The 266,655-nt window shown below is 37.7% G+C and overlaps 16 protein-coding genes and 1 long non-coding RNA gene across 32 annotated transcripts; 3 read left to right on the top strand and 14 right to left on the bottom strand.

Moving 5' to 3' along the window:
- Nucleotides 1–2,566: 2,566 nt before the first annotated feature.
- Nucleotides 2,567–9,501, bottom strand: slc31a2 (solute carrier family 31 member 2). The gene is made up of 4 exons (XM_044095716.1): nt 9,104–9,501; nt 5,754–5,820; nt 4,183–4,405; nt 2,567–3,024 (listed from the first exon to the last, which is right to left on the bottom strand). The coding sequence occupies exons 1-4, from the start codon at nt 9,107–9,109 to the stop codon at nt 2,835–2,837; spliced, it is 486 nt and encodes a 161-aa protein (XP_043951651.1). The 5' UTR covers nt 9,110–9,501; the 3' UTR covers nt 2,567–2,834.
- Nucleotides 9,502–10,214: 713 nt separating this feature from the next.
- On the bottom strand, nt 10,215–40,387 carry arrdc1b (arrestin domain containing 1b). 2 transcript variants are annotated; one of them, XM_044095712.1, is made up of 9 exons: nt 40,134–40,222; nt 26,165–26,403; nt 23,516–23,626; nt 20,642–20,692; nt 18,346–18,500; nt 17,486–17,668; nt 16,222–16,398; nt 14,607–15,063; nt 10,215–13,963 (listed from the first exon to the last, which is right to left on the bottom strand). In XM_044095712.1, the coding sequence occupies exons 3-9, from the start codon at nt 23,580–23,582 to the stop codon at nt 13,899–13,901; spliced, it is 1,155 nt and encodes a 384-aa protein (XP_043951647.1). In that variant the 5' UTR covers nt 23,583–23,626; nt 26,165–26,403; nt 40,134–40,222; the 3' UTR covers nt 10,215–13,898. The 2 variants fall into 2 exon arrangements, with proteins under 2 accessions (XP_043951647.1, XP_043951646.1); XM_044095711.1 differs by lacking the exon at nt 26,165–26,403 and having other exon boundaries at nt 40,134–40,387.
- Nucleotides 40,388–41,844: 1,457 nt separating this feature from the next.
- On the bottom strand, nt 41,845–52,782 carry LOC122819194 (glutamine synthetase-like). 2 transcript variants are annotated; one of them, XM_044095714.1, is made up of 8 exons: nt 52,664–52,782; nt 52,270–52,508; nt 50,864–51,038; nt 49,012–49,173; nt 48,795–48,941; nt 47,826–47,953; nt 47,211–47,410; nt 41,845–44,271 (listed from the first exon to the last, which is right to left on the bottom strand). In XM_044095714.1, exons 3-8 carry the CDS (start codon nt 51,030–51,032, stop codon nt 43,950–43,952), a joined length of 1,128 nt encoding a protein of 375 aa, XP_043951649.1. In that variant the 5' UTR covers nt 51,033–51,038; nt 52,270–52,508; nt 52,664–52,782; the 3' UTR covers nt 41,845–43,949. The 2 variants fall into 2 exon arrangements, with proteins under 2 accessions (XP_043951649.1, XP_043951648.1); XM_044095713.1 differs by having other exon boundaries at nt 52,611–52,776.
- A 3,627-nt stretch (nt 52,783–56,409) lies between these two features.
- On the top strand, nt 56,410–58,408 carry LOC122819191 (tripartite motif-containing protein 16-like). The gene has a single exon (XM_044095709.1). The coding sequence runs from the start codon at nt 56,410–56,412 to the stop codon at nt 58,072–58,074; it is 1,665 nt and encodes a 554-aa protein (XP_043951644.1). The 3' UTR covers nt 58,075–58,408.
- A 1,586-nt stretch (nt 58,409–59,994) lies between these two features.
- LOC122819189 (tripartite motif-containing protein 16-like) lies at nt 59,995–62,320 on the top strand. Its single transcript, XM_044095708.1, has one exon. It carries the CDS (start codon nt 60,001–60,003, stop codon nt 61,672–61,674), a length of 1,674 nt encoding a protein of 557 aa, XP_043951643.1. The 5' UTR covers nt 59,995–60,000; the 3' UTR covers nt 61,675–62,320.
- A 50-nt stretch (nt 62,321–62,370) lies between these two features.
- On the bottom strand, nt 62,371–65,294 carry LOC122819190. The gene is made up of 3 exons (XR_006368569.1): nt 65,207–65,294; nt 62,924–63,023; nt 62,371–62,386 (listed from the first exon to the last, which is right to left on the bottom strand). It is a non-coding gene; the product is annotated as an uncharacterized LOC122819190 (long non-coding RNA).
- A 483-nt stretch (nt 65,295–65,777) lies between these two features.
- On the bottom strand, nt 65,778–78,701 carry mamdc4 (MAM domain containing 4). Its single transcript, XM_044096297.1, has 23 exons — nt 78,619–78,701; nt 77,121–77,213; nt 76,841–77,002; nt 75,590–75,715; nt 74,690–74,923; nt 74,482–74,613; nt 74,246–74,401; nt 73,991–74,094; nt 73,503–73,658; nt 73,002–73,092; nt 72,165–72,281; nt 71,739–71,831; nt 71,516–71,653; nt 71,297–71,442; nt 70,292–70,400; nt 70,116–70,220; nt 69,061–69,195; nt 68,850–68,977; nt 67,778–67,994; nt 67,567–67,704; nt 66,873–67,000; nt 66,713–66,803; nt 65,778–65,959 (listed from the first exon to the last, which is right to left on the bottom strand). The coding sequence occupies exons 1-23, from the start codon at nt 78,668–78,670 to the stop codon at nt 65,778–65,780; spliced, it is 3,033 nt and encodes a 1,010-aa protein (XP_043952232.1). The 5' UTR covers nt 78,671–78,701.
- Nucleotides 78,702–79,407: 706 nt separating this feature from the next.
- On the bottom strand, nt 79,408–82,061 carry phpt1 (phosphohistidine phosphatase 1). Of its 2 annotated transcripts, none has more exons than XM_044095707.1 (3): nt 81,676–82,037; nt 80,511–80,622; nt 79,408–80,402 (listed from the first exon to the last, which is right to left on the bottom strand). In XM_044095707.1, exons 1-3 carry the CDS (start codon nt 81,839–81,841, stop codon nt 80,360–80,362), a joined length of 321 nt encoding a protein of 106 aa, XP_043951642.1. In that variant the 5' UTR covers nt 81,842–82,037; the 3' UTR covers nt 79,408–80,359. The 2 variants fall into 2 exon arrangements, with proteins under 2 accessions (XP_043951642.1, XP_043951641.1); XM_044095706.1 differs by having other exon boundaries at nt 79,410–80,402; nt 80,495–80,622; nt 81,676–82,061.
- A 555-nt stretch (nt 82,062–82,616) lies between these two features.
- entpd2b (ectonucleoside triphosphate diphosphohydrolase 2b) lies at nt 82,617–96,845 on the bottom strand. Its single transcript, XM_044095705.1, has 9 exons — nt 96,004–96,845; nt 91,322–91,439; nt 90,486–90,636; nt 89,625–89,784; nt 88,201–88,428; nt 87,228–87,497; nt 85,526–85,645; nt 84,117–84,254; nt 82,617–84,032 (listed from the first exon to the last, which is right to left on the bottom strand). The coding sequence occupies exons 1-9, from the start codon at nt 96,118–96,120 to the stop codon at nt 83,820–83,822; spliced, it is 1,515 nt and encodes a 504-aa protein (XP_043951640.1). The 5' UTR covers nt 96,121–96,845; the 3' UTR covers nt 82,617–83,819.
- A 2,124-nt stretch (nt 96,846–98,969) lies between these two features.
- On the bottom strand, nt 98,970–149,715 carry grin1a (glutamate receptor, ionotropic, N-methyl D-aspartate 1a). 11 transcript variants are annotated; one of them, XM_044095694.1, is made up of 23 exons: nt 148,928–149,715; nt 144,217–144,351; nt 143,396–143,572; nt 138,590–138,652; nt 137,667–137,764; nt 136,067–136,188; nt 134,680–134,854; nt 132,473–132,617; nt 132,020–132,106; nt 131,100–131,235; nt 130,382–130,509; nt 127,842–128,006; nt 126,515–126,633; nt 126,074–126,186; nt 123,667–123,815; nt 122,775–122,932; nt 122,160–122,321; nt 121,196–121,305; nt 120,727–120,872; nt 119,890–119,940; nt 113,142–113,168; nt 110,594–110,704; nt 98,970–100,484 (listed from the first exon to the last, which is right to left on the bottom strand). In XM_044095694.1, the coding sequence occupies exons 1-23, from the start codon at nt 149,174–149,176 to the stop codon at nt 100,419–100,421; spliced, it is 2,892 nt and encodes a 963-aa protein (XP_043951629.1). In that variant the 5' UTR covers nt 149,177–149,715; the 3' UTR covers nt 98,970–100,418. The 11 variants fall into 11 exon arrangements, with proteins under 11 accessions (XP_043951629.1, XP_043951628.1, XP_043951630.1 ...); XM_044095693.1 differs by having other exon boundaries at nt 98,970–100,487; nt 148,928–149,714; XM_044095695.1 differs by lacking the exon at nt 119,890–119,940 and having other exon boundaries at nt 98,970–100,487; nt 148,928–149,712.
- Nucleotides 149,716–151,192: 1,477 nt separating this feature from the next.
- zgc:92275 (cholesterol 7-desaturase nvd) lies at nt 151,193–173,591 on the bottom strand. 2 transcript variants are annotated; one of them, XM_044095690.1, is made up of 8 exons: nt 173,037–173,591; nt 163,597–163,785; nt 163,139–163,317; nt 162,364–162,489; nt 161,931–162,050; nt 161,333–161,509; nt 157,050–159,602; nt 151,193–153,706 (listed from the first exon to the last, which is right to left on the bottom strand). In XM_044095690.1, exons 1-7 carry the CDS (start codon nt 173,404–173,406, stop codon nt 159,441–159,443), a joined length of 1,323 nt encoding a protein of 440 aa, XP_043951625.1. In that variant the 5' UTR covers nt 173,407–173,591; the 3' UTR covers nt 151,193–153,706; nt 157,050–159,440. The 2 variants fall into 2 exon arrangements, with proteins under 2 accessions (XP_043951625.1, XP_043951626.1); XM_044095691.1 differs by having other exon boundaries at nt 151,208–153,706; nt 158,331–159,602.
- Nucleotides 173,592–177,061: 3,470 nt separating this feature from the next.
- On the bottom strand, nt 177,062–195,248 carry LOC122847103 (bile salt-activated lipase-like). Of its 2 annotated transcripts, none has more exons than XM_044144470.1 (11): nt 195,175–195,248; nt 194,859–195,006; nt 191,810–191,929; nt 191,539–191,736; nt 191,334–191,464; nt 191,143–191,250; nt 190,931–191,045; nt 190,598–190,784; nt 190,214–190,417; nt 187,538–187,747; nt 177,062–177,320 (listed from the first exon to the last, which is right to left on the bottom strand). In XM_044144470.1, the coding sequence occupies exons 1-11, from the start codon at nt 195,229–195,231 to the stop codon at nt 177,131–177,133; spliced, it is 1,668 nt and encodes a 555-aa protein (XP_044000405.1). In that variant the 5' UTR covers nt 195,232–195,248; the 3' UTR covers nt 177,062–177,130. The 2 variants fall into 2 exon arrangements, with proteins under 2 accessions (XP_044000405.1, XP_044000404.1); XM_044144469.1 differs by lacking the exon at nt 177,062–177,320 and adding an exon at nt 186,514–186,778.
- On the bottom strand, nt 180,615–184,727 carry LOC122847105 (bile salt-activated lipase-like). The gene is made up of 9 exons (XM_044144472.1): nt 184,630–184,727; nt 184,314–184,461; nt 182,230–182,349; nt 181,959–182,156; nt 181,754–181,884; nt 181,563–181,670; nt 181,351–181,465; nt 181,018–181,204; nt 180,615–180,837 (listed from the first exon to the last, which is right to left on the bottom strand). The coding sequence occupies exons 1-9, from the start codon at nt 184,684–184,686 to the stop codon at nt 180,630–180,632; spliced, it is 1,272 nt and encodes a 423-aa protein (XP_044000407.1). The 5' UTR covers nt 184,687–184,727; the 3' UTR covers nt 180,615–180,629.
- Nucleotides 195,249–197,918: 2,670 nt separating the features above from the next.
- Nucleotides 197,919–203,885, bottom strand: LOC122847104 (bile salt-activated lipase-like). The gene is made up of 12 exons (XM_044144471.1): nt 203,863–203,885; nt 202,837–202,912; nt 202,541–202,688; nt 201,964–202,083; nt 201,697–201,894; nt 201,490–201,620; nt 200,777–200,884; nt 200,570–200,684; nt 199,778–199,964; nt 198,540–198,743; nt 198,258–198,458; nt 197,919–198,176 (listed from the first exon to the last, which is right to left on the bottom strand). Exons 2-12 carry the CDS (start codon nt 202,897–202,899, stop codon nt 197,993–197,995), a joined length of 1,659 nt encoding a protein of 552 aa, XP_044000406.1. The 5' UTR covers nt 202,900–202,912; nt 203,863–203,885; the 3' UTR covers nt 197,919–197,992.
- A 384-nt stretch (nt 203,886–204,269) lies between these two features.
- Nucleotides 204,270–211,243, bottom strand: gtf3c5 (general transcription factor IIIC, polypeptide 5). Its single transcript, XM_044144195.1, has 11 exons — nt 210,928–211,243; nt 209,489–209,687; nt 209,204–209,414; nt 208,693–208,873; nt 208,470–208,574; nt 207,683–207,797; nt 206,642–206,722; nt 206,315–206,403; nt 206,156–206,238; nt 205,947–206,089; nt 204,270–204,573 (listed from the first exon to the last, which is right to left on the bottom strand). Exons 1-11 carry the CDS (start codon nt 211,141–211,143, stop codon nt 204,356–204,358), a joined length of 1,641 nt encoding a protein of 546 aa, XP_044000130.1. The 5' UTR covers nt 211,144–211,243; the 3' UTR covers nt 204,270–204,355.
- Nucleotides 211,244–223,616: 12,373 nt separating this feature from the next.
- On the bottom strand, nt 223,617–231,045 carry gfi1b (growth factor independent 1B transcription repressor). The gene is made up of 7 exons (XM_044144194.1): nt 230,894–231,045; nt 230,516–230,619; nt 230,191–230,367; nt 227,772–228,001; nt 226,981–227,118; nt 226,275–226,440; nt 223,617–225,180 (listed from the first exon to the last, which is right to left on the bottom strand). Exons 2-7 carry the CDS (start codon nt 230,610–230,612, stop codon nt 225,002–225,004), a joined length of 987 nt encoding a protein of 328 aa, XP_044000129.1. The 5' UTR covers nt 230,613–230,619; nt 230,894–231,045; the 3' UTR covers nt 223,617–225,001.
- Nucleotides 231,046–233,411: 2,366 nt separating this feature from the next.
- Nucleotides 233,412–255,079, top strand: tsc1b (TSC complex subunit 1b). Its single transcript, XM_044144193.1, has 22 exons — nt 233,412–233,725; nt 237,352–237,564; nt 237,640–237,743; nt 237,895–238,047; nt 238,674–238,818; nt 238,892–239,046; nt 239,898–239,971; nt 240,059–240,237; nt 240,710–240,834; nt 241,803–241,968; nt 242,053–242,174; nt 242,410–242,503; nt 243,195–243,299; nt 244,156–244,759; nt 245,734–245,777; nt 248,553–248,719; nt 249,891–250,073; nt 250,151–250,261; nt 250,798–250,920; nt 251,963–252,150; nt 252,234–252,407; nt 253,042–255,079. The coding sequence occupies exons 2-22, from the start codon at nt 237,456–237,458 to the stop codon at nt 253,634–253,636; spliced, it is 3,720 nt and encodes a 1,239-aa protein (XP_044000128.1). The 5' UTR covers nt 233,412–233,725; nt 237,352–237,455; the 3' UTR covers nt 253,637–255,079.
- The last annotated feature ends 11,576 nt before the right edge of the window (nt 255,080–266,655 follow it).

Raw genomic sequence — 266,655 nt, 5'->3', positions numbered from 1 at the left:
CCTAAATTGCAAGAAAGTATTTCTTTAGTGCACGTTTTGTACCAAAGAATGCATCTGCAGCTAAAAATACTTTTAACATGTAAAAAGCTCAGCTCTTTCTGCTGGAAACAAAGCGGAGTAGAAACAGGTTTAATCTGATTATTGTTTGGGTTAACTGATAAAGAATTTTTAAAGAATTTTAACCAGGTGAAGATAAAATTATGCAACTTAAGCTCTGGGTAAAACATAGTTTGTATGGGTTTTTTTATTTCAAATGCAAAATGTATGTATTTTCTGCACAGTTTTGGGTTAATTACTGCTTTGTTTACATTTTTTTGTATCTCTATACTTAACAATCAATCGATTACTCATGGCGATTAATCTTTTCAGCCCTAAACCTTGAAATCAGGGATGGCTGTGTCAAATCACAGTGAGAGTAAAACGCTTAAAGTCATATTCACTTACAGCTTGAACATAATAACCGCAGACAGAGAACCTTACAGATTACAAAACAAGCCAGCACTGCTGTCTTACCTCCGGTTGTCAGCTTCCTGTGTCCTCACACTGGATGAAGCCATCTCCACAACATCCCCCAATACCAAGATCTCAAGCTCCCATGGGTCCAAGTAATCTTTACTCAAAAAGGCTTTTAAAGAGGAGAATTTTCAGGGGAAACCTCCCTGCGCGGACAGCTGATGCCGGGTAGAACAGATTCATAACTTGTGAAGGCAGCCATCTTGTTCAAGACGTCGCATCATTTGAAGAAGGCACACACAATAATCCAGAAGTGTTGGCATCTACGGGGTACATATTCTAGAGTTTTAAAGTAAAAACATTTCTCCAAAAAAGTGCTATTAAACAGGAAAAAACAAGAAAGCAGGAGTAGGAATATTACGCACAACACAGTCTCCAGAGCGGGTCTTGCTAGCTGAATCAGAGGCTAACAAAGCCGGAAATGAGTCCCACTTTATAAAAGCAGCTCCTAAGACCCTCTTTTACGACTCCTGAGATATTTTAAATTCAATTGGAGTTTCGGGAGTCCGGTTTCCGCCTTTAGGTGAAACCATGCTGACAAAATATCCGCTATTTTCCCGTTTCATTTGTCGATGAAAGCTAAGCTAGCAAAGAAGCCGTTTGCTACGTGACGAAAGACGCGCTCGCGCTGATTGAGTTGAACCTTGACTTTTGACACGTGTATGGCGCTAAAACAGTCTCATAATTCACAGACGCTCAGAACAAGATTCACGCTTGTATTTTTTATGCAGATATTTCTTAATTTACAAGATGCTCCTGCCTTGTCGGTTGAGCTGCATTTGTGTGAATTTTGAGGCCTTGGTTTTATGCATTTTGTGTGTAGATATCAGAGGAGTCTCAAAATTCACCATTACATACACACACACACACACATTACTTGCTCAATAGTAAACAAAACAAGCGATAAATTAATAATAAAATAGAGTGAGAGTTCTGTAATAAATTTTTTAAAACTCTTTAAATCACAATCTGAAACAAAAGTATTTTTCAACAAAAGAATGCAGTTTACAAATTTGATTTTTATTTATTTAAATCTAGTGTTATGAAGTATAATAGTCATTCTTTCCAAAATACAGTGGACAACTGGTATTTGCAGGAGTTAGGAGCCACAAGTTCATTTTGTTTTAATTATTTTAGGTATTATTCAGAAGAAATGATGCATTCAATGACAGAATGTGGTAAAAGAATTAATATTACTGTCAAACAAAAGGTGTTGAAAAACACCCAACTTTTCCGAGTTGGAGGTCACTATTTTCAAAGAAAGATGCAAATATTCAGCAGCTTTAATCTTTATTTTTGATTCAAACAAAACCTCAAATACAGAATCACAAACACTGATCACAAGCTTTTAAGATATGGGTCGTAAAAAGTTTTCCATTTCAAGCAAAACCAAACAGCTACAAGGCAACAGCAGTTTCTGATGGACAAAAAAAGGAAAAACTGAACGGAGCATGTGACTGCTGATGGCCAAAATGACTCAGAGGAGTTTCCAGACTAAAAATCAAATGATTTGTTTCCTCAATTAGCAGGACATTTCATTTGATTTCCTGAAAATATGCAACACACAAAAAACACAAAAAGTACCTGCTTTGTAAACAATCTGTTGAAAGAGGCAGATTTCTGACCAAAGTGTTGTAGTGTTACTATAGTGTATGGGTGTCCAAAGTGTGGCCCAGGGGCCATTTGTGACCCTTGAAGTGATTTTATTCGGCCCCTGGCCATAAGGGAAGAATGGCAACTATTTGGCCAATGGAACAGAAAACAATTAATGACCAAAAAAATTTGGAAATTGTTTGTTTTTCTTTTAATAAGGCAACAGTCCAAATGTCATTTGTGTTTTGGATGTAAATTTAGTTTATTGTCAAGCAGGTAGAACAATAACATGATTACTTCTAGCATTTTTAATTTAGTGAAAAAGTGGCCTGCATGTTTAAGTTTGGACAACCATAGCGCCAACTATAAAGGTTTCAGACATCAGCTTTTATTGCCAAAACAGAAATACAGAGAGCAGAAGCTGTTTTTTTCCACACACACACACACACACACACACAAACACACACACACACACACACACACACACACACACACACACAAACACACACACACACACACACCTCCTGACATGATATGTTTCAACATAACAGCCCATCAGCCCTGCAGGCAGACAAACCACATGATTTGTGCTCAGTCCACTCTGGCCTGATAAGCACTTCCTGGTTTCCAGGTACAGGTGAGTTTTGTATAAGTCATGGTGACGCAGCTCTCTGTCCAGATGCAGTGGAGTCCAAAGAAAGTGACTTCTCATTGTCATGTTGGCCTGTTCAGTGCCGGACCCGGCCGTACAGAGACATCTGGCCCAGCAGAGGGAAGGCGACGTAATAGCCGAGGGCGGAGCCGAGGACGACGCCCAGGAAGATCCAGACGTTGTAGGACATGACGCAGAGCATCAGCAGGTAGCCCAGCGCCACCTGCAGGACGTGGAGGAACGTCTGGATGACGTGCAGCAGCCAGCTGCAGACCAACACAGTCGTTTCATCATATTGCTAAACTGGGTCGAATCGTTACACAAACATCTACGTTTCAGCATCTCTTTGGTTCCCTTCAGTCAAGAGAAATTAATTTAAAAAAATAGTCAAAATTGTTGTTTAAGATCGTTTTGTTGTTTTACTAAGAGTGCAGATATTTGAGAGTAAACAAATGTTTAAATTAGGGCTGAAACGATTAATCAGATTAACTACAATTAATTGTGAATATTCAAATAACCATCAATTAACTGGAAAACGATTAACTGTAAACTGGAAAATAAGGATGTAAAAGTAAAATAACATTTAGAGGAATAATTAGGCCAATATATGCATACGCTTGAAATTAAGATAAAAATGTTTCACCCAAAATTTTTTCACCTGCTTCACTAAAAGGTTGCTGCATTTTAGGAAATAAAATGTTTATTTTCTTACTTAAAAATTAATTCCATTCTTCTTGTTGCATTCCTAATATTAATATAAAAAGGTTTAAGTGATTAAATAAGTAAAATAATTAGCTCTCGGTTTGGTCGAAGTGAACTCTGGTGCTTTTTGAATGTGTATGTGAACGCCAAGCGGACCAACAGCAGGACGTGGACTACAGCACAGGGAATTCTGGGTAAATACAACCCAACAAACATGCCATCTAGCGTTAGCTGGAGAAACGTCTGGGGGTTTTTTATACCAAAGACAAAAAAGAAAATCTTACAAACGCTAAAATCGGATGCTACTGCATTTTTGCTGACAGTTTGTTAAGAAGGAAGTGGACCTCAGTGGCTTCAGAGGGTTTTGTTTGATTTTCTTCTGTGATTTTTGGTGTAGCGCCCCCACAGGTGAGGAGGGGAACATGTTTTTTAAATAGTTTGGTTCATTTAACAAAGCAGTGTGTAAGAGAACAGCAGCAGCTGAAATGTAGCAAATGTTGCAACTTTGCAGAAAAGGCCTTTAAATTCCCTTAAGTTTGAATATGTATCAAATTGCTTGTTTGTGGAGAAAATCTTCATCCATAAATTTGATCCAAAGTTGTTTGTACTTGGTTTTGTCGTTGCTTTTTAAAATTGCACTACAGAACATTTGTAAATATGTTCGTTATCAATGTTTGTAATCGCTTCACTCCTACTAATGAACCTCAGAGACTCGTTCCCACCTGTTCCTGGCGCTCGGCGGCTGAAGGTCTGAGGGGGAGAGCGAGGACTCGGAGGGGCTGGCGTCCAGCGCGGAGCAGCTCTCCGTGCGGCCGGACGATGCGGCGGCGTACGCCGACGGACGGTGGGCCAGCCGGGAGCTGCTGCTCAGCCAAACCCGCCACACTTTGAGGATTTCAAAGACGACGGTCAGCAGCAGGACGACAAACACCGACAGCACCATGCCTGCAGGCGGAGAGAAAAACAGAAACCAACTCACAGGACAGCCAACAGGTCATCACCGCCAACTAAAACTGACCAAATGACAAAAACTGAAACTGAGAACGGAGATTTCAGTTAACAGAACTATACTGCGCACTTATAAAACTAACTAAAACAAAACTGTAATTATAGATATAATATCCTTAATTTTCATATTTATGAATCTACTAGGCTTTCAAGATTATGTGAAATTAAATTTTTCAAAATACAAGCAGTTTATGTCAGTTGTTGGGAGATTACAGTGCTACGCTATGCTATGCTACGCTACGCTAGTCCACAAAATGGCGACAGCAAAAGTCGAGACACAGCTCCAAACTCTGTTGCTTGTTCAACAATAAAAGATTTTATCTTTAAAAAATTATATTTCTGTTGAGAATTCAATAAACAATCACAATACAGTACTTTGAGTATTAAAGATCTAAACTATATTTAACTAATAAAACTAGCAAATACGCTCTGAAAAACTAATTAAAACAAACAAAAATTAAACTATAATGAAAAACTCTAAACTATTATAATTCTGACATATTTCAGACATTTTATTATGTTTATCTTAATCCAAAAGCAACAAAATCAAAAGGTGTTTTATTCTGACTGCTTTTGTTGTTAAACATTAAACTGAACGTTTGCAGCATCTGGTTTTTTTCTCATGTTTCTGAAACCTGCAGAGTGGGAGGAGTTTATTACTGCAACAGGCAGAAACATTTCTAAACCAGGAACTCCTCCACAGATTAAATAAAAAAACAGAAAAATGAACTTTTTAAATCGCTTCCTATGGGTTAAACAACAACACATCTAAAATATTTCTAAAATAACTCTGACAGACCAAGTTCAGCAGAATAATTTCATTAACTGGATGAATGTGTTGATTTTTATTGTTAATATGTTATAATCTGTTAAACAAATATATTTAAAAAGTATTTATGTTATCTTTTGCACTCAACCAACCAGTTTTTTTTGCTCTGAAACAAAATAAGTGTTACAAAATAACATTATGAAATAAATAAATTACTCTGCATTAAAGTAATTGATTTATTTTTGCTTCACATGGATATTTATTTATTTGGATTTGACTTGAGACCCAAATAGTTTGAGTTAAATCTAAATAAACTAAATTCAGAAAACATTTCAACAATATATCTGGTTTCCTACCAGAACCAGTCTGGACGTTTGGGGATCATTTTTAGTTTGGTAGTTTGTTTCTGTGATCTTTCATCATGTGTTCTGATCTGTGACAGTTGAACAAGAGGTTCTGGTTCTGATGGGTCGACCTGAGGTGAAAGGTCGTCAGACAGCAAGGAGCCTGACTCACCTGCAGGGCTGTGAACGTTCCAGACGTCGAACAGCAGGGTCACACTGCTCGAGGCCTCAAAGGTCATCTGATAGAAAAAAGAAAAGAACGAAAAGCTTAAATCAGTTGTTTACCTGAAATATTATTATTATTATTATTATTATTATTATTATTCCTGGTCTGTGTGGAAAGCACAGGAGCTTCATTTACTTCATATTCAAGCTGCTAAATAAGTTCCTAACAACTGGGATGCAGCCTCTGTGTGACCTGATTTCACCTGCAGACGTGACTCTGATCAGAACAAGTCAGAACGATTCAGTCCAGCTGTCATTTTGTCTGAGATCCAGACAGACGGGACCGTTTTGGGATTCTCTTTTCTGTTTCTGCAATCTACAAACACAAACAGCAGTTCCTGAAACAGTGAAGTAACTGGCAGCCTGCTCTGTGGCCGATCTCTCCCCGACTCGTCTCTTCGTCAGAGAGGCGCTTTGTCCTCTCCAGCTGCTGTGGATGTCGGACTGAGACTTTCTTTGTGTTCTGCCAGCGGCCCGGCTCGTCTCCGGTCCGTCATCAGTCCGGGTGTGAAGATCTCTGAGCAGCTGCACTCACAGCCTGACGACAACCTCTAAACTCCCAGTACTTACAGCACCAGAACCTGCAACTCCGAGGCACTTTACTGCAACTTCAAAGTTTTACTACAATTCCAGCGTTTTACTGCAGCTCCAAAGTTTTACTACAATTCCAGCGTTTTACTGCAGCTCCAAAGTTTTACTACAATTCCAGCGTTTTACTAGCCTGGTGTTGCTCTTCCTGCCATCTTTTCTGATTTCCTTTAACTTTCCCATCGTGTCAATCCAGTAAACTGAGTGTTCCCGGTGTGGCCTTAAAAATCCATCAACTTGTGTGTCAGTTAACCAATCAGAAGTTTCCGAACCCATGACATCACACTTCTGGCTTTGAAGACTTTAATAATCTAGGGCAGATTCTTTCTCTCATTATTGTGTCTTTTAGCAAATGGAATAAAACAAGAAAAGTTTGGTCTGATTTAACTCCAGAAGATGTGAAAAAATAAAATGTGTCTTTTTATTTGGTGTATGTAAACTTCTGGTTTCATCTACAATCATAATGATGAGATACGTGACTTTCAATGAACAGAGTTATGCAAGAAAGAGGAAGAACTGCATCCAAATTCATTTTAGCTTCCTCTACAACCTAAACACGTTTTCTGTTTGTTTACTAAATGTTCAAAACCTTTGAATAAATACTTAAAGCTAATAAACTTTACATAATAATAAAAATAATGAAGTGTTTCTGGGAACGCAGCAGACGTGTTTCATCAGATTATGAGTCAAGCCAAACACAAACATGAGTCGACTGGCAGGCTGATAATTAGGAGATTATCCAGATAGATGATTGAGAAAACCTGGATTTTCCATTTTTCCAGGTGAACAAAGAAAACTGAAACACAGACATGAAGTCAACCTGATAATCTGAAAGCCAATATTTTCCACAACGAAGCACATTTTAGATGTGATTGTTTTGGTTTTACATTTCAAAGCCACCTTTAAGTCACATTTCTCCAGGATTTCTGACGATTCGTCATCATTTCTCTCTGGATTTCTGCTGCTTTTCCACTCGGTTTCCCTCAGATACTCGACCGTTTCCAGAGGAATGGCCTCCATGTGTTTATTAAACCACTCAACTCCAACCTGTTGACGACTCCGGCAGGTCGGGGAACGTAAACTCACATGAACTAATGCTCACCTGAGGCTTTAATCTGCAGGTTTGTGAAGCAAATCTTACAACTTCCTTTCAAAATTTTCACATCTGGAAATGATTAACCTACAGGAAATGCAGATTTTTACTTCTAAAACCTTATTCTGTTAATAAAAAATAGATGCAGTTAAAGAACCACAGGTTCAGATTACAGCTTTCATTTCAGACGAAATGGATTCTCAACACACTGAAATGGCTTTTTACAACATTTTTTATGAGTTCAATCGTCTGTGAAGGTTTTTTTACCATCTCAAAACTAACAAATAACTAATCGACTCAAAAAAGAAAAGAAAAATCCAGATAACGATTATTATAATTTGGATTTTTATTACAAATGTATAATTTTAAAAACACAGAGGAGGAAAAGTTGGAAAATCTGATTTAGTTTTGTTCACAATCCATTTTCTTTATAATTAATCTTTAGGTGCCATGATTTATAATGTTTGACAAACGGCTAAATGTTTAAACTTTTCTATATTTCATTAATCATTCTCTAGACTTTGGCAGCTTTTTCCACTCATTCTTAATCTTGCTTTCAATCATTGTCAGAAGATTTTAACTTAAATATCTGCAACTGGGATACAAGACAAGTTTTCTACCAATTTGTTCAGTGAAAACTATTTTTTGAAATACAAAACAGCTCGACAGAAAACTGCGTTAGCATTAGCAAAAACTGAGCTAACAGTAGGAGCTTTTGTCCTTTTATGCACATTCCTCTCCTTTTAAACACACCAAGTTTTCGAATTATAGTTAATTTGGTAAATATCTTCTTCATAAAAAATGCTATTAAAAAGCAAGGATTGAAAATAAAATAAATAAAAAAAACAAAGAAATAAAGCAGCCAAAGTCCAAATAAAAAGCTACAGATTTTAAAATCTGATAGTTTTCCAAACTAAAGTATGGAGATTTCCTAAACCATTTAAAAATATATAATAATTGAGCAACTGGGTTGATTTTCAGGGATGGTAAAACAGATCTAAAGAAGATTTGATGAAGTTTTAATAAAAACTTCATCAAATCAAGAAAACTCAATTATAATTTAAAACCATAATATAGAAGTTGTTAAAGACCACAAAAGAGCAACAAATTTCGTCAAACAAAAAAACGCCCTCAAGTTTAGCGCTGTAAATCAATGATATAATGTGTAATTTTAATATAAATCAATGTAGACTTGTACTTTTCCCCTCTTTTATTAAATTAGATATTCAATAAATTTAATTATATTCTACTAAGTCCACTTTCTGAATTAAATTCCACAGTTTCTACGCTTTTGTAGGAAATATGTTTCAACAAATATTCAACAAATATCGCCAAACTGTTGAATTAGACTGATATTTAGAAAAATATGCGGCTGACTATGCATCTAAATATGTCAAGTAAAGTAGGAAAGTTGATAAGGAGAGATGTTTTATGATCTGTTTTACTTCCAGTTTTAAACAGTGAATGATTGTTAAATTTTAGATACTTTCAGCAGTTTTTTAAAACGCAAGAAAAGATTTTACACACCCTAATAAACTTATAATGGAGCATAACTTAGACAGCAACATAACTTCCTAATATGTTGGCTTTGTTTTAACTCCAGACAGAAAACCTACCTGCATGTTGACGGTGAAGCTAACAGTCCGGTTTCAGCTGGTGTTGAGTTCGGGTCCCATCAGAACTTTAGCTGTAACTCCGAGTACCGACAGGAACGGGCCACCAGCTGAACGCAGCCCAGCAATAGTCAGCACTTCTCCAATGAACAGAATCACAGCGGCGCAATGAGGGAAGGTTAAACCCGTGACATAAATAACCCCCCAAAGGCTCACGGGTAATGGAGTCTTTTACAGCCCATTAAAATGAATGTTCCTATCGGTTCAGATTTAAAACAGCTCAAAAGACGAGCTCGTATTCTGTTTTAATCGCTAAATAACGCAGTTTCTTTGCGTTAGCTCTCGGAGCTAGCGCAGGCGTTAACTTAAGCCGTTTTTTTGTTTACGACGCCATAACGTTTGCTACTGGTACCATGTGACTAACGGAAATGGCCGAGCGAAGCCGATTAGCTTCGGTGTCTTAACAGCTGATCAACTGAACTCTCGCAATCAGCCGGTAGGAAGTGGTGAGAGCGGCGGGAAAAAAGTTCCCCTCGTTGAAATTATGCGCGTCCGCCATGTTGTGAGTGGCAGATTTTCCCACTACAACTAAAAATTTGGTATCCCGATTAAAAGAAACACTAAAATCAATTAATTTTGATAAATAATTTCCTGACATGTTATTACAATAGTGTTTGTCGTGTTTAGCACTACAATAAGAACTGAACAATATGTAAATCAAAATAATAGGACTCAACTACAAAACACCAAGTTAAAGTTCACATCTTATAACATCAAATCACCTCATTTATTTTTAATTATGATAAAACTATAACTATTATTTTTGTCTTGCAAACGTATGGATATCTAATACGTTTGTATTTAAAAGTTACTTATTTTGTTGTCGTTTGTATTATGTACATGTACACTTATAAATACATCTGAATATCCCGGAAACTAGAAAATCAAAACAATTTTGCTAATCCTAACTACCCATTAAAGTTTCTTGTGTAAATAACTGATCAAAAGAGAAATACTGAATAATATTAACATTTTATGTACAACAAAAAAGTAAAAAATTGTAAAGAAATAAATACTTTTCAACACAACGCTGACTGTTTAAACTACAAAAACACATCGTGTGATTTTTATTTTTATTATTTTGTACAGTACAACCCTGATTCTGAACTGGAAACGTTACATGAACTGGTCAAGGTGCTTTTCTCAGTATATTCAAAATGCACCTGTAAACAATTTACAAGTAGAAAAATACAAAACTAGACGCCACTCATTTACATGTAAAAAAGAAAAACAAACAGCAGGTTTTCATAAAGCTATAGTACCTTTTGTTGAAATAAACAGAAGCAGGTCTGAAAGGCAGCGCATGTGTAAATAAGAGGATGTCACATTTGTTTTCTAAAATCAGAATAAACAAATTAAAGGTCCAGTGTCTCGTTGCGTTATGAGCTACATGGAGTGCAGGCCAGTAGAGATTTCCTTGTTAGAAAACAAACAGAACTGGCTCATGTTGAGTAAAATCCAGACGTTTTAAGGCATGCAGTCACATTATTACCGATACTTTAACATAATTACATTATTACAGATCTAAACCCGCTGATTTCGTCTGAAGTTGATTGCTTTAAAAAGTGAGAAAACACTCAGAAAATAAATCAGAGCAGTAGTTGTGCTTTAGATTTTCACATTTAGGGGAAGAGCGAACGATTTTAACAGGGTTCCTTCACATTTTCAATGCTTTTAAATGTGGATGTTTTATGTGACTTTAGTGCTTCAGATCAGAGTTTCTAAACCAATAAAAGCCCCAAAACTGGGAAATCTTATTTCTTATGTCTTAATATACTGATAAATAAAAGGTTTGTTGTTTCACTGTTTCAAGGTTCAAGGACGATAATCTAATTTATTACGACTGTTTCCTTATTTAGAGATAATCCTATGACAGTAATCTCGTTTTTATCGAGCGGTTATTTTTAAGATGCGACATTACAACAATTTGATGAGGTCATTATGTTAATGACCCTATTCTTTGTTGCAATATGTCATTATCTTATGTGTCCAGCTCCTTTATCTGCGTCTCACTGAAAAAACCTCAGGATTTTCATCTGAAGACAAGGAAACTTAAACCAATTTTTGTTGCAATGTTGAACTAAAGAATTAAATAAAATACATCAAATTTAGCGACATGATAATTTCCAACATCATTATCTTGAAAAAATAAGATGTCAAGTTTGTTTTAAAGTGATAACAGTTTAATTCAGTCATTATTCATTTTTCCTGAGGCAACAGTTTTATTTTATCATCTCCCAATAATAGAATCTTGAGTTTTTTGTTGAAAAAAAAACATTTTAAATTTTCATAAGATGTTTAGATATTTAAGCACAAATTCTGGAATAAACAGGATAATACAAACAAAAAAGCTGCTAGTTGTATCTGAAAATATTAATCAAGAATGTTTATTTTTGCCATTTTGACAAAAATAAACTAGTTGCTCCATTTCTATTCTTGAGTCAAAAAAACGTGACAATAAACTTGGAAATTTAGGAAAGTTCTCCTCAACATGATCAGGTCCTTTAGGTTTCCATACATCTATTGAGCACAAAAGGTCTGAAAATATAAACAGAATACTGCAAATATTATGGAAATCCAAACTTAATTCACTTTAAAACAAATTTTTGTAGTTTTCCATAATGTTTCAGGAGTGTGAAGGGGCCCAGATTGACAGCAAAGTGGTAAAAAACATCAACATTCAACATAAATAAAGAGATTTTCTCTAAAAATCACAAATAAACAATCAGTTCACTTCCTTTTCCCTCTTCTGAGCCACACGAGATAAAATATTTTTAATGTGCAAAAGAAAAACAGACATTAATTGACGCGATAAAAGATTTATAAAATCAAGTGTTGAGGGAAAAACTGCTTAACACAGAAATTAAGTAAAAAAGAATCAGTGTGGCATCTAGTTTTTATATCTTAAATCCAAACACTTCTCTCTCACACACACACACACACACCCACACACACACACACACACACTCACTCACTCACTCAAAATTTCAGAAAGTGCTGCTTTGTGCACATTTACGTTGTCGTCTACAGACTACATGAACATTAAGGCAACAGAAAAGATCCTCAGAATCGTTTTAAGATGCATTTTAGCAACAGAAGAGACTGGAAATTTAAAACTGGAGATTTAAACCGCGAGTTGAGGCGAAGCCTGTACCAGAACTGACCACCAGGGGGCGCAGTGGGATTTTCAACTAAATTATTACAGATTAAAATGGAGTTTTAGGGCTGGACTAAGATTATTATTATTTTTTTAAATTATAATAAAAAAGTTAGCATATTAGCAAAGACACAATTTTACCAGAAGAAAGTCTTAAAATTAAGAGAAAAAGTTTTTTTAATGAGGAAAAAAGATTGTCTAGTTTGTGTCGTTTCAAAGTCTTGCTGCTGGTAATAATTTGATGTTGATGGGTTATAAGATAAAATATGTCCAATTTGTAAAACCAGTATAAGTATCTAACATTTTAATATTAGATATTTAATCTGTCATCATAAAATTACTACTTCCTTCTACTAATATTAGCTAATATTTTATCTAGTAATATGAGTTTGTTTTTGTACTATTGCAACTTCTCATAATGACGACTATTCTTGTAATATTATGACTGTTCTCAAACCATGAGTTTATTTCCATCTTGCAACATTTTTATTCTGGAAATATGAGTTTATTATTAAGACTTTTTATTCTTTTATATTACAACTTTGTCTCATAACACTGAGTTTTTTCACATTACAACTTTTTATTGTATTATTTATTCTTATAATATCATGACTCAATTCTCAGATTACTTTTCTCTGGCAATATTGTTGTTTTTTCCTTTTGAATAAAAAATAAACCAACACAAGGTGGCAGTATGGAGCAAAATACTCAATTAAACTAATAAACCAACCAACCTGTTATCTTTCTAATTGGTCTCGATCAATAGCTGTATTGATTGTTTTTCCGTCACACAGAGCAGTTTGTAAACTTTTCCAGTAGAATATTTGCTAAGCCGATTGATTTGGACCAATCAATCAATCAATCGGGCGTTTTCTTTAAGCAACCGACTCGCAATATGCTGAGCAAGAAGGCAGAAATAGTTTGAAAAAGCAGCCAAATACCAAAGGATTCACAAAGTCAGACAAACTTATCCAGACCTAAAAAAAACGACAAGAAATTCTGACAGCTTGGAAAAGTTTCTTTTAAAATGAAATCACTAAAACATCCTTCAGAAAGAGTTTGGGTTGGGTTCTGAGGTTCCAGATGCAGCAGAGGGACTAGCAGATTACAAACACACCGCTGCTGCTTTGTTGATGAGCAAAACATCTGGGGGCCGAATACACGACCCTGATGTACACCCAACGCTCAGATTTGTTGCGACAGTAGAAAAGGGCCAGAGGGAAAGGTCCGAAAGCAAAAGGTCCGGGTGCTACAGTCACTCTGAAGGCATCACAGATGCAACAACTTGCAGAAATTAAAAAACTGATTTCACACTCCTCCCAGAAGAAACAGGTCCCGTCACAGAAAATCCTAAATATTGATCAGAAAATACGTTTTAGGCACAAAGTTCACCTGTTGGGTTTGATGTAACCGGCTGGGAGACGAGGCGGAAACCGAAACTCTTAGAGAAATAAGAAACGATCCTTTTTCAGCCCAAACGGACCGTCTGCAGGGCGGAGTCGTCCTCCAGAGATTTTGTGTCCGGATGGTGGGGAAAGCAGCCAGGCGGCGGCCATGACACTTCACTGTCTGCTTCTTCTTCTACTCTCCGCTGTTAAAACTAGAGTTCACGCTGCTGCAGCTCTCCTCGTACGTCGGCGGTGGTTCTGGAACACAAAGGGTCCGGAATGAGCAAACATCTCTAAAGATGGAGACATTAAAGTCAGATTACAAGAATGTAAATGTTTCAGAAATACATTTTTTTACTAGATTTAAATTTCCAGATTTCTGAAGATATCAAAAAAATGAAACCAAACAACGAATGAACTGATGAACGAAACAAAAGACAGTTAATGAATGAATGATTGAATGAATGAATGAATGGATGGATGTTTTAATAGATGGATGGATGGATGGATGATGGATGGATGTTTTAATAGATGGATGGATGGATGGATGGATGTTGGGTGGATGGATGGATGGATGGATGTTTTAATAGATGGATGGATGGATGTTGGGTGGATGGATGGATGGATGGATGTTTTAATAGATGGATGGATGGATGTTGGGTGGATGGATGGAGGAATGAATGGATGGATGGATGGATGTTTTAATAGATGGATGGATGGATGGATGGATGTTTTAATAGATGGATGGATGGATGGATGGATGGATGGATGGATGGATGGATGGATGATGGATGGATGTCCTGGTAAACCAGTTTCTTAGACTCTGAAACTATATAATCCTGTTTTAATCCCGTCAGTCGGGCTGCTGTTTGGCGCCCCCTGCTGGGCGCCGTCTCCTCACCTTGAGGAAAATCACAGCTGCTGTATTCCGGTGGCAGGATGAGTGAGCAGGATGTGGGGATTGGGTTCACGTCGCCCTCTGTGAAGAACGGTATGGTGGCTCCGGTGGACAGGCAGAAGAGCGGCGCCGTGGTGTTGGGGCGCCAGCCAGGCGGCAGCGCGGCGCCGGGGACGTGGCTAAAGGCGCTGGGCGACATGGTGACCGGCGGCCCCGACGGGTCCTGCTGCGAGTGGCTCTTAGTGGGAATCTCCTCGCTGGCGAAGCCTCCGGCGCCCAGCTCGCCATCCGGATCGTCCTCCACTGGCGGGGCGCTGGGCGTCACTCCGCTGGCACTGGGAGCCAGTGAGGAGTTGGGACTGGGACTGGTGGGGATGGAGCCGGCGGGGGACAGATTCACTGGGATGTTCCCGATGAAGATGGGCAGGACGACGACCGCTTCTGGAGACTTTAGAGACACCTGGGCCAAAAACAGCCAAACAGTTATAATGGTAACCATGGTAACACAAAAACCTTAACACATACAGATCTGTTACCACAACCAATTTTTCTAAACAAAGAAACTGTCTAGCAAATGACAATAATATTGTAATTTTGAGACCATTTTTAAAGTAATATAAAGGTAATGACAAGAGAATAAACTTTAAATTCTAAGGAACTCAAGCTAGGAGTCAAGCTAATAGCTATTGAAGCCAGGAGTCAAGCTAACAGCTACTGAAGCTAGGAGTCAAGCTAACAGCTACTGAAGCTAGGAGTCAAGCTAACAGCTACTGAAGCTAGGAGTCAAGCTAACAGCTACTGAAGCTAGGAGTCAAGCTAACAGCTACTGAAGCTAGGAGTCAAGCTAACAGCTACTGAAGCTAGGTGTCAAGCTAACAGCTACTGAAGCTAGGAGTCAAGCTAACAGCTACTGAAGCTAGGAGTCAAGCTAACAGTTACTGAAGCTAGGAGTCAAGCTAACAGTTACTGAAGCTAGGAGTCAAGCTAATAGCTATTGAAGCCAGGAGTCAAGCTAATAGCTATTGAAGCCAGGAGTCAAGCTAATAGCTACTGAAGCTAGCAGTAAAGCTAATAGCTACTGAAGCTAGCAGTAAAGCTAATAGCTACTGAAGCTAGCAGTAAAGCTAACAGCTACTGAAGCTAGCAGTAAAGCAGATGGGTCCATTGAAACATTTGCACTTTTCCTCCTCTGAGAATCTGAGCAGTTGAGATCAAATGTTACCAATTGGTTTAATAAACTGTAGTTAGATGTTTTTTTAAAACTTAAACAATAAAGTGAGCAGCAAATTTTAAAATTTAAACTATGAGCTACATTATTAGTCTCATAAAATCCCAAGAAAATAAATGAAAGTTTGCTGTTTAAATGTGATAAAATGAGAAAACGTTAATAGAGTACTAACATTACTAATCACACTTATTCAACAGAAACAGACACCAGTCTGGAGGAGGGTTATAAATGTAGGATATTAATAATTCAGTAGTTTATATCCAGAGTGGATCAATACTGTATGAAAGGATATTAGCAATCATGTAGACAGTCGTGGTTCTCTGTAAAAATGTGAAAAACAGATTTTTTACCACAAACCATAAGAAGATCCACAGACAGACCCATAATTACCTGAACGAAATAATCGATGTCAATAAGGCGGCAGCAGGAAAGCGCTGACTGAGGAAGAGGAGGGACGATGATCTGCTCCCTCCACTCGGCGTGTTTTCCGGCCTTCACTCCGGCTCCCTCCACCTCCGCGATGGTCCGCAGGTCGAAGACCGGCCGCTTGGTCCGATACGTCACTTTCTGCAGGGAGGAACACGGGAAGCTGCATGTGGATCCAAACGAAAAACTAACCAGCGTTCCTTACGCAACGATTAATCATGATTAATCGTGATTAATCAATAACTGTCTGTTAATTTAGCAATCGTTCACGGGACTATTCAGTGTCATAAAAGGTTCTCTGCTGAAAGAGCAACATATTCAGAGAAATAATTCAGCCAAAACTACAAAAAATATAAACATTTTGCATTTAATTTGAAATTTTTTTTTTATCTTCCCTACAAATGAACAAGCATTCACCACAGGACAGCTGTTATTTCATTTAAGGTAATAAAATCCTTGTTTTCTTATTTAATTAACAGGGATTTAATTACTGCCATATTTACATTTTTACATATTTTAAATTTTGTATAAATTCAGCTAAAATAGTTGAATGACAAATCTACAGAATGATCAATTAATCGCCAGAATATTCAATATTAAAAATTCAATTATTTCAATTAGTCATTGAAATAATTGTCAACTAATTATTGATCAATTAATCATTAACTGGAAAATACGGTCTCAATAAAGTCCTAAACCAAAAACTGTACATTATATATACATTTAACATAAAAACGATATGTATATATTTATTTTCTTCAAATTATCAAGTGTTTATTAAAGAAATGCTGTTGAATAAAATCTTTGTTTTTAGTTTAATTATTTGCATATTTGCATTTTCATTTATTCTAAATATAGTATAAATTAATATTAGGTGGTCAAATAAAAAATCTGAACACTATACCAATTTTTTATTCCGATTAATTGATTAATTGTCAGAATAATTGATTATTTCTTTCAAATCAGAATATTTGACCGAATAAAGGTGTGAAATTTAACTGAATGTTCAGATTTGTCCTGGATAAAACCTGCAGATCAAACTCTCTGATTTTGACACAAGTATGAACAGCTTTTATTATTAAAGCCGTTTCCATGGAAATATTAAGAGTTTTGTGATTTTATCAGTTCAAATCAAGTGGAAAAAAATAAATTAAAAAAATCCAGATTTTAAAAACAGTAAATCTCCCACAACGTCCAGCAGGTCCTGGAGGCTCCCAGGCTCCCGTACCTGCACCAGGCTGGCCAGGACGTATCCGGTGTCCTTGCCGGACTTGTTGTGGATCTCCGTGGAGAGTTTGATGACCTGGCCGGGGACGTAGCCCCGCAGGTCGCTGCGGGTCTTCAGCATCAGCGTCCCCGTCCTCACCAGCAGGTAGCTGAACTTCTTCGTCGTCACGGCGCAGCTCTGCTGCTGCAGAGGGAAATGTGGATTTTTAAAGTGGATGAGAGCTGAACCTCTTTCCTGGTGAGAGTCACTGACGAAGCTACGATGGATAGAAAGTACACCTGGGTTTGTGTTTAAATATTGGCAAAACAACTGCAGGGGTTTCCAAACTGTGGCTTGAGGGCCGTTTACGGCCCACAGACTGATATTCTATGGCCCCCCAAAGCCTTTTACAGATCATTTTAGTTTTAATTGAGGATAAACATAAAGTTAGCGACAACACAAGATATTCCTGTTTTAACATCCAGCCTTTTTGCTGTTTTAAAGTAACTTTTCTCTAAACTTTAGTCTGCATTTATTTTATTCATTAAGCATATATACAGAAAATGTTTTCTGAGGAAAAGTGAATCAAATCCTGTTTTAAACTGGATACTTTGAGGCAAACATACAAAATTACATTTCAGGATTTCATCCACACATTGTTTAGAAACTGGATCACTTCCAGTCTAGATGTTTTGTTTAGTTGTGTGTTCTACTCACTGCTTCTGCGTTTATGTCTCTTTTTCCCCCAATAGGACTTTTGACAGAGCGTTAAACTTCTTTCCTATATTCTGGGTATTTTGTTATTAATTTTACTTCTTTTTTTTTACGTGCCCTGAAAGGACATCTGTAGAGAATCTACGTTGTGAAAGTTAAACCCTCACATCGATGTCGGGGACCTCGTTGAGGTTGAACATGTTGAGGACGTAGAAGAGCCGCTGGGCTTTGTAGTCCTTGGAGAAGCGCGGCGTGTCGATGGTGGTTCTCACGCGATAAGCGACTTTCCCAAACGGTCCTTCGAACGACGTGGGTATGGCGACTAAAAGATCAAACAAAACAAGAAATAAAATGATCAGGCGTGACTTTCCCAACATAAACAGACACGGCTGAAAAACTTATCACAATATAAAAGTTTCATATCAATAATTATTATTTAAATATTCAATATATTTAATGTGTTAACAGGTTTTAAATATTCAAACATTTAATATGCTGGTTATTTTTGAGGCACAGTGGTGAGACATGAAACTGCTGCTGCGCAAGTCACTCAGCAGGTTGTTGCTAGGCAACCAAAGCGTGAGTGAGTTGCTAGGCAACCAAAGAGTGCGAGTCAGTTGATTCCACCAACCAAGCTTAGCTAGGCTAGCCATGAGAGGTTGAAAATAAAATTACAAGAATAAAACTACAAATTGAAGAGAATAAATTCATAATATTACAGAAAATGTTGTAGAATAATGAAAATATAATCATACAAGAATAAAGCAGAAATAACAATAAAAATAGGAAAATAAAGTCAAAATGATACAAAATGAAGTAATAAAAATATGTGAATAAAGTCAGAAAATCATGTGAATAAAGTCGAAATAATACCAAAATAAAGTAATAAAATCATGTGAATAAAGTGATAGCATCACAAGAACAAAGTAAATATTATGAGAATATAGTGATACAAGAATAAAGTCACAAATATGAGAGTAAAGTCAAAATATTTCAAGAATAATGTTGTAATATCATAACTTTATTCTTGTCAATTTATCATTTTTATTTTCTTCTATCGTCTTTTAACACCACAAAATATTTAAATTAAAGTCCATATCGCCTGTCTTCTTGTATTTAGTCCTGATCTCAGCTAAAAGATAAAACCCAACAGTTGCAGGCATGTTGCTTTGCCAGCAGGGGGCAGTACGAGCCAATTTAACCTCTCCATGAAGACCTTCGTGTGATTTCCTTCTGACTGGGGGTTTCTGAGGAGGGGAGGATGGAGACCAATTACCCAGAGTGAAGGATGAAGGACTAAAAATAAAATGGCCGCCCCCCTGTTGAGTTTGAGCCGAATCCTGCATGAGAGAGGAAACACCAGACAGACTCAAGATGGCGCCATCAGCGCCGCTGGGCTTCCTGCTTCACTGCCAGCAGCTTTAAACCGAATTCATGAGAAACTTTCAGGTTAAGATGTGAAGTTTTAAAAACTCACAGATCTAAATCATGGACGCTCTTAAAGGGCCGGTCCTACCAGAACGTATTAACGTTGAATAAATGCTAATAAATTCTTAAAATTAAATTATATTGACCATCTGTTCACCATCTTTGTTTTTGTGATTATTTGGATTAGAAATTAAAGTGTTTTTGGTTCTCATTTAGAAATATTTGCATTATTTCTGCTTATGTTTGACGGTAAATGTGACTTTTTACTCCTCGACGTTCAGGTCATGGACAATAATTTGACACCAATTAAAGCTGATGCAGCTGTTTATGATGTTTTTCATCATTTTGGCCAAAACAGTCCAGAAATTTGTTGATTTTGTGTGAATTTCCACAAATATTTACAAAAAACGGCAAAAAACTAAGTAATGAAATCTGGCAGTAAATAGATGAAAATGCATTTAATTTGATTGATAAAATAATATTTAAGCACACCGTTATCTGGACGGTTTTATTTATACAACCCTCTAGAGGGGTGGTGTCCAATGTGTGGCCTGCGGGCCATTTGTGGTCCATGAAATGATTTTGTTCGGCCCCTGACTGCAAGTCAGGAATGATAAAAATTTGGCCGACAAAATAGAAAATAACTTATGATATGGAAATAATATCATAAATAATATGGAAATAGTTTTTTTTAAGAAACCTATTTAATGTCTAAAAACAGATCTAATAAAAATTGTGTTTATTATTCAGAACGTAAAACTAAAAAGAAAAAGAAACTTATTTTTGAACCGTTTTTACTAGATTTTGTTGCCTGTTTAAGTTTATTTTAAGTTTGCCAGTTTAGAGGGGCCACATGTAAACACTTCAGCGGGCCGGATTCGGCCCCCGCGCCTCGAGTTTGGCAACTTGAAGCGTGCGCTAAAGATTAGCTAAACGTTGTCGTGAGGTTATCAGCTGCTGCTGTGTGTTTGTTTCTGTGACGTCGCTGTTGGTCTGATAACGCCGTGGGAACTGAAAGGTGCGGCTGAGACTCACCTGGAAGGACGAACTGAAAGGAGAAGCTGTGTTCGCCTGGAGCCAGGGTTCCTGAGAGGGAGCAAAGGTCAAAGGTCACAACCCGGAGAGTTATAAACGACTAGAGAGTTTAGAGAGAGAGACTGAGGAAGAAAAAGTACAAACTGAAGGAAGGAAAGAAGCAAGGAAGGAAGGAAGGAAGGAAGCAAGAAAGGAAAAAAGGAAGGAAGAACATTTAAGCAGTGAGATAAAGAAAAAAAGTTAGAGAATATAAAATGTTTTTACTCCCAGATTCAAACTACTGAATATGTACTACAGATCTTCCCCTACAGCAGTAAACCTCTCCTCCCCTCCCCCACTTATTGCTATGAGCAAAAACGAAACGCGTCCTGCTGCTGCCTTCTTTCTATTCAAGCAGATAATTATAAACTACCTTCACATTTTACACACTTTAATAATTATGTTGTTTATTACCAGTTAATTTATAACATAAGGATCAATAAATAGGTGTGTGTGGGTGTGTGTGTGTGTGTGTGTGTCAGACACACACACCTTCACTGATTAATTCTCCAGAGGAGCTGACGGCCTAATTAAATCCTTGCAGACAGAAACAAGTCTCGCCTGGTTAGAGACGGGAGTTTTTCCATTAATCTGATCTGCATCATGTTTACTGTTAGGAAGCAGCGAAACTTTAAACTAAACGTTTCAGCGAACAAGTAAAACCACGGAAAAGAAGAAGAAAGAGAAAAAGAAACAAACGCAGGGAAACAAAAACAAAAACATAAAGAAAGAAAAGAATAAATAGAGAAAGAAACGAAGAAAAAGAGCCAGAAAAGTAAATATTGGATAAATATGTAGCAGGAATATAAATGAACTCAGTCAGACTTTAGAAAGGCTTGTTGTGAATATTTCTTCTTGAATTGTTTTCTAAAAACAAATAAATTACAAATGACAGAAAATATTTTCAAACCGTGGCTTTTAATTCAATAAAGCTTTTTGTGAGTGCGTTATATGAATATTAGCACCAGGCTACGAGAATTACTGCTTAATTACGAGAATTTAGCAGTTTTACCATAAAATACCAGGAAACATTTTTAATGGTAAAAATTTTTAAAATGGAAATCTCAAGATCCAATATGCTCTAATTTTGCGCAAATGCATAAAAAAATGTATAAATGAACGTGGCCTTACTTGAGAAAGCATTTACTGGGGCACTAGCCCAGGGCTACAAGTATTTGGGGTTGCCCAGAAAATGTTTTTTAAAATGTTTTATGTATACTGTGAATGTTCATATTAGAATTATGAACTCATTTAAAATGTGGCCTTTTATTAAAATATTGCTTGATTTTTTATTAATTGTAACTAAACTCAAATATTTGGAAATGATCTTTTTTGGACCAAAACAGAGTCGTCTGTCGTACATTTTAAAGACACCAACCATCAATTTGTATCTGTAAATGTGTAGCTGAGCCTATTAGTATTCTGTAATTTGCATGAGTAAATTATTTATTTATTTATTTTCATTTTATTAAAATGTTTTGGGACAAGGCACCAAACTGGCTCCAGCCCACAAGCCCTTCTTTTTCTAAATCCGGCCCTGGATATGGATGCAGCAGGTCTAAAGATAAAGTTTGTTCCTATTGACTGGTGGAGAAACTAAATAATCTTTTTCTGGTTTCCATTAACAGAGAAGAGTGACAGGATGAGGAGCGGACGCCGACGTCTTCCCTCGTCTAACCGTCGAGCGACTGTGGCATTCCACATTTTCAGTCGCCCAGAGCGCGCTCCTCTTGCCTTTTTTCTGAGACTGTGTGTGTCCTGATCCTCCTTCACACTTCCTGTGTCGCCCTCCGACGCTGAACTGCCCATTTTTGGGAAAGAATAGAAAACAGAGCAACCGGAAAGATAAAGGGAAGCTCAGAAAGTGGGAGCGAGAGCTTTGAATTATGTATATCTTCCTCTCTCTGAAGCGTGTTCTCTAGTCTTGACAGGTTGATTAAGATCTATTGCTGTGAATCACAGCTATCACATTTGTCTCGTCTTTCATAGAAGTCTTTTCTTCACACGAAGCTAAAGTGCCAAAAATAGCCTTCCTACCAGAGGGTGGCCAGCTGAAACATTAACAGAAGTGTTCGCTAAAGATCAAACCGTAACAGAAAAAAGCTGCGGTTTGCTGAAGTTTAACTAGCAACAGCAGCTAGCTGCTAGTTAAACGAAAACTCCAGGTAATAACCAAATGCTAGCTATTAATAACAACTCAAGCTAAGATTTAACAAAGAGAAAAGGTACGAGTCAACCCAAAAGCTAATAAAGCTAACAGGTATTGATGCTAGGAGTCCAGCCAAATGCTACTAAAGCTAGGAGCCAATCTAACAGCTACTGAAACTGGGAATCAAGATACCTAGTTAAGCTAGGAGTCAAACTAAAAGAAGCTCAAGCTAGGAGTCAAAATAAGAGCTAGTCATGCTACGTGTTAAACAAACAGCTAGTCAAGCTAAGTGTCAAACAGTTAGTTAAGCTAGGAGTTAAGCTAACAGCTACTCAAGCTAGGCGTTAAACTAAAAGCTATTCATGCTAGGAATAAAGCTAACGGTAGTATTTTTAGCAGCTCCAATCTTTTTGCCTGAAGGTTTATCTTTAGGATTTGTTTTTACCAAATGTCAGGCATCAGGGCAATAAAATTTTTTTATTTTTCTCCTATAAACTTTCCCAAAAATTCTCTATCCTGCAGCTACGTGGCGTTTAGCGGTGCAGAGCTCCCATCCAATAATACAGCTTTCAGTGTTTTCTAATAGAGGTAATAAGATTGTTAACCTTTTATACATTATATAATTAGTAATTTGAAAAAAAGGGACTAAATTCAACTTGAACCTGGTCTGTATTTTCAGTAATTACCTTTATCGGCCACAGACAGCATGCTGTTCAGGTAGTGCTCCTCCAGACTCCAGGAGGAGTCGTTCATTTTGTTGGAGATGCCGCATGAGCCCAGACAGTTCACCTTGATGGCTGCGGAAAGGGAAGGACAGCAAGCGTCACTCTGATGTCGCTACATGTCTGCTCACATTTACACTGCAAAAAACTACTCATTATTCATTTCAATAAATGTGTCTGGATATGAAAAGGGTTGAAACTGCTACAGCTTTAATTAATTAATCAATCACATGGTTAATTAAAACAAACTCAATAATTAGTATTTTCTTGATTTATTGTTTTTCTCTTTTCTCCATTTCTACCAAAAACTGGATGACAAAAGTTATCAAGCTTTTTTTTTTGTTTACAGAGACTTCATCATTTATTTGTTGTTTATTTATTTTGGATATTTAATATGTCTTCCAGTTCCAGTGTTAAATATTCATCAAAATTAAAGTTTATTGATCTTTGAGAATGTGTTCTTGCATTATTATATCAACATAAAAAATTATCTCAAAACAACAATATAATTTATCGCAATAACAATTTATCGTCCAGCAAGATTTGTTATTGTGAGAGGCCTATTCAAATCAAATAAATGTTAAAGTCAGACCAACGCAGTATTAAATAAAAAGCTTTCATTTAGGGAAAAAACATCTCTCCAAACACACACAAAAAAATATGCACAGAAATATAAAGTTAGCACCTATAACTTCAATAATAATTTGATGTTATCTATGTTTTAGACCTCAGGGGTCAAACTCAAGGCGCGGGGGCCAAATCTGGCCCGCCATAGCTTTTTATGAGGCCCTCTAAACTCCAAATTACATCAATAAGGTCTTTTAGTTTTTCACAAATCTGCAAAATTCACACAAAATCTACAAATTTCCCCCCAAAAATTCTGATTTTAATGCAGATTTTCTCAAAATTGATCAAAAACATCAAATCCGTAACTAATACGGTGAGTGATGAAGAGTCGCATTTTGCATCATACATTAGTGTAAAAAATCCTTACAAACATTTCTAAATATCATTTGGATTGCATAAAGAAATCCTAAATAATCACAAAATCCCATAGGAACAGCTATTTATTGATATTTGAACAGTTTAATTGGTTTTATCTCTACTTTCTGGCACAATTAAAGAACAAAATGAAACCCCTGCTTTAGACCATAATTCATTAATAATTAACTGTTATAAATAATTTTTTTAAAAGCCTGTGATAGCAGGAATCACCAGCTTTCTTTGAGTTTTGATAGAAAAAGAGAAAAGTGAAAAACAACAAATCAGACAATTGGAAATTATTGATTTCTTTTTAATTAATTATGCGATTAATAGATTTATTGCTCATTGTGAAAGGCCAAGCGAAATCAGAGCAACAATAAACCCAAATGTGAATCTTAAAGACTCATTTTATCCTTTAGTGTTTGCATCCTGTCCGGCAGCAGGAGCCAGAAAACGGAGCGTCAGAAATGCGCCTGCAGAGGGAACCACTTCCTGTTTGTCCGCCCTCGTCTCTGAGGAAACGACAACTGATAACAGACAAACCCAACCGCCGGGAGATGAGGGGGGAAGATGGCGCAGACGCAGCGTTATCTCCTCACAGAGACACAGACAACAACGCAGCAGCTATTCACCACATTGTTTCACATTCAGGTCCTTTATTCTGTTTGGCTCTGGACACATTTTCCTCTCCGGTGACGTATTTAACAGTATTTGTTTGTAAATTTGCTCTAAATTCTGTTATAAATTGATTTGTATCATGATTATACGCTATAAAATAGATTATTTTGATACAAAACACTTAATTTTACTGATTAATCAAGTCTTTTTAGTCTTTGTTCCAGGCCAATAGTTTCTGTATTTAATAATCGTTTTGGATACTTTTTCCACTCTAAAGAATTAAAGTCATTTTTCTGTAAACGACTAAAAACTTGCTTTAAATTCTATTATAAATTGATTTTTATTATGATTATAATCAGAGTTGGGTGGTAACTACTTACATTTACTCACTTACTTTTACTTGAGTAACTTATTTAAAGAAATACTTGTAAGAGTATTTTTTACTTTTACTTGAATATCTTTATTATGAAGTATTTCTGCTCTTAGTTGAGTAAAATTTCTGGATTTTCTTCCACTGAATGAAAAACAAAACAGACACACACCTGCAGTTTTTGTTAAAGTTTTATAAACTTTTTATAGAAATAAACTGATTTGGAAACATTTTTTTCCCCCCACTTTGTTATTTTTTGTTACTTATATAAATTGTTGTCATTTTTGTTCTTAAAATAACAAAATTTTACACAGAATTTTACATTTTGTTCCATCTGTTGATGTAATTTTTTAATGTAAAATGATTGATAATTTGATCAGTTACTCAGTACTTGAATAAACGTTTTACCAAATACTTTTTTACTCTTACTTCAGTAACACTTTAGTTAAAATTCGTGTTTTGTTCTGAAATATCCTAGCTATGTATGTTTGTTAGTTTATCTTCTAATCAGACGTTGAAACAATGAATGTTTTGACTGGAGGAATGTCCGTACAGCTCGCTGCAGGCTGTGATCTAAAAACGTCGGTATCCGTCACACCCTGCAGGTTTCTGTTCTGCCTTCACACAGTTCCCTCACTCACACCCAAACGGCAGATGGCCGAGCCGTTGGCACCGGCCCGGCTGCTGGCAGCGTCTACGGCCACAAGAAGGACGAGAACGAAGCCGCTAGCTGAGGTCCGCTCCTGAAGCTCGACGCGCGCCGACGGCAGTCAGTTGCTGTTTACAGCCGTCGGCAGTGGGGAGAGAAGAGCTCAGGCCGCGAAAAGGTCAGGACGGGGTCATCTGGTAAAACCCCAGCTGCAGCAGCTGGATGTGGAAACTGGACACAAACACTCGGAGATGAGTTTTGGCTAAATAATAACAACTGATGACAACTTTAAATGTTCTCAACACGTGTTGTAACAGTCAGAACTGGGTGTCCAAAAGGAGGCTGGGGGGCCATTTGTGGCCATTGGAGTGGTTTTGTGCGACCAATACATGCAGACGGACACTTTTAATTTGTAATAATGGTAAAATAATTATGGATATAATTTTCTTACAATGGAAAATGTAAACTTTTAGTTTGGAAAAGGGTTAAGTAAAGTATTCTTTCCTATGGTGACGTTATTTCTTCTTCTAAGCCAGTTGAGAGCATAAAATGTTTCATTTATGGGTTAATATCAGATTAACTGATCATGCATCATTGTGTCCAGACATTAAAACATCTCAGAGGTCTAAGTTAATGTAAAGTAATAAAACACAGGATATATGGCAGAGAAACTGAAACTTAATTATTGCAGCATCTCTCTTTCCCAGCAGCAACAATCAATCACATGAAGAGTGAAGCTGTCGGTTAAAGAAACTGCCGCTGAGGTAAACTGTTAATTTCACATTCTGAACTCCACTTCCTCCACTCTGTAAACATCACTTCCTGTTTTAACCGAATGCCTAAATGTTGAGGTCACAGAAGTTCACCACTAAAATACCCGGTAATATCATCCAGATATTAACGCAGTTCAGGCAAGAAAACGAGGAATGAAAAATTGTTTTTAAACTTTAAACAAAACTGGTTTACTGCCAAACAGTTACAGGAACAGATATTTTAGGATCTTAAAGTGAGAATATTTTACAAATAAAATGGCAAAATTAAACCTGAGTTGTGCCATACTGGTTGTTGAGGTTGACTGGTTTTACTTCCAATGTTCATCATTCACTTCTTAAACAACACCTACATTACTAAGCTACTTCCTGTACCAAAAAGCCCAATTCACACATCTGACTCTGAACCGCAGAAGTTTGTTAAAACTAAAAAAGATAAAAGTTGTTCTCGTTGGAAGGAAGTCAGCTCAAACATCCTGTGTGGAGATCTGGAGCGAAATGTCAAAGAAACAAACAGAAACTCCAACGTGCTTTGACACCTAATGTTTACTGAAAACAAAATGAAAAACAGCAGCAGCCTCTGAAACCAGACCGAATTATGACAGACTGGTCCAAATGCAGAATCAAAAATCATGAGGAAGGAGAAATTAACCAAAGTTTAGGAGGTTCCCTTGAAGACATGAGGTGGGTTTTATACCTACATTACAGTTTTAACTCAACAGTGATGATTCATTGTTTTTAAAGGTTGGAAAGAATCTTAATAATAACAAAGATTTATTAAATATATGTGAAAGAACCAGAGACAATGTTCTAAAGTCAAAGTCTTTAAAATGGATGGATGGTTGATTGGTTGGATGGATGGATGGATGGATGGATGGTTGGATGGATGGATGGATGGTTGGATGGATGGATGGATGGTTGGATGGATGGTTGGATAGCTGGATGGATGGATGGATGGATGGTTGGATGGCTGGATGGATGGATGGATGGATGGATGGATGGTTGGATGGATGGATGGATGGATGGTTGGATAGATGGATGGATGGATGGATAGATGGATGGATGGATGGATGGATGGTTGGATGGCTGGATGGATGGATGGATGGTTGGATGGATGGATGGATGGATGGATGGATGGTTGATTGATTGATTGATTGGATGGTTGGATGGATGGATGATGGATGGATGGATAGATGGATGGATGGATGGATGGATGGTTGGATGGATGGATGGATGGTTGGATGGATGGTTGGATAGCTGGATGGATGGATGGATGGATGGTTGGATGGCTGGATGGATGGATGGTTGGATGGCTGGATGGATGGTTGGATGGATGGATGGTTGGATGGATGGATGGATGGTTGGATGGCTGGATGGTTGATTGATTGATTGATTGATTGGATGGTTGGATAGATGGATGGATGGATGGATGGATGGATGGTTGGATGGATGGTTGGATAGCTGGATGGATGGATGGATGGATGGTTGGATGGATGGATGGATGGATGGTTGGATGGATGGATGGTTGGATGGATGGATGGTTGGATGGATGGATGGATGGTTGGATGGCTGGATGGTTGATTGATTGATTGATTGATTGGATGGTTGGATAGATGGATGGATGGATGGATGGATGGATGGTTGGATGGATGGATAGATGGATGGATGGATGGTTGGATAGATGGATGGATGGTGGATGGATGGATGGTTGGATGGATGGATTGTTGGATGGATGGATGGACGGTTGGTTTAAAACTGACCAGCAGCCATTTTGCAGCATTTAGATCAGTAACAGGAAATAAAGCCAGTAAATCAGATCATATTTCCATCTAAATTTAGTAAAATAAGAATCTCTCTCTCTCTCTCTCTCTTTCATCCCATCCAGATCTAAAACTTTCCTCTTATTAGTGAAACCAAATTCTGATCAGGCTGTAAACACGGCAGCAGCCTCTCAGAATCCCAAACCTTTCTGGAAAACCCAAAAACAAAGAGCTTGATCTGAACTTCCTGGTTCTCCTCCCTGCAGCTGATCTGCAGTCCATCCTGTAGCTCTGCCCACATTAGACAGGCTAGCAGGACGCTAGCAGGACGCTAGCAGGACGCTAGCAGGACGCTAGCAGGACGCTAGCAGGACGCTAGCAGGACGCTAGCAGGACGCTAGCAGGACGCTAGCAGGACGCTAGCAGGACGCTAGCAGGACGCTAGCAGGACGCTAGCAGGACGCTAGCAGGACGCTAGCAGGACGTGCTCTGACTCAGCAGCCGCCCCGGTTTATCTCAACCCTGGAATCCGTCCAGCTCTCAGTCCAAACACGGCATCAAATGAAGACTCTGGTTTTTATCAAATCAATAAGCGCCGATCTGATAGCAGCTAGCTACTTCATAAACCTATTAATCCTCATAACACCCTCTGAGGAGTCTTCTGTTTATAGAGTCAGTTCCTCCTGATGACTGGACCAGAAGTCACAGATTGGTCCAATCATCTGTGGACCAATCTGAAAAATATTTTTGAGATATTTTTCTTTCACAAAAATAACAGAATTACAGCAAAACGTCATGAAACACAGAGCTAACTGAATGCTAACTTAGCATTAAAACCTTATAGGTTACAGCTGCTGGCTTAAAAAGACAAAATTATTCTCCTTTTCTATTTCTTAGACGGATGGACGGATGGATGGATGGAGCAGGGACAAAATAAAATATAACAAAATTTTACATTTTTAAATGTTTTTCTGGTTAGAGAATAAAACACTAATTTACCAAAGAATTCCCTCAATTTCAAAAACTTTTATCTCTATTTAACCGATCAATAAGTCATTGAGCCATTGGGAATAATAAATATATCAAAGTAAAATATATTTTTTTATTTTTTTAGGGGAATTTATTAAATAATAATAATTCAGTTAATTCTAAATAACTAAAACAAGAAAAGTTTAGTCTGATTCAGCTTCAGGAATGAGAAACATTTTGCTTTTTTGTTGGGTGTATGTAAATATCTGGTTCCAGCTGTAAATAGTTTCCTAAATTAGTCTTTTAATTAAACGTTTGGCTTCATTACAAAACTGCAGTCTGAATATCAAGAAGCTTCCAAACCTTGAAAACACCTGATCAAAATTCAAGCATTTTCAAGAATTTTAAGGATCTGTACAAACCGTGAAAACAACAGAAATATTTCTTTAGCAACAAATTACACAAGATTCCCAGGCCGCAAGTTAAAAAATGCCGAGTCGACAGAGTCATGTTTCAGGTTTGTACTTGGGAAAAATGTGGCATGTTTCTGGGGAACGTAAACAGAACCGGTTCTGCTACTTCCTTATTTACGCTCATTAAACCCACAAAAGGAAACTGCAGCGAGTTTGTTTGATCGGAAACAAAAGATCTCAGACAAAACAGGAATAAAACCTGGTGACACTTTCATCACAACGCGAGTCAAAAAACAATTAAACATCAACATTCTCCCATTTCATGTTTAAAGAAAAACGATAATATTCAGCTTATAAAGAGTGACAGCATCACAATGTAAACATTAAAGGTCTGCCTTTGTTGGAAGATCTGTCATGGCTGCTGACATCAGTAAATAACCTGCAGTTTAGGCGGGTCCGAAGCCCGGTTCCACATCAGAATCAGAACCTGTCAGTGGAGGGAATGATAAAACACAGAGCTCACCGCTCACTGAAGCACGGAGGTGGAAGCGTCATGGAACGGAAATGCTTTGCAGCAGAGAAACCTGACCAGCAAAATGAAGAAAGGGAAAACGCTGGGCCTAGTCAAAGCCCAGATCTTGATCTCATTAAGTTCCAAAACACTGGTGGACGGCAACAATCAATGCTGGACAGCATTCTGTCACAAAACAGTGACAGAATAACAAATCTGTAAAGATGTATTTTAAAATAAAAGTTACATGTTGTAGCTTTATTAAGACTGTTTTCTAACTGGATATTTTGCTAAATTATCTTTTATTACAGGGAAATATTATCTGTTTTGTGAATGTGGTAACTTTTTCCCTCACTGTGGAAACACCTTTTGTTGCTTCCTTCACTTTAATCAGTAAAACAATGATAACAGAAATGAGGAATGTTGTTTTGGTTGAGTCACAGCTCGTCCTGTTTCCACCCCAGTCAAACGGCGACACGCCGGACGGACATCGTCTTCTGAAACCGAACACGTCGTCAGCAGAGGAATCAAAGTTTGTGATTTGATACAAGATTGGAAACAAATTCCCCATTTGAGAAAAGGAGGGACAAACATTGGTGCCAATATACATGTTGTGTGAATAAATCAGATATTTTACATTTAGCATCCAGTCTGTCTGCACTGTAAAGTGGCTAATTTGGGATTAGCAATCTGGCTTTTGGAATAATATGCAAGAGTAATCATCTTGGGACTGAAAGCATCAGATTCTTTATGATTTTTAGTTTGGCAGATTGGTGATCAGGTGATCAGTTACGTATGAAGTCGATCTCATCTCCCTCAGTGAAGGTCTAGAAATCGACCCCTGAGGTTCGACTCTCAGATCGTCCCTTCATGTCATTTCACAGCCAACAATAATCACCCCACTGCTGCAACTCAGCAACTTTCCTGCTATGTTTAGCAAAATTTTAGACAAAAATAATTTGGTATCTGCAGGTCAGCTTTTTTAAAGATTGGTAATCGGCAGTTGGCCAGAAAACTGCAATCGGTGCTCCTCTATTTTTAATACACCAAAAGTTTAGCTTCTTACCAAAAATTAATAATCAACAAATCAATGATTAATTACAACAAGCTGAATAATTTCCATTTGCAGGATTTCTATTTCTACCAAAAACTGGCCTCCAGTTTGGTGCTTTGGTCTCAACCAGCTCTTTTTTAAAAAGGACAGTTATGATTCATTCATTCATTTTTTCTGTTGTTCCTATTATTTATTTTGTTTGTTTAAAATGTCTTCAGTTCTGAAGTTAAATGTTCATCATTTATTAATCGTTGAGGACGATTAATAAATGATTTATATATAAATGATTTATTAAAATATAATAATGTTTTTACATCATTATGTCTGTTATATCACTTAAACGGCCTCAAAACAACAATATTATCGTTTATCACAATAATGTCTGAGACAATTTATCATCCTTCTAAAATGGTTATAGTGACAGGCCTGCATTTATTCTCTTTTCTTGTTTAATTTTAGAGCATATCTGCATTATTTTTAATTTCTATTCCAGGGTTTCCATCAGTGTATAATAAGCCTGGCGGGCCACCAGGCTTACATTGCTAATTTATCATAGTTTTCTCCTTTAATTATTGCCTTTTTTAAGACTTTATTGTTGTTTTTTAAGTATTAATCTTAGTCTTCCAAAATGCATAACTATCCAGTAATCTTTTCACATTTTCTGCCAACTTTAAACATCTTTTCACTCAAAAACACGGCAGCCAGCTGGATGACAGTAGCAGGTTTCCCAGATAAAACCGAATAGCTGTACTAAAACTTGCCATAACGAGTCATAAAGCCGACATATTTTTGCTTCCCTGTAACCTGAAGCCACTTTTACTACCTTCATTAAATCTTAAAGCCCTTCAACCGATTAGTCCTCCTCACTTTCCCAGCATCCATTGCCTCTCAGAGCCACCTGATCTCATGATCCATAACCTCCAACTGTAAGGGAATCCCTTACCGGCGAACAGAGGCCCGTTTGTTCGCCCAGACCTGCCCTCGGTTGCCTCAGACTGCCAGAGATGCTGCACTGGAAGCTGCTACTCACGCAGCTGACTGATGGGTGATGAATGTTTGTCTCTGGCTGAGGCTGCTGCATGTAGGACGCATCAATCTTTCAGTGTGTTTGCATGTAAGAGGCTTATCCCTGCAGAATTTACATCATGAAACCAGAAGACATTTAATCCGCTGCCATGTTACCAAGTATCAGAGTAAGTTTAATTTATGCTGGTTTGGAGGGAAAGGATGGTTGTAGCATCAAATCTCAGGTGAAAAACAATTCTTGTAACAGGTTTAACGTCACATAACATTCCTGTTTTTAAAAAACAGAAACAAGCTCAAAATTAAAGACGTGTCTCATATTCAGCACCTTTTGATATCCAGTTATTGGTCTAAAATAAAATCATCAGATTAGCCGTACACTGTATAGATGTTAAGTGAAGCAGAAACCTTTCTTAGCTGCAGTTGAGGAAGAGGAATTAAATGTGATTGTCTTCCATTTACAGTGTAAAATGTTCATGACAATTTAAAACTCAATCAGAATGCGTCTATTAAACTGCAGGATAATGGGCAAAACAACATTATCATTTATCGCGATCATTTCTGAGATACTTTAATACAGAATCAGTATAATATTGTTAATGATGTGAAACTTTGAGCCAACCAAAGATTAATCCAAAGCCGCTGCAGCAAAAACGTTATGAATTAAGAAACGCTGCAGCCAGGTTTAATCCCGATTATATCTGTGTCAGCAGGGACCTACATTCAGCAGCGGCTTCTCCCTCATTGTTATTACTGGAGGCCAAAACGCAGCGGCGGCAGCAGCAGCAGCAGAGGCGGCTGCAGCAGCAGCAGCAGCAGCAGCAGCAGCAGCAGCAGCAGCAGCAGCAGTAGCTGGTGGTGATAACGGGATACCAGCACATCGTCTCGTCTCTCAACAGGTTTTCTATTTTTAATTCTTCCACCTGCAGGGTCTGCAGTTTGTTGCTGCTGCAGGACAGGAAGTGGAAAAGTTAGCAAGGATGCTGGGCAGGAACTAGTTACATTTACTCAATTACATCTACTCTCTCTACAAAACAAAATTACTTTTAGGAGTATTTTTACTACGCTGTACTTTGAGTAATTTAATTATAAAGTATTTCTAATCTTAGTTGAGTGAAATTTCTGGATTTTCTCCCCACTGAATGAAAAACAAAAATGTTTTAACCAAAAACTCAGACACACACCTGCAGTTTCTGCTAAAGTTTTATAAGTTTTCTATTCAAAAGAAACAGATTTAGAAAGAATTTTATTTTGCCTGATTTTGTTATAAGAATTTTGGTTCTTAAAACACATACATTTCCACTCAACTTTGTATTTTGGTCCATCTCATGGTGTAATTTTTAAATATTGATGATAATTTGATCAGTTACTCTCCACTTGAGTAACTTTTTACCAAATACTTTTCACTTCTACCATAATGGTTTGGGTTCTCTGCCCACCTCTGGAGCTGAAGAACCAGCTGTGGTGTCAGACAGCCCCTCTCCTGTGGAGGTCAGAGGTCAGCTTAATTAAAACGGCTCTACCTGGGGAGCAGCTGGTGCCGGAGCCTCCAGATGACCAACATGTGGACTGACGCTCCCCGCCCACCGTGAGCGGAGTCGCTCTGTGTAATCAGATCCCACATTCCTGAGTCGGGACAGAGCGGCCCGACTCAGCGATCCAAAAGTCAGAGGCAGTGTCTCGTTTAAAGGGGAAGCATTAAAAAATATCAACATTTCTCAGCTCGTTATAAAGTTTTTCCACCATCATGAAGGTTGCTATGAGTCTTTCATTAATGTTTGAGAAATCCTTTAATCTCCATGGGAACCATTCAGCTGTGCAAAACGCCTGGATGGGCCTAGCCCCGCCTCCTAGGACGAAGCTCCTCCCCTCTCAGCTCCTTCAGACTAGCCAGCAGTAGTTAGCGCGTCAGCTGACGTCATTGTAGGAGCTTCTTCTCAGTTTAACACTGTTAAAAACGTTTTAAAGGATTAATAGAGGAGCCATGTTGAAATGATTTCCTGTAGGCGGAGCTTCAGAAAGAGCAGGAGCTTTTAAAGTACCGTCTTAACAAAATATATATATATTACCAACAATCAAAGAAGCAGTTTGTACGCCATTTGAGTTTATCCTTTCACTCAACTTTCCATTAAAATAGTTGGAGACAACACTTTTTAAACATGGCCTCTTTAGTAATAACTGATATTTAAATTAAACATTTAATTTGATCCTTAAACTGAATATTTTTTATATTTAATAAGTAATTAAATACTTAAAGTAAATATTTTAAGTTTTAATTCATATTTAATTTAAGAGTTAAATTCAATACTAAAATAATCTGAGATTATTTCACTAGCTGTAAACCAGGCTCATCAAAATGAACAGAAGTAAACACATCAATAAAATATATTGTCTCTGATCAGTAGATCCATATGTGCTATGAATTAATTCTGACATTTCATTTCCTTCAGAGCAATGACAGCATTTATAACTCATGATTGTGACTCACATTTTCCAGAAAGAGCTGTGCAGGATCAGAAGCAACGGCTCCTTCATTTACAGCCTGATAACGATTCCTGGTCACAGTTTATAACGATTCCTGTTCACCGTTTAAAACGATTCCTGTTCACCGTTTATAACGATTCCTGTTCACCGTTTATAACGATTCCTGTTCACCGTTTATAACGATTCCTGTTCACTTTTTTTCCCAGAAAGTTTCAGAGATTAATTTTAAAATTTCCGGGGGGTTTTCTAGCAAATTTTCAACTTTTGAAATTCAGAGAAATTCCAAAAGTTACAAATTAAAAATATATATATATTCTAGAAAACTTTAGATTAATCTCAACATTTCTGAATTTAGTTTTCAAGCAAATTTTCAAATTTTCAAACTCAAAAGTTTTCCAGATTTGTTCCAGGAATGTACTTTCTATTTTATCTGCGATGGTCCATCATAAAAATCCTTTTCAAACTTTGGAATTACAATAAATATTCATTTTGAAATCAAAAGCAAAACAAACTTTATTTGCTTGATTTTAGTGATTTTCTTTCAAATCAACGATTTTGGCCCATGTGACAAAAAGTTTTCACACCTCCAATCAGGCTGCATGTCACTGACAAGAATCACTAAAAGCTGCAGCAGGAAAACGTTTTAGTTTCTCTCCAGAGTTTTCACCAAAGCAGACATGCCTGAGCAAACGTTGCTCCGTTTTCAGATCCTGTGCTTTTCGGTCGAGCCGTCATGTGACTCAGCGACCCGCAGACGCTGGTTTCAGTGAGGTTGAATCACGCTAGAAAAAAAAATTAAAAAAGAGAAGCGTGGCGCTGTGGGGGCGAACACCAACCAGTTAAAGTCACAGCATTTTAGGAATTTAAACCCAAAACATCAAAGCAAAGTCAGTGGAAAATATGAGTGTTTAAAAGGCCTGGCGTGTTACTAACCTTCAGCTCATTTTGCTGCTTGATGGAGGACAATAAGATCAACTGGACTGAATCTTTACTTTCACAAAGCATAGGGCGACAGTGGAGAAAACTGTCAAAAAGGAGCCATGCCTCCTGGTTTTAAAAACTAGAGCTGCACCGATGGCTCTTATCTGGCTGATCACCGATATTTAAAAAGATCAATCTGCCTATTGTAGACTGGAATAAATACTTTTAATCATTACTTTTTGTTGTGTTGTGATAAACCTTTAAGTTCATATTTTACACCTCTATAAGCAATAAAAGCTTCAATATAGGAATAATACAAATGTTTCCTTTAGGAAAAACACGTCACAAAGATATAAAGTTCCTTCCTAATGCGTTTCCCTCTTTTCAGTACATTATTTTTAAAATATCAGTCTCTAATATTCTGTGTGGGCTTTGGATAACCAAAGGCTGAACCCTTTTGACCAACATTTACCGACGGCTCGATTTTACAGCGCGTTAGGGGTCATAAACTCTCCGAACAACAACTGTGTCTTTCCATGACACAGAGAACCAGCTGCAGCTCCAGGCCTGACTCACTTCCTCTGTTTCTCAGTGAAACGCTGCGTTTTTATCAGCTCCAATCACAAAGGTATGGCGCTGATCCTGGACGTTTTCTACTACTTTCCAACTGTTTCCTGTTCGATTAAAACAGAGAAAGTTAATTAAAACGTGTTTTTAAACACGTCCTGGACTATTCGCCGTCTTTTGTTCAAAGACTCAGGGCTCTGCTGTGATGTTTTTATGAAGGAGCTAATCAATAGAAATGCTTTCTAATGGTTTCCATCATCAATAATGGAGACAGGCTGAGAGAGGCGCATCGGAAACATTCAGCACTTTAAGAAGCTGCACTTTCTTATTAATATCCACCTGTATTTATCTCATCATGCAACATGGTAAGACTCACTGTAGTGTAAATAAATATGATACCAAGATGATCTCCAGTCTATGTAAGGAATCATTCAGAGTTAATTCTGACTGCAGAGGAACAGAAACACCAAAAAACGGATCAATTATTTTTTTAAAAACAGACATAATTCATGGAGGAACATGGTTTTTACCAACATGGGCTGAAATGCAGCCCAGGGAGGAAGAAGCACCATGAACTTGGAGAAAAAGACGTCATTTCTGAAGCTACAGTTATAAGTTTCAGCCCTGTTGACCGTCGTTAAATCTGGTTTATAAAGGGGGGAAGCTATACAGCTTGAGAACATCATCCAAATACTGAAGTACGGTAGTGGCAGCATCATGTGGGGGTGTTGTGATGCAAGAGGAACTGGTGAAGAATCAACTTGAAACTTCAAGATGAACCAAAACCCTTGAAACGGCTGTTCCCCTCCTCGCCTGTGGGGGCGCTGCACAAAAGCCTCTGAAGAAGACAATGAACGGAACTTCCCTTTTCACAAAATGTAAACAAAAATGGAGTGCCATCAGAATTTAGCAGTTGCAGGATTTCTCTTTTCTTTGGTAAAAAAAAAGAAAAAAAGACCCATTTTTATGCTAGCGCTAGTTAGCATGTCTGTTTTGGTTGCATTTACCCATAATGCCCTGCGTTGTAGTTTGCTTCCTGACTTTGGAGCCGTTTCTGGTCTGCTTGGCATTCACTACGCATTCAAACCGCAATAGAGTTCACTCCAACAGACCAGAGTTCGCTTTTTTGGTCCAATTTTGCGTTCACACCAGCCCAGGACTTTCTAGATAAACAAACTGGGGTTCGGTTAAAGTGGATTGAACAGAGCTGGTGTGAATTCACCCTTAGTTAAAAAGTAGCTTAAGGATTCTGTGGGTTCACATGTAAAGGTGTGTGCTAGCAAGGTGGCTAACTGGCCTGGCCCAGTTACACCAGTCCTACCAATGGGAATGGCCCAAAACTACAGAAAACTATAACAAGAAGCTTATGGAAAGACAAAAAAAATGCCCGACCAAAGTCAAATACAGATGTAAACTTGTAATTTAAAAAAAAAATCTCTAAAAAATGAAAACCAGAAATGCTAACTGACCTAAAACAAGACAAACTCAGCCTGACTTACTGTAAGACAAGGTGTGTGTGTAATTATGCGTTATCAGCTGGATCTTTATGGAAGGCAGACTTGCACACTTTGCTGCTGATGGATAACGACGACGTCAGATCGGACATAATGCAGCCGTGGCGTTTCCAGAACATTATCGGACCGACCTGAGAGCCCAGCCGACTCTTTAGAAGAACTACTTTGGCTCAGGAGTGAAAGAAAGAAATCTGATCCACACGAACATGAAAAAAAGCAAGTTGGAGTAAATCAAAAGATTTAAATAAAATAACTTCATTTTAAATCCCAGTGGTATAATCTCACTATTATTTTACATCAAACCTTTTGTTTGAAACAACCTGGTATATCAAAGAAGAGAAAACAAGCCCACAGCATTACAGATCCTACACTGTACTCAGTCAGCCTGAGTTGTTATCCACATATTCACCTTTGGTTTTTATTTATTTTTTGCCAAACCCATCTGGAGTGTTTGCTACGTTCCCAGTTAAAGTCTCAGTAATGGTTACCCAACTCCAAACATTCACGTTAGAGATAAGAGCTCCACCATCCATCAATCTGAGAAATAATCCAGTTACAAGGGAAAACTTTACTGCAGCATTCAAGTGCAACACATGCAAATAATGCTTAATAATTTTCAAACTAACTTATTGTGACATTAATTAACTGGTGCATTTATGCTAGACATTGAGAAGCACATTCACCAAGGCACATTCAAGGTTTCATGGAAATATCTGCATTTTCTTTTCTAACTGTATGATTTTTTTGCAACAAATATTAAGTTACATTGCAAATCGAGACATAAATAACCCAATAATTTAATCCTTTATCTAAGTTTTACACATATATATTAGATAATAGTATAATATTCTTATTTTTAATATAACAATAATGATAATAATAAGTATATTACAAGTTTATACATGACTATTAATACAGACAATTTTAAAGAAAATGGAGGTATCCATTTTATTTGTTGTTTTGTTTATTTATTCTGGATATTTAGAAATCCAGTTCGAGCGAGTCTACTTGAATTATTATCTTATTAGTTGAAAATATTCTCAAAAATCAATATTATCGTTTGCTGTGTTTAAAGAAAAGAATCAAGTTTTCCGTTTCTCAGTTGAGCAAAGTTATTTTCAGTAATAAGAACAGGATTTGGGTCACTTTCTTTTAAAACATTAGCTATATTAGTCAAGTTTAATAAAGTAAATCAAAGTTGATTTGGTTGCCTTTCCAGCAAAAGTCTCTGGATAAACACTTTGTGCTACTTTACACTTTACACTGCAAATTAAAAGTCTGGATCTGGATCTACAGGTCAAATTTTTATTATTTTTAAACTGCTGCTGGAGACCACAAAAAATCAGCTAAGTTACACAAATAGCCCACGGACCGCACTTTGAACACCCCTGAGATAAAGACAGCAACCGTTGTTATTGTTAGAGGAGAATCTCACACGGATCACTTGCATACAATGGACTCGTTGTTCTCCACTACACTTACTTACTTACTTTTCCCCCGCATAAATAAGATGCAACAACGTTTACACGCAGGAATCCTGACCGTTTACTGTCAAACGAGTTTAAAAATCAGATTTTTAAACGCGTGGACACCTGTTGTTAGTCCTGTTTTTTGCTTCTTCTTCTTCTTCTCCTTAGAGTTTACTAGCAGCAGACGTGACGAAGCAGCATGTCAGAACAAGCAGGATGTGGTTCAGGATGGCAGAAGTAACCAAAAACAATCACGCAGCCTGCGGCGGGTTGTCGTGTCTCATTGAGGGGGAAAACGGCAGCACCGCAACAATGCGTGATGTCCACCCGCCGACAACTAAAACGTTAAATAAACGCCTCTTGAATTTTTAATCACAGTGGGAAAAGTTTAAGCTACATCCAAACCCCGAACCAGGCGGAGGAAAGACAGAGGACACGCTGACACAGACATGTTAAAAACCTTCTTCCTGTCTCTCCGGTTTGTTGCTACAAAACGAACCCGTTACCTTTGTACTGCAGAGGGCTGCCGGTTCGGATTTTCACAGTTCCGCTAATGGACTCCCCCGGACCGTAAACCAACTTGTTGTTGGCAAAAGTGATGTCAAATTCCTGTAGCTTTCCCATAGCTCCGCTCCGGTACTTCTCTGTTCCGCGTCTGCCGCCGCCGCTGCTCCACTCTCACCTGCTGCAGCCGCGAGTCCACCCTCCCGCCATGGCAACCCGTGACGTCACCGCGCCCGCTAACAAACGGCTGACAACGCATGCTAATTTTTAACAATACTTTTCCTAAAACATCAAACTTACGAAGCACAGTCCCGTTCATGTGCCCTAAACTGTTTTTAAAAGTTATAATAATAAAATAGATACTGGAAAAATCACATATTTACACATATAAGACAGCATTTTGGCAGCAAAAAGGCGATTCCTAGCGGGCTAACAGCTAAAACATGGTAAAGTTAGCACCTATTAACATCAAAGTCTATAAAATAAAGATACATTGCACAAAAGGGGCACAAAAAGTAAAAAGTAGCCAACCGAGAAATGACCCAAGGAAAAAAAAAGTATTTGGTAAACTGAATTACTGGTTAATCAATCAAAATATACATTATTTAATATTTAATGTGTGGACATTTTGGTATTTTAAGGACAAGATAACAATAATCCATATAAATAGCAAAAAAATAACAAAATCAAGTGAAAGAAAATGTTTCCAAATCAGCTCTTTCAAGAGTCTTAGTGCTGCCAATCAACTCTGTGAACACCCTGCTAAAGTTGATAATGATTTCATTTTCAAACACTATAGTAACTATTTCATTTAGTTTGTTTAATTAAATTGGAAATACTCTTTAACATAATCAAAAATTCAAAAGTACCTAAAAAGTCTATTTTTCTTTATTTGAGGCTTCCTGTCTCAAGTGAAAACTCCAGCAAGCTAAATCCATGAAAATGTATCGTCTGTAATCCACTAATCCAATCTCAGGAAGCATTTTCATTGCCCTGGGATTCTTTTTTTAATGTTTACTTACGGAAAACATTTCCCTGAAACAGATTGAATAGAAAATTGTGTTGATGCCGTGAGGCTACCGATGAGGTAAAATGTTAGCATTGCCATTCATCACGCTGACGTGGATCAATGATCAAGATTAGATTACCTCATTCATTCATTACGTCTCTGAAGACTCGATACTAAGAGTCTTCTTTTCTATGTTTTGATGCTTTTCACTGTGAAACATTCCTGTTTATGGGCTGCTGAGCTGGTTTGAGTCTTTCCAGGTAATTCTTGACTGATTTATTGATCAATTTACTGGTAATTAGTAGACTGTAGTTATGAGAGAAAATCCAACACCGCCATCTAGTGTACACCTGAAGGAATTGAATACTGGCTAAGGAAGTAATTTTCTCACTGGAAATTTTTTACAAACACAAACTTTAATGTGTCTGGACTTTAAAATTTAAGACTTTTTGCAGTGTTTTTTTTTCAGTATTGTCCATTATTTAGCTCCATAGATCTTCCAATCATGTCTCACCAGTTTGTTTACTGGCTGAAATGGTTTGGTCTTTGCTCAGGAAGGATGTTTCCTGAAGAGTGGGGTTTGAATTACAAGGTTTAGCACTGGAATTTGATTTATTTATCAAAGTAAAGTATCTTTTATAACAAAATTAAAATAAAAAATGTTTCTTAACATCCAAATTGATCAAACTGAGGTCTGAACTTTGACTTGCAATATCTTGATTTTTTTATTTACTGTTTTCTTTATATTGTGCGAGATGAAGCAGTTAGGGTGCAGTTAGTTTTTTCCCCATACTCCAGAACATTTGGAGTAACCAACACCTAAAAAACAACTTTAACCAGACTTTTTATGGATCCCTATTTGTTTTGTACAGAGACAAAGAAACAAAATAATAACCAACTCACTTTTAACCCACTTCAGACAGGAAAACATAAAGTTTAACACATGAACACTTATTTTGTGACAGTAATACAAACACAAACATCTCATTCAAGCTCTTCTTCTACGATTACCGTTTACATTTAAAACAAAAATGGCTGCTTACAGGCAAAGACACTAAAACAACAATAAATCCAATTCTGTTTACATTCCTACTCTTTCTCATCTGTTTCTCATTGTGTCCATTCAAATCCACTTTGCATGACCTTTCGGTTTGCATCTTTATCAGATCCTCTTTATGAATCATTTGCATTACGTTTAGTTATTTTGCATGTTCCATGTTTTCCTACTGCGTTTGTTTTCTTTTTCTGATTATTATTCTGTAGGTTCTGTTGGATTTTTGTACATTTTTGCCACCATCAAGCTTTTTCCTTTTGTTTAGATGAAATTTGTTACTATTTTATTTTTATTTCGCGCCTCTTTTTCACTGTTTTTGTCTATTTGGGGTCAGTTTAAACATGTTTAGTGTTTGCATCGTTTTGCCTGACATAATTTTCTAAATGCATTCGCAGCTTTTAGTTTTTTCAGATTTTATCATTATGATAAAATTCAATTCATTTTAATGAGATTTTATGTGACAGATAAACATTAAAAGCCCGATCTTAAAAAAAACGTTTTGTTTTTTAAGATAAAACCCAACAACCTAAAATTAAGCAAAAAAAATTTTGAATCTGCTTCCCCCACGACCCGAAGAGAATGGATGGATGGAAAATAATATTTATTATAGACCCAAAACTAGAAAGAGATTTTTACGATGGCGTAAAAATCTCTTTGTTTATTTTAGAAAACAAACAAGAAAGGGAGAAAATTTTCAGAAACATTCTGGAAAAACCGGAGGAAAAGTTGCAAATTTGTTAGACAAAATTTTTCATAGATTTTGAGATAAATATGAGAAATTTCCTAGAAATCTCAAACTTTTGGATATTTTCTTAATTTCAAAAGTTTCAAATTTGCTAAAAATTACAAAAAAATAAAAATTGGCTCAAGAAAAAAATGTCAAAAGCTTTCAACTTTTTTGAATCTGAGTTTGAGAACTTCAAGATTTCCAAGCTTTTTGTAGAAAATTTCTCAGATTACTCTCAAAATCTCAAAGTTTTTGTTTTGGAAACGTTCTCTTCCTTTATTCCTAATGCGCCATCGTGGATTTTCATGTTTGCTGTATTTAAAGAAAATCATCTAATTTCCCGTTTTGTTTCGGCTTGATTGAATGAATGTATTTCCAGTAATAAGAACAAGATTTGGGTGATTTATTTTCAAAACGTTTGCTATTTTTCGTCAAGTTTAATGAATTAAATTAGGAATGCACCGATACAAAAGTTTAGGCCGATATAGATATCGGATATCAATATTTCTTTTAATATTGATAACAATATAATATACATTTCACTTCTGTTCCGACACCTTTGGAAAAAACTCCCAACCAGAAACAGATAAAAGTAAATATTGGTTGTTTATTGATCAGACCGATATCAATATGACTGAGATCGGCTGATACTGATATTGATGTCGATGTATCGTGCATTCCTTAATTAAATTTAAGGTAATTTGGTTGTCTTTTCAGTAGAAGTCTGTAGGCAAACATGGTTTGTTAAAAACAGAAACACTTTGTGTTTCTATCCTTATATAGGATTTAATCATATATAAAATCCTTAATCAATTTTATAATTATATCCTTAATCATTTTACTCTTATAACAAATTAAAAGTCTCCGTCTGCATCTATCAGCCAAATTTGTATAATTTTTTTTATGCAAATTGGCGCTGCACAAAACCAGCTCGTGGGCCATAAATGGCCCACGCGCCGCACTTTGAACACCCGTAAGTCAGAAAACAGTCATATTTGTGTCACTTCACTCTGCAGTGTGAACGCAGCCTAAGCCAACTCCTCCTTCTTGCTCTCTTCTTCCGTCGGATCGAGGAAGCAGGTTTGAGCGATCGCCATGGTAACTGCGTAGGGGTCGCAGTTCGCTGCAGGGCGGCGGTCCTCGAAGTAGCCCCGCTTGTCCTTGCCCACCTGCCGCGGGATGCGGATGCTGGCGCCGCGGTTGGCCACGCCGGCGGAGAAGTCGTGGATGCTGGAGGTTTCGTGCAGACCCGTGAGGCGCCGCATGTTGTCCTTTCCGCCGTGCGGGTCGTACACCTCGATGTGCCGCTTGTGCTTTTTGCTCAGCTTGCTAATGGCCTGCTCAATGTACCTGTCAGGAAGAGGAGAGAAGAAAGAGATGGACTCATTATTTTTACGTCAGAATTGAAGATGTTTGTGTTTTTAAAAGGGGTACATGCTAATGACATTAAAATTCAGCATAGATCTAAAGAATAAATCTACTTTTAGCAGATTAAAGTTTTAAAAATTTAACAATCTGGTTTTTAAATGTTTTAAATAACTTAAAATTAATTTCAAGTGTATAAAAGAGGAGTGTCATTTTTGGGCCAAATCACAGGATTTAGCTTGTGATTCTCACTTCAACACTGCAAAAAAACAAAAATCTTACCAAGTATTTTTGCCTAGTTTCTGGTGCGAATATCTTAATGCACCTGAAATAAGACAAAACTAAATAAAACGTAACTTTTCAGTTTGTTTTAAGTCAATAATTCCTTAAAATTGATTTTAAAAAAACTTCTTATTCCATTGGCAGATTATTTCATTTATAACATAGGACAAATGTCTTGTGAAATAATCTGCCAAAGGAACTAGAACTGGTTTTCTAGGTCAGTGTTTTTCTACCTTTTTTGAGCCAAGGTACATTGTTTTCATTGAAAAAATCACGAGGCACACCATCAACCAAAAATGGAAACAAATGATAGTCGATAGCTGCCTATATTAAATATATAATCATTCTTATCAAAGTGTCTTGAATAGGAATCAAATAAACACAACAAAGTATGTTTTTTATATTTAATATTTCAAATTGCACTTAACATGTCCACTTCAAAAGTACACCTGAACAGTGGCACAACAATGTGGTCTTAAATTTAAAGAGGTTGTAGAAAACTTCAGTTTTTTTTACAAACTAATTCTGTCCACAAGCATTCTGTTAGCCGGAATACAGAAAATAATTCTTATTCTCATATATGCTCTCTTGTTCTGGCCTCTATTTCATAAGACATTTCCAGTGACGCTTGCAGAGACTGAAGATGCATAAGTTGACCCAGTGTGGGCACAAAACCCATATTTGGAAGACTACGTAGCATCAAAGGAAGAGAAGGGAAGTCTGGAGTCATGTGGTGCAGAATGATGCTACCAGAGGACTAGTCAGGTGGGCACTGATGAGACATTGGTGAGCCCTGTGGCACAGGCCCAAATCTGGATGAAACCAGCTCCAAATTTGAAAGACCAAGGGCCATAAGTGGTTGGAACTGCGGCTGGCGAAGTTTTTCTCCTGATGCCAGATTGTCGGGATCTGGAAGTGGTCCTACAAACATCAGTGATAAAATCATAATAATCATAATAGATTTTGACAAAGAAAACATAGATACAAAAATATAAACCAACAGTTATACCTGTGTAAACTCTGTAAAGTGTGGAGTGCAGATACCTTTTCCACATAGTTTTGGGCTTCCACACCACCATGTTGCTGACAGGTTCAGGATGTTTCCCCTTACAAGAAATACACAGAAAGATTTCAAACTAAAGAACAAATAAAGGGATGGCTGAGCAATTTGTTAGGACATAATGGGACTGATTTGGCACAGTTTTGACAGCAATTGAGCCTGTATTTTTTCACTGCCTACAAAAAAGACATTTTCCAAACAAATTATGAGAAATTATATTTGCCACAAGTAATACTGAGATTACAACAACTTTTATATGGCACTTACAAAATATAAGTGGGAAAGAAGCGTAAATGGCTGCGCGACACAATCAAAGGAGGGATAAATTGTGTACATAACTATATTACTGTTATTTTAAGATCATATGTTTGACGGTAAATGTAATTTAGTATATGTGGATCTGAAGCATCGAGCTCTGACAACTAGCTGTCCCTGGACATTATCTGACACTACAGGCTGCAGAAGTAAAGCATAGTTTCAACATCAAGCGTCATCTAGTATCTCATAACTAAGTTCCAGCATGCTTATTTTCACAAGCCGTACTAGCAAATACATTTCAGAATGTCTAAATATATTTGAAAAGTTTAAACTATGTCTGTCTCCAATATTCCACGTAATTTAGCAAACTAAATTAGGCTTCGTTACGATGTTTGTGTAGTTCATATCTTGTAGCTAGCGGTTAGCTCGCTAAGCTACGTCTTTTCTTACCTTGACAGCTGTGGATATATTCTTTGTGGAAGAACTTGTTTCCTTGGTGGGCGAATTCGCCGCTGCGATTTCCTCCGCATCAGCGAAAGAAAGTGCTGGGAAATTAAGTAATGATGATGAAAAGGACCGGAGGAGGAGAGACGTTTTTCAGGGAACTTGGATTACAGTCGCCAAAACAGGAAGTGCCGCAGCCCTTTCAGATGCAGCTGCTGGTTGTCGTGAAAAAGGTCTATTCTCTTGTTTTAACGTGCAAATATCATCTAGTGATAAGGAAATTACATTATTACACCGCTAGTGACTTCTACAGCACAGACACTCAAAAATGGCATATTATTTGCAGATAATTAATTCGTTTTCAAAATATTTTTTTAGACCAATTAGGTGAAATTGGATAATTTCCACGGCACACCTGACGATCACTGGCACAGTGGTTGAAAAACACTGTTCTAGGTGAAAGGTTGGGGTTGCTAGGAGATGGGCTGGGCTTGGCTGGGGTTGCTAGGCAACCGCTCAGTGGAATGTTCTACCAATGGAACTGGTGCTTTTTCATCAATATTAAGGAATTATTGACGTAAACAATCTCTTATTTCTTGCCAAAAAGCTATTTGTAAGTTAGATTTGCTAAATTTTAAGTGAAGTAGAGAAACTAGACTAAAAATAGTTGGTAAGATTTTGTGTTTTTACAGTGAACTATCAGGAGCAGATTGAAACACAGAATTTTCTAACTATAAATAAAAGATTTTTGCACTTTATAGGCAAATATACCACTTTAATCAATTCCAAACACCAAATTAACACATTTTATTACTATGAATAGATATGTAGCTTCATGATTAAGTAAATAAAAGTCATGTATTTATAAATATCTACTCACTGCAGTCCTTCTTCTTCCCTCATCTGCCGGGAGCTGACGTTGATGTGGCACCCAGCGCCGTTCCAGTTGCCTGTCATCGGTTTGGGGTCGAGGGTGGCGATGACCCCGAAGTCTTCACACACACGATGCAGCAGGAAGCGCGCCACCCAAAGATGGTCGCCCATCTCAATGCCTTCACAGGGACCCACCTGGAACTCCCACTGGAGGGAAACAGCAGCATTACATCGGTAAATTGTTTTCAGAAATAAGAACAGGATTTGGGTCCCTGTCTTTCAAACCATTTCTATATTTAATCAAGTTTAATAAATTATATAAAAGTCACCTTTTCAGTAAAAGTGTCTTGGTAAACATGGCTGGTTATAAAAACAGAAACGTGTTCTGTTGTTCTTTACATTTTCCACTGTAAGAAAATTATATCAGTAATAATTTTACCCTTATTACAAATTAAAGGTCTACATCCACATCAGTTTGTATAATTTGTGAACTGTAGCCGTGGGCCACACAAAATCAGTTCAAGGGCCACAAGTGGCCCACGCACTGCACTTTGGACACCCCTGAGTTAAAGGAAGCAACTGGTAAATTCAGTTTGGTTGTTTTCACAGGTTGCTGATCTACCTGAGACGGCATGACTTCAGCGTTGGTGCCGTAGATCTGGATGCCGGCGTAGAGGCAGGCCTTGTAGTGACACTCCACGACGTCCCGTCCGTACGCGTTGTTCGCTCCGACGCTGCAGTAATACGGGCCTGAAAGTGGAGGAAAAACAACAACTGTGAAACTAAAGTGGCTGAAAAAGGAAAAATATTTACTTGGTTAATCGTTTCCTTTCTTGTAACAACAGAAATGTTGTAAAGTTTGTTTCTTTAAGCATAGAAAATTATGAGATACCTGCTTTGATTGTTTCATTTTAGACTGTTGTGAATGTGAAACAAAACTGATACACTGGTTTTAAAAAATAAACATAGTTCCAGGCTGGTTAGTTACATTTACCTGAGTAACTGTTTTTGGAAAAACATTACTTTTAGGAGTATTTTTACAACGCTGTAGTTTGGGTGATTTTATTTTAAAGTATTTCCACTCTTACTTGAGTAACATCTTAAGATTTTCTACCAAACATGTTTTAAACAAAACTCCACCAGACAAAAACACACCTGCAGTTTCTGTTAAAGTTTCTGAAGTTTTTTTACTAAAAGAAACTGAGTTGGGAAAATTGTCTTTTGCCTGATGTTGTTATTTATATAAATTATCATTTTGGTCTTTAAAACACCAAAATTTCCACTTATCTTTATATTTTGGTGGTCAGTCAGATTATGTAATTTGATCAGTTGGTACCTCAGTAGATATTTTACCAAATATGTTTTATTTTTACTTGAGTAAAAATATGTTAAAGCAGTGCTACTCTACTCAATATACAAATTTTAAACTTTTCTTTGTTCTTCAGTATAAAAGAGGAACTATAATTTACTTTAGACATAAAATAAACAAGTTTTTGGCTAAAATATCTTGAAATCCCAGTAAAATATATGTAAGTTTTTCATGGGGAATATTTTTCTGAGGCAGCTGCGGCTCTCTGGATCGCTGCTTCACCTTGTGGTGCTGGGAATCCTTTTTGAGGCCAGCTGAACGGATGTCCGTCTGTCCCCAGCAGGGTGTATTCCTGCTCCATGCCGAACCACAAGCAGTGCTTCTTCACCTGCTGCATCACTTTGTTGCAGCTGTGGCGATGGTTGGTTTCTGAAGGAGAAGGAACCGAATGAGACGCAGCACAACTCATTTCTCCAAATGTAAAGGGAGGTGAAGCTACCAGCAGGAAGGCGGTTGTATTTGAGGACCTCACAGAGGACGAGTTTATTGGGGTCAAGGGTGAAGGGATCCCTGAACATGCGGACTGGGATGAGATACATGTCGCTGTTGGAGCCTTCGGACTGGTAGGTGCTCGACCCGTCGAAGTTCCACTCTGGGATTTCTGATGAGGAGAAGAGAAAGCGTTACACTGCGAGCGTAAGATCCCACCACCATCTCTCTGCTGAAGGGCAACAAGCTGCTTGCTAACGATAACTAGCTTTGGTTTTAGCTGTTGTCAACATAATGCGCTAAATCTTAAATGCACATCTGGTATATAAAAGTGCGTTGTAGTAATTGTCAACATCAAGATAACAAGGTCAAGAAAACGTTTTAATTAAGAGAAAAAAAAACTGTGAGGAAGAGGAAAGTAGTTCAGTTATGCTAGCTTGACTATGACAACCTTAATGTAGATGTGCTGTGGAATTCTGTGTGTTTCAGTTCAGTTAAAAAATACAATAAGGCGACTTGAACACCAACTGACAGAACATCAGCACAGCCGGTATTTAAATTAGCTAATCAACCACCACAGTGTTGGCTTAGCTAATAGCATTGGTAGCTAATCTAGCACAGTGATCACTTATTAATAAAACATCCAGCTGGAAAACATAAAACTTTTTGCGCCTCGAGTTTGACCCACGTAACATAGAGTGAAAAAGAAACTGGATTTGTAACATTCTCCACAGCGCTAACGCCACAGGACAAAAATAAAATCCTGCAATCTCACGTTAACATCAGCTTAGTAAGAATAGAGAAGGAATGTTGCAGAAAGAAATGCATTTAGATTTACTGTCATGAAACATTTTCCAGAGCTCTGATGCCACAAGACAAAAAGAAAATCCTCCTTTCTCAGTTATGTTAACATCAGCTGAGAAAGAATAGAGAAGGAATGTTGCAGAAAGACATGCATTCAGATTTACTCCCAGCTTCCTTTGATGTCATGAAACATTGTGTGTGTTTCCACAGAATGAAAGCCAGGTGAACTGACAGGTGTGGCAGGAAATGTACTTGTTGGGTGTCACTCATTAAATGTGACCTGCATTTCCAGTAAGGTCTGTAAGATGACAGTAGAAAATATTCCTTTCTTTTATGAAGACGGTTGACATTCTTCAGTTTTTTTTAACCTCAGATCAGATATAATCTAATTTCTTGGAAATTTTTAAAATACATATAGTATTTGACAAAGATATATATTGAATTTTTTATGCTATCAAATTAAATCGACAAATTAAAGTTAAAAAAAGTAAAATCACATATTGTAAATTATTTTAAAAAGCAAAACATAAAAATTTTTTATAATATAATGAATCCTAAATTTCATATATATTTTTACAAATGTAATAATTTTGTATCTTTTCCATGAGATATATATATACTTTTTTCTTTAGAGATGGTTTCCAGATTTTTCCTATTATATGTACCATTTTCTGACCAGTTACCATTTAATAATTTACGATTATTTTTTATTTTATTGTAATAATTTCTCCTAACTCTTCTAAATTAAACAATTATCAAGCCTTATAATTTAGAAAGATTAACATTATTGACAGTGTTTATTATACTACACGTTGTAATTATATTACATTATATATGTGAATTAATTGCTATTAATATTTTTGAGATATCTTGTATAATTTGCACATATGTTGTCATGACTTGCCTAATAATTTATTTAAATAAATTTATGTAATAGTAATAAAAATCACATAATTATAGTACTGGAAGACCTGAATGAGTCCATCAATGTTTATTTTATAATTTGTATTTATCTTCATCATTTCCTGCTTTTATTTAACATATAATAATATGTCTACCTTCGATGCTGGTTGGTTCTGAGTCCAGGGTTCTGGTCTTGTTGCGCAGCCCCTCTCCGGTGCCGTCCACCCAGATGTAGGTGACCTGGCACTTCCCGCCCTGAGGCAGGTTCATGTACTGCTGCCGGACCGCCTTGTTGAGCAGCGAGCTGCTGGATACCGTTGCCATGGTTTCCTGCAGTCACAAACGTTTCACCAACACAGTTTTACTTTCATTCCTCCATTCAGCTTCTTTACTTTTTAAATTTTATCGCCTATGATGCTTCCTGGGTCTCGTCACGCTGCAACGATTGTTCTGTTTTTAGAGCCAATAAACACAAATTCTGGCAATTTACGGTAAAATATATAAAACTTTTACCATAAACAGAGCCAAATTCAGTAGATTGAGTTTAAAATCAATAATTTTACGTTTACATTTTCTACAAAAACTGTCACATGTTTAAAATGTGCTTTTTTTTAAAATTTACAACATGCATTTTATCAGACAGTGGAATAAATTAACAGAACAAGGTGAAATAATCCAGTCCACACAAACAAACTGTTAATTATCATTTTCATCAAATTAAATAAAGCACAAACATAAGCTGTCTGATATTTTTGCTTTTAATTCACTGAGAAGTCCCCTCAGAAATATATATATTCTTAATTTTTAGCTGTTTTTTGAGTAACTCTAAGCATAAAATTCAGCCAATTTGTCTCATTACAACCAAAAACATTAAGACAGATCATTATAAAATGGTGCATATTTCTACAGAAAAATTATATGCATTTTATGAAAATATAAATTAAAACTGTTAATTTGCAGTACACCTGTCAGATCCTTATAACTGGCTTTCGGTTTTGAGCCTGGAATGCTTCCTTGTCATCACCCTAATTTTAGCGACTGAGGCAGATTCTCTCAGATTTAGGTCAGGGCTCAGGTAGGAGGTTTCATAGTTCAATCAGGTCAAAAGAAACATATTCACACAACTAAAACTTCACCTTAAACATAAATCTGTGCAAGAAAAGTTTAAATGTTGAAATAAAAAGCAAGAAGTTTTCTTTTCTCTGAGTTTGAAACTGATTTTCTGTCACATAAGTTTAACTGAACAGGATTAAAAAGAACAGACAGTGAACGCCAGCCTGTGGGCTCTCTAATAAAAATCAGTGTGTCATCAGCATATGTGAACATTTCCAACAGCTACAAAACAAAATCAGAAGGACAAACCCAACATTATGTCCATATACTGTGAAATTTATGTCTATGTTCCTCTTTTCCTCCAACTATTTACTAACTATTGAACTTCATATTCAACAAAAATCCCAAAGGTTCAAACCAACAATTAGAGATTATTAATACACCAATAACCCTATTGAGCAGGAGTTTGATTTCTAAGTTACATTTATTTGAAAACATTTGTACTTACAGTATGTCAGGTGGTTCCAGGTATAGTATCTGCTGTACTTGTCGGTCCAGACAGTTTTGATTCTGATCAGATGAAACCTGTTTGTGGTATTTAAACTTCCTGAAGGATGACATTTCAAAGGCTGTCCTCCCACACTCCTCCAAGTGTAGGAGGAGTTACAGGCATTTCAAGACATCCCATGAACCCATTTGGTTGTTTTGCTTGAAGAACAAAATCAGTCGACGGTAAAACAAAATTATCTGATGAAACAAAAAAAACAAATCTGTAATTCTGACACCTACAAGCTGGAAAAGCAAACAAAAAAACTTTAATCTAAACTGATAACAGCCAAATTAACCCACCAGAACAGCGGAGGAGACGATAAAACCCCAGGAGATGGAAATGAGCACCAAACCTGTGAGGCCTTCTGCTGATGCCGAGCGACTGCTGTTTGCTGAGCTGAGAGTCTCGCAGCTCACTGAACACAATTAGAGCGCAGAAGGTGCTGGACGTTCAGTTTCCGTCAGATTAGCTGTGAAGAGAGACGAGGCGGACAGAAATTCAGCGACTCAGTCAGAAAAACGGCTGAAGTCACATGAGATGCAGAAGGGGTGGCGGTGCAGAAGGAAGAACCACATCAACGTGATAAATTCAACTCAACATGGGCATTAAGATTAAAAACTGGGTGAATTTATTGTAAAATGTCTCAAAATTAAGCATTCAAGCACAAACATACACACATTTACCAATATATTTTAATAAGAACATATTCTAATTGGTCAAAAGCAAGCTGGTTTCTCATTGACGGGATTAAACAATCAACCAAGAACAATGGGGCACTCTTGGATGGTCCAAGAAAGAGTTAGGTAGGAAGTCTTCTGGAGCCGTTTAGAAACTCAAGCATCACCAGATTATTAAGGTGTCACCAAGATCTGGAACCAGAGCCCAACTATCACTGTTAGAGGAAAGGGAACTGGTTGGTATGAAGGGGAATACACCAAGCACCACCAAAAAAACAAAATGACACCTTCAAACTAAACTGACAAACTAAATGACATTTAGAGAGATGTTTGGTAACAAAGTATGTTTGGAGAACTACTCCGGTAGATCTGGTTTGATTGGAGACCAAAACTGTAACACTTGTCACATTTTTAGCTGATGTGGTTTGCTTTCACACAGCACTGTGTCAAATGGACCAAACCTTTGAAAGACCTGCTCCCCACATCGCTGCAAAAAGAACCGCTGAAGAAAACAACACAAAAACCAGTAAGGAAAATACTGAGCGCAACTTTCTTCTTCACAAAATGTAAAAAAATAAAATAAAAATAAAATTTCTCTTTTGTCACTGGTAAAAGATTACTAGTTTGTTTTTGGTTGCATTTATCCAGAATGCCCTGCGTCACAGTCTGCTTCCTGCTTTTTGAGAGTTCAGTTCAACCACACCAAGATCCAGGTTTTTAGGTGGACCAGAGTTGACATTTTTGGTCCGCATCGTAGGCCAATGATAGATTCACACACCTAGAAACAAACCAGACTTAGGATGCAAATGAACTGGAGTTTGTTTAAAGTGAACTAAACAGGCCTGATGTGAATGCACTCAATGAGTCACCCGAACATCTCAGTCAAAGAGACTGGAGTGGTTGGTTAACCCAGTTTGTCCTGAAGAACGATTGATGACTCGGTCGTGTGATTTACTGTCAGAAGAGATGGCATTTACTGTAATCCTGCTCTCTATGCTGCAGATAATTACAGTTGAATTAACCTGCGAGTTCCTCTCTGACTCACAGGGCTCTTGAATATTTCCTTAAGCATGTTAATTTGAAGGTTTGTTAGAGAAAGGACACCAAGATTATAGACAGATTAAAATCCTATTTTCTCTTATTTTCAAGTTTCTCATGCATGCAATGAAAGAAATGGAAACAGATAGTGACAGGTTGATGGTTATAGATAGGGTGACCAAACGTCTGTATTTCCCAGGACATGTCCGTACTTCACGTCCTTTTAGAAAATGAGGAAATGTCCTGTTTTTTGCAGGACCCGGTCCATCGTGGTCCACCCCCCTCCAACATGTCGTGGTCCCCCAACCCCCCTGAAAGGTGTCCCGGTTTTCCCAAACGAAAATAGTCACCCTAGTTATAGAGAGCCTTATGATCAGACACAATCTGATGTTTTTCCAAACAGAACAACAACAAAAACCTGCACAGCATTCGTCAGTGTAGAATGCATCATTTTTACATTTATGACGCTTTTTTGTTGCTATGTACGTGTACAGTTTCCCTGACGGTAGAGGTGCAAACAGTTTCTGTCCTGGGTGGGTTGTATCAACACCCGGGACAACTGGCCTTCCTTTGCAGTCTCCTGGTATATATTAGATCCCGGTTCGGAAACTGACTCCCTGCAATCCACCGGGCAGTTTTCACCATCTGGGCCAAGTCCTTTTTGTCTTGGACTGTGCAGTGGCCATGCCACACAGTTATACTGAGGCAGATGATGAACACATCACAGGTCTATAGAAGTTTTTGAGCAACTGAGCGGGGAGTCCAGACCTTTTCAGTTTCCTAGGGAAGAAGAGCCTTTGTTGGGCCGTCCTCGTCAGCAACCGGGTCAGGTCCAAAGTGATGTGGATGACCAGAAATTTCCTAGAGTCCATTATGACATCCTGGGTCTTGCTGGTGTTGAGAACCAGGTTATTCAGTGAACAGCACTTGGACAGGTGTCGGCTCTCCTGTCTGTACAAGGTTGGAGGATCCTCTTCATACCATAATCCTGAGATGGTTTTCTTGCTTGCTTAAAAGCAACAGTTTTATCAAGTATTCATCTTCTGTTTGTAGTACGCCATATAAGACACCCCAAATAGTCTGTCCAAAATGTTCTGGGGTTTAACATCATATTATTTTATCAGAGTTAGAATTATTTTATCCAGTTATCTTTTGACAAGGCCAGAATATGTGTATGTGATCTACATCCATCTGACCACAGAGTCTCCAGCAGCACTAAGGACCGGCCACAATATTCTTCCTAATCTTTGAGTACATAAGGAAAATAGTTATTTCATACCTGGTAGTCAGGTAGACTTGGTTCAATTGGGAACCAACATTTCAACATTTGTTTCATTTTCAGCTGCTGTGGTTTGTTTTCACACTGCATTGAGTCAAACAAACCAAACACATTGAAGAACCTATTAACCTCCTCACCTGTGGTGGCGCTACAACAGGAACCACTGAAGGTAACAACACAAAAACCTCTGAAGAAGACACTGAGCGCAACCTCCTTCTTCATAAAAATTAAACAAATGGAGTAGCGTCAGTTGTACCAGTTTCTTTTTGTGTTTCTTTTTGTAAAAGTCCAAAAGACATTCCTCCCATTAGCGCTGGACGCTTTGCGTTTGTTTCCAAGGTGGGACCAAGTCAGTGTTTTACAATACTCAAATCTTTATCCTCAAGTCTCAAGTCCAGAGTTTCCCCCAGTGTATTATAATCCTGGCGGGCCATCAGGCTTTACTTGAGCCACTACCAGGGTTAGCATTGATTATTTACTTAATATTTTTTTATGTTGTCATTTTTGAAGACTTTACAGTCGGTGTTTTGATCTTAATCTTTCAATAACATAATTATCAAGGGATATTTTAAAATTTCCTGTCAACTTTAAACATTTTTTTAACTCAAACACATGACGGGCCGCTGGGTGAATGAATGCTGGGGAAAACCTTGAAGTCCAAAAGTCTGAAACTTTTAACTTCAAGTCAACAATGTTGCAATTATATGTTAAATATAAATAATAGGCCATGTGTTCTATTATTCATCTCTAATCTTGATAGAACATGTGCAGAACACAAAGTATAAAAAACACCATTTTAAAATTGCATTTAAAAATATTGCACAGGTCAGTTAAACTTAGCTGTAAGAACAGTTGGGCCCATTAGTATCCATTATTGTCTTTTTAAACTAAGATAAACCTCATGGTCTTATAAAACTTTAGGTGTGACATTGGCAGGACTATTTTTATGATCTGACCTTTGAGGCTGGGCATAACCAAGATCTGCTTTGGGTGAACCTGATTGGCTGCAGCCTCTCGCACTAAAACATGAGACATAAATCAGGTCAAGCCATTTTCTGTTTCGAGGAAGTGAAACACAGACAATCACTGTAACTGAGAGCAGAAATGGAGCAGAGTCGGATAAAACGAGAGACTTTCTCCTGTTCAATCTGTCTGGATCTACTGAAGGATCCGGTGGCTACTCCCTGTGGACACAGCTACTGTATGAACTGTATTAAAGGTCACTGGGATGAAGAGGATCAGAAAAGAATCCACACCTGCCCTCAGTGCAGAGAGACCTTCATACCAAGGCCTGTTTTGAAGAAAAACACCATGCTAGCAGCTTTAGTGGAGCAGCTGAAGAAGACTGGACTCCAAGCTGCTCCTGCTGACCACTGTTATGCTGGACCTGAAGATGTGGCCTGTGATTTCTGCACTGGGAGAAAACTGAAAGCCATCAAGTCCTGTTTAGTCTGTCTGGCCTCTTTCTGTGAGAAACACCTTCAGCCTCATTTTGATTCAGCTGCATTTAAGAAACACAAGCTGGTGGAGCCGTCCAAGAACCTCCAGGAGAACATCTGCTCTAAGCATGATAGGTTGTTGGAGATCTTCTGCCGCACTGATCAGAAATGTATCTGTTATCTCTGCTCTATGGATGAACATAAAGACCATGAAACAGTGTCAGCTGCAGCAGAAAGGACTGAGAGGCAGAGAGAGCTGGAGGAGAGACGAGGAAACATCCAGCAGAGAATCCAGGACCAGGAGAAAGATGTGAAGCTGCTTCAACAGGAGGTGGAGGCCATCAATCACTCTGCTGATAAAACAGTGGAGGACAGTGAGAAGATCTTCACCCAGCTGATCCGTCTCCTCAAGAAAAGAAGCTCTGAGGTGAAGCAGCAGATCAGATCCCAGCAGAAAACTGAAGTGAGTCGAGTCAAAGATGTTCAGGAGAAGCTGGAGCAGGAGATCACTGAGCTGAAGAGGAAAGACGCTGAGCTGGAGCAGCTCTCACACACAGAGGATCACAACCAGTTTCTCCTCAACTACCCCTCACTGCCAGCACTCAGTGAGTCGACACACTCATCCAGCATCAACATCCGTCCTCTGAGACACTTTGAGGACGTGACAGCAGCTGTGTCAGAGTTCAGAGACAAACTACAGGACGTCCTGAGAGACTCATGGACAAACATTTCACTGATGGTCACTGAGGTGGATATTCTACTGTCAGAACCAGAACCAAAGAGCAAATCTGGATTCTTAAGATATTCATGTGAAATCACTCTGGATCCAAACACAACAAACACAGGGCTGCTACTATCAGAGGAGAACAGGAAGGTGACAGTAATGAATCAAAATCAGTCTTATTCTAGTCATCCAGACAGATTCACTGTTTATTCTCAGGTTTTGAGTAGAGAGAGTCTGACTGGACGTTGTTACTGGGAGGTGGAGTGTAGTGGGTCAGTTTATGTAGCAGTCGCATACAAGAGTATCAGCAGAGCAGGATTGGGACATGACTGTATTTTTGGATATAATGTTAAATCTTGGGCGTTAGATTGTTCTCAAAACAAATGCACATTTTTGCACAACAGTATCTGGACCTCCATCTCAGGTCCAGTTTCCTCCAGAGTCGGAGTGTACCTGGATCACTCAGCAGGTATTCTGTCCTTCTACAGCGTCTCTGAAACCATGACTCTCCTCCACAGAGTCCAGACCAGATTCACTGAACCGCTACTGGCTGGAGTTTGGATTAATACCAGAGTATCTTCAGCAGAGTTCTGTAAACCCAGATAGATTTCTTCTTTCCTCTCAGATTTTTGATCAGGGTTCATGGTTCTGATGTCTCTGCTCTGCTGTTCTGATCTTCTTTACTTTTCCGGTTTAGTTCTTTGTGTTACAGGAGCCAGAAAGGAAATCACTGCTGATGATTTATTTCATTCTTATGACAGAAATATTTCATAAAAATCAAAGCTTCTCTGGACTCTAATGGTTTTCCTTTAATTTTTTAATCCATGTATTTTGATGTTTATTTGTTGTTAATTCAGTTGAGATCAAAGTGATCTGAACTTGCTTCTGTTTTCTATATTGTGATCCAAAAAACCTGAAACATAAAATCAGAACTGATGCTGTTTTCTTCTCATATTGTTAGATTTAGATCAGAAAAAATGTCTGTAGTTCTGTCTCTTTGGACTTGTTCAATAAAGAAACTTGATTACAGAGAAATGTTGAAAGTTTTCTAATCATTATTGTGATAAATTGTATGTTTGGTCGTCTATTGACCAGATGACCAAACATAAACACATATAGGGCATTGATAAAATATTGCCCTGCTTTTGTTTCATTCCTATTTAATTGCCCAGTAGCCAACAATTTATTCACACATATATACATCTATTATTATTCACACTTTAATCAAAGATGAGTTGTACAAGTTTATGTGTGTATTAAACAAATTAGTTCTGAGTGTCACTAAAGCCCTTAGACTCCAAAACGTTGGTGACTCTTGTTCTAGGACTTGGCAGGGAGACACTTGAGTTTAAATGTCTTTACTCAATATTTCTACAGTGGTGCTGTGATGTATCTGATAAGTCAGATCAGATGCAGAGTCCAGTCAGTAACTGTTATCCAACAAGAATATTATTGAAATTAAAGATCATTTTTATGTGGATTGACTGCTATATATTTTTAAACCTATTTAACACAAATTAATGTCATTCAGCTGTGAGGATGGAGAGAAAGAAGAGAAGAAGAATCAGGACAGACAGGGGAAGGCAACAGGTTGGTCTGATATCAGGTGGAAGTGAGGGAACAGCTACTTAATCCCAAGCAATAATTTTTAAACATTATTCTTAAAAACTGTATAAAGATCTATAACTTTTACAACTAGTGTATAATGCTTTTCTGACCAAATGACTTAGTGGAGATGCCAAAGACGAGGGTGAAGGAGACAGACATGAGGTCAGTATCTGTTGTAGAGGAGGACAAGTGGTGACATCAGGGAGGAAAGAAAAACCTAAATACCATGATGGGTTGAATTTAATTACTATATTTTATTAGTGCATGAATAAGGCAGAGCTTTATGGACATATTAAACATGTGATGACATGTTTGCATACACCTCAGAAAGGATGTAATTGTGCATAAAACCAAGCAGAACCGGTCAGATGTTGAACCTTGAATTAAATGATTCTCTGAAAACTAAATGCAGAAATAGACCTCTGTCTCATATCTGGCAGTAGAACTACTAAATGCTGTTTCGTTAAAGTTTTACAGCTTTATAAAATTCCAAACTGATATGAACATGATGCAAACATTGGACTCTCTGCAGTCTGTTGTCATTACAGAGCAGTTAGGAAACAGGAAGCATATTTTCCCTGAACCACCAAACACATCTAGTTTCTTCATCAACAATGATTCTTTCATTTTATTCTAAGAAGCTGCGGAGAGCTAACATGTTAGCAACATGAGTTCAGAGACTCAGTCAGTTATTTTGAACAGAAAACTGTTGTGGAGATGATTCAGCTTAAAATATTACTGCTCTCAGAGCGCTCCTCTTCCTGGTCTCACACACACTGAGTCTGGGTGGAACCAGCAGCTGCTGAAGGTGGAAGCTGATTGGCTGCAGCCTCTCTGCCCTGACATGTGATTGGAGGATCACAACTCAAGCTTGATTCTGTTCTCAGGAAATGAAACTAACAGTCAGTGTTACTGAGAGCAGAAATGGAGCAGCACGCGGTTCAGCTGGATCGAGAGACTTTCTCCTGTTCCATCTGTCTGGATCTACTGAAGGATCCGGTGACTATTCCCTGTGGACACAGCTACTGTATGAACTGCATTACAAACTTTTGGGATGAAGGTGAGAAAAAGGAAAACTACCACTGTCCTCAGTGCAGGAAAACCTTCACACAGAAGCCTGACCTGCAGAAAAACACCATGCTAGCAGCTTTAGTGGAGCAGCTGAAGAAGACTGGACTCCAAGCTGCTCCTGCTGACCACTGTTATGCTGGACCTGAAGATGTGGCATGTGATTTCTGCACTAGAAGAAAACTAAAAGCCATCAAGTCCTGTTTATTCTGTCTGGCCTCTTTCTGTGAGAAACACCTTCAGCCTCATTTTGATTCAGCTGCATTCAAGAAACACAAGCTGGTGGAGCCGTCCAAGAACCTCCAGGAGAACATCTGCTCTAAGCATGATGAGGTGATGAAGATGTTCTGCCGCACTGATCAGAAGTGTATCTGTTATCTCTGCACCATGGATGAACATAAAGGCCATGACACAGTCTCAGCTGCAGCAGAAAGGACTGAGAGGCAGAGAGAGCTGGAGGAGAGACGAGGAAACATCCAGCAGAGAATCCAGGACCAGGAGAAAGATGTGAAGCTGCTTCAACAGGAGGTGGAGGCCATCAATCACTCTGCTGATAAAACAGTGGAGGACAGTAAGAAGATCTTCACCCAGCTGATCCGTCTCCTCCAGAAAAGAAGCTCTGAGGTGAAGCAGCAGATCAGATCCCAGCAGAAAACTGAAGTGAGTCGAGTCAAAGATGTTCAGGAGAAGCTGGAGCAGGAGATCACTGAGCTGAAGAGGAAAGACGCTGAGCTGGAGCAGCTCTCACACACAGAGGATCACAACCAGTTTCTCCTCAACTACCCCTCACTGCCAGCACTCAGTGAGTCTACACACTCATCCAGCATCAACATCCGTCCTCTGAGACACTTTGAGGACGTGACAGCAGCTGTGTCAGAGCTCAGAGACAAACTACAGGACATCCTGAGAGACTCATTGGCAAACATCTCACTGATGGTTACTGAGGTGGATGTTCTACTGTCAGAACCAGAACCAGAACCAGAACCAAAGAGCAGAGCTGGATTCTTAAGATATTCATGTGAAATCACTCTGGATCCAAACACAGCAAACACAGTACTTGTACTATCAGAGGGGAACAGGAAGGTGACATGGACTCAAAATCAGTCTTATTCTAGTCATCCAGACAGATTCACTTATTATGCTGAGATTCTGAGTAGAGAGAGTCTGACTGGACGTTGTTACTGGGAGGTGGAGTGGACAGGGGAACCAGTTTATGTAGCAGTCGCATACAAGAGTATCAGCAGAGCAGGATTGAGACATGACTGTAAATTTGGACATAATGATAAATCTTGGGCATTTCTGTGTCACCAAAGCGATAGTAAATTTTGGCACAACAACATTTCAACCTCCATCTCAGGTCCAGTTTCCTCCAGAGTCGGAGTGTACCTGGATCACTCAGCAGGTATTCTGTCCTTCTACAGCGTCTCTGAAACCATGACTCTCCTCCACAGAGTCCAGACCACATTCACTGAACCGCTACTGGCTGGAGTTTGGGTTGCAGACTCTGCAGAATTCTGTAAACTTAAATAACAAGATTTTCTTACATTATTGCTCTGTTATTTGGTTTCTGGTGTCAATATCCATTTATGTGTTTGACAAGGAATGTAATTGATCATGTTTTCATGTAATTTTCATCATGATTTATTTCTCTTATTTCTCTGTTTGTCCACTTCCTGCTTTTGAAGTGGTCTCTGGTCCACCTGGTGTTCACATATGTATTTAAACCTCACCAGATTTCACTTCAACCAAACCGAGAACGAGTTTTTTTAGGTGGATCAGCGTTCAATTGCAAAATAGTTCTCCATACAAATCAGACTTTCTAGGCAAAAGAGCCAAAGTCTCATTAAAGTGGACTGAACAGGGCTAATGTGAACGGATTTATTTGAACTCCTTTAAAATATTTTTGTTCCAATATTTCATAATTATATTAATTACTTGTGTGACAATGTCTAACGTGTCCTACAGCTTTGTGCATCTTTAAAATAATTTTTTTTATATATATCAGCCTTTGTGGAACTTCTCAATATAAATAAATACAATATGAACAAACCAGACCATAATGTAACTTGATCTATAGATTGAAATATCAGATGTAACACACAGTTTAGTGAAGGCTGTTCACCAAGTCATTGATAAATAACCTCTGTCTGTTTAATAAATACAATAAATAAACTGATTTAAAACACAATGGATATCTAGGCTTTATTTTTAATAGTAAAGAGGTTTTTGTCCGGCTTCGAGGCTGAAAGAGAGACGGAAATCATTTACTCCTAGAAAGGCTGTAAAAAACTACAACAAACATGTTGGTATCTCTTAAACAGGTTAGGATTTGTCTGTGGGCTATACAAAACCTGTTCATTACAAATTTTGCTCAAAATCATTTTTAGATAATAAGATTTCAATCTGATCAGTTCTTCCTATTTGAGCTGTTTTAGGATGTCTCGTCTCTTTAAATCCAAATAAACTGCTGGCCAGATCTGCTATATTAGAACCATACATCTTTGAAAAGCAGAAGTGGCGCCTCCTGCACAACCAACGAGAATGCAGCAAGTGGTTTATGGATGGTAAGTCAACAACTAAACACTCGTCTTTCCCAGCAGCATTTGTACAGCGATAAAACCAGCTGACCAAATGTACTGGAGCTCCGCATGGTTGCTAGGTGACGGCAGAACTCTACTGGGGTTGCTAGGTAACTGCGCAGTGCCTGATTGTCCAACATTGACCAATCAGGAAGATTTTGAAGTGATGATAAATTTCTTCCCCTAATTTCCAGTCTTACTTGGTTTTGTGACTCTAGTGGTGCAGTCGAATCCAACGGTGTACTCGATGTCATCCAGAGCTACAAAACCAGATGTGCCTTTGATGCCTTCAAACACAATCTGTTGAAAATAAGAACAAAATGCAGGAGAGATTTCAACTTTGACATTCTTTAATCCCAATGACTCAGACATGTTGCATGTTATTTTGCACATGCACACAATACTGGAGGGCAAAAAGACTTTTTTTTTTAACTTGTCATTAATTACAGTGCTGCCGCACAGAACAACTCTGTTGATTAAATGAATGAAACCTGGAGATTATTAATCTAGTAGGGTGAGCCTCGTGAAAGGGAAAATAACGCAGAAAACTGTTTAAAAATAACTCAAAACCACTCATATTCTTCTTTTTAATCACTCTGTGTGTCAGCTATGCCGGCGGTTTTCAAAGTGTGAGGCGCGCCTCCCCTGGGGGGCGCCAGAGCACTTTAGGGGAGGCGCGGTGCGAGGGAAAAAATAAACCGGAAAAGCTATCTGCTTGCTGTCTACTGATGTGAGAGAAACGTCTTTTACGCACACGATCAACTCTGTGGATTTAGGAAAAAGTTGGTACTGTGGGGTGCGCGTTTGGAGCGGGGATCAGTGGAAATGTTTCCCCCCTTAGAGGATGTTTTGGCCAGTGACGTCAGTAACGTTACCGACGTCGGACCACTTTTTTCAGTAACCAGTAATCTAACGCGTTGCTATTTCAAATCCAGTAGTCAGACTACAGTTACTTATCAAAATCACTGTTATCAAGCATTATCTTCTTTTGTTATTTAATCGATTTCTTAAACAATGGAGGGAGATGCGCATTTTGTTGGAGGAAAAACTGGAACTATTTTGAGTTTCTGTCGCCAAGTCCGATTATTATAAGCGGCTTTGGGCTTCATTTTTTAAAAGTCGCTTGAAAATTTAACGAGTTGCTGGTTGCGCATTTTTGGGCTCGTTTTTGAACGTGAAGTTACTCAAGTGTCACAAATCTGTGCAGCCATCTGAGCTGTGAGCTGCAGGAGGAGCTCTGTGCTGTGACACCAAACGCAGGGCCGTAACGCAGAATCTGGAGGCTGGGGGAGGGGGGGCTTTAAAATCCTTCTTAGAGTTTTCCAGACAACAGAGGACCACACAAATTACTCACGTTTTTTATTTTTTGTACTGTTTTTTTGTACAATCTCCTCTTCAGTTCAACCTTATCAGTGGAGACACATTGTTGATGTTACCATTATAAAATAGCTTACAATTAAGTATTAGCAAAGATCAATGTGATTTTCACAGGAGGTGGAGCGTTGTTGTTAGCAGCTGCTGAAAGTAACTTAACAGTTACTTTTAATGTAACTTAGTTACTTTCCAAGTCAGTAGTCAGTAATATAACTAAGTTACTTTTTCAAGGAGTAATCAGTATTCGATTAAAGTTACTTTTTTCAAAGTAACTATGCCATCACTGGTTTTGGCCAGAGCAGGGCTGAAGGTGGAGTTTTACCCCACCCACCACCTTGGCGCAGCAGGCATTGTGCTCCTTGGAGGGGGGCTCACCCTTTCATACTTTGAAAACCCCTGAGCTATGCTACACACAAACCTTTTGCCATAGCAACTGACTAACACCAGCTCTACTAATGTATCAGTATTCAACATCAAAAGAACACGCAACACAAATAACTACAATGGCATATTAAGGAAACCAAACAGAAAAAACTCAAATTTTGAATTTAATCTAAGAAAAATTCTGGAAAATAAGGAAAGTTTCAAATTTTACATTAAACATAGTTTTAAACAAGAGTTTTTTGGTGGAAATTTACCCCCTTTTTTCTATCTACAATGGCCCTTATGCGTCGTTGTGAAAAACATCGAGTCCGTTACAGTATTGTTTTCATAATTGATGTTTCTTTTGTGACTATTAATAAGTGGTAGCCTGAACACAGGAGCTGTCTTTATTTTTAAATGAATTGAAACGCACCGATTTCTGCAGCACATTTACATGTTGAAGTTGTCAAGCTAAGCTAGTGGTGCTAGCATAGTTAACATAGTTAACCTAGCTCCCTCTTTCTCGCTTTTTTTAAATTAAAACTTTCCACTGACATTATCTAGTTTTCGTAGTGTTGAAAATTAGTAGTAAAGTACTGCTACTCCTTTTTACTTTTAAATATCAAGCGTACATTTGAGATTAGCGCGTTGTGTCGACAACTAAACCGTTAATCTTAAGTAGTCGTCGTCATCTTCAGCTAGCGTGAGTCCACGTTCCAAGTTTCTAGTTTTCTGGAAAGTCTGACCTGGTATCCCTCACGAGATGTGATGTTCAGTTCAAAATGTCTCCAATGTCCGCTGAGTTCGTTCACGATCAGCTGTTGGTAGACGGTAAAATTTAAGCACTTTTCAAGAATTTTAAAAGTTTCCCAGCACAACATTTAGCAGTTATTTAGTTCATTGGTTTTGTTCATATCTCTATTTTCAATTCACTATTATATGATCATTTATTACTTTCCTGATAGTATTCTAGTAAAATAAAATAAAACTAAGTTTTATGTTTTGAGATGTCTCTCAAAGACAAGCTACACACATGACTGGTCAGAGAAAGTTTTAAAAGAATCTCTAAAAATGTTCTCACTGAGTTTTATGTCATCCAGCAAATATAATTAATTTTGGTATTTCTAGCTGATAACATTATAATAAAACAGTTTCAATATCAAGCACTTTTCAATGACTTCTTTTAGAAATCAGGCACTTTTTGAACCTTGACAAACACCAGTACAGACCTAAGTAAAATTCAAGCATTTCAGGAACCAGTTCAAACCCTGATTTTGGATTAGAACCAGAACAGAACCTCTTTAAAAACCGATCAAATCAGCTCCAGTGTTGCTGTCTTCCTCTCTGACCTTTCTCTGTTCCCAGTGTGTGGTCTTCAGGTGGGACTGGATAATGCTTTTCCTTCTCCGGACTGGTCAGCTCCCAGTCCAGCTTCTCCCGTTCTCTGTCCTGAATGTTGATCCAGCTGCACATCCCATTCTCCAAACTGCACTTGGACCCTGAGGTAGAAAGTCTGAACCTCAATATGCATGAAGTTCAAGCTTTTCCTTCAAGGAAATCTGACATTACTGATGCAGCTGACGGTTCCATGTGTCACATAAGATGCTCTTTTTTCCACAATGTCACTGGATAAAATATTTTTATATGTTATCGTATTAATCCAGACACAGAGAAAAAATTCTGCTTGTTTTTTTGTCTCCATACTCTTAGTATGAATATCATATCTAACTAAACTGGTGTCAAATGTTTGTGCAGTAAAGATTTTCATTTCAATGTAGCACAAACATTTGATGGCAGTTTTGTTTGATTTGAGTAATGATTTGATTTGGGGGTTGACGGTTTGGCTTTTAAACTTTCATTAAATCAGCACAAACAAAAAATTATTTGCTGCACAAACCAGCACAAACCTAGTCAATTTGATAGACACCAATTTTGCCTGATCTGAAGAAGGAGGGGGCTGGTTGACCTTTCATGACTTCTGGAAACATTTACTAATATCTTTAAAATGTTAGCGGCATAAACAAAAGTTTTTGCTGCACAAGCAAAGCTGATTGGCACCAAATTTGCTAGATTTTGTAAACCTGAATGGGGGCAGGTTGAACTCTAGCAACGTTTTTTAATAATATTTCTAAGATGATAGCGGCACAAATTAAAATTTTTGCTGCACAAACGCAGCACAAATGTTGCTGTTAGATTTGAAGATGGTGAGCAGTGTCATCTGCACTCAGCTCCTGACTCAGATGAAAACAAACCTTGATCTCCACATGGATGAGCCGAGACTGTGATGTCATCAACAGCAACGTGGGAACCTCGACTTCCTGATCCGACGACCTCAAACTCCAACTGCGGAGCAAAACCAAGTGAAACATCAACCTGACTGGGGAAGAAATACTCTCTAACGTCGCTCTGTACCTGCCACGGCACAAGTCCAACGGAGATGTTGCTGTTGACGTGACGCCAGTCGTCTCCCTCGTTCAGGTTCTCAGAGAAGATCGGGACTCTCTCTCCCTTCTGGGGTTTGACGTACACCGTAAAGAAGGCTGGAAGGTACACACCACCAAGTGATTTATAGAAGCAGAAAAACATTTAAAACACAATTTTAGTTCTACGGGCAAATTAATGAGGTACAAATACAAAATAAAATAAAGAAAAAAAAGGGAAATAGTGAAGTGTTTTGACAGAAAGCAGCTTTTTTAGGCTATTTTCACACAGCAGGTGGAAATAATTTTATTTATTTTTTGAATGGTCGTTCACACCACTAATTAAATGCAACCGCAATGAAACTTCTGTGTGAACAGTTTGTGACTCCAGAAGAACGTTGACATTTTTGAAGTTTGAAATTTATTAAATACACATTAACATTTAATGAGCCAGAACTAATCAAAACCCTATTTTATATAACTGTTGTTTCTGGACAATGAGTGATTTTTCTCCTTAAGAACAAAAAAAAGGTTAAAAACAACTTAACTGAACATAATTTGTCAGTAAATACAATCCTTACAAACAGTAAATATAAAACAAAGAAAACCACAACAGATCATAAAATGTCTAAGAAATAGTTTATAACAACATGAAGGTCTTGCAGTGCTGTAGGTATAAGACTCACCTGGGTTCCCTCCTGTCATATGATACCAGAAACCGACACATTCGGGTCTGGTGGTTCCTTGTTGGACGGGGGAGATGAGGACAGCGGCGCTACCTGGTGGCAGAATGTCTGCGTCTGTGTTGACCATCATGTAGTAACCTGGACATAGACAGCAGGATGGGATGAATCCTCTGTTTTCCTGTTTTCTGTCCTCTGATCGGGTTTTGCTGACCTAGCTCGGTCCCCAGGGTGTGGTCTGTTCTGGGTCCGTTCGTCGTAGTGGTGTGTCCGTTTCTGTGGAGCCAGTTTATGGCGCCGTAACTGCTGTAACCACACTTCTGGCCTTCAAAGGAGCATTTCCTGGGCATGGCACACGGGCCGTCCAGAAACGCCACATCGTCGATGGCAACCTGGCCGTCGAAACCGGACCGAACTGCTTCGAACATCAACTGTTGGGGGATGACAAGGATGTTTAAAGATTTACTCTGTTGTATCTATGCAGATGGAGCAGATTATTTCACTTATAATAAAACATGTCTCTCATGTTACAAGTGAAAGTTACAAAGTTGCATGTAATCTCACTTAATTTAATTTTGAAATAAAGCCATCAGTAAAATGAGTTACTTTTTAAAGTATTAATCAGTGATCAGTAGTATGTGTGGACATTATCGATTATCATTTATTGTGAAACATTTCTAATAAGAATTTTGATTTATCATTATGATAAATTTCACTTATTGATGAAAACTAAAGAACAAAATTTACAGTCTGATTGGAAATGTTAGTTTATCACTGTGTTCCCTGAGAGCATCAATCAGTATCAATAATTTGAAAATATGATTAAATGCATTTGATTTAGTTTTCATCTAAAAATGATTCACTGAGTTTTCTTGAGCAGGTTAGGATAAATCTACATGTGATACCAAACATGTTCAATATATTCTGCTGGAACTCAGCTTTGGTTGCTAGGTGATGGTGTGGGGTTGCTAGGCGATGGGCTGAGTTTCTCTGGCGTTGCTAGGTAACGGGGCAGTGGCTGCTGGTTTGTGACATTCCCAAGAAATGCGTTGGTGTTTTCTTTTTGTTCCTTTTTAAAGTTTTGCTGCTGTTTTTAGAAGCAGTAGAGACTCAAATGAAAGTACAAAAATGTACAAAATATGAATTTTGCAAAATAATACTTTTCACTCAACAACTAAAATCTGAAAGCTGCTTTTTGTATTTCCTCAGATTACATCTGACCATTTTAGACTCTCAAGCAGAACAAAAATAAAGTTTTTTTTGTATCTGATTGAACAGTTTGACACCTGAAAGTTTGAGTTTTGCTGCGGTACTGGGCAGTGCGCTTCGTGCCACTCGTTGCCGTGAGCGCCGCTGCGGGTCCACAGTAAAATCTCATATCCGAGGCCGTCGGTCAGCTTCACGTTCAGAGCACCTGGATGGGACCAGGATGTTAGAGTTAATCCCAGAGGAGACGCTCATATCAGTCTTGGAGCAGCTAGCTCTGGGTTAGCTCACCTGCGTTCGGCCCGTAGAGTTTGTAGTAGAAGGTCAGGCAGCTCTCTGTGGGAGTGGGCTGCTGTGGGAATGAGAGCAAGCGTCCAAACGCTCCGCGTAGCGAAGGACTCCACATGTCCACAACGAGGCTCGTCCCTGATCAACAGCAACCAGATCAGGATTTCCATCCCAGGAGAACAGATCTCACTCATTAAATTACAATATAACTGAACGGTTATTGATATATTATAATAATTCAATCAAAAAGTGAAACTCGTAGATTTTTTATTAAGCACATTTATATTGTCCAATTATTTTTAATACAAATTTTTTTAGTTTTACAGCTTTTATTTATTTTTTAAAATAAAAATAAAAAATATATATTTTAATTTAAAAATAAAAAATTATATTATTTATTTGTAAGTTGATTGTACTCATGGACCACAAATGATTTTTTCCAATTAAAGGTATAAAAATTATGTTTCTTATGTTTAGATGTACAGGAATTATGACAGAATATTACAGCCAAGCTAAAATAAATTTAAAAATAAATAAAATTATAAGAATGAAATCATAATATTACAAGAATGAAGTCAAAATACCACAGAAATAAGTCATTGTATTACGACTATTACAAGTATTATGACTTTATTTTTGAAATATTATAACTTTGTTTTCATTTTATTATGACTTTATTCTCATACATGTATAATTTTTATCTAGGAATTAAAAAAAATATTTTCTTAATAATCCTCCATTGTAAGCAATAAACTAAATTCGGTATTTAATATTTAGTTTTTAAGGTTTAAACAACTTAGAAACACTTTATTTAACTTTATTTTCTTATTTTATTTCTGTTTTATTCATCCTCCAAATAAAGATTAATTCCCTATAGATACAGGTTTTTCTGTTACCATCAATAGAAATGGTGAAACATTTTTTAACTTGAAGAAATACTTTGTACAAAACTATTCAATTCCTTCACATGTTGAGGTTTTCTACAAGTGATAAGGAAGGTAAAAATTAAGTTGGGTTAAAAAAAAAAGTATTAGTTCCTTTATAATCTATGATCTGACCTACTCCGATGCTGTGATCCATCCCAGTAACCACAGACCAGTCAAAGTTGTCACTGTTGTCCTGATACCAAGCGCACAGTCCGTCCTCAAAGATACACGACACCCCTGTCATCCAGAGAAGTTAAATTACTTCAAACAGTCGTTATTTTTTATTTAGAAATCATTCTGAATGTTACCTGTCGGTAAAGATGGAATGTAGTCGGCGTGGCAGCTGGTGAAGTGAACGTTCCTCACTTTGATCCAAGGAAAAGGCTGAACGCTCACAGCGCGAGCTTCAAATGCTAACTGATTAAAAAAGAGAGGATTAGCTGTTTTGACACTGACAGACAGAGTTACGATACGTCTACATTATATTTATTAACTGTATAATATAATGTACAGTTATATTATAACCTGCCAAAATACTAGGTTTTTGTTTACATTAGTTGTACTAGCACTAAGGTGCTATATCAACATAGAAGCTAATGCTAAAGAGCTAAAGCTAAAATGCTAAATTCAACCATGTCTCGTCAACAGGAGTTACAATACAGTACATTCATGTAAGTGGGGTATTCTTCTGTATACTTCATTCGTTTGTTATTGGGTTTTCTTGCCATTTACACAGCAATAAAGATAATTAGTAAAATCTGATCATGATCAGAGGAAACAAAACTGCCATCTTCACCTCCTTCAAAATAAGAGCACGACTATGAACAAGCTAAGAATTTTTAAAAGTCAATAACTAAAACTTCAACCCATAAGTTGAATATGATTGAATTGAAGGTTTACGAAACAACCAAATTAATTAGAGTTTCACAGTTTATCTGGAAAAATTGACTTAGCTAAAACGCTAAAGAGTTAGACAAAAAATTAGGTCTGTCCAACATTGCTAAAATAAACAATAACTTTATTTTCAAAGTTTAATTTGATATAGGCTCGGCTGCGGTTGCTAGGTAACAGGCTGGGCTTGGCTGGGGTTGCTAGGTAACGTCGTAGCTCCTGTCCAATGTGACTTCTCTGGAGGTTTCTGCAACAGCTCCTTTTCCAGACACCAAAAAAACATTAAATAATTGCCTCAAAAAAAACAGCTAGTTGTTGTTGTTTTTTTAAGCGCTTGAGTTTTTTTAGAAGCAGCTGAAACTCAAATGGACGAATAAAAATATGCAAAATGTGAATTTTGAGTAATAGGTCTGAAACCTGACCTGGAAGCGATGTTTCCTGACTCCTATAGGAACGTCAACGTGTTGCCAGGTCTCCTCCTCGCCCCCTGCTCCTGTTTTCCCACTGAAGTCCCACAGCTTAGGCCTCACTCCCAACAAGCTGTCGATCACTCTGACAGAAATCTCACCTGTACCACAGACACACTTTCACTTCTGGGAAGAGAAAACGCTGCGAATTTCATACATGGGATGGGAAATTACCGATGTGATCCAAACTCCCAGTGAGCGCAAAGTCAAAGCTCAGGTTACATGCCGGACCGGTGGGGCCCAGGAGGGGAGTCCGAATCTGGGCTTCGGTTAGCTGCTGACCTGCAGCCTCAGCTACATACAGGAACTCTGCTTTGAGTCAAGAAAATAAATTATAGATTAATGCCTCACATTATTAGAGACACACATCAGTTAATTGAAATGGTTCAGTTTCTACCTCCAGTTGTTGAACTTTTATCCAGCAGCCAACCTTGACTCCCAATGCTGGTGTCAGTCCAGCCTGAGCTGCCTCCAGGATAGGAGAAATCCCCTGCAGCAACGATCCAAGAAGAGGAGAAACTCTGTCTACATGGCTAAACAAACATTTATTTTATCAGATCTGCAACGGAGCATTAGGAACATTGTAGATGAAAAAAAGGAGGAAATTCCGCCAAAAAACTCAGAAATTTTGTAGAAAAAAACTTGAAAATTTCTGAGTTTTAATAGGCAAAGTTTTTGACTTTTGAAATTTCCACGTTTTTCTAAAAAATGATCCCAACATTTCTGATTTATTTGTGTAAATTTACTCCATTTTTCCATTCATAGCATAATGGCCCTAATACGCCATCATACAGATCCCTTTATTTAGAATAAACAAACCCACCACATTTGGCTTCATCCTCTGCAGCATCGCAGTCAGCCTGAAAATCACACATCTTCTCTGGATCATCAATGCAAGGATTCTTTGGAGGATTGGGGAATTTTTCCAGGGTGGTATTTTCTATTTAGCACAACAGATAATTAAATATTTTAGAAAACATTTCCACAAGAACCTAACTCGGCACAGATGTTTCTAAGGATTTGCTTCTTCACAATAAAACATTAGCCAGTGAAAAATCCAAGATGGCCACCAGGGTCTTCAAGGAAATTGTATTTTGCAATAAACTTTCCAATATTTCACAGATGAACACTTCTTCTGTCAAATCATTCATAATCGAACGCATAAAAGTTATATTTTCTGATCCTTTTTTGATTTTTCAAAATGGCCAACATGGTTAGTGTTTGCAATCAAATTACCAATTAGATGAATGTTTGGTGTCAAATCATAGCCTGGATTTAAAGCCAAATATGAATCATCAGACATATTTTATTGATCATGTTTTCTTTTTCTGGCAGACATTTTTTAAAATGGCTGTTAAACAAAGTATAATGCCAGTTATGGGCACAGCTACACAAAAAGTTAGGCTTACAAATCACTAATTCGCTAAATAAAAATCTTAGCTACGCTAATGCTAAAGCTTGTAGCAGGAGGCAACGCTAAACTGTGAAGCACATTGAAAAATTTGCGGAAGCTAACGCTAAACCGGTAAAGGCATAAAGAATTTGTAAAAGCTAATGCTAAAAGTCACATAACAGAAAAATTTAAGGATATTTTTATTGATTTGTTTGTTTAATTTATTTATATTGCTTACAAATGTGCATATATTAGAGATAATCATACCAGATGACCGGCGGCATTCAGGGGACAACACGATGCTGTCGACAGCGATTCCTCCATAGTCAAGGTCTCTGATGGCTGCCATGATGAGAATCTGTAGAGATTTAACAGAATAAAAAATAACAAGTTATATTTTCAACATTTAGTCAAATGTTTTCACCCCTTTTTTGCTTTACCCTTTCTATTGGTTAAAGCAAAATGTGTTTTTTAACAAACAATTTTTTAAGAAAAAAACCTTTAATGTCAAAGTGAAAATTGATTTTTACAAAACGTCGACATTCAAATAAAAACAACATTAAAAAGTGATTGCATGGGTGTGCTGTGGTGGCAGGGTTGGACCAGACGGCCATTTTTCACCATCAGTCCTTAAACTGATAGTAAAAGTCAACGGCGGCCATTTTGTACCAACGGCATGTTTTTCATTAATATTGAACATTATTTCTGTCTATATTAAGGATAATCTACTGTATCATTATTTATGGCAGGTGGTGCTTCATGTCTTACCTGGAAGGTGTGGTTAGACACTATCTCCACCTCCGCCTTCACCCACAGGTCTCCTAAAGCTCCGCCCCTTTCCCACACAGGGTAGATGAGCTGGTCCGCCACCAGCACCGTCAGCCCGCCGGACCGCGGCCCGAACTGATGAGTGTACATGACCATCTACGGAAAAACAACAGAACCAAAAACATGTAAACAAACTGAGCCCAGAAAGAGGCTCAGATGATCCACATTTTATTTTTACAATTTACAGATAAGAAACGGAAATATCTAGAATTTATTCCTTAAAACACTGAAAACCATCCATCTATCAGTTTATCCATCCATCCATCCAACCATCCATCTATTTATCCATCCATCCATCCTTTCCTTCACCACCAGACCTTTAATATCTGGAGGAACTGGCAGAAACTCCTTTGTATTTTGTAATTGAATGTTAACTGAAATAATGGTAAATAATAACTCAAGCTGTAATCCAGCCTGTTCAAACCGACCTTACATGGATGTGAGCTGTTGGTTGGTTGAAGACGAGGGCTCTGAAAAGCCGCCCAGTCCATGGTGAGATCGCCATCAGGAACCGTGACGTACAGGAAATACCCTGCCGTAAAAAAACAATCAAAGGTTTTAGTACGGCACCAAAAGGTTCTGTAGGCTGTAATTATTCTGGACCAGTTCAGAACTGGTTAAAGATTTAAACTTCAGGACAATCTGACCAGCTTAGCTTTAACAGCGTAATAAAAAAGAAGCACCTGATGCTGTATTGTTGGAGTGATCTCTGCCTGGACCTTTCCAAGGATCGGTTCTGGAGATGTTCTCCTGATTTGTTCTGATCCATCTGAGTTTGGAAAGCGATCTCAGGTCCCAGTCACACAGATCCTCCTCAAAGTCACAGCGGTTGTAACCATCTGGAGGATAAAATAAAACAAATCCCCCTCAGTGTTTCGGCTGTTCTGCAGTTTTCTGATGACATGCTGTCATCTCTTACCGCAGGGCGCCTCGTCGCTGCCATCACCGCAGTCGTCCGTACCGTCGCAGACCTGCCGCTGCTCCACGCAGCCTCCACCACCACCACCACACGACACCATCCCTGCTGGGCAGCTGGACCCGGCAGGGCCCGCTGTCGGGTTAAACACGTAGAAACAAATCCATGATCCGTTCATATGATAGTTTTCTGTTCTGATTAGTCAACTCACAGGGCAGAGCACAGTCCAGGAACTCCAGCTGGTCTATGGCTACGTCTCCGTTTTGTCCCGCCGAGCGCGCCGAGTGGAGATGGATCCGGAAAGGGGAGGAAATGCGGCCCAGGAAGATGGTGGCTTCCCTCCAGCTGCGGGTGCTGGAGGTCTCGGGGCGCCACACGACGGCCTCCGAAGAGTCCTGGTGGATGATTGAAGCCCACAGAGGAACTGGACCTAAACCCGTGAGTCCTGTGGTTAAAACATGTCAACACAACGAATGTCAACGTTGCCAAAAAGATGAATCTGGTAATTCTACTAACACCAACCCTGATAAAGACACGTGTCATCATCCCTCTCAGAGAGCTAACTTTTAATGTTTGTATACCTTTAGCAGAGAAACAAGCCCACAGCATCACATGTCTCCACCATGCTTAGACGCTTTTCTGATGTCAAAACTTTTTCCATTAAGCTCAGTTTTATTCGTATCAGAGCAAAGATAACATCTGCAGTTCTACACCAAATTTAAATATGAAGAATTACAAGATCTACTACTATAGATCTATAAGATCAGAACTCATAAACTCAATGGATGGATGGAACGATGGATGAACTAACGGATGGATGAACTAATGGATGGATGGATGAATGGATGACTGAACTAATGGATGGATGGACAACTTAGTTGACCTGAATTGTGGCTCCTATCTATGGAAACATTTATATTCTTCCTCTTTCAGGCTCTCTATTTAAAGCTCACATTTCTCTTAAATCCTACATTGTAACTAAACTTTCTTGCAGTTTATAAAGTAACCGATTTTCAAGCTTTTCACATGTTTTTTTTCTCTACCAGTGAATGTTTAGAGTGTTTCAGTCATTGTTTACCAGTCTGGCCAACACTGAGCAGTCTACGGTTACCTGAGTCCCACAGGAAGTATCTGAGTCGCAGGCGGCACGTTGGCGAAGAGCCCTTTATCTCCGGAGAGATTAAAACTGAACTCTGAAGAGACTCTGCCCCCACTGCACTCACTGACATGAACCAGCCTGGAGGGCAGGAGACAATAAATGTTTTCATTTAAGCTATAAAGATTAAAGTTTACTGAAGGATCTGTTCATATGATGCTTCATGCTACCAGCTAACATTTATGGCTTCATTATCACCTGATATGTTAATGATATTTAGCAGCAACATATTTAATTTACAGTGCCTTTCAAATGTGTTGTACCGCTTGAACATTTTGTCATGTTACAACCAGAAACTTTATTGTATTTTTCTTAATGTTTTGAAACACAGACAAGTAAAGTTTTGAATAAAAGGGTCCTCCATAAAAAAAAATGCATGCCACACCATTCAGATTTTTACAAATTATAAATTAAGGTCAAGACAAATGTTTAAAATATTTGTTGTTCAGTTAGAGGTGCTTGTGTATGGAATAACTGTGAGAAGCTAAAACTTTGTTTTCATTCTTGAAATTTACAAAAATGTACAAAAATAAAAACTAAATAAAAACAAGAAGGTTGTATTATGATTTATGGGTTTATCTACAGGCTGTCTGCAGCTTTGATTGTATGTATTAAAAAGTTAAGATATAATAAGCTTATACGGACACTTTTTTCGGTTTATACCTGTAATTTTACCATTGCCAGGAGTTATATTGTTTATCATCCATTTCTGTATTAGTTATTTTTATTTTGTTTTTTTCTACTTTGTGTCAGGTTTTGACTTGTGCATGAAAAGATTTAAATGACTGAATATTATATATATATATCTTTTTTTTTTTTTGCAAACCATGCATAATTTTCACGTTACTACATAATGATGCACTACTCTGTGTTTGCCTGTCAAGTCGAATGGTAAAAAACAAATACACATTTTAATGGTAATGTAAGAAAGATTTATGGGGTGTCCATACTTTTGCAAGGCACTGCACACAAAAGTACATCAGTAACAAATAATCAGGGATAAGCATATTGAAAAGATTGTTTTAAGATCTTTAGACAACGAACATAATATAACATAATAAATAGTTTGAGGCAGATTTAAAGACAAAATAAAGTATTTTCAATCAGTTTCTTGGCAAAAATGCTCCAAACGTGTTCAGGAAGTCTTTTGTACTTCAACTATTGTTTCTGTGTTATATAAAAATGTAAGAAAATTTAATTTTACACCTGTAGCTGTGCCGGTGGTGTAGTCCGAAGTCGGTCCGCTCTCCGGCAGCTCGTCCCCGCTCTGAACTCTCTGCCATTTGTATTTCTCACCAACAGATTCAATCTTCCATCCACACACTCCCTCATCCTCAAAGTCACACTCAAATGATTTTCCAGAGTACCCTTTAGACAGTTTAGTTTTCACAAAACGTCATATATCAATTTACATTAAAAACTACTAACGGCGCTAGACTGTACTAGCCGTTAGTAAGTAGGCTAACGGCTAGTAGCTTAAACTTACCACAGTTTTGCTCGTCGCTACAGTCGGAACAATCACAGACAAAGTCACATTTCCCTTCAAGAGTCTCACACCGTGAAGACCCCGAAGCACAAACTGCGCAAAAAGACGAAATATCCAGTAAAATTTAGTCAGTAGCTGAATGGATATCATCAAGTGTAAACATATTCACTTTACAAGAGTTTATTTTTAATAACGCTATAGCATTCACCCATAATTTTAGCAAAAAATATTCTCTTAGTATAATAGCACCTAAAATTAAGTGTGTCATAAATACACCAAAAGTAATAGTTCTCTCTCTTTAAATAAAGTATAATATGGTTTTTCTATGAACTGTCACTAATATATAGGGGAAAATACTCATAATTAAGCTGGCATCATTTTGACTGCTGTTTACATTTATTTCTAGGTTCAGCATCCATATTTGAATTCAATCTAATTTTCTTTACCAGGACAGTTTTGTTCACAGATTTATAGCTTAGCATGCCCTAGGCTAAACAATCCTGATTAAATTAGTTACAAAATAAGACGCTTTTTCACTAACTAGCTTAGCAGCAGCTATGAGCAGCTGTTAGCTTAACACTAGAAAGCTGTTAGCCTAATTGCTTAATTTCTTCATGATTCTCCGAACTAATCTCACTCTAAATGCTGCAGAGTTTGGTTTAATATCCTAATGTGAATCAAATCTATTTAAAAGAACAATTATAATCAAAGAAGTGGTATGTCCTGTGCACTAAATATCTGACATGAAGCTCTTTTAAACTCTTTATCAGGATATTTCTAAATATGTATTGCATTCTGGAAGCCTGATGCCAGAGAGTAGTAAACATACTTTTCACATTTCTATAATAAAATGTTTAATTGATCTGATGCTTCTAATAGGAAATGTCATGTTTTCATTTACTGTAAGTGGAAAATCATCATAATTAACAGAAATAAAGGTCTTAAACATCAGTCTGTGTGTAATTCATCTGTACTCCTGAAATACTGTTTTCAGTAACATCCTTATCTATTAAATATGACTATATATTTATATATATATATACTCTTTGGTTCATTGTTCACCAGCATATGCCATTTATTAGACTTTTTTCCAATGTTTTAAGCAAAAATAATTGCTAATAATAATGAATTGTTGACTTTAAACAATCTTAAATCTTTCTGAAAAGTTACTTCCAAGTAGTGCTTGTCTTATTTTGAGTGCAATAATACATTTGGACTAGACACTAGACAAAAAATACTTGAAAAGATGTTGTAGTTTTGCAGTGACGTATTTAACAAATAGGTCACCCATAATTTATGATATAACTGGTGAGATAAAGTTTTGACATCTTAATAAACCCTTAAAGCTTTCTGGATAGCACAAACTACCAAGAGTCTGACTCTCTTTAGCTAAAATCATCTCTGAGTGTTGATTTTTTTATTTTTATTTTAATAAAAGTTAACCAATTTTCAACCACCTAAGACATTAACTTAAAAGTAATTTTGAATTTTCTCTTACCGCGCTGCAAACACAACAGCAACAGGACGGTCGAGCTCCAAAAACGCAGCATATTTTCCCTTCGTTCACATCTCAGTCTGAAAACTGTCCATGGAAATTTCACCAGCTGATCTGACCTTTATTTCCCAGAGATAAAAGGCGGACTTTAAAATTACCCAGCATGCAAGTGACAACCATAAAACACCCCAGAGGAACAGCGAACATCCGTATATTGCTCAAGAGATACTTGTATGTGTTGGAAGTGAATGTAATAAATACTAAGAACTAAGTTTAATAGATTATAAAGGAAATAGCTTTTTTATGTTTCTTAATTACTTCCTCCTTCCTGTTTGGCGATTCAGCACATGTACAAAACATTTCACTGTAAATAATGACAATATCTTACCTGATTCAGCAGTATCTTCACAAGATCTTTGAGTTCAGATCTGGAGTCGATTTGCACATTTTCCTCTCCTGCGCAAATCAGTTCAATTCTCATCTCCATTTAGTGTTCTGTCTGGATTTTCTCTCATTGACTTGGATTTCTCCAGTAGAATTTAAACAGCCCAATCAGGAAACAGAGGAGACATTGACAATGATAATGTTGATTTTCTGTGATGTTTTAGAATTGTAGTCTGACTGTACTTTTAGCAATGGCAGCGGAGGAAGTAAACGAAACCATTCAATCTGTGTTGGCCACGGTTCCAAATATTAGCAGCCATCTTTGTTTGGCTTATCACTTCTCTCTTTGCAATCTCATAATAATGACAGAAAGTTGAAGGGATTTATTTTGTAAACGCAAGTATGACTTCTTGTTGGGCTTTTATTTTTTATTTTTTGGCAGAGATGTGCTTCTGTAGGTAACAAGTGTTAAAGAACAGGACAGATTTTCGACACTAAGTCACAATTTTTTGTTGCATAAACATGTGAAAATATGAATATTTGGTCAACCACTAAATATATTGACTTTATTATTTGAAAACAAGAAGCAGTTGTTCATGAAGTGGATTTCAGAATGGCCTTTTCAGAAACTCAGAACCTTTTGTTGCTGTATTTCAAAGTTGCTTGATCTGATTTCCCAATTTGAAATACAGGAAAAACTGCCTCAAATTTGAGATTCTTACTGGAAACGTTGTAAATCTCATATTCAGTATATCTGCTGTTGTGCATCTTTATTATTGGCCATCTTATTTGAATGTTTGACGCACAGAAAGTACAGAAATATGTTGTGATTTTTTCAGTCATTTTCACATTAAAAGAACCAAAATCCAAAGTAAATTTAATTGAAAGGTTTTTTTTATAATCAGAAATATGAAATAATGCAGGAAACAAAATGTAACAAAGGACCATTCCATCAAATTTAAACAAAATTAAAAAATGATGTATTTTATTAATTATTTACTACCTTTACCACAGGAGTTCAACTCTTTTTCAGTAACACAAGGAAACATAATGTTCATCCTGTACAACATTTAATTTTTTCCTCCACATAATCTGGACTTAAAAACCGATTGTGATAATATTTAGCTAGTATTTTAAATATTAACTGAAGGAGGTTGTAAAAACAATAAATGAAATTTAACACTGATGTATCAAGTCAACAATGACAATTATGCATTAGTTGTCCCTTCTTGATGCAGTGAATAGTTGATCTATCCGAGTTTCAAAGGTTGAAACTGGATGACAGTCCAGAATGTTTAATGCTATTTACTTCAGTAGCCTTCGTTATCCCAGGTCACCTCGTAGTCTGGGTACTTCTCCTTCAGTTTCTCTGTGGTCTCTGCATGGTTTGCTCTTCCAAAGCCCTGAAACAACAAGCCAAACATTAACCTCCCGTCACAGTAACAGTCGTTTAAAAAAAAAAAGCATTAATTCAAGCCACATTGTTTCTCTGTACCAAGGAGTATCCGTACACATGGATTTTCTTGGCGTCTGGATTATGTTTTATCCTGCCTCCTCCGAGACACTCGCAGTCCAGCAGGCCTCCGTCCTCCAGCTCCGCGGAAACCCTATCGTAGATATCACCTGCTCCAAACAGCAAGAGTGTTTTATCAATTATTATGAGCAAACTGAAATAAGAACTTATAAAAATGGTAATTATCACTTTTACATTTTTAGATTTCATTACGGATAGCAAAGAAAATTTAACTCTGTATTCCCTCCTGTTGAAATCTCTTACAAAATTTAATGATTTGATGTTTTACACCATGTGAAGATATTTTGTCAATTGGTAAATTTTTAAATTATTATGCAAGAGATTCAAATCTAGAAAAAATATTTTGATGAATTTGCACAACAAAACAAATCTAATTCAGTGTTGAGGTCAACCTCTTAAATTCCCAGGTTCTGATAATACTAACTCCCTCAAAAAACAAGCAAACAAACAAACAGATAAAATTATCAGCAAGGGGGAAAACGAAGAGAAATCTTAAATGTTATTTAAGGTGTTCAATTAAATAAATTCCAGAATATACTTTATATTTATGTCCTTATCTACATCATTACATCAAAACAGAGACAGCAATTCCTAAAAATGGCAATTAATGACTTAAATAAATAAGTAAGCCTTTATTTAGAGACAAAAAATAGTCCATACATTTAGAAAAAAAAATCTGTAAGAAAATTCTTAAAGTTTTATTATGATTGGTGAGAAATTTTAAATAAGTAGATACATAAGTATCCAAATGATGTTGAAGCATAATATTCTTACAGTATCTAAATGTTGTTCTTAAACAAACTCAGGTTAACTCATTTATTTATGGAAAGATTTGTTACCAACTTCTAAAAACTAATAAGAAACATCTAGGTAATACTTGATGAAACTGGAGTTTGAAAAGTTACAATAAAAAACATAAATTTATAGTTACAGCCTACCTCGTATGAATAATTGTTTTTATGCTTATATTATATTTCGATGGCAAAATTTGTTAGAGCATTTATAAAATCCCAGAAAGAACTATAGCCGTTTCAAAAGCATTTTTCAGTTTAAATTTTTTGTGTATTTGGGTTGATATATATATTTTTTATGGCCCCAATTTAGCTCCATACAGAGTGTTTTATGGTAGTTTCAGTATTCACCGTGGTACTCAGCCCAGCCGTATCCTCGGACTATATCTATCTCCGAGTCGTCTCCTTCCTCTCGGCTTGAAACCCGGATCACGATGTATTTAAAAACCCCAGAAGGGTCGATGTCTGCCCGCTGTATGTTAGCCATGACAGCCGCTGCTTTGGTCTGGGAGCACATCTCCCAACTCTTTAGCAAGCCGAGTACCAAAGCAAGCAACAGCAGACCGAAAGCTCGGACTTTATCGGCAAACTCCAGCTCCTGCTACTGTGCTACGAAAACCCCAGCGGACGGTAACGATAGTAATTGGACGTTACGAGAAAAATTGAAAGGAAAGTGCTCTCAAACCTGCGCCGCCATGATGCGGCTAACGAAAACACGGTCACTTCCGGTTTGGGCAAACGATGTGGAAAACTTTAAATGTTAACGTAAAGTATGTAATTTAAGCTACATACTAACAGCGCAAAAATGTTTACTACATAGATAAATCACGAATTGTTTCCATTACTTTATTAAAGTTAAGACAAAAAGCGTTTATCTTTTTCACTTAGCTTTTATTCTGAAGGTTAACAGGAAGCTGCTGTTCGCGCTCCACTACCAACTATACGTCAAGACGCCCGCCTTATTGTGAGGGTCATATTTGGCTAACAAAACGCCAAAAAATGTGTTTTGAAGCAGGGTTTTCGAAAAATAGTGCCACAAAAGTGTTACAATAAATATATAAAAAAACTTTGGTTAATTAATTTATGTTTATATAAATTTACATCTAAAACAGATGATAATTGAAACAAGGCTGTATAGGTTTATGACATTTGCAGCTTCACTGCCCCAGGTTCAATGTCCATAGTTCAAAATACCATAAATAAATCACTAACAATCATTCATGAAATACACTCCTGTTATCCATTTGCAGACTAAACATTTTAGGAACCTCAGTCAGGATGTACAGTAATGGTCACAAACAACATTTTTATTCAACAAAAATTCAACATAGAGCAGGCAGGTGTTGGCAGGAGAAGGCGCTCTTTCAGAGGAAGATTCTGGCAATACACTGGAGGAACAATGTAAACCAGAGGAATAATCTAAAATGTTTATTTTAGGTAAAAACTAATGTTAGCATAACAACTATCGCTAGCAAGAAGGGGGAATAGCATGTTGACACTAGCAGTGGGATGTGCTTAAACAGTAGCATGTTGACTTGCATCAGTAGATCCCACAGTGTGGGAACTGCAATGACACTGCGCCCCCTAGGGGTGACGTAGCGTCATTGCAGGGGGGCGGGGAGCAGATGAATGAAAAAATAAAAAGGTACACAAAAGTGTTTCACTGTAAAGATGGTTTGTAGTTTTTGTTGCAACCTGAAGTGTGAAATAAACTTTGAAAACAAAATGTAAAGGTTTATGTCTGGTTGAACGATGTGTGTCCAGTTGATTCTTTTTTCTGTTTTTTGTGGGGTTGGGGGAGATTTTATTGTGATCCATAGGGAGGCCCAGGAAATCTTTGGGAACCACTGGCTTAGATATTTAGCTTGTTAATTAAATATTTAGTTTGAAGCTCAATATTTAGCTTAGGGCTAGATTTTTAGCATAAAAGCTACATATTTACTTAACCAATAAAATATTTAGTTTATAACTAAATATTTAGCTTAATAATTAAATATACAGTTTCTGGTTATATATCTAGCTTCAAACTACATATTTAATTTAGAACTTTATTTTTTATATTTATGTTTAGTTTGCTAAAAAAAAGTTCATAGTTTGAAATCAAATATTCTTGTTGTTCTAATTCCATATTTAATTTTAAACTAATATTTATAATTGCATGATTAACATGTTGAAAATATGTTAAAAAATTAACCCCCATTTTTTTCATTTATGACAAACCAAATAACCCAAATTATTGCTGTTTTTTGACATTTTTAACAGTGTAGCTTTACAAACCAGACCAAACAGCCACATTAAATTCAAACTTATTGGGCGTCTGGTGTCACTGAAAGATTATGTTGTATTATGAATCTAATTAAAAACACAAACAGTCCAAATAAATGCCAGTCCTGCAGATATACACTGAAGTCGCTGGAAGAAGCAATAAACAAAAACAAAAACTAAAAGTCCTGCACGTTTCTTTTCTTTACAGCTCTGGAGGCATGATGTTGTATCTAGATGGCGTTTTCATCGCCTCCTTTCTTCTTCTTGCTTCGCGCTCGAAGCAGCAGAAAGACGCAGATGATGAGGAGGACGATGAAGAGAAAGAGGAGCATTCCCCACGCTCCTACGGTGAGAGCTTTCCTCACCCCGGCGCTTTCTGCAGGCAGCAAATTGCTCAGCATCAGCATGTAGCCCAGAGCCCAGCCCACCGACGTGTCGCCCGCCTGCAGAAAAAAACAACCAAACTGACCACGGAGGGTCACCAGACGACAGTTATTCAGTTAAAAACCTTTTTTTTTTTTTATTACCGTATTCTGAAAGGAAATGCCAGGGAACGACGCGTCGTCAAAGCCGTATCCTCTCAGCAACAGAGCTTTGATGAACACAGAGGAAGCGCAGTAATCCTTCAGACGATCAGGTTTGTCTGCCACAGACATCATCTGCAGCTAAACAGAAGTTTAAATATTCAGTTTCAACACTAAATATTTACCTTAGAGGGAGCTTTAGGCTAAATATAAATTGTTAACTAAATTCATAGTTTGCCAGCAAATTGACTAGCATCAAACTAAATATTTAGTTTCCAAACTAAATATCTAGATTCACATTAAATATTTGGATCCAAAATAAATATTTAGTTTCAAACTAAATATTTAGCCTGCTAATTAAATATGAAGTTTACTAGCTATATATCCAGCTTCAAACTAAATATTTAGTTTATAGCCAAATATCTAGCTCCAAGTATTTAGCTTGCAAACAAATTTCTTAATTTGTCATCTAAATATTTAGTTTTAAATATTTTTAATATTTACATATTTTAAATATTAAATTAAAAACTTTTTATTGTGTTTTAATTATTAATAAAACACTAAATATTTTTTAATATTTAGTTTTTCAAAAATAAATATTTTTTAACTGCCTGATTTTAAATGTTTATGAGCATCAGTTTCTGATTGGCAATTAGTTGTTAAAAAATACTGAATATCAGGAAACAAATATGATTATGAAACGTTTAATATTAAATAACCTATAGGAATCATTTTGAATTTTTTTCTCATCTGCACTCTAAACATGTAAGGCTCCCACAGCGCCCTCTGGTGGCCACCACGAGGAACAACACAGGAAAGAGGCTTTTGAGTCAAAATAGGCAGTTGGATTAATCTGTGATGTTCAGAGTTTGGTAGTAACTAGTTACATTTACTTGAGCAACTTTTGGAAAACCTTTTACTTTTAGGAGTATGTTTACTACGTTGAACTTTCTGCTCTTACTTGAATTAAATTTCTGGATTTTTGACCCACTGAATGAAAAATAAACACGTTTTAACCAAAAATCTACCAGACACAGAGACACACCTGCAGATTTCATAAATTGTTTTTTTTAATTAAAAGAAACTGATTTGGAAACATTTTCTTTTGCTTGATTTTGTTATTTTTTTGTTACTTATATGAATTTTTGTAATTTTCATCTTTAACATATTTAAATTTAATACTTAGCTCTACATTTTGGTACACCTGATGATGTAATTTTTAAATATTAAATGATTGATAATCTGATCAGTTACTCAGTACTTGAGGAGAGTTTTTACCAAATACTTTTTTACTCTTATTTGAGTAAAAATATGTTGTAGTAGTGCTGCTCCTACTTCAGTATAGTTTTTTGGGTACTCAGCTGACCTCCATGTGATAGTTATGTGTTAAATAGTCAGATTTAATTATTTACCTGGCTGTAGTTCATGCTGCACACCGTCTTGGTGGCGTCCTCCAGCTGCAGGGGCGTACTGACCTTGACCCCTGTGACCTTCTGCAGGGACGAGTGAATGAAGTAAAAAGCAGAAAACGCCTGGTGGTGAAAAAAAGAAAGAGAGAGAGTTTAGATGTAGGATCTTGTTAAATCAAAGCACAGACAATACAACTGTCCCATGTTTTGCTGTGCGCCTCGGGGCTGAACAGAGTTTTACGGCTGAATTTTCCCTCATCTTGTTTTGACATGTCCATAATTTATGCGCCTCGGTTCATTTTTAATCTGCAGCTTCGGGGCTAATAGCATCTTATTCCACAGAGGGACGTGTGCTGCTTAATTTTCCTGCAAGGGACAGCAGGTTTGTAGCGCTTTGCCTGTTGCCTAGCAACCGATCTCTAATGAAAGAGCGGATTTAAAGGGGTAGTTACAGAAAGATCAAAGGAAAACACAAAAGTGATAACAGATCATCTCCAGTCAATAAAATCTATCAGAAAGCAGCTGATTTTGGTTCAAATCAGGTTCAGAGCCTAAAACTGAATGTTTTCCACACATTGTGGTTTAATCCAGGGGTGTCCAACGTGTGGCCCGGGGGCCATTTGTAGCCCTTGGGATGATTTTGTGTGGCCCAACGAAACTGATATATTTTTAACCTGAAAATGTTAAACATACACAAAGTTCATTTATTAGCGTTTCTTTTATATTTCATATAAAAATCATGTGACTTTTTTTATAGATGGTAAAACTTAAAAGAAAATTTTCATTTTATGAACATTTGATCAAATAGAACAAAATAGAAAATAATTTAACTTTAAAAAGTTAAGTGTAAACGTTAAGGCAAATTTCATACTAGTGTTGGTTTCATCACAATATAGCTTTTTAAATTCACTGCTGTGAATAATGTTAGTTTTGTGTTTTTGATTGGAGAGAAAAGTCTAATTTTGGCCCTGAAGACGTTCAGACTGGAGCGTTTGTTGCTGAAAATCTTCCACTGCTCTCCTGACACGACTTTAAAACGTGTTTTGAATAGTGGACGTCTACTGGGATCAAGGATGTGAAAATCTCAGTGTTCAGAACCGGGTGACTTACTGTTTGAAACAGGTCAAGATAATATTGTTGCTTTCAGACCATTTTCAAGTAATCTAATGCTAATGGCAATAATGCAGGAACACATTGTGAAAGATCAATAAGCTTTAAATTATAATGAATATTTAATACTGGAACTGGAAGACATTTTAATAAATAAACAAAACAACAGAAACAGCAAATAAAGCAAATTATGAAATCTCTGTAAAAAAAAATTGTCCATTAAAAAATGAGAGCAAAACACCAAACTGAAGACTTTTGTCATCCAGTTTTTGGTAAAAAGTGAGAAAAACAATACATCACATGTGTTTGTTTTAATTTATCATGCGATTGATTCATTGTCACAAGCCTGGTCAAGATTATTATTTATTTGTTATTACTTTAGGATCATCTGAATGAATGGGAATAAAATTTTTGTGCTCAATTGATCGGAAAAATATTAGCTGATATAAGCAAAAAATACTTTCAGTTTCAAGCATCCAGCATCCCGATGTGAGCGAAGCATCTGACACAGAATAAACGTCCTTAAACTAAAGGTATAATTTTAAAACTATTTTTAATTTGTTTCACAAATCTTTACTCCTTCAGCCTTTCTCACCATGAAGTCGCCGGTGACTTTCGGTTGGAAGACTTTGTCAAACGAACACCGCGAGAAGGGACAGCCGTCATACGAGAAGAGTTCGGACACATTGCCCAAGCAGTTCTCGTAATGTCCGCCGCCACGTAGCGTCAAGCTCCTCTGAGGGTTGTAGGTGTTGGGTTTGTAGTGCACGGTGCACGGCGAGTCGAAGATATCCTCCATTTTCAGTGTCCTGGTTAAGTTTGCAGGATAGCAGGGATGATTGACCTCCGGAGCGTAACCCTGAGACTGAAACACACAAACAAGGCGGACATATTGAATTAGAGCCAATAAATTGCAAAAGCTGCTAGCTATAACATGTCAAATGTTGAAATTTCAGACTGAAATGTAAGATTACAAAAGGTGAATATATGAATAACATGAGTGAAAGGTAGATAATGATATTCTATTGAAGTTCCTCACATTGTCCAGCAGAGGGTGCTGGAAATATTCATTTTCCAATGGCAAATAATTTTTTGAATAATACAGGACATGTATTAAATAATAGCTGGTTGTGCCCTAGTGTGTTCTGAGTAAAAATTTGCTAAATTATATGAAATAAAAATAAAAGCAGAGGGAAAAATCTGCAGCTGAATATTCTTTTATTAATTGATTATTCAGCCCCAGTTGTACTTAATTAACATTTTCTGTTTAGGAAGGTATCAACTTGAAATCTTATTCCAACACAATTGCAAAAAGTTAAAACTTTCACCATTCTTGAACTGCAGTCAAGGGCCACATAAATTTATTCGAAGGCCACAAATGGCCCCCGGGCCACATGTTGGACATCCTTTATTTAAACCACAATATTGAACTAATGATCGTTAGTTCAGGGAAACTTTCAAGTTTGTAGACTTTTTTGTTTTGTCCCTTCAGTGATTGGTCACAACGGTGCGACCTCAGATCAGTTTTAGAAATTGTGAGGCACCAAGAGCAGAAACTTCGTTCTTACCTTCACGATTTGGGCCAGCAGTTTCTTTAAAAGCTGATCCTGGCCGTAGCACAGGAAGCTGTGAGTGTACAGCGAGTAATCATGGCCGTAGAGACGCAGCTCCTTCCTGTTTGTTTCGTCCTCCACCTTCTGCTGAGTAACAAACGTGATCTGCGTCGACGCGCCGCCGAAGTCCAGCGCTCCCACCGTCGCTCTGCCGGAGCTGAACCAGCGCCCCACAAACCCGTACTGCACAACACAACCCGACTTCAAACACTTCAAATCCAAACATTTACAAGGTAAAAAACACAAATAAACTAAAAACAGATTCAGGGAAATATGAGACTATTTCCTGTTGTATTAATAATGGTCCACATATAATGGCTATAATTAATAATACACCAAATAGGCATAACTGCACTGTAAAAATACAAAATCTTACCAGGTATTTTTAGTCTAGTTTATAGTCCACATAAAACTAACTTAAAAGTAACTTTTCAGAAATATGTAGGAACTTGTTTTGAGTCAATAATTCCTAAATATTGATGAGAAAGTTCTAGTTCCACTATTAGATTATTTCACTTAAAATATGGGACAGAATGTAAATTAAATAATCTGACTGTGTAATTTATAATTTTTCATCAGTATTGAGGGATTATTGAGTTAGAAAAATAAACTATTTCTTGCTGAAAAGCCACCTGTAAGTTATTTTTGTCTTATTTCAAGTGTACTGAGATATTTACACTAGAAACTAAAGACAAAAACTCTTGGTAAGATTTTGTGTTTTTACAGTGTGGTCTGAGAACAAAGTTAACAAAAAGTCAACAACATTTTTAAACAAAATTTAAAAATTAAACACCTTGACTTCAATAAATTTAATGTATAAAATATAAGAGGGCCAATTAACAAAATAATAAACATTTTGAAACAATCCAAACAAATAATGTAAAATAACTTCCTGCTCAAATTAAACACAAACAGTTTTCTGGCATTTAGCAAACAGAAATAATTTTAGTGAAGCTAAAAAAACAATAAACTTCAAGTTTGATTTAACTTCAGAAAATGTATCTCTCTTTTTTTTTCCCACCAGGGGGTCCTTTTTGTGGGCTCTAGTGTCCCTTTTTTCACAGTAGGCTGACAGGAAAGGGGGAAAGACATGCAGCAAATGTCGTCGGGTCCGGGAATCGAACCTGCGACGGCCGCGTCGAGGACTGAAGGCCTCCAAACGTGGGGCGCGCCAACCTCTACGCCACCGGAGTAGAGGAGTATCTCTCTTTTTTTAGGTGTATGAAAATATCTGGGTTGTAAAAAATCCAAAATATGGATTTTAATTTCAAATTGAAATTCAAGCATTTTCAAGGATTTCAAGGCCCCTGAATGAAACTGGGGTTATTTGGTTTTACTTCAGTCAATTTTTGTCCTGTGAGGTGAAAATGCGTCGGCACCTTGATGAAGTTTCCCAGCAGGTAGTTGACGGTGACCCAGCCGTAGGCGCCCTCCTCCTGTCCGCTCAGGATCACTGCTCCTCTGAAGTTGAAAGGAAACGACTGGATCTCGCTGCCCACGTCGGCCAGAACCTGATCCGACTGCTGTGGACTGGACATCCTGGAGGGAAAAAAAAGTTTTCTCAAATTCAGATTTACTTCCAGAATTTTGACTTTTTTCTCAAAATTTATTTTCCCCCCAAAATTGTGACGTTTTTCATAAAATTTTGATTTTTTTCTAATTTTATTTCTCAGAAATCAGATTTTATTTTATAATTGATTTTATTTCACAAAATTTTAACTTTTTTCTCAGAATTGATTTTATTTCTCTAAATTTTGACTTTTAATAAATTTTGAGAAAAAAGTCAAAATTCTGGAAGTAAATCTGAATTTGAGAAAACTTTTTTTTCCCTCCAGAATTTTAACTTTTTTTCCTCAAAATTTATTTTTTTTTTCTCCAATACTTTGACATTTTTCCTCACAACTTTGACTTTTTTCCCCTCAAAATTCTGACCTTTGCCCCCCAGAATTCTGAGTTTTAATCTTGGAAAGTTAAAGTAAGAATAAATCTGGTGAATTCATTGAAAAAAGTCTGAGTCTGAATCTGAATCCCCCTAATCTTCTTCTGTTCAGAACTGCTATCATTTAACTGATAAACATTATTTGGCTAATAATGGTTTCACGTGTGGTTGTTTCACGCTCTGGGCCCCATTAAACTTTCTGTGCGGCAGTTGGATCCCAATTCTCGGCCTTGAACACATGTGCAGTAAACAAAGCATAAAAGCTCAAAGGTTTAAAAAGCTGAGACACACAGTGACTCACTTCAACAGCCTCATGCCGGCCGTGGCTCCCAGGTACACAGGTGTGTTTGGGTGTTTCTCTTTGGGGATCTCTTCAACGGCCCGGTTCAGACACGCCCGCAAGCTTCGGCCCGCCTCTCCGACTTGGCCAGCGTAGCTAGAAATCCCCCCACCTTAGTGAGGGTCGGGCAGAGAATCATAAAAATCAGCTGATCACATCACTGTGCTGCGTCATTTATGGGAAGCTGTGTCAGGTTTTGTGACGGCGGTTTTATTATGTCACTGTTAGGATTTGTTTACACCTGCAAGGCTAGACATGCTGGTTCCCATAACATCTACCTGCACAGGTAGCCGTTTCAGAGCAAAATAAAGCTAGCAATTATTTTAGTAATTTACTACTCTGTTAATTAATCCAGTAATCAGATAAAAATGGGAGATTTTGCAAATTTGAGTTTGTTTTATACAATATTACAAATATGTTAAAAGATGTAAATAAATAAACAATTCAATTTCTCTTTTGAGGTAGAAAATAAACATTATGTTACCTAAAATGCTTCGATTGTAGCAAAGGATGGCTAAGTAAAAATTAAAATATGGCAGTTTTTAAATCTGATTAATTGTCAGAATAATCAACGATTAATCATTTAAATTAGTGGGTATTTAACATCGCGTGAATTTGATACAATAAATTGGGTAATTGTATTGACCTTTTGTGATAGTTTTTCCTTTTCCCCCTGCAGCATTTCTAAACAGAATCGTCGTGGCAGTTGGACGAGTTTCCCTGTAGAGTGGGATTATACCTGACTGGTATTTGACATGCAAAGCACTGGTTTTAGTGGCGACGACGCCGATTCTTACCTTCCACAGAGCATTCGCTGTGCTGGCTGACCACGCCGGTACCATTTTGTTTATCTGCAGGCCACTTGTAGATATACAAAGAAGTGTGGGAAGAACCAGCATCCAGGACAATCCCATACTGCAGAAGAAAAACAGAACAAGGAGGCAGCTATCACTACCTATAAACCTCGGTCTTGGTTCGGATGAAGTGAACTCTGGTGGATATGTGAACCCGGTGACCCTCCAACAGCAGCAAACGAACTACAGCGCAGGGCATTCTGGGTTAACCAAAACAAAAGCGCTAACTAGAGCTAGCAAGAGAATTGGCTTCATTTATTTCACAAAATACAAAACCTACAACCGCTAAAGTCTGACGCTACTCCATTTTTGGTTACGTTTCAAGAAGGAAATTGTGCTCAGTGTCTTCTTTAGTGGTTTTCGTGTCGTTTCCTTTAGCGGTTCTTCGTGCAGCGCCCCCACAGGCGGGAAGAGGAACAGCTTTTTTCAGTTTGGGTCGTTTGACTCGGTGCAGTGTGAAAGTGAACGTCAGCAGCTGAAAATGTAACAAACGTTACAATTTTGGAGCCCAATAGAGCGGAATATACCGGACTACCAAACTCCACTTCATTTGTCTGGAAAATCCGGTTTGTTTGGGGAGGTGTGAATGCATAATCGAATTCTGATACAAACCAAAAAAAATTAACTCTGGTCCACCTAAAAAAACTGAGCCATATAGTTTTGGCTAAATCTAAAAGTCTTTTAAAGTGACCCAGAAAAACACAGTTCTTAAAGCTTCACAGCCTGAAAAATAAAATAAAAATACAAGATCAGACTTACACAATCTAACTAATCTTCTTTTTCACACATAATTCCACCTGCAGAATATAAAACACCAGGATATTCATCCACAAATATGCGCCTGAAAATATAAACCTAAAATTAATTAAAGTGTTCTTCCTTCAAGTGTTTTCTCATTTCTGTTGTGCAGTGAGCTGTAGCAACCTACTTACTGGAAACACAATGAGCTTTTACGCTCTGCTTTGTCCTTTCTCTTCTTAGGGAAAAAATGTGTTTCTCTCCCTGAAAGCTGTAAGAAAATCATTTCTTTGTGTTTGCGTGTGGCCAGTTTGACTAATGAAGCAGCTTTAATAAACCTTAAAAAGAAAACCAACGGACATCAGTCTGGTTGCATATTTAAGGTAGAACAATGTGGTAGAAACTTGAGCCAAACTGTGAAGAAATCCTGCTCTGAATATCAAAACAACACTGAGAAAGAGTTTCTCAACAAACGTGGAAATATCTTTTGCTAATTTAGTTAGTTAGTCGTCGTCTTGGTTTCACTCGTTATCACTTTTCTCTCTGGTGAAGTTCTGATTATTATCTGCCGTTTAACTGAACCTTCTGCGGTTTATCAGTGTTTTCACAGAAACATCCCAGTCATAACAATTTACTTCAACAATGCCTGTAGAGTAGGATTATGTTTTACTTGTATTTGACATACAAAGCACTGATTTACATGTCAATTTGTTTTCTCAAGCTGTTGTTCCTGTTAATGTAAAAGCTAGCATTAGCCATGAAGCCTACAAGGTTAGCATTATCTTTTACTTCTTTTTCTCTTTCCTTTGGTTTTTTATTTTGTTTGTATTTCCTTTTAATTCCTGTAAAGCACTTTGTCTTGCCTCGTTGCTGAAAATGTGCTATATAAATAAAGTTACCTTTACCAACACCTTTATCACTGAATAACAGCAAGCTACTACAGGAAGTTAGCATTAGCACTGGAGCTAGGTTAACTACTACAGAATTTCAGCATTAGTATTAAAAACACAAATAACTGCTATCAGAAGTTAGCATTAGCACCATGCTACAGCTAGCTGTTCCAGGTAGAACAAGAACACAGTTAATATAGAAAGTTAGAATTAGTAAGGAAGGACAGCAGAAAGTTTGTTTTGGCTCTGCAGTACAGCTTGCTTATACAGGAAGCAAGAAGTTAACACCGAAGCACACGCCAATTTAAAGCAGCAATCAAGCTACAGGAAGTTAGCATCAGCACCACAGAACAGCTGGCGCTACATAAATATCTTCCCCTTCTCAATCTACTTCTTTTTTGTGGCCCAAAACATTTAAAAAATGTTGTGATCATTGTTGTAGCTTGTCCTCCGTTTTCTACAACACACATTTTCCATCCATTCAACTTTCCATTAATTTTCGGAGATGTAATGCTATTAAGCAATTAACTTGAGTACAGTGTCAGTGCTGGACGACAGCAGTCTTCCCCATGACTCTGTTGGCCAGAATAAGACATTTTGAAAATCCTCTTTATTTTGTTTTTTATGTCACACTGATGTAAAGTTTCATTAGCTATAAGCCATAATTATGTAAACTGAATGTTTGAAATGTTCATATTTTCTATTTTTCAATTGAATTTGTGAGATAAAAGCCCTAATCAGAGGTGATAGTAGTATTTCAACATATTTTTACTCAAGTAAAAGTAAAACGTACAGCGTGGTAAAAAAGTGTTTATTTCCAAAATGTAACTGAATAAATATAACTAGTTACTACTCGGCTCTGATTCTATTACAGGAGGAGTAGGTGAAACTCGACTGCTGTGTTTATCGTTTCTAACAAGTCGTTTCTTGTCTTTGTGATGTAAAAACGCCTCCAGATGAAACGATTCCTGACAGGAATCAAACTCCCACTTTCCTTTAATGTTTCTAAAGAATATTAACACGACTAATTTACCAAGTATCAACCCTGATCCGTTTACTCAGCGCTTCATTTCCTTATATTTACATAATACAAACACTTTTTCCATCCACTGGTTGGTTTTACAGTCATTGTAAAACCAAATTTTGTTGCTTCAAAATTTTAGTGTTTGATAAATTAATTGATAAAGTAATATTAAATTAGTTTAATAAATCTAAGCTTAATTTTGTAGTATGAATGCCAAAGTTTTCTGAAACTACTTGCATATAAAGTTTAACTGATTCACCGTATAATTGTGCAATTTGACATTTTAAAAATAAAATTGCTTAATAGAAACACAATTTAAAAGTTGAAAAAATGTTTTGCCACTATGATGAGGTGCTTTTTTTTGTGGCCGTATTAAAACTGAAAAAATGTTTTCACATCATGAGTCACATCAACAACCTGTTACTACTGGCAGAAACTACGAAGATGATGACAACAGGAAGTAGCTGGAGGATGATGGTTCTAATTAATAAACTGATTCATCCATGATTTTAATTGAATTTTTATTTTGATGACCTACAATATGAGAAACACAGACTGATAAGAGGAAAAGAGCTCTGTTGAGTTTATAAAGCGCCATTTGTTTGTTAAAATATTTATGAAATCTATTTGTTCTATTTGCTATGTTGTGACAGTATGTCATGAGACAAATAATATGTGACAAAACTGAGCTTTTCTGACTTCTCCCAATTGCTAGTAGAAATTGTGAATGCGGCTGTTAATAGCCACTGAGGATGTAAACAAAGGTAAAATAACCCAACAGGTGATCAACTCAAAACCATTGACCCAAGTTTTTAGTCTGTCTCTCTTTGTAGTTTAACATGACTCCATTAGCATCATTTCTACCGGATTTTCACAATATATCAGCTACTATAATGGACAGAGGAAGATTAACGTTCAAAATCTGGGAGGAGGTTACTGGTTTCTCAGTCACAAGCTGGTTGCAAACCTGAGTTTCCAGCAGGTGTTGATATTTATTTCTGGAAATTAATGGTTTGATGACCTCAACACAGCGATGGTTACAGACTGATAAGAGGAACCAAAGAGCTGTACGTTGGTGCTAGAGAGGCTAACATTTGTTTGTTAAAATTTTATGAAATCTTTTCTGTTCTATTTTTAGTGTTATGTGACGATACATCACAAAACAAACAATATTGAGCTGTTTAGCAAACGTACAGCTGTGTAATGCAGACAGCAAAGGTTTAAACAAAAGTTGTATCAGAACTGCTATGATCAACTCAAAACCATTCGTACTTTAGTTGCGTGTTTGTGAGACTGCCACCCACGTCACCACGTAGAATGAGCATCAGCCAATGAAAAGCGGCCCCTCTGGTAAGGTCCATGGTAAGTTGCTTCTCTGTCATCAGCATGTTTAGCAAGGAGTACATGAGTTTGATTGGCAGCGCTAAGCCCCGCCCCCTGGCTCTGGTTCATTTCTTTAGATGGTATAGTACAGGGGTGTCAAACTCCAGTCCTCAAGGGCCGCTGTCCTGCCACTTTTATATGTGCCTCTGCTGCACCATAACTGAATAGAATAATTAGGTCATTAGCAAGACTCTGGATAGCTGATCTACACAAGGTGGAGGTGTACTTCATTCCAGTGTTTTGTTTGTGGCACATCTAAAAGCTGCAGGACACCCACGTGACACCTGTATAGTAGCTCAGGGACAAAGTATTAGAAATCAGTGTTTTCACAGATTATCTGTCTCTTAACAAATTTAAAAAAGAAAAAGAAAACATTATTTTATAAAAGCTACAAACTATTTTTTATGACAAATAAAAAAGTGGTTTAATTAGTTAAATCCACTTAATTTATTTAATTAAAGTCAACTTTGTAATTCACTATAAACCCCAAAATCCTCTGCATTCAATTCAGCAAAACCTCAATCAGAGTTAAGTTAAATTCACTTTTTTCAATTAAAAACAACGTGTCGGTTTTACAGTGCGACCCTTACCATGAACCCCGGCGCGTCCTGGACGTCCTGGGACGGAATGGTGAGCAGCAGGATGCCGACCAGTCCGAACAGCAGCAGCGCGATGGGAGCGATGGGAAGGGCGGAAAACTGAGCCATGAAGTGAAAGTGAGACTTTCTGCTTGTGGAAATACGAGCCTTCACTCAGCAACAAGTGGAAGAAGAAGAAGAAGAAGAAGAAGAAGAAGAAGAAGAAGAAAAAGAGGAGGAACTGTTCCTCTTCCTCTCTCTGACCGCTACTCTTCACCTGCTGGCTTCCTGCCCGGCAGCTGACATTTTAAAGACTGACTCAGATGAACGTTCAAAGTCCGGAGCGGAACCACGGATACCGGAGCCAGTCGTTCAGCAATGCCTTTCTTCTGCCGGAGCTGCTTTACATTCAGCGGCTGCAGCGGGGAGGAGCCTCGGTGCGGCTCGGAGCTGCCGACCGCTGAGGAACCAAATAATATCAGCTTTATCAGATAATAAACCCAGAACGGGTTGGTTTCTACAGGACTGAGGAGTAGAGCAACTGTAGATGGGAACAAAGACGAGGAGGAAATTTATGTCACAAGATATCTGACTTTAAAAAAAAAAAAAGAAAAAAAAAGTTGAAAACTTGAATTTTCAAATTTAAATTGTAATTTTTTGAGTTTGAAATGTTTGCCTTTTAAATTCAGAAATCTCCAATTTCCGACTTTTCAAACTCCGAAAGTTTCAAGTCTTTTCTTTCAACAAAAAAAAATCTAAAATCTTTAGATTAATCTCAGAAAATCTCTAGAAACAAAATGAGTTCAATCTGAAATGAGTGTGAAAAGTTGCAGTTTGACAGAGAAAAATCTGAAATCAAAATTTTTATACTTTGATAAATTCAGAATTTTTCAGAGTGTTTTTTTTTTAAATCTGAAATTTATCTCAAAATTTCTGAGTTTTTTTTCTGGAGTCCAAACTCAGAAATTTAGAAATTTCCTTTAAAAAAATAAATAAATAAAAAATAAAATTTAAGAAAAAAAAGAAAATTTGAGATTAACATCAGCAATATTCTTTAAAAAAATTTCACAATTTCAAAAATTTTAAATTTTAGACTTTTGGCAATTGTCAGATTCAAGTTTTTCTGGAAAAGTTCAGATTGTTTTTTTTCTTAGAATAGAAAAACAAACAAATTTTAAACTTTGAAATTTGAGATTTCAGATTTTTTACAAGAAATTTTCTAAGATTAATCTTAGAAATTTTGAGGTAAATTTGGACATTTTTGAGTTTGAAATCTCTAAAATGTTCTTAAAAAACTCTAATTTTGACATTATAGGTTTTTATTTCTTCAGAAATATAATCCTCTTTTTCTTTAAATCCATAATGGCCCCAATATGCTGTCATACAGAAATCATAATTGTGACATAATTGTATAGGCTACATATATATTGATTTATATCTCTGATTGTGATTTTACATTTTATTTCTTCAAATTCTAAACAGTAAATTATGGGAAAGTTAAAGTTCAGCTCATCACAAAGATAGAAAAAGTAACTGGTGCTCAGATCTGAATCTCCACATTAAAACAGGGAACAGTTCCCACAGCCTGTAAGTCTGTAATGTTTACAGTTGGTGACGCTTCTGCAGACCATGAACTGGTTTTGGGTTTGGAGGCTTCAGACCTGTTGATTCATTTCCATTTTCCCTCTCTTGATTTTTTTAATGCAGATCAACACTTGTGATGAAACAACACCAGCAGGAAGCCGAAGCTTCACAGGTTTCCTGTGGCTTTAATCTCAGCAGGAATCGTTCTCTGAACGTCCCGTGAAAAGGTCGCAGGTTTCTGCAGTGACTCTGAGCTGCGGTGATCTGCGCAGAGATCAACACTGAAATGTGAGTTTAACAGATTAAATGAAGAATCTGACAAAGAGGTAAATAAACTGACTGGCTCTTAGCAGCTGGAGGAGATTGAGCAACAAGTGAAACTCAGAATTTGAACTAAGGACTCTATAAGGATGTTACACAACCAAAAAGTTACAACTTACGGAAGCTCTAAGGGCTCCAAAGTCTAAAAATTGCAACTATTAAAATTCAGAAATGTCCAAGTTTTTTTTTTCCAATATAGAAAATGTTTTAGATTATTCACAAATTTTCTGAGTTTTGTCTTGCAAATATTTGACTTTTCAAACTCAAGAAGTTCCATTTTTGTCTAGAAACTTTCTGAGATAAATATGAACACTTTTGACTTTTTCTTCACAAATTTTTGATTCTCAAACTCAAAAGATTTTCAAGTTCGTCTCAGAAAATTTCTGAGATTTATCTAAAAATTTCTGAATTCTTGCTATCAAATTTTAGACTTTTCAAACTGAGAAATTTCCAAGTTTTTTATAAAAATATGAGAATAACCGCAAATTTTCAAGTTTTCTTTTCTTTTTTAAGAAAATCTCTGGGACTAATCTCAAAATTTTGAAGTATTTTCTCATAAATATTCAACATTTGGAGCATGAAAGTGTCCTTGTTTTTGTTTTTTTCAATTCTAGCATTTATTAAAAAATTTCAGAGGTTTTTCTATTAAATTTGTTACTTGTTAAAATCAGAAATTTCCAAGTTATTTCTAGAAAATATTTGAGATTAATCTTAAACATTTCAGTTTTTTCCCTGAAATATTTCCAAGAAAAACAAAAAAAATGTCCAATCGTTTTTTAAAGGAAATCTCTGGGACTAATCTCAAAATTTTGGAGTTTTTCCCAGCAAAACTCAAAAATTGCCAAGTTTTTATTTTTATTTTTGAAAAGTTCTGAGATGAGTCTCAAAGTTTGAAGTTTTTCTCGTAAATTTTCACCTTTTGGAGCAGAAATTTCCGTGTTTTTTCAAGAAAATTTCTGAAATGAATCTCAGAATGTAAAGAAATGTTTCGTTTCTATCTGCAGACAGACATCATATTAGCTTTTTCCTCTCAACCCTGAAACCTGTCAGTCGGAAGCAGGAACAGATCAGACTTGTGGATGTCAGCGTTTTTTATTTACAGCAGTAAAAACGTGATGGTTTAAAGCTGCAGAAAGTAGGAAAAAATGAAGCAGGTGTCGCCGTCGGGGATTCTGCGCGTCTGGACGCGTTTCTGAGTCTCACAGAAGCTGCAGCTCAACGTCACATATTTACAGGTTAAGTGCTTCCTCACTGAACATGGCGAGTATGCAGAAACAAACAAAAGCACTACGTTGTGTTATAAATACAGAAGCATGCAGAGGCTTAAAGGAGGCTTTACAAGCAGCTCGGTTCTGTTAGAGAGTAAAATGAATTCTGGGTCGTTTCGAGCGTTTTGCGGTTTCGCTGCAGCTCCTTGGTAAAACAGCTCGGCTTAATTAAGGAGACCAATCAGGATAAAGTGCGCAGACGGCTCCGGCTTGGAGGCAGCGGGTGTTTCTCACCCCCAGAAAACGGGAAACGGCCCGTTTCCCCAGCTAACCGAGACGCGCCTGCAGCTTTCGACTCACTCTGGTCGTTTCGTGCAAAAGTTCGCGGACGTTTTGCACGAAAGGGTTGAGTGCTGGTTGGCTGGGGAACGCGGCCCTTTGATGCAACCCCTTCCAAAAGCTGGAGGTGAGAAAGACTGCAGCTGCAGGAGAGAGGAAGAGAGAATAAAAAACATTTTCAAATCCGTTCCACGTTTATCGTCTCCTTTTTTTAAGAAATGGAAAAATAAGTAGTCAAAGCTTTAGCTAACATTTAAAAAAGCTGCCTTGGGCATGTAAGTGCAAATGAACTTTTCTTAGAAATTGCAATAATCATTATCATCATTCAAAGACATAAAGCTTCTACGTTTTCATATACAAGCACACGCATGCTTTCATTTTCACCAGAAGACACGAGAAGCTCGTTTTCAAGAGCCATTGTTCCCATAAAATGTCTAAAAACATTTAAAGTGTCGATAAAAACTCAGATATAATTCCTATTAAAAATAATTCATCTCTAGCTCTTTTCGTATTGCACTACAAGTCGATTCTTCTGCTCTATTTTAGCCTCAATTGGAAGAGAAATATCGTCACCAAAAACCGATTTTTATCCCTAAAATGAACCGTTTGTCTAAAAGCTACGCAGGAAATCGATAAAATCAAACACCGAACATTAAGTTTATGCAAGTAAAAGGACAAAACAAGGCTAATGTAATAGCATACAGAAGGAAAAGATCGTATATGTGGGTAAGATGAGTTGTTCTGTGCATGCTTAGCAATCCTAAAAACATCTAAGATCAGATAGATAATCCTGTTTTTACTGTTTTTAAAAAAGGTGCAAAGTTCATCAGAGTCGTTTCTTCTTCTTCAGGTTTTCAGCTGACGGAAACATGGAGTCGTTTTCTTCTTCTTTTGACTCGTCTGCTTCGTGAACGGCCTCGGCGTCGCTCTTTTCTTTCTTTCTTTCTTTCTCTCCCTCTCTCTGTTCTTGTGTTTCTACACCACGGTGCTGACGGACGGGTCAGACAGGTTGAGCTGGCCCGTGGCGTCAGTGGGTGGGAACTGCTGCAAACGTGACGGGAAAATGGAGGCAAAGAACGACAAGAAACACACAGAAAGGGAGTCATTTAGCGAGGAAACGAGACGGCTGATCAGTTTTTACCTCCTGGTTTCTAATGTTGCAGCGGGAGGAAAGCGAACGGCTCTCAGGGAGAGAAACACCTCATGTGACGCAGCAGCACAAACGCAGCTTTGATTTGGATCCAAACGGAGAGACAACAAGGCGCATTGGGAACCATTTAGATGGAAAAAAGAGAGTAAACTTCAGCTGAAAAACTACTGAAATCTCAGAGATTGAAGTCTAAAATTTACTGGAAAAAAATTAAATAAATTTCAGATTAATTTCAGAAATTTTCTACAAAAAACTGAAACTTCCACGTTTGAAAAGTCAAAAGTTTTCAACCTGTTAATCTGATTATTTTTTTTTTTACTTTTATGAAATGACCTAAAATTAAATTTCTGAGCTTGAAAAAAAAAGACTTTGATTTGTTTGTTCAATATTTTTCTGGAAAAACTGAACATCTCTGAGTTTGAAAAGTTAAACATTTTCAACATTTTAAAAAGTTTTTTACTTTTCTAAAGTAACCTACAATAAAATTTATTTGCTAGAAAAATGTCAGACATTTTTAGAGAAATTTCTAAAATTTTCTAGAAAAAAGTTGGAAATTTCTGAGTTTAAACATCAAAAAATTTTTACTTTTTAATCTCAGAAATTTTTACATTTTTTCTGAGATTCATTTCAACATTTCAGATGTGTTTGTCTAGAAAAGTTTAGAATTTTAAATTCATACTTTTAGTTTACTTTATAAAAAAATTAAACTCAAAATATTTAACGTTTTTTCTAGAAAATTTTTGATTAATTTCCTAGTAAATTTTTTGACTTTTAAAATTGAGAAATTTCATGTTTTTTCTAGAAAATTTCTGAGATTATTCTCAAAATTTCAGAATTTTTTGGCTGAAATTTCCTCCTGTTTTTGGCCCAATAATATGCCGCCATAGAAAGAAGCCATTTTGTTTTTCTTTACAAATAAAACCAGAAAAGTGTGGCATGAATGAATCTTCCACCCCTTTGACTTTGATACCCCAAAGTAAAACAAATCAAATCTTTCCTAGTATTTTTAGGTGATTAGTTTTCACATCTGCAAAGGAAAAACAACTAAAATGTTTCATCTAAAACCAAATAAAATCATAATTTTTTTCTCATTTTGCTGCTCAGATGTTTGACAGCTGAAAGTCAAACCTAAAACAAAACTTCCTGATTAATAATTTGACCAGTAGGTGGCGCTCATTTATACTTTAATCCACAGACACACAGTTAGTAATAATTTGGGTAAAGTAACGCACCCGTTCCTGACAGCAGAAAACTGAACACTTTTCACAACATGAGGCCACAAATTAATAAATAGTAACTTTTTCAATCTGTTTTTACAAACCACAGCACATAAGATCAGCCTGTTGTCATGGTTACCATGGGGACAAAAACATTCAAACTGAAAATTAGATTTTCACAGATGCTTTCAGTTCTGCCACGATTTTCTAATTTTGAAGAAGTGTTTTAAAACAAAACCTGATTTTCCTTCTGAATTTTTCTGAAGCTGCTTTGTGTTGCTCCAGTCCAGCATATTTAATATAACAGTCGGGTGTGAATACTTCTGCCTGAGAGCCGTCAGACGGGAGGAGACGAGAGGCTGGACAGCAGCAAGTTTTACGCAGCATCAGACTTTTAGCCTCAGGAACAGGAATTAATTTTTCTTAAACACGTTTGTTGTTTTTCTTTACATTGTTTCAGGAAAAGCAGAGTCTCTAATTTTCACAGATTAGGAGGAACCTGAGTGAAGTTTGGCTGCTTTAATCTGAGGTGTCAAATGTTTGTGCAGCAAAAAAATGTCCGTTTGTGGCGCCGTCATTTTAAAGATATTCAGAAAAAAAGTTTCCAGAGATCATCCTCCATATCTTCAAAACAAAAGAAGCACAAATTAAAATCTTTGCTGCACAAACATTTGACTTTTGTTATTTTTGGGTAGTGCGGCGGCGGATGACTTATAAACTTTCATTAATATCTTCCAAGAAAAAGCAGCACAAATAAAAAATTTGCAGCACAAACGCAGTCGAGTTGATTTTGTCACTAATTTTGTGAGGTTTGGAAAATGTTAGGGGGCTGGTTGACCTTTCATGACCTCTGGAAACATTTATTAACATATTTAAAAAAATGATAGCGGCACAAACAAAAAATGTTGCAGCACAAACATAGTTGAGATAATCGAGTTGATTGACAACACATCTGTTAGATTTGGGCTGGTTGACCTTCCATGACCTTTGGAAACATTTATTAATATCTTGAAAACAATAGCGGCACAAACAACGGCGTCTGCATCACATAGGAAGCCGAGTTGATTGTCAACTGACAAAATGTTGTGGCGCTGGGTGACCTTTAACCTTTCCTTAAAACCTTCAAAGTAAAAGCAGCCCAAACTAAAATTTTTGCAGCACCAACAGTCGAGTTGATTGTCATCAATTTTATTTAGATTTGAAGGACGGGAGGGGGCTGGTTGACCTTCCATGACCTTTGGAAACACTTATTAATATCTTTAAAATGGTAGCGGCACAAACTAGTCTTTGCAGCACAAATGTTTTGTTGGATTTGAAGAAGTCATTGGCGGCCAAACGTCACTCAGGTTTAGGAGGAGCAGTTTAATTGTTGTCAGATCTCAAGCTGCCGTTGCGTCAGATCTTTCGTCTCATCCTTCCTTCGCCGCTCTTATTTTGCGGCATCACAAAAAGCTGAGAGGGGAAACAAGATCCCATCGTCAAGAGTGCAGCAAAACTGTTTTCTGCTCAATTTTGTCTCATTTTGGAGCAAAATAAAAGGGTCTACAAACATGTCCGCCAAACATGAAGTCAACTGCAATTCCAATCGTCACATTTGTTGTTCAGGAAAAGTATTTTTATTCAACTGGAGGAGAGAGAGAGGGAAGGTGTGCCCGTCTCATGGGTAACTTTCCTACTGAAGGCGGTTATGTTGCCTCTTACCTTGAGCTAACAGAGCCAAAACATTGGGGCGCCTGAGCTTATGATGCTAACATGCTAACAGAAGGAGCAACATCCAGACTGAGCGCTGTGCAAACCTTCTGCTGGTCGAACGTTTTCAGGCTTTTCTTGGAGAACTTGGACGATTTGTTGGTTTGTTTTTATCTGAATTTGGCTGAATTTTCAATCGAAGGATTTCGATTCACTGAAATAGTTTAGGTCCGTAAATATCTGGATATTTGTTGAAACTGTTTGGTTTTAGAAGGAATATATACATTTCTAAAGTGTTTTGATGCTTATTTTTCAATAAAAGATTCAGCTATTCTTCTACACTGCAAAAACACAAAATCTTACCAACTATTTTTTTCTACTTTCAAACATTTTTGTTCATTTGAAGTAAGAAAACTAACTTAAAAGTAACTTCTCAGAAAATATATACCAATAATTCCAAATATAAATTAAAAATATTACCTCCACCAGCAGATTTTTTCCACTTATAATGTGGGAAAAATGTTTTCTTATAAATAAAAATAATTTGCCAGTGAAACTAGAACTTTTAATTAATATTTAGGATTAATTGACTTAAAACAAGCTCCTGTATCGTACCAAAAAGTTACTTTTGTCTTAATTCAAGTTTTCTATCATATTTGCACTAGAAACTAAACAAAATTTGATTTTGTGTTTTTGCAGTGTCGTCTGAAAACAAAATAGGAAAAAAAATCCCCAAATTTATTAATTTTATAAAAAAAGACATTTGAATCATCAGAAATAATTAATATTATAAATATTGAACCAAATGAAACAATTCCTGCTCAAATTAAAATGCTTAAACACAGAAATAAAGCTTTTTAATCAATATTAATGATTTATTGGCTTAAAAGTTGCCTGTAAACTAGTTTTGTCTAAATTCAAGTGAACTAAAATATTTGCATTAAAGCTAAACCAAAAATACTTGGTAACATTTTGTGTTTTTGCAGTGTACTGTACGCCAAGTGTTTATAAAATGTTTTTTTGGCTTGTATTTTATATTTTGTAATTTCCTCTAACAATTGTAACAGGTTATATTTTTGTTTGCTTTTTGTGACACAGAATCTCCAAATTTGTACATCAGAGGACGTAACTTAAACAAAAATGAAAACTTTTTCATGAAAAAGCAGCCAAAAGCCAAAGAAAAGCTGAAATCCGACTGACTTTAAAAGGCTCCACTAACATCTAAAGAGTCTGACTGAAGACTTTTGCACAGTCCTGATTGTTTTTAACCATCAGAAATCAGTTTTGGATGTTCCTCGTCGTCGAACAGCTTACAGCCCCGTTTGCTCTCCGTACCCCTTTCATTCCCTTCAGGGCGTTTTAAACGACGTCAAGTGGACCAGTCAAAGTAAGACATTTTACTGACATCACAAGCACAGGTAAGGCTTATAAAGCTGCTTATTCCAGTCTACACACTGTTGCTACGGTAACTACAGCTAGGACAGGTAAAGGAGTCGGCATGCTTGCAGAGGAAGAGAGGAGCGGTGTGGCATGTGGGTGAGGGACACTGACACTCAAGTCCATTGATATCCATTAATATAAAAAAGAAGAACATTGATATAAAATTAAAATAATGGTCAAAGACTGGAGATGGTTGGTATTTAGATTTAAATTTAACCGTATCTTGATTAAATTTCTCATTTTTTCCCGAATCAGGGCTCCAGAGCCAACTTTCAAACCTTAAACAAACAAATTAACAATCATCTTGAAACAAAACAAGTTTGGCAAGAAAAACAGATTTTAAAAATAGACTAAATCTATTTTATCCATTTTTAAGAACGTAGCCGATATCTGATAAATGTGCCTTAATAAATACCCAAAAATACAAAGTTAATTGTTTCCAGGTTGTTTTCTTTTTCTCAGCAGATGTTCGGATAAGTATAAATGTTGAGGAGAAGCAGCTTCAGGTGACCTCAGGGTCAACGTTTAGTCACTTCAAACCTTTTCCGTTCAATTCCTCAAACCCACAAAGGAACAATTTTGAGTTCAACTGTAAAAGAAATGCAAAAAACCTGAAACTCTCATTGCGTTTGGGTGAAGTGGCCACTCATTCACTATATAGTGTACGGCGCAGCGAGTCGCCCATTTTCTAATAAAAATTATTATTATTATTACAGTAACTTTTCAAAATAAATCTGCTGGTATAGAAAAAGCAATGTTCATTTTATTGATCCTGATAGATCATAAAGAAATGCAGTCTATCAAACAGGACATAGTGTTAGCATATCGATGCTAATATTAGCAAAATCAAACTGTTTTTATTATTATCTGCTACATAATCCACTAAATATTGGTTATGTTGAACATTAAATATGCTAAAAGAGAGAATGTTTAATTCATGAGTTAATGTGCAGCATAATGTAGTGCCGTCTGAACAAACAGAGAGCTAAATTAGCATTAGAATGCTAATATTAGCATGATAATGCCAAACTTGTATATACAGCACAATTGTTTTATTATTACTTGGCACACCAAATGTAGATGCTACATAAGTTGTGCCCTGAATCAACAATTAAGTGTATTGTAGTTGTGTTTAATCAAATAATATCATCAATGCTAATAGGCTAATGCTAAAGTTTGACTAGAAATGTGTTTTCTTGTACAGTAAATGTATTTTACAGAGGCACTGTATACAATATTAAGATGTGTAAGTGGTGTTGGCTTAGCCAACAAAGGTTAATGTTAGCATGTAATCAGCAATGTTAGCATGCTAATGTTAATATTCAACAATAATTTTATTTTTAATTCTATATTGGGTACTAAAAATGCTTCATATGGTAAATACACTGCATAGATGGTATCAAGTGTAATGATGTTGTATCTAAGATAACCTAGCTTATTGCTAGTGTTGTAATGCTAATGCTAGCATGCTAATGCAAAAATTTAATTGTAAAATATTTTTATTGTCAAAATATTGCACCATAAAATTGTCACATATATGAGTTAAAAAGAAAATTAATGTAGCATCTTTTTGGCATATGCTAAATACAACGTTAGCATTTAGATATTGATATTAATGTTGTAACACAAATGTTCAACTATATTTTACACCTATAATACAGTACAGTAGAATTTTTTTCATGGTGCAGAAATTTTATTTAAAATGTATAAAATGCATCAATTATTAGAGTTAGCATTAGCAGGCTAACATTAATGTCATGCAAAGTGTATCGGTAGTCATTTTTAACCAATCAGTCAAGACATTACTGTTAACATGTTGTTACTAACGATTAGCTATCATTATTAACCTTGTATAAAGTGCTCTGTTAATGTACTAAATAAATATTCTGTTCTGCTTCCATTGGTATATGCTAACACCAATGTTAGCAAGCAAACTATAATTTCTAGCTGTATATTTTTATCTTTTATATAACGCAGTAGAAACTGTTTTGTAGTAAGGTAAATATTCTATAAAAGGTTGTGAAGTGAATCAGTTATCAAGAAGAGCAATGCAGCACTCCATGTTAGCGCTAACACTATTATGCTAATGCTAACGTCCCACTTTATTTCAGAAGATAATTCACAAGACATTTGAGCCAGGACACAGTAAACTAACTCCACAAAAATTGGGCACTGTGACAGTTATTATTGTTATGCAGTGAATCCTGAGCCAAGTAACGGTAGTGTTAGCGTGCTAATGCTAATGAGCGACACAAACTTATTGGAGGATTTAATATGTTATCAATGTCTGCTAAGATAGGAGCAGTTTCAGTTAAATACCTTGTTTTGAGAAGTAGTAAATAGTTTTTTTAAATAACTGGTTTACGATAATCAGACTCCGACAAACATTTTGAAGCGCCCACAAGTCCGTACAAACCCACTGCAACTTTAATCAGATAAAGCTTAACATGTGGCTTCAGCTGGTGCATGTTGAAGTAATTATTCTGGCAATCAGTGGGATGTTTTACTAACGTGGGGAATCTAGGTCAATCTGGTGGAGTAATCTAAATTTAAAACAACCAACAACAGAACAGGTGTTTTATTTTTACTCATGAACAAAAACCCAAAGGAGGAAAATCCGTCCCTCTTCTTGACCTCCAACCAACCAGAAAACAATTAGCAGCACTATTGAGTTTAGATAAGTAAGATTTAAAGTTTTAGGAACAATGAGTAACATAAATACATCATTTTATTAAGTGTAGGATGACCCTGCTGTTCCCTCTCTGACTGCATTTTCAACCTAAAACAGACAAACTACCATTTAAATACAGTGAAGTAAACATCAAATTTACTCTTCGATTAAAAAGTACGAAACAATTTACCTCAATTCAGCTTAATTCACTGTGGTTATACACCCAATATTTTAAAATAAAGAACTACTATTACACTATTTTCCCACATCTTTTAACATATCTGCTCTGCAAGAGATAATTTGTTTATAAATAAAAATACATGACCAGAATTTACCCAATGAGTCAGAAGATCTGGGAATAAAGGAGATATAACGAATTAAAAATGTGTTTTATGGCACAGAAAATGTGTTGCAAAGAGGCTGTACATGGCATTTGTTAAGAAGTGTAATGTTAGCATGTTAATGCTAATGCTAGCATGCTAAACCTTGAGTAATAATAGACATTAAAGCTCAACAATCCTTCTTTTTATCATAATCGTAGTACAGAGTTGCTGAGATTAGTTGAAAAAAAGGTAAAATACAAACTACCTTTAGCACGCCAGAGGTTATGTTAGCATGTTTATGCTAATGTTTCTGAGCAATTAATCTAATGCAGAAGCACAACAATCATCTGGAACTGTAAAGTTGTCGTCCTGTTAGCTAATTCTGGAGCGCTAGCTACAACATTTGTTCCCACTGAGAAAAAGATGCTATGCTAAGGCTAACAAATGCTAAGTGTAAGTAGCCCTGTTAGCTATATCTACTTTGTGAACAAAATATAGTGATTGAGTGACATTCACATTTCAAACACAGCTGCAGTTGTTGAAAATATGCAAAATAAATAATTATGCTTGTCCTGTCATAGAATGAGAGTCTGACAGTTCTCAAAATTTGTTGCATGATTACAAAAAAGAAGAATTCAAACAGAAAAGAAGACAGTCGTCTTCACCTGAAAATACAACCTGAAAGAGGCATGCACAGTTCAGACCACAAGGAAAATAAAGAAAACATGAGAAATCAAAAGATTATCAATAAAAATCCATGAGGGTAATCCTGAAAATAGACATGTTGTTAAGTCAGTCAACACGGTGGGTTTCTTCTTAGGACTGGCCACCATTACTGCCCTGATTATGAATTTGGAAAGGAAAAAAAACAACAAAAACAACATGAAACCAAAAGTTACAGAACACCAGCGCATGCTCGACAAAACATAATCAAAACCCAAACTGAGGAAAGTGCAGGGTTGGTTGCAAAGGAACTGTGGATACACACAGGATCAAGCAGTCAAAATAACTCCACACAATCATATGAACAGACAGGATCACACACTGCAGCGCCACCACCAGGAAAACCACTGCCATAACCCACACCGAAACCAGGTTAGGAGGGAAGAGCAGCTCAAGACAAAACACGGCTTGCTGGCTTTTGTCGCCCCCGTCCTCTTGAAGACACCAAGTATCCCTAGAGACCCCGGATTATCGGGAGGCTTTAAGGAGACGCTTTATTTTGAAGGGGTGTGAATAAAACAGACAGAAGACTTTCGTAAACATGAAGGAGTCTTCAAGAGTGTTTATGACTGTTGTCGTTAAGTGTCATTCTGTAAATAATGACACCTTTAATGAAAAGTTGACATTGTTTCAGATGTTTTGTGACAACCAGACATTAGACAAGAAATTATAAACATGTTATAAGTATTGATTGTCAAACTTTAAAACGTTATGTAGCTTTATGTGTGAATATTACATTACTTTAGTCTTTTTGAATTAATTAGCAACGTTCATAAGTGTTATAACATATTTATTACAGATTATGATGACATTAACCAAGACAAACATTTATTGTTGACAACCAGACATTAACAGAGATATTACAATTTATCATAAATACTTCATAACAAGTGTTGCTTATCACATTTGACTAAGTTATGTAGCTTTATGTCTTAATATTACATCACAGTCATTTATTGTTAGTCTTTTTGAATTAATATGGAAAATTCCTGTGTTACAACATATTTATTACAGATTATGATGTCTTGGTCAATGTCCAGTTATCATCATAAAGACAATATTGTCTTTATTATAAAATTCTAAACTGTAATAAACATGTTATAACAAATACTGATGATCAAACTTTAAAAGGTTATGTATTTTCATGTGTGAATATTACATTACTGTATCATTTATTGTTAGTCTTTTTGAATTAATATGGAAAGTTCATATGTGTTATAACATATTTATTACAGATTATGATGTCTTGGTTAATGTCAAGTTGACAAGAAAAACATTTTTGTTTTGGGTATCAAGTTGTCAATGTCATAAAATGTTATAACAAGTATTGATTATCAAACTTTAAAAAGTTATACAGCTTTATGGTGTAATTTTAATCTAATTAATCCCACAATATTCCAGCAAGATGTCTACAAAGCAGTTATGAACTTTGCCTATTTATTCAACTTGACTTTATGTCAAAGTGTCATAACAAATAAATATTTTCTTTGTTCATGTCAAGTCGTCAAAACAAATACATTTTAAACCAAGTCAACGTTTCATTAAAAGTCTCATTACTTACGGACTGACATTAATGACAACAGTCAAACACTTCTGAAACTCCTTCATGTTTACGCCAGTCTCTCACACAGCCCTTCAAAATAAAGCGTTTCTGTTTTCTCCTCTCAGCTGCTAACCCTGACCTAGGATCCTTCACTGGTCGACGCTAACGGAGCGGTAAACCCTACATGGTGATGGCTGATCGATGGCAGAAGGGACAGACACTTGGCAGAGGCTGCGCAGAGTCGCGTGGAAATGAGTGGGCTGGACATGGGACTCGTTCGGATGTGGGGGGATGTATGCAGAGAGGACAGCGGAGGAGAGAAGGAGGTGAAACCAGAGACAGAAAAGGAGGAGAGAAACGTGGAGTGGAGGTCGTTGATCCTTCGTCTCCTTACCGTGTCTTTGGAGGACCTACGTCTCTTGATGCTGGAAGCCAGGGTGGTACTGATGGACCTAAAAGAGGCTTTCTTTTTGGGGTCGGGCTCTGCTCTACCACTTTTCCTATCCTAAAATGAATATATGTAGAAACATTATTCGTGCGCTACGGCCGGGGTGACGACTGTGCCGTTCAGTCTCACCCAGTCGCTCTACACCCAGCACCCGACACCCCACCTTAGTGTCTACGTTTTTTAGAAAGGATCTTGTAGGACAAACACTGGAGCATTTAAAAAAGTAAAAAGAAAAGTGAAAGGAGGGAGGAAGGAGGGAAAAGGGATAAATCTTGTTATTAGATGTGTGTCTGTTCTAGGTCTTACTGCACAGGATGGTGGAGTAGTCCTCCAAAAATGTGCTCAAACATCCTCGGAAATGCACTGGGATGAGTGATGACTAGAAAAGATGTCAGTGATTGTGATATTTATATTTACTTAAACCATCTAAATGAATGGCTGCTGCCTGAAAACACACTAAACACCCAGCTGATCGTAGCCTTGAAATGGATTGACAAAAAATGCTAAACATGACTTACGGAGGTACGATGGATGTGAAAAGTTTGCACTTCTGGTTTTTGTGATGTAAAAAAATTATCAAAATATTTTTGATGCTACTAATACTTGATTTAAGTTCTTTGCCTTTAATGGGCATCAATGTGGTAAATCTTGAATTTATTTGATAGTTAATTGACAGGAAAGTCAGTAATGAGAGAAGGGGAAGATATGCGGCAAAGGTCACCAGGCCGGGAATCGAACCTGCGCCACCACAGCACATCCTGGAAACTTACTTTAACTCAACCATATGAGAGTTTTTTAAGCTCTTCCCACAACATCTGAATTTGATCTGAATCCAGTTTTGTTAAGTTTTCCAGATTTGGACTAATTATTGTTCTTCAGATCATTGTCCTTCAAACTTTTCCAATCTAACAAACACTCACTTGAAGTTACTGCCCCCGCAAAAACACAACATCTCAATATTTACAAGGTGAAGTTAAATATCCGTCTCCTAACTCACAGTTTTTGTTGCTCCTGTTTAGTAAATGTGATCGGCTACAATAAAAACAACATTAATAAAATTATTTACAGATTCTGAAAGTACCCAATGATAGAAAACACAAGGAAATCCAAAAAGTTCTTTACTGCAAGAGCAAGAAAAAAATTGATTTGAGTTGCTTTGGCTAAAACAGCCAGCAGCCCAACATTAATAAATTTATTTTAGGTGTTGTGATGCAGTTAGTGGCACAGCGCTGCGTCCCTGCCATATAATGTCCATATTTTATGAATATGTTTGTTTATAAATGTGAGGAAGTCACAATATTCTGTTTATTGTGTCAGTATTTAACACAGCAGAAGCAAAATGATGTTAAAATTAGTTGTTTTTTTAAATTTCAGTATATTATATTTACCCAGTCGCGTCCTGGAAAAACGGTCGGCACTTTTCAGACAGAAAAATCCAAGTTTTTAAGAAAACGGCCTCTCATCAATTAGTTGTCAGTTGATCAATCAATTTTATTATAACTCATTAATTGATATTTATCAACATTTCGGAGGAACATTTCTAGACTCAACATCGTCTCGTTTCTTTACATCACAAAAACAAATCATCTGCAGAGTTGAGTGCAAACTTTGCATATTCAGTGCAAAACGACGTCAGATGGCGGCGCATTGGGGCCATCATGGACACAAAAACGAGGAAACTTTTCCCAAAAAACCCAGAAATTTTCTAGAAAACAACAAGGCAACTTCTGAGTTACAAAAGTCGAAAATTTTCTAGAAATTTTTAGATTAACCTAAAAAGTTTTCCAGAAAAAAACTACAAAATTTTACAAGTGAGCTTGGAAATTCTCAAGAAAAACAAGGAAACTTCTGAGTAGAAAAAAAAATATTTTTTTAATTTAACAAGTCAAACATTTGCAAGGAAAAAACGTTTTTAGACTTGTCCCAGAAATTTTCTAGAAAGAAACATGGAAATTTCTGAGTTTGAAAAGTCAAAAATGTTTAACTTTTTAAAACTCTGAAAATATCCACGCTTTTTTCTAAAACTTTCCTGAAAAACTCAAAATTTCTGAGTTTTTTTTCAAGCAAACTTTCAACTGTTAAAACTTCAAAATGTCCAAATTCTTTCTGTAAAATTTCAGATTTTTTTGTAGCAAATTTTGAAGTTTTGAAACTCCAACATTTCTCATTTTTTTTCTAGAAAACTTCTGAGACTAACGTAAAGATTTCAGAGTTTTTTGGCAGAAATGTACTCCTCCACCTTTCTCTTTTTCTACCCACGATGCCCCTAATGCACCGCCACAACTTTACGATCGAAGCTCTAGTGAACACTTTCATTTACTCTTCAAAACAAAAAGTGGAGAAGTTATTTTAAAAATAACTTCTCAGTGTCTCTGCAGCCATTTTGGCGCCCTCCCTCCCTCAGAGCCCCACAGCTACTCTCACAATGACTGCATGGTTTGTGTGCAGAAATGAACAAAACCAAATAAATAAACTCATATTAATGTATTCTTACATCCTGAGTCTCTACAGAGGAAGAGGGCTGCATAGGGGGGAGAAAAGAAAAATGAAATAAATTTCCATCCACCTGATTATTACTTTATACAAGATCCTTAAGCAAAAGCCAAGGGAACTAAAAAATAAAAATTGATAAAAAATAAATAAAAATATGGCGAATATTTATTTAAAAACGTCTAGCAAAGCAAACATCCACATCCAAAGCCAGGCAGGTATAAAAAAGTGAGAAGCTACAGTTTTGGATGCATATCGAAGGGAAAACAATAGCGACAAAAGTCAGTAACTGAAGCCCATTTAAAGTCATTATACCGTAAAATGGTATAATGGAAATTCACCCCACACACAAGGGAATGTGATGGAGCATGACTGGGTGGAATGGGGCCCTGATGCAGCAGCAAACCCAGGTTCTTAACCAAATTAAACCTTTTATGAAGCACTTTAAATAACCAACTGTATGATGAGATTAGCAAAGATGCTCCTTCCTACAAACAAATAAAACTAAACGAAAAAGAAGCGCTCTAAGATGGATGCTGGTTCGAGAACATGTGGTGGACAGTTTGGGGTTGGGCAGTGTGGTGTGAATTTCAACATGCCTTCGTGGATGGAGGGGCGTCATAAGGGAGGAAAACATAGAATAATAATTAAACATTAAACAAAGAGCAGCACAGATCGATGGCGGCCAGCACTGGGCCTGCAGAGCATCGCCTCTCATCAGGTCACGTGACTCAGCAGGACTTTCACTTCAGGAGGTTAGCAGGAGATCGCCGCTTCACACTCAGTAACGGAAAGTAAAAAAGAACAAAATCTGTTTGTTTTTCCTGTTGAAAGATGAGACTCATGTTGGTAAATAGTAATGCAAAGTGATAACGCTTCATCAGAAGGAGCACAAGACGGACACGACGACGTCTGAAACACAGAGGAGCATTTATAAATGTTTACGGCTTTTATCAAGTGTCATCCGGTAAATAAAGACATTTTTAATGCAAAGTTACATTATAGCTTGAATTAAAAGTGTTAACTTTACAATATCCTGTAAATATCTATATTTAAAGCCATTACTCAGTAAATGAGGTTGAAATCTTTCAAGCAAAGTTGCATTTAGGGTCAATTAAAAGTGTCAACTTTACAAAATCCTGTAAATAATTATATTTTAGAGCAAAGTTGCGCTGCATTGAAAGTGTTAACTTTGCCTTATTTGGTAAATTATGACACTTTTGAATCAAAGCTGTATGAAAATATGCATCAAAAGTCCATTAAAAGTGTGAACTTTACAATATTTGGTAAATAATGACAGTTTAAAAGTAAAGTTTCATTAAGACTTGCATCGAAAGTCCATAAAAGTGTCATCTTTGCATTATTCAGTAAATAAGATCACAATTTTTAAAACAAAGTTGGATTAAAGGTTACATTAGAAGGATCAAGTTTGTTTAAAGTGTCATTATTTGCAGAGTAAAGCAGTTAAAAATGCATTAAAAGAGAATTAAAAGCATCAATTTTGCATTATTTTGAAAATTATGACACTTTTGAATCAAAGTTGCATTAAAAGACAATCAAAAGTGTCAATTTTACAACAGTTGCACTAAAACTTGCATTAGAAGTGTCATCTTTGCATCATTCAGTAAATAAGATCACGATTCTCTGAGCAAAGTTGCATTAAATGTCCATTAAAAGTGTCATTTTTTACCAAACGACACTCCGTCTGTAAATCCTCCATGTTTCTGACGGCGTCGTGTCGCTCTGATGCAGCCGCTTCAAATAAAATGTTACTGAGTTCGTTTTGCTTCACAAGATTAAAAACAACAAAAACAAATCAAAGCCCGAGTGACGACACATCCCTTCCTCTGGTAACGTTTAGCATCAGCAGCAGGTGAGGCCGCCTGGCGGCTCGGCACCCTGATGAGGCGCGGCGTGCGCTCAGTGTCGGCCATGCTGGGCATGCGGCGCCATCAGACCAAGCCAGGAATGGGACTTATGCACCAAATAAACGGCGACCGCCTGTTTCCCGCCGGAAACAAACTGCAGCATCACTCTGTTACCGTCGCTCAGCTTCAGAGCCGGGTGTTTTTTCAAGGTGAGGCCAGTTTTAGTGGTTCAGAGAGTGCACCTCCGAGTAAGATCTGCTTCAAAAGGTGAAGCTGAAGCTCAAGACGGGAAGCGCCTCAGCATGAGAAATGGCAACAGTGATGTAAATCTTTAGAATGTAAGATGGTGCAATCAAAGGAGCATCCTTTATCCCAAGCTTTAGCTTCATTTCCTAATTAGCAGTCAGCTTTATTTATAGCTTCTGCACCTCCTATCTTAATTTTTAGATCACTTAGCTATTGGCTGTAATAGCAGTTTAGCTTGTTTATTTGTCATTTTCTGCTAGCTTACGCATCTTTTATCTTGACTCTCAATCTAAGCAGCTTGATTTTTACCTAAACTTCTTGTTAGCTTCCACTTTAGCTTAAGTAGTCACTGGCTACTCAGCTTGTGCAGCTGTTAGCTGTTTTCTCAGACAGAACTGTTAGTTTTCCCTAAGCTTAGGTAGCTGATAGCTAGACCCTCAACCTAACTAGGTGTTTCTAGAGTTAGCCGTTAGCTTGGCCTTTACATTGCTACAGCTTGTTTTGCTGCTTATTTTCTGTAAGCTTAAGCATCTTTTATCTTGACTCTCAATCTGAGCTGCTTGGTTTTTAACTGAAGTACTTGTTAGCTTCCACTTAGCTTAATTTGTGATTGACTATTCAGTCTGTGTAGCTGTTAGCTGCATTTTTAGACAAACTTGTTAGTTTGCTCTAAGCCTAGCTAGCAGTTTCTAGATGAAATAGCTATTAGCTGTTAAGACTTAGCTTGACCTTTAGTCTGCTACACCTTGTTTAGCTGCTAATTTTCTGCTAGCTTAAGCATCTTTTAGCTTGGTTCTCAGTCTGAGCAGCTTGATTTTAAGTTGAAGTACCTGTTAGCTTCAGCTTTAGCTTAAGTAGTCATTGGCAACTCAGTCTGTGTAGCTGTTAGCTCTAGGAGAGTACTCTCAGTTTGAGTATCTATTAGCTTAATCATTGCGTAGCTTTTAGCTTGCGCTCCTGGTTTCAGGTTACATATCTATATGCTTGATTTTTAAATTGTAAAACTGACTCTGACTTTGATTAGCTGTTAGCTGATTTTAGCTAAAGTAGCATTTGGCTTGACTTATACCCAGATCCGCCGTTAGCTTCAGTCATAGCTGCTTAGCGGTTCATTTGATACAACGCTACTCGTTACATTATTATTTGTATTCTTCACTTAAACTCTGCAGGAAAAAAAATGTCATTATTAAAGACAAAAGGTTACAACAAAAAACAAACAGTTGTGAACTTAAAATACAAAGTAATAATTACAGCGGTAATTCACGGCTCTTCATTGAATTAATTTGAATAGCATTCAATTCTTAGGAAAATATATTCTCATGATGTTAAAACATCGACACAAAATTTAAATAACTACATAAAAATATACATTATAAGGATCTACATCACTATTAAGATAGAAAAACAACTAAGTGCCTCTGAGTCATGCATTAAACTTTACAGCTTTTGCAAAAAAAGCAGCATCTTGCACAGATTTAGTCAGATGTGCACTTTCTCTGAAGCTACATTAATTTTTGAATGTGCACAGTCTCCATAATGCTGTGATACACCAACCTGAGGCAGTAGAGGCACACAATTACATATAAAAGACATACAAGCAGTTAAAATGATGCCAACGATGAGACTGCAGGTTTTTCTGCTTGCCGTACTAAGGAAGGAGGACGGCACATAAACTGATCTTATATTCTCCGTCATCATGATTTGTGTCCTACATAAGCAAGTTGTCACTTCCAATTTATGAAAACTGGAGCGTGGAGTAATCAGCGCGCCCAGATAGGATTCGAAATAACATTCAAGCTGAACTAATTGAATTAGTTGGACTCTGCAGGCGCCCTCGGTGGTTCTTCTGCAAGATGCCGCTGCAAATACGTCTCCACAGTGATGGTCAATAAGCAGCAGCGGCCATCTTTGTCCGCTAGACAACGAGATCCTCAAAATATCAACATTTAATGTGTCGTTCTCCTTTCTCAGTGATGCCACCCTGCATGCATTCAATCTGCTTCATGTTTCTGAAACTTGAACATCCATATGAGGAGACTAACAGACACGTCTATCAGCAGGAAGTAGACGCCGTTAAACAGGCACTTACATTCATACTGTACCTTCCTCCAGCCCCTGCTGTCTCATTCCAGCAGGGACAAACACAGACAGACCACAGACACACTGCCAGGGCCGGATCGCCGACTCTCAGTGCGATCGGCCGTCAAACCACAGAAAACCTGAGTAACGTTCAGAAACCTCACAGCTGCACTGATTGCATCGGAGCACAGCTGCAAATCACCTTCTTGATTGGCCAAATAAAGGAACTTTTTCCTGCTGCTGCTTGATTAGAGCTGAAATCAGTCAACCCAAGTAAAAAAAACAGATTCAGACGGATACAGTACCGTGCAAAACTGCTGAGTCATGCTTTAGCGCTTTGTTTAGACTTCATGTTCGTTAGCCGAGAAAGTTTGGAGTGAAGCGTGAATCTGGTCCATCTACAAACCTATTGGTTTGATTAAACTGAACTCTATAGATATGTTGCAAGATCCTGCTCTCTAACAATGACTAGCATTCGTTTTAACTGTCAGGATCTCAACATAACGTGCTAAATGGTCTCAAACTCCAGTCCTGGAGGGCTGCTGTCCTGCAACTTTTAGATCTGTAAGAAAATATTGCGAGGAAGAGGGAAGTAGTTCAGTTATGCTAGCTTGACTATGACAACCTTAACGTGTAGATGTGCTGCAGAATTTTTAAAATCTAACACACCAACTCTGGCAGATCATTACTAAAGCAGGTGTTTAAATTAGCAGTGTTAGCTTAGCTAACAGCAGCGGTAGCTAATATACGACAGCGATCACTTATTAATAATCACAATACAAACATCAAGCCTAAAAACATAAAACCGTAACGGACTGAATGTTCTGTTCTTTGTGTGGGAAATGTTTGAGTGTTTTTTGGTGTTGAATCCTGAAACATAAAGTGGGGTTGTTGTCAGTTGCTATGGCAACTAGTCTGTGCATAGAGTAGCCGACAAAGAGAAGAATTTGAGTCGTTCTTTAGCGTATTTTCCTGTGTTTTGTTGCCGTGGCGCTACACTGGATTAATGACAGCCACATCTCCAGGTTTCATTTAGTTAGCCGAGTTGTTCTACCGCGGCAGCGCGGCGATGGAGGCATCTGAAAGAGTCGTCTTTTTGCCCTCCATATTTGGGCGCGTGTGTGAAATTCTGTGTAAATGCAACCAAAACTAATTTGAGAGTCTAACTTTAGCGGGAAGAAATCCTACAACTGCTAAAATCTTACGGCTCTCCATTTTGTTTACATTTCATGAAGAAGGAAGTAGGGCTAATTGTTTTCCTTAGAAGTTCTTGTGTTGTTTCTTTTGGTAATACTTGGTGCAGCGCCCCCACAGGCGAGGAGGGGAACAGGAGTATCAATTAGTTTGGTTAGTTTGAAAGTGTGAAAGCGAACCACAGCAACTGAAAATGTGAGAAATGTTACAGTTTTGGTTTTGATTGTAAAACTTTAGAAGTTTGTTCTTTGTCTTTGCCTCAGCAGATCTTAATAATCGTTTCCGTAGCGACCATGAACTCTCTTAAATCTTAATTTTACTAATCTCATAAAATTTGAGTTAACAAATAAATCAGAGAAATTTTGTTTCTGGTTTTTGTTGGACATTTTGTAAAATATTTGTAAAAATTGTCCTGACCTGAATAAAATAATTTAATTTGGACTCGCTAACATAATTTATAATAAAAAAATGAACGTTTTAAAAATTGAACATTACAAAGTTGGGTTAAAAATTTAAAATTAGTTCAGAAGTTTAAAAAAGATTTAATTTAAATAAAAACTTTAAAAAGTTGGGGCAACATTTAAAAAATTTCTCTTAACCAATCCTTTTTGTTTTAATATAATTTCTAAAGACAATTAAATGTTTTGAACTTGACAGCTAAAATCAAAGCAACAAGGAAACTAAACTGAGTTTTACTTTTTCAAAAGACCAAAGATTTTCTCCTCTTTTGTCTTCAGAAAGGGGATGGCACTGATAAATATATTTTAATGTAAACTGTTTTAACATTTTAAAATGTTTTTTTGTGGCACTGGACTTTAATCTTGGTAATCAGACAGGAAACGGATGAAACATTTCAAATTAACCCCAAACAGTGAGCGTTTCAATCCCAAACATGACGTTTTTGCACAGTACTGTACGTGAATAATAAAAATAAACAAACCGGTAATCTCTAACCTGAAGAACATGTTGAAGGTTTGTGTGAACTGGCCCTTTAAGCACATTGTTTTATGATTGTGCAGAGCCTCAAGCGTGTTTTTCCTGCTCTGCTGCGTGTCGTGTTTCCGCTGTCTAGCAGTAAATATGGGTCGCTGCCGTCCTACTCAGACAAAGCATTGATTGTTTTTATGCTCTATTTGTATGTTTTGCTCCTGGCTGTTGCTGTGAGAGAGAGAAGAAGTCAATGTTGGGACAATCAAAGCATCAGTTGCTACGTTTCTTTGACCTTACGAAGCAGATCAGCTTAAAGAAACACTCCACCATGCCATGAAGCAGCTAACAGAGGTTTTACATGATATCCACTATGTTGGAGGCGACTTATTTTACTTATTGTCTACTAGCGAGCGGTGACGTAGGAGTGCTACGTACTAACGAGGGAGTCCCAGTCACCGCTTGACTTCCAGAGGCTTCCTTACTGTCCTGCAGGCACACACAAGAGATACGGCTGCAGATCGACTCCTGGAAACAATACGGACCCTGAAAGAGGCCTTCCAGAACCCGCACAGCAGGGCCGACATGGGCTGGGTTTTATTTTGGGCCGTATCGAGATTCTGCATGTCCTAAAAGGGCCGGTTGTGGTAGAAAGAGTTGATGAGACCCAGAATAAAGAGCCGCTCTGCACTCGACGACTTACAGTTCAATAATGCTGGACTTGATTTCACACTGATGGAGTTTGGCAGAATGAAGAAGATCATGACCACAGAGAAAAAATTATTCTGGGTTTTATTTTAGAAAATCTAAAGTCAAAATTCTGAGAAAAAAGTTTTTCTCATAATTCTGAATTTTTTCAGTTTAAATTATTTTTGCACACATGATTTTGTTTTCTCTGAATTTTCACTTTTTTTATTTGTTTCCAGATTTTTTTTTTTTTCAGAATTTTCTCTTTTTCTCCTTCATAATTCTGACTTTTGATCTTAGAATATTAAAATATGAATGATTTTGGTAAATTCTAAGAAGAAAGACAGAACTTGTTTTTCCGGTGTCTCTAATCCTCTTCCACTGAAAATTGCTTTCCTTTGATTGGTAAAATGTTTTTTAAGCATACATCTGTTAATTTCAAGGCTCTACTGCGTGTCCGTCTGGGCCACATTAAGCTTGATGGCGGGCCGGATTTGGCCCGCAGGCCTCCAGTTTGACACATGACCCTGACATCAGAAAAAGGAGGAGGCGGTTCTCGGGTTCCCGGCGAAGCAGAATCGTTCCTACCTGCAGGTTCTTCCTCCAGACGTTGACGGCCGCAAAGGCCAGCTGCATCTGCTTCCTGCGGGCGTCTTTATGGCGTTTGTAGGCGATTTCGATGAAGATGAGGAAGATCCCCGCCGCAATGCCTCCGGCCACCAGCATGAAGACTCCTGGTGTCGGGGGGGGGAGAGAAACAGAAAAACGGAAACGGGTGAGGATCCGGTCTGGGATCACGCCGCTCCCGCTGAGCATGAACGCTTGTGATGCTCAGCGGTCGCCCCGGTTTCCTTCACCAGCTCCAAGTTGACGACAGCGGCTGTAAACAACGACAACAATATCGAAGAACGGCACAAAACTGTCACAGAGCACCAACGCCGACACCAAGAAAAAAAAATACGGCAAAGGTATTGGACAAAAAAGGGCTACAGTAACTTACCACTGCAGTTTTTGTCCAATCACTTTTAAGGGTTTTTCTACGCAGAGGGGACCATACCTGCCATGTTCTCAAAGGTGAGTGTGGCTGGGGCATTGCTCCGTGAGTCACACTCCTGGTATCTCACCCAGGTTTTATCTAGGTCTTCCATGAAGCCGTTCTCATGAGAACTGCAGTGGGGAGAGAGGTGGACAAGTTAATACGGCGCCTCCAGAGGCAGAACCTTCGAGCCGCTTACTCCCATGTGGAACAGAGACAGATGGTCCAACAAACAGACAGAAACTTGACAAACAATGCTGGAGAGGGAAGATATAAGAAGATGTCACATAAGCCGATGTATTGAGCATGGATGAGGATTAGGGCCACAGAAAAAAGAACAAAAAAAAAAGGCCTTTTTCTCAGGTTTATGAGAGAAAACAAACTGAATGAGAACCATCAGCAACCGGACCTTTGATCTCAGGAGATTAAAGTCAAAATTCAGAGAAAAAAGAATTCTGAGAAAAATGTCAGAATTCTGAGATTGAAGTGAAAATTTGGAGAGAAAATTAAGAATTCTGAAATTCTGAGGAAAAAAGTAAGAAATCTGAGATTAAAATCAAAATTATGAGAAAAAAGTCAAAATTTTGAAATTGAAGTCAAAATTTGAAGAAAAAAGTAACAAATCTTCAAAAAAAAAAAAAAAAGTCGGAATTCTGAGATTAAATTCCGAACTCTGAGATAAACATAAAAATTAAAGTCAGAATTCTGTGATAAAAAAAATAATTTTTCTAAAAAATCGGAATTCTGACATTCTGAGAAAAAAGTCAAATTTCTCAGAAAATAAATGTCTGGAAAAAAGTCAGAATTCTAAGCTTTAAGTCCAATATTTTATTTTTATTTTTTACATCGGCTCTAATCCTCATCCATAATTGCACATTGAATGACTGTAAACTATCGGATCGTGACTATAAAATCATACGAGTAAGAAAGGAATGAAACAAAAACCAAAGTTCATACGAGAATCGCAGCTTCCGCTGGGACAGACCTGAGAATGGCCAGGGACACATTCTGTTTCCAGGGGCTGTCCTTGCGCATGCCTATGCCAAAGCCCGAACGGAAAAACAGCTCTCCCGTGGTCACCAGGTCGCACTTCTGCGAGGCTTCAAACTCCAGCACCGCAGAGTCCCAGATGAAAGCATGCAGCTTGCTGTGGGGGGGGAACGGGCAGGAAGGGAGGGAGGAGGGAGGAGGGGAAGGAGGGGGTTATGGTGCAACAGTACAATGATTTACATACACATTTACGCCTCCCAACCTTCTCTTCCTCGCACACCGAATCAAGTGTCATTCAGCGTTTACCAAATGAAATCCAAGGCCAGACGGGTGAGGCCGCCCGCCCCCATCCGGTTCTGACGTTCGGCCGGGTTTGACCTGGAAAAGGGCGCTCCTACGCTCAACATTAGCTCAACCTCACGCTCGTTTGTGTCAGCGCCAGGAGTAATGGACCCGGGTCAGAATGAAAGGTTGCAGTAAGTCCTGCTGCTTCCATCTGGCCCGGAGGTCCATGTTCCCTTCTGGCCCGCCATAAACTGGACTGACCCTAATCTGGGTGAAGCAGCCGGCCGACGTACGCTCCGGTCGGCCCGGCCTGGCCGAGACTCACTTGTCACGCACGGCCTGGATAGCCTCTGCAGCACTCTCATAGTTGTGTTTCTCCATGTGGCGGTACATAGTGCTAAGCTCCACCTGTCGTCGGAAGTAGATGTCCACGGAGCTTTGCTTCACCGTGGCGTAGATGAATTTATCAGATGGGTTTCTCAGCTGCACACAGGGAAGGACAACAAACATTCAATCAGTCATCATCAGTCCCCGTCTTCTGCTAACAGTTTGCATTGCTTGCTTGAGTTTGAGCACTGGCTAAGATGCTGTTAGCTTGAGTTTCATTATAAGTTGGCTCCAATTAGCTATTAGCGTGAGTTTGATTATGCTAGGTTGGCGCAAAATAGCTGTTAGCTTTACTCAAACCAGTCATTAAATTGATTCTAAGCAGCTATTAGCTTGAGTTTGAGCATTTTCTAAGTTGGCTGGATGTAGCTGTTAGCCTGACTCAGAAAAGCAGCTAAAACAACTCAAAGCAGTCGCTAAATTGATTTTGAGCAGTTTGCTTTCAGCTTGACTCTGAGCATTTATAAATCTTACTTTGAGCAGCTTGAGTTTAAGAATTTGCCAAGTTGGCCACGAGTAGCAGTTAGCTTGACTAAGATCAGGTGCTAAATTGACCCCAGCAGCCATTAAATTGACTTGGAGCATTTGCTATCCTGAATTTTTGAGCAGCTACTGGCTTGAATTTAGCATTTGTTAACTTGGCTCCAAATAGCAGTTAACTTGACTAAGATAAACCTCTAAATCGACCCGATCAGCCATTAAATTGACTCCAACCAGCTGCTAGCTTGACTAGTTACATCCTGGTTAAATAAAAGTTGAAAAACGAGCAGCTGAATGAAAACATTCTTGATGTTAGACAGTATCATATGAATGGTTGGTGCGTTTCCCACCCTCGGGTCATTGATGCCGGTGATGCGCTCCTCAGGCCGGTCCAACACCAGGAAGGCAGCCAGGTTGGCAGTGTAAGAAGCCACAATGATCATGGCAAAGCCAGCCCACACCATGCCAAGGATTCTCGCTGAAAAGCTGCGCGGTGCACCTGTGTTGAGATCAAGACCTGTTTTCAGTTCTGGTGACTTATAATGCTTCCTAGAACAGGTTAGGAAAAATCTATGGCCTATACAAAACATGTTTGTTACATTTTATGCATAAAATCTTACTTAGATAATGTGATTCTGGCGGTTTTAGGGTGTCTATGCAGTACAAATATGCTGCTGCTGGCCACGCCCCTTGAGTGAATCTTTATAAAAATGGCTGCAAACATATCCACAATTACACAATTGTAGATCTTTGAGAAGCAGAAGTGGAGCCTTCTGCACAACGAACAAGAATCCAGCAAGTGGTTTCTGGATGGTGAGTCAACAACAAAATACTTGTCTTTTCTAGCAGCCATTGTACAGCGGTAAAACCAGCTGACCAAACGTGCTGGAGCTCAGCTTGGGTTGCTAGGTAACAGGACAATGTCTGTCAGTTGCAACTTAACAATAAGGGGTTTTAGAAACAACTCATTTTAACTTCAACTTATTGACAAAAATGGCTGGGTGGTGTTTTTTTTTTTTAATGCTTAGACTGTTTTTAGAAACAGTTGAGACTAAAATGAAAGTATTAAAAATTGAATTATGCATAAACTTTGTTTACCTTGTAGATCGGATTTGCCTTTAGCTTGACTGATTGGTGGCTTAGTTTGTTTGTTCATGGAACAAACAGATGGATTCAGTATTTGTTATCGGCAGATTGGATGTATTTTCCCGGTATCCCACTTGTTTTTGACCGACTCTGTCACCATGACGACCCCTTCCCTGGAAGCTGCAGCTTCCTTGGTGATTTTCTTCACCCGGTCAAGAATCCAAAGCGAGGAACCTCCAGACATCCCAGTTGCCATTACCAATGAAAGGCAGCACTGTCTGCCTGTCCCTTCAGCCCACAGAGGGACGCAGGGAGCACTTTCTATCCCAGGTTTAACATCTGATAAATTTAAACTGTATAACACACTGGGTGTTCATTTCTGATTAAGAAGATTTTGTGATCTATTTAAATGAAGAGTCAAGCCAGGCAACTTTCAGAGCCACTAGAGCTAGTTAAAGAAAGTCTAGATCAGAGACGTCAAAGTCCTTTCATTCAAGATTATGAATGTCCTTAAAGGGCCGGTGGTGGTAAAATGTGTTAAGAAACCTCTAAAATATGAATAAATGAGAACCTCTTAAAGGTAAATAGCTGTGAACTTCATTTCACACTGAAGGAATTTGGTGTGAAAACTATGGATGAAGATTACGACCACTGGAAAATAAAAATAATTCTGGCTTTAATTTTCTGAAATCAAAAGTGAAAATTCTAAGAAAAATGTCAGAACTTTGACATTTTGAATGATTTTTTCTCAGAATTCTGACATTTTCTCCGAATTTTGATAGTTTTATCTCAGAACAGATTTTTTAACAGGACTTTTGCGTTTTTCTAAGAATTTTTACTATTTTCTCAGAATGTTTTATTTCCCTCAGATTCTGACATTTGATATTTAAAAAGTTAAAGTCAGAATAAGTCTTGTAAATCCCAGGGAACAAGTCAGATGTTTTTATTTTTTGGTGTCCTCTTCTGTTTAAAACGGCTTTAATTTGATTAATAAAATATTATTTAAGCATACAACGGTTATTTTCAAGGCTCTATTTATGTATTCCTCTGGGCCACATAAAGCTTTATGGGGGGCCCGATTTGGCCCGCGGCCCTTGAGTTTGACACTGTGCTCTTGATGTATTAGTTCCAGTGGCATTTTATTTCACTTATGAAATAGAAAAATGTCATGTTTTAAGTGGAACTAGAACTTTTTCATCAACGTTAAGGGATTATTGATTTAAAACAAGTTTGCTGACAAGTCACGTGTAAGTTAGCTTTGTCTTTTTTCAAATTCAGTAGAAACTCGACCAAAAATGCTTGGTAAGATTTTGTGATTTTGTAGTGTGGGAACTGCGCCGTCACCTAGCAACGGCAGCCGAGTTCAGTTCCGTTACCTAGCAACGGCAGCCGAGTTCAGTTCCGTCACCTAGCAACGGCAGCCGAGTTCAGTTCCGTTACCTAGCAACGGCAGCCGAGTTCAGTTCCGTCACCTAGCAACCCAAGCGGAACTCCAGCAGTTTGATGAGCTGGTTAAAACACACCTGGTAACATTTTGTGTTTTTGCAGTGTTTCTGCAAAAAAACACTGCAAATCAACTGGGTTGATTATATTTGCAGTGTTTTTGCAATATGATCAACCCAGTTGATTATATTGCAACGGTAGATAAGCAAATAAGTTGTTAAGTCTGACCTTCTCCAATTCCAGAGTTCAGCAACACTCCCCAGGAGAACCACATGGCAGATGACAAGGTGAGGGCATCTTCTTCTTCTTCCTCACTGTTTACTTTAAATCTTCCAAATGGACTGGAGGGAAGAAATCGGAAGGGTTGCAGAGGATAAAATGAGATGTCTTTGAGTACACACAGGGGAATGAATCCCAACACTTTCCCAGGAAAAGGAGGGAACTGAACATGAGTGAGCAAAGCAAGACAGAGATTAGCTGTCGGAGGAAAGGAAAAAGGCTAAAGACTGTAGCACGGGGACAGAGCAGTGGGATGGTCGGAGGCAATCTTCACCTCTGTCTGCCATCTCATCCACACTGAGGGAAGATCTGCAGTGCTGAGGAGTGCATATAAACATACACACACTGTGTATACAAACACACACATGGACAAACACGCCCTTCTTGTACCTGAACCGGTCTAGAAGGTAAAGCATCACCGCCACCACATGCACCGAAAGACCCACCAGCAGCCACAGCGTACTCTGGAACGGCTGCATAAATGAGTCCAGCGTACTTCGAGGAATTTCCTAGAAACACATACAGCGTACTATCAGTCGATTACATCAGAATGATAGGCGGACTGCAGAGGTCGCAATCGGTTTGTTGCAGAATACATTAAACAGCAACAGTGGAGGCAAAACAGCAACAAAACGGTACAACACAGAAATGATGATGAGATCTGAACACGGGAATTATTCCACTTACTAGATTTTAATCCTAGATATTTAAGATGAATTCATTTGATTTCTAAACGGTTCTTGATTGGATTTCATGCTGTCACTCTGACTTTGGATAGCTTTTAGCTTACAATAACTGTAAATAGCTGTAAAATCAACTCTGAGCAGCTGTTAGCTTGAGTTTAAGTAGCTGTTAGCTTGACTCTGAGCAGCTGTTAGCTTGAGTTTAAGTAGTTGTTAGCTTGACTCTGAGCAGCTGTTAGCTTGACTCTGAGCAGCTGTTAGCTTGAGTTTGAGCATTTATTGATTCGCAGTAACTGCTAAATTCACTTTGATGAACCCTTCAATTAACGTTGGCAGGTTTTTTAGCTTGATTCTGAGCAGATGCTTGCTGGAATTTCAGCGTTTGCTAATTTGACTTTCAGAAGATGCTAGCTTGACTAGCTAGCATCTAGGCAAGCTAGCAGCTGCTCAGAGTCAAGCTCTGATGGCTGCTAAATCAACTCCGAGCAGCCATTAAATTGATTTTGAGCAGTTTATAGCTAGACATAAAGCATTTGCTATGCTAACTTTGAGTATGTTAGCTTGAGTTTAAGCATTTCTTAGCTTGACTGAGAGAAGCTGCTAAATAAACCACCACCAGCCATTAAATTGACCTTGAGCAGTTAGGAGCTCGATTCAGAGCAGCTGTTAGCTCTAAACTAAATTTTGTTAAGTTGGCTCCGACTGGCTCTTAGCTCGACTCTGAGCAGCCGCTAACTATACTCTGAGCAGCCATTAAGTTGACTTAGTTTGACTCATAGGAGCTGTTAGCCACACTGAGCATCTGTTAACCTAACTTTGAGGTTAAGCCGACAGTGTTTCTCTGAACAGCTGTTCATAAAAATTTTACCTCACTGTTAGCTAGCATCTGGCCAGCTGCTAGCTAGATAATGGTGGGAACTGTAACAGCTGAAATAATGTACAAAATAAAAGAAAAAGTTAAATTCAACCTGAGGTACCTCAGTAGAACCTCTAGTGATAAATACCTGGGCAAAAGGACCATGTGTGTGTCTCACCTTTTTGACTAGAATAGTGAGGCCTTGATATTTAAAGGGTTTAGAGAACTCTATGTACTGGGCACGCTCGTTGTTGATGGTCAGCGGGGCCACAATCATGTCAGCCAGCCCACCCAGCAGCTCTCCCATCATGCCGTTCCACTCCTTCTTGTTGCTGTTGTTCACCTGAAGAACAAAAGCAAAGGCATCAATAACCCTGCAGTGCGTAGGAGCGCTAGTCTGCACACACAGATGCGTCAGACACGAAACTGGTTTGAGGCGGTTCACGTTGCAAGGCGTGCACTGCAAGAGCATCTCTACAGCGTTTTAATGTAATGGTGAGCTGTGCATCCTTCTCAACACTTTTCAGTGTTAGAAAAAGTAGCATTAACCCAGAAACTCTGTGTGCTAATCTGACACGACGCTACGGAAAACACAACATGAGCGACTGAAGCATGAAGAACAAACTCCTTACGACAAAACATCCTGGCTGACATCCATGATCATCCCAGCTATAAGTGCTGATTGTTGGCAGCCAAACCACTTTAAGGCATCATGCTCCCTCAATAATTCATCCAGTAACTAAATATGTTGTTTTTTTAACAGACGTTAAAGAAGAAATGCAAGACAGAAGCTGATAAATTATCCTGGTGATTATTGTTGTTTTGACACCATTTTCAAGATATTCAGCTCTGGGGAACAAAATTAAGAGAGAACTGAACTGAACCCCATTGAAAACCTCCTGGTTATTCCACCAAATATTGATTTCTGAGCTAAATTAGTATTCTATGAACTTGTTTTCTTTGCATTATTTGAGGTCTGAAAAAACTGCATCTTTTCTCATTTTCTGTAAATAATTTTCTTTGAATTCTGGAGACATGTCAGTAGTTCATAGAATAAAAGAATAAAGTTCATTTTATTTTACAAAAGTAAAATTAGAGAAACTGATCATTTTAAGTGGTCTCTTAATTTTTTCCAGAGCTGTATTTTGTTAATATATTAACCAATAAACTATAATTTTGTTTAAAACACTTCATAAATATTCAAAATAAAACATGACACCAAAAACAATAAATAAAAGCTTCTGTAAAAAAAGTATTTATAATCAGAATGGAAATTATTGAACTTATTGGCTAAAAATGATCTTTATTCATACGAATGAAGTAAATTATGACTTTGTTTGTGCTGCTCTTTGTGTTTTCTGTCTGCTGCAGTGCTACAGCGGGATACCCTACTTTGATGTATTATGAATAAGGACAGAGGTTATTTTTGGTTCAGCCAGTGTTCCTCCTCTTCTCCTCTGCGGATCTCTGCAGTAACCTCAACCCAGATGAAAAGTGGACTTCTGCAGAGCTTCCCATAAAAGTATTAACCAGAAACGGACTTAAAACATTTAAAACGATGCATTTAACAACCACAGGATGTTCTCTATTCTTCTTAAATTGTTTACAATAGTTAGAAAACAAATGGTGAGCTATTATGCTTCCTTGAACAGTTTAGGAAAACTGAAATCTGTTACTTGTTACAGTTATTGCAGAAAATCATTTTCGTCTGTTTTATGGCGTCCTGTCACTTCAAATCCAAATAAGCTGCTGCTGCCCATCAACTCAACATTTGCACTCGCACATGAAAATGGCTGCAAACAAATGCCCGATTACACAGCTGTACAGCTTTGAAAAGCATTAGAAGAACCTCCTGCACAACCAACAAGTGGTTTCCGGGTGGCAAGTTGACAACAAATCCCTCGTCTTTTCCAGCAGCCATTGTACAGCGCATATAGCGGTAAAACCAGCTGATGGAACTCAGCTTGGGTTGCTAGGTAACAGGGTGGAGCTCACATGTGGTTGCTAGGCAACAGTGGAACGGCAGGTTCAGACTTAACATTCTGGAGTTTCTTGAAATGGCTCATTTTCTAGACACCAGAAAAAACATGAACTTATTGCTAAAAAATCAGAAAGGTGTTTTTTGTTGTTGTTTTTTAGGTGCTTGGTTTGTTTCCAGAAGCAGAATAAATCCAAATATTAGTAAACAAAAACATCCAAAATGATAATTTTGCATAAAATGTCCCCTTTATCTGAGTTGGAGTGTTTATTTCGTTTGTTTTATTCATTTTTCTTGGATGTTTAATGTGACACTTCCTACAAAACATTTAGTAATTAACAAAAGAGGAATTGTTCCCTTTTTTAATTAAGTTACAGTTTTATTTGTTCAGGACCACAACCGCCTACAAATAACTAAAATTATGAATACTTGAGCCCTTCTAAAAACTCTTATTCGGTAATTCAAATAATAGAAATATATGTTAATATGTGTTAATATGCACATATTATTTTGCATTACAACAGAATCTAGCATCTTTGGTACTCCTTATCTGCTCTCAGCCAATCAGAGCCGAGGAAAATGAATGCAGCTCCTGGATTGGCTGCTTTACAAACACCAGCCAATAGCGTGTCAGGAAGCATCAGCTTCACAAGATGCATTTACTTTCGAATATTTAATAGATGCTCTACAATAAAATTCCAAATTAGTGAATTTTTTCGTCTGAAATGTGTTTTTTTTACCCGCTCTTGGGTTCCAAACTTCCCATCAGCCACCAGGTGGACCTCGTAGGTGAAGTTCATGGTCATGGCCAGTTTAATCAGCAGGTCGACACAGAAGCCGTAGCAGCACTGCGGCACGATGGGACGCCCTGAAAAAACCACCAACATTCATGCTGGGCGTCACATTTACTGGTTTTACTGTAGATATAAAGACTGAAGAGACTTTTGAAGAACAGAACAGATGCTGCATTTTAATCTGAAGTGAATTTATTTCATATTGAACTCATATATTACATAGGTTAATTATTTTTGGAGTGAAATATTCCAACTTAAGTTTTAATGTTGACGATTTACAGGTAATGAAAATATAAAAAACATATTCTTATTAAATAAATGTCAACCAGATGAGATGTTGATGTGGTTTACCTTGTCTCTTTTAGACTGAACTGATTCACCGTCCTATTGAGGGTGGAATTTTCACTGTTTGTTGATGTTTTTGCTCTAGCACATTTTTTCCTTCCACTAAATTTCCCATTTTTCATCCTGTGGCTCATCCACTTTGTGGAAGGTGTCAGTGATTGTCTGCTGGGCCAGATTGTGTTGAATAAATGTTTGAAATAAATCCCCCTGTAGGTAATGAAACTACGTAACCAATTAATTTACTGCTTACTGAACTAATTTAACCTTTGAATAATATTCTAACTTACTGCTTATGTGGTCAAATGAGAAACTGTTTTACCTGGGATGGTCTCGTTGGGCCCGGTACAGATAACCTTCTTTATAGTCACTCCATTTAATGCCTTTTCCTCGTTGCAGGTCCCGTCTTGCATCGTCGGTTTGACATACACAAACGGCTCCTGGTGAATCGTCACGATCTGCAGCAGGTAGACAGATCAGATTAAACTGTAATTATTAAAAAGGATTAAAAAGACTCCTAAACTTGAGGCGTAGAGCATTTAAGTCAACACAAAATGACAATTTAGCAAAAGAGGATAATCTGTCTGCATCTTGTTAGTTAAATCCACAAATCAAATCTGAAGGGAAAAAAATTTGATTTTAGCTTCAAAGAGCTGAAAACCTGCAGTAGCTGATCAAACATGCTGGAGTTCCATTTAGGTTGCTAGGCAACAGGGCTGAACTTGGCTGGCGTTGCTAGGTAACGGCGGAGTACCCACAATGCAGAAACACAACATTTACCAGGTATTTTTTGTCTACCGTAGTTTCTGCTGCACACGTCTTAGTACAGTGGAAATAAGACAAAACCTGCTCAGAAGTAACTTTTCAGCAACTTATAGGAACTAATTTTAAGTCAATAATTGCCTAATATTGATGAAAAAGTTCTAGTTCGACTGTTTAACAAGATACAATATTTTTCCATGGTGTAAGGGAAATAATCTGCCAGTGAAACTAGAAGTTTTCATCAATATTAAGGAATAGTTCAGTTAAAAAAAGCTCCTGTATTTTGTTGAAAAGTTTCTTCTAAGCAGGTTTTTCTCACTTCAAGTGTACAAAGATACTTGCAGTAGAAAACAGACCAATAATCCTTGATAAATGTGTTTTTTCAGTGCAGTGCAGCTCCTGCGGTGTGAAGACATGGGATGGATGTGTGTGTGTGTGGAGGTGACAGCCGTGTCCGAGTCCGAGTCCGAGTCCGCCCACCTTTAATCGGGTCGACATCTGGAAGCCCTGCGGTTTCTCCGTCTCCCCTCCAGGCCAGATGATCTTGCGCTGATTGTTCATCACCACCTGCAGCGACGCCAGACCCGCGGCCGTGTTAGCGCTGACAGAAGGCCTGCTGCTGACGAGACTCCAAACACTGCGGGTGAGCATCACTAATGAGTCAGCGTGGCTCCGCCGCGGCGCAGCGGCTCTGGTTTTATCGCCTTCACCTCTGCTCTGTGTTACACCTGCAGCAACTCACCAACATTCAACCCGACCCGCCACGTCCAGGAGGGTTTTCTTCTTTTAAAAGCTTCCAAAACTAACTAAATATCCCATTTGCTGATGACATTGTGATGCTCAGACTGATTATGTATCCAGACTGGATTTAATTCAAACCAAATAACCAGCAAAAAGAAACCAAACACTAATTTGAGTTTTAATAACCGGTACCTGCGTGCCGTTGTAAATGCCGACTTGGACCAGGCGAGACTTCTGGTAGTTGAGGATGGTGTAGTGAGCGTATTTCCTGTCTCCGTCGTCGTTGAACTCGACGCGTCCCGTCAGACCCTCCGGATATTTGGACGACATCAGCACTCTGTGGGAAAAAAATATATATTATTTATACATTAATATGTGTTTGTATTGATTAATTAGAGGATGGCCATTCTAAAAGAAATAAGAAATAAAAGATAAAGTCAAAGTAAAATCACAAAAAAGTCCAAATAAAATCAGAATAAAGTCAAAATTATGAGAATAAAGTCAAATTTTGAGGATAAAGTAAAATTTTGAGAAAAGAAATTGGATATTGCGAGATAAAATCCTATTATGGAAATAATATAAGGTTATGAGAATAAAGTCAGAAAATTATGAGACTGTAGTCAAAATAACATGAAAATAAAATAAAGTTGTGACATTATAAGATTAAAGTCAAATTATTTTGAGAATAGAATCAATATTATGATTATTCAACTTTCATCTTGTAATTTTATGACTTTATTCTCATACTTTTTTTTTTAAACAATTTTTACCTTAATACTTTTTCATAATATATATTTGTGCTAAAAAGCGAATGGATTCATGCAGAGATATGTTGTCGCCCACACAGTTTAAAAGTTTAATAGAAATTATTTCCTTTCAGCTCCGTCTGGCTGTCAGACGGAGCAAATTGACACATTTTTACTGGAAAATGTGATAATCATGACAGAAAACAGACTCCACTGTTTGCAGCTGCATCAGTTTTTATAAAAACTGCGTTTTGTTCAGTGACGCAGCAGCGAAGCCTCTTGTAACCAGGTCAGCTCCATCTGCAGGATGCAGAACCTGAACTGGGCTAAATCTGGTGGTAAAGGACCAGGTAAATATCAGGTAAATATTCAGAGGAGAAACCATGAGAAACACACACCGAGTCAGCAGGTCGTAAGAAATGATCAAACCATTACGAGTAAATATCTGTTTTCATTCAGGAGTGGGAATGATGGGTGGAGCGTCTGATAGACGCCTCACCAGTTTCCTCAAGCAGGTTTGTAGTTTGTTGTTTAATAGTCACATGACAAACAACCAGCTTTATGCTAATTGCATTGCAGCTCCTATCCAGTCCCTCCAGGATATCACTATGCCTTTTTGTTATTGTTGTGGAATAAAACGACTGATTTTGCGCCAACTTTTCACAAAAACTTTGTCAAAGTTTCTCATTATTTTTAAGCCAAGTTCCCAAAAAACAGACAGGAATCCCATGTAGTTTACAATTACATAACGAATCACATTTTCAAGTGTCTTATTGAAATAGCACCTCAAATAAAGAAAACTGCAGAACAACCGAAACACTGAATTCCTTTAAATCTGGACTAAATCCACCTGTTTTGATTTGTTTTTCAACCATAATAAATGAAACATTGACCAACATTTGATGTGTAATGGTGACAATTAACAAAATGTAACGTTTACACTGCAAAAACACAAAATCTCACCAAGTTATTTTGGTCAAGTTTCACGTTCAAATATGTTAGACAAAACAAACTTAAAATTAAACTTTTTGCAAGATACAGAGGCTTGTTTTAAGTCAATAATTCCTGAATATTGATGAAAAATTACCAGTTTAATTGGCAAATAAATTAACTTACAACATGAGGAAAAAGTCTTGTTATGAGTGAAATAACGTTTTTGCAAAAACAATAAAAAAAATGTAAATGTTACCATTAAGTGTCGAACAGGCTTTCAGATAACTCAGTGGTGTCCAAACTTTTTAGCATTAAATTTAAAAAGCAAAAATTTGTAAATTGTGATTTTTATTTTCACCTGCTTGAAAATAAAGAAAATTTTCATAAAGTCTATAAATACTTAAAAAAAAAAAAAAAAGACAATTTCCAAATTTGTTTTCTATTTTGTTGGTGAAATTTTTTACCGTTTCTGACTTGTGGTCATCGGGCCAATCAAAATTATTTTAAGCACCACAAATGGCCCCCGGGCCACACTTTGGACACCCCTGATCCAGCAGGTTCGGCGTTCGAGAGACATTGTGAAACAGGAAGTTAAATTTGGCTGGATTGGTCGAAATCCAGCCGAGTTCCAGTGATTGGTCAGATTTACGGAAAAGTTGCAGTGAATATCTAAAATCAGAGGAAAATCTGTGAATGTTGAGTGACTTGTGGCGAGCGCACCGTTTAAAAAGAGGCCCCGTCTTCCAGATGTTGGTGTTGCCCACGCAGCCTTTCGGTGGTTCTGTGATGTTCTCCTTCTCAAACAGCTCCTGGATGGACTGGGCCACCACCGCCACGGCGTCGGTGATGTGGGCCGATTCGTTCTTCCCATTGATGAGCTGGAGGGCGATCAGACCTGAGACCCGGCAGCAACAAGAACCGTCACCAACAGCAGCAAGAAAATCCACTTAGTACCCCCACACCACCAGGGGGCCCCCCAGAACATCAGACTAGCATCATAAACATTTTTTTAAGTACTATTGAATAATACAAACTAAATGACATTACACATGGAAAGATTGTTTTTATAGTTTGTACGCCAATTAAAATCTTCCTGCTGTTGACTGCTGTCACTGCTGGGGAAATATAAGATATCAAACTTAATTTGTTTGCAGTAAATTTAGTTTTTATCAGCTGTTGTTTTATTTTCAAATAATTAAAATAATATTGCTTCCTTAAACATTAAAAATCTACCAATTTATTTTAAGTTTGCTACTCCTGTAAGGTTAAAATTAATAAAAATAACACTAGCATGACATAAGCTAATTACAAATTATGCTAATGTTACACACATATGCTAGCTAAGGAATGGTAAACCATGTTAGCATGGAAAAATCTGGATTAATTTATTATCTCTACAAGCAAAAGCCTGAAGTATGTTAACATGTAAAGGAGAATATTGTGTGCTTTCTAAACAAAAATACAATTAGCAATTTTTAAAGACGCTAATGTTTTACATTAAAGGGGACCTATTATGCAAATTTCACTTTTGCATGATTTTATACTTCTATTTGGGTTTCTGTTGTTTTATAAAAAACAGTCCAAGAGCTTAAAAAAAACACCTAGTTGTTTTTTGGTATCTGAAAAATTAGCCATTTCAAAAACCTCCCAATTGCTGAGACTCATTCGATGAGCACTACACCGTTACCTAGCAACCCCAGCGGAATTCCGCCCGTTACCGAGCAACCGAAGCAGAGTTCCACCACGCTTGGTCAACTGGTTTTACCACTGTAAAATGGCTGCTGGAAAAGAAAGGCGTTTCCAAATAAATCCAAATAAGGAGCAGATTATTTGGATTTAAAGTGACAAGAGACCCTAAAACCACCCAACCTGTTCAAGGAAGCATAATAGGTCACCTTTAAACAAACAAAAAAAACCAACTAAATTACTTCAGTTCTGAGTGTTAGAGTCTATTTAATCCTTAAACACAGAAGAGTTTGAAGAGTTTAGCACAACATGCAGGTGTTTTGGTTTTTATCTGATGATTACTAGCTAATATCTGGGATCCTTTATGTGTTTCTGGTTGGTTCTGGACCAAACGTCGGGGCGAGTTTCTGGATGGACGTACCATCTGGCGCCTCGCTCAGAGCTTTACCGGACATCTCCCGCTCCCCCACCAGCCACACGTAGCCCGAGCCCGTCATGTTGAGGAAGCGGGCCGCCTTGTACACGGCGGCAGCATCGTCCTCGCTGGAGATAAAAAAACAAAAACATGGTTAAAATATTACACTGCTTCTGTTTGTTGGGACTTTAAACCCTCGTTACGTAAAATGACAGATTACAGGAAGTGATCCTGTTGGTAGCTTTTGTGTAACTTATTTTCTGTTGCCACATTTGTCTGCTTTTTGGATGCGGTGCAGCTGGAAGCGTTTTCTGCTCTCTCTTTTTTTTTAAAATGGTGCGTAGCCATGGCAACAAGCTTGTCTTTACGACCGGAAGCAGCTGATTAGCATCTCAAAAGCTGTAATATCACCTGAACTACGACAAATCCTAGAAGAGCTGAAAAAGAGACCAACATCTAAAGAGGAGTAGCAAAAGCAAAGGAGGTGGATTATCAGTGCTTTCTAACATCTGATTCTGTCACCCAGGACATTTCTGCTGCCCGGATATTGAGGTCCAAGAAATTACTAAAGTAATAGTAAAAAAATGTTTTGGTAAAAGTCTACTGAAATGATCAGTCATTTAATATTTAAAAACTACATCATCAGATGGACTAAAATATAAAGTTCAGTGAAAATTTTGGTATTTTAAGAACGAAAATGACAATAATTGATATAAGTTACAAAACAATAACAGCAGGAGCTTTTGTTTTTAACAAAATCAGACAAAAGAAAATGTTTCCAAATCAGTTTTCAATAAAAAACTTATAAACTTTAACAAAAACTGCAGGTGTGTCTCTGTCTGGTGGCTTTTTGGTTAAAACATGTTTGTTTTTCATTCAGTGGGAAGAAAATACAGAAATTTACTCAAATAAGAGCAGAAATACTTTATAATAAATTACTCAAGTAAAAGTAAAAAGTTTTTTTTTTTTTTCAAAAATGTTATTCCAGTCAATATAAATAGTTACTACCAAACTGTCTATACATTTTTTTAAATTTTAGAAACTTCTAATGTTACAGGCAAAAATTGTACTCAAGTAAGAGTAAAAAAGTGTTTTGGTAAAAAGTTACTGAAATGATCAGTCATTTAATATTTAAAAATTACATAATCAAATGGACCAAAATATAAAGTTAAGTGAAAATTTTGGTATTTTAAGAACCAAAATGACAATAATTCACATAAGTAAAAAAAAATAACAAAATCAGGCAAAATATTTTTTTCCGATCAGTTTCTTTCAATAAAAACTTATAAAACTTTAACAAAACCTGCAGGTGTGTCTCTGTCTGGTGGACTTTTGGTTAAAACATGTTTGATTTTCATTCAGTGGGTAGAAAATCTTAAGATGTTAGTCAAGTAAGAGCAGAAACACTTCATACTCAAAGTACAGTGTAGTAAAAATACTCCTAAAAGACTCAAGTAAATGCAACTAATTACTACCAAACTCTGCATTTATATTTGTGGTTCTACAAAATGAGAACACTATATTAAAGACTTTGCATATTTATCTCTGCTGACCATGCAGCCTCTTTACCTGCTGAACCAGGCAGAAAGGTGAAAGGTCGCCTCACCTGGCGGACAGGATGACGACTCGGGCCTCCAGCTCTTTAGCCTCCAGCAGCAGCGCGGTTAAGTTTGTCTCCTGACTGAACTGTAGGACTTTCTCTGCCTGCGGTTGGGGCAGAAGAAAGGTCAAGCCAGCTACTTTTCCCAAGCACAGACACCATGCTGCCGCTTTACCTGCGTGGTACGAGCGTGGCCAATTTGGTTTGAAAAAACGAGAGACAGAGATTAAAAAGGAAAGCGATCCAGGGGAACCGGCTGAACTAAAAAAAGAAAAAGCTTGAAGGGAAAAAAACTTTTGCATTTGTCTGCATGCAAACTGAGGGTTATATCAAGGCTCCAAAGAAGAACGTGCATGTGTTAGGTAGAGGGGGAGAAGAAGGTCAATGCAACCAGTAACTAAAAACAGGTGAGGAGGGGAGTGAGGAGGGCGTTCTCCCTCCGAAAAGATAAAGAAATCAAATTAAAAAAATTAAAACTGCTGAAACCAGGGAGGTGCTACGGACAGGGAGGAAGTAGCATCTGGGAAGTCTGAGTCCCAAACTACCGGTTCTCCACAAAGGAATGAGCTTGCAAACTGTTTTCTTTTTTTCCGTGTGTGTGTGTGTGTGTGTGTGTGTGTTTTTAAGAACATGCATTCCTTCATTGACGGAAAAAAAAAATTAAAATGACAAAAGCGGGGCTCTGTTCTCTTCTTCTTTTTTTTTTCTGGAACAACCGAAAAAAATCTATTTTTTTTTTCATACCAAAATCATTCTTTTTTTTTTTTTTTAATTATAGAGAAATGTCTGAAAGTAAAAAATCAAAGAAAAGACGTGCTACCGAGAGAGAGGGGGGCATTTCCGGGTCGGCCGGTGACTGGTTTGGGCTGGTTTCTAGTTGCTACGTTTGGAAAGTTGGTGGGCGGCGTGCATTGACCATGCAAATATACCTTAGGTCCTCGCTTGTTGTCATAGGACAGTTGGTCGAGGTTTTCATAGTTCCTTTTTTTATTCTGATGAGTAATGTGCACAGAGAAAATATGCAGACACAGAAAAATATTATAAACAGTTGAAAATGGAGGGCAGTAAAGCATTCCAACAAATCTCCACTTTTCTGCTTCAAATTGGGAGCTTTAACACTGGGGCTCGCAAAGAACATCGGCACAGGAATCAGAAATGACTGAAATGTGCTGGGAAATAAAGATCAGGAAGGTTTATTGTGTTTAAGACGAGTTCCTGACGTAAACGGAACATTTTTAAATCTATTTGAAATGTTTTTGTGCTTCCACTTGGGTCTCATCTGACTCTAAAAACAGAGCTAAAAAAAAGACAACCAGGCGTTTCAAAAACCTCCCGAATCTCAAGTTACAGTCAAAAAACATAAAATCTTACCCAGTATTTTTGCTCCGGTCTCCAGGTTAAACGTCTTGACAAAAGACAAAAATAACTAACAAGTAACATTTCAGCTTTCCAAACTGCATTTTATTTATTTTCTAACAATATAAATACACTCTACAAAAAGTAGAGAAAATATGTTCGTTACATTTCTGCAGTCAACATCAAAACTCTTGTCTTTACCAGCAGCCATTTTAAAGCGGCTGACCAAACTGCTGGAGTTCCGTTGGCGTTGCTAGGTAACGGGCCTGGGCTGACAGGCGTTGCTAGGTAACGGCACAGCGGCCACGCTACAAAAAGACAGAATCTCACCAGGCGTCTCTGGTCTAGTTTCTACTGCGTGTTTGTTAGCACACTTCAAATAAGAGAAAACTAACTTACGAAAGAGGCTTGTTTTAATAAAAATTCCTTAATATTAATGAAAACGTTTTAATTCCACTGGCAGATTATTTCACTGGGGAAAATGTGTTAGTATAAGTGAAATAATCTTCCATCTATGTATGAATTATTTTAATTTTGATGTTAAAAATACCAAAATCTCCACATAACTTTATATTTTGGTCCGTCTGTTGATGTAATTTTTAAAGGATTAATGTTTAATGTTTCAGTTACTCAGTACTTGAGTACCATTTTTACCAAATACTTTTTTACTCTTGATAAATTTCCTGAACTGGCGAGTTCGGGTTTTAACGAACAAGCTAAGCATGTCCTCCTACAACAGAGGTTTTGATTTTTCTGCTCATTTCTGTCCATCACAGCGCCCAAAATAAAATCCCTCTTTACGTTCTTTATGCTCTTTTGTTTCTCCTTAAGTGACGCTGCATCAAAATTACATGGTGGGTCTTTAGAAGGCAGGAGAAACCTGGCACTTTGTGTCTTTTCTCAGCAGTTTGTGCTTTAATAATTTACAGCTTCTCCAGCTCTCGACTCAGGCTGTTCTCTACTTTTACAGAATGTTGCATCAGTTCGTTGTTGTACAGAAACAAAGATCTACTTTTATACATTCAAAACACTCTGTGTTTTTGAAAAGTATGCAGAGTCCTTCAGAGTTATTGACACACCAAACCTTGTATTAAAGGAATATTTTATTCTGCAGCATTATCACACTTTAGATAGAAAAAGGAGTACATTTTTGCCAAAAAACCAAGATTATTATTTTTTTTAATATGGAAATTTCAGAGTTTCAAAATTTGCAAATTTGTGAGAAAAATCTCCAAACTTCTGAGATTAATCACAGAATTTTTTTTTAGGAAAAACTTGAAAATTACTGAATAGGAGAAGTTAAAAATTTGTGAGAAAAATCTCAGACACTTTTAGATTTTTAGAAAACCGGGACAATTTTTGAGCTAAAATAGTAAAAAAAAGTTGCAAGTAATTGAAACTGAAAAAAAAAGATTTGAAACTGAAAAACAATTTTGAAAATTAAAATAAAAGATTTGAAATTGAAAAAACTGTGAGAAACTGAAAAAAATTAAAGTGAAATCAAACATTTCACTTGACTATTTTTCAGAGTCAAGGTTTGAGTTTTGTTTGTTCAGCTTTTGATTTTTTTTCAGTTTCAAATCTTACTTTTTTATGTTGAACAAACTTTGTGGCACCAATTTAGCTCTATAGTTGACTGTATTTTGAACTGTAAGACTTGGGTTACAGGGTTTGTCAGTTTTATTCGGTGTATGTGAATGTGTGGCTCTAGCTGCAGGTTGTGTGCGAATTAGAAACACAACTTGTCAGTTTTATTCGTTTATTGACAGAATTGAACCCAGTGATGCGTACAGTAGACACACAATTAGTCCTAGAATCAATTTTCTCTCTGTTTTTGTCTATTTGTGTGGATTTTCAGTTGTCATCCTTTCCACTCTGAACTGTCGGTACAATAATCGCTTCCTGAACTCGGATGTATTTCCACAGCAGCTAGAAAACGTTAAACTGGCGCAGCAGTTGTGTGTAAATACACACTCCTGACTGGAGTCTCACAGGAAACGAGCGGCGGCGTTCGATGGAGAGCACAGATGGGCTCGTTTTGACATCCAAACTGCACCCTGCATAAAAGCAGCTTCCTGGATCCTCATCACAAGCTTTTAATTGTCTGTTTCTTCTCCGTAAATGCAGGATGTGACTCTGGGCTAAATGATTTGAGCGGAGTAAATGGCGGCGTGATTTTTATTTATTTTTTCCTGAAGTGTTTTCCTGTTGGCGGCTGATCCCAGCAATCGGAGCAGCTTTCGCTTCAACTTGGGCAAACAGCCTCGGGTGGACGTCATATTCTGAATCTCTGCAGCTTCTGATTTAATTAAGCCTCCGAATCGGGACTCATTTCACTCCAGCACACAATTACAGCAGAAACTCGCCCCAAGAGGAGCGAAAACCCGTCCCAGAGAGATTTCCTCCTGTTAAATGGATCGAGTTCGGCTTTTTTTATTCCAACTGGGTTTCTTCCTAACGGGGGAAACTTTATGTTGTAACTCTGAATTCAGCTCTGATCCACTTTCACTTTTTCTCATGTTACAAATGCAAACTTGAATGAGTTTCATTTTGGATTGATTATTTGCATTAAAAGATGCAAGAAAACAAATCATTCAGTTTCTATTTCAATGGTAAAATAAACATTTTATTACCTAAAATACAAAAATTTATAATTCCATTAATACATCTGAACTAAAATTCACTGGAGTTTTGAATAAAACAAACTTACAATAACAGTGTTTTTATTTTAAATGCAAAATGTGTAAAACTTTTAGCAGTTTGGCTTAATTACTGCTGTGAACAGTTTTTTCAACAAATGGCTTTTTTTAGTCTGTATTCTCCAATTCACAATTAATTGATTACTAAATAAGTTGATGGTTATTTCAATACAATCGCAATTAATTGATTCAGCACTATTAAAATAACTTATTCAAGTTTATTTTTGTATTTTCCTTTGCAGAAAGAAATTAATTAGCTGCCCTTCAGGAGTCAACAACACAAACGTAAACAACAATGCAGGGAGGGGAGAAATGTTTTCGTCACTATTTTCAGTTTGTTTCGGCTAAACATGAAAACATTCAGGTTCATTTTAATTTCTGTGCTGGTGACAAAGTTTTATTTAGCTTAAAAATCACAATTAAAGAGAAATTTCCAGCAGGTAGAGAATCATAAAGCTGCAACCAATGCAGGAGGTTTCACAACACAAACAATAAAAGATACAATTTGGTGCCAAAATTGTGTTTTTCTTTAAATAAAAGCAGAAATTTATGGTACATGAAGTCAAAAAATATAATTTTTTAAATAAAAAAAAATACACATTTTTGTCAGAAAACAGTTTTATAATGTCAGGAGAAACTTTTCTGACACTGTTAAAAATTCACCTCCAGTAAAGTGACTGTTGGTAACTTTAGGCTGTGATGTAACTAATAAAGTAACTTGTAATCCAACTACTTTTGAAACCAAGTAATCAGTAAAATAACCATAATAACATAAATATATTCAGGTGTCACAACGGCACTGATTTATGGAGGTTCAAACAAAGATGGAAAATTATTAAAATATATATAAAATAAACTAAATAAAGGTTAACTTACTAAGTTAGTATTAATGTTAAGTGTATTTGAGAACCTTTGTACAAGTGATTTAATTTAATTTAAAATGTACTTTTTCAAGGTGTTTTTAATAAAATATCACGTTAACCCAACAATAAAAAATTTTATTTATTCTGTCTGAATGTTTATATTTTAATTTTATAATCTTTTAGCAACTTCTTGTGCAATTTCCCTATAAAAATTTCCATAAACTCTGTAAAAAGTTTTCTTGTCTTTTCTGTAGAAAATCTTCCACACAGCATGATGCTGCCACTACCTTATTTTCCTCAGAGGATGTTCAGAATGTTTTTTTTTTTTTACTTTCTTATGTAAAAGTTTGTAAGTAAAACCCAAAAAATCTAAACTGTATCCCTTCTGCTAAATGAAAACCATTAAAATTTGCATCTGTAACGTGACAAAACATGCAAAAGTTTCTACAGTAAAAAACCCTGGAACCATTTTGTTTTTCTGCGATGGTTTGCAGAGCCCCATGTTAAAGTCCACTATTTGGCTCCCAGTGTGGATAGACACAAGATAATTTGGACTGTGGCGAAAAGCAACGTGAAGATGAGCAAATAAACATACAAACTTCTGTCAGATTAGACCACATTAGACGCTGTTGATGTCTCTGGGAATGTTAGCCAATGTTTACACAATGGTGAGAAAGAGATGTGCTCAGACAACAGAGAGGGAAACAGCTAGGTACACAGAAGATCTCCGAAAAACACTCGCACACACTCGTGCTCACACACTCCCTAAAGGTGGAGGGAGGAGATGAGGGCGGGCCGCAGCGCCCCGGCGTCTCACCTTCGTCTCTCGCTCCTCCAGCAGCGTCTCCAGCCTCTTCTGAGCCGCCCGGCCCTCGTGGTCGTCGCTGACGATCAGGATGATGTGGTTCCAGTTGAACTCGCGCATCAGGTCGAACCAAACGTGAGCTTGGTGGGAGTACGGCGGGACCGTCCGCAGGAAGGACAGGTGGATGCTCTGAGGAGAACCGAGAGGGAAGCAAACCAATGAGGACGGGAAACTTCACACAACAGAAAACTTCATAATTTACCATCTATTAAGAGATTAATCTATCTCCAAAGACTCATTATGAATCAAAAGAGAAGCTGCAGTTCTGTTGCTGGAAAGCTCTGTAAGGTAACCTTGAAGTCTCTGAAAAATTAGATGCAATTCTAATATTTCAGATTTTAAAAGTATTTTTTATTACTTTTAAAATTAATCTCTTTTTAAAGTTTACTCCAGGCTGTTTTTCCACTTCAGTCAAACCGTATCATTTACATAAAATCTCTAAATGTTTCCAGTGTTGTGAAATTCTCCCTCCAATGTTAATGGAGATCTTCCAAGGCCTCCTTTAAATTTTTAATGCCTCTGCTTTTTTTTAACTCGTCTGATTGCTTTTAAGAGTTCATTACTGCGGTTTGTGCGTCACAGCTTTTTCTTTTTAACGTCAGGGGCAATATTAATGGCAGACTTTCGACTTTCATCTGGAAAGCCGTTTAATCACAGCTCCCCTAATGGACGCTGATGGGACGTTTAATCTAGGATGCTCTTGAAGGCGTCCCTGGGGAATTCCTTAATTCATCTGAGTGCCGACTCTCCAGCCGTTTTCATCCGTCACTCACCTTGTCGGAGTAGATGGACATGCGCGTGGTGAGCCCCACCACCGGGATGCGGTAGAAGCCGGCCGTGTAGGAGACGGGCGTCGGGGTGAGATGGTCGCTGGACTGAGGAGGGTGACTCACCAGGATGGCGTAAACCTGCAGAGAAACGCAGGAAAAGAAGGATGAAAACGCTAATAAATCACAACAACACTAACATTTAATTATTTATTGAAATGTTTAATTTTTGTATGGAGATACAAGAGGGTCGTAAATGTGGAACAGACTTCCAGAAAACTGCAAATCCGTTAAGAGTTGCTTTTGAAGCATATTAAATGGAACGTTGACCAACATATTTTATTTGTATTTATGATTTTGATGATGGTTCTCGACAAAATGTAACATTTCTTATTCTTACTTGTTTCTCAATTGTTTCATGCCTGTTGTTCTTTACGGTGTGAAACACTTCGAACTGCCTTGTTGCTAAAATGTGCTATGTGGTTCATAAATAACTCACTTATTAAATTATTCAATTAATAGTTTACATCATTAATTATTTAAATTTGACTACAAAAGAAAAAAAACCTAAAAGTATAACTAATTAAATATTAAATAAAGTTAAATATTTAATTAAGATTTTTTTTAAATATATATTTTAAAACATTTACAAGCCATTATTTTAATTTAGTCCTTATAACTGTTCTGAACTTCCTCCATAGTGTTTGGTGTAAGAAATAATACAATATATTTTTGTTTTAATTCTTTGGAAGAACATTTCGGCCAACATGTATCTCATAAATGTGACAATCTCCGACCTAGAGGCCAATAAGCTGCTTGCCAATGATGACTACCAGTAGTTTTAGCCGTCAACTTGTCAACATAACACACTAAATCTTAAATGTATGTATGAAAGTTCTACTTTTCTTTTGATAAAACATTTTTGACCTTCCAATCTGCTGCTGTGAGGTAATTTCCTCCTGTCTCCTGTTCAGCTGGTAAAAGTATAAAAGAAAAACCGACGCAGTGCTTGTCAACACTACAAGAAAATAAAGTTAAATTTAAAAAAAAATGCAAGGGACACGGAAGTATTTCAGCTATGCTAGCTTGACTATGGTAACCATAACATGTGGAACTCCGTGTTTCAGTTCAGTTACGAAATAAAAAAGAAAGGCGACCCACAAACCAACTGTGACAGATCATCAGTAAAGCAGGTGTTTCAATTAGCTAACCAAACGCTGCAGTGTTAGATTAGCTAACAGCAGCGGTAGCTAAGCTACCACAGCCACCACTTATCAATAATCACAAAGTGAAGATCAAACCTAAAAACATAAAACTGTAATGGACAGAATATTCAGTTCTCTGTGTGGGAAATGTTTGAGTGTTTTTTGTTTGTTGTGGAGCCATTGTCGGTTGCTATGACAACATGTCTGCATGTAGCTTAGCCTACACAGAGCCAGAAAAAAAAGAACACTAGGGGTTTTAAATTGTTCTTCAACGGTTTTTCTGTTATTTTCCCTTTCCTGTGGCTCACTAAGTGAACAATCTCTACGTGTCCAGCTTTCATTTTGTTAACGGAGTTGTTCTACTTCTACAGGCACAGCGCGGCTACGGATGGCAAGTAAATGAATGCGCATGCGCCAAACTTCCGGATGTAAGCAGTAACATCCTCCTTCAAGTCACTCATCCTCCTACTCACCTTCAGCATCTGTCACATTTGAGCTGTGACAGCTGGTGTTCGAATATTTTATAGACTAAAACATCTGACGAGAGCCGGTTAGCGCGTTGCTAGCATGTAAACAAATGCCGTTTCCGGTTTGCGGCGGAAGTCGCACCCATTATTTACCCAAAGCCTCATGGGAGCTAGTAATAATGAATATGATTTTGATCTCATTTTTTTTTAGCATCAGTTAAAATAATTTGGTTCTGAATCAACAGTAAAATTCAAAGTGTGTCTTGTTTTATGATTACTAATGAGAAACTAGAAGATTTTCCCCCATTAGCATCTGCAGCTATTAATTTAGACATCACATCCTGCAGACAAATTAAACCAGACTCCTCTCTGCTCCAAAAAGTTGCATAAAAAGGTTAAAAATAACATTGTCGTCTGGAATGATGTTAGTCACGCAGGAGGAATAAGTCTTTTGTTTGTCATTGTGGGTGTTTGGGTTGAAAACCAGAGCGGATGAGACGCCTGGGAGGCGGGCGGGGAGGAAAGTGGATCAGGCTGGCAGAGATGCTGCGGCCCGGATTATTGGATGGGAGCATCCCGTATGGCTGGGTCAGAAATGAGGTCTTCCTTCCAAGGAATGCTCGCAGGCAGCTCTTCTCCTCCATCTGCCACTGCGTCCTACAAGCTAATCTCATCTGATTAAACTCCCCGCAGACTTTCTGTCCACTTCAGACGGTTTGTTCTCATTTGCACATCAGGACTGTTTGGTGTTTTGGGTGTAAATGTGATCGGATGGGACTGTGTTATTCTACAGGAGTGCATCTGTTTGAGGCGATACAGCAAGCAGAGGATGAGAAAGCAGATCTGAACCTGTGGGTGTTCTTTCTGGGTTTTTGTATAAAGCCTAATTATGTGTGTGGGAGAGAGATTCACGCCTCGGGTCGCTGTGACATAACGCCGGCGCTTCTTCCAGGGTTCACAGTAAAATCCAAGCATTTTCAAGGCGTTTTCACACTTTATCACCACTACAGTTTGGAGGTAATAGCAGTACAAATGAAACAAAGAAGACAGTTTTATATGGAAGAAGATTGGGGTCAAGAAATAAAAGTACTAAATAAAATTCAGACTTTATTCCTCATAATTTTGACTTTTCTCAAAATTCTAACTTGACTTTGGTAAAAGAAAAAAAAAATCTAACTTTAATATAAGAAATGTGATATTTTTCAGAATTTTGCCTTTTCTATAAAAAAAATTTCTAACCTTAATCTAACAATTCTGACCTTTTTTTTCTCAGATTTCTGACTTTGATATTTTGAGATCAAAAGATAGAGTTCTTTTGTTGTTGTTTCAGGACTTGATCCTCTTCTTCATTTAACCATTTTTTTGATCATTTATGATTGTTATCAATAAATTCTTGTGACAGAGGTTTGTTAATGGATTTTATCAACACATTTCAAGCAGCCCGTTGAGGACATTCATAATCTGGAAACGGCCCAAAATGAAAATGAGTTTGCGTCTCTGAATCAGAGCAGCAGTAACAGAAATCATCCCTCCTGAAAAGTTGCTCAGCTAAGCTACGGTTTGCCTTGAACTATCCCCCGCCTGCAGTTGCAGCCTCTTCTTGCAGGCGTGTTTTAATGTTCTGCAGATTTTCAGCCCTGACCTGCTCCGGTGCACTTCAGTAGATCTGCAGCTGTGCGGCTGGAAAAGTGGAGCGGACCTATCGTCTGAAATCTGCCTCAAACTAAAGGCTATTTTTGAACGCCGGCGCAGAAAGATCTGTTGGGAGTTCGTCATGTAGCAGCAACACAAAGTGGAACGAAACATCAGTTTTTAAATGTTTAGAGGAATATTTATGTTTTGAAGCTAAACTCAGATTAGTCAGGTCTGATTTTTATGTTTCAGCCGCATTTCAATGGATTTATTATTATTATTAAGTCATTAGATGTCAATACTTTACTTCACAAAAGGTAACTTATGTAACATAGAATTATAACGCATGATATGTGTCCACCTTTTATTTCTGTCAGTTTTGCTAAGTTCAATACTCTAAAACACCAATAAATTTATTTCTTACACAGGAAACGTCAGTCGACTCAAAAATATGTCTTTCACAAAGTGTACTCAAGAATTATTGACTTAAAACAAGATTATATTTTAAAACTAACTGGAAAGCTGCTTTTCAGTTAGTTTTGTCTCATTTCAAGTACTAAGATATTTGCACTAGAAACTAGACCAGGAAACGTATTTGAGGTGCAAATTCAGAAATTTAATCTCAGAATTCTGATTTTAATCTGCTGAGATTAAAAGTCAGAATTCTGCAAAAAAAAAAAAAAGTATGAATTTTGATTAAATTTATAATTTTGATATTAAAGTTAGAATTCTGCGAAAAGAAGCTCAAATTCTGAGATTACAGTCCGAATTATGAGCAAAAAAAGAGAATTCAGAATTTGAGAAAAAAGCTATAATTTTGAGTTTACAGTGAGAATTCAGATTAAATTCTGAATTGTAAAATCAATGTCAAAATTCTGAGTCAGAATTTTTAGAGAAACATCAGAATTCTGCAAAAAGGTACAAATTATGAGACTAAAATCGGAATTATGAGGAACAAAGTCAGAATTTTAAGATTATAGTCTGATAAAAAAGTCAGAATTTCAAGAAAAAAGTTTGAAATCTGAGATTAAAAAAGTTAGAATTTTGAGATTGTAGTCCGAATTCTCAGATTAAATTCTGAATTGTGAGAAAAAAAGTTAGAATTCTGAGATTATTCTCCAAATTATGAGGGAAAAAAATGTCAGAATTCTGAGATTAATGTTAGAATTTTGAGATAAAACTCAGAATTGTGAGTAAAAACAAAACAGAATTTTGAGAAAAATGTCAGAATTTTGACAAAATAAAAATAAATCTGACTTTCTTTCCACTTCCTGTGGCCCTAATCGTCTTCCGTAGATTTCTCATTAAATGGAAAATAAAAACTTTGAACGTGTCATGGTGGGGAGCCTCCAGCGCAGCAGAACACTCTGCTCCGATGCGGTACAGCGGTGCGGGACGCGGCGGGTCGGTTACCTGGCTGTGGATCAGGTCCTCGCACACCGACAGAGCCATCTGGATCGCATTGGCCTTGTGCGTGACGGAAATGGCGTTCAGCTTGAACTTGTCCCGGCCGTACACCTGGTTGGCCTGGTTCACGGCATCCTTGAACACCTGCTCGTACCTCTTCTGGCTCAGGACGGCCCCGATGTTCACGATCTTGGGCTCGCAGCCGGCCCGCGCGCAGGAGCACGAGAGGAGCACCGCCAGCAGAAACAGACGCATCGCGTGGAGCGCCAACCCGCACAGCGCAGCCCGGTCCCTTTTCTCCGCGGTGGCGGCTCGGCTCGGCTCGGACTGAGCGAGGCGGGCGCGATCCAGGTGGGCGACGAAACCGGCCGGGGCGGGGGGACGATGGGAGCCCCGAAAAAGGAAAACGGAAGCCTGGAGAGAAGCGCTGGCTAAACGAAATGCGGAGGAATGTGCATGATCAGGAGCGGAAATCTCCAAACTGCATCTTTTTTCTCTGGCTCTCTAAACGAAAAATTTAATTAAATTGTCACTATCTTTAAAAATAATAATAAAAAAAAAAAGGCTAGCTAAAACATCGCACTAGCTTCCGTCGAACCGCGTCCCAGCCCGTTTGGACTCCCGAACCGCGTCTGGAGCGGAGCCGGTGCCGGTGCTGTCCTTGGTGCTGACAGCTGTGCGATGCGCGCCGCGGCGATCGGCTGCTTGTGCGCGCTCCCGCGGGATCCGCTTCATTCAGTCCGAGCAGCTTCTGCAGATCCGCTGCTGCTGGGATAAAACAGGGAGGTTCTGGTGAAATGTTGGTCCAAACACAGCAGAGGAAAGAAACATTCAAAAGAACATCAACAAATTGTTTTGGTTTCTGCTTTTTTGATGCGGCAAGTATTAAAAAACAGTCACATTGTGGAGTACAGAGAACCAAAAGTGCCAAAATTTGATAAATAAAATAATATTAAATTATTGCAAATAAGTGAATATTTGTGCACGACTGCATAGTTTACATGACTTTTGTGTTTCAATAACTGATTAGATGAACATATTTAAACACTTACAAATTATTTTATACAATATTTTTATGACAAAACGTAACTATAAATGGCTCCTGCTATTCACTTGAGTTAAAGATACAGCAGCTCAAATGACCAATCATATTGCCTTTAGCAGTTTTAGCCCCACCCTTTTGTTTAGATGTGTTACGTTATACAGAATTAAATAAAAATAATAATGTACTGCAATATGGGATTCTGAAATGATTGTCTTTACTTTTGTGAATTCCACTTTTCTTTAAATTATTACACATAAATATGTATTTACCAACTTGAATTCAAATTCAAATCCAACACAAAAATACTTTGTTAATCACTAACAGAAATTAAATGCTGCTGTAGCTCTTAATTCAAATTCTTCCATTTTAAATTCTCAGTTGGAGAATTTCGGCACTACTGGTCCTCAATACTAATTATTAATAAATTATGAAATCAAATAAAGCATAAAAAATACATGTAAAAATACATGAAATAAATTGAATGCATATTTATTTAATCAATGAAGATAAAAAACTCTAATCACATAAGACAGTTGATTTATTTTATCTTGACCTTTGTTTTATTTAATATATATTTTATTTCTGTGTTTTTGAGCTACGAGGTGATAAAATTCAATTTGGGTCATTATTTGTCGCTCCTGGGTATAAAAACCCACTGAAACGAACCATAGCTCATTAATCACGCCAAACACGGGCGCCATCTTTCTTTCTTTCTTTCTTTCTTCCTTTCTCGTCTCCTTAAACATTTAGTCTCGTCCTCAGAGACGAGGTAAACCCAAACACGCAGGTACCGAGTATCTCCTCCTGCAGTCTAATGTCTGCCTGTTTTTGTTGAAGACGCTGCTGCTGCTGCTGCTGCTGCAGGGATCGTCCCTGCAGCCTGAACAGAAACGAGGCGAATCAGCCTCCCGGTTGCCATGGAAACAGGCTTCTTTCACAACAAGAGCGCGCGCGCCCTCAGTGGAGCTCTCTCTACAGCGAGGATAGTGATGATAATAACAGTAATAACAATAACAATAACAATACTACTACTACTACTACTACTACTAATAATAATAATAATAATAAGGGCGATACAGAGAGAGCACCAAAACCAGACATTAATAAAAACAACAACCAAGAATTGGAATTTGAATTCACGTTGTCACATTATAACAACTGCAAGCTCCGTTGTATTTTACTAGCATTTATTATTTTGTTTGTGCAAACTGAAATTACGAAATAATGGGAAATTTCAAGAAAAAAAACCCCAATAAGATTCTGCGCTGGGATGAGATGACGATAGAAAACAAACGAACCAAAAACCCCGTAAGCAACCTGCGACATCGGTGTGCGCATGCGCATCGCCACAGTGTAGGGCGTTCTGACAGATAGTCAGAACACCAGCCGTAGCTTGATGAATTTCATAAAACTGTAGTGGAAACATTTATTTTCCGCATCCCACGAGTCACGTGATCAACACCCGGATGTTACTACTGGCGAAAACAACGAAGAAGACGACAGGAAGCAGTCGGAGGATGATGTCTTTCTCTGGACAATATGCAGCTCACAGGTTCATCGCAGTTTGTTTACATCATTTGAATGTGTTGCTCTTCTGCAAAAACATGTGATTTTAATTTAACTTAGTTTCTTATTTCATTGATGGGAGCAATTGCAAAATAATTGGTTTGACATTTTACAAATTAAAATCTTAAAAGTGCGTTGTGCATTTTTCTTCAACATCACCTTCCACTGCAAACTGTCTCATCTAGAGGCTGAAGTATTTTGTCTTTCTTCCAAAAGAAAAAGCTCAAGCAAAAGAAAATTGCAAGGAGAGCCTCAGCGAAGATAAATTTGAAAGTTATGCCAGTTGTATTAAGGTCTGGACTTTGACTGGACCATTCCCAACATATGAAAGTGTTCTATAGTGGTATGTTGAGGGTTATTCTCCTCAGTACTATTGTTTTTGAAGCCTCCATCTTCAACTCTGACCAACTTCCTCATCCTTGCAGAAGAAAAACATCCCCACAGCATGATGGTGCCACCACCGTGTCGAGTGTGTTCAGCATGTAGAGTTAGTTTTATTTTACAAGCTGCAGCAATAAGAGCTCAGAAACATGGATTAAAAATAAAATCAATATGTAATAGTAGCAAATGTACTCATTTGAAAACTACACTTTTATTTACTTGAGGAATATTTGACATAAATAACAGCATCTAAGTCTGATGATAAAAATGTTTTTCCATTAAAGAGCTAAAACTAGACAGAAAGCATAAGTACCACCAAATATGGTCATCTTTGTCGTTACTGGACAGTAAAAATAAAACAAAGCAAAAGTAGTTAATATTAGATCCAGGACAAAGAAAGAAACTATATTTTCAAAGGAGAAAAAGGTTTTCTGTTGTTTTTAGGAACATCTGAATAAATCCTAGAAGAATCAGCGAGAATGAGTCCTGCTTTTCCCTCTGGGCTCGTCTGGAAGGATTTATCTTTAAAGAAGGTTTTCCTCATTAAGGCGAATAAACAAACGCCCTGGAGCAGAAAAACATTTAAAACATGACTCAGAGGAGCAGAAAGGCCTCTGTCATATGACAGCGTATTAAGGGCATTATGGACGAAAATGGGGAGCAAAATTCTGCCACAAAAAAAATCTGAGATTCATAGTTTAATCTCAGAAATTATCTAGAAAAAACTTTGACATTTTTGAGTTTGAAAAATAAAAAATGTGCTAGAAAAAAATCTGAAATTTTGAGCTTAATCTAAGAAAGTTTATAGAAAAACATTGAAAATTCTGAGTTTGAAAAGTTGAAGATTTTAAAAAAAACTTGAAATTAGATTAATCTCAGAAATTTTTTAGAAGAAACAAAGGACGTTTCTGAGCTTGAAAAGATTCAAGATATAATTTTTTTAATTCCTCAAAGAACTTGAACATTTTGAGATTATGACCTAGAAAAAACAAGAAAATATTTGAGTTTGAAAAATTAAAAGATGTCAAGAAAAAAAATAAAAAATTTTGAGATCACAAAAATTTCTTTAAAAATACAGGTAATTTTTTGGTTTGATAACCCCCCAAAACTCTAGAAAAACAGAAAATTTCTGAGCAGAAAATGTCAAAAATATTTCAAAAAATAAAAAAATGAATCTCAGAAATTTTCTAGAAAAAACCCAGAAATTTCTGAGTTTCAAAACTTTAAAATTTGCTACAAAACTTCATAAATTTGTAGATTAAACTCAGAACTTTTTTAGAACAAACCAAGGACATTTCTAAGCTTGAAAGTTCAAAATTGTGCTACAAAAAACTCAAGATAGAGATTTTTAGCCTAATGTCAGAAACCTCCAAAAATAAAAACATAGAAATTTCAGAGTTTCAACGGTTAGAAATGTAATAAAAAAATAGAAAATTTCAGATTAATGTTCTAAAAAAAATGAAAATTTGCCTGTTTTGATGGTCAAAAAACTGGAGTCTTTTCTAGAAAATGTCTGATTTGTTTGGTGGAATTGTACTAATATTTTAATATATCTACAAAACAAAAGCAGAAAAATATTTTAAAAACAACTGAGACAGGAGAAGAAATGTCCCCATCATCACCAAATTCCTAGAAATACCAGAGAAAATAAATAAGTTTTAGTGTAAAATGTCGTTCTGGCAGCCTGACTGTCACAGGCGGGTCGGTCCCTGTGGGCTGAAGGCGGCTCGTTGTCTTCATCCTCCTCTTCTTCCTCCTCCTCACACATCGATAAAACTGGACCAGAATCCGGCCTGAAACAGATAAATCATAAACACAGTGAGACAAAAAACAAGTTCACACACACACACACACACACACACACACACACACACACAGACAGTGTAGGAAGACGCTTTGAGTGATACACACTCCGCCCACACACACAGTCCTCTGCAGAGCAAAGGGAGGAACTCCTGTTATGTGTGCGCGTGAATGTTGCTCTAAAGCAGCAATTCCCATATCAGCAGTTCTTTCTAATAAGTTCTGGAGAACAATATGAGAAGATGGAGGATGTATCAGAGCGGGGACGTCCAAAACGCACCGTTTGGTCCCGTTTGGGCCCTAAATGAAAGTTTGGCTGATGCTTTATTATTCATTACTGCTAAATCTGCAGTGGAATAATTTATTAAAAACTGCTGGAGTTGTGCAGTTACATTTACTTGAGTAACTTTTTTCATTGAGTAATTTCATAATAAAGTATCTCTACTTTTAATTGAGCAAAACTTTTGTATACCCCAAATGAAGAATAAGTTTGTTTTAACCAAAATTTCACCGAAAATGGACACAGACCTGCAGTTTTTGTTAAAGTTTCACAAGTTTTATGTTCCAAATTTTATTTTGCCTGATTTTCAAATTAAATTTTGATGTGAATTATTCTCATTTTGGTTCCTAAAATACCAAACTATCCACTTAATTTTATATTTTTTGACTTTATGCTTTTCATTTTTAAATATTAAATGATTGATGCTTTGATCAGTTACTCATTGCCTGAGTCACATTTTTACAAAAATACCTTTTTACTTTCACTTGAGTAAAAATATGTTAAAGTCGTGCTACTCAGTATAATTGTCGGGTAATCTAATACAATATTAATAGATAAAATTTAGGCTTGTATTGTATTGTAACAATGTCGTTTGATACACACATAATGAACATTCCTATGACAATAATTAATGGTTTGAACGTTCACTTTTCTACTGAAATCCTCCTGTGTCCCCCTGCTGGTCATTTCTGGTATTGCACACCAAGTTGCGATGTCAGCAAGAAATTGATTGCGGTTTTCTCAGCGGCTTATTTTACTTACGCAAAGTGGTAAATATGAACTTAAACAAATGCAACCAACCTGAACAATAGTTATATGCATGAATGAAAAGTTTGTTTTAGTAAAAACAAAGAAAAGACTTCACTCAACGTAAAGCTACAACAGCATAATGCAGGAAAAAAAAGAGAAGTAAATTTCCACCATAAAAATTCTATTTTGAGATTAATCTCAGAAATTCAGTTTCAAAAGTCAAAAATTTCAAACTTTTCAAAAGTTTCAAACATTGAAAATTTTCATGTCAGAAATGACCAATGTTTTTATTGAAAATTTATCAGAATTAATCTCAAAATTTATGATTGTTTTTCTAGAAGATTTTTGACTTTTCAAACTCAGAAATTTCCATGTTTTTTCTAAAGTTTCTCATTTTTTTCTATAATTTACTAATTTTCTTCTATTATCAACGGCCCTAACATGCAGTTGTATAGAACAAAGCAAAGAGTACAAATCAGGTTGAATAACATATTTTAAAAAATACACACTAATTAGGGATTAATGTCTAAATCATCATAGATTTCTGAAATATTAACCAATTTTCCAATAGGTGGAAGGTTAAATGATACAAAAGTAAAATAATTTCACTCATTTTTTAAAAAGGTTTTAACATTTTAATGACATCAAATCTTTTCAGTCATTATCCCTCCTCTCTCTAAAAACCCTTTGTTGGTGAAGATGAAGGCCTGAGTGAATGAAAGATGAATCGACGTCGTTGGAAGCATTCAAAGTGCGAGTGAAGTGAAGGACAGAACAGTCAGAACGTGTTGCGCTTCAACGCCTACATGCTTTAGCGCTCAACATGACAGCAGCTTGCTTCTCTGCAAACTGCCTGTCCTCGGCTTCTCCTCCTGGTCTGTGCAGCAAATGAAAGCTAGCATGCTAAAGTGGAATGGTGTGAAGAAAACAACTGATTATACAGGGGTGAGGCTGAGCAAAGAGGCTCCTTTTGGACTGGAATTGTTGGGCGCTCTTGACATGAACCTCTTTCTGCAAGAGCTGTGACAAAAACGACGACAAGACCTTGAAATTAATTGATTTAAGGAGACATTTTCAGATGGATGCCTGCCTTTCCAATGTGTTTTTCATGTTAGAACGAAGTTCTTGCATGAATCATGCATGAGGAACTCGACTATTCTTCCCTTCAGGTTCGTTTTGTCTCAATGCTGCAGCTGAACATGGAAAATCTTTTCAGATTCTAATTTTTTCTTTTAAAAAGCTAAAAATAAAAACCCCGAAGGAGGCTGCAGGCTTTACTAATCAAACTTTTGTGTCACAGTGGAGAACGCCTGCAAGCTAACTGTGTAATAAAGATTCTGAAAACCCCAACCAAGGTCAGATGAGAATAAAGCTTTAAAGTTTTAACTCAATTGTAAAAAGGAAAAATTACATAACATACTCTGGTGGATGCACTTCTGTTTACCTGTTTATGAGCCAACGGTGCAGCTAATTTCTTGCTTAGAGCTTTAGTGTTTTTGCTAGCTTTGAAAACGGTTATCACTAGCGCATTTAGCTTCTACTAGGTTAATTTTGACTTGACAGTTTTGTAAACTTTCAGCAGAATAAAGTTCAACATCCATGTTAAAGTTTTGGTTATATATTAACAGCACGGTTGAATTTCGCACTTTAGCATTAGCTTCCGTTAATACCGCATTGGTATAGCACTTTAGCATTAGCTTCTAATAATACTGCATTGGTATAGCACTTTAGCATCAGCTTCTAATAATACTGTTTTGGGGTAGTTCTTTAGCATTAGGTTCTAATGCTAAAGAACTATATTATAAGCGTTGGTATAGCAACGTTTCTAATTTTAGCTAGCCATGCTAGCTAGCCTTAGCATTCACAACATGCTATGCTAGCACACTTGCTCCCCTAGCAGAGAGTAAGTGTTAAAACCCGCCTCATGGCTCTGATTGGGTGTTTCTAGTTATCACTGGGAGCACTGGGAGATGTCAGCTTGACTTTTTCACAGAATAAGTTTCATACCATACCATCATAGTGACACTTTGAACAGTTAGAAGTATTTTTTTTAGCTTTAGCAAATACTTTGCCTAAAATTTGTATTTTCTTATCTAAAAAAGAAATTTGTTTGCCGTTTTGCAATACTTTATATTAAAGGCGTCAGTGGTTAAATGAAAAATCATCAAAATGCAAATGCGCCGATTTTTTAAAATCCTTTTAATCGTAATAATAATATATATATTTTAATCAGTTATGTTAGTTTTAGCTGTATTCATGCTTATTAAAAGATGGCTCCCGGTTTTCCACAGTCCTGAACTTACAGTGGTTCCGGTGGGATCCCTCCTTGTGCTTGTCCATTCTGCAGAATGAGGTTCGGCTGGTTCGGTCGGGCAGACGGGAGAGTGGTGCGGCGTGTTGTTTGAGCTGAAATCATGCGCACGGTTTGCTGCAGATGGGACCATCACCGACTCCTGACACTTCCGCTGCAGCCAAACCCAACTCTTGTGGAGCAGATGTCTGATGATTGCCCCATCTGTTGTTGTTTGTGTCTGCTTTGTGAAGCTCGTCACACGGCAGCAGATTCAACTAAACATCCACTAATACAAAGAGTGTTTTCTGTACCTGGCGGGTAATTTTTCATACCCAAAACAGGCCTAACAAGCTTTCAAAACTGTGTTTTCCCCCTTTAAATAGCTAAGTTGACTTAATTATTAATGTGACGCTTCAGCACAAACAGTCCTCCCACAAACCAAAACAGAAAAGGCGTTTTTACAACATGGCGAAATGCGGCAGACTAAAGGCCTTTACCCACCGATTCTGCTCGATTTAACCCGCTAACATATTCAACTGGAAGCTTCTAGCTAAGAAATGCATGAGCAAGCACACGAAGGCATGAGAGACAGCTTTAATCTGCGTATTTAAATAAACATTACAGCTGTGGATCATCTGTCAGCTACAAAAATTAATATTCAGGAGCAACCGAGATGATAACATTAGCTGTTTGGCTAAAGCTAATGTTGTTTCCATCACACCTTAAAGTTTAACATCAAAAGATTTTAGACATAAGAAATCCTACAACCACTAAAATGAGGCTACGGCATTTTTATTTTATTTTTTACTTTTCCTGGGGAAGAAAGTGGTGCTGGTGTTCTTCAGAGGTTTTTCTGTAGTTTACTTCAGTTGTTCTTGGTGCAGCGCCCCCACAGGTGAGGAGGGGAGCATGTTTTTCAAAGGGTTTAATTCGTTAGCGCAGAGTGAAAGCGAACTGCCGCAGTTAAAAATGTAGAAAATGTTGCAATTTTGGTTCCCAATCAAACAGAGTCTTTGTCGTAATCCGGTTTAATTGAACTCCAGTCTGGTTGACTAGAAAGTTCTACTTGTTTGGGGAGCTGTGAATGAGTAATCAAACTCAACACCAAACAGACTGGAGACCAATCTAAAAACAAGAAGTGAACTACAGCACAGGGCATTCTGGGTAAATACAACCAAAACAAACGAGTCGCGAGTCTATAACTGGAGGGAAAATTTTCCAGTAGTTTTTTACCAGACAAAAGAGAAACCCTACTACTGCTAAAATCTGATGCCACTTCACTTTTGCTTACCTGTCATGATTTCCAACAGAAGAATCTACCAGGTAGGAAAACACCTGTATGGTGCATCATTCATACCAGTCCTGTTTAGTCCACTTTTATCCAAGTCTAGTTCGTTTGCCAAGAAAGTCCGGTACATTTGTGGAGGTGTGAATACACAACTGAACTCTGATTTGGACCAAAAGAGTGAACTCTGATCCGCCTACAAACCTCAGCCTTGGTTCTGTTGAAGTGAACTCTGGTGCGGTTTGAATGCATATGTGAACATCAAGTGGACTGGAGGCTGCTCCAAAAACAGGAAATGGACTTCGGTGCAGGGCATTCTGGGTAAATACAACCAAAACAGATTTGTGAGTCAAGTGTTGGCGTGAGAATTAGCTTGTGATTTTTTTTACCAAAGACAAAATAGAAATCCTCTACAACCTCTAAAATTTGATGCTAGTCCATTTTTTTTACATTTCGTGAAGAAGGAAGCATCTTCTTCAGTGGCTCCTGGTGCAGCGCCCCCCACAGGCAAGGAGGGGACCAGGGTTTTCAAAGTGTTTTAATAGTTTGACATAATACAGCATACATTCATCAGTAAAACCAGCAGACCAAATGTTGTCTTTGGTTGCTAGGTAACGGCTCGGTGCCAGTGGAATGTGACTCAACATTCCAGAAGTTTTTGAAACAGCCCATTTTCCAAACACCAAAAAACATCAACTTATTGCAAAAAACAAAAACAAAAACAGCTGGATGTAGTTTTTAAGCATTTGGGTTGTTATTAGAAGCAGTAAAGACCCAAAAGAAATGATAAAAATATGTGAAGTGTAAATTTTTGTGAAACATTTACATGTGAACAGAACATTCCTTCAAGTTCAAACCATCTCATAATAAACTTATACAACAAATTCAGACTTTTAGACATTTTTTTATGTGCTTATTGTTAGTAAAACTTCACATTAAAGGGCTGAAGGGAATTTATTTCTCTTCATGGTCTTGGATGGATATTTTTTCCGCTTGGACTTTAGGAAAGCATAAAAAAAAGTGCATAGGTTAATTATTTCAACCTGAAACAGATAAAAATAATTTCTTCTCTGAGAGGTTTCTTGGAGCCAGACCGAGGCGACCTCCAGAGGCGGGTCAGAAGTCCAAAGCGTCCCGCCGGTACTCCAGCCGCGGGCTGTTCTGGCTGTAGAACTGGCTGAACCAGCGGCGGTGCCTCCGAACCGCAGCGTCCTCCTTCACCAGCAGGGGCTTGGAAATGTACATCTTGTTGTTCCAGATCATCACGTCGCGTTCAAACTGCGGACGCAAACAAACAAACAAACATCTGGATCTGGTGACTGAACTGTGACCAGGAGTTTATTCTCATTATTATGTTTGTTATGCTGTCGAGTCTCAGTAAATTATCGTGACTCAGCAGGGCGTCTGCTGTTAAATGTCACTCCACAGTGAGTTTAGCTGCTGCTGAGATCTGGCATTTTACTTCCCAACAGCTGTCAACTGTTTCTATTCAGCGCCGCATTGGAGAAAAAAAAGATTTCTGGAAGTTTGATCAAACTATTTGATTGTAACTATAATATGCAGCTTCTAAACCAAGATTTTATTTTATTTGTATGGTAATTTACACGTTTTTCTGTCTGGTTGAAACAGCTGACAGTGTTTCTTCACCGCCCAGCTAATTATCAGCTTTAATGAGACAGTATTTACACTTTTCCAGTGACTGTACGGCGCGAGGAGGAGTGGGTGATACATGCACCCAGAGATCGCTTCAGATTAAAATCATTTCGAAGGAAATACACAACATACTGCTATTAAAGAACAGATCCAACCTTTAAAGATAAAATATTTAAAAAGGGATTTTCAGTTTTCATTTAATTTGCTTAATAAATTAAATTAATAATAATTTATTTTACTTCTAACATGAACTTAACACTCACAATATGTAAATAAGCTTTAATAAAATAAAACTAAAGGTTAAAAATTATCCTTTCAAATTGATTAAATGTTCATATGGTAAATAATTTCAAAACTTAAATATTTGAAGATTTAAAAAAACAATATATTACATAATAAAATCCGTAAAAATAAAATGAAAAAAGTATTGAAGGACTTAACCAAAGGTAGAAGTAAAAATATTCCTCTAAATAAAATAAGTATTTATATAAATGAGTGATATAACGTAACATGTGATTCAGAAGGACATAAAGAAAGACTGAATGATAAATCTACTAAATAAATCTCACCACTAATATGAAGCTTCTTTATTATTAAAATTAATTTTAAAAATATTACAAAGACTAGCAGGACTAAACCATCAATGCAGTGGCTGATAAAGGAAAATTAGAATAAATCCTTTTGTTACAAACTTGCAACTGATAATGAGCAATTTTGGCATGTGAAAAATAAAATAATTTTAAAAATATGAATAAAATAGAAACAAAACAAAAGGTAAAAAATAAAAATTTTAAAAATATGAATAAAATAGAAACAAAACAAAAGGTGAAAAATAAAATAATTTTAAAAATATGAATAAAATAGAAACAAAACAAAAGGTGAAAAATAAAAATAATTTTAAAAATAAGAATAAAATAGAAACAAAACAAAAGGTGAAAAATGCTACGATGGCCGACAGGTGCAAATGCGCAGCAAAAGAGAAAACATGCAAACAAAAAAAAGACACACGCACAAATTAAATGCGGCAAACAAAAAGCAAATAACATGCAGCAAACAAAAAAGAAAACACCCCCGAATGAAATGCATTTCTCTTTGTTTGCTGCATTTCATTCGGGGGTGTCTTCTTTTTTGTTTGCCGCATTTAGTTTGTGCACGTGTCTTTTTTTTGTTTGCATGTTTTCTCTTTTGCTGCGCATTTGCACCTGTCGGCCACCGTAAAATACAGCCAATAATCTTTTCAAATTAGAACAAATCTCAATTTCACACCTAATGAAGAACAATTTCACTATTTGTGTTTAAGAGTTAAAAAATATGAATTAAAAGACCTGAATAAATCTAAATTCATAATGCTGCACCTGAATGGATTCTCCTTTGAGGATGAATTTGGGCACCACAGCTGGGATGTTTCGCTGGTAGAACATGGTGTGAGTTACGCACTGCAGCAGAGGCTCCACAGGCGTCACACAGTGCATCATCAGGCCGCGGCCCAGGAAGCTGTGGTCGAACCGCAGAAACACCACGCCAGGGCCCACCTGGAACAGTTACGAACGGCACTGAACCGGGAATAAGAACATAAACTGCTGGGTTTAGAGCTTAAAGCCATTGATTACTGTTATTAGGCCTGTAATTTATGAATGTAGTTATCAAAAAATGTACAGTATATATAATATAAATTAGCTAACTATGTAGTTAGCTGTGCTAACCCTTAAGTGCTATACCAACACTGTGTGTAGCAGAAGCTAATGCTAAATCGCTAACTTCAATTCAAATTATAATCCTTGAGCACCATTTTAGCTTTAACATAATATAAATGTTCTATAAAGTCCTTACATACTATTTTCATATTTATATCTTTTTCTAATTTGAAGAAAGTAATACTCATTTATTATTTTAATTTAATCATTTTAAAATGTAAATATGTGGTTTCAGCTGTGTGTACTGTATTTACTGTACCTGTCTGGCCACAACGCGCAGATCCAGCAGAGGCAAACGGCATCCAAACAAGGTGAGTGAATGATTGACCCTCATCTGAGAGCAGTGACCGTTGGGTTCAGGCTCTGGATCCCATTCAACCTTCGACCGGAACCGAAAAGCAAAACAGACAAAAGTGATTCACTATTATAGTGAAATAAGGATTACAAAGGTCAGATAAAGACAATATCTGGATTCCTCTGGCTTATCAAGAATGATTTGTTATATAAAGATGCAAATTCTCCCTGATAAGGCCGATAAAAGTGTTTCCATGAAACAGAAAAAGCTCCAGAGGACATCTTTGGTTGACTAAACAGGAGCAAAGTGCACAGAGATAATAGTGACTGAATGAAGCCAAGAAGAAGCTCTTAACACTTTTAACATTTCAAGCAAGAGAGAAGAAATGTTTGATTACCTTCCAGTCGTGTCGCACAAACTCCCAGGTTTTGCTGTTGATGTAGCGCAGATCCACTCCGCTGGGGAGGCCAGGAGTGTGCAGGTGACCCAGGTGAGCGATGTCCGCTCCATTTTCTGGAATCTCCTGAAGAAACAATTCATTTCAGCATCAACAGCCACATGTTTCTCTGTTTTTTAATGAACTGCCCTATAAATGTTCACTTAAAATCAAAAGTCAGCAAATTAAATAATAAAAAAGACATCAAAAACTGAAAAATCCCACTCTCTCATAAGTCTGTAAATGCATCAGCAAACTGCATCTTCTTTGGTGCAATTTTTATTTCTACTTCAGTAGAAAATGACAAAGACAAAGGCTATCAAAAGTATCACAGGCTTTAATATTTCAAACACAAAACAAACTTGCCAAAAACTTTACCATCCATAATCAAGAAATAATAATAGATTAAAAAAGGCGCAAAAATATTGGTTAATTATGACAAGTAAGCTATATTATGAAGTATTGTGAAGCCCTAAATCTGAATACAGTAAAGGAAAATTTAGAGGAAGAAAAAAGCAAACAGTGAAGCAACAGATTTACTAATATGCAAATATGCCGTTACCTAGCAACCCCAGGAATGCCCTGCACGTTACCTAGCAACCCAGTTCTAGTTCCCTTGGCAGATTATTTTACTTGTAACATGGGAAACATGTCTTGTTATACAAATTTTAAGCTTTAATACTTCAGCTGCTTCCAGATAAAGGTGAATATTTAGTTTGAATTTTTTTCCACCTGCCTGAATGTGGCAGTTGATGAAATGCTCGGTTCTGCCTCTGTAGACCCACTGGCCGTTAGCAACCTCCGGCTGCTCTGGGACGCTCCACTGCGGTTCCAACCCGTCACAGTGGAACCAGACCAGAACCTGCTGGTTCACCTCACAGCTGGGCCAGCGGCGCACCTGGGCGAACTCAGGTACTGAGAGAGAAAAACAAATGTATACACAAGGTACAAAATTACAATAAATATACTGACTTTATGATGCAATGCTGAAGGAGCTCAGGAAGAACATGTTATTATTCCAGATTTAAGAACAGAAATTGAGGACACAAGGAAGGAAGAATAGAAAGGAAGGAAGGAGAGACCATTGTGAAAATAGAAAACAGAATAAAGTCATAAAAACTAAGATTTTCCAGCATATTTAGCGATTGAACCACTGAAACCAAAGACAGGAAGCTGTCTGTGCTGTTTTTGTACCTTTATCTGAGTAGGGAATCTTCTCACATTTCCCGTCGCTTCCCCGATACTGCCAGCCATGGAACGGGCATTCGATGCAGTTTCCCAACACGCGGCCCCCCACAGCCAGGTTGGCGCCCAGGTGGGGGCAATACGCGTCCAGCACATGGGCTTTCCCATCGTGGCCCCGAAACACCACCAGCTGCTGACCTGAACGACAAAACATAAAAAAATAAATAAAAAAAAAACAGGCCATAAAACGATTTTCCATTAGTAGGTGGTACCAGAACCTTCAACAGAACCTACTTGGTACTGTAACATGCTAAAGAAGGCTAACTGTAGCACTGAAACACAGCTAGCCGGTACAGCAAGTTAGCATTAGCGCAGCTGGAACAACTAGTTCGCCTTAGTACTGCTGGTCCAGCAAGTTAGCTATAGCACTTCTAGCTCGTCCAGCAGATTAGCCTCAGCATTGAAATAGCTTGCTGGCACAGGAAGTTAGCCTTAGTACTTCTAGCCGGTACAGCAAGTTAACTTTAGCCTTTCTAGCTTGTACAACATATTAGCCTCTGTACTACAACATAGCTAGCTGGTTCAACAAGTTTGCCGTAACAACGTGACACAGCAGATGTGTCCAAATTAAGTAATGTAATGTTAGCATCAGTGCTGTAGCAACCCTAGCCACTAAAGGAGTCAAATATGTTGTATTTTTAAAAATCTTTTTATTTACTCTTGTTGATACTACAGCGTGCTTAGCACCAGTTTTATCCAATTGTACATATTGATCTGGGTTGTTGTGGTGTGAGCTGAACGGGTAGCGCTAATACTTACTGAGCTAATGAGGATGGAAAGGACCAGAGCAATATTCACCAGGGTGTAGTTTGACATTTAACAGGCAGAAATGTCAACAGGGGCGGTCGATAGAGCTGCACACTTGACACATGTTTGATAAATATCCAAGCCACTCAGAATATTATTTTTGGATCTTATGTAATATCCTTTTGCTGCTCAAAATAGCATCATATTTAAATAAAGCCAATGAGATCAGGTACTGAATACACTTCTATAACAGTAAACAAACCAACTTGTATTGCATAATTAATGTAAGCAATCTTACATAATTTAAAAAATATATAATCTTAAATGTAACTGAAACAATTTAGTCAATGACTATTATTTTATGGCATGCCATTATGGCATAATATAATCTGACACTTCATGATGGAAGTGAACATCATTAAGATAAAGGTTGATTTCTGAGAACCTTCAAGAACTGCGACAAACAAGGCTAGCCAAGGACCTTATGCAAATAATTAATTTGCATAAATATCCAATATGGCTGCCACAAATAAAATACAGTTGCATGTAGGAACTATTTGTCCTCAGCTATAATGGTTTATCTCTTTAAACCAGGAATTGACACAATAAAACCTCAACAAAACTACCTGCCAGCAGCAATTAGCACCGAAAACAGATGGCTAATCCCACTGGTTTTCCAACTAGCAACGTGTTAGCAATGTCCTAAATTTGGTTGTGATGTCATTCACAAATCCGAGTTTTACATTATTGATCATCACTCCACAGTAGGAGTGTGCCAAAATATTGTTTTGTATAAAAGTCCAGATTCTCAAAATAAAATGTCCCAAAATTGATTTAAAAAATTAAAAAAATCTGCTGTCTGCCGGCCTCCATCTTGTAGCTGTGTGAAACGCCGGCCTCCATTTTGTCAGCATGCAGTGTTGATTGTTGTGTACAAAACCAAAACTTATTAGTCTTTGAGGGAGTGAACGTTCCCTGTGATGCCATTTTCATTATATTACTTGCAAATTGTCTCGAAATGACAAGACTATTGTTAATCGCAATAATTTCTGGGACAATTTATCAACCAGTAAAGTTTGTTAAATGCGCTTTTCATACCTGCAGTTCTTCAAACGCAGAAAACATCCAATTTCAGGCCATTTCTCAACAGTCTGTGACAACATCTTAAGATTAATCCACTTTTTAATTGCTTTTTCTTCAACTGTGACAGTAATCAAACCTGTAGGCTGAGCTGAAGATAAGGATGAATTGGCCTGTTAAATTAATCGCATGTTAAATTAAAATGACTTTAAAAATCTCCATTTGTTTAGTTTATCGTTTTTGTCTACCAGAAACTGCATTATAAAGTCTTCAGCCTTTTGGTTTCATAAACTTCATAATTCATTTCATTTGTTGTTTTGTTTCTTTATTTTGGATATTTAAAATATCTTCCAGTTCCAGTGTCTCAAAACGACAATATTATCGTTTATTCCGATAACTGCTGAGACAATTTATCGTCCAGCAGAATTTGTTATTGTGACAGGCCCGTTTTGGCCCCGTTGTGAATGATAACTTACTGAATAGATGTGCTAAAAACAGGCCTGCCACAATAATACATTTTGCTGGATGATAAATTATCATAAATTATCATAAATTATCACGATAAACGATAATATTGTTGTTTTGAGAGCCTTTTTCAAGTAATAAAATGCCAATAATACATTCTCAAAGACTAATAAACTTTAAATTATAATGAACATTTAACACTGGAACTGGGAGACATTTTAAATATCCAAAATAAAAATAAAAATAAAAAACAAACAATAATTTTCCTTCTTTCTTCCTCTGAGCGATCTGAGCCGGCTCTTTCATCGGCCTGGCAGGATATCGTGGACGGATAACAAGAATAATCCCAACGCGCCGTGACACAGCACTGCGACGCCGCCAGAGCCTGTCGTACTGCAGAACTCGATTCCCGTCTCAATCTGTTATGACAGCATCAAGCAAAATGTGCTCTGTAGGCAGAATCTGATACAAGACGACTGCAGGAAGCAGATGAGAGGGAGACAGAAACGATTCCCAGCCGGTGTCAGCAAAATATGGGAAACTGAAGCCACAGAGGCTGCAGGGAAAAGAGCCAAACACTGTTTTTATGAGTAAATCTGCTGCATTAACACAACTGGTAAAAATGTAGGTTTTCCTACATCAGTATTTAAGAAAAGTTATATTTCAGGGTGTCCAAATTGCGGTCTGGGGGCCATTTGTGGCCGTTGAACTGATTTTGTGCGGCCCCAAACTGCAATTCAAAAATGATCCAAATTTGACCCGTTGATGCAGACAGAGGCTTTTAATTTGAAATTTTCTTACAAAGTGTTTTTTTACCCAAGCGTCAACAAAAGGTAAAATCATGTTTATTTACAGATTTTTTTACTAAAATGGCAACTTTAATGCACCAAATCAGCTTTGATTTAATTCATTAACCTTTGCTACATTTAGGAAACGTTTTGAAAGAAAGTCACCCAAATTGTGTTCTAATTACTGCAAATAAATTTGTTCAACCAAGCAAAAAAACAAACAAACAAACAAAAAAAACAACAAAACCTGCATGCTTTTCTAAGAACACAGTAAACGTTCAAAATCTACGATGGCATATTATGGCCACAGTAAATATTAAAAAACAGACAAAAATAAAAGCAAAAGACATAGTAAATTTCCATAAAAAAAAACTCATAAGTTTTGAGAGTAATCTCAGAAATTTTCTACAAAAAAACTTGGAAATTTCTGACTTTCAAATCTTGAAAATTTTCAACTCAGAAAATTTTAAAAATCAGAAATTTTTTTACAAGTTTCAAATGTTGAAAATGTTCAAAACTTGAAATGTCAAAAATCAGAAATCTTCGTAATTTTTTCTATAAATCGCCGACGCTCTCACGCAGTTCCCACAGCCGTCCACCAGGCGACACACCGACGTCTTAGGCAGCGCTCCCTGACGACGCACAAGCGCAGTCAAACTGAACTGCAAATTCAAGCTATTGGGCTCTTTAGAGGCTAACAAAGGTCAATCCTAGTAAGCATGTATGATTTACAGCAGTCTTACTCAAACTGTTGTCCCTGGACCATTTCTGGTGCGAGGGCACCCCCTAGTGGACAGAAAACAACTACAGAACTACTTGTGTGATCAGAGGAAGCCAAGTTATAGCGACTGGACTGCAACCTTTAGTGGTAGGAATCGTTCCAGTTAGTCAGAACTGCTCTTTGCTTGGTTATGAATGATGCTCTGCTTTCAGGTAAACAGCTATTGTTATTTTCATTTAATTTGTAATTATCTCAAAATGTCCAAGGAGAGCTCTTTGGTGCTTTGTTGTGGCCACACACATTTACCAAACAGCCCCACTCTTCTCATTAAGATGAACAAAGAAAAATACATGAGTGAAGAGTTTCATTTCAGGTTGCATCACATATTAAGATGTGTTATGGTGGGCACAATTTTGGATTAAGTGGTTTTTGTCACCTTGCTAAAAGGGTTAACTGGTCCTCAGCCTGAAAAGGTTTGAGAAATACTGATTTAGAGACATATGCAAACTGTGAGGGATTAGAATTGCCATTCAGCCACGTCCACATGCTCCCGCCAGCAGCCAGCATTGAAAGGATTCATCATCATGTTTTATTTGATTAAACACAGGTTGAAATCTGCATGAAGTAAAGATTAAGAGGAAGAAAATAGTAGGAAAACAGGTGACTTCCTGTTGGAAGGGGGCAGGACTAAAGTGATGCCACCAATTGACCATTTGAATGTGATGAGATCTGGTCTGTGATGATACAAATGAAGTTTGATGGAAGCTTATATGGGGAAGTTATTCCATCTTGATGTTTCATGGCGAATGGCCAGATTTGAGGCTTGGCCACGCTCACATGTTTTGACATAGCAAAATTTCTTTGATAACTTTTGACCTTCAATGCATCAAGTCTGTGCTGACTGAGTTTGAAGCCTGGATCCTTCCTGTTCTGAAGGGCTTAGATTAAGTCAGACTATGATGACATAGTATCGTCAATCAACCAACCAGCATCACTCCTGCCAAGTTTGGTGCCAGTTGACCTTTCTATGTGAACGTTATAGCATTTCGTTCGCTGCTCTGCCATGCCCCGGGAACATGTACGAAAAGTTAATTTTTTCAATAACTTCTTTAAGGGTCATGCCAAGAATGAAGCCGATAGGTCAAAATCTCTAGGAGGAGTTTGTTAAAGTAAAAGTGTAAAAGTGAAAAATGGCCAAAATTTGACCTATGACCCAAAATGGCCCCCTCCCTGTGCATCTTAGGGGATACCTCCAAGAAACTTTTTTTCTTGACTCGGGGGGGATCTACCTACGTACCGAGTTTCAGACCTCTACATCCTACGGTTGCCCCTATTTTCCATTAGGGGGCGGTGTAGAGCAGTTTGGCCACGCCCAGGCGCGGTTCCACCAGAATCTGGACATTTTCCTCGGGGGACAATTTTGGGTCAAGTTTGGTGAGTGTTTGAATATGATAAAGCCTCCAAAAGGCCGTGCACAATGGTTTAAAAAAAATAAATAAATTGAGAAATCTTGCGATTTCAATCGGCCCTGTGCCAGCGCTTCGCTGCTCGGGCCTAAGAAAACGAGAAGAAATCTGTAAGATTTTCACAGATAAATAAATCAGACTCTTAAAAAAAGTAATATTCTTAATGGCTGTAATCATTCCTGTTGCTTGCGCATCAATTTATCTACCCCAGGTTTTCCTTCCACTCAACTTTCTGATAACACAGCAATAAATCTGTAAACATTTCTTTGCATTTTTACTGATATTCTGATGATTATCCCATCAAACAGATGGAGAGTGAAAGGAACATCTGGTGGTAAAAGCGGCTCTCCCTGTTGTGTTCCAGGCTCAGAAACTTTTATATTCGGCTTGTTTTGGTGATGCAATCTACGCAAAGCAACAACAAACATGAAAGCCTCACATCCTCTTTGAAACCCCGTTTTTCAATGATCAAACACCCCCAACCAGACAGCAAACTGCAGAGAGACGAGGCCAGGATGTGAAGCCTCAGTAAATCAGAAGCAAACATTTTCATTCTGCTCACCAAGCAGAAAAAACTTTATCATAATTATACAGATACAAATAAGAATCGCTGTGATGTGAATTAATGTCTTTGTAGAAAAATGTTGCAATTACAGCTGCAACTACGTCTCAACCAGCAGAAACAAAGGACCTCAGCCATACACTGCAAAAACAGAAAATATTACCAACCAATTCAGTTTAGTTTTTGCTGCAAATATCTTATGAAATAAGACAAAACTAACTTTTCGTCAAAAAAAAAGAGTATTTTAAGTAAATAATTTCTTCATAAGAATGAAAAAGTGCCAGAGTATATTTAACACAAACGTATGACTTTTCAACAAATTTTTTCGCAACAGAAAACATTTAAATCAAATGAGTCAAGGAGGCAAATTACTGATTAATTACTTAATATAAAGTTAACTGATCTCATCAATCAACTAGCAGTTCCTCTACCAGCGGCCATTTGAGTTTCAATGTTATTATGCATCACCTGCATTAAATACCGACTGAATAAATGTGTTTTCTCACACTAATAAACTTTAAGATTAACCAAACAGAAACTTGTTAAGTTGCTGAAAAGAAAAATGAAAGATGAAACTTAATAAGCTTGTTTTTACAGTGGATGAGGTAGATGAGGTTTGTAGAGAAAAAGAAGAAATCTCCACAAAAAAATCTGAATTTTTCTATAAAAACAAGGAAATTTGTGAACTCCAAAGGTAGAAAATTTGTTAGAAAAGAATTCTGAAATTTTGACATTTCCAATATTTACTAGAAAAAACATGAAAATGTCTGAGTTTTTGAAATTCCAAAATTTTTATGTTTTTCTAGAAAATTTCAGGCATTTATCTCAAAATTTGGCAGACATTTACTCTTTTTAAATTTAATTTATTTTTTAACATCTACAATGGCTATAATACGGCGTCATAGATTTTGTACATGTTCTGTCTTTTTGCTGGATTAAACAAATTTATTTTCGGTAATAAGTACAGAGTCCCTTTCTTTTGAAATGTTTACCTAAATTTAGCCAAGTTTAATAAATTAAATGAAAGCTGATTTAGGTCACCTTTTCAGTGAAACTCTCTAAATAAACATGATTTAAAGCGTGGCTATAAAAACATAAACACTTTTTGTTGTATTTAACGTCTTCCACTGTGAGAAAATTATAAATTAAAAGCCTCCACCAGCTTTAACAAGTAAAATTTTTTAATTTCAGGGGGGCCACACAAAATCAGCCCAAGTGCCACGTCCCTTACAAAAAAATAAAAAAAAAAAAAAATACAAAAAAATTTTTTTTGTAAGGGATAATGGCCCCCGGGCCACATTTTAAACACCCCTGGAACTAATTTTAATCTAATAAACCAATAATCAACAAGTGGAGTATAATTTTCCTGATGTTTGATGATGTGATGTTTTATTCTGCCCCTTAAAATGACATTAATATCTCATAAACTGAAAATGTTCTAAACTCTGTCGTCTGGTTTATTAGCAGCCAGCTAAGCCAGGAGGAAGTTTGTCGTATTATCTAATGAACTCGTTGCCTTCCAGCCACACCTCTTCATTTCAAAGGTAACCACAAGTCAAAGACGAGGTCAGAGGGTTTATCAGGAACTTCGTTTCTGCAGAAAGTGTTTCCAGGGTTCCCAAAACAAAACCCAAACGTCTCTGTGAGTGACAGCAATCTGGTATCGTAACTCCAGCTCAAACAGAACAAAGGAAGCAAATAAAAAGCAAACACAACAGGCTTGTGGAAAATTTTGATGTGGAATAAACCAAAAGTAAAAAAGTGTAACGCTGTCAGTTTGGACTGATATATTTTTTCACTTTCAGGCTGTTTTGTTGCATTTTGTTCCCAGTTTCACCATTAAATGCTTAAAGTTTCACAACGAGTCCAAAAGGAAACCCTGAGTGCTGCAATGCAGGTTCTGCTGAACCGGTGTAAATTCCCACCGGTTCAGCAGAACCCTAGTACTCTTGGTTTCAGAGCCACCAAGACAACAAGTGAAACTAATAGAGGCTTTAGTGCTGATGTTGGAGCGCTGACAGGTTTACAACCGCAACGAAGAAGACTGCTGTCTGGACAAGCATGCATATATCTCCAGAACAACTTTGTTCTTCTTTGTGGAAAGTCACACGTGAAGCGTCTTAACGAGGAAAAATCAAAATTAGTAGAATCTATTTACAAAAATAATCCTCTATTCAGGAAAATTGAGTGGAAGGAAAAACTGTGGGTGGATAAAAACAGCCTTGAGAGAAATGTGGAGCAAGACTAATTAAAAAACTGAGAGAATCTCTCAATACAAAGCTGTACTGAGCAGATATTGAATTAATTAGGATGAATAAAGTATTTTTGGATTTTAATTGAATTTAACTGAAAATACTGAATACACTTTCTAGTAGAAAGATCATCCTACGTCAGTTACTGGTGTTACGTAATAATCTGACTTCCTGAGAAACTGGATTTGGAATTAGTTTAAAAAAACTTAAAGATAAATAATTTATTTTAAATGAAACTAGCAACATAAATCTTTGAAACTGCAACTTCCAACCTCAGAGGCGGAGCTAGGTCCACCCAGGCATTTTGCACAACTGAGTGGTTGCCATGGGAACTGTGTCACGAAAATAAAATAAACATGTTTTGCAACAAAGATGATTTGGGGTTTTTTGCATCAAAACCACTATGAAAACTTGTTTATCGCATCAAACCGGTCACATGATTGACAACAGGATGTCACTACTGGTAGAAACTAAGAAGAAGACAGGAAGTAGTGGGAGGATGTTTTGTTAAGCTTTTTTATGTTTTAATTTTAACTGTTTCTTAAAATTTTCTACATAAGCAGAATATCAACAAAGTTTTGCTCACTTTTGGAATGGAAACGCAGCAACACCAACTATTTTTTAATGGGGTAATAACTTTAAAACATGACAAAAAACAAAAAATAAATAAATGTTTTTACATAATCCTAGCTTAGCCAGTTTTATTCCTCAAATATCACTTAAAGTTAAACTTAGTTACATTTAATCGATTACATTTATTTCAGTAATATTTTTGAAAAATGTACTTTCACTGTACTTTGAGTAATTTATTATGAAGTATTTCTAGTCTTACTTCAGTAGAATTTCTGGATTTTCGTCCCACTGAATGAAAGACAAAACATGGTTTAACCAAAAATTCTCCAGACAAACCGGCAGTTTCTGTTAAAATTTCAAAAGCTTTTATACTGAAAGAAACTGATTTAGAAAAAAAAAAATCTTTTGCTACTTTTGTCGTTTTGGTTCTTAAAATATAAAAAAATCCACTTAACTTTACATTTTGGTTGTTCGATTATGTAAATATTAAATGATTGATAATTTGATAACTTTTTACCAAATACTCTTTTTACTCTTACTCGAGTAATTTCTTTTACTTTTACTTGAGTAAAATCTTTCCGTTCACTCAGTTTCCGCAGATCTGTAAAAATTACGTCACACTTCAACACTCGTTCACAAAATAAAATATCAGAAGAAGAATTGGAAGTAGTTTGAATATTTTCTGTTTCCAGAACAAAATAAAGTGAAATTTCAGCGTTAAAAGTTGCGCCATACCTAGAATATAGGCGCTTCTGACCTCTCCCCGGCCCAGCATGTGGGAGTCCAGAACCCGGTACCAGCCGTTCGGATAAACCGGCGGCAGCTCCCCGACTTTCCTCCGGCGGCGCGCGTCGTTCGCGGCCCGCGCCTTGCTGCGCCCGTCCTCGGCGATGTATCCCACATCCTCCGGGGTCCGGAGCAACTCCAGGGGCCGGAAGAGCAGCCGGTGCAGCTGGACCAGAACCAGGACGGACACTCCGGCCGCCACGCACAGGACGAGCCGCTTCGCAAAGCCCCACTCCTCCAGGTGGAAATCACCTGAGGGAAGCGTGAGGAGGACGGCTCCGAGTCCCAGTCCCACAGCCAGAGCCGCGTACATGGGCATGTTGTCCCTCGGGGGCTTCGGTTTCTGCAGGCGGTTCAGGTTCAGAAAGTGACACCACCACCTAGTTCGGATTTATTTACAGGCGTTTGCGCGTGAATGCCACATCTGGAGCAGAAAAGTTTTGGGGAGGATGGTCTTCCAAAAGGCTGGTGCTGCGACTCTGCAGCAGGGCTGAAGTTGAATAAAAAAAAAAAAAAGTAGGCCAACAGCAAAGAGGATTTGGATGGAAGTTGGCCAGAAGGTGTCACCATACTTTAGAGAGCCGGACATCAAGGTTCATGATTTAAGAAGATTGATCCAAATATTTATGTTTTTTATTATTATTTTGGTCATTTTTTTATATGACATTGTATTAGGACTAGGGTTGCAAATAGGAGAAAAGGAATACATTTCTGCCAAAAAACTAAAATTTTTAGATTAATCTTAGAAATTTACTAGAAGAAATGCTGGAATATCTTAGGTTAAAAAAAAAAAAAACACAGAAATTTTGAGATAAATTTCACATTTTCAGAGTTTCAAAAGAAAAAAAGACTTTTGTAAATTTTTGAGATTCAAAAGTTCAGAAATGTTGACTTTTCAAGCCAACAAATGTCCTTGAATTTTTTTCTAGAAAATTTCTGAGATTAATATAAAATTTGTCACAAATTTTCAACTTTTCAAACTCTGAAATTTTCAAGATTTCTCTAAAAATGTCTGAGATTAATCTAAAAATTTCAGATTGAGTTCTCACATTTTCTTTTATTTTGAAAAGTCAAACATTTTCAAATTGTGTCTTGGAAATGTCTGAGGGTAATTTCAAAATTTCAGATTTTTTTTCTTACAAACTGTCGACTTTTCACACTGAGAAATTTTCAAGTTTTTTCTGGAAAAAGTTTTGAGATTAATTTCACTTTTTCACAAATCTTTTCAAGTTCCTCAAAACATTTGTTCAAGGCTTGAAATCTGTTTACGCCTATTTAGAGCTGTTATTTGCAGTTTGTGTTGAAGGTGTTGAAATGTGGTAGAGTGGTAATGACACACCCAAGTATTTAGGCAACATCAAAGGCAGTGTAACGCTTTCGACATTAAAATTGTTTATTTTGGAAACCGTTGAGTATGTAAATGTTTTTTCGTGATGAAGATGTTACATCATAACTGAAGTGCAAAACAGACTTGACCTTTGAAAAATCAGTCCTGACCAGAGGTCAACAAAGGTCAGCCTCTCCCATCTATTAGTATCTCTTCAACGCTAGTTAGCAGCTCAGATCTGAAAGAGCTTCAGCAATAACTTTTACATAAACTCAGACTTTGAAATGTAGATTATCCAGACTGTCAGGTAAGACGTTAATCATCAGCAGCTGGCATTCAGCCATGCGGCCCTACCCTGTTAGACAGAAACAAATCCCCTCTAGGGTATCGTGACGGTTCACAAGGAAACTTCTGGAGCTTCTTCCCAGGTCGTCGGGGGAAAGCTGACGACATTTTTATCAAGGACAGACTTGACATTGTCAGGGAAGAGTCACATTAAGCCACTATTCAAAGTGTATTTCAATCCACTTTATAACGGCACCTGTTTGAGCAGAAGGTGTGCTATTATTCATGTTGATTACCTTCATCTGTTACTGCTAGCTTAAGCTAAATTGCCCCTGTGGGATAATAAAGATACCTGGACTTTGACTCTTCAGAAGCTGTTGCATTAAATGTACTTCAGATTTCATGTTTAAGTTGTCGTAAAACACCAGCCCATCAATAAAAGACGAGAGACTGGATTTAAAGTGACAAGTGATGACATTTTTACTTCAAAAATGTTTTCATTAGATAAAAAATGGAAGTTGATGCTTTGCTGAATGAACAAAAGCTTTCGTCTGCAACAGTACTATATTCACGCAGGTATTTCTTGTTTTGCATGTGTCTTACTTTATGAATTAAGGATGGTTCATACCAATCAATAAAGAAATTATGTATTAAGCTAAGGAACTGATCAAACAAGAAACTAGCTACCCAATGAAACAAAAGATTAGCAAACTGAACAACTAATACAGCAATTAGTTGGTTTGGCAATCTTGATCTAACAAACCTGCTAACCAACCAAGTGGCCAAAGAATCGACCAATTACATATTCAATGCACCAAACACAGAGATGTCATCCAATCAGTCAATCAATCAATAAATTAATCAGCCAACTGAACAACCAGCAATCTAACCAAGACCTCAACTAATTAGCCAACCAATAAACCAATTATTCAATCTACCAAGTAGGCCCTAATAGACCTGCTAACCAACCAAGAAACCAAACTATTCTTCACTCGACCAAACCGCCAACAAACTCACCAACCACACTATTAATAAACCAACAACCAGGCCAGTTATTAATCCTACCACCCATAATAGAACACACCTACTAAGAAATGACCAAAACAACTAACCGACCAATTACATATTCAATCTACCAAACACAAACCTGCTAATCAGTAAGCCAACCAAACATCAAATCAATCAGCCAACTGAACAACCAACAAACTAACAGAGACACCAACTAACTAGCCAAGCAAAAAACAAACTAATTATTCAATCTACCAAGTAGGATCCAACAGATTTGATAACCAACCAATCAAACGATCAACCAACGAAGCAATCGACTAACCAAACCATTCTTCATCCAAACATCTGTCCAGCCAACAAAATAACAAATGACTCAGCAAATTAAACAACCAACAAAAACACCAAATGTTCATCCCACCAATCATAATCCTACATACCTGCTAACCCACCAACCAACCAACCAACCAACCAACCAACCAACCAACCAACCAACCAACTAACCAGCCAAAAAATGACAAACATGCCAGTTATTCAACCACAATCCTGGTAACCCACCAATCTACCAATTCGTCACCCAAACATCAAACTAACCAAATAACAAATGTTTCATATTGACAATACAAACAGTAAAAATATTAGATTAATATTTGTCTCTTTTCTTAAGTGCTGGACTGTTTTCAAAACTGGAATAAAAATCCTTAATTACAGGAATAGGTGATTTTGGGTGGGAATCATGATTATAATGAAAATTATAAAAATATCAGACATAAATATTTTCATAATATTTCAAATACATTTATTTGATTTCAATTCAATGGATTTAAATAAGGTTTACTCATATTGTTATTTATAACAAAGTTCACAAACAGCAGCAGGATTTAAAAGAAATGGGTCTTTAGCGCCATCTGCTGTTGTTTTTGTGAATTTAATTAAATTAATACACATATTTCTTCTAACTATATTTTTAAGTAGAATATTTTATTTAAATGAAAACAAAAAACAAATGGAAAAAAACCACAAATCCTGTACTATTAATAATAATAATAATAATAATAATAATAATAATAATAATAATAATAATAATAATAATAATAATAATTTATCATTCATTTTACATATAAATCTGAAAGTACTGCAAAATTATAATAAAAACATAAGCCAACATAAAAATATAAAAGTGCGAATCAAAATTATTTAAGTATATAAATTTTTTTCTGATGCTGTGCTTTATTTGTAAGTCACAATACTAAGTACCACTTTAGAGATTAAAAATAGAAAAAACAATGTGTACACAGTTTAAAGTAACCAGTTTAAACACAAGTAAGTAAACAAAAAAAGTAGACAAGAGTTTTTATTTCTTTCATCCATTTATTTTTATAAACCAAGACTTGTGATCGAGGGCTTCATCTACAGCCGGAACTCTTTACTCTGAGTCTGCGTACATGGTGGGAAGGTTGGGCAGGACGCTGGTCCAGAAATTCACGAAGCGCATCCTCAGCTTCTCTCCCACAGAGGTGCCGTCCATGTCGCCATTGATCTCCACAAACTGGTGTCCACTGGACGTGAATTGTGGCCACGAAACTGGCACGCTCAGGCCTCCATTGTTAGGATCTCTGCGAACCAGAGACACAAAATGTCATTAATGTAGGTCAGTTTTTCTCAAACTGCAGTCCGCGGGCACCCCTAGTGGCCATAACGGTACTGCATGTAACGGACCGTTTATTTGCCGTGACGTCAGCTGTATGCTAGTTTGGTAAGCTAGTTTAACGAAGGATTGTGTTTAAAAATAACAATGAATAAATGTCTTAAAACCGAGTAACTCAAAAGAAAAAGTGAAGATACCAGTGGAAAGAAAGCAACGGCAGGATTATTTATGTGATCGGAGAAAGGCAAGTCATCCCGACTGAGAGTTTTGATGTGTCGTGAACGAGTCTCGTTCTTTGTTTCTTACGACCTTGCTTGCATAATGCTCTGCTGGCACCTCAACAGCTATTTTTACTTTTATTTAATTCAAATGATTAAGTTCATTTAATTATTTAATTTATTTAATTTATTTAATTATTTAAATGCCCCGGAGGAGCTGGAAGAAGTGGCTTGGGGAGAGGGAAGCCTGGGCCTCCCTTCTGAAGCTGCTACCCCCGCGACCCGACCCCGGATGGACGGATGGATGGATGGATGGAAGGACGGATGGATGGATGGATGGAAAGAAAGGAAAGAAGGATGGATGGATGGATGTTTTTGGAAAAGTCATAAGTTCCTGAGACAAAAGTTTTTTTTTCAGTGTTTAATTTTCTGAAAACTGCTTTGTTTAATGTCAGGGGAAAAATATGAAAGGTGAATTTCAAAATTTGGAGCACTTTTTATAAATATTGTGCTCTTTTCTAAGAATTTGATATTTTTCAGAATATCAGAATTTTGAAAAATGTGACATAACTCATGTCACATTTCAGTTGATCTTAGAAGATTAATTGTAAGCTATTTTATAATGGTAACATCAACAAAAAAGTTGAAATAAGGTTGAACTGAAGAGGAGATTGTACAAAACAGTACAAAATGAAGTGATTAATATTGTGTGGTACACTGTTGTCTGAAAAGAAAACTCTAAGAAGGATTTTGGGATTTATTATAAGTCCCTCTGGACCACATTATGGCCCCAAATGGGTAACTTGTGTTTCACATATAGACAAAGAGGTTCTTATCCTGACAAAGTTTGACAAACACTGATGCAGATCTATTTCCAACGACTTTAAAAATGAAGCTGGTTGTATTAATAATCGGACTTGGCAGAAACTCAAATAGTTCCAGTTTTTCCACCAACAAAATCGCATCTCCCTCATTGTTTACATTTCTTTCAAAGAGACGTAGGTCGTCACTGGTCGACAAGCCAGCTTGGGAATAGGATTACAAAAGAAGATAGTCAGAGAAATGATTTTGATAAGTAACTGTAGTCTGACTACTGGATTTGAAAAAAGAGATTAAAGGATTAAAACAAAAAGTGGTCAGCTGATGAGTATTCATACAAAGCACTCCAAAACATCCTCTAAAGTCATTTCTGATCCCAGAAATGAAAACCCACAGTACCAAAGTATTTTTTCTAAAAAGAGGATCATAAATCAGTAGACAGCAAGCAAATAGCTTTTCCGGTTTATTTTTTCCTCAAAACCTGAAAACTGCAGTTACACGGTCAGGTCCTGCTACACTTTGAAAAATACTTATTTTAAGTGATTAAATATTGTTTAAGCATACTAAATATTTATTTTAAGGCTCTATTTATGTCCTCTGAACCACATTATTTTGCGGGCCAAGTTTTAATATAAAGGGCCTTGTGTTTGACACCTATAGACAAAGAGGTTCTTATCCTGACAACATTTAAATTACACTGATGCAGTAAATATTTATTTGTAGCTTGTAATTATGTAGCTTTTGGTATCTTTTATTGCTAATTAAATATTTAGTATGAACCCAATATTTAGCTTGTATGGAGATCTTCAGCTTGTGGCGCGAACCCGTAGCCCAGCGAGGTGGAGAAGGGCTTTCAAAGTGTCTGTAGGTCAAGCGTGGTCGCCACCACAGCACCTCCCAATTTTTTACTAGGGGGTGACCGGAGGCCTCCCAAACCCCCAGAGATACTTGTAAAATGTTTCACTTCTTCAGTGGAAAACAAGCACACTGTTTTAAAGGATTAAAACAATAAATATACAGCTGATGAGTATTCATACAGAGCCTCACAGAAAGTATTAATTTCTGTCAAGAGTGAAAACTTTACAAAAAGATCTTCATTAAATAACTGCATTGGAGGCATGAAGATAAAGAGCATAAATGTGGGGAATCAGGAACAATGTAGTCTGTTTCGATGGCCACAACAGTTTTCTTGACACCTGCTGCAGTTTGCCCACGGTCCAGGTCCTGCTAGCAAGCTTGCAAACTAAATACTTATTTTCAAGATAAATATTTATCTTACTAACTAAATATTTAGTTTGGAGCTAGATATGTAATCTGTAAACTAAATATTTTGCTGGCCAAGTAAATATTAATATAAAGTTAGGTTAAATATTAACCTAGATAAATTTTGGTTTATTTTACTGCTAAACATTTAAATTACAAAGTAAATATTTAGTTTGTAGCTAGATTATGTAGCTTGTGAAATATCTTTAGCTTGCTAATTAAATATTTAGTATGAAGCTAAATATTTAGCTTGCTATGTAAATCTTCAGCTTGGAGCTAAATGTTTATCCTCAGGCTAAATATTTAGATTGCTGCCTAAAAATATTGCAAACTGAATATTTAGTTTGTAAATAAACATCTATCTTGCTAATTAAATATTTAGTTTGGAGCTAAGTGTTTGGTTTGAGGCTAAATATTTAACTTGCTAGCTAAATATTTAGCTTCTTAGCTTAGCTCAATATTAAGTTTGGAAGTGGATATGTAGTTTGTGAAGTAAGTATATAGCTTGCTAGTTAAATATTAATTTGAAATTGTTACATTTTACAAATTAACGTGGTTAAAATATTACCTTGAAAAATAAACCAAAATTTTTTACTTTTTTTTTTTCGCCGAAGAGTTTTTGCGGCGCTAGGGGCTCGTATTTTTGTGACAGTAGGCAGACAGGAAAGCAGGTGAGGAGAGGGGGGAAGACATGCGGCAAAGGTCATCGGGACCGGGAGTCGAACCCGTGACGTCCACGTCGAGGACTGAGGCTTCCAAGTGTGGGGCGTGCTAACCCCCTGCGCCACCACAGCACCTCCCAATTTTTTACTATTATGACCGGATAAAAAAAACCCCAAATACTTGTAAAATGTTTCACTTTTTAACATTACAATCAGCACACTGTTTTGATCAATGCCAGCTCAAACGTTGAGCCCAGCCTTTACAGAAATGACCGAAACATTCAAGAGTGATATTTATAAATACAGATCTTCTTCTTACACTGCATTGGAGGCATGAAGATAAAGAGCAGCCTGAGTGGGAATCAGGAAAATGTAGTCTGTTTCGATGGCCACAACAGTTTTCTTGACAGCCTCCCTGCTGGGTTTGCCTCCCCAGTCCAAGGTGTACGTGGCGAAGGCGTTTTCCGAACCAAGCGTTCCCTTTTCCTCAGTTAAGGAAGTCAAGAGCCTCTTAACATCATCACTGCAGTCAGCAGAAGGATGTAAAACACTTATATTTAATGATACATTTGACCATTTTAGAAGATGAACTGGGATCATTGGGAGCAAATGCCAAAGAAGCTCTGAGTCGTTTAAACCTTTTCTACCTTTCCGGACCTGCTCCCAATGCTCTCAATGTGTCACAATGTTCATTTAAACTCACATAGGGGTGTCTACCAATGCAGTGTTGACTGATGGGACATCAATTCCTGTGAAGATGTGTCCGTCCATGTCGTTGACTCCGGCCATGAAGTCGATGTCGGCGGCGTTGTGGAACAGGTTGGATGGATCATCCGGCAGGAAGTCGCCGTCAATCACAGGAGACAGAAGCAGTTTGTACACCAGAGGATCTGGTCAATGGAGAAACAGGGCTAAACATGCTAGGCTGAAGTGATCAAGAACAATTGTGTATTTACGTAGCAATGTTCCGCTGTGGAGAGAGTCTTGAAGATGTAAAGCTGTTGAAAAGTAGGTCCATATTCAGCCTTTGACTTACAGTCAGGAGAGCCAGAGATATCGGCCTTTCCCGCCAATGTCAGAGCCTTGGGATCAGCCATTTTCAGACACGTGCTCATGCGACTATCGGTGGGACAGTTGACTTGCAGAGCAACCTGAAGGGGTAAGATCCAAAAACAACCTGTCGGTTTTGTTTGAAAATATGTATTTCAGATCATCCATAAAATGAAAAACACAGGAGGACCCATGTACCTCTTCAGCATACTTGCGAGGGTTTCTGTTGATGGCCCAAGGGCACAGGGAAACCCCACTTTGGGAGATGGCTCTCTTGATTATTCCCTTGTTGTGGGGACTGAGAGTCTGAGAGAAAAAAACAGAAAGCAGATACTTTTTAAAAATCCATCCAAATTGATATAGATATTTTACTGTGGGCAGCTTCTGACCTGTAAACTAACACTGGTTGCTCCGGCGGATTCTCCAAAGACTGTAATGTTGCTGGGGTCTCCTCCAAACGAGCGGATGTTTCTGTGCACCCATGCAATGGCAGCCTGCTGGTCCCACAGTCCATAATTTCCTAAACATCATCCAAAGTGATGTTTTCAAGAAAAAAGTCAATTGAACCTCTGGATGTTTTCAAAAGATCCCTACCAGGAAGAGTGGAGTCTCCAGCACTCAGGAAGCCAAGGGTTCCCACACGGTATCCCAGTGTTACTACAATGACATTTCCTCTGTCTGCGATTTCCTGTCCGCTGTACAGATAGTTATCCAGGAAGTTGGCACCCATCGAGCCTCCAAACAGGAAAGCTCCACCGTAAATCCAGACCATGACAGGCAGATTGGAGGCCACTGAAAATTTAAGGGAACATTATTACAGTTAGTCTTGGTCAAATTTCAGTCACACTTAGTGTTAAGAGTTTACCTGACTTGATGTGAGGAACCCAGATGTTCAGGTAAAGACAGTCCTCGCTGCCATAGACGTCGTCCATGAGAATCGTCAGCTGAAAGCATCTTGGCTTGTAGCTAGTGGCCTTCAGAGTGCCTGATCAAAATTAACACACAAACATTATAAAAAGTCTGTTGGATCCACTCCTCCGATTCCAGTAGGGGGCGCTACAGTTTATTTCACACTGGTTAAAGTGACTTCCAGGCAGACCGGAAGTGACTTGACGGAGAACCAGAAGTGGTTTTAAGTGAAAGCAATCGATCTAAATTAACCGTAAAACTACTTCTTTGTTGCAACTTCAATGAGTTGTTTTGTACATGAGCAGCTATTTAGCATAATGCTAGCTCTCGTTGATAGCGCAGTGGTATTTAAAGCTGATGTTTATTATACTGTAAAGTGTTAAAGGAGTATGTGTTTTATAATTTTGTTGGATAAATCAAGCATAATTACCCCAAAGCTGTACTCAAGTAAGAGTAGATACTTCAACTTGTTTTTACTCATGTAAAAGTAAAACATTGCCATCCAAAATAATAACTCAAGTGAAAAAAAAAATGTATTTGGTAAAATGGCTCATCTACTGAGTAACTGATCAGTCATTTATTATTTAAAAATGACCTAATCAGATGGACCATAATATAGTTTTGTGGAAATTTTGGTATTTTAAAGACCAAAATGACAATAATTTACATAAGTAACAAAAAATAACAAAATCAGGCAAAAGCAGATTTACTCACGAAAGCATAAAAATACTGCATAATAAAATTACTCAAGTAAAAGTAAAAAAATACAGCGTAGTAAAAAAAAAATTGTAGAAGTAATTGTTTTCCGAAATGTTTTGAGATGATACTTCCCATCTCTGCATTTAAAGGTTTAAATCTCAGTTTTAAGTTTGTTTTTATTGGAAACTCAAGTCATCCCGGCTGAGAGTTTTGATGTGTCGTGAACGAGTCTCGTTCTTTGTTTCTTACGACCTTGCTTGCATAATGCTCTGCTGGCACCTCAACAGCTATTTTTACTTTTATTTAATTCAAAATGATTAAATTCATTTAATTATTTAAATGCAATAGATAAATAGCTACAATGAATGAGGTTTGTGGTCATTTTATATTTAATGGTGCAGAGGAGGATTTTTGTTTTTGGAAAACCAACTCAAGTCTTTTTCTTTTTCTCTTTTTTTTGCTTTCTAGCTTTAATTTTCTGAGATCAAAAGTCAAAATGCTGAAAAAAATATTAGTACTCTAAATTCTCAAAATTTAGACTTTTTTTATAATAATTTTTTACTCTTAATGTTTAGAAAACATTTCTTTCAAAGAATATAGAAATGACGAGGGGAGGAGTTGGAGCGAAATTGCTATGCAGTTGATGAACCCGGTAACTTTTCAGCTGTTCTTCGTTAACGTTACATTAATAGGTTCTAATGGTTTTCATTCAGCCAGGACGTTACGCTGACACTAGAGCCACATGCACTGCAGGTAGATTGTAGTAAAGCATTGATTAATGCCTGGTTTTAAAATGAGTTCACTGGACTTGTAGCCATTATTTTGTGCCCATTGTTGGACACCACACGGTTCGATTGAATTGTTATACCTAGGATTTCTGTCCGTTAATGTGTGATCTCTCAGGTTTTGAAAATGGGCCAACAATCGACCAACAGCACTAAGATTGTGTAGTGTGAACTGGGCCTTACACTAAAGAAATTAGGAAGAGGGGGTCAGTGGAGAGCAGCGGAGTTGAACCTTTATTCATTCATCAACAGAAAGAGAAAAAGGCTGGAAGAGACGTTAAGGCGATAATTAAAATGACGTCGATAGTTTTAATTTACCGTATGATAAATTGATTTATCGTTTATCAAGACAGGCCTAGCTGAAACTATAAAGGCTTTTAAATAAATATTTATATCCTGTATATCACTTCTGGATAGATGCAAACTACATTTCGTTGCTTGTACTTGTGACAGTGCAATGACAATAAAGTTGAATTCTATTCTATTCTATTCTATTCTATTTTTGTAAGCGACATGTTTGATAACCTTAACTGGTAGCTGTGACTGGTTAACCCACCATCCCAGCCAGAGTGACGCTTTGGCTTCTCAAACCTTCCAGGAGCAGCAGCGAAGGGAATGCCTTTGAAGACATCCATGTGCCGCTGATATCCAAGGCGAATATTTGTTCCCTGCACCATTCCTCCCTCGGTAGAGACAATCCCGAGCTGCAAAGATAAACACAGAAAAGCTCAGTAAGTAGATGTTTTTGGTTTTTAATATAGTAATAATTCATTTCTAGTTGGATTTAGACTGTTTAAAAACTGTTAAATTAGTTTTTATTTTTGCTGTGTAATTCCTCGATTTGAGGATTTTGCTGTTGGAGAGAAACTCACAGAGGCGGCGGAGACGGCCTCCAGAAAAACAGCAGCAGCAACCAAAATCCTAAACATTATGATCAGTGAGCAACAGGATGGTTGTCAGCCATGTATTTATAAAGGAGACCTGCCCACCACACACCCTCCACAGCATCTGGCACACACCCACTCAGTGTGCAGCTTTTCCCACAGTTACACAATCAGTTAGCAGCTCAGGTGTGCAGCCTCGAGACTGTCTGAAATTATTCAAGTATTAGTCTTAAAACATGAGGAAAATGCTGTTGGGAAAGTTTAATTCCTTCTTTTTTGTGCAGTTTTGGAAAAATGAATGATAAAATAAAGTCGCCAATGTTGGAAAAAGATAGAGGAGGATATTATTATCGATTTGCCAAATTTTGCCAAAATTCCAGAAAAACCGGCTTATGTAATGAACATATGTAAAAATTGACATGTGAGAAACTATTTTTGATGTTCTACCAGATTCTCAAGGTTAAATAAAAACAGAAAACCTCCATCTGTGTCTTAACTTTACAGCTTTTATTTGACATTCAAAAAAATACATATATGATTTGTAACTGCTTCTCCGAGGTCAAAGTGCACATGATCATCCTTTCAGAGGAACCTTTTATGGATCCATGTTGTGTTTTGACAGCATCCATCCGTTGTTTTTTACCCTCCAAGGTCATTGGACGAGAGGCGCACTGAACAGGTTGCCATGCCAACACGTGGGTACAATCACGTGGATAACTAAAAATAACTTTATCAGGAAGCCAGACTTGGTTTACACAGCTGTCTTACATAACGTAAAGTCCTGAAACAATACGCAGTGTGTAAGGCTAAGTTTATGATACACTTCTTTGTCAGTCTGACTAAATATAGACTTGATAAATAAAACACAAACAATTTTTAAAATTCTGCAGTCTTTACCAGATTCTAAAGTTATTTAAATCTATTTATAAGATTACAACACGGCAAAATGTAAAAGGTTCGTAAAACTATTTTCAGTTAGTCTACCAATACCTATAAGTGACGTACTGTAAATAAATCTGTTAATTTTAGCTTCTATTTCATGACTTTCTGTATACTATTCCTCAGTAGGCACTGATAATTGTTTTATTTTTTTATTTAGGGTTCTTTTGTCACTGTTTCCTCCATATCCCCTGGTGGTTCTTTTCATTTCTACAAAAGAAGTATAACGCCAACTTTTATGCAGTTTAGCTGAATAGCCAGTCAGGCAGCTATATGCTATCATGCTAGCTAGCTGGTATTTTCAGATCATTTGGAGAACGGGTGTCAAACTGTGTCAAATCAGAATCATAGATGCTCTTAAAGGGCCAGTTGTGCCAGAATGTGTAGATAAAACTTGTTCACAAACTGCTAAAATATCAATGAATTCTTGATGTTGAGGGATTGAAAAGATTACTGAACATATTTTCAGTCAATCCAGGACTGAAAATCCAGGAGAAATCACAAAATCCAGGATTTTATGATTTTTTTTGTGTGATCTTTAGTAAAAATATTTCTTCTAACTATATTTTTTAAGTAAAATTACATAGAATGTTTTACTTAAATGAAAACAAAAAACAAATGAAAAAAAACACACTATTATTGTTATTATTATTTTATTACTACTATCAATAATAGTAATAATTTGTCATTCATCTTACATATAAATCTGAAAGTACTGCAAAATTATAATAAAAACATAAGCCAACATAAAAATATAAAAGTGTGAATCAAAATTATTTGAATATTTAATTTTTTTTTTCTGATGCTGTGCTTTATTTGTAAGTCACAATATTAAGTACCACTTTAGAGATTAAAAATAGAAAAAACAATGTGTACACCGTTTAAAATAACCAGTTTAAACACAAGTAAGTAAACAAAAAAAGTAGACAAGAGTTTTTATTTCTTTCATCCATTTATTTTTATAAACCAAGACTTGTGATCGAGGGCTTCATCTCGAGCCGGAACTCTTTACTCTGAGTCTGCGTACATGGTGGGAAGGTTGGGCAGGACGCTGGTCCAGAAATTCACGAAGCGCATCCTCAGCTTCTTTCCCACAGAGGTGCCGTCCATTTTGCCACTAATATCCACAAACTGGTGTCCACTGGACGTAAATTGTGGCCACGAAACTGGCACGCTCAGGCCTCCTTTGTTAGGATCTCTGCGAACCAGAGACACAAAATGTCATTAATGTAGGTCAGTTTTTCTCAAACTGCAGTCCGAGGGCACCCCTAGTGGCCATAACGGTACTGCATGTAACGGACCGTTGATGTGACGTGATGTCAGCTGTATGCTAGTTTGGTAAGCTAGTTTACCGAAGGATTGTGTTTAAAAATAACAATGAATAAATGTATTAAAACCGAGTAACTCAAAAGTAAAGGTGAAGATACCAGTGGAAAGAAAACAACTGCAGGATTATTTATGTGATCGGAGGAAGGCAAGTCATCCCGACTGAGAGTTTTGATGTGTCGTGAACGAGACAAATATCAGTACTCTAAATTCTCAAAATTTAGACTTTTTTATAATATTTTTTTACTCTTTTCTAAGAATTCTGATATTTTTCAGAATATCAGAATTTTGAAAAAGTCATAACTCAAAATTCTGACTTTTGATCTTAGAAGATTAAAGTCATAATAAATCCTGAGAAAAAAAGTTAAAATAATTTTTTCAGTGTACCTAATCCTCTTCCGTTGAAAACTGCTTTCGTTTAAGTGATTAGAATATTGTTTAAGCATACGAAGGTTATTTTTAAGGCTCTATTTACGTGTCCCTCTGGACCACATTATGGCGGGCCAGTTTTGGCCGTGGACCTTGTGTTTGACACATATAGACAAAGAGGTTCTTATCCTGACAAAGTTTGACAAACACTGATGCAGATCTATTTCCACGCTTGTAATTGGATTTTGGGTTGTATTCATACCCCGTTTTGGCGAAGTTGGTCCAGTAGGCGATCATGTACCCGGAGACGTCCCGGTGGCGCGGCCAGTAGCCCAGCGGGGTGGAGAAGGGCTTTCCAAAGACGTACTGTAGGTCGTCAGCGTGGTCGGCGCCCAGCCAGCTTGGGAAGGGGGTGAGGAGGCCTCCCAAACGGTTGGGCTCAGAGAAGAGGTACGAGTAGGTGCGACCAGTTCTTCAGTGGAAAACAAGAGGATTTAAAGGATTAAAACAATAAATATACAGCTGATGAGTATTCATACAGAGCCTCACAAAAGTATTAATTTCTGTCAGAAATGAAAACTTTCTTAGGAAAAGTCTTCATTAAATAACCTTTAATGTAAGGGAGGATCATAAATGTTGGGTAAAAAAGAAAGACAATAAATTGCTTTGCCATTTTTATCCTCAAAACCTGAAAACTGTGCAGTCGCACAAACTGTCAGTTCCTTGTAGCTAGTGTATGAGTGAAAATTGGAGTTATGAAAATGTAAAATGTTTTAGAAATGTTTTATTGTGAAAGTCTCCCCAGATGAAAGGGGGGGAAGCAAACGTTAGGTTACGGAGAGTGCGGTAATGGCTGATGGAGTAGCGGAAAAGAAATTAAATGTTCGACATTGAGAAAGAGCTCAATTGTTTCTGTGGATTATTCTACAAAGGAGAATCACAGTAACTGGACACCCACGAGTCTTACACTGGTGGCAGCGGAGTCGGGTTTGAGACTTCTCACGGTTTGTCGGATTTTTTTTCATGCGCAAGCTAGCTGTTACTTAAGTACAGCATCGGCGGTTGCTATCTCGCTCTCTTTTTTTTTTTTTTTTTTTTTAGCTATCAGTGTTACATAGGCGTTTTCGCTCGGATTATACAGTTGTATTCACCATGTTAGAGGACGACAGGCCAGCCACATCAACTGGGAGCTTCAGCGGTCGTGAGTCGTTTCTGTGGGCTCGCCGCTGTGAGGTTATCCAGCAAGATCGTTATAAAGACAGTAGGCTACCGTAGATTTGGACGCTAATTTGGCTCTGGAATTACCCACACTGTTGCTGCCCTTTCAGGCTCTCGACCTTGTACATTTGGGTATAGTAGTATGGGGACACCTGACATGGCACATGTTACTCAGTCTAGAGGTCAAGGTGAGGGCAATATTCCAGCTGCAGGAGCAGGCCCACCAGTCAGTGCAGTTCCACCCCCATTAAAACTACAAACTAGGTCCAGGCGCCCCATTCGTCCTCCAGACAGGTATAGTCCTGACTTCTGAAGTTTTGTTTGTTTGTTTCTTCTTCTTCCTCACTTTTAAGCTATGTCTTTTGATTACTCTGATGCCCTATTCAGTATATTTTTTAGTCATGTTGTGATTTTAAAAAAAGTTCTTTTTTCCCCCCTGTGTTAACAGTTTATTCCTGTACCACTTAAGAGTATAATTCTGGTTTATGAAAATGGCTGTTTTCTTGTCATACTAAATCTCCATCCATCCATCCATTTTCTAAACACCCTTCGTCCCTAATGGGGTCGGGAGGGTTGCTGGTACCTATCTCCAGCTGCGCTCCGGACGGGAGGCGGGGTACACCCTGGACAGTCTGTCGCAGGTCATACTAAATCTCACCCCATTTTATTTGCTATGTTTGAAGCGGGGAAGCTTCTTTTGTTGTAATGGGGAAGTAGTGTAAGAGTGAAAATTGGGAGTTATGAAAATGTAAAATGTTTTGGAAATGTTTTATTGTGAAAGTCTCCCCAGATGGAAGGGGGGGAAGCGAACGTTAGGTTACGGACAGTGCGGTAATGGCTGATGGAGTAGCGGAAAAGAAATTAAATGTTCGACATTGAGAAAGAGCTCAATTGTTTCTGTGGATTATTCTACAAAGGAGAATCACAGTAACTGGGCACCCATGAGTCTTACACTAGCTTGCTAACTATTTATTTTCAAGATAAATATTTATCTTACTAACTAAATATTTAGTTTGGAGCTAGATGTGTAATATGTAAACTAAATATTTCGCTGGCCAAGTAAACATTAATATAAAGTGAGGCTAAATATTTAGCTTTCTTGCTAAATTTTGGTTTAGTTTACTGTTAAACATTTAAATTACAAAATAAATATTTAGTTTGTAGCTAGATTATGTAGTTTGTAAAAACATATTTTGCTTGCTAATTAAATATTCAGCTTGGAGCTAAATGTTTATCCTGAGGCTAAATATTTAGCTTGCTTCCTAAAATATTCCAAACTGAATATTTAGTTTGTAAATAAACATTTATTTTGCTAATTAAATATTTAGTTTGGAGCTAAGTGTTTGGTTTGAGGCTAAATATTTAACTTGCTAGCTAAATGTTAGCTAAATATTTAGCTTCTTAGCTTAGCTCAATATTTCGTTTGGAACTGGATATGTAGTTTGTAAAGTAAGCATTTAGCTTGCTAGTTAAATATTAATTTGAAATTGCGACATTTTATAAATTAACGTGGTCAAAATATTACTTTGAAAAATAAACCAACATTTTTTAACTTTCATGACAGGTTAAAAAAAACAAATACTTGTAAAATGTTTCACTTTTTAACATTACAATCAGCACACTGTTTTGATCAATGCCAGCTCAAACATTGAGCCCAGCCTTTACAGAAATGACCGAAACATTCGAGAGTGATATTTATAAATACAGATCATCTTCTTACCCTGCATTGGAGGCATGAAGATAAAGAGTAGCCTGAATGGGAACCAGGAAAAGGTAGTCCGTTTCGATGGCCACAACAGTTTTCTTGACAGCCTCCCTGCTGGGTTTGCTTCCCCAGTCCAGGGTGTACGTGGCAAAGGCGTTTTCCGAACCAAGCGTTCCCTTTTCCTCAGTTAAGGAAGTCAAGAGCCTCTTAACATCATCACTGCAGTCAGCAGAAGGATGTAAAACACTTATATTTAATGATACATTTGACCATTGTAGAAGATGAATTGGGATCATTGGGAGCAAATGCCAAAGAAGCTCTGAGTCGTTTAAACCTTTTCTACCTTTCCGGACCTGCTCCCAATGCTCTCAATGTTTCACAATGTTCACTTAAACTCACATAGGGGTGTCTACCAATGCAGTGTTGACTGATGGGACATCAATTCCTGTGAAGATGTGTCCGTCCATGTCGTTGGCTCCGGCCATGAAGTCGATGTCGGCGGCGTTGTGGAACAGGTTGGATGGATCATCCGGCAGGAAGTCGCCGTCAATCACAGGAGACAGAACGAGGTTGTACACCAGAGGGTCTGGTCAATGGAGAAACAGGGCTAAACATGCTAGGCTGAAGTGATCAAGAACAATTGTGTATTTACGTAGCAATGTTCCGCTGTGGAGAGAGTCTTGAAGATGTAAAGCTGTTGAAAAGTAGGTCCATATTCAGCCTTTGACTTACCGTCGGGTGAGCCGGAGAGATGGACTTTTCCCGCCAATGTGAGAGCCTTGGGATCAGTCATTTTCAGACACTTGCCCATGCGACTATCGGTGGGACAGTTGACTTGCAGAGCAACCTGAAGGGTTAAGATCCAAAAACAACCTGTCGCTTTTGTTTGAAAATATGTATTTCAGATCATCCATAAAATGAAAAACACAGGAGGACCCATGTACCTCTTCAGCTAACTTGCGAGGGTTTCTGTTGATGGCCCAAGGGCAAAGGGCAGCCCCACTTTGGGAGATGGCTCTCTTGATTATTCCCTTGTTGTGGGGACTGAGAGTCTGAGAGAAAAAAACAGAAAGCAGATACTTTTTAAAAATCCATCCAAATTGATTTAGATATTTTACTTTGGGCAGCTTCTGACCTGTAAACTAACACTGGCTCCTCCGGCGGATTCTCCAAAGACTGTAATGTTGCTGGGGTCTCCTCCAAACGAGCGGATGTTTCTGTGCACCCATGCAATGGCAGCCTGCTGGTCCCACAGTCCATAATTTCCTAAACATCATCCAAAGTGATGTTTTCAAGAAAAAAGTCAATTGAACCTCTGGATGTTTTCAAAAGATCCCTACCAGGAAGAGTGGAGTCTCCAGCACTCAGGAAGCCAAGGGTTCCCACACGGTATCCCAGTGTTACTACAATGACATTTCCTCTGTCTGCGATTTCCTGTCCGCTGTACAGATAGTTATCCAGGAAGTTGGCACCCATCGAGCCTCCAACCAAGAAAGCTCCACCGAAAATCCAGACCATGACAGGCAGATTGGAGGCCACTGAAAATTTAAGGGAACATTATTACAGTTAGTCTTGGTCAAATTTCAGTCACACTTAGTGTTAAGAGTTTACCTGACTTGGTGTGAGGAACCCAAATGTTCAGGTAAAGACAATCCTCGCTGCCATAGACGTCGTCCATGAGAATCGTCAGCTGAAAGCATCTTGGCTTGTAGCTAGTGGCCTTCAGAGTGCCTGATCAAAATTAACACACAAACATTATAACAAGTCTGTTGGATTCACTCCTCCGATTCCAGTAGGGGGCGCTACAGTTTATTTCACACTGGTTAAAGTGACTTCCAGGCAGACCGGAAGTGACTTAACGGCGAATTGGAAGTGGTTTTAAGTGAAAGCAATCAATCTAAATTAACCGTAAAACTACTTCTTTCTTATGTTTTTTAGTATTGCCCAAAGTTGTGAGTTGATGCAGAATGGTGTTAGCTTTTGAAAGATACGTTTTTCGCTCTACATGTGGGTTTTGGGTTGCAACTTCAATGAGTTGTTTTGTACATGAGCAGCTATTTAGCATAATGCTAGCTCTCGTTGATAGTGCAGTGGTATTTAAAGCTGATGTTTATTATACTGTAAAGTGTTAAAGGAGTAAAGTATGTGTTTTATAATTTTGTTGGATAAATCAAGCATAATTACCCCAAAGCTGTACTCAAGTAAAAGTAGATACTTCAACTTGTTTTTACTCATGTAAAAGTAAAACATAGCCATCCAAAATAATAACTCAAGTGAAAAGAAAATGTATTTGGTAAAATGGCTCATCTACTGAGTAACTGATCAGTCATTTATTATTTAAAAATGACCTAGTCAGATGAACCATAATATAGTTTTGTGGAAATTTTGGTATTTTAAAGACCAAAATGACAATAATTTACATAAGTAACAAAAAAATAACAAAATCAGGCAAAAGCAGATTTACTCACAAAAGCGTAGAAATACTGCATAATAAAATTACTCAAGTAAAAGTAAAAAAATACAGCGTAGTAAAAAAAATTGTAAAAGTAATTTTTTTCCAAAAAGTAAATGCAGTATAATTACTTCCCATCTCTGCATTTAAAGGTTTAAATCTCAGTTTTAAGTTTGTTTTTATTGGAATATTATTCAATACCAAATATTTCAATTTAGTTTTTTCTTCCTTTACAGTAAAAACACCCAGAAATGAAAAGCAAACCGTTAGAATAAAGCAAAATGTATTTATAATTTTAGTCAACACAGGCAGTAAAATAGTTGATAATTTGAAATATTTGCTCATAATGAGAAAAATCTTCACCAGATGTCACAGAGCCATGAGACAAAGAAGAAAGCAACACATTTTCCTTTAAAGTCTATTGGATTATAATTAATAAAAAATGAGTGGAAGTCTTCAACTTGTTGTTTCTGACCAATAAATTTACCAATCCGGACACAACGTCCCATGATGGTCCCATATAGCTGAAACTAGGCCTGACACAATACCAAATTTTGCTGAATGATTAATTGTCTCAAAAACTATTGCGATAAACGATAATATTGTTTGAAGACCTTTTTACAATGATTTAATGGAAATGACACAATAATGCATGCAATTTCCTACCAAAGATAGATACACTTTATTTTCAAAAGAACAACCAACACTGAGCTGATAAAATAAACAAAACAACCAAAACCAAAAATAAAAGGGATTCTCAGTCTCCATTAGCAAAAATGTACTTGAATAAAAACACCAAAGTGTAAATAAATATTGCATTCAACCAAAAGAGTACAGATTATGAAGTCTGTTTACCATATTGCCCTTCAGTAATCATTAGATTTAAATAGAGAAGATGGGCATATTGACTACCTGATGCAATAGTTCACACTACACGTTAGTTCACACCAGTGCTTCTCAATTATTTTCTGTCATGCCCCCCCTAGGAAGAAGAAAACATCTCGAGGTGCAATTGCACTTTATTCTAGGACAGTCAAAAAAATCAAAATAAAAAAATAAAAAAGCATGTTCCCCGAGGTCAAACGCGCCCCCCTTGATGGAGCCTCGCGCCCCCCACTATTTGAGAAACACTGATTCACACCTACATCTTCCCCTTAAGACAATCTTAGAACTTTGATCGTACTAAGATTGTCTCTTTCGATCATCCTGTAGTGTGTGGTGTGTTACGGTAGATCGTTGTAGCCGCTCTGATCTAGATCAGGGGTTTTCCCCACTGGGAGCGTAACACAGCCTGTTGAATGTGACAGGTAGCCAATCAGAAAGCGTGGATACTCCTCCTGCTTTCTGAGGGGAAATTACAGAGGGGAATCCCAAACAACTGACACGGTGCAACCCGAAGTCCAGCGGACATCGGAGATGATGTGTGGAAAAAACATTAATGTTTATAAAACATTTCTTTCAAAGAATATAGAAATGTAGAGGGGAGGAGTTGGAGCGAAATTGCTACGCAGTTGATGAACCCGATAACTTTTCAGCTGTTCTTCGTTAACGTGACTTAAATAGGTTCTAATAGTTTTCATTCAGCCAGGACGTTACGCTGACACTAGAGCCATATGTACTGCAGGTAGATTGTAGTAAAGAATTGATTAATGCCTGGTTTTAAAATGAGTTAACTGGACTTGTAGCCATTATTTTGTGCCCATTGTTGGACACCATACGGTTCGATCGAATCGTTATACCTAGGATTTCTGTCCGCTAATGTGTGATCTCTCAGGTTTTGAAAATGGGCCAACAATCGACCAACAGCACTAAGATTGTGTAGTGTGAACTGGGCATTACACTAAAGAAATTAGGAAGGGAGGGTCAGTGGAGAGCAGCGGAGTTGAACCTTTATTCATTCATCAACAGGAAGAGAAAAAGGCTGGAAGAGACGATAAAGGCGATAATTAAAATGACGTCGATAGTTTTAATTTACCGTATGATAAATTGATTTATCGTTTATCAAGACAGGCCTAGCTGAAACTATAAAGGCTTTTAAATAAATATTTATATCCTGTATATCACTTCTGGATAGATGCAAACTACATTTCGTTGCTTGTACTTGTGACAGTGCAATGACAATAAAGTTGAATTCTATTCTATTCTATTCTATTTTTGTAAGCGACATGTTTGATAACCTTAACTGGTAACTGTGACTGGTTAACCCACCATCCCAGCCAGAGTGACGCTTTGGCTTCTCAAACCTTCCAGGAGCAGCAGCGAAGGGAATGCCTTTGAAGACATCCATGTGCCGCTGATATCCAAGGCGAATATTTGTTCCCTGCACCATTCCTCCCTCGGTAGAGACAATCCCGAGCTGCAAAGATAAACACAGAAAAGCTCAGTAAGTAGATGTTTTTGGTTTTTAATATAGTAATAATTCATTTCTAGTTGGATTTAGACTGTTTAAAAACTGTTAAATTAGACTTTATTTTTGCTGTGTAATTCCTCGATGTGAGGATTTTGCTGTTGGAGAGAAACTCACAGAGGCGGCGGAGACGGCCTCCAGAAAAACAGCAGCAGCAACCAAAATCCTAAACATTATGATCAGTGAGCAACCGGATGGTTGTCAGCCATGTATTTATAAAGGAGACCTGCCCACCACACACCCTCCACAGCATCTGGCACACACCCACTCAGTGTGCAGCTTGTCCCACAATTACACAATCAGTTAGCAGCTCAGGTGTGCAGCCTCGAGACTGTCTGAAATTATTCAAGTGTTAGTCTTAAAACATGAGGAAAATGCTGCTGGGAAAGTTTAATTCCTTCTTTTTTGTGCAGTTTTGGAAAATGAATGATAAAATAAAGTCACCAATGTTGGAAAAAGATAGAGGAGGATATTATTATCGATTTGCCAAATTTTGCCAAAATTCCAGGAAAACCGGCTTATGTAATGAACTTGCGTAATTTCCGGACTATAGAGCGCACCTGATTATAAGCCGCTCCCCCCTACATTTTTAAAGGAAACACATTTTGTACATACATAAGCCGCACCGGCATGTGCCTACATTGAAACATGAAATATTTACAAAGAAAGACCGTACACATAAAGTGTTTCTAAAGTTTCAATAATATGCCGTAGCTTTTCAGCAAAATAGCAAAACAACACTAACAGGGTTGGTTTAAATAAAACGGATAATAATATGCCGTAGCTTTTCTTTCTGAACAGCAGCAATATAGCAAAACAACACTAACAGGGCTGGTTTAAATAACATACGGTTAAAAGTCACGGAGAGACGTCATTCTCTTCCTCCTGTGCACTGAAACCATGGAAGTCTTCCTCAGTTTCTGTTTCCTTCTTTATCGGCCAGCTCGATTGCTTTTAACTTGAAAGCTGCATCATACGCATTTCTTCTTGCATTTTCCATGATGAGGGTCTGTTCAAGCTAATTTTATTCATGCACAAAGTACGATGTTACATTAGTCTTCCTCTACAGATATATTCAAGATGTCTCACGCTTACCTTTTCTGCTCCAGCGCCCCTAGTGGCCGTTAGAAAAAATTCATAAATAAGCCGCATCGTTGTATAAGCCGCAGGGTCGAAAGCGTGAGACAAAAGTCGCGGCTTATAGTCCCGAAATTACGGTATGTAAAAATTGACATGTCAGAAACTATTTTTGATGTTCTACCAGATTCTCAAGGTTAAATAAAAACAGAAAACCTCCATCTACGTCTCAACTTTACAGCTTTTATTTGACATTCAAAAAATACATATATGATTTGTAACTGCTTCTCCGAGGTCAAAGTGCACATGATCATCCTTTAAGAGGAACCTTTTATGGATCCATGTTGTGTTTTAACAGCATCCATCCATTGTTTTTTACCCTCCAAGGTCATTGGACGAGACAGGTTGCCATGCCAACACGTGGGTACAATCACGTGGATAACTAAAAATAACTTTATCAGGAAGCCAGACTTGGTTTACACAGCTGTCTTACATAACGTAAAGTCCCGAAACAATACGCAGTGTGTAAGGCTAAGTTTATGATACACTTCTTTATCAGTCTGACTAAATATAGACTTGATAAATAAAACATAAACAATCTTTAAAATTCTGCAGTCTTTACCAGGTTCTAATCATGTGGAGAACGGGTGTCAAACTTCATTTTGGGCCAAATCAGAATTATGAATGCTCTTAAAGGGCCAGTTGTGCCAGAAAGGTAAAACCTGTTCACAAACTGTTAAAATATCAATCAGTTCTTGATGTTGAGGGACTGAAAAGATTACTGAACATATTTTCAGTCAATCCAGGTCTGAAAATCCTGGAGGAATCACAAAATCCAGGATTTCGTGATTCTTTTTGTGATCATTTTTTGCCTTAAAAATCAAAATATTATGAAATATAACTATAAATCCAACTTTTTATGACTTGCTGTGTATATCATGGACTATAATCTGACATCAGTTAAGCTGGAACAAGTTAAAAAGTTTTTGACAATTTTTGAGAAAAATCTGCAATAAACTCCCAATTGTTAGCGCAATTTGTTGACTTTGTATGATTTTCCATGATAATTCTCAAGAAAGTGGAGGGACTGATTGATATAATTTGGCAGTAAACAGAAAAAAACTGCATTGATTTGATTGATAACACAAAACTTAAGCATACTTAGCATTTAGTCTAGAGGGCCGGCATCCTGTATGTTTTAGTCTCTCCCAGGTTTAATGCACCTGGATCCAATGATGGCTCATTAGAGGCCTAAGAAGAACATTGACATACTGAAAAGGTTGTTGGTGCCACCAGGGTCTTGCGTTTGACACCTGTGATGTTTTTTCTTAAAAAAAAAGACACATCTGGTCATATCTGGAGTTATCAGCGAAGACTTATCCACAGCACTGAAGCTGAGTTAGCAGTAGATGGTACAGAGTTGGAAAAGGAGAAAGTAGAGCATGATGTCATCAGCATATAGAGAAATCCAAATTAATTTTCAGTATTTAAGAAAATGATGGGTGTAATTATTTTATTTCCTAGTTCCTTGTTTTAGGAATTGCTCAAGTTATTTAGACTAATTTTATGTTTTTAAGCACCAGTGGCATTCTAAAGACCAATTGAAATACAAAAATAAGGAAGTTTTACATTCTTTATAATTAGTTTTTCATTGTAGTTAAAATAATACTTTCCAGAGTAATGGTAACGAGGCAGCAATAAAAATCTAAATGTATCCATTTACTTTTTAAATTTTTATTCAGTGTAATATTTATTTGTATGAAATAAAAACCAAGAAAGCAGTGTTTGTATTCCTCACACGTGTTTATTTTTTATGGACCAGCCCCACTAGACATTGGCTTCATTGCAACAGCAGGTTTTATTCTGAGTAGATGGAGGGAAGGTTGGGAAAAATGCTGGTCCAGAAATTCACATAGCGCAACCTCAGCTTCTGCCTCACGTAGCCGGCGTCCATCTTGGAATTGATCTCCAAGAACTTGTGTCCAGTGGACGTAAATGTCGGCCATGTTGCAGGTACGCTCAGATCTCCTATGTTAGGATCTCTGTGAACCAGAGAAGTAGAAAATTTCACCAACCTTAATCTATTTCCAACTCTGAAAACATATTTTTTGTGGTATTCATACCCCGTCTTGGCAAAGTTGGTCCAGTAGGCGATCATGTATCCAGACAAGTCCCGATGTTTCGGCCAGTACCCCAGCGGCGTGGAGAAAGGCTTTCCAAAGACGTACTGCAGGTCATCGGCGTGATCAGCGCCCAGCCAGGGTTTGGTGTAGGTTCCCAAACGGTTGGGCTCAGAGAACAGGTACGAGTAGGTGCGACCAGTTCTTAAATGGAGAAATGAAAAGATAAAACACTTTCATGATGACCAAATATGTTATATTTGTAAAAGAAAGGTGTATTCTTACCCTGCTTTGGAGGCATGGAGATAAAGGGCAGCCTGAGTGGGAATCAGGAATATGTAGTCTGTTTCGATGGCCACGACAGTTTTCTTGATGGTCGTCTGGCTGGGATTGGATCCCCAGTCCAAGGTGTAGGTGGAGAAGCCATTCTCAAAGCCAAGGGTCCCTTTCTCCTTGGTGAAAGAACCCAGGAGCCTCTTGACCTCATCGCTTCAGTCCGGAAGAGAATATTGGACATTTAAATTTGGTACAAGGCATCAAATCCATTGCAAAAGTTTTGAGTTCAACTTCTTTGTAATGTTTTAAAGTGATCAGTAGTGTCACCAGCCACATTGAAAAGTTTCGTTTCATCACAGCTTAGGATAAATATGCGAGTGATGCAAAAAATGTTCATTACATTTTTTGCACAAAATTATTCTTAGATAATGAGATTTTATCTGCTTTTGGGCATCTTGTCACTTTAAATCCAAATAAGATGCTGTTGACCAGGCCCCCCAACTCGATGTCTACTCAATGACTCCAAACAGATGCACAACTATACAACCAAAAGTCTTTGAAAAGCAGAAGTGGAGCCTCCTGCACAGCCAACCAAAACGCAGCAAGTGATTTCCGTAAAGTCATCAACAAAGCACTTGTCTTTTCCAGTAGCCATTGTACAGGGCATACAGCAGTTATACCAGCTGACCAAAAGGTGCTGCTACTCTGCTTGGGCATCTAGGTGATGGGCTGGGCTCCTGGGGTTGCTAGGTAACGGCGCAGTGGCAATTGATTATGACTTAGCAATCAAAGAACATTTCCCAAAAACCAATAACGTGAATGTATTGCCAAAAATCAGCTGGATTTTTTTTTTGTGTGTTTTGTTTTAGGAGCAGTTCAGAACCAAACGGACGTATAAAAACATGCAAAATGTCCCCTTTAAAGGTTTTTCTTTGGCTTTTGGACACTCAACTTTGGTTTAGATCAGGGGTGGGCAATCCTGGTCCTCGAGGGCCGGTCTCCTGCAACTTTTAGATGTATCTCTACTTCAACACACCTGAGTCAAATAATGAGGTCATTAGCAGAACTCTGGAGAACCTGACTGCACTTGGGAGGTGATTCAGCTATTGGACACAGGTGTGTTGGCTCAGGGAGACATCTAAGAGTTGCAGGACACCGGCCCTGGAGGACCAGGATTGCCCACCCCTGGTCTAGATCCTGACTATTTCAGCTATTTCCAGAAGACGTGTTTTTGAACTTGAACTCACACAGAGGTGACCGTCAGAAGAGAGTTAATCGACGGGACATCGAAACTGGAAAAGATGTGTCCGTCCATGTCGTTGGCTCCGGCCATGTAGTCGATGTCGGCGGCGTTGTGGAACAGATTGGACGGGTCATCGGGCAGGAAGTCGCCATCAATCACAGGAGTAAGAGCCAGGTTGTTGATAAAAGGGTCTGACCGACAGAGAGATTGATTCAGATTAATCTGATTTAACAGTAAAGCGATACATATTTGCTTCAAATATAATACACTCTGATTTTCACCTCAAGTTTTCTTTTTATACTTTACTAAGAACGTTTTTATATTGAAAAAAAGATGCTTAAAATCATTAATCAAAGTTATTTATCTCCAATTAACAACTTTAGAATGCTACACTGACATCGTATTAGTGGAAATTAGCCATTGGTAAAGCTAATGCTAAAGCGCTAAATTTAACCATTTTGACACCAAACTCAAGTCAATGAATTGTGTTACAACATAGATTTATTTGTGTTCAGTAAATGATTCTTTTGAACAAACCATTCACTTGTGGGTCCAGTTTTAGAGTTGTTGAGTGTTGTGACTATAAACATCCATTGGAGGAATACCTAACAGTCGATAAACAAACCTTCAACAAACATGTTGAACTTTATTCAAATGAAAGTTTACAAATCAGCCAAGTAAATTAGCACTTTTGAATTTATTTAGAAAATTAATTTAGGAGAGGCTAAGTGTTTTAAAAGTTAACTAATGTTCCCCTACTAGTGCACTAGCAGAGTAGAAGGAGTGTGGAGCTTACCGTCAGCAGAGCTGGTCAAAGAGATGCTTCCTGCTTTAGTGAGAACCTTTGGATCGGTCATTTTCAGACAGTCGGCCATTCTGCTGTCAATGGGGCAGTTGACTTTCAGAGCAACCTGGAAAAAAAGCTCTAAAAATATCACATTACTAATGTCTTACAGTATGCATTCTACTGATCCCTAAAACATGGGTAATAGGAGCCATGTACCTCTTCAGCATACTTGCGAGGGTTTTTGTTGATAGACCAAGGGCAAAGGGCGACGCCGCTTTGGGAGATGGCTCTCCTAATAAGTCCCTTGTTGTGAGGGGTGAGTGTCTGTCAGAGAAACAGAAAACACAGCAGAATCCTTTCAAAGTAATTCAGAAAGGTTTTTAATAGTGATAGACTAACTAAAACGTTAGTTGTGCTAATGTTAAAGTACTAATCATTAGCACCAGCTAACCTAACGCAAAAGTGTTACACTCAGATGATATCCAGCAGAAGCTAACGCTAAAGTGCTAAATAACTCTGTATACATACCACTTGCTCAATAACATTTGTTAATAAAACAAGAAACAACATGAGAGGAAACGGAACTGCTGCGTAAACAGTCTTCACCCCCTTCAAAATAAGAGCATGAATATAAACATGAACTACTTGAAGAATTCCTAACTGTCAATAACTTATAAACACACATCGAACTTTATTCAACTGAAAGTTTATAAAACAACCAAGTTGATTATTAATAATTAATTATCTGGGAATATTAACTTAGGGGAAGATAAGTGCGCTAAACAAAAAATTAGCTCTGCTGTTAGCATATTAACATATTGACAACGGTAGTGTGCCTACCAATGGCTTTTATCCATTCAATATAACATCTGTTATACAAGTGTTTATTTCTTAAAAATCTGCTGAATGGTCCAAGTTAAACGTCTGACCTGGAAGCTAACACCGGCTCCTCCGGCGGACTCTCCAAAGACGGTGATGTTGCTGGGGTCTCCTCCAAATGACCGGATGTTTCTGTGCACCCATGCAATGGCGGCCTGCTGGTCCCACAGCCCATAATTTCCTAAACGAGATCTGACAAAGTGAAGATTGCACGAAGCATTGAAGGTACCAACTGGATCTTTTTAAAGGGTTTCTACCAGGAAGAGTGGAGTCTCCAGCACTCAGGAAGCCAAGGGTTCCCACACGGTATCCCAATGTCACAACGATAACATTTCCCCTCTCTGCCATTTCCTGTCCACTGTAGAGATAGTTTCCCATGAAGTTTGTTCCAAATGACTCACCAAACATGAAAGCTCCACCGTAGATCCAGACCATGACGGGCATATTAGAGGCCACTGGAAAAAAAAATAGACTTAGTTTTGATCTAAATTTGATCGCCTTGGTAGGTAAATATAGATATTTACCTGAGCCAAGGTGAGGAACCCAGATGTTCAGGTAAAGACAGTCCTCGTTGCCAGAGACTGCGGTCATGAAAGGGTCCAGTTGAAGGCATTTGTCCCTGTACTGGGTGGTCTTGAGTGTACCTGATAAGGCACATAACAACCCAAGGTGGCATTTTTAACTGATTAATTAATTAGAAAATAATTCAATCAAATGGCAGCAACTCAATGCATTCATGAATCTAAATGAGATGACCTCAGGAAATTCAAAGAGTGGATAGTAACTCGTTACAATTTCTCAGTTATATTAACTTGAGTAATCTATTTGAAAAAAAAAAATACTTTTAGGAGTAGTTTTACTACACTAAATACATTTTACTTTTAATTGAGTAATATTTTTATAAAGTTTCTGCTCTTTTATCTATTATTTTGTAATTATGGCAATAATTATTTAAATAAATCACACCTCTCCCACAACATATTTAATTTAAAATGAACAAAGATAAATACATTTCAGTTGCTTTCTGGAAGAAAACAGACTTATGCAGCTCTTTCGAACATCTGTCCTGGTTGTTATGGACAGTATGTGAGGGTCACCCACCGCTCCAGCCTGGGTGACACTTTGGCTTCTCAAACCTTCCAGGGATGTCAGCGAAGGGAATGCCTTTAAAAACATCCATGTAGCGACGGTAGCCCAGGAGAAGGTTTTGACCCTCCACCAACCCTCCCTCGGTGGACACAAACCCGAGCTGCAAGGGTTACAAGCAGATTCATTTTAGGCTTAAATAAGTCCTTTTTGATAAAAAAAACAAAAATTATTAGAAGCAATATAAGAATCTCTTTATCTCCAGATAATTCTGAATCTGTCTGTGTGAGTTTTGCTTTTTGAGGACTTACAGAGGCAGCAGAGATGATCTCCAGCAGAACGGAAAGAGCTACCAAAACCCCGAGAACCGCCATCAGGAATAAAACCCTGAAAACCAGGATGATTGTCAGGCTCGCTCTTTTTAAACAGCATCTGATACATAATCATTAACCAGCTCATGTGTGCATGTTTCTGAGTTTTCTTCAGATAAATATTACACTTCACATAAAGAACAAGCAATCATCATGTAGAGTTCAATGTCAGTTTTTCAACTTGATTGAAATTTGACTGTAACATGACCATAATTATGCTAATTTCCTCAACTTCCACATCAGGAACAGATCCAGAGTGTCACGTCGGTTTCTCAAAGCGAGCCAAAATGTTTTTGCCAAGTGACCAAGTCATGGAAATTTACTTATGCAATGAAATAAACTAAAAACAGACATGTGAAAGGCTACGTGTTAGGCGTGCTGCACCTTTAAATGATCTCATGAAGACAAATCTTCAAGGATAAATAAAAATTATTCAAACATAAACGTTCAGAGACACGTATAAACAATTGCAAAATCAGTCTTCTATCACCTGAAGAACATTCTAGGAATAAACAACTAAGATAAAAATATACAAAAACTTATACGTTTATCTTTAGTTGAATTGACAACATTGTCATTTTTAATCAAAAAAAGAAAAACACTGAGTGTGTGTTTATGTGTGAGATTAGATTATTGCCTATTCTAAACTGATTCAGTAAAACAAAGTAATTTAATTTAATCACAACAGTATCTTCACAGGTCTGCCTAAAAAACAGGCAGCTTGTAGATCCAGAATGCTGCTGCTGCTGTTCTCTCTAAAACCAGGAAGATCGAGCACATCAACCAGTTTTAAAGTCCCTGTAGCTAAAATACACTTTAAAATACTTCTGTTAACTTATAAATCACTGAATGTTTTAGCACCAAAATACAGGCAAGATCTGTTGTCATATCAACCGTTATGTTGTAATTTTTCTGCGTTTCGCCTCACAGCACATCGGTAGTTTTTGGTTGAGTGTTTTTATTCACCACGGAACCTCACGAGGCGCATTTTGTATCCCTCATCAGGCTTTGTTTGGACCATTTCTCTTGCCCGTTCTGAGATACTTCCTCCATCTTTGTTTCTGTATCAACGGCTCCGCTTACGGATGACCAGCGGCCCCCTCTGCTGGGTGGAGGCCAAATTACAACACTAAATAAAGTCTAACGGACGTTAATAATCAATCGATTGGAACTCATTTTAATCTGGTGAACCATTAATCGACAATTAATTATTATTCGATTGACTGTTTGTAATCACATGGCTCCTTTGGAAGTTTTCCAGGTTGGAGAGAATCTGGAAAAAGAGATTTCTAGATTTCCCTGTTGGACCACCGAACAGCAACCTGATCCCAATGAGTGGAAGATCTTAAAAGTAAAGACTCGGCACCTCAAAGCTTTAGAAGAAATTGATTTCTTTATTTACATTTAACAAAAAAAAAACACCCTAACATTTCACATAAATGGACACCAGATTATTTTGTCACATATAATCCAGGATTTCTGTCTCCATCTCATTTTCGCTTCCTTCTGAAGGCTGAAACTCATCATCCTCGTTTTCCTCTTCGTCTTCTTTGTTGTCACCCTCCTCCTCCTCCTCTTCTTCTTCATCGTCCTCTTCCTCATCCTCTCCGTTTGGATCTTTCACCGTGTATTTTAAATGTCCTTTCCGTCGTCTTTTTGGGAAATTGTCTTGCTTTTCTGAAAGAAAAGGAGAGAAAATGAATTGAAGGGTTAAAAAAAATAATCTTTGAAGGTGGCCTATTATGCTTTCATAAAGAGGTTAGGACAGATCTACGGTGAAACAAAACATGTTTACTACATTTTTTTTACACAAAATCATTCAGTAAGATTTCTGTCTGCTCAGTTCTGCCTGTTTCAGGGCGTCTTCTCACTTCAAACAAGCTGCTGCTGGCCACGCCCCCAACTCAACGTTTACATTCACACATTAAAATGGATGCAAATAGATGCAAAATTGTTCAACCATACATCTTTGAAAAGCAGAAGTGTGCAGCAAGCTGTTTCTGGTTTCCGGCAGCCATTTTGCAGCACAACCTGCTGACCAAATGTTCTAGAGCAGCGGTCCCCAACCGTTTTATTACCGCGGATCGGACAAGACTTGGCAATTTTGCTGGGGCCCGGGGTGGGAGGGAGGAGGGGCCGTCAGATAAGCCTTTTTTTGTGGTTGGTTGTTTGTTTTTTTGCCCTGATTTTCCCTTTAAGACAATCTTACAACGTCCTGCAGTGTGTGGTGTGTTGAATATGTCAAATCTAAAGTCGGGCATATTTGTCTTGGCCCGATTATTGCGACCTGTGGGGTTTTCCCTGAGTGGGAGCGACAACGCAGCCTGTTGAATGTGACAGGTAGCCAATCAGAAAGCGCGGTGACGTAAGAACGGAGTGAATCCCAAACAGTTGACATGGCAGCTGAGAGTCCGGTGGACATCAGAGGTGATATGTGGAAATGTTTATTACTATATGTAAAGGTCATTTTTACATATGTTTATTATATGTGGTTATGTTTAATACCAGTTAAAAATGTTAACATAACTCGCCTCCAAATCACAGTGCAGCAAACAGAGCGGCTGCTCCCTCCATCTTTTATCAAACGCCTTTTCATTTTATTACGTCTTTTATCGCTTAAAACTACACTACTGCAAACTATCACTACTGCTTCTACATCGTCATCGTTATTCTAAATTCCCGTATGGTATGTTGGGGGTTTTACTGGATTTTCTTCAGGAATCGGGATGTTCGTGAGAGGAATCGGTTCATGTGGTGTGTGGCTGGACACACGAACCGATCGAACCTGTTGGACTTTTATCAGCTCTGTGGTCACAGAAGTTTGGAAAATCGGACCAGATGGTCCCATCTGGGAGTGATGGGAGACAATGACACTGTATAAAAATATCCAAAATGTAAATTTGACTTAGTGCTTTAAATCCAGGCATGTATAAATCATTGCATAGATTAAGATTAGATCCAGATGGTGGGATTTCTCACTATTATCAAATATGTAATGCTTCATTGGTCGGTTATGAAAAGAGGAAATACACTGAAGTTGTTTTTCGTACCTGGTTTCTTCTCCCTGACCACCTTCTTAATCATAGTGGAGATGATGTCTCTCAGTTTATCCGTGGTGCCGACGACACACCAGCCGTCGCGCTCGTCACACTCCCGCTCCTCGCCGTCGTTCTGGCTTATCGCCTCTCTGATGCTGGGGAAGCAGAACCGTTAGCAAACGTCGGCCACAGCGGGACGGAGTTTTAAAGACGGCCGGTACCTGTCCACGTCCAAATCACAGAGCTGGTAGAACATCTGTCTGTGTGGAGGCAGCAAGCCGTCTCTGAACATGTAAGCGGACTCCTGCACAAGCAGAGGAGTTGGTTTCAGAACAAAATGATCAAAATGTTTCATTTTCTTGGTGTTTTTGTTCACCGACCTTCAGCTGGAAGGAGACGGGAGGCGGGTCGCGACTGGTACCGGGGCCTTCTGGGCCGGGAATATCCATCAGGCTGGCAGCCGGAGGAGCTTAGGAAATTATTTTAGTTTATATTATAAAGATTATATTATTGTGAAGACAATTCTGTTGCGATCAATATCAATAGATAATCAATCTGAGAATATTCATGCTAATATTTCAGATATTTCAATGTAACCCCTTAATGATTATCGATATTGACTGATATGTAATACTTGTACCATAAGTTTTTCAGCTCTACAATCAAAACGCTTAAACACATTTGCATGAATCAGCTCATATTGAAACCTGTTTTGTTTAGCGTGGTGGGCAGACTGTAGCTCAGGGTGCTCCTCTTGGCTTTCACCGGTATGTTGGGTGGAGTGTAGCCTTAAAACAAGAAGACAAGCATGGAGAAAATGTAACAAACCACAAACAGTTGGCTAGCATTCAGCATCTATCAGACGAGACAAAAAACATGAAGACAGTCCAGGTGACGGTAACAAACAGCCCCTGGTTCCAGGATGGATAAATAAACTACAAATCTATGTTGTCATTCTCTAAGCACTCAACCCCATAGAAAACCTGTTAAAAGTTAAAAATATGTCAGAAAACCAACAATCTCAACCAAACTGTAGAGAAAATATCCAGCCAATATTACACAAGATGACCCTGTGAGATTTAGAGAAAACAATTACAATTCATTGAAACATTTTGTTGTTTACAGGACAGAAAGGATTAATTGGATTAATTAGATTAATTGTGATTACTTAGTTTATGAACTTATCAAGTAATTTAGTAATTGATTAATCGTTAACATGAGTATTCAAACTCAAAAAAGTTTATTTGCTGAAAACATATTCAGAGAACTTAACCCAAAATACTGTATATACATATACATACAAACACACACACACGTATATATATATATATATATATATATATATATATATATATATATATATATATATACACACCGTATATAAAAAAGGCAAAAACACCTTAAATGTAAATGTGTTTTAGCCAAACTTCACCTGCTTCAGATTTTTAGACAATAAAATGTTTTTCTTAATTCAAAAAGGAATTTGATTATTTATTTGCATCTTTTAACATATTTCTAATATTGTATAAAAACTATTAAGTGGTAAATAAAAAAATATGTAGATTGTGCCATTTTTTAAATCTGATTAGTCATCAGAATAATTGATGCATTAATTGATTAATCATGACTTGCAGCCCAAATGGTTGCAATAAATCCTGAATTATTAATAACCAGGTTATTACTGACGTTGTAACTTCATCAGGAACGTGGTGGCTGGTGTTTTGATGCAGTTCTTTGGTTCTCCTCACCGTATTTGGAGCTGACCCGGATCCTAAAGTCCAGCATCTGGTATTTCTTGGACTCTGTGGTCTTTCTGGGGTCGTAGCCGAGTCGAACCCACAGGCTCCTCCAGGGTCCGGTCACCTGGAGAAGAAACAGCAACTGACACAATCCTCTTATTCCTGTCCATATGTAACATATTTTTTCCTTCCACTAAACCTTCCATTTATTTGATTTGATTCTGTCCGGTTAGCAAAGACCTTTTGTGGTTTACCCTGAGCGTGTCTATGAGTGTACTGGAGTTTGACAAAATGTCATATTTCTGTATTGAAATTTAAATTTTAAATTGATCTTTATTTGTAGAAACAACTTTCTAAATTTAATTACGGAAACAAATTTAACTTTAAATTATTGTGTTGTTTATTGATATGCATGAGTGGTTGAAGGATTTTATTCAGAAAGAAAAGGGAGGAAGAAAAGACGAAAGATAAGAAGGATAAAAGACAAAAAGAGGACAAAATAAAGAAGGAAGAAGAACGAGGAAAGAAAAGAAGAAATTGACAGAAGACAGAAAAAGAGGAAAACAGAAGGAAGAAGGAAAAGAGCAGAAAGTGGAAGAAAAAAACCTGAAGAATGAAACAAAACCTGGATAAAAAAATGAAAAACAAGAAGAAAAAGGAAAAAAGATAAAACAACTGGAAGCCCAGCAGTTTTCTGGCTTCTAGTTGTGCAACACTTTGCTGCAGCATTGCGCTGCAGCATTGCGGTCTCCAGGTTGCCGCCCGGGTTGCGTTGCCCGCAAAACCTGCTGCTCACCATGTAGTAGGCGTAGACGGGCAGCAGCAGCTTGAGCTTGTCCGGGTGGAGGTCCAGGTTGGCCTTGAGGGCGTTGCGGGACCAGATGGGTCGACTCTCAAACATCTGAGCAGCAAAATGTTTTCCAGAGATTAGATAAAACCAAACCGTTCAACATTGCACAACAGAATCAGACGCTCCAACTTTCCAGTCGGGCCGGCCGTGTTTTCAGCTGAACAAATACCTTCTTGACCTTCTCCTCGCTCTCCAGGTCCTGCTCCTTCAGGCACAGCCGACCCCAGTTGACCCGCGCCGCCTCCAGGCACTCGGTGGGAACGGCGGGATCCGTGAAGCTGACGAAGATGGCGTTGTGAGGCCGCCGGGCGCGGTTCAGACCGATGAAGTTCTTACTGACGGGCAGAGGGCTGCCAACGCAGAACAGGAAAACATTTACAGAACAAATCAAAGTCCCTCGTTCCCCTGCGGAAGAGGAGAAGGGCCACTGACCGATAATCTCAGACATGTCAGAATACTGAGGATATTAAGTTGGAATTTTGGGGAAAAAATAAAATAAATTCTGAGGAAAAATGTCAGAATTTTGAGGAAAAACATTCTGAGTTTAAAGTCAGAATTCTGAAAAAAAAAATCTGAGTTTTGAGGTTAAAGTCAAAATTCTGAAACTCAAGTAAAAATGTTAGTATTTTTCAGTGGCACTGATCCTCTTGCGTATTCTCCGTGGCTTAAGGTCGACCTACAGTGACGACATCAGCTTCTGAACGGCGTCGGGTCGGTAGAAGTAATCCACCGGACTGTCGAGGCGTGAGAAAATGGCCGGGGGCAGGAAGTAAGGAACGTCCTGCGCGAAGAACGCTTGATTCTCCGCTTTACGGAGGATGATTTTGTCGTAAAGAGACACGTTTTGTCCGTTCTGGGAATCCACAGCAAGGCACTGGAAGTCTACCATCCCTGCAGAGCAAAAACACGTTCTCATTTTCTCTTAATTTAACAATGAGACGCAGTGAAGCAGGTTGGGATTTTACCCTGGAACTTGTACGTCGTTCCTATGATTCCCATGATGTCCATCTGGATCTGAGCGTCTTTGGGCTCCTTTTTTCGGACCCGCCGTCGCACCCTGAGGAGGAGGTTGCTCGACGAGAGCCGGTTTCCACACATAGAGTGGCAGAAGGGGTCACGGGGTCGGAAACGCATCTCCAGTCGCCTGTTGGGGTCACTGAACGTCTGTGGGAAAACCAGGAATACGAGTTCAATAATAAATAATCATATTTGGGAATCACAATAACAAAATAAACTTTCCATCTGTAAAGATATAAGCACATAATTCTAATACTGAATGCTAAAATGTTAAAAAAAATAGTTTTAAAGGAGTGTATTAGCGCTGTTAATCATCCTCATGTACTCAATACTAAATGGTCCAATGGCGGAGAAACACCATTACACCTTACAGTGATTGGTGGCCATGCTAACTAGGATTAGCATTCACAAAAGGCTCTGCTAGCTACATCATGACAGAGTTCAATGAGCAATGCCACACTGAGAGTGACTGACAGCGCTAAGTCCCGCCCCCAGGCTCTGATTGGTTGATTTTATTCACCACTGGGAGAGGACGGAGGAGTTCAATGTTTTTCACAGATTATACCACAATATGTAACGGCATGGTGACAATTTCAACAAATATGTAAAAATATATATTTTATAAAAGTGACAAGCTTCTGCTTTAATATATTCAGAGGTGGGTAGAATAACCAAATATTGTTCTCAAGTAAGAATAGCACTGAATAACTGATCAAATTATCAATCATTTAATATTTAAAAATTACATCATCAGATGGACCAAAATATAAAGGTAAGAGGATTTTTTTTAATCTTAAGGACAAAAATGACAATATTGCATAAAAGTAACAAAAATAAGAAAAATAAATTTTTTTCCAAATCCGTTTCTAACAATAAAAAACTTCTGCAACTTTTAAAAAAGAACTCCAGGTGTGTGTCTGTGTGTGGTCAATCTTTGGTTAAAACATGTTTGTTTTTTTCATTCTGTGGGTATAAAATCCAGAAATTTTACTCAGGTAAGAGCAGAAATACTTCATAATAAAATTATTCATAGAGCAGTGTAGCACAAATACTCCTAAAAGATACTTTTTTCAGAAAGGTTACTCAAGTAAATGTAACTAGTTACTACCCAACTCTGAATATATTTTAAAAATATTATATTAACCTGCTTTTTTTGTTTTATTTTTCTGTTTTTCCATGACAAAACACATGATCCCTGTTACGTAAGATAACATATTTCCTTTCTTTTAGAAAAAAAAAGAAAAATGTTTTTTCCGAACTCCAAAGAGGAACAGAATTTTTTAGCCTGGCGTTCACACCAGGTAATGTTTTATCACCCCACGGGTTATTTTCTATTTTACCCGGATTTCGCACAAAACCCAAACCAGCAGCTGTTGGTTCCGCTTACTTTCGTCACCGTCTGTTCTCCTCCCAGAGTCTCCAGCATCCTCTCCACGCTGGTCACCATCGCGGGGTACTCCACGCACACCAGCTTCTTGTTCCGCAGCTCCACGGCGGACGAGGCGCCCGGAGTGGACTCTCCGGTCCGGCCGGACAGGCTCAGCTCTTTCAGGGTAAAGTTTAGCGTCACATCCCGCTGATCCGCAGCACCGGCAGCCGCCATTGCTACCGTTAAAAGCGAGCGAAAACGAATAAGAAATGTTCACATTCAGGTCGTACACGGACTGTGAACGTGCAAAATAATCTCGGGTGGAAACAAGTTCACGATGTAAAAGGTTCCGCTTCCATTTCCAGAGCCAAATTCTATGATTCACTAACCGGTATGAAAATAAAATACACAAAAAATAAATATAAATCGCTAGCTAGACACATAGCTAGCTTATGAAGACAAGTATGTTGTTACAGAATTTAGCAGTAACAATATTTTATATATTTTGAAATTGTTGATTTGGATCAGACTTGGGTCACAACACTAAATCAAAAGCAAAAGAAATTAGATTTTGGTTGACTCACTAATTTTGTATTGTTTAAATTTTTTCACAAGCTTTTAGAGTTGACATCGGATTAATATTACATTATATTGTATTCTCTATTATACCTGAACATTTCTATTTTCAAAAAAATTTGAACACATGATATACCTAACTTTAAAAAAAGAATAAAAAGAACTCATGCATTACATATGGACGAGGATTAGGGCCACCAAAAAAAAAAAAAAAAGAATTCTGAGGTTAAAGTCAAATTTTTTTATTTTTTTTTCCGGTGGCCTTAATCCTCTTCTGTAAACAACAGATTCTTCTTTTTGTAAAAATAACTGAAAATAATAATAAAAAAACATTGACGAAAACTTTTATGCAGCACAACCAGCTGAAGCAACTGGAGGCTTTTTAAATCCATCCATCCATCCATCCATTTCTATACACCCTTTGTCTCTAATGGGGTCAGGGGGGTTGCTGGTGCCTATCCCCAGCTAACGTTCCAGGCGAGAGGCGGGGTTCACCCTGGACAGTCTGTCTCAGGGCAACACAGAAAACATACAGGACACAACCATTCACACACACACTCACACTTAGGGAGAATTTAGAGAAACCAATTAACCTGACAGTCATGTTTTTGGACTGTGGGAGGAAGCCGGAGAACCCGGAGAGAACCCACCATGCACAGGGAGAACATGCAAACTCCATGCAGAAAGACCCCAGGCCGGGAATCGAACCCAGGACCTTCTTGCAACAGCTCTACCAACTGCGCCACTGTGCAGCCCACTTTTTAAATCATTTTACAAATGATTTCATTAAGAATTCCTCTGGTTTTATTTGTAGACTTTTGAATATATTAGTATTTCGCTGCATTTTCACTCACTTAAAGTTAAATTCTTGTACTAGAGGACAAAATTGTGGAAAATTTAAGTTTTTAAATCTGTAAGAATGATGTTGATGCAATGGCGTTGGTGACCACATGAGGGCAGCATTCTCAAAACTATCGCGAGACAACTCCTGACTGTGTGAGTTGTTTTCAAGTACACCTTGCTGCAGCAAACAGAAAGGGGCTGGGACGGAGCACATGGCCGTCTCATACCTTATTTGGAAATGGGACCATTGCACTCCGGAAGTGAAGGGGGCGCTATTTCCTGTATTATTGGGGGTCTCCCGGTTTTATTTTCTTTTAAAATATGTGAGATATCTTCACCTTTAGGAAGGATTCTCACTCTTAATATGTTTTTGAATTTATCTCTCTTATTTACTTAGAAATAAGTAAATATGAGAGTAAATAACATTTACTCTCATATTTACTTAGAAATAAGTAAATTACTCTCTTTGAGTAAATATGATTTACTTTCTTATTTACTTAGAAATAAGTAAATAAGAGATTAAATCTGCTCCTTAGGCACATCTTTTTGGCCCTGCTACAACCTCTAGTGGCATGGAGGTGGTAGCACAATAATCTAATTATATTACTAAATCAGAATAACACAACGTCTTAATTATTTTCTATTAATTATTTTCTATTAATTCTGACATTACTGGAACAGAAATGCCAGAATTCTCCGTTTTTTGCTCACCGCTCTGATGTCCCTGTTGATGTGCAACTTGAAATCACTGATTTGCAGTGTGATGTGAAATTGAAGGACAACTTTGCATCAGTTGGCTTGGACACATTTTACAAGAGTCTCCTACCAGGATATCCTACATTGACCGCACTAGCTGCAAAAATGTCCATGTTTGGGACAACCTGCCTTTGTGAGCAAATTTTCTCACTAATGAATAAAACAAAGCTGCGCTCAAGTTCACACATCAGCACTTTAATGCGATCCTGAAACTGGCTGCTGCTCAGGACATGATGCCTAGTACTGATGTACCTGTCCAGGCTAAAAAACTCCAAGTTTCAGGGGCAAAAACTGAGTAAAACTAAATCCTATGGAAAGTTACTGACAACGTTGCACTATTAAAAATTACGGCTTTGAATATTTGCTGAATTAATTCTGTTAAAGCGAGTGCTAGTCAGTAACAGATTTACAACAAAGAGTTTGTTGAGTAAAATATTTCTCATGCATGCAACATGTGTTACATATGTAAGTTTTTCTATATTTATACATTGTATGCATCAACAAAAAGGTGACAAATGTACTTAATCAAAAGTCTGTTTAAAACAGCTGCCACTTAAGATTTCAAATGTGTAAAGCCAGATAATTTGTTCAAAATGATTCCCAGATGTGGAAAATTGATTTTAAATCATTTAATTTGTATCTGTTTAATGTATTTTGTCATGCAGGACAATGTTTTAAGTTCCAAAATGTGTGAATGAATGTTTTTGCAACATTGTGCAATCACTGTGATCAGTTCTTATGCATAATGCACTTAAATAAATGTTTAACTGAGTAAAAATATTGTTGAAATCCACATACTTTTCTTAAAAACTCTGAGGTTTTTCATAATATATTTTATAAAAGGGAAATTTGTATAATATAAAAATCAACAAGTCCACTTTTATTTTAGCTCTATTTAATCTTGCAATGTTTACTTGTGTAGCCCCTGGAGGTCAGACTAAGCTGTATGTGGCCCCTAAACCAAAGTGAGTTTGACCCCCCTGACTTAAAGCATGAGAAGACGGAGTTCCATTATGTAGGAAATTTGATATCAGCCTTAACTGTCCAGTCTATTAATATATGAGAAGATGCATTTTAATGTCTGAGCCTGACAGTATTTGCATCCCCTGTTTCTTGTCCTGTTGATATGAAACTTTTACCAATAGTTTAGAGAACAAGAGTGATTATGTCGAAAAGGTTATTGCACTCTTAACTATTTATTTCTTCAAGCTAAGAGGGACTATAAAGACTTCCTTATGACAAAATGTCATCGATTGGCACAAAGATTTTGTTTTTTACTTAAAAAATCCAGGGTGGCACCCAGTACCTTAATGTCCCTGACTTGTACATTTCAATAAATGTTCGCCCAACTCTCTGGATTATTGTTGGTTCGATTTTTTCAGGCTTCTCCTCGACGGTCTTTTCTCTCTGCGGGACATCATTTGTGTTTTGAGCCACCCTGGATTTTATTTTTTCATGTTTTACCTTGAGAGAAACAAGCTCTTTGTTTAATTCTTCGTTTTCTTTTTCCACCCAGTTCAATTTTTCTCTGTTTTCCCTCAAAGTATCTTCTATGGTTTGTTTTAGTGTTGCCCGTTTCTCTTTCAGCGTCGCGTTTCGGTTCAGAATGACTTCATAGTCGCATCTTAGCTGTTGAATTGTTTCTTTTGCCTCATCCAAATCCAGTGGTAGTTTCTTCATATTCTTTTTGTAATACTCATTGGAGTTTATTAAAATGTTATTATCTGCGTGCCAGCTGCTTTCGCTCTCTGTTCTGTTCAAGCGCTCCAGGTTAATCCTAAGGCTTTCGATGGTCTTTTGCAGCTGTTCATTGTCTTTTTGCAGCTTTTCACGCTTCTTCTGCAAAATATCTGCTCTGATACGCAACAAATTGTTTGTTTGACCGGTTGTCAGCCACAAACACCAACTGGCGCTGCTCTCACTCATAGGATCATATTTTTCCAGTCCAACCACGAGAAAACTTTAGAAATTATATTTCTAAATATTAAATAATCTCTCAGTATTTTGTTAATTGTTGAACTAGAAAAATATGACCCTAAGTAAAAAAATTAGCAAAGAGCTGCCTCTCTCGCACCTACCTCCACCAGCGCTCCTCAGAACTCTGGTGGGGAAGCCGAGAGAGCGCCTGAAGGACCCGCTGCGTGCAGTCACTCATCACACCACTAGGTGGCTCCAAACACATAAATCGAAAATCCCATTCCAAACACATACACACTATTATAATTATTATTATTATTTTGAGCAAAATTTACATACACACTCATACACACTTTTCTCTCTGTTACACTGACAGGTCCGTCCCGCCCCTTCCTGTTTGCTGCAGCCAGGTCCTTCTCGTTGTTTTTTTTTTTTAAGTTTACACTTTACCAACTTGTTCTTTAAAAATTCTTTATGCAAATATTCTGGATTTGTAGCTAGGCGCTTCAGCTGCGTTCATGTAATCTGAGAAATCCTGTGTTTTAAAAAGGATCTGAATAAACAAGATTTTTCCTCAGACGCGCCCTGGAACAGTCAACAGATTATCGACCCATGAGGAAGAAACGGAGACGCTTCGCTCATCTGAGTGTTTACAAAGTTATCAGAGATGCTACTGGATATTCATCCGTCACCTTGTTTATTTTAGGTCAAGTTTTTCTTCTTCTACAGTCATCATACGTTGATACTATTGACATTTTTCCTAAACTTACTTAAAATAAGTAATTTTTAACGATTAAAAGAAGAAAAATTCAACATTAATTTGATTTAGTTGTAACAATTAGTAAAAATAGATCAAGAATATTACAAAAATAAACTTGTAATCAAACTTATTTTGATTTTGCCCCATATTAAAGATCTGAATGTTCTTAAAGGGCCGGTTGTCCCGGAATGTTTCAATAAAACCCATTAAACTGTTAAAAAGATCTCCAACTAGCTGTTTGTTTTAGCATTCAATAAGTGTTTCTTAAGAATTAAATAATATTGAACATCTTTTCGGGCTGCACAGTGGCGCAGTTGGTAGAGCTGTTGCCTTGCAGCAAGAAGGTCCTGGGTTCGATTCCCGGCCCGGGGTCTTTCTGCATGGAGTTTGCATGTTCTCCCTGTGCATGGTGGGTTCTCTCCGGGTTCTCCGGCTTCCTCCCACAGTCCAAAAACATGACTGTCAGGTTAATTGGTTTCTCTAAATTCTCCCTAGGTGTGAGTGTGTGTGAATGGTTGTGTGTCTCTGTGTTGCCCTGCGACAGACTGGTGACCTGTCCAGGGTGAACCCGCCTCTCGCCCGGAACATTAGCTGGAGAGGAACCAGCAACCCTCCTGACCCCATTAGGAACAAGGGTGTAAGAAAATGGATGGATGGATGAACATCTTTTCATGCTGATCAGTCCATCCAGGATTTTTTACTTGGACTATACCTTGACATTGAATAGGCAGTTAAACAGAATGTTTTTGACCAATTTTGAGAAAAATTCGTAGTATGATCAGAAAAAATGTGGGGATTTGTTGATTCTGTGTGAATTTTGCAGGTTTGTGAAAAACTGGAGGGACTTGTTGACTTAGAGGGCCACATAAAAAGCTGCGGCGGGCCGAATTTGGCCCCCGGGCCTTGAGTTTGACACATATACTAAGCCATTAATCAGCATAACTACTGAGTCAATGTAGTAACTAGTTACTACCCAGCTCCAGTAAAGCACTGACAGAAAACCAGCTGATTGTCACTGGCAATCTGTTTGCGCAGTGGCGAAGATTTGCTCGATCTTTCTCGTCTTCCCTCTTTGTCTCGGCCATCCGTTGTTCACAGACGTCCCCGTCCCGCGGCGTTTAGTCACTATCTGCCCGCTCCTCCCCGTCTCGCTGCTGCTGCAGCCGTTACAGCGTGGAGAGGCCATGATAAGGTTATCAGGCAGCCTGGACCGGCGGCTGCTGCACGATGATTTCAACCCTCTGCTTTCACTCATTTCTTTGACTTCCCTGTTTCCTCTCAGCAGCTGGGGTTTTTTTATCAGTTGAGGAGGAAATCTGCATTTGGATGCATGACTTCGAAGTTTGAGACTCAACTTTTGTAGGCAAATGAATTATTATGTTGATTTGCAGGGCTGGAGTTAGGAGAATTTGGGCCCCTGGGCTGGAAACCGTTTGGTGCCTGATCCACTAAAGCAGAGGAGCCAAACTTATTTTAATTTTGGGCAACATCAGGATTTTATGATGGGATATTAGGGCCACATTAAAGAAATTAAAAATAATAATGAAACTGCAAGAATAAAGTCATGAAATTGCAAGAAAAAGTAATAATATTACAAGAATAAACTTGTAAAATGACTAGTTTATTTTATTTTTTCAATACTACAACAATAAAGTCTTTCTCATAATATTATGACTTTATTCGCGTATGAATTCTTACATTTTATTGACTTTATAACATTTTAATGACTTTCATGAGTTAACTGCATCTTCTGCAGTCCAGCCATTTTGCTTCCCAGTCCAGATAAATTAAAGGTGTTTAGAGCCACAAATGTTAAAAAGAAAAAAACTTTTTGGATAATTATATTTTTTATTGTTATTCCTTCCAAAACTTACAATAACTTTCAAATAGTTGAGCATTTTTTATGTTGAAAAAAGCCAAAATGTTATTACAATTCACCTGAAATGGTCCTAGACTCTTATATGAAGTATAATGTCTAAATTAGTCACATTTTTTAATTAGTTGTGCACATTAATCAACAATACCATCCTTCATGACAGTGTAAATATGTGGGAATTAGCACGCTAGCTAACCATCATCCATATTGTCAAACAAAAACACCTCATTGTAAAATTCACAGGTCAGAACATAATACACATCATTTTATTTAAATATGTCTGAAAAATCATGCATTCAATCAAAATAAATAAAATTAAAATCTGTGGGCCGCCCCCAAAATCTGGAGCCCTGGGATACTGCCCTTTTAAGCATTTTCTAAAGTGATCTGTTCCCACAGTTTACTGGTGAAAAAAACTTTTAAATAATCTAATAACTGGAATTTTTTTAAAAAAACTTGTAAACTATAAAATCAAAATTAAAAAAAACATTTTACTTTGTTTTTGTGACGGAAGTATAAGAGAGATCAATTAGCTGCTATTCCTGAGATACTCGTAATGAAATCATCATCTGTATTTGTACTGATTTGGTCGAAATGTAGCATGCAATATGCAAAACCGCACACAACATGCAAAATATTGAAAGGCCTGGAAAAACCCTGGGCCTTGATGTCTTAGAGATTAACAACTCTTCTGGATGAATCATAACAGGTTCGCTAATCTGGATGCAAAGCAATGGAAGCGCCAAAACAACCACAAATAAAAGTGAAGAAGTGTGGAGGAACACTGGTTTCTTCAGGTAGTTTGATGTTAACCACATCAGGCTGCAGAAAGATCAACACAGAGTGTCGTTTTACAACCACAAGCCTCTGCTTTTTGTCTGGATTTTATGTGGCAAACCACATAATGCATAACTGAAAAGTGGAATGAAAAGTGTAACAGACATCTGTATTCATCCCCCTTCACTCTGATGCCCCTAAAAGAAAATCTACTGTACACTGTAAAAAATAAAACCCAAAACAAAACTTAAAAACTGTTTTTTCCTGCTTTCATATCAACGCTAGTGGGATTTACTGTAAAAATACAGAATATTTTAGTTTTCAAATACCAGAAATGTTTGTGAATATAACAGGAAATATACTATAAACATACGGGAAATTTTCAGTTTTTAAACCACAGAAATGTTTGTGAATGTACCAGGAGATAAACTGCTAGAACACAGAACATTTCAGATTTGGGTTACGTTGGATTTCGAGGTTATGGTTAGTTAGAAAACCGACTTTCCAAGTTTCCATGTTCTGTTCTTGTTTTTATTTTTTGGCTTGGAATTTTAACTTCCAAGAACTCGGAGAAAACAGCTGGTTGAAGCAACACAACTTAAAAAAAATATTTTATTACAAACCAAAGTTAAGTCTAGTTTTCAAGATTTGGGATATATTTAACGTCACCTTTATAGAATGTGACGTTGTACATCTAATTAGATGTACAATTAGATAAAGTACATCTAATTGCCTCAGTTAGTTTAAAAAACGTAATTAAACTTTTATTCAATTTTATCTGAATGTCAAGAAGCAGCTTCAAAGACAGGTGTAAACTTTGAATGAAAACACGTTAAAAGAAGTTGATGGTTTTTGTTTTTGTTGACTCCTGCTGCTCAGTCAGGCGTGGACTTTAGCTAGCGTCACTTAGCCGTCACCACAGGACTTATCTGTAGCCAGGCAGACTGCAGCCCTGCATCACGCCCGTCCTGACAGCAGCGATCGCTCGGCGTCTTCCTGGCGTCAGTCACACAGAGGAAATCTGCAGACAGTTACTTTTTCTGTTCAGGAATGATGCTGGCATTTCATTAAACATTAAAAAACCAAAAACGTTTTCCTGTTTTTCTCATTTTATCTGTAAAATTTCAATTATTTGTGTCTTTATGTGTAGATAATTTGACCATGTTTTGAATAGTTTAGAATTTTTGTACGTAAAAATGTAACTTGCATATTATGCTGCAAAAACACAAAGTATTTTAGGTTTAGTTTCAAGTGCAGATATCTTAGTACACCTGAAAAAAGGCAAAACTAACTTACAAGTAACTCTTCAGTAAAATATAAGAGTTTGTTTTAATAATATTGATGAAAAAGTTTTAGTTCCACTGGAAGATTATTTCACTTAAAATATGGTAAAAATGTCATGTTATAGGTGAAATAATCTGCCAGAACGTTTTCATCAATATTAAGGAATTATTTATTTAAACTAAACTCTGACATCTTGCTGAAAAGTTACTTGTAAGTTAGTTTTGTTTTATTTCAAATGTGCAAAGATCTCTGCAGAGTTCCGTTGGGGTTGCTAGGTAACGGGCTGGCCTTCCCTGGGGTTGCTAGGTAACGGCGCAGTGCCTGCTGATTTGTTACATTACATTCCAGAGGTTTTCGAGGTTCATTCAAAATTGGCTTTGTGTTTTCTGTTTTTAGAGGCAGTTGACACCCAAATGTAAGAATAAAAATGTGAATTTTGTATAATAGGTACCCAAACGTCCTTAATATAGATGAAATATAACCTTGACTTGTAATATGGGTAAAATGTCTTGTTATAAGTGAAATAATCTGCCAGTGGAACTAAAAATTTTGAATCAGTATTAAGGAATTATTGACTTAGAACAAACTCATAAAGTTTGCTGAAAAGTTACTTGCAAGCAGAGGTGGGTACTCAAAAAGGTAAAAAGTAGCCATCCAAGAAATTACTCAAGTAAAATTAGAAATACTTCATGATAAAATAAAACTACTCCTATAAGTACATTTGTTTCAATACATTTAGACAAGTAAATGTAAGTAGTTCCCACCCAACTCTGCTTGTAAGGTAGTTTTCTCTTATTTCTAGTGTACTGATAACATTTGCAGTAGAATCTCTGAAACTCCTCGGTGAGATGTTGTGTTTTTGCAGTGTACGCTTCGATGACAGGAGCTTTAAAACAGTAAACAGTGATTCAGATTCCCACTCGTGACTTTGAACTCTCCGGCAGGGAGAACGGCTCCCTGCCCGGACTCCATGAATGCTTCATTGAAGCCTGGGGCGTTTGCTCAGACACTCTTCACATCCTGCATGGCTTCCAGAGTACTGGCTGCGGCTCATTTGCATGGAGATTTGCAAAACAAATCCAGAACATCCTGCTTTATCTCTCTACCTGTTTCTGCCAGATAGTTTGCACACTTTGCAAAACTTTGGCTGTGTGTTTCTGCTCCAGCTGATCCTTAAGGAGAACAATGTAGCTTCTCCCATACATTTTTTGAAAAACAACACAGAAAGTACAACTTTAAGCAGAATTTAAACCATATTACCTAAAAAAAAAAAAAAAAAAAATTTTTAGCCCGCTGCACACCTAGCAGGAATGAGTCAGAAAACAGTTTCCTTCAGTTTTTCCCGTTTTTCCCCAGGCAACCCCGGCAGCCGCGGCCCTCCCCTTCCAGGACTCGCGTCCTGTTTGCTCAGTCCCACCCTGGAGGATCCCAGGCTTTTGTTCTGCTGCTTACCTGTGCACCGTTTTGATTTGCTCCGTCTCCTCGCGCCGGGGCTCTGCGGCCGCAGCACGTCTAACTGTTCCCAAGGATTAAACCCTGACCCTGTCGCCTCTATTTGCCAACAAATTTTGCATACAGAGACCTGGGATTTGTTTGTCAGACGGTCCGTTCTCAGGAATACTCTGATTTCTGCAGCTATGGTTTGCAGTCGTGCAAACTCTTTCAGATTAGATTTGCAAAAGACTGGATTTTCTTCTTCACTGTTGGAAATAACTCAAATATTTTACGTTTACAACACACACACAAACATTTTGAATTTGTAAGATTGCAAGGCACAGCCTAACAGTTAAATACAGGTGGATTTCATTCAACATTTGGAAAAATATCAAGAATTACTGGCTGTTAGTGGGATAAATGCAGCTCCTGCATGTGTGTGAGAATCGGTGAACTGTTTAAAAGGAATGTTTTCCAAAGACAGATTGTGAATTTGCATAATTTCTGTGTGTTTTTGAATTCATCTGGAGGAAATCGGTGTTGTGTTCTGTGAAGGCCTCAGAGGTTTGCAGTTAGCTGAAGTGGCAAGAAGAAAGTAATGAAAGAAAAGCAGAATGAGTTGTTTGGTCAAATAAGGTCAGTTTGGACCACAGATATGTGAAAGAACATTTCAAAAACACAAATCTGGCTAAGTATATTTTTTGTCTAGTTTCTATGTATCTTGAAATAAGAAAAAACTAAATTACAAGTACATTTCCAGCTAGCTATAAGAGCTTGTTTTAAGTCAGTAATTTCTTAATATTGATGAAAAGTTCCACCGGCAGATAATTTCACTCATAACAAAAAATTTTACCCACATTATAAGTTTGAAGTACTTTTACATCCATATTTAGGAATTGTTATTTACAGCGTTTTGATTATGCAAAATTAACATTTTGCATGTTTTTGTACTTCCATTTTGGTTCCTGCTGCTTCTAAAAACAGATCAAGAGTTTGTAAAAAAAAATTTAAAAATAAAAATAAACACTCGCCAGTTTTGGGCAGGAGCTTCATGTGTTTTGGTGTCTAGGAAATGAGTCATTTAAGAACCGGACTAATGTGACGCCACAACTCAGCAGGCACTGACGCTTCACCTAGTGACTCCAGAGAAGTCTGTTACCTAGCAACCCCAACAGAATTCCTCCCGTTACCTAGCAACACAAACTGAGCTCCAGGACATTTGGTCAGCTGGTTTTACTGCTGCATCAAATCAGTTCAAATTCAGAAATACTTTATTAATTCTGGTTTTTCATATTAATACAATAAGAGTTATTGTAGATGGTAATTGTTGATGAGGAAAGATCTCCTGTGGCAGTCTGTATTACAGTGAATCTGAAGAAGCCTCTGACTGAAGACACTCTGTTTTCCTAATACAGACTCATGAAGAGGATGGTTACTGCTGTATGCGCTGTACAATGGCTGCTGGAAAAGACAAGTGTTTTGTTGTTGACTAACCATCAGAAACAACTTGCTGCATTCTTGGTGGTTGTGCAGTAGGCTCCACTTCTGCTCTTCAAAGATGTACAGTAGTATAATATATATCTGTTTTCAGCTGTTTTAACGTGTGAGTGTAAATGTTGAGTTTGTGGGTGTGGCCCCCAGCAGATTATTTGGATTTAAAGTGACAGAAGGCCTTAAAAAAGCCAAAATCTCATTATGTAAGAATAATTTTGTGCAAAAAATGTAGCAAACAGCAAGAAAAAAAAGCCAATGTCTTGCTGAAAATGAGCTCAGTTAGTTTTGACCTATTTACACTTGACTAAGACACTAGAAACTAAAAGTATTTGTTAACATGTTGTGTTTTTTCAGTGCGAGGCGTCCTGTGGATCTGCTGACTCGTCCTGGTTGAAAGGTGAGCGTGGTTCCTGCGCCGTCCTCCTCGTCAGATTTAAAGGTCGTTCCTGATGATCTGATTTGCCTCCAGCAGCTTAACACGCCAGCAGCTTCGGTGTTTGAGGAAGGCGGCGTTTGTTGCCGTTTGTTTGTTGTAAGTAAATCCAACAGACTGGAAGGGTGGGGTGGCAGTTAACTCAAGTAATCAATCCCTTTTCCACACACACACACACACACACACACACACTCATTAATCCCTGTGTACCAATGAAACCAAATGCAGAATTCATGAGCTTTCCTCTGATTTGACTTCTCCTTTTTCATGTTTTTGAAGCCGTTTGAGTTTCAATTCCTGAACGCTTCCCTAACTTTCCCTTCCTGGTGCTTTCTAGTCCACTATCAGGCGCTGCGTTTGGATTTGCATGACGCTCCAGGTGTGTTATTTGACTGCAGGATCACTCTGGTCACGCAACAGATTTTCACCCGACTTAACAGTCCTGTAGGAATCCCACATCCTGCTTTAGACGAGAACGTGGCGCAAAAACAAACAAACAAAAAATACAAGTGTGTGGTTATGAAACACGGATTATTATCTAAAAGGAAAAGCAAAGATTTTCCAGGATTGCAATTTATATCAATTCGTTTATTATCCCCAACAACATGAATCATTCAAACACTGCAAAAATACAAAATACTGTCAAGTATGTTTGTGTAATTTCTAGTTCAAGTACATTTAAAATAAGACTAAATTAACTTCCAAGTCATTTTCAGCAAGATAAGAACTCATTTAAGTAAATAATTCTGTAATACTGATTCTAAAAATGATTAGCTCCACCAGCAGATTATTACATTCTTCCAATATTATATGTGAAATAATCTGCAAGTGGAACTTTTTTATTAACAAAAAAGTTAATAAACTTTTTTGTTAATAAAAAGCCAATTTAGCAAGATTCAAAATAGGCTCTTGAATCTTGCTAAAAAAAAGTTACTTTTAAGATACTTGCAATCAGATGTCAGCAGAGTATAATTACTTCAACATATTTTACTCAACTACTCAAGTTAAAGTAAAAAAGTATTTGGTAAAAAGTTACTCAAGTACTAAGTGATCAAATTATCATTTGATATTTAGAAATTACCTAATCATGTAAAATGTAAAATTAAGTGTAAACTTTGGTATTTTAAGAACCAAAATGACAATAATTCATATAGATAACAAAAAATAACAAATCAGTTTTCCAAATCATTTTCTTTCAATAAAAAACTTATGAAGTTTTAACAAAAACTGCAGGTCTGTGTCTGGTGACTCTTTAGTTTATTTTTTATTCAGTGGGTAGAAAATCCAGAAATTTTACTCAAATAAGAGTAGAAATACTTCATAATTAAAATTACTCAAGTAAAAGTAAAAAGTACAGCATAATAAAAAGTAATTTTTTTCCAAAAAATTTACTTGAGTAAAGGTAAGTAGTTACTCCTTAACTCTGTTCAAAGTGAAATAATCTAAATAATCTTTTTCTATAAGTTAAAATGTTTTATTTAACTTATTAAGGAATTATTGACTCAAATCCAGCTCCTATCTCCTGTAAGTTAGTTTGTCTTATTTCAAATGCACGAAGATTTTCAAAGAGTTCCGTTGGGGTTGCTAGGTAACGGGCCGGTCTTCCCTGAGGTTGCTAGGTAACGGGCCGGTCTTCCCTGAGGTTGCTAGGTAACGGGCCGGTCTTCCCTGGGGTTGCTAGGTAACGGCGAAGCGGCTTCTGATTTGTAACATTAGATATTTGAATTGAAACTAGACTACAAGACTTGGTGATATTTTGTGTTTTTGCAGTGACCGAAATATAAATACAAAATTATACCAATTTTTCACATTTATACAGACACTTAAAGATGAATTCCTATATATTACATTTCAGTTTGCCTGAGGAAGTCCTACCATCCCAGGCACACCTGACACTTGTTGTTTTAATAGAAATCTAATATGTACAAACATTCGGGCGCCTTCACTTCATGCCGTGCTGACTCTCGTGATGCCGGCGCAGATCCACCTTTCTCTGGAAGCCCTTTGAGCAAACGTCGCACCCAAACGGTTTGAATCCCGTGTGCTTCCTGCTGTGGGTGATCAGGTTGGAGCTCTGGCTGAACGCTTTGCCGCAAACCTGGCACTTGTGCGGCTTTTCGCCTGCGAAAAGGACAATTATTTCACTTTTTTATTTTTACCGTGACTGATTTGATTTTTTTCCTTTAGCTGCAAAAAATCAGAGTTGCTTAAAAACAGCATCAGATGTTTTCACCTCACAGGTAAAGTTTCTACTAGCGACCAATCGAGAAGAATTACGCCTTTGTTCAGATTTGGCGAAGCCTTGCTGTCAACAAATGTCAACTGAACAGACTTCCTTTTATAGAGCGCGGTGCGAAGCAGGAAAACCAGACATGCAAATTGACGGGATATTTGTTTAAACTTCTTTTTCTGATTTATCAGCAGCTTTATAACCTCTGGAAACAATTCCTCCATGCTGCACCTGGAAAGTAGTTGATATCATCAAGCACATCTTTGGACAGAAACAAAATCCGAAACCGGAGCTCACATAAAGCTACAAATCCAGAGTGGATGTTAGGGCAACACTAAGAAAAAAATAACAAAAATAAAGTCATAATATTACAGGAATAAAGTCGAAATAATATGAGACTGAAGTCATAATACCATGATTGGATTTTTGTAATTTTGTATTATTTCAACTTTTTTCTCATCCGACTTTATTCTTGTAATCTTTTAAAATAACTTTATGTATTGTGTTCTCTGCACAAAAGAGAACAATTTCAATTGCAATGTATTGCCCTGTAAATTGCACAGTTCTAAATATTGCATTATATATGATCTGAATTAATACAAAAAAGCTATTTTCAAATGATAGGTTAACTTATTTGTGCTAAAATCCCAAAACTGTTGTTTTAGCTGCAGATGAATCTTAATCAGTGTACAAATAGTCAAAGGTCCAATGAAAGGTTGCTGTGTTGTTGCATTTTAGGCAATAAATTGCTTATTTTCTCATTTAAAAAATTATTTTTTCAAATGTATTTCTAATAATAAAATAAAAATCAGCAGAGTGTGATTCTTTTTTATCCGATTCATCGTCGGAATAATCGATTACTAAAATAATTGTTAATTGCAGACATAAAAAGTGTAATATTTGCAAAATATTACACTTTCCCTAACAGCTGATGCTGTAGCAGGTTGAGTCCAGAACGGAGAGGGAGGATCTCCGCTGTAATTACCCGTGTGGATGTACGTGTGCTTCTTCATGTCCGACTTCTGATGGAACCGTTTCCCGCAGTACTGACAGGGGTATGGTCTGGTGTCGGAGTGGATGAGCAGGTGAGTGGACAGCGTGGAGGAGCGCTTGAAGGATTTACCGCACATCTTGCACTCAAAACTTTTTTCCTGAACATACAATAAAATTAAACAATTTAGACCCATTTGATAGTTTTTACAAGTTATAGGCTGCGATCTTTTAAAAGTAGAACTGCAGTCCTTTAACGATTTATTCTGACTCCTAATAAAAAAACGGGTTTTTTTGCATAAATCATCTGAAATTCCTCATGCAAATGTCTCTGTATTAGATTCAAAACATTACGTTTTCAAAGACAAACATCTGCTTTCATGCTAACTTTTGTTAGCAGCACAAAACAATATTAAGGTATTTATCTGATATTAACACAAAGACAGTGTATAACTCTGTGGATGCCAGTATGGTAAATGACATGAAAACAATCACAAGAACAAATAAATGGCCTTTCACTACAGCCATTATTCGGTAGCCATATTGAATTTTCACTTTCAATGGGGTTTAAAAAAGATTTTTCAGACTTAAAGAATCAATAATTTCTAAAATAAATGAAGCATGACAACAAACTACTGTTTTCTCAGTTTTACAAGTTTACAATTTTTACAAAACCTGAAGCAATCTGTGTTTTTGTTTACCTGGGAGTGAACGTTCATGTGTTGCTCCAGACTCACAGTGTGCCCAAAGGTTTTCCTGCAGATGCTGCAACCAAAAGGTCTCATTCCGCTGTGCGACCGCCTGACATGAACCTCCAGTCCATGAGAAGTTGAGAACACCTGGACAACAAAAAAAAACAGCAAAAATAACCTGGGGAAATTAAATACAAATGTTGATTTCACTTGTTAACAGAAAACATTTACTCACACCAACCTGGCTCTTGTTCAATCATGACTTAAGCTGGATTTCCCACATGCTTTGATTCAGTAGCCATCAACATGTTCTCACGCACATTTGGGAGAAAATGTTGATGGAAATGGCAAAAGTTCAAACAAACTTCTTTAATTTTGCAAAGAAAAAAGTTTTTACTCTAGTTTGAAGTTGTTTTTACCCTTTCTGAAAAAGAGTTTTGTGCTAAAGGAGAAATTTAAACATCTTTTCTGAATAAAACCATGAAGTACCAAACGGTCTGTGCCATACCAGAGGCACAAAACTCCTCAAAAGTTCTTGATCCCATTTTTTTCTGAGATGTGTGGTCCATGCTAGTTTTTAACCTCTACTTCCTATTTTTTGCTCCACTGTAAAATTGAACTTAAGGGGGCTGCCCACAGCGCCCCAGAGGGCCGCAAATGGCCCCCAGGCCGCACTTTGGACACCTCTGGGTGGAATAATTTATACAAGGCGAGGTTGGTTTGATTGCCCCTTATTTTAATAAATGAAATCATCATTTTAAAAATGGATATTCCATGCAGTGATGAGAAAAGCTGCCTACTTTGTCACAGGTGATGCAGTGGTAGGTGTTGGAGGTGGGGGAGTAGTGCGTGCTGCAGTCCAGCGGCTGCTGCGGCGGCGGACTGCGGCTGATGTGGCCGCCATACAGGCTGCTGGCGTGCTGCAGCACCGTGGGGCTGAAGCTCAGCTGCCGCAGCTTGTAGGACGACGACACCGGCTCCCAGGCGTACGAAGGCTTGTAGTAAGATGGGAACTCGGCCATGTGGGGCTCTAACACAGGGAGAACAGGTTGAACAGTGAAATATTATGCTTCCCTCAACAGGTTAGAACACAAAACATGTTCGTTACAGTTTGTGCACAAAATCATTCTTTGATAATGAGATTTTAGCTTTCCAGCAGCCATTGTACAGCACACAGAGCGGTAAAACCAGCTGACCAACCATACCAGAGTTCCTCTTAGGTTGCTAGGTAACAGGCTGGGGTTGCTATAGGTAATGACGCAGTGCCTGTGGATTTGTAATGTTACATTCCGGAGGTTTTTTGAAAAGGCTCGTTTCCAGACACCAAAAACAATTAACTTATTTAACTTATTGCCAAAAAACTGCTGAGTGTTTTTCTTAGAAAGCAGTTGAGAACTAGATGGAAGTACAAAATGTGCACAAAGTTTCAAGTTTATTATTTAAAAATGGGACATTGGATATCATTTAGCATTTACATGCAAATATATGAGATTATAGCCAAGTGACTAATTTTCATATCTAGTCCCACTGGGAGGATGATGATAATATGAAGTTTAATAAGAAGAAAAGAAGAACAAGCAGAATCAGACTACTGCATAAAAACCTTTTCACTGAACTCTGATCCAGAGCCGCACAGCATTCTTGGAGATGTAGGCAGAGTAAAGACTTAATACTCAACCTCTCACAGGTAGCTAAGTTAGATTAATACAATCAACTAACTCACTCGCTCTTTGGTTACCTAGCAACAACCTGCTGGGTTACAAGTAGCAAATTTCAGGTTTTGCCGCAACTGTTTAGAAATAAACAATAACTGTGGATAAAACAGGAAAGGTTGGCTTGGCTGCATTTCACATATTCAAAACACAAAAACTAATCAATACATAATTTTCATGTGACGTCAGACTTCCTTGAACTTTGTAACTGACAGCCATCTTGGCAGGCGGTTGCTATGGAGTTGCTATGACAAGAGCCAGCTCTCGACTCGTTCCTATCTAACTTACAAACATTACAACTACTTGAGTAAAATATCAGCGATATTTAGGGTGCTACTTGCAGCTGAACTAGCAAAATTAGCGTAGCTACTGTAGCTTTTATCTGCTAGCTAACACCGACTTGTAGCCTACGTGTTTGTTACGTTAAGTACTTACTCTGCCAGTTACCAGAACCTTGTCATTAATCTAATCTGAAGTCCTTTACAAATCCGTTTAAACATTGATTTCTTGTGTCCATGGAGTTCCCGATATCCATGGACATCGGGAACTCCACTTCAGAGAAACTCATCCATGCGTTTATCTTCAGTCGTATTGATTATTGTAACGGCGTCTTCACAGGTCTGTCCAACAAATAAATCAAACAGCTGCAGCTGATCCAGAATGCTGCTGCTCGTGTTCTCACTAAAACCAGGAAGATAGAGCACATAACACCAGTTTTAAAGTCTCTCCACTGGCTCCCTGTAGCTCAAAGAATAGACTTTAAAATACTGTTGCTAGTTTATAAATCACTAAATGGTTTAGCACCACAATACATTAAAGATTTGCTGCTGTTGTATCAACCTTCCAGAACTCTCAGGTTCTGGTTCTGGTTCTGCTCTGCATCCCCAGAACCAGAACCAAACGAGGAGAAGCAGCATTCAGCATCTATGCACCAAAAATCTGGAACAAACTTCCAGAAAACTGTAAAACAGCTGAAACACTGACTTCCTTTAAATCTCAACTAAAAACCCACTTGTTTAGAATTGTATTTGAAACATAATCAATTGCAAATTTATTGACGGAATCTGACTTGATGTTCTGTTTTTATTGTTGATTCTATGTTGCATTGTGTTTTTTGTGTTTGATTTGATGTAAAACACTTTGAAATGCCTTGCTGCTGAAATGTGCTATACAAATAAAGTTTGATTGATTGATTGATTGATATGAACTCTTTGTGTTAACTAGGCTGCTAACTGTATTATATCATAGTATGAGATCGGAGGAACATTTCCGTTTTTATACGGCTCAATCTCTCTATTACTGGTCAAGAACGCCCACATAGTTTCTTTTTGTTGATCTCAAGCCATCCCGCTATGCTTTGCGCTGCGCTTGTTTACTAAGATGTTGCGGACCATTTCCGGATCAGACATGTTTTCAACTATGTATGACTATCAACTGATATGAAACGCTTAAAACGTCCGGACACAGGCCCCTGCTAGTGTGAAGCTGGTCTGGCTGAGGTACCGACCTGTTAGGTAGTAGGGCTGTGAGGGGCCCCGCGGCGGGCTGGCCGGCTCTGGGTGAGCAGGTACCGGACACTGCGGCTCTGAATCCTGCGGAGGGGAGCACCTGTCTGCGGGCAGGGAGGGCCCCTCAGACAGGGGCTCCTCTGATGAGTCTGTGCTCTGCAGCTGCGACGGGACTTCTGATAAACGCACAAGAAATAAACAAAACAGTTGAGCACATTGCAAGCAACTTTAATTTTTAATGCATGCGACATTTAAGAAAATGTCGTTTATTTAGCGAAGAAAAAGTGACGCATTTTCCATTTAAAGTTACAGATAAAGTCTTACCCTGGTCTTCAAACTCCGTCGGCTGCTCCTCTTCATAACTGCGGTGGATGTTATAAGAGGCGCACCGTTTGTTTTTCACCAGAAATGACCGCGGCATGTTGTTTCTGCGTCGCAAAAATATCGCACAGAACATTTTCTATTTGTTTTTAACGCAATAAATAAAATGAAGCATTCTAAAATGTCATTATAATGTTAAATAAATATGTAAACTACACATTAGAATATGTTTTTATAAAGGTTTTAGAACTGGTTAGAGCTAAAATGTAATTTTGAAGAAGTTTTTCTTCTTTTTAGCAAAAACAATAAAAGATATTGTTAACTACCTGTTTGAGTTATTGTACAATTTATGAAAATGTGAAACAGTTGGCACCGACTCACCGTTAATTGAGCCCGAATTAAAACAATAATGATAAACTTTATAGATCCAAAATGCGTCGCAGGAAAAAACAAAAACAAAACAAACACAGAGAAAGAAATCCGTTTCCTAAAAGTTGCAGAAGCGTTAAAGCAGAGTAAGAAGCATCATCTGCGCTCGCAACTCGCTCTTTTTCTCCCCTCCCTGATTTTCAATCAGATAACTTCGCAGGGGAATCTGACTGTGGTTTCAGCCAATGAAAAGGCCAAGATGCAGGTGGAAATTTGCTTAGAAAAACAGCGGCCTTCGGAACAGTTATACAAAACAGCCGCGACTGCATCAGGAGAAGAGACTTTTTTTTACACAACAGCACGTTAAACATGCGAAATATGCAACAATAAAATAAAAATAAATTCTGGGTAATTAATTAAAAATGCAGAAACAAGGAAAACTTTTAAAACAAATCCCTTACACTTTATGCTTGGTTTACTGGATTTGCACAAAGTAAAGTAAAATGAACCTTTGTGTAAGATTTAAGAGTCTTTATCGTCCACGTATGTCTACATATTTATTTAGGGCTGCACAGTGGCGCAGTTGCCTTGTAGCAAGAAGGTCCTGGGTTCGATTCCCGTCTTTCTGCATGGAGTTTCTCCCTGTGCATGTTCTATGGGTTCTCCGGCTTCCTCTCACAGTCCAAAAACATGACTGTCAGGTTAAGAGAATCTCTCTAAATTCTCCCTCGGTGTGAGTGTGTGTGTGCATGGTTGTGTGTCCTCCGTGTTGCCCAGAGACAAACTGGTGACCTGTCCAGGTGACCCCCGCCTCTCGTCCGGGAGGTTAGCTGGAGAGGCAGCAGCACCTCCTGACCCCACAAGGACAAGGGTGAACAGAAAATGGGTGGATATGTAACTTTAGCACCTCCAAAGATACACACACCAAACCAGTCTGCTTATCCAAGCACAGCTAACTGTTGGTTGCTATGGCGACACAAAAAAACACAAATTGTTCAGTCAATTGAATGGAAAGTTCATTTTAATAGTAAAAACAACAACCATCATCTTCCTCTTCATCATTATTATTTGTGAGAGTTTCGGTGCAATAAAGGCAAAATGAAGTTTGAGTGCAAGAGCGACATCTAGCGGAGAAAAACCTCAACGTGTCATACAATAAATAACTTAATATGAGACTAATAACATCATATCATATAAAATACTATAACAATTTAGAATGTTATTGCAGCGTTCATTTATTTCAGTAACTCCATTATCAAGTGAAGCAGATTATTTACACACATTTGATGCCTTTACGCCTTTATTTCTGTTCATTATAATGAGTTTATGCTTACAGTTAATGAAAATACAGCATTTACATCAGATAAATGTGGTGATATAATGCTGCCATCATTTGAACCTGATGTGATGCACAATGTATTAGTCTCCGTCTAAAGTTTAACTAAGAATTTGTGGTGAGATAAATCAAACCTGGCTTAATTTCAATGACTTTTCAAATAAGAACTGAAAAACATTTCAGTCTCTGTGTGCAAAAATGAAAGAGACAAAAAACTGGCAGCTGTAAATGCAACATAAGGTGGTTTTATTAAGGAATCCACAATTCCCAAATAAAGCTTTAGGATCGGTATTGGTTGATTCTGACTTTAATCTGAAAGAATTCTGACTTTAAAATCAGAACTGTAGTTTTATTATGAAATGTAAAATTTTATTATCAGAATTCTGACTTTATTATGAGACTTTAATCTGAAAGATTTTGGACTCGAATCTCAAAATTTTGACTCTAATCTGACAGAATTCTAACTTTATTATCACATTTCAAACTTTCATGTTAGACTTTTGGCTTTTATCTCCAAATTGTGACATTAATGAGAAATCAGACTTTAATTTCAGAATTATGACTTTAATCTCAGAGTTCTGACATTATCATTATTCAAACTTAAAACATTATTGTAAAAAAATTGACTTTAATCTATGAGAATTCAGACTTTAATCTGAGAATGTTTACTTTATTGTTAAAATGTAAAACATTATGATTATAACTCTGGCTTTAATCTATGAGAAATCAGACTTTAATCTCAATGTTCTGATATTAATCTCAAAAATCTAACATTATTATTATTAAAATATCAAACATTATTATTAAAATTCCAAATTTAATCTATGAGAATTCAGACTTTAATCTCAGAATTTTTACTTTGTTATTAAAATTGAAAACATTATTAACAGAATTCTGACCTTAATCTCAGAATTAATACTTTTCTCTCATAGTTACAGTTTCTTTCTCGGAATTAAAACGTTAATACCAAATTTCAAACTTTAATATCATAATTTTGACTTTAACTTCACAATTCCGACTTTAATTTTAGAATTTTGACATAAAGATTTGAGATTTTTTTTTCTACAGTGGCAATAATTATCTTCTGTAAAACAAACAAAACCTGCACAGACGTGTTTCTGTAAAGTCTTACTTAATTCGCTTTTCAAAAAAATAAAACTAAACCGCGCGTGCGCTCTCTGCATGTGGGTCACGCGAAACCGCATTACACACAGTTCAGCCCTTCACCAGCAGCGATGGGAAAACAAACTTTAACTGCGCGACAGAGATAAGAATCAGCCGTTATCCGTGTGAAAACTCGAGCGGCGTGTCGGCTGTCGGGATTAGGATGATTTTCAGAAACTGTCCCGGTTCGGTGCTGCTCGAAAAGCAACAGCATTGAGGCGCAGAGCCGCTCGGAGTTGCGGGATTAGTTCGCTCGCAGCCTGACAGCGGAGGCTGACTGCGGTGGGATGGGCTGTGAGGTGTTCAAGATGGCGGCGCCCTGTGGAGTGAATCTTCTCTAACAGGTAAACAGCTCCACTTATTTGCGAATAATGCGGTTTGATATCAGCGGGTTCCAGCTCAGATGTTGCGTTGGGTTCAAACCGAACCGATCTGGCCGAATCGAGGTCGAATCGAGCCGGAATGACACGGGGAATAAATGTTGCTCGGAGTGTGGGTCGCTGGTCCCAGCTAACGTTAGCTGTCGGCGCTGGGTTGACTTGTGTTTTTTTCCCCACTGGACAGACCTGGTGATGGATAGACTTGATGTTTCAGAGATTACATCTTGATTTTATCGCTGGTATTTATTTAATTTTTCTGAAATCGCTGCTCGACGTGTCACGGAAAAGAAATGTTCGTGTTTTAGAAGCGGGTAAAGTAAAGCCAAGCCTGCCCATTGTTCTCTGCGAGTTGTTTACGACAAGCAGCAGCAGCAGCAGCCAGTGGTCAGTCTTCATGCAGCAGCTGCTCCTCTGCCTTTCTGACTGAACCATGTTGCATTTAATTCATCTCAATGCTTGGCTTTACCTTAAACATGCAACCATGTAGCATTAAGTATTCACGGGTTTTTTTGTTGTTGGTTTCTTCGAGTTAAACCCATCAGGGTGTTTTTGCGAGGGCCTGCAAAAGAATCCCAAATTCAGTGCGTCAATTCATTTCAGCAATTATTTTTAAGGGAGGGAAAAATGCTGTGAACTTGTATGATTCAAGTGTCGTCTGTAGCAGTCAGTGTTGCAACTAATCTAAAGACATTTCTGACTGAAGATTTTCTGTATGACAGTCTTAGGACATGCTAACAACTCAGTATCACAGCAGAGACAGTATTTCACGGTAACATGACCTGGATGACATCATCAGCTGTTAGAAAGCTCTGCTAATCCACCTCATTTGCTTTTGCTTCTCCTCTTTAAATGTCTATTTGGTTTTATGGTTGTTAGTTTGAACTTGCTCTTTCTGCTCTACATCCATGATGTCTCCTTTTCAAGTCCTCTGGGATTTTTGGGTCGTAGTTCAGGCATGATTAGAGCTTATGAGATGCTATTCAGCAACCCCCAGTTGTAAAAATCGGTACCTAGTTTCCACAGTTACGCATCATAACCTCTGTCTGAAGGCAAGAAAGTAGGAGCAAAAATACATCCCTGCTCCAACAAGCTAAACGTTTTCAGCTCCTCTGATCACAATAACGGCAAATTAATTCAAGTCCAACTTCTCTTAGATGAAAACAAAACTTTAATTTCTGAAAAATATTTAACACTGGAACTGGAAAACATTTTAAATACATGAAATAAATAAACAAACAAACCAAAACATGGATTATGGATTCTCTGTCAAAATTGTTTCAAAAATTATTAATTATGTAAAACTGAAATGTTTTAGACGGTGGACTGTGAAACCACTTATTCCTCATTCATGAAGAAGACTTGAAGATATTTTAACTCTTCTGGAAAAGACTCAATATCCTGGTTTAGTATTTAATTAAATCTCCTTCAGTTGAATAAATAGCTGAGAGAACAAACTGGGCAAATAACACAGGCAGAAAGGTTCATTCGAATTCCCAAACAAAGTTATTCATCTTCTTCCTGAGTGTCCATTGAGCAGTTTGACGGCTTGTTGGGGCCACTGAAGTCAGAAAGAAACCTCAACATGTTTAGATTAATCTCAAAAAATTTCTAGAAAAAAAAACAAGGAAATATTTGAGTTCCAAAAGTGAAAAAATTGGTAAGAAAATCTCCAGAATTTTGAGATTAATCTCAGAAATGTCCTAAAAAACACAAGAGAATTTCTGAGTCCAAAAGTTGTTGGAAAAATAACCCGAATAGCCAGAAAGTTTTTCCCAAATTTTTCTGAAATTCAAAAGTTGAACATTTGTGTGAGAACTCAGTAATGTTGAGATTAATCTTGGAAATATTAAAGAAAAAACAAAAAAAAATTCTGAGTACAAAAGTTGGAAATGTGTTAGAAAACATTTCGAATTTTTAAGAAAAAAATAAACATGGACATTTTTGAGTTTCAAAAGTCAGAACTTTACGACTTTTGGAAATTTTCAGAGTTTCAGGAGTTTCCATTTTTTTAATTTTGAAGCGCATAAATGTCACTTTATTTTAGAAATTTCAGTTTCAGCGTTATTTGGCGGAAATGTACTCTTTTTTTAAAATTTCTGTCTACAATAACCCCAATTCGCCGCCGTCTGCAGCGCCTCGCGTCTCCCACTCAGACAGTTATGGTTCCCAGGGCCTCCCTGGTCGCGGCGGCGCTGCATAAAGCGTCTTTGTGATGCGGAGCATTCCCCAGCTGCCTGAGATCACATTGAACGTTGCTCATGTTCGTCTCTGCTCTCCTCACCCGGACGTCCAGCCACATGAGTCAGCAGTCGATTGAAACAGAGGGACGATTGAGCTGCGGACGCTTCGCCGCATCAGAAACGAGCGCTGAGCTGATTGGTCATGGAAGAAGCGCAGCTACGTTTGAGGAAACTTTCAGTTGGTGGTCATGTTTTAGCAGCTTTCTCTGCTCAGACGTTTGAAGTGAGATCTGAAGAGCCGATGAGATCGGTTTGTGCTGAATCATTGTTCAAGGTTGGTGAATAAGCTGCCTGCCATTAATCAGCTGCCCATCAGGATTACACTGTAAATCTGCTGCCGACGGAATATCTAATCTTTTTTGATATTGGAAAACATTCAGGTTGTTAATTTTGACCTACAGTTTCATTTTCTCTTTATTTTCTCTAAATGAGGCTGATGAAAGTTGGTGCCTCAGGAAAAGAAACCAAACTAAAGGCCTGGATTTATTTTATTAATCTAATCAAAGCAGTTTTTATCTGCCAAATTATCAATCAATACCTCCTGTTTTTTGCAATTCTGCAATTTTTGACGCACATCTGTGAATTTATTGCAAATTTTCTACAAAAACGCTCGGAAGCATTTGTTCAAAGTGACTCTAACTCCCACCTGCAGGTGGCAGTATTTCTTACTTCTACTACTCTGCTGCCCCAGCCTGACTTGATATAAAGTTACTGTCTGGAGACTAAATAAGTCACATTTACCGTCTAAAATATGACAAAATTTCTTATAAATGTTTCCAAACTAGCTACACAAATTCAGTGAAATTCTAAGGAAAAAAATCCTGGAGGCACTGATTACTGTGATCAATCCATCAATGACAGGAAATAATTTCAAAATGTAACTAAAAAAATCAAATTAAATTTTCAAAACCCAAAAATTCGATTAATCAACAAAATCGATCAGGATTAAGGCCAAAAAGACTAGTAGGGTTAACCATAATTAATCAAAATTTTTTGCATCTTAAAATGCTTTTGTATTAAATTTTGTATTTCTGATTTTAGAAAATAACATTTGTCTCTAAATATATTTTTCCCAAAACTCCTCAAATTGCATAGAGTGCTGTGTTATCGCATTTAAAATGTTTTTCTTATTTAAAAAAAATAAATTATTCTATAGAAAAGGTTTAAGAAGTTAAATGAGAAATCTGCAGAATGTGCCAAATAAAAAAAAATTATTGTTGGAACAATTGATTACTAAATTAATTGTTAGTTGTAGCTGCTGTCTGCAGAATTGTCTCGGATTTTAATGAGAATGACCCAGAGACGTTCTGGACCTGTTCCTGACTCTGGGCTTCGGTTCTGACCCGCCAGCGGTGCCTGGAGACTGTATTGGTGGGCGGGCCCCAGGAGTCCTCCAGGCAAGCCGGGACTGACACTGTGAGAGAAACGCGGCCTCCACCTCCAGCACTGCCACCATGGCCAGGGAGCAGCCCAACGTCGGGGACCTCCTCCCGCTCCTGGAGACCTCCGACCTCCAGCAGCTGGAAGAGATCCGGAGCCTCATCAACGAGCAGCTCAGCACCGGTGGGTCCATCCGGCTCCGTCGACCTGAGCAGAAGTAAACAAACGAGCCGGTTAAAAATGCTGCTTCCCTTCCAGAGCGAGGCTCCATGCTGCTGAACGCGTTGGTGGACTACTTCCTGGAAACCAACTCCACCCAGGCCCTGCATATCCTGTCCTCCGTCAGAGAGCCGCACGACAAGGTGAGAGTCCGGTCTGACCCGACTCTGGTTCGTTTGTAATTAGCTGTGATACTGGCTGTTGCTCTCCTTTATTCCTTTAAGCATAAAAAACATCAGTTTTTTACTATCTTTTCTTGTTGTAAACACATCCAACCGTTTTTCTGCCGCCCAGCACCTTCTGGACAAGATGAACGACTGTATGGCCAAACCAGCTTGCCGGCTGCCCACCCTCATGCTGCTCGGCCACGTGGTCCGAAAGCAGCCGTCCTGGATCCACAAGATGGCCCGCTACCCTCTGCTGCTCTCACTGCTGAAATGCCTCAAGGTAAGCCGCCATGTTGGCACAAAGCAGCAGGGAGAGATGGTTTGGTTTGTTACTGATGATCAAGATTCTCATGGAGTTTTTGGTGGCAGTGAGAACCAGAACCCGTCTCCCTGTCACTCTGATTTAAATACGAAGGTCAGGCCTTCAAAATGGAGAGTCCTGCTTCTAGAAGACAAATTTAGGAAAGTCAGTTTGTTAGCAAAGCAGGGAGTTGGATGGATGGACGGATGGATCCAAACATCATCCATCCATTCAATCATGGACGGATGATGTTTGGATGGATGGATGAGTGAACTAATGGTTGGGTTGATGGATGGATGGTTGGATGTTTGGTTGATTGGATGGATGAATGAGTGAACTGATGGTTGGATGGATGGTTGATTGGATGGATGGATGGTTGGATGAACTGCTTCCTGTCTCTGTCTTTCCTCCTTTAAACCATTTTAATTTGTTTCGTTAATTATCCAGATTTGTTGCTTGTATAAAATTTCTCAAGTTTAGCTCATAGGAACAGAAAATGGCGTCCTCTCGGTCCAGAATCAGACCAAAGTGTTGATCGGATCCCAGATCCTCCTTCTGCCTGGATCCTGAATATTTTCTCCATCACCTCCATGTTTTCCCTGCAGACGGACACAGACGTAGTGGTGCTGATAACCGGAGTTCTGGTGCTCATCACTCTGCTTCCCATGATCCCTCAAGCCGGGAAGCAGCACCTCTGGGAGTATTTTGACATCTTCGGCCGCCTGGCATCGTGGAACCTCAAGAACCCAGGTAGGACAGGAGTCTTCTGGTAGCTCTGTGTTTGTTCAGCTAACCATCCCGCTAACCGTCTCCTCCCATCCAGGCCACGTTTCCGAGGTCTACCTGATCCACCTCCACGCCTCCGTCTACTCCCTCTTCCACAGGCTCTATGGAATGTATCCATGCAACTTCGTCTCCTACCTGCGCTCCCACTACAGCATGAAGGAGAACATGGAGACCTTCGAGGAGGTGGTGAAGGTGAGCTCATGACCCATGTTGCTGAAATGTGGAAAAGTGTAGCCAAAATTCACATTTTTGCATGAAGGACGTATAAACTCTGTGTGAATGACAAGGTTCTGATGACTGGCAGGTGGTGCATGCAACACATGTAGGCTACATGTCAGTCTTAGCTAGTGGATAAAAGCTATATTAGCTAAGCTAATGTTGGGAGTTCTTCCGTAAATGTTACTGATAATTATCTTAGTATTACACAGAGGTGGGCAGAGTACTCAGGTAGTTGTAATGTCCTTATATTGTTTGTAAGTTAGGTAGGAACAAGGTGAGAGCTAGTTCTAAGCTTATGGCTTATTTATTGTTGTCATAGCAACTCCATAGCAACTGCCATGGCAGTTTGTTACGGATACCTGCCAAGATGGCTGTTGGCGACAAAGTTTCTGGAAGTGAGACTTTGCATAAAAACTATGAATATAATGGCGCAAATCAGCAGACACTGCCCGTCACCTAGCAACCAAAGCTGAGCTCCAGCAGGTTCGGTTAGCTGGTTTTACCGCCGTACAATGGCTGCTGGAAAAGACAAGTGTTTTGTTGTTGACCTAACATCCAGAAACCACTTGCTGCATTCTGGTTGGTTGTGCAGGAGGCTCTACTAATGCTTTTTAAACATGTGAGATCGTACAGTTGCGCATCTGTTTGCAGCCATTTTCAGGCACGAGTGTAAATGTTGAATTGGGGGCGTGGCCAACAGCAGCCTATTTAAATTTAAAGTGACAGGAAGCCCTAAAACAAATAAAATCTCTCTTATCTAAGACTTATGATTTCATAATCAAGCATGACAGGTCAGCGTTAATAATTGTGTGAAACCCTTTCAGCCAATGCTTGAACATGTTCGTATACATCCTGAGTTGGTGACGGGAACCAAGGACCACGAGCTCGACCCCACCAGGTGAACCCATCCTGCTCCTCCTGGATAAAATCCTTCTTTAGTTTTATTCGTTTCTCTCTTCCTGATGGCTCCCTGCTTTCTTTCCAGGTGGAAAAAGTATGAAATCCATGATATCGTCATTGAATGTGCCAAAGTGTCCATAGACCCAAAAGAGGCGTCCTATGAGGAGGGCTACGCCACCATGCCTGAGAACTTTTACCCACAAGCTCACCTGCGGGCGCAGGACTCCACGTCGAGCCCCTACACAGACCTGCACAGCAGCTACGGTGAGGAAACGCAGAGACGCGTTTTAATGCTGAATTTATCTCATATTTCTGTTTATTTCGTTGCCAAAAGTCAAGATGTACGTTTTCTCTCAAAGTATTCACAGCCTTGTTTAGAAATTTTTGATGTATTAGGACTAGGATTGAAACGATGAATCACAATTGATTGTTTATTGAAATAATCATCAGCTAATGATCGATTAATTGTTAACTGGAGTACACAGACTGAAAACAATGTAACTTACTGAAAAAATAACATTCAGAGCAGCAATGAAGCCAAAAGTGTATAAAAATAAACCACATTTAGTACGCAAGATAAAAACTTCTTTACATGTAAAACTTAGCTTCAAAGTTTCAACTCTCCTTTAAGTCTAAGATTAGTTTCAGGCTGAGATTTGATCCCTCATTTTGTCAGCAGTAACTTTGCAGTTGCTACGTTTATTTTTACGTTGGTCGCCATGTTTGTTCTCGACAGGAAGTTCCTCTTCGACGCCGTTCTCGACTCCGCGGCAGCCGCTGCCCCCGCCCCTGTCCCTGCCGCCCCTCTCAGGGACTCAGTCCTCCTCGTCCTACCGCAGCCCGCAGACCTCCAGACGGCAGGTAAGATCATCCATCAGCTGGTTTAGGGCTGGACGACTAATCGATTTTATTGTTGGAAAATCTCCTATTTATTTGGGCTTTCAACTCTGCGATGAAATGTTTGGGCCAGGCGAAGATTTTACATTTTTTAATTCAGAGAATACAGTTATAGAAGAAGAAAAAGGTCAAAGTAATGCGAAAGGAAAGTGTTAAGACCAGAATAAAGTATTAAGTCATTATTTTATGAGAACTCCAACGTGAAAAATATAAAAATATTAAGTAAGGAATGTTGAACATTGGTGATGGTGTCGCTGTTATGAATTTCATCACCAGAAGTTGGAAACAATCTCAATAACTGACCCTTTAATAAAATAACTTTTTTCTCACTTGAAAAAATTGGGAGATTTTATTTTTTCCAAATTTCCTAGTTTTATTGTTTGTTTTTTTGTTGTTGTTTTGTTTTTAATATCCTAAATAAATTTGAAGAGACTTTGGGCCACTTAAAAAAAAAAAAAAATTCTGATTTTAATTTCAGAATTCTGACTTTTTTTCCTCAAAATTCTGACTATTTTCTTTATAAATGATTTTAAGATTTGAGCCGCTGGGAAAAAAAAATAAGATTTTTTTTCTCAGAAATGTGACTTTTCTCAAAATTCAAATGTATTTATTTTTGATTCTTAAAAGTCTGACTTTTTTCTAAAAATTCAGATTTTAATCTCAGGATTCCAACTTTGCTCAAAATTATAACTTTTTTTCTCAAACGTCTGACGCTTTTCCCCTCAGAATTCTGGTTTTAATTTCAAAATTTGGACTTTGTTTTCAGAATTCTGATTTTGATCTTAAAATTCTGACTTTTTTTCTCATAAAATTGAAGCCAGGATTTTGAGAAAATGTCCAAATTTCTTTCTATTTTTTTCTTTCCCTTGTTTTTTATTTATTTTTTTTTCTCTGTGGTCCTAATAGTCCTCTGTTTGTTTGTGTTTGTGCAGAACTCAAACAGTGAACTGAACTCTTCCTGTGGGGGGAAGGACCCCCTGTGGAGCCCCTCCTCTCTGTGCGGCATGGCCACGCCCCCTTCCTCCAGGGGCATGTCGCCCAACCTGGAGCTCTCCCACAGTGCCTCACACCTTCCCAGCCGCTTCCACTGCACGTCAGGTACAGAACGAACGCCGCGCCGCAGCGCTCCGCCGTGTTCAACGGCGCGGCTGAATTCGTTTGTTTCCGTTTCGCTCTGAGCAGGAGGAAAAGGAACGCCGGCCTCCAGCACTCCAGCCACCTCATCCCCACCTCCCTCTCTGTCAGATGACTTCCCTGTAATCTCCTTGCCAGCCAACACGGTCCAGTCCAGTCCGCCGAGAAAAGTATGAAAACTCCCCGCCTGTTTTATTAATGGCTCTGTGGAACAAAAACGCAGGCATGGCCAGACGTTTGACAGACATAAAAATGTTTTTGGAGCTTTAAAATGTGACCATAACTGCACTTCAGTTGTTGAAAACTTTGTATTTTACAGTTTTGTTGCCCAGATGGAAACAAATTGTACATATATTTGTGCAAAAATCCACATTTAAAGAACAATAATTGAATTTTTTTTTTTAGGATCGTCGACCAGGAGAAACCAGTAAGCCTGGACTGGTGAGACAGGAGCAAGTCAGAGAGATGGAGAAGAGTGTAGAGGGAGCTGCAAACAGAGGTTAGTCACGTTGACGGTGAACCAGATCCCATAAATAAATAAAACACAGTTAACACTTCCAATCAGGCCAGGATACAAGGAAGACACTGATAACTTCTCTGTTCCAATAAATTTCTGAAAATGTGAGCAGCTTTTATTGAACTCTTGGGCTACCTTAGCTTAGCTCAGTTTATTTTTACCTTAGTGTGTCATATCTTAGCTTAGCTTATTTTTACCATGGTTTATTTTGTTTTAGCGTAGCTTATCTTTACCTTATTGTGTTATATCTTATCTAAGCTAATCTTGGTTTAGCAGCCTAACTTTTGCTAACTTAACAAAGCTAACCTAGGGTGACTAGGTTAACTTAGGTAAGTTAAGCTAAGCTAAGTTAGCTTAGTTAATGTAGCTTTGCTTAGTCTTACCTTAGCTTACCTTATTTGTTGCTTATTATAACTTATTTCACCTTATCTTATCTTTACCTTTTTGTGTTGTATCATAGCTTATTTTAGCTTAGCTTGTTTCACCTTAGCTCATTTTTGGTTTATCTTAACTTACCTTGACTTAGCTTAGCTCATTTCTTGCTTAGTTTAGCTTTGTTTTTACCTTACCTTATCTAAAATGACCCACAGAATCTGTGAAATCTTTTCTGTTTTCTGTAAGCGTACTCTTCAGACATCAGCCGTCTTTAAACATTTGGTTTTTTTCTCATCAGACGCAGGAAGTGCAGCGAATGTCCCCATGACGCTGACGGAGCTGTCGGTTTTCGTGACGAAGGAGCTGGACCTTCAGCTGAGAACGGAGAAGGAGAGAGAAGAAGGTCAGTTTGTGATGCAAAACAATGCGACCATGAAAAATCATGCAAAGTTGCATTAAAAGGGATTTTATTTACAGAGTTACACTTCATCACCACGGCCAAAAACATTAAAAAAACTTGCGGTCATGTCAGTTTTATGCACATCCCTTCACATAAAATACAAACACTAACTTTTTGCTAATAAATAGTGGCTTGTTTTAAGTCAATAATCCCCTATGATTAATTTTAAAAAGTTCTATTTCCATTGGCAGGTTATCTGACTTGTAACAAGACATTTTTCCTTGTTATTAGTGAAATAATCTTACTGGAATAGTACTTCTTAAATTAATGTTAAGGAATTATTGACTTAATACAAGCTAATATATATATATATAGCAAAAAAGTTACTTATAAATTAGCTTGGTCTTATTTCAAGTGCTCCAAGATAATATGCCCTACAAACTAAACTAAAAACACTTGGTAGGATTTAGTTTTTGCAGTGCTGGTGTGAAAACTTTTTATCAAGATAAAGGAGCTTGTTTCAAGTCAATTTTGATGAAAAAGTACAATTAGACTTGTATCATGGGAAAAATGTCTTGTTATAATGGAACTGGAACTGGGTTGCTAGGTAACGAGCTGGGCGTGGCTGGGGTTGCTAGGTAACAGCGCAGTGGAACATTCTACCAGTGGAACCAGAACCTTTTCATCATTATTGACTTTAAAAAAGCTTATACATCGTGTTGTTACTTATAAGTTAGTGTTATTTGAAGTGTACTAAGATATTTACAGTAGAAACAACTTAAAAATAAATGCTAAAGTTCCTGTGGTGTGTAATTGATTAATCAGATTAATAATGAATTTCTTTGTGTTTCTGCTGCAGCTGCCATCACAGAGGAGCTGATGAAACTCACTGAAGACAAGCAGGAGCTGCCGGGGCTGAGAGGCTACGACTCTCCTTTCTTCCACACCACTGAGACTCTGACGGGCCGCCAGACGCAGAACCCGACCTCCTCCACCAACGCCCACCCGGGCGGCCCCATCAGAGAGCCGCGCTACGCCGCATCCACTCCGGACAGAGCCGAGAACGCCTCAGGCGGCGGCGCTGGCGACAGAGCAGCAGCGTCAGATCGGTCCGCCGTGGATCGGTTCTGGTCCTTCACCCCCATCGACCACCACCTGCTTCGGAGCCCCTCTGCCCCCGACGACGACTCCTCCAAGTTTGAGATGTTCTCCCCGAGCCCGTGTGGCAAAGCGCCGGTTCCGTACGAGTCGCTGTTCGCGCTGGCCCTGCCCAGGGCCGCCTCGCTGTTCGTGGGCCAGAAGACGTCAGAGGCCGTCCACAAGGTGGCGATGGAGAGGCTGCTGCAGCGCGAGGAGGGCCTGGAAGACGGGGAGGAGGAGGGCGTGGTGTCGGCTTCGCCACTGGAGGTGTTGGACCGCCTTGTTCAGCAGGGGAGTGACGCACACGACAAAGTCCTGAAGAGGTGATGCCCAAGTTTCATGTTTAGGTTCTGGTGGGCCGAGTTGGTAATGAATCAGTTTAACCTCATGATGATTTAAAACAAACGCCTTTATCGTTTCTCTCTTTCTACCAAAAACTGGATGATAAATCCTTCAGTCTGGTACTTTGGTCTCACAGTAATTTATTTGTTGTTTTGTTTATTTATTTTGGATATTTAAAATGTCAACATGACATTCTGGTTTTAAATGTTCATAACTATTTAAAGCTTATTTATCTGCGCCTGATGACGACGTGTCCAAGTTTGAGATGTTCTCCCTGAACCCGCCGGCAAAGCGCCGGTTCCCTACGAGTCGCTGTTCGACTTGTACGGAGTCGAACAGGGACTCGTACTTGTTCTTGTATTGTTCAATGTTTTTTTATTGTATTACTCTAAAATGTTCTCAAAACAAAAATATTATTGTTTATCATGACAGATCTACTTCCAGAATCCACATTCAGTGGTAAACACATCACTAAAACAACTTATAGAAATAAAAACAGAAAATAAAGACTTGGAAAACAACAGAATACATTAAAACATAATTAACTTTAGTATAACAGAACTTACATTTCTTTCAGTTCATGAAAATATTGTTTTATCTGTTCTTTAATGTTTTTACTATCATCAGTTGATATAAACTTTTCAGAGTTATATATTATGGAGCAACACATTTTTTTCCTTTACATTAGTTCTAACTTTTTTAATAAGATAAAAATGTGAATTTTGACTAAACAATATATATTGAAATAAAATTACAGGTTTTATGTTATAAACAATAATTCTGAAAAAAATGGTGACATATTTGCTCCATAAAAAAATAGAAAATTAAATTTTTTCTCCTGTTGGCAGAAAACTTCAAAAACAGAAAATCTTACCAATTATTTTTGGTCCAGTTTCTGGTGTGTTTATTTATTTTGTCAATGAACTTGTTTTGGTTTTGTCTTTTCCGTTCACAGATTACCTTTGCCAAGTAAGTCAGCTGACTGGACTCACTTTGGAGGTAAGGAGCTGCAAAAGGTGAACATTGTTAACAATGAACAAAAAGAAACAAATATGAAGTGAATAAACCAGCAAGTAGTTCAGCAGATTCAAAATGTTTCTGGAATTAAATCTTTTGTCAATCTGGTCATGTTGAGAGCACAGAGATGTGTTGAAATTTTCTGGTTGGACATCTTTTTCTTCCTTCCACTCAACTTTTGATTCATATTTTTGTCTTTAACAGTCAGCTATTGTGAACTGCATTCGCATTAACCATAAAGTTATGAAAATTTTACTTGCAAAAATACATTTGGACACCATTTAAAAAAAAAATGCATTTTTGATGTAGGATGGTTGTATCAAAATATTTTTTATTTTTTTGCAAAAGTGCAACGAAAAAAAACAACTGGATGTTACTACTGGAGGAAATGACAAAAAAGAAGGCAGGAAGTAGTTGATGGGCATGTTTTTTAATGACTTATTGCGCATGTGTCAAACTGGAGGCCTGGGGGCTAAATCTGGCCGCCGTAGCTGTTTGTGTGGCCCTCTAGACTCCAGACCATAAAATCAACATATCCCAGGATTTTATGGTACTAATGCTTAACTAAGTTTATTGAAAATTTTCCTCAAAAATGTAAAAACGTTGGGTTTAAGTGATGCTTACTTTAGGAGTCAGTTATTTCTTACTTCTACGACAAAAAGTCACATGTAACGTTAAATGTAAATATTGCAAAATTACTTGCAAATATTTCTAAATTAGTTCCATAAAATCTGTGATTTTGATTGCAAAACAATCATAAAAACAGTTGTGAAATTCTGGAGGGACTGATCAGTGTGGACAGATGTTCAATGTCATTGATAAAACACAGAGACAGCTATTTATTGGTATTTTATCAATACATTCTGGCACAACTGGCTCTTTAAGAGCATTCATGAACTTAATTTGGCCCAAGACGAAAGTGAGTTTGACATCTCTGACTTATTGCGTGAACAAACTTACTCACATGTGATTTCAATTGCATTTCTTGCAATTGTGTTTTTTCGACATTAGCGCAATATTGACAAGTTTGGGCAATTTTTAATGGAAACGCCGTTACTGACGGCAAGCATACATCACTCAAAATGTTTTACTTCTTGAAATAAATCATTTAAAGTTTTTCTGCTTGAAGCAAACAAAAAAAATGAGGATTTTTATGAGATATTCAGTTAAACTTAAAGTAAAAGTTGAGTTTTTCTCGGCTCTGCAGTCAGTGAGTTATCAGAGGAGCGCCAGTGATGTGTCACATGCTCTGAGACATGAGTGGTATGTTAAAGTGTTGCCCAGCTGAACAGGGACTTTTCTCTTTTCAGCTCAGGCTGATCAAAACAAAGTTCCCACAGTTCGCATGAATCCCTCCACCTCCGAAATGGAAAAGCCGACCACTTAGAGATGACTCGGCTTCTGTTGTTTGGATGCCAGACCACAAGAATCTCATTTTCTCCAGCTGCACCCTACAACATAAAACTCTAATTAATCTTCTGGAATTGAATAAACCTCCCTGGTTTTCCTGATGGAAGTCATGTCATTTCTATTGAACCGAGTGTTTCAGGACTCGCTGAGCCTTAAGGATGTATTCCTACTGGGGCTGGAACGATTAATCGTGATTAGTTGAATATTGAAATAATATTAAACTAATTTAGCATACGATTAATCGTTAACTGGCGGATACAGACTCAAAATAGGTCATTTGCTAAAAAAAACATACGTTTAGTGAGATTTTCTTTCTTTAGGTTGTGTAGAACAAGAATAAGGTTAAACGGTTAATTTGATTAATCGTGAATAATCGATCATTGAAGTAATTGTCAACTAATTTATCAACTGATTAATAATTAACTGGAGTTAATGAGAAGCAGGCCTGCTGGTGAGAAACAAGATCAGGAGTTACCGAGCAGAAGTATTTGCCCTGAAACAATTAATCACATTAATCGCGATTAATTGATTATTAAAATAATTGTCAACTAATTTAATAAACGATTATTTGTTAACTGGAGGATCCAGAGTCAAAAAAGGCCATTTGCTGTAATAAAGCCGCATTTATATTTACTTTTTATGCTTAGCCAGATTTGATTTCTTTAAGTTGTGTAGAATTCGGATAGATCTAAAACAATTAATCAAATTAATTGTGATTAATCGATTATTGAAATAATTGTTCACTGTTTTTGTACATGTTTAATTGTTAATTGGACTATACAGAATCGAAAAAGGCCATTTGCTTTGAAAAACTTCATATTTTTCATATTTAGTTGTTTAGAATAACTTAAAGAATCATGATTAATAATCAATTAATCGGGATTAATCAATTATTGCAATAATTGTCAACTAATTTAGTGACCAATAAAATGTTAACTGGAGCATACAGACTCCTAAAATGGCCATTTGGTTAAAAAAAAGAAAACCTTTATATTTAGTTTTTATGTTGGTGTCAGGCTAAAACTTTTATTATTTTTCTAGAATGAAGTTGTATGACAAAAAAGCTCAAATAATAATAAAATATTAGTTTTACTAGAAAAAAGTCGGAATATTTAGAGAATTGAGTAATTTTTGAGAAGTCCAACCCAAAAAATAACAAAAAATCTCAATAACACTGGAAGCTGGAAGATGTTATTCTGGTAAAAATGTGTCTTTATTCTACAAATATTATCCCAAAACTTGTTTTAGGCAGAGAAAAGTCACTTTTTCAAAATTTTGTTTTTTTTTAGTAAAGAAGGTGATTAAAAGTGAAAATCAGAGTTGTAAGTTTTGTTCTCCTCCTGTCAGGCTCGGCTCCTCTGGACGAGCTCCACACGCTGCGCAGCCAGCTGCTGCTGCTGCACAACCAGCTGCTGTACGAGCGCTACAAGAGGGAGCAGCACGCCGTCCGCAACCGCCGGCTCCTCCGACGCATCATCAACGCCACGGCGCTGGAGGAGCAGAACAACGCAATGGCAAGTTTCAACTCTTTACTACTTCCTACCTGCTTTCCAAGAAACAGGCAGATGCTAAGCTAAGGGCTAGCAGGTGTTTATCTATCTTCCATATAGGTTTTAATGTATCTTTTTGTCTTTTGTCATATGAATAATGCCACTGAAAACAAACTCTAAATGATTCTGACTTTTTAAAATTTGAATTCTGTATCAATCAATATGCAAAGATCCAAATAAATAGCCAAACATTCTAATGTGTCTATCAGTTATGATGACAGTTCATGAAATTAATCATGCAGCTGTTTATTCTTTGTAGACCTGCATTTTATCCAGACTGAAGGTCTGTCCCAAAATCATCGGGTAGAGTTCAGTTTTAAGACTAGACTTGCTCAATGGTGCGTACATATTTAAACTATTGATAGTGAGAGAAAAGTAGGAATTTTGAAGAAGAAAAGACGAATTCTGAGAAAAACTTACAAATTCTGAGAAGAAAGTAAAAAATTCTATTTAAAAATGTCAAAATTCTGAGGAAAAGTCGAAATTCCGAGAAAAAAAGTCTGAATTTTGAGTTAGTTGTAATTCTGAAACTGTTGTAATCTTTACAAAAAACTGTTGGAATTCTTAGAAAAAAGACGGAATTCTGAAACAGTTGGAATTTTTGAAAAAACTGTCGGAATTCTGACAGAAAAGTCGGAATTCTTATTTGAAAAAAAAATCTGAATTCTGAGATAAAGTCAGAATTTTCAGGAAAAAAAGAGACATTATTTTTAGCCAAGTTTACTAAATTGAGTTAAAAACGGACTTGGATGCAGCAAAAGCCTGTTTAGATGCAGTCCTATTTATTCTAAACATTTTGTTGTAAAAAGACAAATATTGTTGTAATTAATATTTTCCATCATATGAAAATTATGCAAATAATAATTTCAACCTAAAGAAAAATAAAATGTTTAATAAACAAATTTGCATCATTATTGAACTGCAGTTGTTGACCACAAAATTATCCCAAGGGGCACAAATGGCCCCCGCGCCAGACTTTGGGAACCCCTGATGTAGTTTATTGGCGTAGACGTTGAAACCCTGAGCATTGTGTGTGTGTGTGTGTGTGTGTGTGTGTGCGTCCTGTGTGTACGTGCGTCGTGTGTGTACGTGCGTCGTGTGCGTGTGCGTGTGTGTGTGCGTGTCCTGTGCGCAGAAGGCCCAGCTGAACCTGCAGAGCGTGGACATCGTGTCTCTGAGGGACAGCCTGCAGGTGGAGCAGCAGCGCTACCGGCAGCTGTGGGACGACCGCGAGACCGTGGTGACCCGCCTGCACAGCCAGATCCGGCAGCTGCAGCAGAGCCGCGACGACTACTACACCAAGAACCAGGAGCTGCAGGTCCGAAACGCTGAGATTGTACCAAACAGACTCCGTTCTCCCGTCTGGGTTTCTAACCGTTCTAACGGCTTCCACAGAGCAAGTTACAGGAGTGTCAGAAGAGGATGGACGACCTGGAGGCGGAGCTTCAGACGGCCAACAACAAAGTCGGCCACACCGGGCATCTGCTCAACCAGATGATGGTCAAGGTAGAGTCACATTCGGTCCATTTCTTTCACCGAATCGCTGATAAATACCAAGAAAAACAGAGAGAAGATGAGGTGAAGTCACAACGTTTTTCTGCTTTTATAGAGGCTTTTATAATCCCAGCATAGAAATGGGTTTAGTTTATACTGAACTGGCATGCTGGAGTTTATTTGAGCCATTGATGGACCAGTTTAGACTGGGGAAGTGGACTGGGTTCTGCATTAGAGCAACACAAACAGGTGAAACTTTTTCTGGTCTCAATAAAGTTGGAAAAACAAATGATTAGAAAAAGAATTAATTTCTATAAATTTCCACTCTTTAGTTACCCAAATGTTTCCATTCATTCATTTTTCATGCATTCATTCATTTCCTCTTTTTGTTGTCCAAACGTTAAAGCAGAGCATTGTGGGTAACGTAGTACTTCTTGACCACTATGTCTTGCGCTCTCTCCTCCTCCTTAAAGCCGACTTCGTCCTTATTTGTGTCCTAATCGGCTGTTTGTCCTTCCATGTCCCTGTTTGTCTCCTTCGTCCTTCAGCTGAGCAACAGCGAGAGCAGCCAGCAGCAGATGAGCTTCCTGAACAAGCAGCTGCTGCTGCTGGGGGAGGCGCATAAGCTGTCCATGCAGGACGCCCAGCAGCCAGGCATGAGCAACACAAAGGTACGACGGCCACAACAGGTGTGTGTGTGGGTGTGTGTGTGTGTGTGTGTGTGTGTGTCACACACAGAGAACTCTAGCAAAAGCATATCGTCTACCAATCGGAGTGAAGTAGTTAGATATATTTACCCAGATATCCTTTATTATTGTTCTTCATTAGTATAGATATAGATATGTTTTTAATAAATAGAGAAAATTAAACGTTGATACATTTTAGACATATTTTACCCTCATTTATACTAAATACGTAATTCTGAGGAAATGCCATAGTTTTGAAGAAAGCAGCAATTTTGAGAAAAACTTGGAATTCTGAGGAAAAAAAATCTGAATTCTCTGAAAATTAAGAATTTCCGAGAAAATTCTGAGGAAAAGTTGAAATCGACAGAAAAAGTTGGAATTCTGATGGTAAAGTTAAAATTTTAAGGAAAAAAGTTGGATTCTAAAAGATTTAATGAGAAATTCAGAGAAATATTGTGAGGAAAAGTCAGATTTTTTTTAATTTTTATTTTTTTTACAGTGGCCCTAATCCAGGGGTGCCCAAAGTGGGTCCTCGAGGGCCGGCATCCTGCGTGTTTTAGTTCTCTCCATGGTGATTGTAACAATCTTTTGTGTTGTTCCTAGGCCTCTAATATCCCATCATTTGATGCAGGTGTGAAAGTCTGGAGAGAACTAAAACACGCCGCATGCAGGACCCACTTTGGGCACCACTGCCCTAATCCTCTACCGTAATATTTGGTCAAGTTTAATGAATTAAATTAAAACAAAATCGGCTTTTAAGTAAAAGTCTCTGTTCCGACGTAGATCTATTTATTAGAAAAGTTTTTCTGTAAAAAGACGAATATTATGTGTTGTAATTAACATTTTTTATTGTGAGAAAATTGTTTAAATAAAATTTTACTCTTAAGAAAAATAAAAAGTTCAACAAACAAATTTGTGTCATTTTTGAACTCCACTTGGGACCACAAAAAACGTCAGTGTAAGGTCCACAAATGGCCCACGCGCCACATGTTGTTCCTCTGAAGCAGCTGTTCCTGGTTGTTGCTAGGAGACGGAGATGCTGCGGATGTCCCACGTGAAGGAGGTGGACTCCCTGAGGCAGAGTCTGCTGGCCCAGAGCCAGAAGCTGGAGGCGGCGCAGCAGCGAGCGGCCGAGCTGGAGGCGCTCCTCTCCAAGAAGGAGCACCTCATCGCCGAGCAGAAGAAGTTCCTGGAGGACGTGAAATGCCAAGCCAGGTGAGCGTCCGCCTCTGGTCCGACGTCCTCTGTGACCCGTTTCCTTTCTGACCTCGTCTGTTTTGGGTTTGTTTTGTGTGCAGGGCGGAGCTGCAGGCGTCAGACTGCAGGTTCCAGGCTCAGAGGAGAGTCACCCAGCTGCTGCAGACTGAGCTGCTGCAGCTCTACAGTCGGGTGGAGATGGAGGCTCCGGCCGCCGCCGGCAGCAGTTCACCACCAGGGGGCAGAGCTGAGACACGCACGCATCCAGACTGCAGGTCAGAAAGGTTAAAAACAGAAAATTAATTCATCAATTAATACCTACATTAGTGATTTAATCGAACTCACAAACATCTTACCAGAAACCTGGATGAGTCAGTCTTTGGTTTTTGTTTTCTTTTTTCTCTTTGATTTTCTGTCTTTTTTGTCTTTCTTTTTCTGTTTTGTTTTATTTTTCATCACTTTCTTATTTCTCAGTATCTTATTCTTTCTATGTTTTAATTTTGTAGTTCTTTTCTTTCATTTGTTTCCTTTTTATGTCTTTTTTTGATTTTTCCATCTTGTTCCTTTTCCTCTTATTTTTCTCTCCATTCCATTTCTTTGTGTTTCTCTTTTTTATATCTTCCTTTATTCTTCATTTTCTGTCTTGTCTTTTGTTCTTTCGTCATTTGTTTTCTTTTTTCTTTCATAATTTCTTTCTTTCCTTCTTTTATATATTTTTATTCTTCTGTCTTTTTCTCTGCTTCTTTTAATATCTTTATATCCCTTTTTCTTTGTACCTTTCTTTGTTTCAATCAGTTTTGCTTCCTTTTACTTTCTGTTTTATATCTTTTGACATATTTTTCTGTCTCGTTCCTTCCACCTTTCTTTCTGTTGGTAAACTTCTCCCTCTCTTTTCGTTTTGCCCTCCAGCGGCGGCGCTGCAGGCGGTCTTCACGCCATCGAGCAGCCGAACAGCCCGTCGCCTCACGATTCCCCACGGGGGACGAATGGCAGCACTTTATCGCCGGGGCAACCGAAGGCGAGCAGCTCCTCCTTGCCCCCGGCCAGCTCCATGAATGGAGGCCAGGACCTGACGCCGCCCCTGCTGATGGAGCCGTCGGCGCCGTTCCCCCACGCCGCCCTGCCGGCCGCGGACGCCCCGCTCACCGTGGGCTCCTACCCCAGCGCCAAGAGCTTCCTGGGCATGAAGGCGCGCGAGCTTTTCCGCAACAAGAGCGAGAGCCAGTGCGACGACGAGCAGCCGCCGCCGCCACGCCTCGCCGGCCTCGCCCACGGCCTGAAGACCGAGCTGTGCGTGGAGCCCGGTCCGGCCGGCCCAGCTGCCGTCACTGTGCACGCCAAGGAGCCGCCGCCCGAGCCCAGACTGCGACCCCTCGGCCAGGGCAGCCCTCACAGAAAAGCCGGGCCTGGGCAGGCCGGCGGTAGGGGCCCCTCGGGGCACAGTTGCCCTCGGCAACAGCTAAAGATTATGGACTACAACGAAACGCATCACGAGCACAGTTAAAGTCAGAGAACTGAGAACGGAGTAAAGCTACAAATCAGCAGAAGAGTCACACGTCCGCAACTCTTTGGCATTCAGTGTTATTTGTCCTCTTAAGTGGACAACAGGATTTCCTGCTTCTCTTTTCCTTTTTTTGTTTTTTAAATCATTCCGATAAATTTTTTAAAATGAAACACGCAGAACATTTGAGTAATAACATGTAAAAACGTCTGTGAATGACTGAAAGCTACAGTATGCAACTTTTATCAAAAATATTTTTTACATATTTCTTAAAACTGTCATGTCATGGCAGTGTGTTATCAGACAGATAATGTGTGAAAAGATTCATTTCCTCCACTTCCTCCCTGGCCAAAAACAACCAATGAGAGCCAGGAGGAGGGGCTTAGCGCTGTCAATCAGTACTGTTAAATGTGCTAATGGTAAAGAAAATGGTCATCTGTGGCTATGCTAACCAGCCTGAGCATTCACAACATGTTATGCTAGCTGCGGTGTTTTAGAGAGCAAAGTAGGTATGAGCAGCACCAGGCAAGACCTGCAGCGCTAAGACCTGCTTCTTGGCTCTGATTGGTTGTTTCTGGTTAGCATTGGAAGCTAGAAAGGGAGCTACATTTTTTTTCACAGATTATCCACTTAATACTAAACTGTCACGACATAGTGACAGTTTTTTGCAAATATGTAAAAAAATACATACCTTTATAGCGTTACAGCTGAAACTTTTAAGGAATTCCCAAACTTCCTTGAAGAAAGCTCAGGTTGGTTCTAGATTTTTTTGAAATTTGGATTATGAAGTAAGACAAAAAAAAAATCTGAAATGAAATCTTTCAATAGTTTTTAAAATTATTTCCGACTCTACAAGAGTCCTGGCTGAAGGTTTTCCAGATGTTGACTCTTCTGGCTTTGTTGGAAAATGTAGGAGTATTAATAATCTGAAACATTTCCGTGCTAGCTTTAATGTTCAGGAAGAAAATGTTGCCAAAACATCCTGAGGAAAGCAGGCTGAATGTACAAACTCAACATCCCACTTCTCCTGGATTCCGTTGTTTTGTTTTGATACACAGTGTACTAACTGGTTCATAGCATTTCTATATCCCATGTAAACAATAACGGCGATTCCAAACATCTGGCCCAATGGGTTTCCTGCATTTCTTAGTTTTTATTTCATTTTCTGGAACTGATCATGAAAAGCCTGTTGTCCACTGGGAACTCCTGCTGTCATTTCCTTCTGCCTCGCTATCTGGAGCATGTTTAACAAACCTCTTTAAATGCCAACTGTAGAAAGGACAGGAAACCACCAACAGGAGGTACAATCAGCACAAACACACGACAACCAGGACTCCGAGCGGAGCCGGAGCATCTGGGTCAAAACGGCAAATAAAAGGAAGTTCATAAAGCAGTGGCTTGTGTTTAACTGTGAACAATAAAGATCGTCTTCAATGTTTTGCACTACAACTTAGTGTTTGTTTTCTTTATTGGGTCTAACGTTAGCTACTAAACTTGTCGGAGATGTCGCCATTAAAAGGAGATATTGAAACCACAAACCGCGGATTGTTCCGCTGACAATTTGAGCCGACATTTTTTTTTTTTTTCAATGATCCAAAAGTGTTTGTCACTGATTGGCTGGCTGCTGAGACGCCTCTCTTTCGAGAATCCTGATTGGTCAAGGCACCAGAAGCGATAAAAAGGTTGTTTAGCTAGCTCACGCGGGGTAAGCTACATTTCTTAACATTTCGGAATATTTTCGAAAGTTTTATTGTGTTCTCGAAGTTTTCCGGAGTGTTATGATGATTCCTAATACTTTTCCAATAATTACTGTCGTCTTATTATATTTTTCTGAGCGGTAAAACTATTGTGGTAAAAATATCTTCCGTTTTTCAAAAACAGTCAATATTGTAGCAAAACTTACAATAAAAATACAAGCACTTTTATTGGCAATGATACATATATACAGAAATATTTAAATACTTAAAAAAAAATTAATTTGTGTTACGCTTTAGAGCGGAAGTGGCTGATTTGATTAATCAGGAATAATCAATGGATAAATTATACAGCAACAAAATAACCTGAAACGTTTTTTAACAATAATTTGCTGATATTTGAAGATAATATCACTTAATTACTTTGTGGCATTTTAGGCTGATTTGAATGGAAACACAGGCAGCTGGGTTTGGATATTAGCTCATTTTTCTCCAGTAGCTGTGATATTTATATTCGTCTTAATCTTAATTTCAGTTGAGTATTCGTCACTTTAGCTGAATTAGGAAGCTTAATATTCCTTAAATGTAGGAGCATAGTCATATCTGGGAGTTGTTTTGGTGTTATGTAACGGCTTTCTGCATAAATTAACCTTTAAAACAATTCTGAATTTATGCGGTACACATCTAATTATTCTAAAACACAGACGAAATAGGCCTATTTAAAGTAGGCTAATTATGTTTAATTGTTTGTGTGTCAGTGACAACGGCCACTAGAGGGTGACAAAGTTGTGACAAAGTTTTGTGTAACTTTGTCACAAAAAAACGGCATTCCATCCCAAACATGGTGTTGGAAGCATCATGCTTAGCAACATCCCATAGTAAAAAAAATATAAAACTTTTTTTTTTCCAAAGGTTTTCTTTATTTTGAAGCATAAGACTAGAAGTACAATGGTGTTTTTTCAGAAATTGTGACAAATTTATATATAAAAAATGATAAATTGTCTCTTTTTCAAAAGGTCATGGAGCTTTTGAAAGACTTGAGAATCTACATTGCAAATGTAACTGGCAAGCAAAACGTTTGACTCCACAGTAACCAGTTGGTGTCGCTGGAAAACCCGAACTCTGATGGTTCGTTTCAACCCTTCATCATCATTATCATCATCCTCCTGTGTGTTTTTCTTTTTCTCCTGAATTCTGTCTTTGTCCCACCAGAGGACACTGTTGCTCCAGAATCCGACTCCAGAACCTCCCTCCGTCCATGTTGGGATCAACAGGTAGAGCAACCCGGCAACCTGGAGCCAGTCAGCAATCACAGGTGATTCTGGTGCTTCAATCTGAGTTTCTAGAAGTATTTTATTAACAAGGGAATGGAAGATTATTAAAAAATTGTTTTATTTCAAAATCATTAACAATGTTCCTGCTGCATTTTCTCCTTATTTTGGTTCGTTAAAAAGCCTCACAGTTTGACACAAACAGCCTTATGGTGCCATATTTGGTCTCCATAAGATTTGTTTTTAAATGAATTGACCTTTATTCTCAGTTAATTCATGGGAGGAGGCGTAGCACCTGTAGTTTTTAATCATTTTATAATGCACTTCATGTAACTTTTTAATTCTTTTAATATATGAGCTTAGAAAGTGTTTATTAGCCAGTTACACAACAATTTCAAAACATGGGAAATTTACAGATTTTGTTTAAAGTTTTCTAAATTTATTCTGTATTTTAAAAGATTGTCTGACACAATATCTTGTGATGTGATATGAGAGTTACACGCCAATTGATGAGCTGTACAGGTTTAAAATGTGGGAAAATAGCAAATACTGTAGCAAATTAAAAAGTACTTCCTTATGATTTTAACATTTTAATATAATGTCTATATTTATCTTTTGTGACTTTGTTTTCTTTTTTGCTCATATTTTTAGTCACACGCCAAAGGTTTGGGGTTCAAAACTTGGGAAATTTGCAAAATTTCTCTTGCATTTTCCAAAATAGTTGATGTATTTTTAGATTTTATATAAAAACTAGCAAACAATTCCTTTTACACTGGATTCTTGAAGCTTATTCTGAGGTACACTTAATGTTTTTTTTTAAATATGGGAAATTTTAAAAATAATTTGCTTCAATTTTTTTTAATGGTAATTGTATCAAAATTGTTCTTCATAGTTTTATTTTTACAACTGTACTGTATTCAACCTTTGAGTTTTTCTGCGATTCTTTTTCTAAACGTAATTCTTTTAGTTAAACCGACCAAATATGATTAGTTTATCAAATGTGTGCATGTACTGCATGAGAAAAGAGAGTCCAAGAAAAAAAAAGTTGTATGATTAATTTACCAGCAATCCACAGGGTCAAGGAAATTGATGCCGGATAATTGGGCGCACAGGGAATCCTTGGCAATTTGTGCTTTCAGACTCTACTTGAGAAATTAGATGTCAGTGCAAATGTGAAATTGCTCCTCAATGTTCTCAAAGATTCCATGAAAATTTTAATATAAATCTTAAGTATTTCCAGCCAAAGGGATTCTTCCACTTCCCCCCCACCCCACATTTTTTCTCTCCTCCAGACTTGAAATAAAGTCCTGTGAAAACGATCCGAATGAAACGAAAAGTGCGTGAGGAGGGGAGTGAAAAGACGTGGCGGCTCGTGTAAAAGTTCGAGGCTGTTGCTCTCAGTAAAAATCCTCATGCAAGAATTTATTACACTCCTTCTGACAGGAAGTACAGCTTGAATCTATCTAAAGACGAGTGATTATAATATTCAACATACCTATAATGTAAATCATAACTCGGCTGTTGCCGCGTTCGCCTCTTTTATCAGTGCGGGAGACGGCGGAGAATAAATTAAAAAGGAGGGAAAGTAGCTCGAATTTCAGGTTACAGAATGAAAAAGTTATTTTGGTTTGTATCAAATTTGAAAACTTTTAGCTGATCCATTATTTTTAATCCACATTTGATCAGTTTGGCAGACTATCAACGCCAGGAGGAAAATGGTCAGCTTCAGACGTCTGCTGATATTATTTTTAGGAATATAAATTCAAAAGATGAAAAGATTTCTTCTGTTTTAGCTTAAAAGTTTCGGGTTATCTCATTTTAAAGTAAAAGATAAGGCAACTTGGCTCTACATGGGGAAAGTAATTGCATTTACATCTTGCATTAATTGTAAAAAAACACCATTTTCTGTTTTGCAAGAGCCATAAGATCAAGAAGTCACTTAAATTGGTACCTGCCTGACGGCATGAAGTTGACTAAAACATCCCAGATCTAAAGAAATTCAACAACAAATGAGAAGTAAAGTCATTTCTGAATCAGAAACTCATTCAGGAGTTCATAAAGAACCCAGAAAAACAAATACAGGCCTCGCCTGTCTCAGGTTAAGGTCAAAGTTCAACAATAAGAACGAGATAAAACTTAAGCTCCGTCTCATGCTTTTATTACGTCAAACTAACTCCTCATTTCGAGAAATAAAACATTCCAGCAGTCAAACATGGTGGTGGCAGTGTGATGATGTGGTGGCTGAACGCTTTGAACGCCGAGTAAAATCGATGAAAACTTTCCTGTTCAGGTTTTCTTTTCCTGGCTTCAGGATGTTTGATGACCTGAAACATCGAACAGAAAGAATCTGTAAGAGGTTGAAATCTTTTTCCATTCTGACAAAAAGTTTGATGCCAAACCAAATAATTTTATTTGAAAGCGCAAATAATTACATCAGATTTGACCTGGTTGAGAAAAAGCGTTACCTCAGCATGATGCTACCTCTACCATACATCACCATGACTGAAACAGATCCTTTGAGTCGATCTAAAGATGAGTGATTATAGTATTTAGCATTTTAAAATAAAAAAATCATCTTACGTTTGAGCTTAATAGCATTTTTTTAAATTTTAGAGTGAATAAAGTTTGGTATGGAAGAGGATCAGGGGCACTAGTGGAAACAACTTTAGATCTCAGGAGATTAGTCAGAATTTTCAGAAAAGTCATAATCCTGAAACTAATGTCAGAATTTTGAGAAAATTATTGTAATTTTGAGGGGAAAAAAAATCCGAATTCTGAGGGAAAAAATTTAATTCTGAGGAAAAACATCAGAATTCTAAGGAAAAAAGAATTCTGAGAAAAAAGAATTCTAAGGAAAAAAGAATTCTGAGAAAAAAGAATTCTAAGGAAAAAAGAATTCTGAGAACTTGCCAGAATCCTGAGGGGAAAAAAGAATCCGGGAAATAAAAGTATCTGAGGGAAAAAAAAAAGCAATTTTTTTGAGAAAAAAGTGAGAATTCTGAAAAAAATATTGGCATTCTGATGAAAAAACAATTCTGGGAAAATTTTGAGGAAAAAAAAGAATTCAGAGAAAAATGTCAGAATTACAAGAAAAAAGTAAAAATTCTGAAAAAAAAGGAAAAATTCTGAAAACAAAACAAATCTGAGAAACAAAGAATTCTTAGAGAAAAGTGAGAATACTTCTTGTTATTGTCCCTAATCCTCTTCCGTAGTTTGGCTCCATTGTTTTCCCGATGATCAATCTCCATTTTAACAATTCATCTTGAAGTGAATAAATCATAACCATCGCCATCCGGAGTCTGATCAAAATTTATGAAAGATCAAAACAAACTGATTGCAAGTCTCCAAACTCCAAGTTGCACTTATTAAATTTAAGTGTTTATTCCTCACGGATCCCTCAGTGTGCAGAAAGGGGAGAAAATGCTAAACAAGAATATTTTTGGTAAGCGTACTCCATACTGACACTGTGGAAAACGGCTTCATTTGTCCTCATTAACAGCTTAAAAGTTCATGAATAAATAATCCTTAAAAAGGATACTTTTCCCTCCTTTTTTTAGTCTTAAGGCCTTATGCTAAATAAACTCCCTGACTAAATAAATATGCTGCATAAAGGCTGTTTAGAGCGGCGCCCCCCTCCCTCTGCCTCCAGATTTAGATGGCTGACGTTCACCTGAAGATCAGATCTGATCCGATGCCGGCTGTCAGTTTTGGAGGGAAAAAATTGGACCTCCGAGAGTCGACTTAATGCAATTAAAGCGAGGATGATGAGTCCTTTTCTCTCTCTTCCTCTCTCTGTGTGCCGCTTGAATCCGTAAGCAAGGCGGGATGAAAACTTAAAGGCGAGAAGAGAAGAAAAGAGCCGGCGCATGGACCGGTCCCAGCGGTTTAATTATTTTAATTATCTCCCTTCTTTCAGCTTTCCTAAAAAAGAGGCCATTAAAGGATGCCCGTTTGGGTTAATCTGATTAAAAAAACAAGATGGAGGACGAGATGAAAGGCTGCAGATGTCAGTGCTAATCAGGGGAGTTAAAACTGCTATTTGTGAACTGGGACGGTTGTTAAAGCGGGTGGAAAGTAGAAAGTAGAGACCCGCCATCTTATTTTTTTAATATATTTTCAAATCGCCTCATCCTGCCGCCGCCGTCGCCGCTTGTTGGTAAACTCCTCAAGCTGGCGCCATGTTGGATCCGCCGCCGGCTACAGCGGGTCAGGACGAGGTAGCCGCTAAAGAGGGGAGAAATGAAGGTTAAAGTTCGGATCCCTGGCAGTTCGTCTTCCTAATTCATGAAAGACGGCGGCGTTAGCAATTAGCAAAAGCCGAAGCGAGAATAAACCTGCAACGTTTTCTTTTTAATCCGGTCGAAAAAAGTTTTACCAATTATCTCAAGTCTAAATTCTTCAACTTGAAGTCTTTTTTTTTTTTGCATATATGGGTTCATATCTTCAAAAAGTGTTTATTTCACTCATCTAATTTAAAAAGTGAAACTTGTACATATTCATTTCACTCAGAGGGATTGATTTCAAGCCTTTACTTCTGTTATTTCTGATGGTTTGGTTTACAGCTAATAAAGTCTGGAATATTACAGCAGATCAAGATAAAATGGAATGAAATGTTCTGTAGGCATCAATTCACATTTACTTACCAGTGGCTGCTGTATCCAAGCATTTTATTGGAAAGTTGAGTGGAAGGAAAAAGTGTGGTTGCAGGAAAAGATGAAAAATAAATCAGTTTTATTGATTAATCAAATTTTACTTTTTTGAAGATCTATTTTTCCTTTTTTCATGATGCACTCTTTTTGTTTTTATTGTTCAGTGACATCAGCACGTCTGCGGCGGCCATTTTCTTTTACAGCTTTGAATTCTATTCATTTTATGATGAAGTATTATCAGGCTAAGATTTTTTCTTATACGATAGTAAAGTATTAATATCACCAGAATAAAGTCGTAAGATTATGAGAATAATCTACTCAGTCTAGTTCTATTTTTATCATGCAACACCTTACTTTTTATTTGTTTTACATTACATAATTGAACTTTCTGAACCATTGGAAAGAAGGTTTATTGCAGTTTATTTTAAAATGTTTGACCAAGTTAGTCAATCTATTGTTTCTGTCATTTTCAGGATTTTTTAGTATTTATTTTGTATTTGCTGTTATTCTCCTGGTTGCACTGAGTGAACAAATTAAATTTGTTTTTATAAGTTTGACCAAGCTTGTCAAGCTGTTGGTATATTTAGTTGTGCTGAACTGGTGCAGAGGTATCAAATAAATTAGTAAATCTGTACAGTTATTTCTGTGTTTTAAACGAATTCGATGTTGTTTTTCTGTATCAGATCGGTATCGGCCGATACTAAAATTCAGATATCGATATCGGAAGTTAAAAAAGACGCTCATGATGATCCTGAGTTGCATCTTCATGTCGTTGGTCTTTATTCTCCCACTTGTGAATATCCCTCAAACGTTTGAGATTTCTGGTTTTGTTTCTCAAACCTCTAAGGTGCTTGAGTGAAACTGAAGATCCGGGGGCCAAATCTGGCCCGTCGTATGTTTCTTTGTGGCCCACTATGCATAAATGAAACTTTCAAGATAATAGTTATGTGCTTTAATCTTATTCCATCAATAAAATCAAAGCAGTTACATCTTTGTGCAAAGATGTTCTATGTCATTTAATCTGAAAGCTGCAGTAGGTAACATTTATAAAACATTTTTAAACATTTTTGTTGATATTATCATGTCTTCACAGAAAAATATAAGAAAGATGATCTGTGAAAAGTCCAAGCTCCTCTGCGTTGACTTCAGAAATACACCACGCAGGAAAAAAAAATCAACCAATCAGAGTCCGTGGGTGGGGCTTAGCGCTGTTAATCAACATCATGCACGATCCTAAATGTTCCTAAATGGCAGACAACTTAATGTTACAGAAAAACCAGTAAACCGTTTATCTACCATGATTGGTGGTCATGCTAACTAGCCTTAGCATTTATAATATGCTATGCTAGCTACAGCACAACAGAGGGCACACAGGATCAAAATTCTGTGGAAAAAGTCAGAATTCTGAGGCAAAAAAATCTGGGATGCAAAATGTTCTGAGAAAAATGGGAATTCTAAGAAAAAAAATCTGAATTCTTTTTCATATTTGGCGCTAACCCTCTTCCGTAGTTAGGCTCCTGTCAGCAGATCCATTATTTTTCTGATGATCAATCTTCATTTTAACAATTCATCTTGAGGTGAATAAATCATAACCATCGTCATCCGAAGTCTGATCAAAATTTATGGAATTTATCGGGGTATTGATTTCTTATTCTTATGTTTTTACGACATAAAGCACTTTGACCTGCCTTCTTGCTGAAATGTTCTATACAAATTAACTTGATTGAAAAAATTGCAAATGCAAAACCTTTTGGTGGCCGCCAGGTCTAATCAGCCCTTTGCCCTCCTGGTGGATCCGGCCCTGTTCCACTGCTTCCAGATTATTTACCACCCCCCAACATGTCAGCGCCCATAACGCCGCGGCTTGTGTAAAACTTCCTCCGACTGCAAAAGGCTTGACATTTGTTCGAAACCAAACACAGGTGATGAAAAAAACCCCAACAAAGATCTTCTTTCAAACCAAATCAGGCAGAAGGAATGTCCTGAGTGTGTACAGAGATGGACGGGAGCCCATGCAATATTAAAGCGGCATGTCTGCCGATGCCAACAGTGCCACTCCTCTCCGCTGCTCCCGCCTCCCGGCTTCCCGGCCATCGGCTCTTCCCTCAAGGTGACACTTCAAAGCGGGCACGCAGACGTGGCAGGCCTGGCTGTCGGCATGAAGCCAGCCTCCCCCCGCCCCAGCTCTACCTCAAAGACACAACTCCTTCCCCCTGCTGGGCCAGGTCAGCGCCAAGATCCACACTGCTCGCCGCCTCGGGAGCCCCTGTCATGAAAAAAAGAGGAGACTCTTCTCCTCTCCACCAGCTTAATTAATAACGTTCCGAATGCGAGGCTTTCCGAATCTGCAGCCATTTTCCCTCGCAGGGTATTGGTGAGCGCCGAGGCCTCGACAGAAGGCTGGGGACGCGTCCAAGTCATTTGAATTGCGATGATTGCAAGACGGATGCATTATTGGACACAGTGGGCGCGATGCAAGTTACCGATTCATGAGTCAATCCGAAGTTCATTTCATTTCCTTGGTAGGGACAATGCACAGAGATTTTGGTAAATGCAACAGAATTAGCCAAAAAGCTATTGTTCATCTGTGATCCATAGATAATGACTAGTCTATCTAGCTACAAACAACGTTAAATTACTTAGAGATGCAATGTGTGACTTCGGTAAAAATATATGTTTTACATATTTCTTAAAACTGTCAAAATGTCTTGACTGTATAATATGAAAATATAAATCTTCTCCACCTTCTCCCTGAGCTACTACTGCAATCTGAAGAAATGCACCGCTCCCAACCAAAAACAACCAGAGACAAGAAGCAGGAATTAGCGCTGTCAATCAGCCTCATGTATGTTCCTACATGTGTTAATAACAGAGAAACAACTTACTGTGACAAGAAATCTGTTTATAGCTGTCAATGCTAGCCTTAGCCTCAATGACATGGTATGCTAGCTGCAGTGTAGCAGAGAGCAGACAGAAGGGTGATTAACAGCACTAAGACCCGCCTCCTGGCTCTGATTGGTTGTTTCTAGTTAAATCTGGGAGAAGTCAGAGGAGTTTGATTTTTTTTTCAGAGATTTCATGTATTGTCATGACACAATGACAATTTCATCAAATATGAGAAGCAATATATTTTATAAAAGTTACATGCTTTAACTTGATTTAATTTATTTAGTATGGCCAATGCACATTAATGCAGATTTAATTAAGATTTTTGTAAGTGCAGAATTAGCAAAAAATCTATTCTGATCTGTTGTCCATGTATAATAAATAATTTGTCTACATAAAACAAAGGGTATATGAACAAAGTTCAAATTACTTAACTAGATACATTTTGTCAATGAATACAATCAATGCAAACAGGAATTGTTTGCATTGATTGTATTGTAGTTTTCTACAACAAAAATCTAATGATTTCTTGGACCTTAAAATGTCCAAGAAATCATTAAAACTATTTGATTTTGTTGAGCTATTTTCCTAAAAGCCTGAGCTTCCTCTTGTATCAAAAGTGATGTTTTTCCATAACTTGAAAGGCTAAAGTTTTCCCAATATGGCAAATTTAAAAAAATAATAATAATTTTAACATTATTTTTTCACATGCATTAAATAGAGACTGAATTAACAGAAAATTGTGGCTTTCTCATGTTATTATATGTTATTATAGCAGGAATAAAACCATAGAGCAAGGCATTCTGGGTAAATACAACCAAAACAAACATGCTAGCTTAGCGCTAACGGGAGAAATGGCTTCTAACAAAGACAAAAGAGAAATCCTACAACCGCCAATCCATTTGTTTACATTTCATGAAGAAGGAAGTTGTGCTTCAGAGGCTTTAGTGTTGTTTACTCCAGTGGTTTTTGGTTCAGCGCCCCCACAGGTGAGAAGAAGTAACCACAAGTTAGAAAAAAACTACAAACATTTTTTTAATTTGTAGATTTCCAATAATTATGGTTACAAATGGCCATAGTTCAATTTGGAAGCGGTTGAAAACTGCTTGTATCTGTAGACTAATTTGTAGTTTTTCAAGAATTGTGGGTGTAAACTGTTATAAAAATTTAATAGAATCAATTAAAATTCTTTCCATTTATTTTGAATCTGATCTCTTTGTTAAACTGAGAGACATTGAGTCACATAACAACTTTTTTTTTCACATCAGACTTTGTAGATTTAATCGTCCTGTGGCGGTTTTCTCCATTTTGTTCACAAAAAATTTAAATAATATTTTAACAGAAACGTAATAAAATATTTATGAGCCCACAGAACCTGTAGAGCCCAGTGAGTCTTCTCCAAATTCTGCGTTTCATCCCCTCATTTCTGGTTTGCACCGTGTGCCTCCTCGTCTGGATGTGTTTTTTTTAAACATGTCTCCCTTCCGTGGATGATTTGAGACAAACCAAAGAAATTCAGCTTGCTCTCCTCAGCCGGTCTCAGAGGTTGGAGGGGTTAGAAAAACCTAAATGTGCGCACACACTCCCAGCCTCTGTAATCACCTGTCAAAAACCTGCAGGGAGAATTTTACCGAGCTCGCTGTGATCGATATTTGCTGATGTGCCTGGCCGCATCAGGCTCAAATAAAAGCAGAGAGCAGGAGACAAGGCAGCGCAGGCGGGTCGCGGGGAGGTCTGCGGCGCTGCCCCGTTTGATGTCTGTGGAAGAAGAGCTCATCAGCGTGGAGAGCAGGCCTCATCTCGGCATGCCGGGTCACAGCCGCCTCACCCCCACTCCCACCCTGAGCAGCACAAGGCTGATTGTCTCGCTGTCAGGCCGAGTGGGCCCTGGTTTTTTTTCCCCAACCTGAGAGGACGGATGAGTTCCAGGAAGCCGGTCCGTCGTTTTTATTCTTCATAATAGGATCCATGTTAGTGGTGGATGCTCCTACTACCACTACATAGTGTTAGTATTTATTATTATTAATTTATATTATTATTAGTTACAGCTTACATAATGTTGGATGCATAAAAACTGACTGAATAAACAGAAAATTCACATTATTATAGAGGGATTATTTGGGCTGCGTCCTTTGAAGGCCGGATTTGTAGGCTGGTTACATCATAGCATGGCAACAAGGCCTGTCCGAATTCGTAGACTCCTTCAAAAGCCTTCTCTTCCCCAGATTTGAAGGATGGCTTTGGTGGATCCTTCATGCCCCACCGTATCCCATAATTCAGAGAGGCAAATTATCTTGCTATATTACACTTTAAGTGACACAAAATGATTTATTACAAGATTTTTAGGCGAGAATGTAGCTGTGATTCCTTGCACATTGTTTTACAAACTCTCGCCAGCTTTCCCCAATTCAAAAATACTTTATTAATCCCAAAGGGAAATTAAATGAGTGGAGTATTTTTCACATAGGTAACATCTAGTTGTAAAGTGTTTGGGTTACTGAAATATTTAATTTATTCCTGAG

The sequence above is a fragment of the Gambusia affinis genome, linkage group LG17, assembly GCF_019740435.1.
Source record: "Gambusia affinis linkage group LG17, SWU_Gaff_1.0, whole genome shotgun sequence".
Lineage (NCBI taxonomy): Eukaryota > Metazoa > Chordata > Actinopteri > Cyprinodontiformes > Poeciliidae > Gambusia > Gambusia affinis.
Note: the sequence above shows the minus strand (reverse complement) of the source record. Positions and strands in the feature narration are given on the sequence as shown.

What these genes read in the sequence shown, in the direction of transcription:
- slc31a2 (XM_044095716.1), bottom strand. An exon ending in GAACGTTCACAGCCCTGCAG is followed by an intron (nt 4,406 to 5,753) that starts GTGAGTCAGGCT and finishes CTCCGCCTGCAG; the next exon opens with GCATGGTGCTGTCGGTGTTT. An exon ending in CCGCCGAGCGCCAGGAACAG is followed by an intron (nt 3,025 to 4,182) that starts GTGGGAACGAGT and finishes GTTGGTCTGCAG; the next exon opens with CTGGCTGCTGCACGTCATCC.
- arrdc1b (XM_044095711.1), bottom strand. Translation starts at nt 40,251, where the DNA reads ATGGGAAAGCTACAGGAATTTGACATCACTTTTGCCAACAACAAGTTG. An exon ending in GCTGTCTGTGGCCGATAAAG is followed by an intron (nt 20,693 to 23,515) that starts GTAATTACTGAA and finishes GCTCCCTCTCAG; the next exon opens with GAACCCTGGCTCCAGGCGAA. An exon ending in ACATCGATTATTTCGTTCAG is followed by an intron (nt 15,064 to 16,221) that starts GTAATTATGGGT and finishes TTTTTGGCCCAG; the next exon opens with GTGTCTCTAAAGTCTCCAGA.
- LOC122819194 (XM_044095714.1), bottom strand. Translation starts at nt 51,032, where the DNA reads ATGGCAACGGTATCCAGCAGCTCGCTGCTCAACAAGGCGGTCCGGCAG. An exon ending in AGAACCAACCAGCATCGAAG is followed by an intron (nt 49,174 to 50,863) that starts GTAGACATATTA and finishes TCTCCTCATCAG; the next exon opens with AAATCCCAGAGTGGAACTTC. An exon ending in AGGGAAGAAGAAGGACTGCA is followed by an intron (nt 44,272 to 47,210) that starts GTGAGTAGATAT and finishes TCTTCCTGACAG; the next exon opens with GTACATTGAGCAGGCCATTA.
- LOC122819191 (XM_044095709.1), top strand. Translation starts at nt 56,410, where the DNA reads ATGGAGCAGAGTCGGATAAAACGAGAGACTTTCTCCTGTTCAATCTGT.
- LOC122819189 (XM_044095708.1), top strand. Translation starts at nt 60,001, where the DNA reads ATGGAGCAGCACGCGGTTCAGCTGGATCGAGAGACTTTCTCCTGTTCC.
- mamdc4 (XM_044096297.1), bottom strand. Translation starts at nt 78,670, where the DNA reads ATGCTGCGTTTTTGGAGCTCGACCGTCCTGTTGCTGTTGTGTTTGCAG. An exon ending in CTCCAACAATACAGCATCAG is followed by an intron (nt 74,095 to 74,245) that starts GTGCTTCTTTTT and finishes TTTTTACGGCAG; the next exon opens with GGTATTTCCTGTACGTCACG. An exon ending in TCAGGAAACATCGCTTCCAG is followed by an intron (nt 70,401 to 71,296) that starts GTCAGGTTTCAG and finishes TTTTTTAATCAG; the next exon opens with TTAGCATTTGAAGCTCGCGC.
- phpt1 (XM_044095706.1), bottom strand. Translation starts at nt 81,841, where the DNA reads ATGTGCTCCCAGACCAAAGCAGCGGCTGTCATGGCTAACATACAGCGG. An exon ending in CGGCTGGGCTGAGTACCACG is followed by an intron (nt 80,623 to 81,675) that starts GTGAATACTGAA and finishes TGTTTGGAGCAG; the next exon opens with GTGATATCTACGATAGGGTT. An exon ending in ATGTGTACGGATACTCCTTG is followed by an intron (nt 80,403 to 80,494) that starts GTACAGAGAAAC and finishes TTGTTGTTTCAG; the next exon opens with GGCTTTGGAAGAGCAAACCA.
- entpd2b (XM_044095705.1), bottom strand. Translation starts at nt 96,120, where the DNA reads ATGGCTCAGTTTTCCGCCCTTCCCATCGCTCCCATCGCGCTGCTGCTG. An exon ending in CAGCGAATGCTCTGTGGAAG is followed by an intron (nt 90,637 to 91,321) that starts GTAAGAATCGGC and finishes ACCCTCACTAAG; the next exon opens with GTGGGGGGATTTCTAGCTAC. An exon ending in AAGTCACCGGCGACTTCATG is followed by an intron (nt 85,646 to 87,227) that starts GTGAGAAAGGCT and finishes TTTCACCACCAG; the next exon opens with GCGTTTTCTGCTTTTTACTT.
- grin1a (XM_044095693.1), bottom strand. Translation starts at nt 149,176, where the DNA reads ATGCGTCTGTTTCTGCTGGCGGTGCTCCTCTCGTGCTCCTGCGCGCGG. An exon ending in TGGAGGAGCGAGAGACGAAG is followed by an intron (nt 138,653 to 143,395) that starts GTGAGACGCCGG and finishes ATTACTCATCAG; the next exon opens with AATAAAAAAAGGAACTATGA. An exon ending in TCTGGAGGAAGAACCTGCAG is followed by an intron (nt 119,941 to 120,726) that starts GTAGGAACGATT and finishes GTGTGCCTGCAG; the next exon opens with GACAGTAAGGAAGCCTCTGG.
- zgc:92275 (XM_044095690.1), bottom strand. Translation starts at nt 173,406, where the DNA reads ATGCCCATGTACGCGGCTCTGGCTGTGGGACTGGGACTCGGAGCCGTC. An exon ending in CAGAAGCGCCTATATTCTAG is followed by an intron (nt 163,786 to 173,036) that starts GTATGGCGCAAC and finishes TTTGTCGTTCAG; the next exon opens with GTCAGCAGCTGGTGGTGTTT. An exon ending in TGCGCGTTGTGGCCAGACAG is followed by an intron (nt 161,510 to 161,930) that starts GTACAGTAAATA and finishes TAACTGTTCCAG; the next exon opens with GTGGGCCCTGGCGTGGTGTT.
- LOC122847105 (XM_044144472.1), bottom strand. Translation starts at nt 184,686, where the DNA reads ATGTTTAGGATTTTGGTTGCTGCTGCTGTTTTTCTGGAGGCCGTCTCC. An exon ending in GCGTCACTCTGGCTGGGATG is followed by an intron (nt 182,350 to 184,313) that starts GTGGGTTAACCA and finishes AATTTTGATCAG; the next exon opens with GCACTCTGAAGGCCACTAGC. An exon ending in CTCGCAAGTATGCTGAAGAG is followed by an intron (nt 181,466 to 181,562) that starts GTACATGGGTCC and finishes TTACCCCTTCAG; the next exon opens with GTTGCTCTGCAAGTCAACTG.
- LOC122847103 (XM_044144470.1), bottom strand. Translation starts at nt 195,231, where the DNA reads ATGTTTAGGATTTTGGTTGCTGCTGCTGTTTTTCTGGAGGCCGTCTCC. An exon ending in GCGTCACTCTGGCTGGGATG is followed by an intron (nt 191,930 to 194,858) that starts GTGGGTTAACCA and finishes AATTTTGATCAG; the next exon opens with GCACTCTGAAGGCCACTAGC. An exon ending in TCTCTCCGGCTCACCCGACG is followed by an intron (nt 190,785 to 190,930) that starts GTAAGTCAAAGG and finishes TCCATTGACCAG; the next exon opens with ACCCTCTGGTGTACAACCTC.
- LOC122847104 (XM_044144471.1), bottom strand. Translation starts at nt 202,899, where the DNA reads ATGGCGGTTCTCGGGGTTTTGGTAGCTCTTTCCGTTCTGCTGGAGATC. An exon ending in CTCGCAAGTATGCTGAAGAG is followed by an intron (nt 200,685 to 200,776) that starts GTACATGGCTCC and finishes CTTTTTTTCCAG; the next exon opens with GTTGCTCTGAAAGTCAACTG. An exon ending in ACCAACTTTGCCAAGACGGG is followed by an intron (nt 198,177 to 198,257) that starts GTATGAATACCA and finishes TCTGGTTCACAG; the next exon opens with AGATCCTAACATAGGAGATC.
- gtf3c5 (XM_044144195.1), bottom strand. Translation starts at nt 211,143, where the DNA reads ATGGCGGCTGCCGGTGCTGCGGATCAGCGGGATGTGACGCTAAACTTT. An exon ending in CCGTCTACGCCTACTACATG is followed by an intron (nt 207,798 to 208,469) that starts GTGAGCAGCAGG and finishes TTTCTTCTCCAG; the next exon opens with GTGACCGGACCCTGGAGGAG. An exon ending in CCGGGTCAGCTCCAAATACG is followed by an intron (nt 206,723 to 207,682) that starts GTGAGGAGAACC and finishes TCTTGTTTTAAG; the next exon opens with GCTACACTCCACCCAACATA.
- gfi1b (XM_044144194.1), bottom strand. Translation starts at nt 230,612, where the DNA reads ATGCCGCGGTCATTTCTGGTGAAAAACAAACGGTGCGCCTCTTATAAC. An exon ending in ACAGCCCTACTACCTAACAG is followed by an intron (nt 228,002 to 230,190) that starts GTCGGTACCTCA and finishes TCCCTGTGTTAG; the next exon opens with AGCCCCACATGGCCGAGTTC. An exon ending in ACATGAACGTTCACTCCCAG is followed by an intron (nt 226,441 to 226,980) that starts GTAAACAAAAAC and finishes TTGTATGTTCAG; the next exon opens with GAAAAAAGTTTTGAGTGCAA.
- tsc1b (XM_044144193.1), top strand. Translation starts at nt 237,456, where the DNA reads ATGGCCAGGGAGCAGCCCAACGTCGGGGACCTCCTCCCGCTCCTGGAG. An exon ending in TCAGAGAGCCGCACGACAAG is followed by an intron (nt 237,744 to 237,894) that starts GTGAGAGTCCGG and finishes TCTGCCGCCCAG; the next exon opens with CACCTTCTGGACAAGATGAA. An exon ending in CGCAGACCTCCAGACGGCAG is followed by an intron (nt 240,835 to 241,802) that starts GTAAGATCATCC and finishes GTGTTTGTGCAG; the next exon opens with AACTCAAACAGTGAACTGAA.